Consider the following 275,020-nt stretch of genomic DNA (forward strand, 5'->3'; position numbering starts at 1 on the left):
GCCACATAACGAGTGAAGGGATCATAAACCAGGTGTTCCTCAGCGCTGAACTTCATCCCTCGCCACCTCCAGCAGCCATAAACACCAGCAGTGTTTGTTGTGGGCGGCAGAGGGCTGTTGGTTTGGTTTTTATGGTGACTTTATGCCAGCGGGTTTGTGGATTCGGGGCTGATGTTCAGGGGGGTTTTATAGGAGCAGTCTGTGCCAGGAGTTCCTGGTTTGGAGTGAGGGCTCTTGGGGGGTTCTGGGTCCTGCTTGGAGAAAGAAGCACAAACAGCAAAATGTGGTGTCCACCTGCATTGCCATCCCCTGCCAGGCTTCCCTGCCTTCCATGCTGGCCTGTCCATACTGACACAAACACCTGTATTTTCTTCTTCATGCATCTCCTTTTTTGCTATGAGGCACCACCAGAACTGACCCAGGACTGAAAACCACTGAGAAGGCAGAGAGTTCTGAAAATATTACTGAACCCAGAAGAAAAATCTCCAAACTTGGTGTAATTTCTTCAGTTAAAATGACTGAATTTCAGTGACTGGTCACCGGTGCTGGTACCACCCTGTGCCTCTGCCAGTGTCACCTGTTTGTTTAGTGGGTGTTTAATAACCCTAAAGCATTTCTGCTGGTGTTGATTTGCTTCTGTGGTTCAACATCAAAGGAACAGCAGTTGGATGGTGCTTGGAACAACCTGTGAGAGTGGAAGGTGTCCCTGCCATTAGCAGGGGGTGGAAATGGATGGGTTTTAAGGTCCCTTCCCACCCAAACCATCCCGGGATTCTGCGACTCCGTGGAACAGGGATGAGGGCACCTGCAGAGGAGCAGGCGTGTGACCTTTGAGGAAAACCCCCTCTCCTGATGCCCTCCAGGCTTTTCCCATTGTGCTGCCCTCCAAACCCACAGCCCAGAGTGCTGGTTTGATCCCACAGCTGGAGAAAACATTCCGAGTGTGGAAGGAGCGGTGCCAGTGCACACGGCTGCAAAATCTGCTCCAGCACGGCTGTTTACTCCTGCAGATCCCAGCACAGCTCCCAGCAAAGTGCTGCTGGAGGGAAGTTTGCTTGCCAGGCTGTCCTGCTCCTCTCCCTCCTGGAGTGCAGGCAGCAGGAGTTTGTGTGGAGCCAGGGAAAACCAAGGGAATGCGTTCCAAGCCCGCGCTCGCAGCTCCCAGCCAAGGCAGGAGAGGGGAGGCTGTGCTGGACACGAGTTCAAATAACCAGAATCGTTATTATTGTAGTCCAAGGATGGAAAAACAAACATTTTTATTATGGGCTGGAACTAAAACTCCAGGATGGCTGCTAATCCCCCTGATAAGTGGGGTGTTGGCGTGGAGGGGGGGGTGCATCCAGGTTTTTGTTATTCAAGCTCCCCAAGACACGTTCAGACTGGGGTATGTTGTAACTGCAATATTCCTCTTATCTTTTTTTTCTCCCCTCTCCATCAAAGGGTTTTCTTTTCAATTTCTTTAATATTTTTCTTTCCTCCTGCCCCTTTATTTTTATTAACTCACCTAAGGCAGTTGAATCAGCAAATTAAAAAACTGAAATTGCAATTCCAAATTTTCTAGTGGGAGAATGAGCATGCTTTTGGCACTGCCTTTTGCCATTGTTTTGTTAAGACAGACTCTCCTCAATTCCCCTCTTTTCCATTTTTTTCCATTTCAGAGCCTGCCCTTCCTTTATAAGGCCAGATTTCTTCCCATTTGTCCTCTCTTTCCTCCCTCCTGACTCATTTCCACTTCCCATTTCTTTTCTCTTTCCCTTTCCTTTTGCCAAGTGTTCTTTGATGTTATATTCTGCTATTTTTAATTCCTCTTTCCCAGGCCTGGATCCACCCCCAACCCAGTGCCCTCTTCCTCTCCAGACTGAAAGGACAGTCAAAAATTTCCTCAAAATCCAACTTTTGCCCATCCACTCGCTGCCTCCGTGTGTGGAACCCGCTGTCCTCGCACCGTCCTTGTGGCTCTCCAGGAATTTCAAAATAGAGTTAAAGCTGCCCTCAACTTTGTTCCATGTAATTCCTGACCCATTTAATCAGACCTTCCTCGCAGGACGTTTGGTCACCGTGCTCCTCACGCCAAATATTCCTCCCGTGCGGCTTTTCCATCTGGAACATCCCGCCTCTGCCTCCAGCCTCACCTCCCTTTCCAGTTCCAGCTGTAAAAAGCAGCTTTCCCTCCCTGTCATGCTGGGTGTAGGCAGCAAACATTGGGTCATTTCTTTTCCACGGTGTGGGAATAGCTGTGGCACTTGGAGCTTGAAAGGAGCCCTGGAGCCTGTGGGGTGTGGGCAGCTTTGAGATCTTTCACCCCGAGGCTCAGTGGGAACGAGCTGTGACCCCAGAAGTTCCTCCACCACGTTGCTGGAATGACATTGTTAGGATATAAGATGCATTTTAAATGGAAATTTAAGGAGAAAAAAATGATTTAAGGGAAAAGGATTTTTCTGCACTGCATTATTACCTACAAAGGAATTCTTGTCCTTATCAAAGCTGGGGGGGTCCAGGAGCTTTCAGAGCAAAGAATGCTCAGCATTCCCTCCCAAGGACCTCCTTTATTCTGGATATCAGGCACAGGACATCACCACGGGGGATCACAGCCACCACTAGTCACAACCTGTGAGGTTTAGCTGGCAGTGGATAAATACCGAGCCTGGGAAGTCAAAACAGTCCTTGAATCTCTGCTTTCAGCAGCAAAGTTCATTCGGTGCAGAGTGCTTCAGATTTCCAAATCCCATCTGGTGGGTCACTTTCAGGAGATCTCCCAAAAACTAAGCCCAAATATTTCACTTCAGAATGAAATCCCCAGGGCACTGCAGATTAGGTAGAGCCTGTGGAGTTCTAAGATTCCTGAGATGGAGTGCTGAAGATTCCAGGAATTCTCTCAAAGGTGAAATTATTAACCAACTTTTTGTTCCTAAAGCAGGTCTGCACTCACTGAATCCTGTGCTGGTCTGGTCTTCCACCTTTCCTGAGGGGTTCCCAGACTTGAATGGGAGCTGGAATGAAAGAATTCCATTTGGGGTCATCAGTGAAATTCAAAGTTTAATATCAGGGACAAAAGCATGCTGAGGCTCAGAACAAAGGAGCAGATTATTTTTTCCCCTAAATCTTTGTCTGAAGGTTTCAATCTAGTTTATAGGCAAATTTATAGTTTCTTATCACCCACAATAAAACACGGGATGTGCTGATCCAGACTATTCCACAGGGAAAAGAATCAGGCCAGGAGTCACAAATGTGCAGGAAAACTCATGGAAGGGGTAGAAAGAAGAGGAATTTCAGTGCAGAGATTTTTACCAATTGTCTTGTTAAGAGGAAAAGGTTTCTCCTGCCTTTTCCACCTGGAATTTGCTGTGGATTCACCTATAAAATTTTGCTTTTCAGATGCAACAGATTTTATGTTCTTTCACTGTTTGCTCCCAATTACAAGGGAATATATTCACAATTTTATGGGCCTATATGTGTAAAATTAATGGTAAAGTTACTCTGAGAGTTGTTTTGGCCTTTATTTAACAAGGTAACCTATTAATTGCTTAAAAATTCAGCAGCCACCACCTCTTCTGTCCTTTCTTACCAGGACCTGATTGTTTAAAAAGATGGATGGGAATTTATTTTAGTCCTGTCCAGCACAGGGTGTTCGTTCTGGCAAATCAACCCCTTCCAGCATTCTCAAGAGAGAAATTCTCTGACATTAAGGAACAATTTCTTCTATTCATCATAAAATTTTCTGTATTTATTATGGTCACATCTAAGATCAAGCTGGGGGTAAACACAAGCCCATTCATTTTAAAAGGTTAGTCTTTCTATGTCTATTATATAGATTATATACACACATTTATTATATTGCATATAAATGTCAAGTGTGACCTTTTTCTGCTGTGATCCACAGTTTAGTGGGGCTTGTATAAAAGCACAGCTGTCACATTTATTTTACATCCACATGGAGCTGAATTGCACACAGAATATCTCTGAAATCGCTGCTTTAAGCAAGTTTGAGGCACATTTTTTAAAACACATTAATGGAAATATATTGGTGTAAACTTCCTGGTGGAAATAAAGCGAAGAGTGTAAGATTTATTGGTACATTATTTGCCAGGGAAAAAATAAAAAAATGGATGTGCCAGAGGGGCTCTGCAGCCCAGGAGGGCTTTTTTCAACCCTTGCCCTTGATCCTCTTTGCATGGGCTTGGGATGCTCCGAGGCTGAACATGGGAACGGAGCTGCAGGATCATGGAATAACAGGAATATTCATCTTGGAAAAGACCCCCAAGACCACCGAGTCCAACCATTCCCCAGCACTGCCAAGGCCACCACTCGCCCGCCCGTGTCCCCAAGTGCCACAGCCACAGGGATCTTGAATCCCTGCAGGGATGGGGTCTCTGTGCAGGATGGGTGTCCCGCACAGCCTGTGCCAGCGCTGGACAACGCTTCCCAGGAGGAAATCTTCCTTAATATCCAGCTAAAGCTGCCCTGGCACGACCAGCGAGGAAACCTCCCCTTCCTCTTCTCTTTGCCCACTCAGTCGGGGCCGGCCCCTCACGTTCACGCTGTCACCACTGAAGCTTGTTGGGCTATCACACAGTTCTAGGGTCAGGGACACGCGCCGGGACCCCCCAAATTGTACAAAGTGGGAAACCTCCCGCTCATCCTTGTCGTGCCACGGCGGGGACAGAGACGGGAGACCCCCGAGGGGGGCGGGACACGGTTTGGTGACACACAGTGCCTGGCGGTGACATTGGCCGCGGGGGACAGACAGTGACCAGGGGACCTGCCCGGGGGTGACAGTGCAGAGCCCGAGCGGGACAGACAGTGCCCAGGGCACAGTGCCCGGGGCTGGCGGGCGGTGTCCGGCAGGGACACACAGGGCCCGGACAGGTCACCCGCCCCCAGGGGCCACCAGCCCGGCCCGCCGGGGCCGCCCCCCCGCGCAGCTTTCGGCGGGCGCGGTGTCCGGGAGCCGCGGATCCGCGCGGGCTGTGGTTGGCGCGCCCGCCCGCCCCCGGCCGGCGGGCGGCGGCGCAAGCGCGGTGCGCGCATTCCATGATGGCGGCGCGGGCGGGCGGCGGGCGCTGAAGCGGCGGAGCCCGCGGGGCACACGGTCAGTGCCGGGGGGAGCGCACGGGCACCGACGGGAGCCGCTCCCCAAGGCCCCCTTCCCCGGGCTCCGCTGCTCCCCGGGGCGGCGGAGAGCGGCGGTGCCCAGCCGGGGCGCGGTGGGCAGTGCCGGGAGCGGAGCCCCGCGGAGCGGAGGGCGGGAGGCGGCGCGGAGCCGGGCGGGGGCGGCTGGTGGGACAGGCGGGACCCCGGGGACGGGAAGGGTGCTCTGAGGCGGGGGACAGCCCGGGCTACGGGGCAGCTTCGGGGTGGACGTGGCGCAAGGGGCAGGTGGGGGCAGGATCCAGGGAGATCCGATGTCCCGGGACATGGGGTGGGATGGGGTGAGCGGGATAGGATGGTATGGGATGGGGTGCTTGGGACTGGATGGGATGGGCTGGGCTGGGATGCGGTGCCTGGGACAGGATGGGATGGGGTGCACGGGGTGGGCTGGAGTGCCCGGGGCGCACGGGGTGCGGGGCAGGCAGGGTTCACGGTGTCCGGGACGGACTGCCGGGATCTGTCCGGGTGCGCTGCCCTGTGCAGTGAGGGCATCCCCCCGGGAGACCCGGCGGGGTCGGGGACACGGGTTCTGGGGAGCCGCTCCTAAAGGGACTCCCGCTGCTGGGGGGGCCGGGCCGAGCGGGGGCTCCCGGCCGAGCCTGCCCGGATGGGGTTAATGCCAGTCGCGCTTCCCCCAGCCCGTTCCCGCTGCGCTCCCCAGCGCTCAGATTCTCCGTCTCCTTTCCCTTTCCTCTCCTTATCCTCCTGCTTCGTGGGGCCGGAGGGGCTGCGATGTGCAGTCGTCCCCCCCAGGTCCCCCCTGGCCGCCCCCCCGTGCTCCCTCCCCGGCAGCCGCTGCCTGCGAATGCCACGTAGCCTTGTAGTTGTTCCCCTTGGCTGCTCCGCAGCTCCGGTCCCAGACACCTCCCCCGCGTCCTCCTGGGCTCGGGGCAGGGGGAGGTCACTCCTGTCAGCCCCTGCCTGGCTGGTCACCATCTTTTGCCCTCCCCCTTCCCGCTGTGTCCCCCTCTCCGCCTTGGGGCAGCAGCAGTGGGGACCCCGCTGGGGTCACTCTCTGCCCGCTCCTATTTATGCGTCTCACAAAGGGCTGGGCACTTCAGCAGCGGGTGCTTCCCTTCGGGGACAGTCCCCAGGGATTCTTTGCCCCCAGACTCAGCGGCCCCTCTGCCACCTCAAATCTGAAGTGTTTTGAGTGATAATCTCTGAAAACAGGGCAATAATGCAATGATGGCAGGTGTATTTGTTCCCTTCAGCAGCTCGCCCAGCTGGTTTCTGAGTCTCATTTCTGTTCAAAACTTGGTTGGAATGATGGAAATTTTCTGTAATTGTGATTTCAGTTTCTGTCCGTTCTGCTGCTACTTTGTCTTCTCTCTGTCCTGTGCTAGTTAATTTTTTTCACATTGGCAGCCCTTCCATTGGCAGCTTTCCCTTCTGCCCGTTTGGGAATATTGACACACAGATAAGTTCCCCAACAGCCCGCTGCATGTATGGCTGTGGCCTGTGATTCCTGATGTTTTCCTAATGTATTTATCTTTACAACACTCCGTTCAATAGGGAAACACTGTCGCAGTCACAGATGGAAAGACTGAGGCACCGAAATATTTATGGCCCAAGGTCGCACAGGAAGTATGTGGTGAGGCAGGGAATTGAATCTAGATTTCCTGAGCCTCAGATTAGCATTTGAACCAGGGAAGCATCCTCTCTGTATTTTAAGCCAATAAATTGACCTTGGAGTTAAGATCCAGTGTAGAAGAAAGTACTTTGTGTTTGGTTCAGTATCTTTGTAAGTAAGCACAGCCTGAGTTGCTTCCCACACTCGCATTCCTTCCCTTGGTTTATGTAATTTGTGAAAGAGGATAAGGTGGTAAAATAGGAAAGATGTTGACTTTCTCAGGGCTCAGTGTGTGATCATCGGTGTTGAAAAGCAGCCAGCTATTACACTCTCCTCTCTCATCGGGCTTTTTACCTTCCTGTTTCCAAATCTTGGAAAGTTTTGGAGTGCTGTTGTTGTCTGGGAATCTTTTGTTTTCAGCTGGGATCAAATAAATCTCATTTTCTAGAGAGCTGAACTAATTCACTGGATCCCAGATCTCTGTTAGGGATCCTTCATGGGGCAGCCTGTGGATAAACAGGGCTGGGTCTGATGGCTCACACAGCTCCTGGAGCAAGCTCTTACAAGTTATTCACTCAGCTGTAGCTCAGGATTGTTGCAGCAAGTTTTTGGAAAACTTGGCTTCAGCTGGAATGAAGCAGCACTTTGACAATGCAGTGGAATTATTTCAGCTCCTTATGCACAAATGCCACCTTGCCCTGCTCTTCTCTTGGGACAGCTGATTTTTGGTGGTGATTTGGTCATTTATTTTTCTTCAGTGGTTTTGAGGAACTGGATGTTAGAATGGTTTAAAACAATAACTCCTGGTGGATTCACCTTGAGAGAGAATAAAGATAACTTTGTCTGCACAAATCCATTTCCTGCCACAAGCCTTGATCACAAGCTGCATCTCTCTTTGATGTTGCACTGACACCAAATCTGGATATAAATGTTCTGTATAACTCTTTTCATGACCTTTTGGTTGTCATTTTTGGAGGTTGGCATTGGCATCCTGTTAACTGTGGGGCTTGTCCCACCCCTGCCAACAATTGTCATCTTTTATGGTTATTTTTAGGAAAAGTTTGGTGAGTCCTCAAAAAACAAATATTTCATATGGGCTGTGCAGACAGGAAAAATTCCAGTATTCTGCTCTCGTTCTGCCTGGCCTTGGGTGAATTTCATGCAAATTAAAATTTATCTTTTAAGCTTGAAAGAGTAGCAATTTTATTTGGTGACTTGCTATTTCCACAAGTGGGAAACTTGTCAGATTTAGAAGGAAATACGTGACTGGGAAGACATTCTTATTATATTGTTCATCAAAGTCAGGAGCTGCTATGAAATATTGGAAGAATTCTTTCCCTAGTTCCATATTTTCTTAATTTCCTGTCATGATTTCATTGAATCGGAGATGAATTTTAAAATTATCTCTGAAAGCAGATGAAAAAACCTCAATATTAATAATCCTGCAACAGACAAGAGGCTTGAGGGGGAAAAAATGACATTTCTCACTTCTAATTTTGGTCTGTCTGAAAGCATCAGGTCTGAACTCTCAGTATTTAAAGCTGGTGTTGCTCAAGGCTCTGGCCTCAAGGCTGGGGGATGTGGAAGCAGGAACCTGTGCATTTTTTCACCTGTTTTTAGCACATTGTCATGAAGCTTCCCAAGGTCAAGATGGTTGGTTTTCAGCTGTTATCTTTGCTGCAAGCCAGACCTTCACTGAAAAGTTTTGGATTCCTGAGTGAGGAGCACACACTGAACTCTTTATTGCATTCTTGAAGAGCTTATTGTAAAAGCAGCGATAATTTATTCTTTCAGTGGTGCTAACACAATCCTTTCTGTGTATTGACCAGCACAGACAGACCACTGGCTCCCAGCCCTTGGGCCCTTTCAATCCTAATGTAAATCTCCCCTTGTTCCCAGGATCTTGATTGATGTGGAAAATGCCTCCTTTTGCCCAGGATTCACTCTGAGGCCTGATGCTTTATATTCAATATTTTTCCAGTGTCTCATTTCAAGTTGCTCAGGAGGAACGTTTGTTAGATTGTGACTTCAGAAACATCTTCGGGTGATGTCATCAGTGTGACTTGAAGACAGTATCACCTTTCTATGGATTGCTGTGTGGGAGCTCCTCCAGGCAGCCTGAGGAGCCACCAGGACTGAGGTTTTTTTTTTTTTTGGAGCATTCCAGTAAAACTGCAGAACACCCTGCACCTGCCTGGGCCTTATCTTTAGAGGTTCAGCAGGAATTTCTCCATGGAGAGGGTGGCCAGGCATTGGAAGGGGCTGCCCAGGGAGGTTTGGAGTGCCCATCCCTGGAGGTGTCCAAGGAAGGACTGGAGGGGGCACTCAGTGCTCTGGGCTGGTGACAAGGTGGGGTTGGGCACAGGTTGGAATTCATGATCTTGGAGACCTTTTCCAACTTTAATAGTTCTGTGAAGAACAATATTGGGGATTGACTGATCCCTGCAAAAACTTCCTGTGTTTGGAGGGCCAAAAGAAGGCTCAGTTTAGTGCTGGATGCAGCTTGAGAAAGGTGGTGATTTTTACATTATTAAATACAACATCTGAAGTTGGTTTAACGATTCCTGGAGCTGTTAATTTCCTTCTGCTGGTGCATCTTTAGTGAAGCAGTTTCTGGAATAAAGCTGTGCTGCCCTGTAACAGCAAACTGGGATTGTATTTCCAGCTTTATGTACAATTTATGTATTTTTATGTCCCTTATCAGACAGGAAATGTGTGCATGGCAATTTAAATTTGGGTATGTTTGGAACTTGATTTTTCTGTCTTTATTGCCATGCAGAGGAGTAGAACAGGTATATAGTAGGTAACTAAATGAATCCAGTTATATCCAAAGAACTCCCCAGTGGAGTTACCACTGCCTGTCCCCTCCTGGCTCCTGCTCTTTCCATGGATCTCTGGTGTTCCCTGCAGCTTGTTTTTCTTCAGATTTCATGTTTACCAAGGCACTAACATGAAAATGTGGGGGTTTTGCCTGCAGAAAGAAGCTTGAGGACAGCACACATTGCTCACTCTGCAGCAGGCACTGGAACACTCACCAGGAGGAATTCCAAGTCAGGAGAGTGACAACGGTAATTACACAAAATTTAGGATTCTCCTGGATTTTATGATTTTTATTTTCTCATTAATTCTCTAAGTAACACTTTAAGTTGAAATGAATGTATTTGACTGACCTCTAAACTTAGGACTTTTTATTTCTGGAAGAAAGTTAGGGACAACTTCTTATCAAATGGAAAAAATGAATTAGGGAAGGAAGAACTGATTGAGTTCTTGAGGTAAGAAGAGTTTCAGGTTCCACAGGAACATTATTGATTTTGTAGGGTGGCAGCCTTATCTCTATTTTCACATTTCTTACTCTTTCTTCTCCCTTCACCCACTTAGCTGGAAGTTTTCTCTTGGAGAGAATTGCATAATTGGCTTTGGATAAAGAAAGTAAATTCTGTTTTTAGCCAAATGCATTTCCTGTGTAGAGAACAGCTGGAGTGGGTGACAGCATTCTGGTAGTGCCTTGCTCAGATCCTTTGGTTTTAGTTGGAGATCATGGAACTGAGTTCCTTCTCATGGAACTGGTCAGGTCAGGGAACTGATCTGGAAAAGCACAAATGAATCTGTCAAAACCTTGGGGAGGAATGGTGGAAAGCAAAACATGATCAGCAGATGGATTTCGTACAAGAGATAAAGAAAGAAGTGAGAATCATGCTGCATTCCCTGGATCTGTACAGGTGTTTTGGGAGGAAAAGCATTTCACCAGGTTAATTCCAGGTTTATAAATTCAGATGAAGTTTTTTTATCTGCTCTTCCATGCCCTTTATTAAATAACTTCAGCATTAATATCTCTTCCATGGGAGTCAGTTGCTTTCAGTTCTGCTGAGTGAGGTATTAAAGTGCCCACTGATGTCACTTGGGTTCGTCATCTCCAGTCAGGAGTGAAGGCAGTTTAATGTTTGCATGGGAGGAGTTTTATGTTCCTGAAGGACTTGCAAGATGTTCATGTTGGTTTTAAGCAGATCCTGCTTGAAAAAAGCTTTAATCTGATCACCCAGGTGTGTATTTTTGTCCATTTCAGTGTGAGGGGTGAGAGTTATTTACAGGAACCATTCAGATTTGGAAGATATTATGTAAACAGCCTTTTGGTGTATTGTAAATTGTCATTTTGCTTTTTAATGCCTGTATTTCTTAAAATATAAACTTGATAAAAACTTACATAAACTATCATCCTTAGGTTCTTCAAAACTTATAATTTCTACTTAGGCAGTTAGATAAAAATGTGATTCAATCCCCAAACTTCCAGCAGGCTCATTGTTTTGCAAATAAATCCTCAAAGCTCAGGTACAGAAAGGAATGATTTCAGTGTGTTGCCAGCCATCAGCTGAGCTGTGGCAGTGATTCTGTGCTGGTCCTGGCCAGACTGAGGGAAGTATTCCTCGTGGGGATGATCTGACACTTGCATTTCTCCCTTGCATTTTCCATGAACTAAAAAAATGCACATGGTCTGATGCCATGAGACCGCTCAGCTGTGGTAATTGCAGTCATTTATTGGTGTGTTTTAGCCCTGGGTTTAAGCATAACCTGTTCTAACCAGCCTAATTTGACCCAGTGCTCAGCTAAAGTGTTACAGCCCCAACCTCTGGTGTTGTGCAAGGAAAAATCTTCAGCTGCTGTATCAAAATAATTCCTCCTTGATCAGAGTTTGCTTAATCTGCTCCAATTTGAAGAAATCCTTTGCTTTTGCTGGGGTTTTCTGCTTGGTTTTGAAGTCCTGGTTTAAGAGGGTTGTTAAATGAGAGAGGCCTGTTTGTGCTGCATCTAGCACTGGTGATTTGCAGATCAGAGCTGGTGGAAAATCAGCCTTTGCTTCCTTAGAGCCTGCAGAAACCTGGGAGCAAACTCCTGTTTGTTCCACCTGTGAAATCCTGGTTCTCCTCCTGTTTGTTGGATTAGACAGCAGCTGATTGCTCTGAGCTGTCTCATGGTAGGGAACTTCTGGAAATGTCCTGGTTGCTGTTGGTTTTCATAATCTGCGTGACTGCCCTCCCTGAGTCGAGTTTAAAGTAAATAAATCAGTGAAGATGCGGAATGCAAGCATTTGGGAAAGAGCTTTTGGATCACCTCTGTCTCATACTAGCTGTGTGTGTCTGCCATCCCATAATGCTCCCAAATTCATGGAGGTATCACCCAGCTGTGGCACTAAATGGGCTCAGTTTTGGTGCTTTCCTGGCTCAATCCCAGGAGGTTTCATCCAGGTGTGGACACACATGGCACAGGACAAAGCAGAGCAGCCAAGCTCAGGGTGCACTTAAATCCCCCACTTTTCCTGGTCCTCACTGAAAGATTCTAAAAAAAGCTTTTAAAATCCTTTAATATTTATTCCTTGCCATGAGCTGGGTGTTCCTGGCTGGAGGGAGGGATGGGATGAACAAGGTGCTGTGGAATGATGTGTTCCTGTTGGAGGGAACGTGTCTGCACACACAGCAGCCATTCCTTTGGGTTGCTTCCAGGCTTTCAAACAGAACATTTCCCCTGAAATCTGGTAAACGGGCAGAACTTTTTTATTTTCAAGGAAAAAAATTACCATAAAATGCCTTCAATTTTACCTTCCACTTCAAGACAAATGTGTCCCATGGAGAATAGCTGTGCTCAGTTGTGCAGATCCTTCTCCTGGATTTCAGAGCCTTGGGAGAGGGTGCAGCTCCCTGTAGGAACTTGCAGTTCCCAGCTGGCAAACCTTGGCACACTTGGAAATTCTTTGTTTCATCTGCCCAGCTCTGTGGTACTTCCAGGTGGGAATTCCAGCTGCCTTTTTGTTGACCATTTCAGGTCCAAGAGAGAATTCCAGGCAGACACAAGGGCTTGTGCTCTGTCTTGTGCCTCTGAGGAGAAGTTTTTTGGATTTCTTTTCCATGGACTGTGGTGTCTGTTACTTCCATAGCTTCCAAGTGATTTAGAGAACCATTTGGATATAGAATTTCCACAGTATATGGTTAATGTGTAAATAAACTGGTTTGCTTCAAGGCCTAGAAAAACCATAATAATGTTTTAAATTCACAGTTCTACACTTGGAAAATCGTATTTAAAACAAGCCCATAGTTAAATTGCATTTAATAAAGGCTTTTTCATCTAAGCTTGAAAATTTTTGCTTTGTGTAGCATTAGCATGTTAAAATGAGCACCTTGGCTTATTCCAGAAAGTGTCACCTTCCTAACAGGTGGGAAAAAAAAAGATAGTTTTATGTTTAATTTTTTTTTTCTCTCTTTTTTGTTTTTTTTTTCTTTTTTTTTTTTTTGTTGTTTTTGGTAACAACATTTTTGCAGCGTGAAAATTCCTAATCCCTTTATTTTTTAAGCTGAAATAAGAATGAAGCACCTTAATAGCTCAGTCCTTTGAGGTGCTCTGTTCTCTGAACGTTTGTAGAAGTGGGATTGGGATTAGGACAGGAATAGGACCTTTTAGGGACTCCTGGATTTTGATTTATGGGACTGGTCACTTAGGAAGCCGAACACAAGTGCTCAGGATTCAACTCTGCTTTTCTGGCAATAACAGAAAAGCCATAAAAGAACTAAACCAACGAAGGAAAATATTTATCTAAAAGTCATGTCATGTTTGCATTATAGAAACTGTTATTGCCAGTTTTATGGGCCTCCTAAATGAATAATTCTGAGGGCAGGCATGGCCTTAACGTGAGCATAATATTAAATAAGAGCTCATCAAATTAATGCACTCCGGGCACTGACAGAGCTTTTCTGCCCAGAGCTCCCAGCTCTTCCCAGTGGAGTTTCTTCTGGGAAGAGCAGCAGGGAGTTGTGCAGCCCCTGGAAAAACGTGAGTGTAAGGCTGGAGGGTGGGCACTGGAATCCTGAGGGATGGAGTTTCAGGCTGGAAAACAATCCTGGAGTGCTGGGGGAGGCTGCAGGGGACAATTGTTTGATGGCTTTCCTGGCACGCTCCCCCAGGAACCCGATCCAGAGGGGTGAGCTGGGGTGAAAGTCGATCGCATCCCTGGGGTCACAGCTCCCGTGGCCTTGCTGGGTTGGATCTGCTGGTTCTGGGTGGTTTTAGGGGTTTTGGTGTCTGCAAAATGAGGGCTTCCATCCCAATCTTGGTCCTCCTCCAGGGAGGATTTTAGGAGCGTTGAAGTCTCGCGGTGGCCTGAGAGATGAGTGTTAATAGTAAATTAAAAATCCTCCTGTAATTTGGTCAGTGCTGAACGCAAACGCTTGGAGCAGAGTGTGAGAGCCTCGTCCTCTGTGTGAGGAGATGGGCTGGAATTTTGGTGAGGTCAAATATGGGGTCTGTGACCCCTTATTAAAATAATTTCCTATTATATTAAAAATCTCTCTCCAGAAAGATTTCACATGGACTTTAAATGGGAGGAACACTGCAGACAGGCATGGATCAGTTTAATTCCATTGTCCAAAGAAGAAACATAACAGATTTCATAAACAGTGAAAAACAAGTTTATAACCCCAGAAAGAAGCTGTCCCAAAGGCTGGATTCCCATTACAGAAAGTGCTGGCTTTAAGATGAAAATGTTCCTATTCCAAGAAGCTTTCCTGGGGTCACACACCTCACTGGGTCAAAGCCACCCCTGGATCAGGCTCTGAATAGTCAAAATATTTGAGCCCATTTCTTGGGTAAGTCATGAGGGACATTTTCAGGTGAGCTCCCAGTATTCAGGATATTTGAGCCCATTTCTTGGGTAAATGATGAGGGACATTTTCAGACAGGCTCTCTCAATATTCAGAATATTTGAGCCCATTTCTTGGGTAAATGATGAGGAACATTTTCAGGCTCAAGGCTGTGTTGCCCTCCTGGCTGGAAGCCAAACTTCCCACAAGATGCTGTGGCCTAATTCCCTTGGGGGCCATAAGAAATTATTTCCAGGATTTTAATCAAAACATGGATTTAGTGGGGAACAGATGACTTATGGAGCAGGGGTGGTCCCTGCAGAGCTCAGGTTGTAACTGAGCTTCTGTTAAATCTCTCCTTGCCTTAATCTTGCTCAAAGTAAACCCAGTCCAGCAGGTCTCGCGTGTGGTCCTGGGGCACAAACTATTTTAGGAGTGGGATGGTACCTTCAACACCTTGTTAATGCTGTTTATTGGAAAAATTTGGGTGGGAGCGGGCAGCTTGGGTCTTATTTCCTCAGTTTTTTCTGCTTTAGAATTGTGTGGGGCCTATCTGGGTTTTTTAGGAGTCATAATTAAGGTTGGATCTTTTTGACAGGGTTATTCCTTAGCCTGAGGTTGGGGATGGCTTTGGGATGGTTCTGTGCTTGTTCTTTTTAACAGCCTTTGGAGATGAATGATGGAAAATGGAACTGACAGAGTGGAGTGTAGAATACTCAGAGCATCAGTTTGCAGGAGATCTGAATTCTAAGGCATGGCAGTAACAAATAATATTGTTTATCAGAGAGCATGGGATTTCCCCCTGCTCAGAGAAAATATATTTGCTGTACTTCTATATATTATATAATATTTATAATACTAATTAGTAATTCTGTCAGTATAAAAAGGTGTAAGTAAAGCTTTAACTGTTTATACAATACTGCTTTTAGTAAAGAGCAATATTAGAGTAGTTTACTTCCTGCAATAAAGGAAAATTTAGGATCGGGCTGGCAGGTTGCATAAAGCACTGAACCTGGAAATCAGGAAGTCCCTGCTGAATTTCAGGCTCTCCTTCCTGGAGACATTGTTCTTTCTAACTCAGGCATGCTGTACTTAAAAAAAAAAAAAATGAAGTCTCCATTTAAGTAATAAGCTCCTTGGAATAGGAACTTTCTCATCTTAAATCCAGCACTTACTGTAATGAAAATCCAGCCTTTGGAACAGCTTCTGTCTGGGGTTATAAACTTTATTTTTCACTGCTTATGAAATCTGTTTGGTTTCTTCTCTGGACAGTGGAATAAAGCTGATCCGTGCCTGTATTCCTCCCATTTAAAGTCCATGTGAAATCTTTCTGGAGAGAGATTTTTAATATAATACTTTAATTTGAGATTTTAAATATAATATTATTTAATATAATTTAATATAATATTATTTAATATACTACAATATATTTAATTATTAAATAATTAATGTTTAATACATTTTAATATAATATTTACTATATAATCATATATTAATGTAATTTAATTTTTAATATAGTACTTTAATTTGAGATAACAGGAACTTTGAAACTCGCGAAATCTGTAATGCTGCAACACATTTGCACAATAGATAACATGACTAAAAGATACAATCCAATAAAAATGGGTTTTTTCCAGTTTATTAATTTTTTCTTATTTCTTTTACATTACCATTAAGAAATACACAACGTTTTTGTTCTGGCATGTCTGCAGTAAATACTGACAAATTCATTGTCAGTGCCTAAAGAGAAACACGTCTGTAAATTGTAGATTGTAAATAAGTGGTGACTGATCCAAAAACCCTTGAAAAAACAGGAGTGATGTGTTTATCCAAGAAGATTCTTCTGGCCAGAGCATTTCTTCCAGATACTGCTGTGACAATTTTGAAGTTGTTTCTCCTGTGTTATTGAAGTGGAAGTGACAGAGCTGACGTGGTGCCTCATCCTGAGCTGCACGTTGGAAATGTCTAAAGGAGGCTCAGGAATGCTGGGAGTTCTTCCCAAGAGCTGACAAAGCATTTATGGAGTCATTATGGTTGGAAAAGACCTCTAAGATCCCCGGCTCCAACCATTTGTCTGTAACTGCCCCCGTGCCCTGGAATTACTCATTATTCCACTTGGGATCCAAACCATTGGAGGCAGTTGGGTTGGGGACAAGGGCATGGGTTGGACTTGATGATCTTTAAGGTCTCTTCCAACCCAGTCATTCTGTGAATCCTGTGAATTTTAGCATGTCCAGCTGTCTGGTGTGAATCCCTGATGTTTTCCAGACTTGGGACAGGATGATCCCGTATCAGCCAGCCCTCAGGAGCTCGCGGGGAGCTGCTGAGCAGTTTTCCATGGAATGTGAGCTGGAATCAATGAGCACCGAGCGCTCCTCGGGGGCTGGCCGGGCTCCAGCGGCTGTGCCGGCTGCAATCGGGCTGGAGCCTTGCAGAGCTCAGCTGGAATTTGGGCTATACCAAAGGGAGGCTGATGCTGGAGCCTTGCAGAGCTCAGCTGGAATTTGGGCTGGAATGGAGGGAGGCTGATGCTGGAGCCTTGCAGAGCTCAGCTGGAATTTGGGCTATACCAAAGGGAGGCTGATGCTGGAGCCTTGCAGAGCTCAGCTGGAATTTGGGCTATACCAAAGGGAGGCTGATGCTGGAGCCTTGCAGAGCTCAGCTGGAATTTGGGCTATACCAAAGGGAGGCTGATGCTGGAGCCTTGCAGAGCTCAGCTGGAATTTGGGCTATACCAAAGGGAGGCTGATGCTGGAGCCTTGCAGAGCTCAGCTGGAATTTGGGCTATACCAAAGGGAGGCTGATGCTGGAGCCTTGCAGAGCTCAGCTGGAATTTGGGCTATACCAAAGGGAGGCTGATGCTGGAGCCTTGCAGAGCTCAGCTGGAATTTGGGCTGGAGCAAGGGGAGGCTGATGCTGGAGCCTTGCAGAGCTCAGCTGGAATTTGGGCTGGAGTGGAGGGAGGCTGATGCTGGAGCCTTGCAGAGCTCAGCTGGAATTTGGGCTGGAATGGAGGGAGGCTGATGCTGGAGCCTTGCAGAGCTCAGCTGGAATTTGGGCTATACCAAAGGGAGGCTGATGCTGGAGCCTTGCAGAGCTCAGCTGGAATTTGGGCTGGAGTGGAGGGAGGCTGATGCTGGAGCCTTGCAGAGCTCAGCTGGAATTTGGGCTATACCAAAGGGAGGCTGATGCTGGAGCCTTGCAGAGCTCAGGTTTTTGCTGCAGCAGGAAGTGAGGTCAGGCCCAGCGCTGTGGATGGGAATTGTTTGGGAAGGGCAGTCCTGGTGATTTTCTGTTTTTCTTAGGAGCTTTTGTAGGAGTGTCCCTAGAAAATGCTGCCTTCTTTTGAGTATGAGAACAGGACCATCTTACATGAGATTGGTGAATTAGTCCAGAGCACATCTCAGGGTCTGTTTTTACTATATTGATTGGGTTTATTTAGTTTAAAATATGTTCTTTAGTGAAAAATGACTGTATTTGAGCTTTTTAGATGTTGAATAATCTTTGAAAACAAAAGCTCAAGCTATTTAACTTAGAAATGTGTTACCCACTATCACTTCTTCCAGCTTCAGGTTTGTTGCTCATATGATTAATGCAATATTTTTTTTTTATGGCTCTGTGGGCTGAATTCATCCCTCAGCTCAACCCAGGTTTGGGAATGACCTTTAGCTGATGTGTAATAGAAACCATTGCAAAAAAATGAATCAGGCCAGAAGTGCCCTTGCAAAATGTAGCCTTTCTAAAATTTAATCTGTTTAATTCCGTACTGAGTCAAAAATCTTCAGGACAGGTGACAAAGCTGTAGAGACACCTCTACAAGTTCTGCTGTTGATTCATATTTAATGAGTCACTAAACTTCAGTTATTCCTATAAATTACAAAATTTGCCTGGTCTTTAATGCTTCCAGATGGGATTTTTCTTGCTTATTTTTAGTCTAGAATGTAAGATTTAGTGTATTAGCTCATCTTTAATGTCAGTGCAGCCCGTGAATTCCCAGGACTGTACTTTTTTCCTTGTTTTCTTTTTTTTTTCCCTGACCACTTGAATAGTTCCTGGGGATGATAAATCCCTCAGTGCCAAGAACAGACCACAGCAAAAGCAGTTGGAGCTGCTCTTCCTGAGATTTGCTGGAATGAAGTGGCTTTAGGGACCAAGCAGCTTTTTGATGCAGTTCTCCCTGTGGGTGGCTCCATGAACAACCCCCCCAGCTGCATTTGCCTCTCCAACCTGACTTGGTTTGGGGGAAATCCAATGGTTTAGAGGAAGCCTGGAACCACTGACAGACTTTTAGGGATGATGTGAAACCTGGCAACTCGGGAGTGTTGGTGGAGGAGAGGATGGACCTGCCCTGGCCCCCTGAACCCCCGATTGCAGGGCTCGTTCCCAGCTTGGGCAGGAGGAACAGGGGAATTGTGCCCAGTGTGGGCAGGAGGAACAGGGGAATTGTGTCCTGCTCAGGTGAGGCCCCACCTGCAGAGCTGCCTCCAGCCCCGGGCTCCCAGCACAGGAAGGAGCTGGAGCTGCTGCAGAGTCCAGAGGAGACCATGGAGCTGCTCCCAGGGCTGGAGCCCCTCTGGAGCCAGGCTGGGAGAGCTGGGGGTGCTCACCTGGAGAGGAGAAGGCTCCAGGGTGACCCCAGAGCCCCTTCCAGGGCCTAAAGGGGCTCCAGGAGAGCTGGAGAGGGACTTGGGACAAGGCATGGAGGGACAGGACACAGGGAATGGCTTCCACTGCCAGAGGGCAGGGCTGGATGGGATCTTGGGAAGGGATTCCTGGCTGTGAAGGTGGTGAGGCCCTGGCACAGGGTGCCCAGAGAAGCTGTGGCTGCCCCTGGATCCCTGAAAGTGTCAAAGGCCAGGCTGGACAGGGCTTGGAGCAACCCAGGACAGTGGAAGGTGTCCCTGCCCGTGGCAGGGGTGGCACTGGATGGGCTTTAAGGTCCCTTTTAACCCAAACCATGCTGGATTCCCTGATGCCTGAGTGTGGGAGTGAGGATGGAGACAGGTTTGGGATCCTGCAGTCTCCTCTCTGCCCCTGTGCTGGTTGTCCTCCACCTTTCCCTCGGGAGCAGCCTTGCCCTGCAGGGAGAGCAGGACTGCATTCCCTGCTCCAGGCCAGCCGTGGGAGGGTGTTGGGAAATGGCTTTTCAAGATAGAGCTCTGTCTTTGTTTTGTTTTGCAGGAAATTGTGCTGAGTATGTAATAACTTTTCAGGAATTCTCTTTTTATTTACCCAAATACCACCTACTTCCTCGAGTGAAATGGAGACTTTGGGGAGGTGAATCCATGGATTTATTTCCCTGGAAAAGTTTTACCTGTTGAAGTGGGGAGGGGTTGAATCCCACATTCATTGACAGTGTTCCCTTGGAGGGCAGGGTGGTTTTGCTGCTCTTATCAGTGTCTTCAGGGAATGAAGCAGTGCTCAAAACCCAAAATAACTCGTTTTTTTCCAATTTGTCAGGATGTCCCTCTTTGTCCTCAGTGTTCTGCTACTTGCAGCCACCCCAGCCCAGCTGCACAGGGAAATATCAACGTTCTGAGCCGGGTGAAACTGCCCCAAAACCTCTTTAGATGGTTTTGTTCCTGTCAATACTTCTGTTTTCCCTGACCATATGGCCATTGCTACTAAAACACTAAATTGGCTGTTTTTTTGAGTTTATCATTAACAGTTTAAAACCAATTGTTTCCTGATACTCCAAATATTAAATTCTTCCTCAGAGAAATGAGGTTACAGCACTAAGCAAGCAGAAAGTGTGTGGAGGTGTCCATGTAAATTAAATCCTCCCTGTGTCATTAGGCAGGAGATGAAGGGTTCTAAAAACCACAGGGATGTTGGGGCTCTGCTCTATAATTTGTCCTAAAGAGAGAATTAAATTCAGCCAAGGCGGGGGAAGAGCAGAGAAACTCTGAACCTTTATTTAAAGTTGCAGAGGATGAGCACAGAAACTCTGAACCTTTATTTAAAGTTGCAGGTGCCTTTGGGTCCTGTTTCAGAACACATTTTTTCTGCAGCTGCTTATCTGGGGTAGTTGAATTTCAATGCAGAAGGACTTGCCCTTTGGTAAAGGGTTTTCCCCTATTTTAAGTACTAATTTCTGTTGTCTTTGAGATTCAAGAAATTCATATGCATATATAAAATAAAGAATTTTCATTTTGCCTGGGTACAGTGAATTCCTGTAATGGCTCTTAAGGCTTAGATCCAGCCTCAAAAAATGGGAGAGGTGTAGAGGAAGAAACCTTTGCCTGAATTTTACTGTTCCAGGCAGGGGTTTTTAAGTGGAATAGTTAAAATTTGCATCTTGGCAGAGGCAATTCCAAACCTGACAAAAAGGAGATTATTTTATTCAGGAAATAAATACCATGCTAAGGCAGTTCAGTGTATTTATTAAGTGTATTTAGACCAAACCTGATGCAAATTTGATCTTGGAGGTCCTGTCCAGCCCTTGCACCTTGCAGTGATGTTTGGCTTCTTAAAGCTGTTACTGGAGCAGCCCTGGAAAAGAATTTCCTTGTGAAAGGAGCTGGGTTTTGGGAGGTGTTGAGGAGTTTGTTGTGCTGCATTTTGTGGCTGTGTGATTGCATCTCTGATTTTGAGATGCTTTTGCAAAGGAGGAATTGGGGTTTTATCAGTGGATTCCACCAGCTCCTTTGCCTTGTCTTGACAACACAGGAAAAACCTTTGTAATCTCAGCTTTCTTACAGATCTTTCTGTACAAAATCAGTTAAAACCAGAAGAAATTATGTTAATTATATTTCTCCTACTGTTGCTAATCTGCTGAAAATGCAGTCCCACAGGTACAGAATTAACCAGTTTTTGTCTTTTTTCTTCCCCAAAAATTACCCTTTCCTTGCTGCTTGTGGAGAACTGAAGAAAGATTTGGCACTTTGAAGCAGCCTGACTCGGTTCATGCACGGATTTAGGAGGGTGTTTCGTGGTTTGTTTTTTATTTTTAAGGAATTGGACCCTCCTAACCACATTTTGCCTTCTGGTTTATGGGAGGTAATGGGAAAGGAGCAGGAAGTGTCAGCATTTCCTGTATCCTGTTATCTTGTGCTTTTTATGGATGCTGCATTAACTATACACTGAAAATTCCCTACCACTGGGAGCCGGTAGCTCGATTTGCTCTAATTACTATAATTAATTTGTATCATGTGTATTTTGACTTGCTCTAATTACAGATTATTCCCTGGAAGCTCACAACTTTGCACCATTTTTCCATTCACATTTCCCCATGGTTCTCAGTCAAAAATTTTGGGACAAAGCAGGATTTTGTGTTGTCTTAAGCTTTGTTTTCACCCTGGCAGATTTTGTATTGGAGAAATTGCATGGTTTGGGTTTTTTTGGTCATCACTGAAATGTAAATTGGTATGTGCATTATTGGGGTCTGGAGTGGAAGCAGTTTAGGAATTTGAAGTGCAAATTTAGGAATAAATTGCTGTATAAATGTAAATTTCTCTACTGTGTAATTGCTGCACTGAGGTACCAATTCCCGCACTCGTGACTGAACATTCCTGATAATTAAAGGGGGGAATTTTGGAAAAAGGACGTTTATTGCTTACATGAAAGGAGTTAAGAGTGAAAAACAGGAAAATATTGGACTATTCGTGTGCACTTGGCATGTTCTGAGTTGGCAGAGCCGAGTTTGTCAAACAAACAGGGAATGATTTAAGGAAGGGAGAGCTGGATCTGACCTCATCCCTGTTTTTTCTTGGAGCAGGTGGTTGAGGTGAGCAGGTGTCCATGAGTGATCCCAAGAAATGATGGCTGAGCAGCCGCCCCCCCTGGAAGCCACACCTCTGCTGAATGAAGTGCCACTTCTACCTCACATGGTCAACGGGGACAGCATCCAGCAGGCAAGTGAGCCCTGAACTGGGAGCACTGGGAGCAACTGGGATGGTGGCTCCACAAAAAACAGGCAGCTCTGCCACTGGTCTGAGAGCTGGGGAAGGATGAGGTTGTGAGCACTGACGTCAGGAGTTGAACAGAAGTGCAAATGGAGAGAGGAAAAAATCATTCAGCTCCCAATGGACAGGTGTGAAAAAATGGCTTCAAAATGGAGCTGCAAACTCCAAAAATCAAAGGAAAAACTGGGGGGTTAATAAAGGTTTTGAAGCTCTTGTGAATTAATGAATAAAGATTAGCAAGGGATTGCAGAGGAAATATATTACAGGAAAATGAAAGGAAAGACCTTGGCTTCCTGGTTTTAAGTGTCTTCATTAATAATTACAGTGCAGTGGTGAAACCTGAGTCTGTTTAGTTGAAACTTTAGAGCTTTATTGGACACAACCCTTCAGAAGTCCCTGGTAGGATTAAAAATACAGGTAAAAAGTGGCAGCAGAACAATTTTGAAGCTCAAGTCTGTGTAAATTGTCAGTAAATGTGAATTTAGTGTTTGGCAGAAAGAGTGCTTTGTACTACAAATACTGGGAGCTTTTCCCATCCTTTGAGGTCTGGTAGGCCATAAATGCTGAAAGTTTACATGAGATCTCCTTTAATTTGTCATTGTTGCAGATTAGAAGGAGAAATCTGTGTTGATTCAGTTGTATACCTGGAAAAATGGGCTTTTTTAAAATAAAAAGTCCTTTTTCCTTTCTGCCTCAGACCCTGGAGGTGGAAGTACAATGAGTATGTCTGGAAATGAGCAAAGTCTCCAAAGTATTTCTGAAGTTCTGGCAGTAGAAGGTGAAATTTCAGCCCTGCCCAGCTGGGAGGTGGCTCAGGTGGTTCAGGTTTCACGAGGAAAGGAGATCATGTAGATTTAGTTGGCCCCTGTCCCCAGAGCTGTGTGTGTGGGACATGGAGGTGACAGTCACTGACATTTGTAGGACCTAGAGGAAACTTTGCAATCAGGTGAGATTAAAAAAAAGAAGAAAAAAAAAAAAAGGAAAATAATAGAGTTGTATTGTGGAGATGCATTTGAAGAGCAAATTTGAAATTTAAATAGAATCTTTTAAAGTGAGTCTTGACTTAGAATCTTTATCAATGCAGAGGATTTTTAATTATTTCTCTGCCAGTGCTGTGGAGGACAGTGCTAATACTTAATTATTTTCGAGAGATTTGTTTCCAGAAACCAAACCTGTGTGTTTGGCCAGTGAATCCATTAGCTCCATTTCACTTAAAGCAAAAGTTGGAAGCTTTCTGGAAGGGTTTCAGGATCCAAAGAATGTGTGACTAGGGCTACAAGCAGAGCTGTGGCTGAGCAGCTTTGGCTGTGCTGGTGCCACCAGCCCTGCAGAGGTGCTCAGGACACCTGGAGGGGCTGGCAGCTCCTGGGCTCAGCACTCCCCGTGTCTCACCTGGCTCAGATCCAGCCCTCAGCCCAGCTCCAGCTTCCTGGAAATGTTCCTTGTTGGAAGGTGCCTGGGACTGCATTTGCTTCATTAATTGCAGTGAGTCACCGCTCTGAGACATGGCCTGTGCATTCCTGGGATTCCAGGCTCCCACTGCTGAGCCCTGGGATTGCAGCACTGTTGGGATCCTGCCCTCCTTCTCCTGAGCTGCTGCTGAGAGCTGCAGCTCCTGGAAGCCTGTGCTGAGGATGTGCCACCCTCAGAAGCTCTGAATCTCTCAAACAATCCCTTTCTTGCTGAGTTTTGCCCTCAAAGATGAGCCTTTTCCTGAGGTCAATCCCCTGCCTGTGGAATCCTGGATCCACAGCAAAGCTTTTTCCTGTTTCTTGTGCTCTGGCAAATCCCCAGCCCCTTATTGTCAGTTTTCTTTAAACAATTAACACCACTTCTCTCCCTTTACCCCGAGGAATTTATTAGCATTGAGGTCATGCATTTACTTGCATTCTGAAGTGACAAATCTGCATAAATTTCATTATTAATGCAAATTATGCCACGTTTAAAGGTATTCTCTGCCATCTCTCCTCCTGGAACCATAATAAATATTACTGAGTGCCTAAATGGCCTTTGCAGGGATTTTGGTGGCTTACTGATACCCAGAAACAAATCATCCACCCAAAGTAAAATTCTCCTGTACAAGGAGCATCAATTCTCCCCTACAAAGGAGGTTATGAAAAATAAAATCAAAGATTAATACACCAGTATGCAGAAGGTGCAAAACCAGTGTTAAATAGCATTTATCGTTTATCCTTGGAGTCGGTAGGGATGAGAGCAGTGAAACTGGTGCCTGGGGAGTTCAGGGAGCTCCAGCACAGGAAAAACGAATTCATTAATGTCACATGTAGCTCATTTTACCAGGAATTAAATGACCAGGTGATTTCTTCAGGTCTCACCTACCTGCTCCAAATGTCACTCCATGAATAGTGCAAAAACACTTTATAAAAATTGAAGAAAATTATACTGATTTTCACAGCTGCTTTAACAAATACATTTTATTTCTATTTTTACATCAGTGCCAGCTGTCACCAGGGTGGAATTTTAATTATGTACCTGCAATTCTTACCTGGCCAAACCCCCTTTTATTAAAGGATTAGCTGTGGAATATCACAGATGTTACAATAAAGTGCAGCTGCCAAAATTCCCCTGAGGCTGGGGCAGGATGAGGGGATGGTTTGGGATGCCAGCACTGCCTGAGGAGTGATCCTGGCCCAGCTCCACGTGGATTTGTGTGCAGGAGGACGTGGGACCACAGGGACCTGCAGGGTGTCACTGGGGCTTGGATTCCTTCCACAGGGAAAACACACCTGGGCTCACAGGAGCTGCAGGGCAGAGGTGGTGGGAAAAGCCTGGAATGCAATGTGAATCTCAGGTCATTATTGCCTCAGTAAAAGCAGAAAAATCAGTGTGAAATGTGAAATTAAAAGCATGTTTCATGTATATCAAGTGAGGCACTTCTGGGAGTAACCAGAGGAAAAATGCAAGGATTTTATGTCAAAATAGGAAGAAATATTTTCATTTTACCCATCATTCTACCCATTTTCCTGTTTTACTCCAAGGTTGCCAAAGCTCTGTTGTTGTTTGTCTCTAAAGAGAGGGGGTTTTCCCCCAGAGAATTTCTAAAATTTAAAAAGCCCCCATCCCCTCTTCTGTGTTTTGTTTCCTGCAGGTGATTCTTGTCCAGGTAAACCCAGGTGAAACATTTACAATTACAACTGAAGATGGACACATTCAGTGCATTCAAGGTAAAGGGAGGCTCAAGTCCTGAATCCAAATATTTTGGTTCTAGGGTTATTCCACTGGTTTTTTTCTGTGATGTCAGATGTGTTTTCTGCACTGGAATAAATCGGATTTTTCAGTTTGTGTCCAAGCACAAATGAGGCAGCACTGGGAATCTGCCAGGATTCCCTGAACCCTGCAGATTCTCATTCCCAATAGATGGGTTTGCAGAGATCCTTGACTAAGTGTCTTCCCAGGATCTTAACACGTGATTTCTATGGCATTTAATGCACAATAAATTAAAGAACTTTAACAGGCACTGGGATCTCCCTGTGCTGTGAGGTGGGGGAGTCATTGCTCCACTCTGTGCCTGTAAATTCCTTTTTACCTTCTGGGTGAGTGACAGCAAACCCGAGTCAGGGCAAAATATCTCCTGTAAGTCAAGTTGAATTTAGCAGTATTTCCATTTTTGGAGTATTTGTCACCATTTTACATGACATTATATAAAATGTGTCCATTCTGCTTTTATCAAACCCCCTACAGGAATACTTCCCTTGAGCTTAATATAAAAAGTAATGTATTTAAAATAAATTTTTAAATTCCTACATCAGCTTTACCCCAATAGCTGCATTTACCTTCAGTACTACAGACTTTTAGCTATCACAAATTAAGAGCTAAAATTATTTATACAGATTTTTCTGCCATTAAAAAGACAATGTTGGCCAAAGCGTGGTGGCTGGGATAAAGCCAATAATCAGAGAATGGGATGTAATCCCTGATGTTTCAGGCTCCAGGGTGAGCTCCCACCTTTGGAAAAAGGTGTCTCCAGATAGGAAAAGCCTTGATTGTTAAAAAGTGGCCCCTTGTCCCTGCCAGGTCCAGCACATGTCCCTATGATGTCACCAAACGGTTCCATGCCGCCGATCTTTGTGCCTCCCGGTTACGTATCTCAGGTACATTTATTTCTCCTTCTCCTGCTGTGTGGTTTGGGGGGAAACTTTAATAATATTTTTATTATTTTTGGTAATTTTAGCTGTGAAAAAAGCTATTTTTTCCATTGAACTTAGCAACTGTTTCACTTTATTGTGGGTTCTGTCCCTTCTGTTACTGAGTAATGTCTGATCCAGTTTCCAGGAATTTTTTAATCCTGCTCCCAGCAGTTAAAGACACTTTTAGTAACAAGGACAGCTCTGAATTGACTGTCTGAGCTCCATGAACAGGATCCACATGTTTATTTTTCATCAGTCCTGTTTGCAGGGTGAAGCTGGGTCATGTGAACAGTCCCAACTGGCTGCAGGTTTCTATTTAATACAAAAATTTATCCAAATTTTCAGTGCCCCTTTCTTTGCCAGTCCTGATCTCCTGAAATTCCAGCAAAGCAGCAGTGCTGGAGCAGAGTGTGGTGGTGATGCAAACACTGATTCCAGTGATGTGTTAGGGAAATGAGCAGGGCTCTCCCAGCTTTGCTTTTCCACTCCCATGGATTTTCCACTCCTGGGTGTTGTTCAGGTCAGACCTGCATGTTGTTACCAGAGATACTCCCAGTTTGATTTATTTCTGAATTAATGTGTTTTAAAAGGAAATAATTAAAACCAAATGTGGAAACAGAACTCGTGTTGTAGTAATGTTGGAAATCAGGAGTGTTCTGAGTAGGTTTGAAACCTGTAACTGTGAGTTCCTGGCTTCTCCAGGCAGTTTCTTTTGCACACAGCTGCATTTTGGGCTTCTGCTGTTCTTCAGCTCTGCAGACCTTGAGCAAAGATTCCCCCAGACAATTTCTGATCCTCACTGCAAACAGTGGGCAAAGCCCTGGCAGCACTGAACTGCTCAGCCTAAAAACCACATTTATTTGTTCTGTGTTTGCTGTCACCTGAAACCAGCAGGGTTGGGTTGTTTTCCCTTGGTTGACAAGGGATTGACAAGTTGGAAAGCAGCTTTAAATCAGAGCTTGAGTTACTTGGACTGCTCTTGTCAGATGAGGTGATAACTTTGTGTTCCCAGTGTCTGGAGGAGCCCAGGGCTGGTTCTCTTGGATTCTGCCAAAGTGGAGTGAAATAATTCAGGAGAGAGCAGGCTGTGGACTCCCAGCTCTGGAAGCGTTCCACGACAGGCTGGATGGGGCTTGGAGCAGCCTGTTCTGTGGAAGGGTCCCTGCCCGTGCCAGGGGTGGGATGAGATGAACTTTGAGGTCTTTCCCTACCTAAACCATCCCGGGATTGCTCAGCACTTTGATGGTTCAGACTGACTGCCTCAAACTCCACTTTATCCTAGCAGCACCTGCCTGGTTTCCACTGGAATCCAGTGTGCTGTGCAAACCCTGCCTGTCATGTTCTGGAGATGAACCAGAGCAGGGAAATGCCCTGTTAAATGTACAAGTCTGATGGGATTGTCTGTGGCCTCACAGCTGCTTTCTCCGTTTCCCGGCAGGTGGTGGAAGAAAATGGAGTTCGGAGAGTGGTGGTGGTGCCCCACTCGGGGGAATTCCATCCTTCCATGCATCCCCCTCCTCCTCCCCCTCCCCCCCACGTGCCCCATTACATGCACCACCCCCACGCCCTGCTCCCACCCCCTCCCCACCCCGTGTTCCCCGCGGTGCCCGGCACAGGAGAGCTCCCACCTCAGTTCCTGCACCAGCACCCGCCACCACACGTGTTCCAGGAGCAAGGTGAGAGCCCAGAGGTCCCCAGTCCCTGGGGACAGCTCCCCACGCACTGCCAGGGGTTGTGTCACTAACTCAGAACACCCTGGGGGTCAGGGACTCGCCGTGTGCAAAGTGTGCTGGTGTATCCTCTGATTCTTCTGTTTGAATCCTCTGCTTTCAAGGAATTATGCAAATTTGTACCTGAGAAATGTTGTGGTTTCCAATCTTGTATTTTCCATGCATCCCTGCTTTTGCCACTGTAAATCCCACAGCAGTGACTCCTAAAACTCCTTTCTCTAAAACTCTGCCCACTGAGTTTTGTCACAGCCTTGGGATGAAGTTTATTGAAAATGAACTTAATTTGATACATGAATGTATTTTTTTTAGTCCAAATATAACTGAAAAGGGAACAAAAATAACCCAAAAAAATGTTGTTATCCGTAGTGGAGGATGAAGTGCAGACCACTCTGAAAATTGAACGAAGCAATAAATCAGTGAGGGACTAGGCTTATGTTGAATTAAACCAAGCTCTAATCCTTATTTTATTATCAACACTTAGAACTTAAGACTTAGTAAGACCATTCATTGTCTCTCAGGCTTAAATGGGTAATTAGGTATTTTGACTCACTCTAGGCTAAAACAGCATTCAGGCTGTGTTGGAAAGATTCAGTTTGGATCCTAAATTTGCTAAATTTTTTGTAAATGTGTCTGTAGCAGGGAAGAAAGGCAGCTGTAAAGCAGAATCTGGAGCAGCTGGCAGTAGAAAGGCCCCAAAAATTCAGTTTAAAAAGACCCCAAACTCCAAAATCCCTGCACTTCCAGACTGGCAAAGCAAAGGGAAGTTCCAAGGGCTGGGTTTTAGTGATTTTTCCAGCTTGTAGATGCAGATGTCAAATGAATAATTCAGAATAATGAAGTCATTTCTCTGTTCTTTGCAGAACCTCGTTCCCATGGGAGGACAAACTTCATCCAGAGGGACGAGAGGAGTCTCAAAATGCAGGAACACCTCAAGAAGAGGCTAAAGGACAGACAAGCCAGTGGTCACACCAACAATAAACTGAACAGCCCTCCCTCCTCACCACATAAAGTCCTTAATTCTTCCAATGCCACAGTTCCCAATGGGAATGGAAAGGGCCAGCAAGGGGCAGTTGGAGCACTAAAGCAGAAGCAGATAGGAAAAACAAAGGGCAGTCCAGAGGCAGAGATGGGAGGTAGGTGGCATGGACAGGGCAGATCTCAGTTATTTTCTATAAACTGATTGCAAAACAGGTTCTGAAAAAGCTGAATTTATAAATTCATTTGGCTGTTCAGGATTAGAGGAAGCCTGAAATCCATTATGGTTAGATTTTTTTTTTTTCTCTAGGAATCATTGGAATATCAAGTTTTTTTCATTTGGTATTTATCAAATAAGGTCTTCAGGAAGATTTACTCTTAAACCTTTTTATTCCCTGCCATTTCTGAGCCAGGACTGATCAATATTCCCAGTGAGGGTGACCTGTAGGTACTTCCAGAACTTCTGGTGTCACTGTTTGTGGTACTTTTTGGTTACTCAGGAGCCACGTAAACCTTCAAGAAATACGAAGCTTTGAGCAGTTTTAGAAGCTGCTGTTCAGTTAGTTCTGATTTCAGTTTTTCAATCCCTTGTGGCTGCTGTAAACCTTGTGCAGTGTCTTTGCTTTGAGACAGTGTCAGGCTTCTTCCAAAGTGGGAATGTTTTGCCATAGAAATTCCAGTAAAACGCATCAGACAGAGATAAGATCTTATTGTCATTTTTTTTAACACCTCTCATTTTTGGAGGAATGTTTTTGTGTTGTCAAAGAAAACCTATTTCTGCTCCATTAGGAAAAGATCCCCTTTGTGCAGGATGTACTAAAAGGGTTTTTGTACCACTGTTGGTTTTGGATAGTTGGTGTTTCTGCCCCTCACACAGCCAAAACAAACAGGGGAAATGAACTTTGCACAATAAGAACCATTGTTCAAGTTCTAATGAGGCCAACTCCATCTCGTGGTGGCCTTTTGGTAACAGCCTGGGTTGCTCTCAGGCTTTGGGATAATCTGGTTTGTGTTTAAATTGCAGAATCTGACACAGAATCCAGGAAATGTGATACTCACTTGAGCATTGGCAAGCCAGTCGTAAGTATTAGCCTTAAAATCCCATTATTTTCTGGGCCTGTGCTTCCTAGAAAATAACTTGTGTTTTATCAATCCCTTTTTCTTTGTTCTTAATGGTTTAATTTTATTAGTAGAGAAGATAAATCCTGCTTAGTTGTCAGAGTTCATAGCTGGGAAATGGCAACCATGCTGGAAATTCACTATTTCTCAGTTTGCCAGCGTGTAATCCCAGAATATTCCACTGTTGCAGTTTTCCAGTGTATGTGAGGGCTTTACCTTGCAAACCAGGGGCCTGCTAAACTGTTGGAAGTTTGTCCACTCTTGGAACCATCCTTTGCTCAGCAGAGAGGATTTAGGAGTGTTGAGGATAAAATTTACACAAATAGATCCTCTTTTGATGTTATATTCAGAAACTGGAGCAAATATTTGAATATTTAGAGACTTACTGAGGAAGGTGGAGTCTGGTGAGGGTAATTAAAATGTCTGTGTTTGATATTGAGCAAGTTTAATGAGCTCTTCTCTGCATTATCCACACAGCAAACAGTGGTTTTGTTCCTTTGTACCAACTTTTGAGGGGTTTTTTGGTCCTTTAGTACTTTTTCCCTGCTGCTTCTGACATCTGTACTTTGAGCTACCACAGAGCTGTGTTGCCTTGGGCAGAGAGATTTTGCAGTGTGGGAATTAAGCAGCAAAAAAAAATCAGACGAGAAATTTTGTTTTACAAACAGAGCCTGTGCTGTCCTTAGGATCAGTGGTTGAAATTGTGTGAGGGAGCTGTCAGAAAATGACAGTAAGGTGTCTGTGCCTAAACCTGATCTGGGGTCCTGCCCAAGACTCCCCAGCTCAACATTTGCTCCAAGTGAGTGATGGAAACGTTGATGCAGGAATTTTCTCTTCCTGCCCCACTGTGGTGTTGGTTTGGTGTTGGAAGGGAAAGCCTTTAGAAATGAAAAGAGCAAATCATTGCAGTCCAAAGAATGCCTCTATATTCCCACTCCAAAGGGAAAGAATTCCTCCAGTGAGGAGCTTCCTAGGCCAATTAGCGACGCCATGTTTTTGACTAATTAACCTTTTCTTGCAGAAAGCAAACTTACTTGCATTATTTATGCTTTTAATAGGTTTCTGATATACAAGCAAGATCAGCCGTTCTGTCCTGGAATCTCCCAGTTAGTTCACAGAATGGAGAGAGCCATAGTCATAGTCCAGCAGCATTTACATTTGAAGTAGCAATATCCAACAGTGGTAAAAATGGAAAATTTAAATCTGTCTATGTGTAAGTTTAGTTTCTTCCTTTAAGCACAATGTTTAAACCATTAACCAATCAGCAATCTCTCTATCAGGAGCTGTTTGTTGACTTGCAGACCTTCCTACTTCACATGAAATAAATTTTAAGTAATGTCACTAAAGAGTTATACATGGACAGTGGGAAACTTAAATGTGCACTACGTGGTTTTGCTTTTCAATGAGCTTTGAGCCCTGAGGTTAAAGGAAGAGCTGTAACTCTGCTTTCTGTTTGTTTTTGCCTTTTCACAGTGGGGAAGAATTAACAATTACACTTCCTGATCTCAGACCAGCCACTGATTACCATGCCAGGTATGCTGCTGGGAAGGAAATAATCCTTTGGGGGATATGGGAATTGCAGGATTATTGTGGCTTCATGGAAAAGGGGTGATACAGTTAAGGAATACTCTGAAAAAACACCATGCTGTGGACACTGGGTTTGCTATCTAAATTCCTATTTATCTTCTAGCTTCATTAAAATACCACCTCACTTCCTTCCCTACCACCTTCACTGTCTCCTCAGATTTCTCAGTTACAAACTTTAATTACTCTCTGCTGGTATTTTTTTTAGACCAACACTCTGTAGATTGTTGTGGGCTGAAGTCAATGGTAAATGAAATAATTTAGCCTTGAAATTGGATCTGAAAGTCTGACTTGTCAGCTTGATTTCCAGAGATTCTTGTCTGACCTGCAGCAGTGCAAGCAGGGAAGTGGGAATGGGCTCCATGGGAAGTGGGATGGGATGATCAGGAGTAAATGATCCTTACTGGGGGTGTTGGGCTGGCCAGGGAGAGAGCAGCTGCTGAAACAAACCAGGGGAACACTGAGAAGTGTCACACTCAGTGATGGGGCTCTGGAGCAGATGAGATTAAAGATTCCCTGCAGCAAAGTCCTGCTCTGAAGCTGTGGAACAGTTCTGGGTGTGGGAAGTGCTGGGCACAGCTCCACCTGCACAGTGTTGTGTTGTCCACAGAAAGAGGCAGGACTGCTGAAAACACGAAACAATTCCTATGAAACTTGTGATTTTATTGTTGAATAACAATACAATGGTTATTTTATGATTTAGCCTGTTTAGTGCCCATACTCCTGCACAAGTGTTGGCTGTATTTGAATTTTAAGGTGTTTTTAGCCAAAGGCTCATTTCCAGTCAGATATCCTGTTGCCATTTTGGAACACCTGCCATAGTTTTCATCCCCTATCCCGCAGGTATTTCAGCATTAAAATATCTCCACTGTGACAGAGAGTAATGGCAGAGTAAATGAAGGGTGAGCAGTGGGGGTCTGGGGTCAGCAGGTGAACCTGAGTGACCCCCACCCTGCAGCCACTGTGTGGGATTAACTCCCTGAAGCTGCCAGCTCTTCCCTTACATTTCCAGTGCAACAGCTACATCATTAATTACCCTTTGTTCAGAGTTTCAGCAACCAGCAGCTCCATCAAAGAAACCATTTCAGAACTGGTGAGCTTCACCACAGAGAGCTGTGAGCCAGACAGTCCAGCTGCCCCAAAACTGATTAACAGAACCAAAAACAGCCTGAGCTTGCAGTGGAAGGTAAGAACCAAACCTGCGCTGAGTGAAGGGGAGCAGAGCACTCTGCTGGATTCCTGTGCACTGGACTGAAACTAGCTTTGTCAGGAATTCAGTGTGTGCTGGAGGTGTTGCCTTTTAAGTTGCTCAGTGAAGATTGATAATGAAATAATAATTACCTTCCTTTTTTTTTTCAATGTTTGCTGAGTTTCTTGCCTGCAGCTTTAGTGTGACAGAGTTGGTAGCAGGGCTCTTCTCTTCTGAACTGGCAGAGAGGAAAAAATGGATTTTTATTTATTTATATCTTTGCTTGAGGTCCTGGATGATACACAGATATGACTTAATGTTCTTTTAGTTATTCTGACTCATTCAGGCTAAATTTCTGTGGATGGTTTTATAGAATCTCATTTTTAATCTGACTTTTGAATATAACCACTATCTGTGAAGGCTTGTTGGTAGCTGTGTTTGCTTGGTTTTTGATGTTTTTCTTATGACCATGCTGAAAAATGGTTCCAGCTAAATGACTTTAGTGAAATTATTTGTAGAATCTGTGCTCAGAAAATGAAGAAGTTCCCATTTCCTGTGTCAGATGTTGCTTGTGTGAACCCTTATATTGCACAGGCAGGTGGTGAGCACACAGTTCAAGGCACCAGGAAAAGAGCTCTAAGAATATAATTTGCTTCATTTATAAAATCAAACCATTTATAAATTCATGTTCTAAACTATCAGAACTAAAAGAAGTAGCACAGCAGCCTTGTATTAAAAGGCAGTTGGAGTTGATAATATTTAATGTGTAAAAAATATTTATAAAATGCCTTTACAACCACTTGATTTTAACTCATTTTTTCATTGTTTCTTTATTTTCAGTCCTCAAATGACAATGGTTCCAAAATAACTAATTTTCTTTTAGAATGGGATGAGGTAAGAGCTTTTCTAGTACAAAAAAAAAATCATAATGACATCTGTAGAGCAATTACACTTAAAAATACCCTTTGCTTAGGTACAGCAGCTATTTTGGTGCAACTGTCCTGACAATTTTAAAGAGACAAATGATCAGTGGAAAGGTACAGTGTAAAACTGCCTCATTTGCCATCCAGAGCATCAGTAATTCCTGTGTTCTCTTTAAATGCAGGAGCATTTGGCATCTTTGGGTTGTGTCACAAATCTCCCTCAGCTCTTGAGCATCTTGCTGAGATGTAATGCACAGGGATAAAAAGTTGCAGAATGTGTTTTGTTTTCTGCTCAATGATTTATCACCATTTTGTCAAATCCCCAGTACCAAAAGTAATCAGATATCTCAGTCCTAATGTGGTTTATTATCAAGACTGCTCAGGGTGACCATCAGCAGACTTGGAATGACCATGATACATTAAATTTTGCATTCTTGAGGCTCACTAATTTCTTTTTTAATTACTGTTAAATGAGTGAAATGACATTTCTCGTGGAAGGTGTCCCTGCCCATGGAACGAGATGAGCTTTAGGGTCTCTCCCAACCCAAACCAGTCTGAGATTCTGGAATTTAGGAAGATGTAGAGTGAGGAGGGTGCCCCTGGCAGGGATCAGGGAGTGACTCTGGATATCCCTGTTTTCCAGGGGAAGAATGGCCCCTTCAAGGAATGTTACTACGGGCACCTGAAGCAGTACAAGCTCACCAGACTCACTCCCTCCACAAGATACTCCCTCAGACTGGCTGCTAAAAACGACATTGGAATGAGGTAACCAGGAGTCCAGGGATACCAAATGCTGGATTTCCCCCTGGATTCCATCAGCTGCTGCTCACCCTTGTTCAAAATCTCCTCCCCAGTGGGTTCAGTGAGACGGTGACGTTCGGCACGGCCGGGGTGGTGCCGCTGGCCCCGGCGCCGCCCACGCTGCTGGAAGCAGGAGTGACCTGGATGGCCCTGGGATGGAGCCCTCCTGCAGGAGGGGCCTTGGATGACTCCCTCACCTACAGCCTGGACATGGAGGAAGAAGGTTCTGTAAGTGCTGGGCATTGTGTGGAAATTTCCTTCATAGTGCTGAAATGAAAATGAACGTTTTTTATCTTCGATAAATGGTCAGCAAGCATTGCATGGAATTCATGGCAGGGAGAGAAAGCATTGCATGGGATTCATGGCAGGGGGAGAAAGCATTGCATGGGATTCATGGCAGCATTGCATGGAATTCATGGCAGCATTGCATGGAATTCATGGCAGGGAGAGAAAGCATTGCATGGGATTCATGGCAGCATTGCATGGAATTCATGGCAGGGAGAGAAAGCATTGCATGGGATTCATGGCAGCATTGCATGGAATTCATGGCAGGGAGAGAAAGCATTGCATGGAATTCATGGCAGCATTGCATGGAATTCATGTCAGGGAGAGAAAGCATTGTGTGGAATTCATGGCAGGGAGAGAAAGCATTGCATGGGATTCATGGCAGCATTGCATGGAATTCATGGCAGCATTGCATGGGATTCATGGCAGCATTGCATGGAATTCATGGCAGGGAGAGAAAGCATTGCGTGGAATTCATGGCAGGGAGAGAAAGCATTGCATGGGATTCATGGCAGCATTGCATGGAATTCATGGCAGCATTGCATGGAATTCATGGCAGGGAGAGAAAGCATTGCGTGGAATTCATGGCAGAGATAAAGTATTGTGTGCAATTCATGGCACAGAAATGAAGTTCAAGATTTAAAAAAGTGTGATTTACCTGCTCTGGCTTTTGCTTCACCTTAAAAGTCAGTGACTGTGTTCATCCTTCTTTTCCCTCCTTGCCAGGGCTATGGATTCCAGCCCCAGTACAATGGAGATGAGCTCTCATGCACTTTAAGAAACCTGAGGAGAAGTACATCCTATAAGTTCAGGGTTCGTACCATAGTTTGGTTCTAATTTCATGGGCTTTCCTGGGCTTTGGCATTTCCCAACAAGTTTTTCAGCTTTGTATGGAGACAGCAGGAATTCACTCATTGTCCCAACAATTACCTGTTGTTAGAGCAGGTTTCAGTGAAGTAATAATACAAACCAGATTTTTTCACCAGCTAATTTTGGTATTATTGATTGTCTTTATTTTTGTTGGGTTTTTAATAGATTTTTTTACTCATCAACATGTTTATCCTCTAGTATTATCAACATATATTACTGTCATTAAAGAAACCATTTATTCTCTATTCTCTTCCCTCCTCCAACAGCTCTTTGCCTACAACAGTGAAGGAAAAAGCAGTCCCAGTGAGGTGGTGGAACACAGCACCAAACCTGACAGACCTGGAGCTCCCAGCAAACCTGTTGTGAAGGGCAAGATCCATCCCCACAGTGTGAGAGTCACGTGGGGTAGGTGCCTTGGGGTGTTCCAGTGCTGCTGGGGTGTGAACAAGCCTCTCTCTGATTAAATGAGAGGGAACTCAGGCTGATTATTTATCTGCAGGTATTGTTATTGCAGGAGAAATACTCAACCTTACCCAGAAATGGTTTATTTTGGGGCTGTGGAACTACACTGGTGTTGTTCATTCACTTCTGAGAGGCACTGACTGCTGTCCTAATATCCTCTGGGTTTACTGGGATGTTTAAATAATTCCTATGTTCACTTAAAAAGTAAGAACTGATACCTGAAATTGGGAGTGCTTTCCCAATTACTCTTCCTAGCATAATCATGATTAATAATAGGAGGGAAATTGCTCTGAAAAATGTATTGTGAATAATTAAGTACACTGGTTTCTCCTGCTGGTTGACTTTTCTGTTTGAATGAATACGAGTATGTTCACTGGAAAAGCTGATAACAAAATGAAGCTTTGATATTAAATCTTCTGTAACTCAATGTGTTAATTTCTTTCAGAACCCCCCAAGGATAACGGAGGATCAGACATCTCCAAATACTTTTTGGAAATCTCCGAGGCATCAGTTGGTAAGGAATCACCTTTGGGTACTAATACAGTACTCAGTCTCCATCCCTGGAGGTATTTAATTCACATTTAGATGTGGGACATGGTTTAGACTTGGATTTTGGAGATGTTTTCCAACTGAAATGATGCTTTACTCCAGCAGTCCCTTCTGATTTCACATGTGTGTGTGTGTGTGTGTGTTGTACATGTTCTCTGTATAATTAATCTTTTCAGATTGATTCTCTGGCTTGACCGCCTTAGTAATTGTGTGAAAGAATTTCCAGGTGGGATTTTAGAGAGGTTTGGAAGGGTAAAGTGTTTTTCCTTCTCTCAGGAGGGAGGTGGGAGCCCGTTTACAGCGGAGCCCAGCGGGAACACGTCTGTGACCACCTCCGGCCTGGCACCTCCTACAGACTCCGGGTGTCCTGTGCCAGTAAAGGTGGGGAGAGCCAGGTGAGCAGCAGGAGGGGAAGGGTGCTTCTGGAAAGCATTTCTGTTCATGTTTTAGCAAAATGCTTTATGTCTGTGCTCTGCAATGACCTGTGTCCCTGGCAGGCCTCTGATGTCACGACTGTCACCACAGCGGCCGTTCCCCCCGGGCCCTGTCCTGCCCCAGCCCTGCTGGGCAAAGCCAAGCCTAAGGAAATCACTTTGCACTGGGGTAAGCACCAGAGCTGGAGTAAAACACTGCTCTGATTTCAGTCATCCAAATCAAAAATCTATAGAACTCTTCAGGGAAAAAAAAAGTAAAAATAAAAACATAGAGGTGCTGTCTATGGCCTTAGGGGTTTTTTGGGTTTGTGGTGGGGTTTTTTGTTTGTTTTGTGGGATTTTTTTTAAGAAGACCAAAGATTCTGTCCACCTCTGCTAGGGTGGTACAGTGAGACTTAAGCAGACATGAATATTTTCCAGTGAGAAAGCTTCCTGTCTGCCCATGACTGACACCTGCTTGGCAATTTAAAAATCGACTCTTGTTTTCTTGCTGTTATCTCAGTAAAGGAGAGAAGCAAAAATTAATGATGATACACTGTTTAGTGAAGAAAACAGGGAAAATACATGAAAAAACCCTGATGAAGGCCATCTTAAACTAAGTATCAGTACCTGGAGGGGGGTTGGAAAGCAAGCTTCATGAAGTGTTTCTGCTCAGACACATGACAAGAACCTGCCCTAACTCAGGGAATTTAGAAATCAATAGGAAGATGCAATCTGTTTTTGTTTGCCAGGCCCCCCAGCTGTGGATGGAGGCTCTGAGATCACAGAGTATCTCCTGGAGATGGCCAGCTCGGAGCAGGACGAGCGCAGGGTGCTCTACCAGGGCCCAGCAGCTGAGTTTGGAGTGACCAACCTGCTGCCAGGGAGAACCTACAGCTTCTGGCTCCGGGCAGGGAACAGAGTCGGGGTAACCACTGCACTCACCACAGCTCACTGATACCACACAGGGGCCAGCAGTGATGGTGCTAAGGGGTTTCTGCAGCCCGAGCGGTGTGAACCTCTTGATGTTTGTGCCTTTGGAATTGTTGGATGTGTTGCCCTGAGCTCAGGCTCTGCAGATGTGGTGGGTGCAGCACTGTGTGGAGAGGGGTGGGTGCCAGCCACGCCACGTTGGGAGAAGTGTGGGATAAACGTTGATGGCTTAAAAGTGTTTGTGAAACAGTGCCCAGCTGCTGTTGGAAGGCAGATCCTGGCTGGGGGAGGGAGGAGTTACAAAACCCTGGCAGTGGGAAGAGCTCAGATATCCTGTGGGAATGGGCCAGCTTCGAGTACCTGCAAGGAATCTGAAACTGAGCCCTGAACTCTGCTGTTTGCTCCCCTGTCAAGTTAGAAATAGTTTGCTTGCTTCACTTGCACATCAATTCTTGCCCTGGTGCTATTGCTGTGTTCATGCAGTGTTGTTTTCCTGCAGTTTGGCCCCCACTCTGAGAAGGCAGAGCTTTGCACTGCTCCAGGACCCCCTGAGCAGTGCTGCAAACCCCTGATAACCTGCAAAAGTGCAACTTGTGCTGTGGTTTCGTGGGAGGTAGGTGTTGGTGGCTTCCAGTACCGCCCAAATTAGTGGTTGGCTTTTAGAATTGTAGTGGCACATTTATGATACTCGGAAATTAGAGAAATAGTATGGGTACAGGTGGAATATTTTAAGCCCATTTCTTTTTTAGACGTCTGTGTTGGGTTTGTAAACTTTGAGAGTTATTAATTGCAGTCTTAACTGAACAAATTGGGTGGCATTTAATCCTCCTCAGGGTGTGGTAATTAATATATAGTGAATTAATTCTTTTAAGTGGTAAGAGATTGTGGGTCAATCAAAATTCTGGTGTGAACTGTGGTGGTGTTACAGCCACATGTCACCTTTTAACTTAAAATCCCTTGGAGCAGACCTCAGGTTTCAAACCCAGTGCTTCCAGAGGTTGGATTTGATGATCTTTGCATTTTCCAACCTTTTCTGTGACTCTCACTCAGTGTCTCAGTGTGACAGAGCTCCCTCCCCCCTGGATGCTCGGGGTGTGTAAGTGCAAGAGCTGAGCAGAATTTCTCCCTTACCCCACAGAGCCCGGCGTGCAACGGAGCAGAAATCACCGAGTACAGGCTGGACTGGGGCCAGGTGGAGGGGTCCATGCACATCATCTACACTGGCCCCTGCCAGAGCTATGAGGTCAAGGGGCTCACACCTGCAACCACCTATTACTGCAGAGTCCAGGTAGGAAGAGCCTTTTGGTGCCACTGTGCACTTGCAGTATGGGGACAAACTCCAGCTAGAGAGGAATAAAGTCATGTGCTGTCACCTGCTCATGCAATAGAGAAGGTAATTGGGAAAAACGTTTCCCTTGTCCCCCAGTCCCTCCTCATTCCCTGAATCTGGAAGAGTTTAGATCCAGTGTGCGGTGAAATACCAGCTTTACAGATGCTTTGCCCTGTTGACAAATGATTCAGGAGATTTTCCACTCTCTTCCACGTTGCTTTTAAGAACACACGGAAGGCTGTGAGAGCTGTGACTGCCTGCTTGGAAAGCAGGGATGTGGTAACTCCTGTGTGCTGTCTTTCAGGCTGTGAACGTGGCTGGGGTGGGGCTGTTTGGGGACACGGGCGTGGTGACCACGCCCCCGTCAGTGCCCGCAGCCGTGGCCGTGCTCCACTTACTTGAAGAGGATCAGGTGGAAATTTCCCCTCCTTTCTCCACGTGCCTTGCAATCCAGTGGGAAGAGCCCTGCTGCCACGGGGCAGAGATCACAGGGTACAACATCGAGTATGGGGAGAAGCAGCTGGTCACTGTGGGGAGAAACACAACCCATGTCCTTGAGAATCTGCTGCCTGACACCCTGTACAGGTAAGAATAATTCTGAAATCACATTTGTAGGATTTAAAAGTCCTTTGGGCGTAGCGCTTTAAATTTTTAGAGTAATTTTTCATGCAGCATACAGACAATTTGCCTAATTTATCCTGCAGCTCCAAAACAACTCCTAAAATTGTCATATCCAGAGTCCAACCATGATGTTGTCAGGAGTGAGATCGTGGTTGGTGTTAAGGTTCACATTCTGTCTCAAAACCAAGACTTTAAGGTTTCTGGGTTTAGAATTTTTCATTGGGATGCTCAGGTGTGTGGCCAGAAGAAGATGGATGGACAGGTAAGAGCAGAGCAGGGGTTCCTGTGACCTCAGTCTTGGTTAAAACTGAGTTCAGATTTAATTTTTAAGTGCATCTTAATTGCTTTTACACTCTGTACACCTTTTAACTCTTGCTTTGTTACCCAGCACTTTTTGTGACCACGTGGCTGCTCTCTCCCATTCCCAGGATCAGGGTACAGGCCATCAACAGCTTTGGAGTCGGCCCTTTCAGTCATTCCATGAAAGCCAAAACCAAACCACTACCTCCTGACCCTCCCCACCTGGAATGTGTTGTCTTCAGCTACCAGAGCCTTAAACTGAAATGGGGAGAAGGGCCCAGCAGAGCTTTAATTCCCAACCCTACTCAGTTCAACCTGCAGATGGAGGACAGGTTTGGCAGGTGAGACCATTAAAGATCTTGTGGTTTTACCACTTCAAGTTTTTAAGGTGTTTTATGTTATTCTCCCTTCTGTTTGCACCACTGAGTCATTTGAGCATCTCAGAGATTGCCCTTTTGCAGTTTTGCATCCCATCTTTCAACCAGAAATGCTGTCAACAACTTGACCTTCTGCTGCTTGTAAACAGTAAATACTATTTAAAGAATAAATACCTTACCACCGTCCTGTGCTGGCAGGGTTATTTTTGGACATACAAAAACAAAGTCGAGCCTGCATATAAGAAACAGGGGTTGGCCAGCTGTTCTTTAACAGGAAATTTCAATTTATTTTGGATATTCAAGGGTTGTTCTCTCGATTCAGAGGAGCTGGGCTCTGCAGCCTCAGTGGGAAGAAGGCTGGGACACCCAGAATGCAGCATCACTTCTTTGTCCTTAACTCAAATCTGAGTGTTTCAGGTCTGATACTGCCCTGCACACTGGTGATGGCTGTGTAACTCTGTGTGTGTTCCGTGTCCCCAGGTTTGTGACAGTCTATAATGGTCCCTGTCACACCTACAAGGTGCAGAGGCTCAGCGAATCCACCACGTACCATTTCCGCATCCAGGCGTACAACGACGCTGGGGAAGGAGCCTTCTCGGAGGTCTGTGCTTTCACCACCACCAAGTCTCCACCTGCACCTCTCAAAGGTGAGCTGGCACTGCCCTGGCAACTGCTGCAAGCCACTGGTGGGCAGGATGGGATCCTGCAAGCTGACCCTTAGCCAGTCTTTGCAGGGACAGAGAAACAAACTCGCTCTGAAGGGCTTTGTCTGGGTGTGAAAAGGGCTCTTCTGTTGTCATCACCTCCTGCACAGCAGCTCTTCCACCCCTGAACTGAGCATTCCTACCTTTGCTCAGCTGGAAAGGCATTTTGCAGGGTTATCCATTGAAGGTACAGCAGTGTGTAGGCAAATGGGCACATGAGTTAATTCCTCTGATCTTCAGTTTTTAACATGGACATTAAAGGTCATCATTAAAGTCACTGTGAAGGTCAGAGTGCTGAGTGCCTGCAGCAGAATTGATTGACTGGACCATGGTGAGAACATAATTTCAGCTCTGCACATGGACAGAAATGCTGGGTTCTGTAGTGACTTGAAAGTGCTGCTCCTCTTTACAACCATGGGCTCACCCTGGCAACTCAAAAAGACCAGCAAGTACAACCTACACATAGCAATGATCATTTTTTAAGCTCATGTCATCAAATAGAAGAAAAAGAAAGAAACAAACGAATCTTAATTGCTTTAAGTTATTGGAATGAGTTGCCTCTAAGCATGACAGCTGTACATTTGTAGAGACCATTGTTCTTTTTCTAATACACCAACAAATCACTCTTATTTTCTAGCACCCAAAGTGATCCAGCTGGAAGAAAACACTTTTGAAATCACATGGGAGCCTCTACAGCCGATGAAAGGCGATTCCATTGTTTACATCCTTCAGCTTGCTGCTGGCAGAGAGTTTGATCAGGTACCTTTTGTACAGCATCAGGAATGTGAGGGGTTTTTCCTGGGAAAAATTATTACAAAAAGAAGGTGTGCGCATTTCTTGTGGAAGTGTCCCTGCCCATGGCAGAGGGTGGAATGAGATGGGCTTTAAGGTCTCTTCCAACCCAAACCATGCTGTGATTCCATGATTTGAAGGTTGAAATTCTGTCTGGGGAGGTGGCAGGGAGACTTTTCATTTCAGAAAGTATGAAGTGGGTGAGCACTGGTTTATCCTGTTCTCCCAACAATTCCTTTGGCTCTTGATTCTTAATCCTGATGGTCTGTGGTACCACTGCCTCTGTTAATCAGAGTCCACTTTGCTGGAGGAGCTTTAAGGAAGAAAATGCAGGATGATTTTTTTTCTCCTTTCTGAGCCTCCCAGCCCAGGTGAGGCCTCAGTGTGGGGGTGTGGCAGGAAACTTCAATGAATCGTGAATTGTCCAGAGATTTAAGCTGTGATTTTACAAAGCTGAGGAGAGGAGGCCAACTCCAGGCTGTGCCCAGCACCACCCACACCCCTGGAGCAGGACAGGCAGTTCCAGGTGCTGGTGGTGAGTGAGGTGCTCCTGACTGAAGCAGCTCCTGTCTCCTGCCAGGTGTACAAGGGCCCCGAGCCGTGCTTCCGGCTGCCGGCCGCGCAGACGAACTGTGAGTACCGCGCGCGCGTCTGCGCCGGCCGCCAGTGCCACGACCTGCCGGGCTGCCCGGAGCTCTGCGGCCCCTACAGCCCCAGCACCGTGTTCTGCTGCCAGCGTCGGGAGCCGGGCCCCGCCGCGGCCCCGGCCGGCGCGGAGCTGGCGCAGAGCGGGAAGCGGCTGCGCGAGGAGCGCGCCATCGCCATCGCGCTGCTCTGCGGCTTCGCCGTGGTCGCCATCCTCTTCGCCGTGGTCATCCAGTACTTTGTCATCAAGTAGGGCAGAGCTGGCCCCGCTCAGCTGTCTGTACAGAGCTCTCTGGGGTATTTATGGGTAGTTCAATGAAATCCTCGCTGGGAACCCCTCGCTCCGTGCGTTCCCGCTCCTGCTGCTGGCTGCCGGCGAGGCTGGCTCGGCAGATCCTTTCCAAATGCTGGACACAGATTTCCTGTAGAAAGGGTGATCCTGGGGCCTCTGCAATCAGGGTGAGCTGTTAGAGAACAGCAGTCAGCTGCCTTACGGTGCATACTGCGGGGGGTGTGCACACTCCTCCTCTCTCCCCATCCCAGCCAGCTGGAGAGGGAAGGCATTGCTAGAACAGTCCTTTGCCAGCACCACCAGAGCAGCGGGAGGCGATGGCTGTTCCATGGAGTTTCGCTGTAGTTTGATATCCATGAAATCCAGCAGCACAAGTGCTTTGAGCTTAGAGCAGAACTGCAGAGCCTACTAGAGCATACCACATTTACTAGACTGTAGAAGGAAAGCAGAATATTGACTTAGTGATATTACTACTTTACAGTTATTTTAATACTTGGGATTCAGTAATAATCATTTCAAGTGTTGGAGTAGAGGGTGCCAGGGTTTTTTAGGGTTTTAATCCAAACCAATGCCAGCAGGATGTGGCGCTCAGCCGGGATGCCCAGGAAAGGCTCTGCCTGAAATGTTCCTGCTGTCCTGAGCAGCTTTGGCCCAATCCACATTTCACTCTCAGTGCCTGAGAGAAAAGTAATTCCCTGTGCAGCGTGCTCAGAACAGCACAGGAGTTGTCTTTAAGGAGAAAGAGTGCATTTATGATAAATGTTACACTATTTGGCTCAAACTGAGCAAATGTTTTTGTACTATTATTAACCTAAAAAATAAAAAGTTCAGCCTGCTTTGGGTGCCCTTCTAACTTAACCCCAACGAGCAAATTGTACGTGAGAGAACTCTTTTTAGATAACATTTATACAATGTTTTAAACTTGCTATCCCAGTGGTAGCAGCTTCACATTCCATGGTTTTCCTGTTGGGAATGTTCAGCCTGCTATGAACTTGTCTGAAACTCGTCCTGGTCGGCTGGGGGATATTTTTGTGGACACTGTGCACTACATTTGACTGTTGTGTTCCATCTGCTTGTGAATCCCTGAGGAGGAGCCTGGCAGCTCCTGGCTCCGTTAGATCAAAGCTTTTGAAAGCTGGAACTCACAAATTTCCAGTGTTTCAGGATGGGTCTTGCCAACAGCATTTGGAACATGCCACAGAATGGTAGATTTAGGGTATTTTGCAAAGTCTGTGGCTGCACTTCGGCCATCAGAGCGATGCACTTGTGGGTGGGAGGGTGGATGTGACAGAGCTACAGGCGATGTGTTTCCAGTAATTAATTAATCACTTTTAAGGGTCTTTCTCCTACAGCAGTTGAGGAATAACGTCGTGTTAGAGTTTGAGGCATTGTGTTGTATTTCAGATGTGGAAAACCTAAATTATGATCTAGTATCACTTAATCCTCTTCACAGTAGATTGATGGTGCAATCTGAAATTAATCTTTTCAAAACATACTCTTCATTTTTGTACTCTATTTATTTTGATTACAAGTCCTGGAAAGAAAAAAAATGTATGTTTGAATGTATTGTTCTACTTGTAGCAGAACTTTAAGTTAATCATTTATTATATCATAGAATCTCTCCCTCCAGTGTCAGAGTTTTATACAGATATTAGTCTCTAGTTTGCAGAAGAGTTTACAATCTGTCTTTATTTTCCTCATAGTCTCCCTTTAGCAGATAAACTGCCTGCAGCAAATCTCCATTGCCAAAGGGTTCTTTTTTAACTCCTTAGAACCAACTTGTAGAGGTTTATTTGGCAGTAGTAGTCCTGAAATTAGGATCGCAGAGTAAATACTAACGAGTCACCACTGCTAAAAAATGAAATCGAATCCTTTTGTGATTGCCACAAAATGCTCATATTTCCAGAAAATATCTGGGATTTATACTGCAATACAGATTTTCCATCAGCTGTTGTCCATTCCAGAAGGATATACCCTCGTGGCATTAATGTATTTTAGGTATCTTTGGTTTTCTTGTATTGTCATTTTTGAGGTATCTCAAATGTATGTTAAAGCTGCCATGCATTGTATTACTAAATTGTAACTATCAAATAGATAATATATTTAATACAGCCAATAAATAATACAAATGTATTCAAATTTGACTCTGATCTCCTGTGGTTTTGTGGGATTTAGTCTCACTTGTGTCATGTGATACTTAAGGGAAGGGAACATGTTCAGTGTCATTAAGAACTGAGTTAACCTGGGACCCTTGGGATATCACTTCCATTTCTCCTCGCACTGCAGGAAGGACCTGCAGTTCCCAGGTGAGGTAGAACAGTTCTTTGATACTGGAAATTGAATCATTTGGGGCTGATTGCAAATTTTCCATCATTTTGTGTTGACTCAGGGTTTTTCCCTCTTGAGCTCTTCCCCAGCATTTGCTGCTGAGTGCAGAATTTTTCCTGACGGTGCCTTAATGATCTGATAAGATGGGAAAGGCTTTATTTGACCGTCATTCCCAAAGAGACAGCTGGACACTCAGCCTGGGTAAACTTTCCACTTGAGGAAGGATCAGGGGTGACGAGCTGGAAAACGCTGGGGTGGAGGAGGCAGGGGGAGTGGGGGCCAGCGTGAGGTGATCCCAAGGGAAGGTTCTGGGAAGCTGGAAGCACAAGGCCAAAGGGAGCAGGGACACCTAGCAGCAGAATGTGTCCTCAAAGTCCTTAGAATTCCTCCAGAACCTGGGAATGGGGCTCTAGCAGAAATGAGAGAGGGTTCAGCTACAAAACAAACCTCCTCCCCTTCCTCGGAGCTTGGCTCTTTGCAGCTCTTGTGCTCCCAAGGACTGCTCAAAAGCCAGAGTTTTGTCGAGCCAAATAGTGTGGGGTTAGTGCTGGAAAGGTCAGAGCTGAGCACAGCCACTGCATTGTCCAGCAAATCCCAGAGCCGACGTTAGGGAGATTCCTGCTGCCCTTTCCAAGAGGCAGAAGCTCTGGCTGGGGTTGTTCTTGCAGATTTGGACACCTCCCAACAAGAAAAGCTGCCCTTGTGCCAGGGCTCTGCATGGCTGCACCCTGAGCACCTCAACAGATCCTGTCTGGGAAGAAAATCCCAGTGATACTTCATAGAATGATGGAATGGGTTGGGTTGGGAGGGACCTTAACGCTCATCTTGTTCCACTCCCTGCCGACAGGGACACCTTCCCCTATCCCAGGTTGCTCCAAACCCCATCCATCCTGGCCTTGAACACTTCCAGGGATTTAAAATTATGGGATTTAAATCCTGCACCCTGAGCAGAGGCACGTGTCCAGGCTGTGCCCCCGATTTCTCCAACAGATGATTCCCAGCTGGCCGGCAGCTGCCCGGGATGAACGACCCGTGGCAGACGGAGGAGTCGGCGCCGGGCCAGGACACACCGTGACCCCATTTCCTGTTTTCCAGCGCTGAAAACAACCCCGGTGGCTCAGCAGAGGGGAGGGTGGCTGCTCCTCCATTGGGCCAGCGTGTGGTGCCCATGGAATGTGTCTTTCTGCGTTTATCCTGGAGAAAAGGAGGCTCAGGAGGGACCCTGTGGCTCTGCACAACTCCCTGGCAGGAGGGGAGAGCCAGGGGAGGCTCTGCTCCCAGGGAACAAGGAAGGAGGAGAGGGAACAGCCTCAGGCTGTGCCGGGGGAGGGTCAGGTTGGACAGCAGCAGGAATTTCTTCAGGGAAAAGGTTGTTAAGCATCGGAACTGCCCAGGGAGGTTTGGAGTGCCCATCCCTGGAGGTGTCCAGGGAAGGACTGGAGGTGGCACTCAGTGCTCAGGGCTGATGACAAGGTGGGGATCAGGCACTGGTTGGATTCGATGGTCTTGGAGGGCTTCTCCAACCCCATGATTCCCAGCATGGCTGTGCCCCACAGCAGTGTCCATGGGGAGAAGCATCCATGGCCAGGAAGGCGTTTGTGGCCCTGGGGACAGATGGCTGCCCTGTGGGAATTGGTTCTTTCTGTCTTCTCCTGCTGCTTTCCTCACAGAAATCCTGCAAGGAGCTCCTGGTTGTGCTTCCCAGCGTGGCAAGTCACCTGTGGTGAGTCCTGCACTGGGTTAAGGATAAATCCCAAGCCCTACAGAAGTGCAAACCATCACTGTCTTTCCTGCCTCAGGAATAAATGCTGTGACAGCCCCCAGCTCCATGTGCTGAGCTCCAGCCTGACCCCAGCCCGAGGAAGAGATGCTCTCCCCCTCTTTCCTAAAACAAGGGAAAGAAAAAGAAAAGTGGATTAAGTTTGTTGTCTAAGGTCAGTGTCTGGAATTCCTCCTCCCTCCCTCCCTCCTCCCAGGAAGTTTTTGTGTAACAGGCTCTGACTCATGGAAGTCAAATGACTTGGCCTCAGTGCTGCCTCAGCACAGGGTTCTGGCACAGGAATCCCGTGCCTGCCCCTTGTGCTGGGTGAGGCTTTTCCAGCTCTGGGCGCTGCCGGAGCCGTGGGGCTGCTCCTGCTCCCCCGGCTGATCCCGAACCCAAGGCAGGGCTGGAGGTGTCTCCAGCCAGGCTGGCTGATCCGCGTGCTGAACTCCTGTCTGGGTGTGGATGGGGAGCGCCAGAGCTGCTGCTGGAATGTTCCACAGGGCGGATCAGAGAGCAGCTCTTGCTTTGTCCCTGTCTCTGAGGAGCTGGGATGACAGTCCCCAGCACATGCCCCAGCCCTGGCTGCAGTCCTGGGTTATAACCCTGGACCATCCTGGGCTATAACAACACATTGCAACTGCTTCTGCACATTGCTGACCGCCTGCGTGACAAAATCACAGCAAAACTTTATTTTCGGTTCTGTTTTGCCTCAGAAAGTGAGAAACTTTGACAAAACTCACATGGAATGTGCTCTAAATCCAGTCAGCTGCCATGAAAACCAGCTTTAAAAAGCTTTTACATTTGCTTCCAAAGTGAAACCTGTTACTTTCAGAACAGTGGGAACACAGTGTCATTTTTAGTAAATCCTGGGACTGCTGGCAATTTAAAAAGTGACTTCAGAGCTATTAATGAAAAAACAAAATATCACCTCAGAGCAGATGGAGGGCACTGGGCTGTCTGCAGTAGGGGGAGTGGGAAAACAGTCACTTGAATCCAGCAGATTTGGTCTGTGCATCAGTTTGCTCTCATGAATATTTATCGTAAAATGAATTTCTGCTCTGCCAGGCCGTATCTCCTTGGCAACCCCGCTAGGCCGCATCTCCATGGCAACCCCGCTAGGCCGCGTCTCCATGGCAACCCCGCTAGGCCGCGTCTCCATAGTAACGCGCCCTCCCGGCCGCCGTAGCCGCGCCCCTTGTGTCACATGACCGGAAACAATGGAGGCGGCCAAGATGGCGTCTCCCAAGAGCGCCCCTAAAGACGCGCAGGTACCGCGGGGCCCGGGCGGGACCGGGGGGTTCTGGGGTGCTCGGGGCGCTGAGCAGTGCCTGTGTCCCCTCCCCTCAGGTGATGGCGCAGATCCTCAAGGACATGGGCATCACCGAGTACGAGCCGCGCGTCATCAACCAGATGCTGGAGTTCGCCTACAGTAAGCGGGGCCGGGCGGGAAGCGCGCGGGGAAGCCCCGGGTGGAGCAGGGCAGTGTTGTCTGGAGCAGGGCAGTGTTGTCTGGAGCAGGGAGTGCTCTGTGAATCCGTGTTGCCGCGGGAGCTCCCCTGTCAGGCTCGGTGACCGCGGAGATCTTTTCCAGCTGAAATTCTGTCACTCTTTAATCGCAGAATCCCAAATCCCAGGGTGCTTTGGGCAGGGGCACCTTCCACTGTGCCAGGGTGCTCCGAGCCGCGTCCAGCCTGGCCTTGGGCACTGCCAGGGATGCAGGGGCAGCCACAGCTGCTCTGGGCACCCATGCCAGGGCTGACAGGCAGGAATTCCTTCCCGTTGTCCCGCCCGGCGCTGCCCTCGGGCGGTCTGAGCAACACCGGGGACCGCCGCGTTCAGAGCCCAGGACGGGGCTGGGCAGTTTTCCACTGACCCCGGAGCCCGTTTCCCCAGGATACGTGACCACCATCCTGGAGGACGCCAAGATCTACTCGAGCCACGCCAAGAAGTCGAGCGTGGACGCGGACGACGTGCGCCTGGCGATCCAGTGCCGCACGGACCAATCCTTCACGTCGCCCCCGCCGCGGGATGTGAGCGCAGCGCGGCTGTCAGCGGGACACGGGGCTGTCAGCGGGACACGGGGCTGTCAGCGGGACACGGGGTGTCAGCGGGACACGGGGCTGTCAGCGGGACACGGGGCTGGCACGGCACACAGGGGTGTCACCGGCATATGGGGCTGTCACTGGGACATGGGGATGTCACTGGGACATGGGGATGTCACTGGAACATGGGGCTGGCACAGGACACGGGGTTGAGGCTGGGACACGGGGCTGTCACCGGGACACAGAGTTGTCACCGGGACACGGGGCTGTCACCAAGACACAGGGCTTTCACGGCACATGGGGATGTCACTGGGACACGGGGCTGGCACGGCACACGGGGGTGTCAGTGGGACACGGGGATGAGGCTGGGACATGAGGCTGGGCACGGGACACGGGACACGGGGGTGTCACCGGGACATGGGGATGAGGCCAGGACACAGGGTGGGACACGGGACACGGGGGTGTCACTGGGACATGGGGATGAGGCCAGGACACAGGGATGTCACTGGGAAAAGGAGATGTCAGTGGGACACAAGGAAGGAGAGCCAGACATGGGGATGAGGGCAGAACACTGGCATGTGTCCAGGACATCGGGTTGAGGCCGGGACACGGGGATGTCGCTGGGACACGGGGATGTCGCTGGGACACGGGGATGTCACTGGGACACGGGGATGTCGCTGGGACACGGGGATGTCACCAGGACACAGGGATGTCACCAGACAGGGGGATGTGGCCGTGTCTCTGCAGTTCCTGCTGGACATTGCCCGCCAGAAGAACCAGACGCCGCTGCCGCTGATCAAGCCGTACTCGGGCCCGCGGCTGCCGCCCGACAGGTACTGCCTGACTGCCCCCAACTACCGCCTGAAATCCCTGCAGAAGAAGGTAAGGATTGCTCAGGGATGGGGATTCACCCCCGGGGGGTTGGGAGTGGTGTTAAACTGCAGTTTTCCTCAGCTCTGAAAGGTGTGGGTGAATATTGGCCTGTGCACGTCAGCTCGGAGGTCTCCAGGCTGGATTTGCAAATTGTTGTTGGTTGATTTTGAATGGAAATTTTTAAATGTGGGAAATTTTAAGGTATGGGAATATTGTAGTGTTAAAGAAATACTGCAGAATCCCAGAATCAGTGAGGCTGGAAAAGCCTTCCGGGATCATCAAATCCAACCTGTGCCTGATCCCCAGCAGAGCACTGAGGGCCATGTCCAGCCATTCCCTGGACACCTCCAGGGATGGGGACTCCAAACCTCCCTGGGCAGCCCCTTCCAAGGCCTGCCCACGCTTTCCCTGAAGAAATTCCTCCTCATGTCCAGGAGAGACTGTCAGGTTTAATGTCAGGTTGTCAGAGGCACAGGTCAGGCTTTGGTGTAAAGAGTATTTTTTACTTCCACCTTAGTTGTTTCTGCTTTTGAGGGAGAATATTTCCTTTGCTGGGAAGCCCCGAATGCCTCAGTGTGGGGGGATTTTGCTGTTTATTCCAGGCCACTCCCTGATTCCCTGGTTCTCTCCCCACAGGTCTCCTCCACAGCAGGCAGGATCACAGTCCCTCGCCTGAGCGTGGGTGCTGTGAGCAGCAGGCCCAGCACTCCCACTTTGGGTAGGGAACAGCTCCACAGGGGATTCCCACCTTTATTTTAGGAAGGAAAATAAAAAGGGAATAATTTAAAACACTTTTCAGCCCCTGAGGGAGTGTCAGGGACTGCCTAACCTTATATTGTTTGACAGCATCAGAAAGTTAATTTCATGAATTAATCTCTATTGTTATAATAACATTTAAACATAAATGCATTATAGATGTTCTGTATTTGTGATAAATTCTTTATTTAAGGGACTCCTCAAGATCTTTACTTAAATTTAGGGTTATTTTCCTCAATGTCAGTATGATGCTGAACTAAATAGCACTGGGAAAGATCCATTTTTAAAAGAATCCTAAAATTTAGAGCTGTGCCCTAAAAAATAGTGTGTGTTTGTAGTCTGGAATGCTGTAGGGCTGGGGTAAATGTGGGAAAATGAGCAAATGTGCTGCTCTGCCTGGGAATCTGACTCCTTAAATCAGGTATCCTTGTGTTCCTGTGCATTCCCACTGTGTTAATAACAGGTTCCACTGGGGAGGGAGTTTTAGGAGTGTTTATGGATTTATTCTGATTTCTTGTGGTGGGGTTGTGTGGAATGCAGGTACCCCCTCAGCCCAGACCGTGTCGGTGTCAGCCAAGGTGGGAGCGCCGGTGTCGCTGGCGGGGCAGCGCTTCACTGTCCAGATCCCATCCTCACAGCCCGCTGGGAAGTCAGGTACTCCTGGGGTCCTGGGGCTGGAAACAGGGATAACCACACAGCCACAGCCTGCTTGGGCTGGGAGGGAGACGCTCATCCAGTCCCACCCTCTGCCAAGGACAGAGACACCTTCCGTGCTGCTCCAGGCTGGCCTGGAACACTTCCAGGGATGGGGCAGCCACAGCTGCCCTGGCCAAGCCCATGGGGGAATTTCTCCCGCCCTCCCTCATTCCAGGAACTTCCAGAGTTAATTTCCATTCCCAGCACAGCAGTGACAGCCAGAACATCGCCGTCCTGGGCAGCTCCCTCCCACCCTGGCTCCTGTTTCCCCCTCCCCCTTGTGTCCTCACCGTCCCCACCATTTCCCCATCCTCCCTCTTGGGATGAGCCTGGAACAGCACAGGGATTGCTCCAAGCTTTCACTGAACCCTTTCCATGATTCCCACAGCCACTCCCACCACTCCCACGGTGCAGAACGTCCTGATCAACCCGTCCCTGATCGGCCCCAAGAACATCCTGATCACCACCAACATGGTCCCGCCCGGCGCCACCGACCCCAACCCGCTCAAGAGGAAGCACGAGGACGACGACGACTACGATGCCTTGTGAGGGCCCACAGCCCTTCCCCAGGGATTCAGGGAGCCCTTCTCCACGGATTCAGGGAACCTTTCCCGTGGGATTCATGGAACCTTTCCCATGGGATTCATGGAACCTTTCCTGTGGGATTCACAGAGCCCTTCCCATGGGATTCACACGGACTCCAGAGGGTGGGAATGGGCAGGAAGGCCCCCTTTGGGCCCCGGGAGTGTGGAAATAAAGTGCAGAGTATTTGTTACCTGGCTTTGGTGTCTTGTGCACACACCTGAGGGAGGGGGCAGGGTTTTTTTAATATATATTTTTATATGTTTTCTATCTATTTTCTATTTTTAAATGTATTTTTACATTTATATATCATTTATATGTACCCACATATATACACATACACCATTTACATGTATATGTTTCGTATATGTGTGTATATATGTTATATATTTATCATAGGCACACACACATGCAATTGCCTTGTACACTCAAAACTCTCACATTTTAATGTATATACATTTGTCTAGACACATACATAGATATTTATATATTAATGTATATATGTATGTGCACACATGCATAAAATATATCAAATATACTGTATAGAGAGAATACACAGTAGTTAATTATGCATATACAGAAACACTTCATATATAAATTGTATTTTATGTATTAGCTACACATTCTAAAATGTGTAATGACATAATCCTATGCTATATAATTATTTATTTTATATAATAATATATAAGTAGCTTTTGGACAATCTTCTATTAGGGCCTAAGCCCTCAGAACTTCCAAGCGTGTTTAAATCACTTGGAAATATTTTACAGCTCTCAGTGCCTTCATAGACTTGGAAAGCAGGGAGAGGAGTGAAGTCCTGGGAGAAGGGGAATTTTGGGAAGGAATTCTTCCCTGTGAGGGGGCAGGGCCCTGGCAGAGGTGTCTGTGCTTGCTGTCTGCCCCATTCCTGCAAGTGTCCAAAGGCAGCTTGGACAGGGCTTGGAGCAACCTGGGATGGTGGAAGTGGATGATCCTTAAGGCCTCTTCCAACCCAAACCATCCTGGGAGGCCCTAAGTTGGCAGAGCCCTCACCCAACAGGTAAATAAAGAGGATTCTGAGGTCAGGGAAACTGCTGCCCAAAGCCCACAGCCCTGTGCACAGCCCAGGGAAGGGCTGGGTCAGCACCATTGGCAGAAGAAAAATAAATTAAACAAAAATTACATTTATCACCTTCTCTTCCCGCTGAGACTCATAACTTAGGGCTGAGGGCAAGGAAAAGCAGCAGGAACTTGTTTGGGGTGTCTGGACAGAAAAACCTGAGCTGGTCCCAGTACCAGCAACTCCTGGACTGGTTTTAAGACCAAATTTAAGTGTAGAGAGCCCAGGGGAGGCTGGGGGGTGTTGTGCACAAAAATTCCAACTCCAAGCCAGGTTTCTTTAGTAACTCCTTTATTAAAATCACAAACCAGAGTTAAAATTCCTACATTATTCACATAGGTCAAGTTTCTAAGTTCCTTGAATAAAGACAGTCCAGTGGCCAAAGGGGCCAGAAAGCCTGAGCAGCTCAGAGCTGCTGGTTTAAGACTTCAGCCAGGGCCTTCTCACTCCATGGCTCTCCCAGGGCAGTGGAAAAGTTCCTTCAGGCTCCGTGGGAAGAGGCAGGAGCAGAGCTCCAGTGCAGAGGCAAAGTTCTCTCAGGATTACAGGTGAAACCGTACCCAGCGTTCACGGCTCAGCAGGAGGGAGGGAGCTGGGAACACCCACCTGGAAAATCACTCCAGGAATTCCAGAGGAAAGATTCTTACCCCCCACCTGGCCCCAACACACAAATATTTACAGAGACACGACAAGAAAGAACTAGTTTGACTCCCTTGCTGAGGGCAGGGGCTGCTGCTCCAGCAGGAGAATCCAACTCCCTCAAAAGTCACCAGGAATATGGCCTGAAGGGACAGGAAAGCTCCAGGTCAGTTAAACTACTCCTTGATGGGGGTGCAGCCTGAGAAGAAGCTGATGTTGCTGCTCAGCATCCTCTTCTTCTTCCTCCCAAAGGGGTTCTGGTTCTCCTGGGACTCCTCATCCCTCCCAAGCAGGGAGGCAGCAGTGCTGGGAATCTTCAGGAGCACCTCCTGCTCTGTGATGTCCTGCAGTACCTGTGGGAAAGCAAGGGACAATCTTTGGAGTTAGGCACTACTGGAGTGACCCACCAGAGGCAGCAGGACACCAAGTGCCAGGCCAACCTCACTAGTTTTTTACTCAAGTCAGGAAAAAGACAAATTTTTTGAAAAAATATCAAGATCCAGCAGGAAGAGACAGCAGTTGAAATAGTGGGTTCCCATGGGGTAAGGGAATTTGTTTAGCTGAGGTGAACTGAGATGTGCCAGGTCAGAGAGGTCACTTTGAACATGGACAGACGTGATTTCATCCTGCAAACTCCTCACTTCCCCTCCCTCCTTGCTGAAGGTGCTGCAGGAAAACGTGGCAAGCTTGTGGCATCATCTTAGTGTGGGAACTTAGGAATTCAGCACCCTCTCAACTTCCACACGAGCTGCCTGGAGCTGTGCAGAGTTCTCCAGCAGCAGCTTCTCTGGGGTGATTTCCCTCCAAGATCCCTCATTCAGCAGCTCCGCTCTCCCCTGGGAATACCTTGGTGGTTGGAGTGATACACACGGGCTGGAAGAAGCTCTCCTCTGCTTTCACCTCCGTGGGGTCTTCCAGCTTCAAGGACCCTTCCGAGTCCCTTTTGTGCTCCTCACATGTTGTGGCTTCCTGAGGGGCAGCAGAGGGTGAAGCTCTTGCAGAACATCCATCCAATCCCTTCCCTTCCCACCACAGCCCCCTGCTCTCCAGCTGGGAAGTTTTCCACAGTTCAGAATGCTGCAGCTCAGGCTAGGCCTCCATAAAATAGGCAATAATTAGTGCACTATGGGATGTCCCTGCTCCACATCTCTGAGATCCAAGAGTAAAATTCCCACTAGGAACATCAGTTTCTCATGGACCTTCCTGCTGCTACAATCCCCTCCCCAAACCATCCCTTCCATTGTTAAAAAGAAATCTGGGAATGAATCAAGGTTTTGTGTTGTCTGAAGCCAAAGACAAAACTTTAATTTACTGAAGCCAAAAGGAAAATTGAAATTATTTATCCTCAGATTCGCGGATGAGAAGTGGGAACATGAAAATCTTTGCTGTGAATCTCCAAAATTCTGTCCTGAAAGGCAGAGTCTGGTCCTGCAGTGGAAAATTGTCCTCAGTTACCAGAAAGGCACAAATTAGTGACATTCACAGAGTTTCAGCAAAGTGCACGTGCTCTGCCTGGACAAACTATTTCTTGTGTGGGAATTATCCCTTCATCCAGCTTTGCTCCTGCCCCAATGCAGGCCCTGCAGCCCCTGAGGCCCCCAGAGCCAGCAGCACTCACCAGGCCCCGCTCCCTGTTCCTGCACGTGGCCGCGGCGCAGCTGCAGCCGTCGGTGCATGCCAACTTCTGCTTCCTGCAGCCACACTGCCTGTTCCCACAGCGGCCCCTGCACGAGCACTGTGGAGGGAGGCAAGGGGGATCCAATGGCCAGGATGCTCCTGGAATGCTCCAGGGTCCTGCCAGCTGTGGCACCTCAAGGACAGGAACACCCCCAAGCTGTCCCTTGTCGCATTTCGCTGCCATTTCATTGCATTTTGCTACATCCCAGAATAATTTTCCTCCTAATATCCAGAATGAAATCCTTCCACCTACAGATCCATCTTCAGGATCTACAGAAGTACCTTCAGTTACTCAGTGCCTGACTTGAGGTTATGCCAAAGGATCCCAGTTTCTGTGCCACACTTCCACGAAAGGAGGGAGTCCCCACCCCAAAAGCCTCAGGAATTTTCTGAGCCACAGGCTGAAGCTCCAGACTGACACAGACAGATGGAAGCTGAGGCTCTGTCAGGAATGGAAGCTGCAGGTTCCCAAAGGAAACAGGGATCCACAGCAGGTCATCCTTTTTTTTTTTTTTTAAAGTTTGTTTTCCCTAAAAGCTGCTCCCTTAATGGATCTGGCTGCTGTGGGGGCTGTTCCTGAAGCAGAGGCCAGCTCAGACAGAGGCAGCAGGACAGAACATGGGAGAAAAAGTGACTTGGACTGGGAAAAACTGTCCAGGAAGGTCTTGCTGACTGCAGACAACCTTTGCTGTGTCTGTGGAAAGGTCTCAAATATCCCCAGGCACCCAAATAACCCATTCCTGCCACTTTGAGAACAGTGGAGACACCACACCTCACAGCTCCATACCCAACCCTTGCACACAGCCAGTGATTCCCTAACAGACACTGGATCAAGGGCAGCTGCATCTTACCCCCATGAGGTTTTTCCTTGTTCCTCTGCCTGCTTTCCCAGGAAGCCAGTCAGAATCCTCCAGCTCCCCAGGGTCAGAGAGCAGCTCCTCCACATCCACCTCGGGGCTGGGTGCCCGGGGCTTGGCTGTCGTCTGCCGGCGGCTCTTGGGCTGCAACACAGGAGCACGAGGGGTTAGGCCACCAAAAATCACTTCTATTTCATTAATAATATTAATAACAATTACATTTTAATAAGGTTTTATTGGGGTTTTCAGAGTCCCCCACAGCCAAGAAGGTTGTGGGGTGAGGGAGGGAAACAAGATCCAATTATCAGGATTGAAAATTCAATCAGTTTAAACTACTGATGACAAATCCTTGGAAGTCTGAGTTGTTGACACATCACATGACAAAAACAAGTGTCACACTCCTGCCCAAAGAGTTTTAAATCATTTCTTCTCCCAGCACCAAGATTTGGCTCTATGCAAAGCAGCAAAATTTGCTGTGGAACATGAAAGGCTGGGAATGCTACAGAAAAACAATTTGGATTGTGAAGGAGGATACAGAGTCAGAACTACAATGAGGAAACAGGTTTGCTATTTTTTTAAACCAAAAAAACTAATGTAAAGTATTTGAGTCTTCTGGAAAGGACTGAAGGGGCCACTTCAATGAGCAGAACAAGTGCCTGGTAAAAGCAGCTTAGGAGAACAAAAACCACATTATCAATAGCCAAGATTAACTCTGGCAAAGAATTCGGGTGCAACACAAACTGTGCAGCCTCTTACTTTGGGTGGAACATAATCAAAAGAAGAGTCTGGAGACTCTGGTGGCCTTTGCTGGATGTGCCGGAGCTTCTGGCCACTGGCAACTTGGAGTAGCAGCAGTTTCTGTCAAAAGGGACAAGAATTAGCTCTGCAAAATCCATCAAACCCAACTGCCACGAGGCTCTGGTGTCTGTACAAGGCTCTACCTGTTTCAGAGTGTCATTTTCACGGAGGAGTTCCTGGTTCTTCTCACAGATCTCCCTCATTTTTTCCAGCTCTTCCTCCTGTTTGCAGGACAAGAGGAAATTTGTTTCACTGGAGATAAATAAGAGAAAATCCCCCAGGGTTATTCCAGCCTGCACAGCAACCACCCCATGCAGGCTTCTGCAAAAGGAACACACAATCCTTCTCTCCTAATTCCAGGTATCCCAAAGGATCCCACCTTCCCCAGCCTCCCTCAGCCACTGCACCTGGAACCGCAGTCGCTCCTGCAGTTGTTTCTCCTGCTCATTCAGGGAATCTTCCAATCTCTTCTCTGCTGCTTCCTTCTGCTGGAATTGGCTGAGCAGGTACAGAACCTAAAAGCAAATTGGAGAAAACGGGTGAACTCCTGAAAGGAGCACTTGGCATCAAAGTCAGGCTCAGGGAAATTTCCCGTCACTTCCAGCACAATTCCACCCATGTCTATCTGAAAAGTGATCCTGTGCTCAGGTGTAGCTTCCTCATTTAAAGCAGGAGGAAAGTTGCTGAATAAACCAATTTGCACAGGATGAATACAGAGTTTTCTTTAGCTTTGAATGAACCATCTGCAAAAATCCAAAAAAATTTGAGCTGATATTCAGCACCAGCTTCATTTCAGCACATCCCCCTTTGCCTTTCTGTCTAAGCAGACCTGGAGATCAAACTCCAGCATTTCCATGAGCTGTGTGTGATTCACCTTTTCCTGGTGTTGCTGTTCCTGCACCAAAATCTGATTTTGGAACTCTGCCTCCATCTCTGCTATGTGGTTTCTCTCTTCCATCAGCATCTTCTGCACATCAGAGCAGTTGGCCTGGCTCTGCTGCAGGCCACTCTGCAGTTTGCTCTCCTGCACTTTGGAGGAGACCAGCTGGAAAACAAGAGCAAGGCATGGCTTGGGACAGGGATTCCCTCTGGGACAGGTGCTGCAGTGTGGAGGGGAAGCATCCCTGTAACTTCCAGCCACCCCAGGAACTGCACCAGCCCTCAGCACCAAGGAAACCAGGAGAGAGTCAGAGGCAGACACTTTGGAAGCGCAAGCCAGGGAGCTGAGGGTCTTGTTCAGTTCTGAATTCACCTCCCCTCCTGCAGCACTTGGAGTATTTTCCTTTTCACCCTTCTCCTTTGATTTCCAAGCACCAGGGAACAACAGGTCATTTTGTCCTTCAGTTGCTCTTTCCCTGATCCCACATGACCCCAGTTTCTCTTTTCCCCAACTCAACACCAATTCCACTGCTTCCCCTGACCTCAGCCAGCACTGCCCTTGTTTCCCTGCTTGTTCAGGAAGTATTTTTCTCCTCTTCCACTTCTGAAATTTGCTTTTTGCCTTTCCCATGCAAGCATTTAGCCAGTAGCTCCAGACCCTCATCTATTCCACTCCCCTCTTCCCTGCTTTTCAGATTTCACTCCCCAGTACAGATTACTTTAATCCAAACTTGAGAGGGGAATAAACCTCATTCATTACAAGAGGGCTCCACTCAAATTCCTTTGGTCACTTCCTGTTATTTGTGGCTAAGCAGACTTACAGCCTTTGTTTCCAGGGATAAAAGAGGAAAATCCAGGGTTTACCTCTCCCAGGAGATACTTCAGAGCACATTTGGCCTCCAGGATGGTGGCAATGCTGTCCCAGCGCTGCTTGGCCCTATCTCCATTGTCTGCATCCAGGAGTTTCTGCTGCAGATCTGCTATCTGGGCACTCCTGGGGAAGAATCCATGGATTGGGGTTACAACACAGGAGAAAACCAGGGCTGGTTTCTGGGCTAATGTCACTGTTCCCAGAATATTGAGTAAAAGAGCATAAATTGAAATTTATGTTGCTCAGTAGAGCACTTGGAGCCTGCATTGCTCCCCTGGGGAGTTTTGCCTCCATTCCACATTCTCAAATAAAAGTGGAGGTTTTTCCCCCAGAGGTGCTCACTAACAGCTCAAAACACCCAGTCTAAGTTCCTGAGTATTTTCTCCACATTTTGGAAAAATTCTAGCCAGGAAAACCCACTGAAAGGGGTTTGGGGGTTTCACCCTCTGAAAAGCCATTTTCAACTTGTTTGGTCGGTTTGCCAGTAGATACTTGGCCAATACCAAAAACCATCCTCCACATCTTCCACAATTTGTTATATAAATCCCTCTGATGGATGGGATGTTTGGACCAAATTCCTTCCTGAAGCATCCTTTGAACCCCAAGAATAGGAAATTCTTGGTTCTGTAAAAATTGATTTTTGCATCAAGTTTGGCAGTTTTGGCTTGAACAAAACAAAGACAAAACTTCAGATGTCACTTCCTATCACCCTGTGTATAAAGATGCAGATTCTTGGTGTAATTATACCTCAGTTCTGTTTTCAGTTACAGTTTCCCATGGGGGATGTTTTTCATCAGTGGAGACAGAGCTTGGCCAGCCATCCCATCAGACACCAGAGGTGATCCATGTAGCACTGGAAGGCTTTCTTTGCTGACACCCAGTGTAAATATGATTAAAGGCCATAGATGCAGAGGAAAAAGGTTTGTCCATCGGTATGAATCAGACTGTAAACATGATTGTGAACCCTGGAGCTTTGGAAAAAGCTTTCCAACATCTGTATTTTCACCCCAATTTGCTTTGGCAGTGGCTCTAAAACAATTAGATGGGTTAGGGTGCTGGTTAAGTAAGCAGACCAATGCTACTTGTGCTGAGTGAAAGGGCTTTCCCTCATCATCTGTGTGTTTTACCTCCTCTTGCACCTCCCAGAGAGCTGGGATGGGACTGAGGGAAAAGGCAGAGGCAAGGCTGTGTGGATGAGCGTTGTGGCAGTGCCTTACCTGAGCTCCATCTCTGTTTGCAGGCTCTCAATCTGCTTGGAGATGGAGAGATCCGTGTCCAGAGCCTGCAGGTCGGTCAGGCAGTACGTGCGCCTCTGGAAGCACAGCACAAGGATGCAGGGCAGGAACAGGGCAGGAAATCCCACATTTACAGATATTCCAGCTAGGAAAGCCTCCAGGCATCTCCCCACAGCTTCAGTTCCATTGTTCCTCCCCAAAAACCTTTGCTAAGAGGAGTTAGCCACTCACATCCCTCAGAATCCTTGTGGTTGGAAAAGCTCTCCCAGAGCGTCGAGTCCAACCATTCACCCAACACTGATGGGTCACCCACGTCCCCAAGTGCCACATCCAGACGTTTTTTGGACACTTCCAGGGATGGTGATTCCACCACTTCCCTGGGCAACCTGTTCCAAAGCTTGACTGCCCTTTCTGGGAAAAAAATTTCCCAAATTCCATTAAATAACAAGTTCCTTCAGCGCCTCTTGTCCCTGACACGCCAGAGGATAAAAATATTAACCCTTTCTCCCAGAAAGGTAGCCAAGGGTGGGATCCATCCCCACCTTCTGAGGGAACAGATCAAGTAGGAGACAGAATAATGAATCCAGTATTGCAGAGGAGTGGAGTGGGAAAAGGGGAATTTCCCTCTTACCCGGAGCTTTGGAGGGGGGTTTTCTCCAGCATCTTTCTTCTCTTTCAGCTGAAGGAGCTCTTTTGCAAGGATTTTCCTGTCCTCCAGCAGGTCTGCCAGGTGTCTTCGAGCTTCCTCAGTGCTGACAAGAACCTCAACTTCATTTGCAAGCCAGCTCTGGAAAAATAACCCCAAAACCCAGTGGCTGAGCTCAGCTCCAGGACTGAATCCTTCTCCATGAAGGCATTTCAGAGAAACTGAATAATCCCATTGCAATTCCCTGGTCCTCCTGCTGTGCTCCAGCCACCAAGGCCAGCAGCACTCACCCCAAATCCCAGTTTGCCCAGTGTTGGAATGCAAAAACACTGTTACCCACTTTGACTCGTGCAGCAATTCCTTCCATGCCCCGATTTTGGGTCTCCTTCCGTTTATCCGCCACCTCCTTCTGCCTCTGCAGGGCATCCTTGAGGCGTTTGTTGGCAGCTGCTGCCTGGAAAAGATTCCACAAGGAGCTGAACAGGCACTGCAAATCATCTGCTACAGCTGGAAACACCAGGGATTCCCAGCCCAGGGCAAACACTGGGACAGTGACAGCACAAGGTTAATAAATCTCAAGTTATCCTGGTTTAACTCAAGGAGTCCTGCCCTTGATTTATTTCCTTTGCTGCCATTCCTCCTTTAAAAGAAAAGCTCCTTCTAGGCCTGAAGGGAGAAGAAAACACCCAAAAGGAGGGATTGAAGATGCATTTCTTTTGCAAAGCCATCCTGAAAGGATTTTGAACTGCAACCTTGTAGATCCACTACCCAAACTCATTCCCCACACTTCCTACCTTGGGCACTTGCATGGATTTGCCAAAGGAACCTGGGGTCCAGAGTCATTTGGGACCCAGAGTCATTTGGGACCCAGAGTCATTTGGGACCCAGGGCCACCTGGCCTTTAAGGAGCAAATTTAACTGGGATCCCTCAAAGGCCCTAAGGCAGAAATGGGGATTTCTCTACAGAGAGAAAACTCTTTTTCCCAGCCTCTAAACTTCCTTTAAGAGGTTTCTGTGTATCCTGTTCCTTCCTCCAGCCCCACTTGGCAGACTTTAGGCATTGGCTGGGAGTTTCCAGGAGATGTTGGCTCCTCACCTCCTCTGTTTTGCGCCGGAGGACGTTGGCCTGTTTCTGGAAATCCCTCTCCAGCTTGAGGAACTCATATTGTCTTTTACGGTCCTGCAAGGAAAAACAGCAGGAAAAGTCACATTTTTCATTACAAAGGAAAGATTGCACCCCCAAAATTCCAGCCTGAGCATGCCAAAGCATTGAGGGGCAGGAATTGCTGTGACACCAAACTCCAGGTGTTTGCTGGCCATTGCACTCAGCCACCACAAGCAGCTGGATTTTATTAACCTGCAGATCCAACATTCCTTTGGGAGTTTAAAAACCTCCTGTGCTGAGGCCAAACTCTACAACTTTAAATCCTTCAAATATTGACTACTTTTGCTTTCTGCTTTAGAGCAGAGTCACAGCTGTGGCAAGAGCTTGAAGATCTCCAGACAAACAAGTCCAAGTGGTGAAAAGTGGCAGCCACATGAGCCAAGCTTCTCTTCAAAGCATTCCCAGCTCTTCTAAGATACTTCCCAGTTAAAGAAACCTTCAGGCAGCCCTTTGGAGGGAGGAATAGTGTGAGGGGCTTGTTTGCTCACCTTTTCCTTCAGCTGGATCACTTCCTTGTCCTTCTGCTGCTTCCACTGCCTGAATTTCTCAGTGTCTTCTTTCATCTGACGCATCAGCTGCACCCTTTGCTGCTTCATTTCCTGGAAAACACCAATGGCTGGAAGAATTATCCAGGATTTGCATCCTAAAGAGCTTCAACCTCCATTCCCCTCTGTGTCTGCCAGGTGGGAAATCTTACTGTGCTCCCACCTAGGACACTCTCAAAGTGCTAAAAAACAGGGTTTTTTTAAGCATAAAAGTAAGACCAACACAGGCACAATTTAGGGAAATCAAAGAGAAATCAAATTATTTGACTGAGGCAATAAATTATAAGTGGCAGAAGATACTTTGGGCTTATTTTCCTCCCAAATCTCATTAATCACCTGCCTACTGTGGTCATGTAGCCACAGGAATCTTGTCAAAACTGCTATTTTCAGTCTGACTAAACAGAAAGTGGATTCCTGCCTAGGATTCCTGCTTGGGAGCTGCTTTGCCCACACTGGCTCAAGTCAGAGGTGCCTGTTGGTTACCCTGATCTCCTGGTTCAGTTTGGACACCGTGTGCTCCGTGGATTCCTTCAGCTTCAGGAGCTTGGATTGCTCATTCAGCTTCTTCTTGAGCTCACTAATTTGTGCTTCCAGCTCCTGGAGCCTCTTCCGGCGTCGCTCGCTCAGCCTGGAGAGAAACAACAACAAATCCTCTCCAGCTTCAGAGACACCTCATGAAAATTGTCACCTCTGTCACCTCTGCTGCTGCTGAAAGCCCCCAGGAGGTTTCTTTGCAGATCCTGGCACATTAAAGGGACATTTTTACACCATAAAAGAGCTTTTACAGATCATGGAAGTGCAAGACATTGCATTTTCAGACACACTGACAACGCCCAGAGCTGCAGGCAGAGCCCTCTTACTTGGCCTGGTTGATGTCCTTCTTTGCCATTTGTAGAGCAAGGACCAATTCCTCCTTTTCCTTCTGCAAGTTGCTGACCTCCAATTCCAGATCCTTGATATTGGTCTAGAAAGGACAAGAAGAATAAATCTCCAAATAAAAACCTTGGAAAGACACCCTGAAGAAAAAACTTTAAGACTGAGAAACCTTGAAAAACCCCATTCCTTCACATCAGGCTGCTAAACCACCTTATCTAAGAGCTGTGTGAGGGCCACAAGGGCTGGCCCAGCACACTCTGGAGTTTTGGTGGGCACAGAGCCACTGGGGCCACGTCCTGACTGAATCATTTCAGAGATGGGAGATCCCAGCACAGCAGGGAAAACTGCCCAAGGGAGCAGGGACCCAGCTTAAGGAACAGACCCAAATCAGAACAGGCTCCTGAGGACAGATCTCCTCCCTTCCCTCCCCAGCAGGAACTGGGGAAAACAAACTGACCAAGGAGGATTTCAGCTTTACCTGGTACTGGGACTGAATGGGACCAAGCTGAGTATCATTTTGAGACATTTTTTTGGCCAGGGCCTCTTTCAGAGTCAGGGCTTTGTTGAGCTCCAGCAGCTCCCTGGAGAGCTGGGCCTGGCGCAGGGCGTGTTGGGTGCTGAAGTCGTTGGAGGCTCTCTTGGATTCCTGGCCCACTTCTGCTCCCTGCAGGAGACACAGCCATGAGGAGAGGCCAATCCAGAGCTCCCGAATTACACAATCTCTGTTTCTACAGAGTGCTTCAAATTCATTTTTATGTAAAAAAATCAGATATTCAGAAATGAGAACAGGTTCTTGACCGTGAACACATTGAGTTTGAAACAGCACAAGAGTGATGATTTATCAAGCATTTGGGTTAGAAAATTAGCAGGAGGGAGCAGATAAAAGTGATGAGGAGATAAAAGCATGCCCCAGTGAGTTGTGCACTGCTGAGCCCCACACTTACACCTGGAGAATCCTGTTCAGAGTTTGGCAGCTCTGCAGAAGCTTCTGTGGCGGCAATGTTTTCACTCTGGTGGACAGAAAACGAGAAAATTTGGGTGAAAAGGGAAATGTGAAATAAAATGAAGGAAATAACAGCCTGTTGGCACATTATGGCAAAGCACAATGTGATTCTCCTCTGGCCAGAACCTCTCTGGAAAGAGGACACCATCATCCTCCTCCTCGAGGAATGTGAGGAAACTCCTCCATGTCTCGTTGGAAAAGCCATTCCTTGAAATCTTCCCTGAACTCCAGCACTGGAGAGAACAGGAAGAGGAGGAGGAGAGAACAGAGGAATGTCCAGTGAGAGAGAACTGAAATTCCTCCATTAGACAAAAGCCTGGAAACTCCTATTTAACAATTTCAGATCCCTGCAATTTACATTGTCCATAAAAATCACCAAGTTTGGAACACTCCATGCAATTTAGGGACTGTAAATCCATGCCAAGCTCCTGCATCAGTTTTTCCATGTAGACTCCTCCTTCCCTTCCCCCTCAGGAGCAGCACCAGTGGCCTTTCTGCAGCATCAAAGCACAACAGGACAGTTTTGAAGTGGATCTCAAAAGTCATTTCACACTTTTAATTGCTGGGCTCCTTGAGGGAAGTTGTTGGAGTGGAATCCCAGATTTCCTGAGCAAGCTGACAACTCCCCCCTCCCTGGGATCAGCCTTACCTGCAGCTCAGCCAGCACCTGCTGCAGGTTCCGGATCACCTCCACATTCTCCTTTAACTGCTCATCTTCCACAGTCTCCACCAGCTTCTGCAGATCCAACTTGCACCTGGAAACATAGGAACAAGTCCGTGGTGAGTTTGTGCCAGGGAAGAACAACTCTCCCCATTCAGCCTGTGAATTAATTCCGGAGAATTAATGAACAAACCCCAGCTGACTGGATCCAGTTTATCCCACTGAAAACACTGAATTCCCAAGGACATTATCCCAGAAGAAGGGTGTGGGGACACTTACACAGCATGGTGCTGGAGCTGCTCTAGTTTTGCACTCATCTTCTCATTTTCTTGCTCTGTCTAGAGAAATCAGAATTCTATTGAATTGTAGAAGATAAGAAGCCAGAAATCAGCTGATTAATTTGCAGCCAAAGATTGGCAATGCGAAAATCAGTGCACTGAAAGATCTCTCATGGTCAGGGCCACCAGTTTGGATTTCACTGCATTTTTTCAGGGATAGACACTGCAGGCAATAGGAAAAAAGCAGGGTGGGGAAGGGAGAGCACAAGTGTGCAAGTGCTGTTTAACATAATAAAATAAAATATTTAAAGTATTAAAAAGCTGAAAGATTCAGGTCTCCTTTTCCCAAAAGGAAATTAAAGGCCAAGAGACTCTAGCAGGGCTTTGGTTCTGACTGATTTGGAATCAATGTGAAAGGAACATTTAAGAGAGATTCTCAAGATGTCATAAGTACAGGAGCTGCTGTTGATTCACTCCCAGCAATTTAGAGCTCTCCTGGGATAACTGAACTTACCAGGATGATCCTCTCCAGCATCTGTGCTGTTTGCCCAGCAGCCTCACTCAGCCCCTGGCTCAGCTTCTGGTTCTCCTCCTGCAGGGATTGGTTCTTCTCCATCAGGGACTGGAGGTTCTCTGAGGGGGCCAGACCACTGCAACAGCAAGGAGCAGTTGAGTGTGAGTTTGGGCTTTGGGACAGCACTGAAGCCACCCCCAAAATGATTATTATTCCCTAAATAAATTACAATAAATAGCCCAGAATGGTTTGGGAGGGAAGGATCTTAAAGCTCATCCAGCCCCACCCCTACCATGGGCAGGAACACCTTCCACAGACCAGGGTGTTCCAGGTTCTGTCCAAGCCTTGGACACTTCCAGAATGCAGGAAAAACCTCCAAACAGAGGTTGGGAACTCCATGTTCTTGGTTTTGAAACATCCCCAGAACACAACATCTGCGCAATCCAACTCTGTCCCAGACTTTGTGCTTTTAAGGATAATGGAGGTGGAACTGCCCCACATTTAGGGGTAGAGGAGTGAGAACAGGGATGATGGGTCTCAGAGACAGGAATTTATTCAGGAGGTGTTTCCTGGTTCCTCTTTTACTTCCTGCAACAGATTTTTGCAATCATGAGGTGTTTGTTACAAAACTAAATATCCCAGGGAAATCCAGGAAGGATGACAAAAAGAGGGGGGGAAAAAAGCAACCAATTTGTTCTCCCCTCACTCCACAGCACTGCCCAGAGCTAAGAGATCCAGAGACTTCTCTGGAGTGTGATAAATACACACCCAGAGGACATTAAATAACAAATCTTACTTGAGAGCCACGGGCAGGGTCCCTCCGTGGGCCTGGAGCAGCAGCACCTGGAGCTGCTGGACCTGCAAAGACAAAACATTATTGCTTGTACATGTAGCAGCTCCATGGATCCTTGGTCTTCCTGACTCCTCTGCTCCATAATTCCCCCTTTACCACTGCCTGTGGAAAGGAGTGGTGTTGTTACAGTGCTCCAAGTTACTTATTCCTCAAATAAAAGGTTCTTCACTTCCCTCTGGGATCACCCCAGGGAAAACCCTTCCCTTCCCACCGTGCTGGGCTCAGGCAGGAGATGTCAGGAAGGCACCAAACCACCTCTGTCTTTCTGATTGTGCCTGCAGCTTGCCAGGCAATGATTTCTTGGGTGGAAGGGAAATTTAAATTACACCAGCACCACTTTTCTCTGGCTGCAGGAAAACTCCAAGAAATGTCCACACATCCCCTTTTTCCCAGCCACCTCCAGAGACGGAGCAATGCACCTTAGGGATGTTTTGCATTTTCTGTGAGGTTGTGCCTTCCTTTGGGGTTGCTGAGGGGTTCCCCCAATGTTGGAATCCTGGGGGATTTTAATTTTAATTTTAAACTTTCTGTGCTTAAAGGCACAGACCCGCAAGAGAACACTGCACTTGACCTGAGGTTGTAGAACAGGCTTTTAAATTTGATTAGTAGCACTAAGATTACGGGTGTGTAGGTAATTAGAAGTCTGTAATATCAAAAGGTAGAAAACAGAGTTTAGGATTTTAGAATATAGAAATAAATATGAGGCAAGATAGAAGTTTTAGGGCAGAAGAAAGTTGTTCTTCTTTGCCTTCTTCCTCCTCCTTCTTCACGAGTTTAGGTGATGTTTTGTAATCAGACAGAAAAGTCTGCATTGCGGGCTTTGAGGGATCAGTTATTAAGTCAAAAGAGAAAATCTAAGTGTCCTTTCTTAATTAGTTTAGTTTTAAAAAACCTTGTAACAAGAGTTAGCCATTTTCTGCCTTCCTAATGAAAAAGCTGTTGAACTCACAGTAGTGAGACTGTACCATAGATAAGAAATAATAAACATAAAATACTGTCTTCAAGTACCTTCAATCCCATCCTCAAAAAAATCAATAGCCCAGTACCTGCTGCTTCAGCTGGTGCAGCTCAGCTGCCTGGGGGTCCACGTTGACAATGGGTTTGTTTTTGATCTTCCTGGCCCTGTCAGCATAACGCAGAGTGTTCAGGGTCTCCTCCAGGTTGGAATCTGCTGGGCTCACACAGGCGATCATCAGCGTGTGGCTGTTCCCACCCAGGGAGTCTGGGAAGGAGAAGAAACAATGTCAAAGCTGTCAGAGCAAGAGTGACAGTGAAATGTCATCCTTCAAGGGTTCCAACCCCATGAGTGCATCCCCAGATTGCGGATTAAACAGCTGGATTTTGGTGAAGCTCATTTCTTTCTCCTCTGCACCCTCAGTTCTGTATTAAAGTGGGGTTTTGCAAGCCAAAGTCAGGGTTTGAAAGCAAAGGTTTCACCCCAGAAGCCCCAGCTGCTGCCCTAATAAATAATTTCTTTATGCCATTTCTGGCCTGGTTCTTTCAGGTTTGCCCCTTCCTCGTCCCCACCCAATAACAAGACCTCTAAGAATATCCAGAGTTCTCTGCAATTTAAGAAATTTTTGGCTAAGAACAGATCACAAAGCTGCAGGGAACTTCATCCTTTGGTTTTATACAAATTGGCTCTTAAAGCAACTGATCAGAAAAGAAACCAGGGGCCCCACATCCAGCCCAATCCAGATTTTAATGAAATACTTTCAGACATGGAAAATACTGAAGAGAATTTGTACCATATTATGTAATTACCATGAAAATCTCAGTAATTTCATTACTAAACCTGTGCCCAAATTACAGGGTAACTAACTTAAATAAAATCCCAGCCCTTGAAAAATAAAGACCAAGATATTCAGACTAAGAAAACAAATCCCAGGGAAGGCACAGACAGCTGGAGCTTCATTCTGGCTGTGACATCACCCAGGCAGTTGCTATAATTAAGGTACAGTATTAGATCTCTACTCCCAGACTTCTCCTCATCCTTCTCCCCACCAAAAACATACCCTGATTTTGTCCTGTTTCCTCCTGTCACACAAAGTGCAAGAGAGCAGGACTTGTTTTGAGCTCATCTCACTGCATTTGCAACCTAAAATAAGAGTCCAGGAAAGGCCTGGCTTCAGTGAGGAATTAAACAAACAAATCCCTTTGCAGCAGCAGCTCTGAGCTGGGGGATTTCCTCCTGCTTTGTTATTTAAAAAGCATCTGTAAATTTAGGCTCTGTCATCATCTTCTCTCACCTTGAAGCAGCCTGGTCAGCTTAGAGTCTCTGTAGGGGACAAACCCTCCCTTTTTATTCTCATCTCCCAGAGCACTGATGACATTCCCCAGGCACAGGAGGCCTCTGTTGATGTTGATTCCTGCGGACAAAGCTCACAGTGAACACAGGCACCTCAACAGCTCCAAACTCCTCATTTCCTGTCCTTATTAAAAACTTAACAAGGTTAAAAAAAGCAGATTAAAGGGTTAAAGAGGTGCTTTGCTCTTTTATTAAGTCCCAAGTGAGAAGAAACCCGAACTCCACCAGTCCCAGCCCAGAGACCTTCTTTGAGTCTGTCTCCCTCAGCCTTGGTCTTCTTTTGTCTCTCAGAGCCAGCAAGATCCACCAGGTGTAGCTTGCAGTGAAAACTGCAATTCCTAAGGCAGAAAGAACCTGTGTTACTCTCCCAGGTAAACTTCCAGGTGGAAAAGGAGCAACCCAGGAGCTGGAAATTCAGAGAGCCAAAACCTGAACTGCCTCGAAAAGAACAGCTCAGGACCAGGATGAGGAAGTTTTGGGAAAGTAACTCTCATCAGCTGCACAATGACACTCACTTGTCATTTTTCTTCTTCTGATCGATGCAGATGGTGAAGATGGCATGGGATCTGGAGGACTGGGAATTCATGGCCGTGGATCCCACAGTCCTGGAGTTGTTCCCCTGCTCCAGGCAGGACACAGTCTCCTGGGCACAGGTGACATTTCTTTCTGTCAACCCCACAATCTGGAACAAGAAAGGAAACACTGTTTATCCTCTGCTTCCTCTTCATCCCACCTGGGATCAGAAAAATCTCCATCCCCCTCAGGCTGTGCCAGCCCATTCCCAAGAATCACCTCCAGCCAGGAGTCTGGAATAGAAACTCCCAGAAAAAACTGGTTCTGAATTTCACTTTAGGAACATGGAATCACATCACCTGTTCCTAAACACCCCCCAAGTTCCTCTGCCTGCTCCAGAGCCAGCTGGGCTCTGGGATGGAGCCAGAGCTCCTCAGGGCACCAGGGACAAATCCATGGATATCTCAGGCCAAGCTGGGAGCTGAGAGCTGTGCCAGTCACAGGAAGGGGCTGATGAGGAGGGGATTTGTGTGAATAAAGTACCGCAGAGGCAGCTCCCAGGGACATAAACCAGAGAGGGGATGAGCAGGAGAGGCTGGATGTGCTCTTTGGCAAGCTGTGCTTTCCCTGAGCATCCCACCCCCGGGATCTCTCTGTGCCGCTCCCAACACACAGATGAGCCCAATCCCACTGCTTTAGGGGTGACAGAAATTCCCACATGAACCCCTTCAGTCCCCAGCAGGGCAGACCTTGATGCCTTCCTTGGGATCCTCCCGGATGCTGATCTGGGAGCGCTCTCGGGAGGGGCACAGCAGGTCCAGGATGTCCTCGTTGTAGATCTGGAAGCAGCAGCTCAGAGTTACCAGCCAAAGAAAGGAGCAGTTATGCTGAAATTAGGGCTAATCTGGCATCACATTTCACCTTTAGGGAAAGACACCTTGGACCAGAAAGGACTGACAAAACTTCCTGGAGTCTTTAGGGGATGGTTTAATCAATATCTGTTACCTGAAGGAGGTGACCTCACAGCTCCCTTTATCCCTAACTTGATAAAAACCAAATTTTTACCTCCAAATAAGAAACTTTGAGGACGAAGTCCCAGTCCTGCCTTTGCTGTTTCTCCTCAAAGAGCAGCTTGATGACCCTGGGGATGACCCCCACGCTGGGCTCATACTCCTGGTTGGCAGTGTAGGTGCCTCCCATGGAATAGGTTTTCCCTGACCCTGTCTGTCCGTAGGCCAAGACAGTGGCATTGTATCCTGAGGGAACAAAGGTAGAGTCACGTGGAGACTGAAAGCTGCATTTTTGAAAACCACCCGTGCAGAAAATCATCAGTTTATACCAACTTTAAGCATAGATCACAGTCAGGAATATTGAGGGGGAAACGAAGGCAATGAAGGCTTTATAAAGCACAGACAAAATTATTATTTCAGCTCTCTGTTAAGACTGGATGTTTTATTAGAGCTAAACAGAAAACCAGCACAAATTCCCTGTGGTCCCAGCTCCACTGCAGCATGCTGGAACAGGATGTTTATCAATCCATTGTGTTATCCTTAAGGAGGGAGAAGGGACTTTTTATAATGGCTTGGAGTGACAGGACAAGGGGGAATGGCTTCCCAGTGCCAGAGAAATACAGGGAAGGAATTGTTCCCCATGAGGGTGGGGAGGCCTTGGCACGGGGTGCCCAGAGAAGCTGTGGCTGGCCCTGGCTCCCTGGAAGTGTCCAAGGCCAGGCTGGACCGGGCTTGGAGCAACGTGGGCTGGTGGAAGGTGTCCCTGCCCACGGCAGGGGTGAAACGAGATGAGCTGTAAGGGCTGTTCCGACCCAAACTCCTCTGGCATTCCATGAAAACTGCCTCACACGGGCAGCCTCGGGGAGCAGGCGGCCTCAGAGAACACACCCCGCTCGTTCTGCGGAGAGCAACGGGCTCCAAACGGGCAAAACCTGGGACAAACCTTTGAAGATGCCTCGGACCAGAGGCGACACCGCGGTGTTGAACACCTCCTCCTGCTCCACGGACGGGTCGAACACGTAGTCGTAGGTGAAGGCTTTGTCATTGCCCACCACGACCTGCGGACGAGAGGGACGGGGCAGCGCTGGTGACCGCGCCCGGGCTGCGGGACCCCCGGGGGCGCCCCGAGGCTCACCTGCGGCTCCCCGGGCACGAAGGACAGGCACATCCGGCAGCCCTCGCCGGTCTCCTTGGGCACCAGCGGCCGGCAGCGCAGCGCCACGCGCACCGGGATGCCCTTCTCGTCCTCCCGCACCATCACCAGCCTGCGGGACACCAGCGCCGTGAGGCGGGCCGGGACACGGCGGCGGGCACGGAGCGGGGCCCCGCGGCCCTGCCCGGGCTGGGGGTGGAGCGGCGGGGAAGCGGCCTCAGCGGGGCTCTGGGATGGAGAGGGGGGTGCAGCGGCCCTGCCGGGGCGCGGGGATGGGGCGGAAGCGGCGGGGCTGGAGCGGGGGCGGAGCGGGCCCGGCCCGGCCCTGCCCGGTGTCGCGGGGCGACCGCGGGACTGACCTGGAACCGCCGCCGCCCGTCCCGAAGGCAGCGCCGCAACGGCCGCCGTTCAAACCGGGCCGCGCGCCGCCGCGGCCAATCACCGAGAGGGACGTCAGGAGGGTCTGCGCCTCAGCCAATCGAGAAGCCGTGCGTCACCGAACGGCGGGGCGGCAGCCAATCGCAGAACGGTGCGTCACGCGGGGGCGGGGTCAAACGAGGGTGGGGGTGGTACGGCGCGAGGGGCGGGGCGAAGGGTGGGGCGGAACCAATCGCGTGCGGGTGCGTCAGGCAGGGGGCGGGGCGAGGGGCGGGCCTCGGCCAATCGCGGCCCGGGCGCGGTGGAGCGGCAGCATGGAAGGCCGGGTGCCCTACGACGACTTCCCGGTGGTTTTCCTGCCGCCCTACGAGAGCCCGCCCGCCTGGGTGCCGCCGCACGAGGTCAGCCCGGGACGGGGGGAGCGGGGGCACGGCCCGGGGGCGGCGGCGGCCGCGGGGCCCCGCCGGGCGGGGGAGCCCGGCCCGGCCCCGGCTGAGCCGCCGCGCGTCCCCCGCAGCGCGTGTATCACCCCGACTACAACAACGAGCTCACGCAGTTCCTGCCCCGCACCATCGTGCTCAAGAAGCCGCCCGGGGCGCAGGTGAGGCTGCCTGGCGCGGTGTCGCGTTCCCGGAGCGCTTCGTGGCAGGAAAGGCGCTGGGATCGCGATATTCCCGAGTGGCAGCGACCTGGCACAGGCATCGGCCGTGACAGGCGTGCGGCGGGCAGGGTGGCAGATGCCAGGGCGGTGGGCGAGGGGAGGGGTTGTTCCCGATGTGGTATCTGGGGATGTGGAGCTGCTGGAGGATGGGAGCGGGTCCCTTCAGGTGTTCCCGGTGGCAGGAATCAGGAGAGAGGGCCTGGCGCTGCTGCCTGGCTGAGCACCGCAGCACCCACGCCTTGGATCCGTCCGGGAGCAGAGCAGGGAGGAGGGTCCTGGGCCACTGCAAGGGTCCTGGACCCGGAGAAGAGTCCTGGGGAATGGAAGGAGAACTGGGCCAAGGGAAGGGTCCCGGTGTCTGCATTTCCCTGCTGGCTTTTCCCACAGCTGGGCTTCAACATCCGAGGAGGAAAAGCCTCGCAGTTGGGAATCTTCATCTCCAAGGTGTGTCCGTCCTTGTGCCGTTCCCGCCCGGATCCTGCCTGTGCCGGTGGGAGCAGCTGAGCCCGCGGGGTGGGCAGGGAGGCTCTGGCTGCCTCAGAACATCCTGCACCACTCCCTGGCCTCCTCCCAGCCCCTGGGATTGCTCCCCGGGGCGGCGTGAGAGGGGAGCTGTGGGAGATCCCCTGCTGCCATCCCTGCTCTCCCTTCCCAGGTGATTCCCGACTCGGATGCTCACAGGGCCGGGCTGCAGGAGGGGGACCAGGTGCTCTCAGTGAACGATGTGGATTTCCAGGACATTGAGCACAGCAAGGTGAGTGCTGGGATGGGAAATCCACCTCCTTGCAGCCTCTCAGGCCAGCACAGAAGCCGTGGAATGCTCTTTCCTCGTTTTCCAGGCCGTGGAGATCCTGAAGACGGCGCGGGAGATCACGATGCGCGTTCGGTACTTCCCCTACAGTAAGTGCCCAGTCCTGGGATGCTCCTTGGAAGCAAACTGCCATAAATCCCTGCCCATTCCACCCGAGTTTAGCATCCCAAGGTCACTGACTGTTGATTTGGGATCAGGCACCACATCAGGATAATGAGGCCTGTCTTCATCTGCCCATGTAGGAGAACTCAGAGAGCAGGAAGGTGGGATGGTTGGGAATGGAAAAGGTAATTTCAAGCTCATGAATTTCAGCTAGTTATCCTTGAATAACATAGCAACGAGGTCTGGCACAAGTGCCAGTGGTGGATATCCCTCCCTAAGGATGTTTGAATTATGAGTGAAGGGAAAGACTGGGTTAACTCCCAGTTTCTGCTTCTGCATCTATAAAGTTCCAAGATTTAAGGGATAAAAAAGGGAGAAGTCAAGCCAAACAAGGATTCTTTATAGAATGGAAAGTGGCCATTAAGAAGAAAAAAAAAAAAGAGTAGGGGAAGAGGGGGTTTCAAACAAATAATTTAAAACAAAGCATTTTGTTCTAAATGCCCTAAAATCACTTGAAATGACTGCTGGGGGTGCACTTTGAAAGCCAGAGGGTCTCAAACACTGCCTCCACTTGGGAGTGTTTGTTTTCCTGAACATTTTGGGTGATTGCCCCTGGCCATCCTCTCCTTGTCCCTCCCTCCCAGATTACCAGCGGCAGAAGGAACGGACGGTTCACTAACAGGGAGCTTCCTCCTGCCAAAACCTCTCCACTCCTTTTTCCCAACATCTGAGATGACTCCTCGCGTTTCAGCTTTCACTGGAGGCACCACTGGCCTGCACAGGAGCAGCTCCTACCCACGTGGGGAGATGCCAAGGGGCTCATTTGGCTGGAAGAAGGATGGGGATTGAGGCTGTGCTCCTGGGAATGGGTGTTGGGAAAAGCTGGTGTGAGGTGGGTCCTGGGGGCAGCTGCTCCAGCAGAATCCAGATTTTAGCAAGACTTTAATTAAGTGAGTTCTGGGCTGGTTCTGGATGCCTTGATCCTGGATCCCTGGTTGTTGAGCTTTCCTGAGCAGAGCACAGGCATTGTTCCACTCTCTTGTGCCATGGAATTCTTTCATTCTCCTCTGTCCCAGCTCTGCTCTGCATTGCTGGGTTTGCTGGCGACTCCAGGAGTAAAATCCAGCCCCAGTTTGTGCACAGCTCTAGCTGTTTGTGCCTCTTTGCTGATAAAACCTCCACAATGTAGGACTGGGATGTTTGGAAATGTTAATTACCAAGGAAATTATCAGCAAATCCAGGGGCAAATGCCTGGTGGGATAACGTAATGGCTTCAGGACAGCCCTGGCTCTCACCTTCTCTTCCTTGTGGTGTTTTCCACTTTTTCTGTAAAAGCAATCAATAAATCAAGTACAGCAGCCTGACTTCAGCTTCTTCCCACTCAGGAAGTCTGTGTGGAGGTTGGGATGTACCCACCATGAGCACCATTCCAAGGAAATGCTGGGACAAGGCTCAGCTCCAGTCACCCTTGCAGCCTGCAGGAGAAAATTTGGGATCTGCAGCTGTTTCAGGGGCTTTTCCCACTGACTCTGCTGGAAATCAGCCCCTGATTAACCTGGAGTGTGTTCCAGCACTGCCAGGAAGGAGCAAGGCAGGATTGTGGCTGTGGTGGCACCAGCTCAACTCCAGGAGCAGGGCAGGACACTGAGCCAGGCTGGGGACAAGGAAAAGATGCTGGAAAAGAGATTTTTATTCTGAATTAAAAATTAGCTTTTCCACAGGGGAATGAAGGTCCTGGGAGCCCCTGCAACACTGAGAAAGGGAAGGAGACCTCTTGTATCACCTGTCTGGTTTGCCAGGATCGCTCTGTTCCATAGGGAAGGAGGAGCTGCATACACAATTTCAAGGTTGAATTTGTCCCTCCTGCTTCAGAGCATTCCCTGGCAGGAGCTCCAGGAAGGTCGCCCCTGCCTCGGGCAGCTCCTCCCAGGGAATGACTCAGGTGTTTTCCTGCTGACCTGGCTGACAGGAAGGAGTGGATTCTTTCCCAAGGCACATTCATGTTTTGGGGATGTCAATTAGCAAAGCATTAAGACCACCAGAATCCATTTCATCCTCCAGAACTCGAGCAGTTACTGATTGCTGGTGGGAAAACAACACCTCCAGCAACACTGGATTTTTTTAGTGCCTGACAAAACGGAGCTGAGAGGCACAAATTTATAGAATCATGGAATGGTTTGGGTGGGAAGGATCATCCAGTGCCACCCCCTGTCATGGGCAGGGACACCTCCCACTAGCCCAGGTTGCTGCAAGCCCCATCCAACCTGGGTTGGACACTTGCAGGGAGGAAGGGAGCACTGCCAGGGGTTCAGGCTGCAGGGAAGCAGCACTGGCAGAGTCCTGCAGGTCCTTCTGGAGCAGCAGGATCAGTCCCAGGTGTGTTGCAGGGCAGGGCTCACCTGAGGGCTCCAGGAGCCGTGTGCTCCTGGCTCCATTCAGAGTCACATTTGGATCCACAGGATCTCTGTAGGATCATTCTTCCCAGGCTTTGGTAACCTCCCCCAGGGCTGAGATCATTCAAGCATGTCCAGCCCTAAGCCTCAGTGAGGCAATTCCACCCACAAGCCACTTGTCCTTCCAACACCTAGACATCACTTTCAGCTCATTGACTAGTCAATTTCTTGGATTAAGTCTCATTTTTTGCTGTTTGGGCTTGAAAGATCAAATATCAAAAAAGAGACTTCCTGAGAACATTGTCACATATTCCACATTTTACAACAATGTCAGTAAAGTCCTTTCTCCTCCTCCATCCTTCCTCCCTCTTTCTCCCCCTCTGTCCTTCCTTCTGCTTCATTCTTCCTCCCTCCTCTGTCCTTCCTTCTCTATTCCTCTACCTCTGTCCTTCTTCCTCCCATCCTTCTTTCCTCCTCTATCCCTTCATGCTGCCTGCTCCATCCTTCCTCCGTTCCTCCTCCTCCACTCCTCCTCCATCCCTGCTCAGGACAGGAATGTCACACCTCGGAGCAAACCCCTCTTACTGCCCAGCCGGGTGTGGCAGCAGGAGAGCGCAGTGTTGGTGAAATAACTTTATTTATTTAGTGATACACTGTGGCTGTGTCACACAGTCCTTACTCAGAGTTACAGTCACACTTACTCGCTACAGCTACAAGACAGCAGGGCCGGACACACGGCAGGAACACATCCAGAAAAACAGTGGGAAGGGAACTATTGGATTCCACTAATTACCCCCCGCCCCTAATTGGGGTCTCCCCCCTCCCGCCCCGGTCCGTGACTCGAACAACACGAAGGGACAGCAGAGCTGCCTGAGGAGGGACAGCAACACCTGTTCTACAGACACGGACACCGACACCAGCAATTCCCACAAGGGGCTATGTACAGGGAATGGGATCAGCTTCCCGAGGGGCAGGGACGGGGACTCACATCCCAGCTTCCTCCTGCGGCCAGCTCGCCCCAGGGGAAGGGACTCTGGGCACCTCAGGGAGCTGCTGCCAGCCCAGGGCTGCCACATCCCAGCCCAGGGCTGTCCCTTCCCCTCCTCAGGTGCACACACAGTGTCAGGGACCGAGGGACACCCTGCCAAGGGAGGGGAGGGAGTGCCACTGACCCCCCCACCGTGGTCACACTGTGGCCACTGTCCTACCACAGCACCCTCCGTGTCACACAGGCCACGTGGGGAAAGGACAGCGGAATTCTCCTTTCTGCCAACTGACAAACCAACTTTTTGTGGTTGGGAATCTCTGAAAAGCTCACTGAATTAATTCAAAACCAGGGCCTGGGGGAAAGGAGGCAGTTCCCAGCCTCCAAGGTTGGGGAGTGACACCAGAATTCCCTTCAGCAGCGTCCAGTCCTCCACCCACTGTGACAGGAATTCCCTGCCACTGCTCCCCTCAGCTTTGGCAAAGGTTAAAACTCCCCCAGGAGTGAAACTCCCCTGCTGGTCCCACCCCAGAGCTCTGCTCCAAGGCCAGAGGCAATGGGAATGATTCCATCAAGCAGCAACCTGGCAATGGGAGTGGAATGTTGCCCTTCCCTCTGCTGTGGCTCTCCTGCTCTGCATGAAGCAGCTCCCGTGACAAAGAACAGGAGAATAGAGATCAGGGAAGGAGCCTGAGGAGCATCCATGACTCCCAGGGCAGGCATTGCCCCTGCAGTGATGGATTCCAGGTCACGGTTTGCTTCCAGAATCCCTGAGGATCTCTCCCCACCCAGCCTCAGGCTGCAAAGCCTCTGTGTCCTCATCCTCCCCCACGTCTGCAGCCAACACTCACCAACATCCTCTGGATGGGAAGAGATTCCAGCCGAGGGGAGCAGGCTCTGGGATGTCCCTGCCACACAAATGGGAGCAACAAGGCCAAAGCTCTCAGAGTCTGGGGCTTTCCAGGGCCTGTGTGACTTGAGGGGAAAAACTGGGAACTGGTGAGCAAGAGTTAGCCAGGATCATCCCACGGAAAGGAGAAACCAGGGAGCTCATGGGGTGTGTGCCCTGCGGGAAGCAAAGCCTGGGAACCTGCAGAGTCCAAAAAGGCAAGTCCAAGTGACTGGTTTAAGTTTAAGGAGCAGCCTTTTTCCAGAGGAAGTGGGGATGCAGGACAGGGGGCTGGAGAAGGCAGGGGGAGGATGCAAGGCAGGAGGGAAGGCAGAAAGCCCACCCCCCAAAGCTTCATTTTTGTCTTCCCTAACTCGGCAGCTTTTCCATGGCATTCACAAGATACATCTGAGCAGGGAGGCTCCAGGTGGGAACAGGGGGAGAAAGGGAGGAAAGAGAGGGAGAGAGAGAGAAAGTGTGAAGGGCACCGTGGTGCCAAAGTGCAACAACATAAAAAAATAAACTCAAAAGACAGGACACTCATTCTGCACTCAGGGCTCAAACCATGCAGTGAGAGGGGCGGCCGGGGCTGCTCCCCACCAGTACACAGGGATTCACTCGCTTGGGAATGGTTTTCCAGCCCCAGAGGGGTGGCAATGAGCAGGATGTTCTCCGGGAGCCCGGCCGGGCGGGGGTGCTGCTGGCAGGGGCTGTTAGCAGGAGCACCCGCTCTCCGTGACTGGCTGCTCGGGGGGCTTCTCTAGTTTGATGTCAATCACTGCAGGGACTGTCAAGGAATCATCTAGGACAGGATTTGGAAGGGTTGTTTGGGGTCTCTCCATGGCCTGCCTGCACAGGGTAACTGCAAAGGCAGGCACGTGGTGAGACCTTTCAGAGGATGGACAAAAAGAGTAACAAACTCTGGTGTTTTCAAAGCTGTGGAAATTCCAGCCTCAGTTTGAGTGGAGAAGCAAAACTTGTGCTGGCCATTGGTTGTGTACATTTATACCTGACCCACAAAGAGGGTCACACAATCCCAGGGTGGCTTGGGTTGGAGGGGACCTTAAAGATCACTCAGTGCCATGGGCAGGGACACCTTCCACTAGTCCAGGGTGCTCCAAACCCCATCCAACCTGGCCTTGGACACTTCCAGGGATCCAGGGGCAGCCACAGCTTCTCTGGGCACCCTGTGCCAGGGCCTTCCCCCGCTCACAGGGAAGGATTCCTTCCCAATATCCCATCTAACCCTGCCCTCTGGCAGTGGGAAGCCATTCCCCCTTGTCCTGTCACTCCAAGCCCTCGCAAATATTCCCTTTCCATTTTTCTTTTTGGCTTCTTCAGGTCCTGAAGGCCCGAATTAGGTCACCCCAAAGCTTCTTTTCTCCAGCCTGAATAATCCCAGTTGTTCCAACCTTTCCTCATGGCAGAGCTGCTCCATCCTTCTGCTCACACTCCAACAGCTCTGTGCCCTGCTTCAGCCACATCCCTGCAAACCCCAGCAAGCCCCATCCCCACAATGTGCCAAAGAAAGCCAGTAAGCCCAATTTAACACCAGATAATTGCCCAATTCCATGGCAAAACAAGGATACTGTCTTCTTTGCTCTTCTCTGGTGTGCTGTCCATCCCAGGTAAGGCAGCAGCCACACGGCGGAAAAGCTGGAAAGCAGCAAGAGAGAAGCTCAAGACTTGTCAGAAACAAGTTCCTGTTAAAAACATTGTTTTACAGCATGACTCTGAGTCTGAGTTGTACTCCTTAAGTGGGTACTTTAGCAGGCAGAGCAGTGATCAAAAATGCCATGAGAATTTTATGTAGGAAATTTAACAGGTTTTAGAGAACTCATATTAAAGAACTTATTCAATGCCTACAAAAAAAAAAAAGTGTTATTCTACCTGTTCCTGCTTAAAGAGAACATGGAATTAATTAGTGGCATTCTTCCAGGGATTCATGGAACTCCCTCCTGCACTTACTAAACATCATTTACCATGTTCAGCCTCTGCTTGTGCACATAGGGTGCACATTTGGGGATTTCTGATCACTCAGCTGGCACTGAATATTCCTCTGTGGAACAACAGAGCTCTTAGAGCCCAGCCCTTCAGATCAGTCCTGCTGCCAAAGAGCCATTCCTCAGCAGAACTGCTGGGTCCAGGGAGCTGCACTTACACTGGGAAGGGCTATGATATCCCCAGAAAACCTGGAAAATGGGTTTGCATCATTCCTCAGTCAATGTTTGGAGCTCGCCCTGCTGCCCTCACACAGTGCAGACACTGCCAGGCTGCTGAACTCTGCTGCACCAAACCCCAGAGCAATCCCTGCTGCTGCTGATTCCCCTCCCAGCAGCTCCTCAGCCACCCCTCAAAGGGTGTTCCTTGCAAAACCAAGGTCCCAGTGAGGTGCTGGGGTTTGCAGCCTTCAGATCCCAGCTCTCCTCACGAACACCCGCTGGGCAGAGAAGGCAACACGAGTCAAAATCAACCACTGAAGTGGGTTCAATCCAAAACAGCCACGAAAACTGAGCCCAAAGCCTCCCAACCCCACTGTGAGGCTGTACCAAGCTGCTGGTGTGCAGCAAATTCCTGAGGATGTTTCCCAATTTCCTCCAGAGCTCACAGCTTCTCATTCCAAGCTCTGTCATATCCAGAACAATCCCTGAACCAGTGGAGAGGGGAATCACAAGCAAAGGGCATAAGCAGAAATCTGAGAAATTCTGCTTACAATGAAAATGTAATGGTTATTTTGCTGTTTGTTTGATCAAACACTGGCACTTGGACAGTCCCTATCCTTTGAGAGGTTCCAAACTCAGCTGGAGTCAGCTCTGGACAGCCTGCTCTGAGCAGGAGGGTTGGAATGGGTGATTTCCAGAGAACCCTTCCAACCTCAATTCCCCTAAAATATTTCAAGATTCTCTGGCTGGCAAACAGAAGGAAGAACTTCTACTCCAGTGCATCAGCAGAAACAATTCTCCCCACTGATGTCAGCAGTGATTTCAGCAAACAGTGCATTGACTGTGAACCAAACCAAACCAAATTCCAGCTGACTGGCTGCACAAAACAATGATTTTCCCCCTTTCCCATCCCTCAGCACATTCTGGAGTGAGTCCTCCTTTGTTTCAAGGTTTAGCTTTGACAGGGAATCACTGACTCAACAGGAAAGGAGCTTGCACTACACAAACCAAGAAACATCTCAGGGGCTGGCAGTAAACATGAGGAAATTGCTGCAGGATCACAAATCCACCCTGGAGCAGAGCCAGAGCAGCGAGGGGAGATTCCTGGCTGAGAACACAGCCTGCATGTACCTGTTTCACATTGTAGCCAGTCTTTGCACTGGTCTCAATGAACATCACATTCAGCTCTTTGGCTCTCTGTTCCCCTTCCTCTGTGGTGATTTGCCTGCACAAAGGTGGAAAAGAGACACAAGGAACACAAGGAAGAGTTAGAGATGGCTGGCAGTGAGTTGCTGCTCCCCCTCCAAGAGGTTGCAGCCCACCTCAGGACCCTGGAGGCTTCAGCACCCCCAGGTCTTTCAGCTGGGAGTGAAAACATCTCAGGAAAGCTCCCCAGGGAACACCTGGAGTTGTGGCAGGTGAGCAGGATGAAGCCCGTGCAGAACATCTGAGCGTCATCCACAGCATTCCAGGCAAGGAAAAATCCCCAAATCGAGACAGGGAGCTTCCCAAATCTGACAGAGGGAATGTTGTGAGGTGACACAAAGACTCCAGAAAGGCTCCAGCAGCAGGGACAGTGCAGCAGCTTGGGGACAAGCACCTGGAATTGCCCCTCTGTGTCTCATTAAGTCCTGCTTTAGCACTGCTTTCAACACACAGCACATTCAGCTCCTGGGCTTTTCCCTCAGCCTCCTCTACAGAAACCTGTCTCCAGTAATGAGAACAAATCACAGAGCAGAAAAACCAAACCAAAGCTTAAGAGTCCAAAAATAAGAGAAAGAAAACTGCAGGGAGAAAGAAAAAAACAACAAAAAACCCAGCCACCAACTGAAGCAACATTGAGTGGAATTAAAAACTTACCAGGCTGCACTGAACAGGAACAGGGCTATTTTTAGTGCTGCTTTTTGGCCTCAGAACTTGCCTCATCCCTGGTTTTTATCAGAGGATGAATGGCTTCCCTGTATTCTGCCTCAAAATAAAAATGTCACCTTTGTGACACCAAAGGTGGCTTTGTCCCGCCTTTACAGGCCCAGAATTTCAGCCTCACACAAGCCCAAGTTCCTTTGAAAAGAAAGGCAAGGCAGCTCCTGTTACCCGGATATTCCCTTCCCCAACATTCCAAATTCCAGCCCACACCAGGACTACTGTCACATTCAGCTCCCAAAATAAGAATGTCCAGTGCTGCATGAACTTCAGCTGTAGCTGCTTCAAACAATTTTCTGGTATTTTTAATTCTTGCAGCAGTGCCGGGCCAGCTGTTGTCCACCATCAGGAAATACTCCAAGGCTGAAATGATCCCACTGGCCTTTCTAGTTTCATGTGAAACTGGTTTTTGAGAGGAATTAGAAATGCCAGGTTGTTCTGTCAGGGAGCTGCAGTTATTCCCAGGTGCCAGAAGGGAATGGGAGAGGCTCAGTGGTCAAAATCCAGAGCTGGCTCAGAGAAAACATCTTGGATTTTGCTTTTGTGAACGATTTCAGGGTCATATAATGAGTTCATCACACATGGAATTCTTAAGCAAAATGAACTCTACATGTTTTTATTATATTCCTGAAGCTCTGAGCATCAAGTTTGAGGAATATTTCCAAAGTGCAAGGCATGGGACACCTCAAAAAGCTTCTCAGTGAAGTGGGAAAAGCCAAATGGAATTATCCCTGTTTTTCCTGCTGAGCATGAAAACTAAAAACCTGCAGGGCAAACAGCCAGGGATGTTGGGGATGCTGGGACACAAAACCACCAGAATCACAGGAGAAAATCCACATGACAACACATCCTGAAGGAATGTGTAACTGCAGGAGTGAGCAAAGCAGGGGTTAGAATTAAAAATGTGGGACACTGGAACAATGGAACACTCAGATCACTCTGCCCGTCATCCCAAGAAACAGAGTGAACTGATACTCAAATAAAAGCCAAGATTTTGCTGAGAAAACATTAATTTCATCTATAAATTGTTCTCCTTCGATCAGGAAAATCTTGTTAACAGCCAAAGGACAAGGATTTGATATTTTAAGGCTTTATTTTACTGTGAGATCCAGGTGTTTCCTAGCTCTGAGGTGATTTTCTGTGCATCAGATCAAAATCCCCCTGTGGTTTCAAGCCCTCACACATCCCCTGAGAGCCAAAGCCCACATCTGTGGGATGTGTGAGGATGTCTCAGTAGGAAGAGCTGGAACTGCCTGGTTCACTCCATCTTCTCTTTGCCAACTGCTTCTAGCACCACCCATTAAAATAAAAACTTTCCCTTATCTACACTCCTGATACCCTCCTAAGGAACAAAAATCTCTGAAAATATTCACCAAAATCATTGTTAAATCAACAATCCAGAGAAGGATTTGAAATAAGAACACAAAGTAACGCCTGTGCCCTTCTAAGAGCTCATTACATTGGTTATTTTGGGTCTTGTGCTGTAGAATTAAGAGTTTAAAAGCAAAATGGAACCTCCCAAAACATTAATCTGTGTCATTTTAGGAGTCTTAATTAAATTCTTGGGTCTCTCTTTGGGGGAAGTTTGGGTTTTGCTGATTTGGTTTCCTTTCACACATCCACAAGCTCAGTGTGTGTTATGTATGACATGAAATTTATACTCAGAGAAATTCCTACTTTTAGATCAGTCCTACAAAACTTTGTGCTGCTTCTTAATGAGGAGAAACCGTGCCATGAACTTTCAGCTGCATGTGCAGAGAGAGTGAGGGAAATTAGTGGAAAACAGTGAAAATCAGCTGATTTCTTTGCTTTCAGGGGCAGCTTTTAGCCTTTGCCTCAGTGTGAAAAGTAAAATCAGACAAAATACGCTACTGAGATAATGGTGCAGAGCCACTTGAGCAATTTTTAAGGTGGGTTTGTTTTAAATTATTTGTTGGAGAGCAAAAGGAATAACTTGTGCTGAAACCAGAAATGAGAATTTCCCGACAGGCAAACGATGTTGTGTTTAAAACTAAGCCTTGTTTTAAGCCCAGACTGGCCCCAGGCCCTGGTGGCTCTGGGCAGGGCAGCAGGGCCCAGTTTCCCTCGTTACCTCTTGTCTGCCAGGTCGGTTTTGTTCCCCACCAACATGATGATGACATCGCTGCCTCGCTCTGTCCTGACGTCATCGATCCACTTGGAGGTTTGCTGGAAAGAATTCAAGTCTGCAGGGAAGAACGAAATAGCAAAGCTGAGGATAAAACTCCTTTATGGCAGGGAAAATGCTTCACTTGTACTCAGGAGCTTCTCCCAGCTGTTGCCCTGATTATTAAGTGTTAAGTTTTCTTTTATAGTTCTTTTGAAAGTGTTAAAGTTCTTTTAAAAGTTCTCTATGCCTTCTGATGTTTACATATTACTACTGGAGGTCTCACGCACTGTTCATGTAAATAATGATTGTTTTACATTCTTCTTTGTGGGAGGAGAGAATTGATGGACTGTTGGTTTGACCAGTGTGGTTGGAGAGGTGGCAATTTCTTCCTTCAATCCACGGTCACTTTCGGAATTCTATATATTGCAAGATCAGAAATAAAATTGACTCTTTTCCTCTTTTGAACTTACCAAGCTTCTGTGTACTCATTTTGTGTCCAATAGTGACACCCAACCTCCCCACCCCACATCAATTATTTCCTGTCCAGAAAGACAAGGAAGGGGTGAAAACATTTCTGATTTTAAAGTTGTTTTTGCAGAACTTGTGGTTGTAACTTCTCAGTTCTGCTCGTGTGGGGTGTTTCTGCCAAGGACACAGCAGAGCACCCCTGCCCTGTGCTGCCACCTGACGCTGTTGAGCCAGGGAACTGGCGAAATTACTCGTATGATTTCAGAAGGCAAAAAGAGAGTTTATTCAAAACACATCTCTGTTTTATAGAGAGCATCGTGAACATTAATTCCACTGGTCTTAAAGTAAAAGCATTTCACCTGATTGGTACACTGGACTTAGGTCAGTGTGGTAGAACATATCTATAAACAATGTGAACGGAAAGCAAGATAACAGATTGTTTACATTCCTCTCAGGCTTTTTCCTAGGCTTAGCCTGGCAGAAATCTTTCTCTTTTTCTCTCTGACTGAACTGAGAATATCCAAGCCACCAGGCCCCACTCACTTGTGATGTCATAGACCACGACGGCAATGGTGGAGTCACGGATGTAGCTGGGGATGAGGCTGCGGAACCGCTCCTGCCCCGCCGTGTCCCAGAGCTGCAGCCGGACCTGCTGGGGCCAGCCCGGCCCACAGGGAGAGGAGAGAGAGCAGGAAAACCCTTTAGGGAAAAGGCCACTTCCACACCCAACTGCAGCAGCTGAAGCGACCTTGTCATCTGGCCCCAAATCCAACCCCAGCAGAGCTGTTTCCTGGATCTGTTTGTAAAGTGCTAAAATTCCCTCCTTTGCTTGCCCAGAGATCCTGCTACTCCCAAACATCTCTAGGATTTGGCTCCCACATCAGTGCTGGGGATAGCCAACAGTACAGCACTGATCTCCCAGGATTATGGATGGGATCTCCACAGGACTCACAGCCTGGAGTATCTCTGATCAAAGCTTTTGGGGAAATTCCCCCAGGACAGACAAAAGGCAGGAAAACAGCATCCACCCTCCAGCATGGAGCATCCATGTGATGGCAGTGGGGATTTTCATGGGATATTGAAGAAATGATAAACTGAAATTCCAGCAGAAATGAAAGCAAGTGTTACACACTGCAGGGTTCAGGTGGTGCAAAGGCCATTGGGTTCTACCTTCCAGAGCAGCACAGGATTCACAAAAATGCTGGGCCAGGAAGAGTCTGACCCCAAACACAAACTGTTATTATTATATATTATTATATAGGACAGCTCCAAGGTCTGGGACCTGTCTGGCTGAACCAGCACTGCTCAAAAACTCCCCAAACAAAAAGCTTTCCACACTGGGAGTGGCTCCTTTTCCTTTGCCCTACAGACCCTAAAAAAACAGGATTGCTCCTCATTCCCAACAGTTTTATGGAGGCACCCACTGGTTCCCAGTTTACAGCCCCAAATAATCCCAGCAGGGAGGCAGAGCACTGGTTAATGAACCAGCTCATCAAGGAAAAGCAGCTTCTTCAGGACCAATCACTGCTTGTTTAGAAGAGGAAGAGAAGCTGATAGAGCACAGGCCTGCAGTCAGAGTCAAAACAACATCTTATCTCCATCAGGGAATGTCGAGCTGATGCCCTGGGGCTTAAGGAAGATTAGGGTTTATAGTTAAAGCAATTAGCTCCTGCTTCATTTTGACGGCAGACTTGATTACAGGAGCAGAAGTCAGGGCCCTTCTCTATGCCAGGAAACTCAAGGTGACAAAGTGGGACCACCTGGGCAGTGTCACAGCAGAGCTGGAAGATCAGACAGCCCCTGGACTTCCCAAACTTCCACACCCTCCCTGGACAGTGCTGTTACACTGGATTATTCCCCATGAACATTCACCCAGGTGCTGACTGAACCATCCCAAGCCTTCAGACTCACAGGCAAAAGGCAATTGGAGGAAGCACCACAGAGCTGGTCCACATAATTTGTTAAATGTATTAAATTAGTTTAACTGTAATTTGTAACTGTAGTTTAATCTGTAATTTGTGCAGGGTAAAGTTATTTGAGGGAAGACCTCCAGTGAGCAGGTACCACACAGACACCCCTGAAGTGACCCAGGTTTGCTGCATTTCTACAAGTCCAGGTCTGTGTGCACCCATTTTAGAAGGGAAAATAAAAATAACCACTGTGGGATACCAGGAATGAGCCCAGCCCTCCTCAGGAACAACCTTCAGGAGGGGCCTGAGCTGAGAATGGACTCCCCTCATGGATCTCTCCACCTGCATTTTGGGATGTCCAGCACATCAACAATAGCTAAGCAATTTCATTGCGCCCCCAGAAGTACCTGAGCATGTCCCTTCTGCAACACAAGAAAACTTTAAGCCTCTCAGTCACTAAGAACAGTGAAAAAATGAAATTATCTGCAAAGATCAGCCTGTTACTGAAGAATTATGAGATCAGCTGCCACTTCTTCTGACGTGGCTGGGAACTGTTAAGAACAGCCTGGACTGGCAAAATGTTTCCAGCTGCCTGGATAAACAGCATTCTGTAGCTGCACAGTGGGAAAAATGATGCCAAGCTGTGAATCCTGCCCCCCTGCCTCAGCCAGGAGAGTCCCCAGCACAGGCCAACACCTGCACATCTCTGTGCTCCTCAAACAGGCCAGTCTGACATCATTTGCACCAAACCAGGAATTCCCCAGGACTTCTCTGGCAGAAATACCAGGAAATTATTTGCCCTGAATAGTGAGGATAAATCACAGCCTATTATTTGTTAAGCACTTCAGCCTAGCAGAGCAAAACAAACACCTAACTCTAAACTTGTCTGTAACAGAATAAAGCTGGGCCAGAGCTTTTCCACCTGTGCTGTAAATCCTGATACTGGAGATTAACAAAACGCCCACCAGATCAAGTGGTATCAATAACAAGAAGTTACAATGAAATAATTATCTTCATAACTTCCTATCTTGTATTAAAACATTCATGTCAAGAGTTACAGAGAATTTCCCTCTAAGCTTGTTTGCTCTTTAGAAATTGTGAAATATTTAGAAATCTTTCAAAAGCTCTCTCATGAGTCTCCAGGTCTCTTTTCCAAAAAAATGTGAATTATGAATCCTCCTAAGTCACTCCACAGCTTCTGTTTAAAAGCATCTTATTTTGTTTTACCTACTTTGACAACATTCCTTTGCTTTGGCACCTGAAGCTGTTACTTGCATAACCTCTCTCCTTACCCAGAAATGAAAAAGAAAAATAATTTTGAAGTTAAAAAAATAAAATAAAAACCAAAACAGAAAATCAGTAAAGCTTTCCAAAGGCTACCAACAACCAGCACAGACACAGGAATTCCCAATCCCTGCCAACAGCCACAAGTGGCTGATGGGCTATTTTAGCTCTTTTTGAGTACCACCACCACTTCCAGAGTAAAGATATGTGTTAAAAGCAAGGTCCCTGCAGAGCCTGGGCTCGATACCTACTTGTGATGTCAAAGACAATGAGAGCCACAGCAGAGTCACGGATGGAGCTGGGAATGAGGAACCTCTCCTGGCCGGCTGTGTCCCACAGCTGCAGCCTGATCTGGGAAATGGAAAAGTGTAGGGCAAGGGGAAGGGGAACAGCAGGAAAATGGAGAACAAAACCAAAACTCAAGTGAAATCAAAATAAATAAATAAAAATAAGTTGCAAAGCAAAACTAAGGCAACAAAAGGAAAATTCAAATGAACAGAAATGTGAAAAGAGGCAGTGATACTTCCCGAGGTCTGGGAACATCCCTCCCTCCACACACCTGGGAATGCCTCACACATTCCAACACCAGAAACTGGGAGAGCCCTAAACCCCTTCCCGTGGCACCAGCTAACAAGGGAAATGCACAGCCAGGCCTCGGGGATCCTGCCAGAACAGCCACACAAGCAGCTGGCCAGATGTGGGACTCCTGACCCTCAGGACCACCTCAGCCCAGCCCGGACGATCCCACTGGAAAACCAGAGGTGGTGGAAGCTCCAACAGCAACCACCCTCCAGGCTGGCTTCTCCTGCACTGCAATCCAACAAGGCTGGGAAGATATGGACACACAGAGAAGGAGGAACTGCTCGGTCTGTCAGGAATGAGGGGAACTGCTAAATGGATGTGGCTCCTGACAGCCAGGACTGAGGATGGGGCTTCTGGTGGCTCCAGCTCACTTAATGCCACACATCCCCATGCTGGGAATGTCACACAGCTGCCCTTCCTGGGAGATGGTTTTAAAGAACCAAATTCCACATGTATTTCATGGAATCTCAGAATGGTTTGGGGGGGATGGGATCTTAAAGCTCATCTCATTCCACCCCTGCCATGGCAGGGACACCTTTCACTATCCCAGCTTGCTCCAAGCCCTGTCCAACCCGGCCTTGGACCCTTCCAGGGATGAGGATCCCTTCTGCTGGCTTTTGCTGTAAGGCCATATCAAATCCACCAAAGCACACATCCCAGCTGGAGCTCAGTATTCCTCACTTCCAGCCCAGAAATCAAAGCCTACTGCAAAATCCAGCATTAACCACATCTGAGAAACTATTCCAGTGTCTGAATTTTCTCAACTTGTTTGCTTGTATTGTCCCTCCTCTTATCTACACTCCACACCTCTGTTATCTGAACAGGCTTTATAGGCTCTGTGGACCATTTACATAACCAGGAAAGCTCACAGCATTCCAGCACTGGGAGGAAAATGGGATTTTCTGGATAGCAGGGCGGCAGGTAAATGACATCCTGACTTACACAACCATGAGAAACCCACACCACCATAACAGCACACAGGCATCCACAGGTGTCAAGCAGCATTCCCAGGATCTTTGCCTTAAACAAAGGTTAAGGAAGGGCTTTTTTAAGAGGGAATCCTTGGTAAAAAAGCAGAGAAACTCTCAGAAAACTCAGCATATACACTGAAAAGAGACTTCTTTGGAAGCAGCAGGCCCTAAGATCCACACAGCAGTGTTCCCTGCTCCCCACAGCTCTGTCACATTCCTCACACAGCAGTAAAACAGGAAAAAGGCAAACACTGGCAAAACATGAGCAAACCCACAAATGCTGGGAGGAAATCCAGGAGATGGGAATGAGAGGTCTCTGTGCAAACAGGAATCTCATGCAGGCTAAATCCCAAATTGCTTTATTGCAGTAGGTCAGAGCTGTGTTGCCACAAGAACTTCCTAGTGAGGTCTAATCATGAAGGACTTCAAGACTTGGAACACCAACTCCTTGGCTTTTTATTGGCTTCAGAAGCTGCACTGCATGAGCCACGTGGGTCCTTTCCAGCTCAGAAAATTCTGTGGTACCTGAGGTCTGCTCAGCCCTTTTCATCCTGACAATACCAGAGGCAGAGCTGCAAATTCAGGGAGCAAACTGCACCTAAAGCAGGTCCACACAAGAGGCAGCACATTCCCTGGGATGTGGCCATTATCCAGCCCCAGATTTCCATGGAAGCCTTTGACTTCCTGATAGAGGTATCAGATCTTGTACCAGTGATGGGATTCAACCAAGGCTGGTTCTCTGGAGGCTGCTGGGGGATTCCAGCAGCTGCTGGAGGAAGGGCCAGGGGAAAGAGCCCTCCCAGCCCTGCCCCACTCACCGTGCGGTCCTCCAGGTACATTGTTTTGGACAGGAAATCAATTCCAATGGTTGCCTGGAAAGAGGAGAAGCATTATGAGCTGTGACTTGCCTTCCAGCACCCCCTTTCTGTACAAACTCTCAGAAATGTTCCCAAACTTGTTATGAAGCTGGTGAAGATTTGCCTTCAATTACCTTCAACTGAGGTGATAACAACAAAGTGATCTGGGGATCTGCACCAGCTGCATTTTACAGCATTCCTCAACACTTCTCAGCTCCACAAGAACCTCTGAGTCTGGATTTTAACCTCAGACATTCCTGTACCTCCACACAGATCGTATCTGAGGTGGCAGCTCCTTCTGGCCTGCCCCAATTCAGTCTGGTAAGAATTATCTTGTTAGAAATACCCAAAAGGTAGAACAAACGAGATCTATAAAATATGGACAGCTGAAAGCTAAAAAGCCATGTTTATCCAGGCCTTTCCACTTCAGAATGGGCTTCCCTTCCAGTGACATTCAGCAGCTTCATTTCCCAGGAAGGTCTGCATTCACTCCCATTCCCATTGCTACAGCAATGCCAGCACAAAGGCATTTAAAATAATGCACTAAGTCAGGTGCACTCCCAGGCACTTCAATCAAGGAGCTGTCCCAGCTCATCAAAACCCCAGCAAAGAGGAGAGAGCTCCTGATGTACCAGATTTGAGTGTTTTAGGCAGATTATCCCCACTCTCAACACTCACAGCTGAATGTGTACCACTGGATAATTGGAAAAGAGCAACACAGTCAGTTTTGGGAGGGAGAATTTATTTCTGGGAGGTCGATTTTCCAACCAGGCCATGGTTATAACAACTACAACAAGCAATAAATAAATCTATCAGAGCACCTTACAAGAGTCAGGAAAAGAAAGGAAGCACAGGAGAAGAAATAACACAGGAAGCACAAGAGGATCCAGTTCCAGTGAGTGACTTGTCCTCTACTTCAAATCACCCCAATCTAACCCAGTAACTCTTCTAGGCTGAATTAAAAGATAAAGCCCTAATCTCACCTGCTTTACAGAGATCTGCTATTCCTATGAAATACTTCTGAGTGCCTTTGATGCAATTAATTCTTCCCCAAACCTTCAGGCCCCTTACACATCATCTTCTTTTCATCTGCAGCCTCTTTATCCCCACCCCCCTCTTTGCCTGCCAAGACTTCCCTGGCTTTTCCTATCTTTAGTCCTTTAGTCAAAAAATAGTAATAAAAAAATTGAGAGACAGAATATACCAAGCTGACTTCTGGCAGATCCATCTACACACTCCAGACTCAACTATTCCGACCGAAATGGAAGCTCTAAAGATAACAGACTAAGAATGTCAGAAGATGTTGGGTTTTTATTCATCCTCCATTTCCTGAGGCTCCCATATCCAGCACCAGAAATCCTGACCATAAAACAATGTTCTCCCCAATTTCCTCAAGGCTTCTCACAGGATTTATCTCACATCCAAAGGGGATCTAAACCTTGCTCCCTTTCTGGACACTGCACTTGCTGACATCACACTGGATGCTTTGATTTACCATTTCACAGCACACTGTAACCTCTTAACTGATCTTGAACTGACATCTCATGGAGAAATGGGCTCCCAGGCATCAATTTGAACAGCAGGGCATAGAGTCATTAATATAAATATATTTTTTATAAAAGCAAATAAATACTATCACATACCTGGTAAGTATTGTCAAAACTGTCATACATAAACCTGGTGATCAGGGAGGTCTTCCCAACTACAAGAGAAGAGAAAAATTACTTTCAAGCAGCAGTGGAAAAAAAAAATCAGCACTGCTTTGGGAGTGGCACTAATCTGACAGCAGCTGCCAATCTCAGGCCATTCCAGCTACACCTTCCTGGGAAACAGCCAGCTGGAAATTTCAGTCCCAAAATGACAGAGGCAGATCAATCTCTGCAGGTCCAAACTTAATCATGGAGATAACCTGGCCCTCAGATCAGGTGTGTTGATAACAAAGAACCAGCAGTTTGCTTTGGGCAAGCAATAAATCTGCTTTGTTACCCTGTTCTGCTCCTTATGTAATCCCCAAGTCTGGGACATAAACATCAAAACAAAGCAGGTGATATCCCAGATGCTGTTCTGCTGCCTCTGGCTGCGTGGAAAAGCAATATTCCACACTCCCATCCTTCCTTCGTAACAAGATTTTAGATACACAGCAAACTCTGGTGCTTTGTTTCAAAACTTTAAATTTGCATCTCCAAATATCATCACGAGACGAAGTGCAGAACTGAAAAGAAGTGAAAAACAAAGATAAAGCTCCAATTCTGGCTCAGGAAGCTGGAGGAAGCTGAGAAAAATTCAAAGGACATGGATAGAAGACAAAAGAGGAATAAATTGCCTAAACAGGTTATGAAATTAGGAACACTGGAGAGGGTTAAAAACATATTAGCCAAATGTCTATCAGCAGCAATGTCAATCCTCCATTGGAAAGGCTGGGAAATTAGAAAACTTCTGGAAATCCCTCCAAGACCTCTAGTTCCAGGCTCGAGGAGAAGGTGAGGAGTAACAACCCCACGATGGTTTAGGTCGGAAGGGACCTTAAAGCTCATCCAGTTCCACCACTGTGGCGGGCAGGGCCACCTTCCATCGTCCAGGTGGCTCCAAGCCGTGTCCAACGGGCCTTGGACACTCCCAGCGAGAAAACACCAGGATTCCAAGGAAAACACACAACTCATCCACCTACTCCCAGGGAAGGGGCACAAAAGGGAGGCCACCTGAGGCACAACAAAACCCCCGCGGCTGCGAGGGAGGGAGGCCGCGGCCAGGGGGGCAGCGCAGCCGCCGGGAGCCCCCGCAGCTCCGGGGCCGCCTCCCCTCACGGGCTGCGGGCACACTGCGGGCCCGGGAGGGCGGAACGGAGCCCCGGCCGCCGGGAAAGGCCGGGAAGGGAGCCCCGGGCCCCGGCAGCCCCGCCCGCGGAGGCCTCAGGCCGGGCCGCCCCTCCCCGAACCGCGTCCGCCAGCCCGGGCACGGCGCGGCCTCGGCCCCGGGCGCTGCCCCCGCCCCGCCGGCCCCTCCCGGTTCCGCCCGGGCCCGGCCCGGCGCTCACCGCTCTGCTCGCCCAGGAACACGAGCTTGAACTTCCTGAGCGGGTTCCCGAAGTCGCCGCCGCTGCCGGGCGCGGACATGGCGGCGCGGGGGGGCCGAGCGGGAGCCGTGATGGGGACAAGGAGACAGCGCCGAGCGCCCCGGTACCACCGCCCCGCGCGTCACCTCCGCCGCGTCACCGCCGGCCCGCCCCGCGGGGAGGCGCGTCGCCGCGGCCGCGGCAGGAGGGACGCGGCCGCGGCACCGGCGAGGGCCGGGCTGCCGGGGAGGGCGGTTGCTATGGCGACGAGAGGGGGTTGCCATGGTGATGGGGAGGGCGGTTGCCGTGGCGACCGGGCGGCCTCCGGGGCGAGGATGCTGCGGCTTGTAGCGGGATGTGCCCGGGCTGTAGCGGGATTGGAGCCGGCTGTACCGGGACGGATCCGGCTGTAGCTTGGCTGGAGCCCTCTGTAGCGGGGGTGCTTGTAGCAGAATGGGTCTGGCTGTACCGGGATTGGACTGTAGGATACGTCCTGCGGCTGTAGCGGGATGCAGCCAGCCGTACCGTGGATGGGACTGGCTGCACCAGGTCCTGCGTCCCCTCTTCTTCCCCCACTGCACGAAGCCACCGTCTGCTTCCCCCCCCCAGCACAACACCGAGCCTGCACCGGGCCACCGAGTGGGTTTATTGGTATCAGTGTCACAGAGCTGTGCACAACATGACATGGGCAGATGACAGCCACACTGGTGACGCGCTCGGCCAGGGCCATTGCACCCACCCTGTCCCTGTGCTGGCACCCATGGGAACAGGGAGCACCGTGGGGCTTTCCAGCGTGGCGGTCCCAGGAGGAGCTGCAGCAGCTCTCACCACCACTACCAGGGCTTGGAGTGGGTGAGGAGGGGGCACCTATGGGGACTGTGGGGGGCTGAGGGGGCTGTGCCAGGTGTGGCACAGTGGGGACACTGCAGGCGGCTGTGTCCCAAATTGGGCCGTGGGCCGGCAGCTTAGCTCTCCTCTTTCTCAGCTTCCTCCTTCTCATCTTCATCATCCTTCTCTCCCTTGAGCTTCTGGCGGGCAAATTCCTCAATGACAATGTCCTCCTCACTGGAAGGGAGAGCAGAGAACAGTGAGCCCACAGGAGGTGGGGAAATCCCTGCTGAGCCCAAACCCTGCTCCAGATGGGGACAGCACAGTGGTCACCCCCACCCTGTCACCCCACTCAGAACACTCAGGTCACTGTGAGGCACAGCCTGGCCCCAGCACACAAACCCACACCCCACCACTGTGAGCCTGCATGACCCAAGGAGCTTGGCCTGCAGCTTCTGGTGGTTTTTCACACAATATTTTGCATTTCCAAGGGAAAACAAGGAAAAGAAATCAAAGAGCTGAGTTACCTCCTGGAGAAAGGTGAGCAGTGAATGACAGTAAGGGAGAGCACAAAGTGAAAAGTAGGGGAGAAAACAGAAAAGAAGAGTCAGCAAAAGAGATTCCAAAAGCTTGGGAATGTGAAATGATTTGGTAAAACCTACATGGAGCCATGGTGGATACAGACCGAGAGATTTCCTGTTTGGAAGTTTAAATGTTCGCAGTGAGCTGGGAAAGGGATGGTGTGAAAGGGAGAAGTGTGAAAGCCTGGAGTTGCAGCCTGGTTTTCCAGGCCCCAAATCCCAGTGCTCACATCCTGTTGCAGGGTGTAACCAGACACAAAACCTTTGGCAGAGCCATGGTGTCAGGAATGGATTTGGCACTGCAGCTTCCCAGAGGGAAGAAGTCCCAGCTGTGGCTTCAGCTGGAATAAGCTGATGTGGGAGGAGAAGAGGCCTCTGGTACTGGGGAATGTGCAGGGGCACAGGGATGTGGCTTCCAGCAGCCCAGGGAACTCTGTGTGGGGACCAAGACCATGGAGACATCTTGTGCAGTGATGGCACTTGTATCTGGAAGACACTGCCAGCTGCTTCTGAGGGACAGGGCAAGGCCTGGGCTTGCAGCTGCTGTGGCTGCAGCAAGGGGACTTGTCAAATAAGCCCTGGGAGTTTGCAGAACACATCCCAGTCCCAGGATTTGGTCTCTCCTGCTGCCTCTGAAAGTGGCTGCTGTGACACAGGCTCAGGGCTTTGAGACCTGGGTGGTTTAATCCAAGGATGTGACCTCAAGCTGGGATGTCACACCCATCTGTGATGGATCTGTGTGGTTTGTCTGTTAGAGGGAACATCTCTTTACCTTGGCTTAGCTGCATTCCAGTGATAAGCACACGGAGAAAGGGATGGGGAGAGAAAAGATGTGCAGGTTAATACAGAAAGGACATTTCAACTGACAGCTCTCCTCAATGCTTGGGTGTTTTCCTGGAAAGAGGGACAGTGGGAAGGGTGCTGTGGGGAGGACATCTCCCACCCTGCTCCAGGACACAGGATGGGGTGCGGCACAGCTGGACAGCTGTGCCCATCCCATGGGAAAACTGCTGCCACCCCACTCCATGACAGCTGGACAGCTGTGCCCATCCCACAGAGGGCAGAGCAGGGCCCTTGGCACTGGGAGAGGTGCACCAGAATTGTTTTCACCAACTCCCCCCTCTGAACCAGAAGCGCCTCTTTCCCACTGATTTTTGGCAGCATCCCACACACAACTCACAGTCATCAGGCTTCGGGTGCATGAGGATGACGGGCATCTCCACCCCGACATCACTGGAAGGAAAAGCAGCTCTGTCAAGGATCCTGCCCAGCACAGCCCCATGCTCAGCCCCACAGGCAGCTCCCCTTACCTGGCAGTGAGATCCCCCAGGATGCTGTGGCAGCAGGAAAAAAGGGACAGAAATGAGCCAAGGCAGAGGAGGGGAGGGGTTAGGCTGTGCTTTATACTGAGGTGGAAGATGGTTGATAATAGAGGTGGTGGGGTGGGGGTCAGAGAGCAGCTCAGTGACCCCAGGGGAGCAGGGCAGGGATGAGGAGGCCCATGGTGTGATTGCCCTCTCATTTCCCCGGGGTACAAAACCCCCCAGCACAGCCCAGGAGGGATTCAGGATGACCCCTGATTCCCCTGCCCACAGAGCCTCACCCTCCTCGGGACACCACCAGGTTGACCTTCACTTTGTAGGACACCAGGATGCCCAGCACCTCCTTGTCCATGCCAGGTCTCAGGCTAGGAAAAAAGCAGAGGGGGACAGTGAGAGGGCAGTGCTGCCTGCAGACCCCATCCACTCCCCCCATGGCAGTGCCAGGGTTTATCTGCATCCTGCAACATGTGGGGTGCACTGGGGTTTAGGAGGAGAGGAAAACAGGAGAAGAGAGGGGAGGGCACTTGGGTGAAGCCACAGAGAAGCTTCTGGAGACCCATTCCAAGACAAGGTCCAGCCCTGCAGAGGGATTCAGGACCTTTGAAGATCACTGGAACTGGGAAGCTACATCTCTCCCATGGGGTGGAGAGGTGGGTCTGTGACAATGTCACAAAATCCCTACATTTTCCAGCTGGATGGAGTGGGCTCAGGGGCCCTTGGTGGGAGCCCAGAGCAGGGGGAAGTGGAGGAAGGCGTGGTGGGGAGCAGGAGGAGCCCACACAGCCCTTACATGGTGGTGGAGGCCAGGTTGGTGTCCTCGTGCTTGAGTTTGCCATCGAGAGCGAGGCCTCTCTTCTGGCGGTTCGATGAGAGCATGGGGGTCACTGAGTACGTTTTGGAGAAGGTGGAATTGGCAGCCACAGTCTCACTGGAAGGGTGGGAGAAAAGAGCTCAGAGCCAGCCCCAGCCTGGGGGTGCTCAGCATCACTGCAGGCACCTGTGCAGGGCCAGCCCTGCCCTCCCCATGCAGCTGCTGGGCCATTTCCTCCTTTTGTTCCCTCCTCTCTTTCCCCTCTACAACCACTTCTTTTTTCTCCCCACCACCTTTCTACCTCCCTCCTGGTTCTCAGCAGGGTAGAGGCTGTATCTGGCCTCAAAAATGCAAAGTGAGGAGATGAAGAAGCCTGGGAGCAGCTGTGCACCCTCCCCAGGGACCTTCCCAGCCACCACCATCTCGTGCTGGTGGGACATGGTCTGCAGCCTTCCCTGTCCTCTGCACCTGCTCTTCTAACCCAGACATTTTTGCTGCTTGGTGTAAAACTGTCACATCCTCTCTCCCCATCTCTCTCCCATCCTCTTCCTCTTCCTTGTTTCTCCTCCTCCCTCCCAGAAATGCCACATCACCTCCAGCCCTTGTCCCTTACTTTATCTCCTCGCTGCACACAGTCTTCGTGTATTTATCCAGGGAATACAGGACCACGTCTGTGATCTGATCCACTGGGGACAGACAAGGGAGAGCCATGTTGGAGACGTGGCAGGGGCTCACAGTCCCCATCTCTGGCAGTGATGGGTGCTGGGACATGTCCCTTCTGCCCCTCTCTCACCTGAGATCTTAATTTTTTTCACGACCTTGTTGGTGGTGTTGTTGATGTTGACAGTCACATTGATGGGTTCTCCGTGGTAGTAGACCTGGAAGGGGAAGAGGCTCAGTGATGTGACCAGAAATCCTGGTCCCCGTCTCTGGTGGGGACAGTGTCCCTACTGACCTCCTTGTCCAGGGAAGCTTCGAGGTGCAGAGGCTTGTCTGACATCATGAACTGCCGCGTGGTCTCGGCTCGCGGGGCTGGCCCCGTCTGCGCCGGGGCGAACTGGACCTTGCGGATGATGAGGCGCACAGAGTTCCTGTGGGGACACAGGTGGCACCCCCAGTGTCCCCCACAGCATCAACAAGGCCATCAAGGGGTCACAAGGACTCCTTGGGGACTTTACAGTGAATCCAGCCGAAGGATGAACGTTTCACCTGGCCCTTAGGATGTGGCACAGGGACCGCTGCCCCAGTTTCGGGCAGAGTTTCCCATCCAAGCATGGCACAGGCTGACAGAAGGCCCTCAGCCTGACCCCTAAGCTGGTCACCCCAAAAAGATCCTGTGGTTTAGTTTTAGGGCCAAAAGGGGTAAAAGGGATCCCCTGAAAATACCTCTTGTGAATTTTCTCCTCCAGATTTTCAGCACAAAATCCTTTGACCTCGAAGTCCACGCCACAGGCCTGGGGGAACATATGTGGTCACTGAGCAGGAGGGGCTCCGAGGTGCTTGAGCTTTAGGTTCCTTGTCTTCCTTCCTCCACTGCATTCCCAGAGATCCTGGCTCTGACTCCAGCCATCTTCCCTTCCCACCCGTCACCCCATGGGCCATGAGAATCAATTCTCATTTTTAGCACCCCACAACTCAACCCAATTACCAGGGAGGATGGTCCAGGGGACACAGGCTGGGGACAGCAGCTCACCTTTCCCACATCATCTGGCCCGGGCTGCAGGGTGATGGAGCAGGGCAGGTTGGTGGCAATCTAGGCAGAGCAAGGAAAAAGAGAAAAAGGAATAAAGGGTGTGTTCAGAGCTGAGCCCTGGTGACACCGTGGAGCCGCATGGCTGGGAGGGGCTGAGCAGCCCCTACCTCGAAGGTGAAGGGGTAGGCGTTCTCCCCGAGCTTCTTCATCAGCTTCTCCTGCAGAGGAGTGAGGGTTTTGGGAGCCTGGTCCGGCACGGGCGGGTACAGCTGGGTGGTCAGCACATAGATGTCCTTCCTGAAGGTCAGGCCGATCACGTCGAGGTCATCGCGGCCGTAGCGGAAGGCGCAGGTCAGCGTCACGTACACTGAGCCGGGCAGGAGAGGGATGAGGGGAGGGGTGGGAGGGAGGGACAGCACAGCAGGTGAATAAAGAGGCAAGAGAAACTATTTCAAAAACTCTTCAGCAGAAATGAGACTTCCTCAGACGCTAAATACAAACAGGATCCCTCATGTCCTTTGCTGCCATGGCACCGATGGACAGCGAGCTGTAGGTGACACGGAGCAGCTTTAACCTGAGCACAACCCCAGGCTGCTGCCGAGCTTTGAGCTGGTTCCATCCCCTCCCCTCATGCAGTATTTCTGTATCAATACCTTTCCTGTCCTTTAGGTACTCCGGGTCGATCAGGCAGACACCATCTGCAAACAAGCAAAAGGAGAAGGACCGGTTAGCTCAGCTGCCTTGGAAGATCTTTACTAAAGCACAGCTTTTTAAACCCAAATCCACTTTGCAGCTGGAAGGTGACTGAGAGGAGCTGCTGCCAAGGGGGATGGTGATGCCTCCTCCAGCAGTGTGGTTGGGATGTTTTTCAAAGGGACTTTGTCCCCTTCCCCACTATTTTTCCTAAGGATATTTGCAGGAAAACATGGCATTTGCTCCTCCAGAGCTGCTCCTCCTGCTCTACCAGCAACACACAACACTAAGACTGGTCTCCCCAGCCTCTCCTGCCTGTACTTCCCCCTCAGTGCTGGGCACAGCCCCACTCACCGACAGATTCCACTGAATCCACGTTATCCACATAGTCTCTCTTCCCCAGGTAGAGGGAAAGCTGGAAGCAGCACGTGGGGAAAGGGAGGAAGGAAGCAAGCAAGTTAATGTTTGCCATGGAATTGGCTCAAATTTCAAAGCCCTGAGTTGTGTCATGGGTTTTGTCACCAGTCTGGACCAGAATCGCCTTGAAGGGGTCATATCAGGGTATTTTTTAATTTCTGTTTTGAAAAGCCAGTCCTGCAGTGGCATTGTGGCAGGTCCAGGAATCAATGAGATTTCAAAGGGAAGGTAGAACCAGCCTGGATCCTATGGGCAGATCCAGCCCATAGAGATCCCAGCACAGCCCAAACCTTGGGCTAGACACATGAGGGGACAGGGCACGTCAGGGGAGAGGGCACATCAGATGACAGGGCACAGAGACTCACCTTGCTATTGGGGCTGGTCTTCTTGAAAACCCTGTGGAGAAAACAGAGACAGATATTTGGGAATGCCTTGTACAAGTCTGGATGGGGCACAGGGAGATGATGGGCTGCCCTACAAATGTGGTGCATCACCAAGAGCCACACCAGGGTGTCCAGTCCCTGGAGAATTTCATGTCCTGCAAATTCAGGGCCAAACCCCCCCTGTGTGGCTACCCTAGATCTGCTCCTGAACTCAGGGTGACCATGGAGGAGTGGGTGGATTCTGTGTCTTAAGTGAGAAAGACCAACACAGAGCTCCATGGCAGCTCACATTCCCCTTCTGTTCCTGCCCTGCTCCATCCCAATTCCAGATAAATAAATCAATAAAGGTACTTACTTTGATCCATCTGCCATTTTAACTCAGTGCAGGAATGTCCACGTGGAAATCTGTGGGGAGAAACAGGGAAAGCACTGGATGAGGTGCTGGGGAAGAGGCAACCCCAGCCACGGCCACCAGCCAACATCCTGCACATCCCAACAAACTGCAGAGCCCTCAGGATACGGCGCTGCCACCTTTGCAGAGCTTGGGAGCTCCAGGTTTGGCTTTGGGGCAGCACATGGGAGCTGAGCCAGCTCCTTGTTCCCAGCCAAAAAGGTGGTGAAGTAGGAGAGTGTTGCTCCAGAAAAGAGGAAGCACAGGGGTGATCCCCAATGGATCCAATTCAAGACTGGGAAAGGCAAGAAAAATGAACAAAAGGCCTTATAGAGTCTCAGTTTTAATAGCTTTTTCCTGGAAATTGCCTGACATGGCTCAGTGGTAGGAATGGGCTTGTTTTGTCCTATCACTCACAGAAAGGTGGGGAAAACACAGAGAGAAAGGTCGAGAGAGAAAGGTCAACTGCCCATGGAAAGAGGGGTCTCAGGGCACAGGATCCCTCCATTCCCAACCCTTTATGCTGGGAGTGGGGCTGGAGCTGCCCAGCCCTGCCCAAGCTCTGCTGGCTCGAGCCTGTGTCCAGAAGGAGCCTGTAAAGATCCCACTGATCACCGGCTGATTCTCCGGGATATTAAATGGGATGAGCTCAGCCTCTTAGGGATAGACAGCTCTGACATGAGCACAGCTTAAGCCCAGGCAGGATTTTAAGCCCCAGGGGCACGTGGACAGAGTTGCCTCTGAACACAACGTCAGGGAAGCTGGTGAGATAGAAGAAATGGCCATGGGAGTGAGGGGATGATTCTCTACCCCGCAGGAAGACAAGAGATTAGTCCCAAGGTCAGGATCTTTGAGGTCCTTGGGAGCTGTGGGATGTGAAGTTCAGGAATTCTCGCAGGGTGAGAAGATGAAAAGGGAGTGGGAGCAGAGTTTGGCTCCCTCCAGACCCCAGGAACTGGGGGTGAGGCAATGAAAGGTGGAGGGGAGAAGAGCTGAACTCCTGCTCTGCATCTCCCAAGCCCCCAAGAAAGGACTCAGACCTTCCCTGGCTTGGCTCAGCTGTCCCATGCCACTACTTGACCTGTCCGCCATGTCCTTTGGCCACACTGGAATCCTTTCTGTCCACATTTTCCCCATTTTTCAGCTGCAAACCACCCTCCTTCCAGCCACAGCCCAGCACCAGTGTCCTTGCCCTCTTTTCCAAACCCTCAGAGCCATGAAGCCGTGGCAGGGCCCAGGCAGCAGAGCAGGCAGCACTCACCTGGCAGGTGGATGGACAGACAGACGTTGTCCTCTTCCTCTCCCAGCAGCTCCCAGTGCCACCCAGTCACTACGGGCTGCTCCCAGTCCTGCAGCTTCTTATATCCCCCCTGGCTGTCCCTCCCCTGGCATCTGATCTCTGGCCCACCCAGCCTTGGCCAGGGCTGTGGGGGGTGTGTCTGTGAGTGCTCGGGGAGAGGGACTTGCAGGAAGAATCCTATTAGTTGATTAATTGGGGAGACGCTTCATGAGTAAGAGTGGGCTATAAATACATCTCTTGCTGGAGCGCTGGGAAAGCAGCTTAGAGGGATTGGCAAAGAGGGCTTAGGAGCAAGGTGATGGTAATTGAGGTGGAAGCTCTGCTCCTGGTGGGAAGGAGTGTGGATTCCCACAGGGGCTCTCTGCAGCTGCTCCCATGGCAAGGGGAGATGGGATGGGTCTGGGCATGGGGTTGGATGGAGATGGCAGAGGAGGGACCAGCCTGGAGTTCTCCCTCCCCTTCCCAGCTGGATAACAGAAGGATGGAGGCACAAGCAGCTTCCTGCATGGCTGAGGTGCCCATGTGGTTGCTCACCTAGAGGTGACCTGCCATGGCTCAGGGCACAGAGGACACCCTCCCCATGGGGACACTGCTGTACAAGATGATGGGGTGAAGGCAGGATTCACCCTCCCTGAACCAAGAGGGAAGGACCAGCCACCCCTGGTGGGTGGGACACAGAGCTGCCACTGTCCCCAGCACAGCCTGCCCAGCCCAGCATCATTTCATAACTCCAGGATGGCCTCGCCTGACCCAATTAGCACATCATTAACTCCAGGTGTGCTGCAGCAAAGAGAAGACTGTGGAATGTCCAAAGTGGCTCTACCTTATGGCTGCCAGGCAAGCAGAATTCCCACTGCAGCCCTGTCCCAGCCACAGCCATGGCGTGGGATACCCTCCCATGGGAATGGCTCTAGGGATGAGGCACTAGGACAGCCCAGGGCAGCTACGAGCTGCTCCAGCAAGGCCCCACTCATCCTCCTCACCTCCAGCACCACTCAAGCCCTTCCTTTGGGGCTGCACTTGGTTCTGGCTCAAGCCCAAGCGCTGGGATCAGGATATCCCTGTGGGAGCTGTGCCTCCTCCTCCCTAGCCCTTGCATCAGCTCAACAACATTTATCACCTGGGTACCAACTCCTCCCAAACACAGCTCACCTGTTTCCCCCATGGCCCCTGGGAGCTGCCATGCCATGCCATGCCATGCCATGCCATGCCATGCCATGCCATGCCATGCCATGCCATGCCATGCCCTGCCCAGCAGCCCCACTGCCAGGGCTTTAGCTGCCAGCACACGTAGCCTGGGGCCGAGACTTGTGATCTCTTTAATTGCACACAGGAGAGCTGCTTAGGTTCCAGATTAACGGGTGCTATTTCTGCCACAGTCAAGAGGACACGTGAACTGTGACCTTCACACTGGCAGGTGAAAGAGGAGAAGGAGGAGGAGGAGGAAAAGGAGGAGGAGGAAGCAGCCACACTTGGACACCCTCAGCCTGGCCAGGGCCCCCAGCACTGTGCCTTGGGCACCTAATCCTGAGCTTTGTTTGTGGCTCTTGGTTACGCTCTTAATGAAAACCCTGTGACCGGGGCCACTCACTGGCTCTGCAGGGTCTGCACAGCGTGGTGAGGTGGAGAGCAGGGCTCACCTTGGGTCCCTTCAGCTCAGCCTAATCAGCTGGGTGGATTCAGCCTTGCCCAGGCTGGGGAGCAGATAATTCCCCTCCCCAAAAGAGTGGGGAGATGAACAGAGCCCACATCCCTTCCCACGCTCACCCTGGGCTCCAAATCAAGCACCAGGGAAGGAAGAAGAATTCAAAATAATAGGGAAATGAAAGAGGCTTCTTCCTTTTTCCTGTGTGATGAATGGCCAGAGGTTCCTCTCATCTCCTCATCCACCATCCCTCCAGGTACATGCACTGTGTGAAGCACTGCTCAAACAGCCACTTCCAGAGGGGCAGGACACCAGTGGGCGTGGGGCAGGTGGAGCATGGTTGCTTCATCCCTCTGTCCCAATGGACAATGCCCTGGAGCATCCTGCCTTCACAGGGAAGGGCCATGGGGCTTCCTGCACCCACAGGCTCTGGAGGGAGCCTTGGTGCAGCCAGAGCCCCCAGCAGTCTGGCCTGGTGAGCCCACATTGCCTTCCCAACCTCACCTGTGCCCAGGTGTTGGCAGAGCTTCCAGGTGCTGCTGGCTCGGTCCCAGCTCTACCTCTGGCACTGCACACCACAGCCACCTTACATAAACACTCACAGCAGGCACTGCTGATTTCCCAAAGCCCTTCAGAGCTCCGGGGCTTTCTCCCCTGATCCGGATTAAGCAGCATGGATGGCATTAATCAGGAGACAGGCACCTCCACGCCTGCCAGGAATTACTGCCGTGCTGTTAAGTAACAGGATGGAGCAGCACTGGTGGGACTGGGGCTCCAGCAGGAAGGGTGTCTCCAGCCCCACACAAACCTGCCACCTCTCTGTGTACCCACAGCAGGCATTGGGCAGAGTTACACTCACTGCTGTGTGACCAGAACACCAGCCCAAAATAAATTGGGTAGCCCAGCTTCTCACTGGCCTGGCCACAGGTTCCTCTCAAGGCTGGGAAGCCAGGAGGAAGCCTCTCAGGGGGTTTTGGCTCATCTGTGCTGGAGGGCTGGGGCAGGAGGTGGGGGCATCAGTCCCTTAGCACTGGCCCAGGGCTGCAGGGATGTGCAGTGGTGCCAAAGGTGGGGAACAGTCAGGAGCGTGGCTTGGCACAGCTCTCCATCCTCATCCTTATCCTCATCCTCCTCCAGCAGGAATCTGCTTCTCCATCTATCTCCTGAGCAGCTCTGGAGCTGCCAGACACTTGGACAGCAGACGGTGACTGCTGCTCATCTGTAATTAATTGCTGTTAATCACCCTTGCAGCTCGAGCCACCACACACATGTGGGCCTGCTCGCTCCTGGCCACGAGGAGTAAAACCTCTGGGGCTGCACCCAGGACCTGCGGTGCTGCCCAAACCTTATCCTGCTGGGAAAGTCTCCCTCCTTCCCGACCCCTTCCCGGGAACCCCTGTAGCCAAATTCCCTCGCCCCTGCAGGCAGGGCACACACAGGTGTGGTGACATGGGTGCCACCGTGGGTGCCTGGTGCCCGCAGCAGCTCCGTCTCTCTCTGCCAAGGGCAGAGCTCTGCCCCAGCGCCCCCAGGAGTGGGCAGCTCAAGCCCTACCCACCGCCCCAAACATATTTCAGGGGCTTTCTGCCATTCTGCACCACTGGCAGTGCCTTCTCCCAGCGTTCTGCCCATCCCTCATCCCCGAGGAGGATGTGCAGGGAGCAGGTGGAGGCAGAGCGCGCTGCGGGGCTGTCCCCGCTGTCCCCGCCGTGCCGAGCCCGCGTGGCCGCTGCCCTGCCCGGGTAGCGGGGCTGGAGGAGGGGCGAGGAGGCCGCTCTGGGGCTGGGGAGAGCGGGGCGCACAGAAGGAGGAAGAGCGCGGCCGCCGCGGTGCCGAGCGAGCAGCACCGAGCCGGGGGGCGGCCCGTGGGACGGGAACCGAGGGCATCGCGGTGGGCACTGCGTGACCCCGAGCTGCCGCCCCGATGGGCAGCGTGGCGGGCAGGGGGCCGGTGTGACCCACCGGGGGAAGCCCAGCAGCGTCACGGCTCCGCTCCCGCTCGGCTGAACCCCAAAAGCTCAGCTCGCTGCCCACAGCATCCCACAAGAGCCACGGGAGCCCCGCACGGCGTCTGTGAGGGACGGTGAGTATGTCGGGTGAGGTCGGACCCCTGGGTGCCACCAGCATGGCCTGTCCTCGCCGCACACCACAGCATGATGGTGGCCCAGGGCTGCTTTTCCTGTGACTCCCCCAACAGGAGAAATGCGCTCGCTGATCTGCCCCCGTGTTCCCTGCAGGCTGGAGCCTCGGTGATGAGGATCATCCGGACCCCCAGCCTCCCCCAGCTGCCGCCCTGATGCTCCTGCCACGCTGGCCGGCCGCAGGGTACCTTGTCCCCATGAGCATCACCTCGGTGGCTCCCTGTCACCTTCCGGGACCTGCAGCCAGCACCACGCTCGGGTACCGGGGGCCCGGTGTCCCCACGCCACTCCCTCCTACACCCGCCCCAGCAGCCCCCGTGACCGCCAGCAGCCCCTGCTGAGCTGGATGTGGCGCTGGGACGGGGACACGGCTCGGCAGGATGGCGGCAGCAGGGTGGTACCACCGCGACATCAGCCAGGTGGTGGCCGAGGAGCTGCTGGCCAAGGCTGGGCGGGACGGCTCCTTCCTGGTGCGGGACAGCGAGTCGGTGAAGGGGGCATATGCCCTGTGCCTCCTGTGAGTCCCTGCCCCTCCTTCTGCGTGTGGCTTCTGTGTCTTTGTGCCTTGCCTGCCTCCCTCTGTGCCGCTCCCTGCTCCAGGCACTGCCAAAACCTCACGGAAGAGCCTTCTGCAGGGATGTGGGTGGGGTGGGTGGGGTGGCAGCTCCCTGGCACCGGGGTTTGAGTGATCCCCGGGTCAGGGCAGTGGAGCTGTGTCCTTGGGAGCAGGATGAAGGTTGGGCCCACAGCCCTGCCCAGCACCATGGCTGCTGAATGGATAACCCCACATCCAGGGCACACTGAGCTGTTTTGGGCTGCCTGCTGGCCTGTGAGCATCTCCCATGCTGGGGATTTGGGGCTACGGCCCCCACGATGGGGCCTCTTGCCATCCCCACACCCGGAACCAGATGTGCAGCCCCTGAGAGCATTGCTGCCTTGCACCCTTCCTGCTGCCTTGCACCCTTCCTGCTCTGCACCCTTCCTGCCTGCTTGTCACATGTGTGTGTGGGCAGGTTTGGCAGGATGCACCCCCTTTCCTTCACTGGCCTGGCTCTTTGTGTGGGACAAATTCCAAATTTCGGCACTGGGGGTGCCGGGCACGAGCCAGAGTCCAGGCTGGTGGCACAGGCAGGGATGTGCACTGGCCCCACAGGCAGCACGGCAAAGGCTCTGCCTGGCCCAAGGCCACGGCGCTGTGGGTAGCCCAGTGAGTGCTGGGGGAGTCACGGCTGTTCCGGGCTCTTTGGAAGCAGGGAGACACTGCGCATCCTCCCGCAGATCCGGGCTGAGGGTGATGATTTATTTCTAGAGATGCTCACTCAGCTCCTCTCCCTGCAGAGGGGACGGGGTGTTTGTCTCAGGGCTGGGCCCCCAGCGCTGCCACAGGGCAGCAGAATGGGGCCCTCACCTGCTCTCTCCAGGTTCCAGAGGCACGTCTACACCTACCGCATCCTCCCCGATGACGAGGGGCTGCTCTCCGTGCAGGTGGGTGCAGGGGGGTGCAGTCCCCGGCCTGGGCGGTGCCTCGGAGCTGGGCGTGGGCAGGATGCAGCTGTGCAGGGCCCGGGCTGCTCGTCCCCCTCCCCGGCGAGGCGGCAGCAGCCTGCGGTTTGTTTTCTGCACGAGCTGCAGGATGCGGGCGCTTTGCAGCCACTCCAGCTCGGGAGGAGCTGCCTCCGCACAGCGTCCCCACACTGTCCCTTCCTCGCCACACAGAGCTAGCCCCATGGTGCCTGTCCCCACACGGGGTCTGTCCTGCCCTCGCTTCGATGTCCCCTCAGAGTTTCTCCTGGTACCCAGCTCTCTGCAGCTGCCCTTTCTGCCCCATAAAAAGAGCATCCTGGGTGTCCACAGGGAGAATCCCTGTCTGCTGAAGGAGGCTGATGTCTCCATGCTCCTCACCCCACGGGCCCGGTGTCCAGCTGGCCCTTCCAACTCACCGCGGGCACATTTTGAGGGGCAGACCCACAGCACACAGCAGGCTGGGGCTGCCCTGGCAGAGGAGGGGATGCGATGGTGCTTCCCCCGCTCTGCCTCCCCAGACCATCCAGGGCATTCAAGCCAAATGTTTCCGCACCCTTCCCGACCTGATCGGTGCCTACCAGCACCCCAACAACGGGCTGGTGACCCCCCTGCTGCACCCCGTGCACCGGCCGAGGCCGGACGAGGACTCGGGTGAGCCGGGGAGGGGCCGGGGGCTGTGCCAGGCTGGGAGCGGAGAGCGTCCCGCTGAGCTGGTGACTCTGCCCACAGACGGGGACGATGCCCGAGGCTGGGGGCACACGGTGCCGTGTCCCGGCGCTCCCCTCTCCAGCCGGACCCACATCCCGCAGCAGCTGCACCAGAGGCTGCAGGAGCAGCTCCACAGCAGGTAACGCACCCCTGCCCGCCCCGGGCGACGGGATGGTCATGCTCAGGGGGGGATCTTCATGTCCAGCCCTCTCCCAGCCCGGCCAGTGACTTCATGGGCTTCATGGCCGAGTACCTGACCCACCACGTGCACGACCTGGAGGCTCTGTGTCACGGGCACCCGCAGCTGCGGCACCTCAGCACCGCACTCGCCACTGCCTGCCGGGCACTGCACAGGTCAGTGGCCTGGGGACGGTGGGGTTGGAGCGGGGCCACCCATCTTGTCCCCGTCCCCTTTCGGTGGCTGGGTGTCGCGTCAAGGCACGGGAAACGCCCACACCGCCCCTCGCCCGTTCTCGCCTCCCCTGCAGTGAGATCGACTTCACGCTGGCAGGTCTGGAGACCCTGGCCAGGGTATTCGACCCCCCTGTGTCCCCTCGCAGCCCGGCCAGGGAGCAGGTGAGTGTCCCCACAGCCCCCAGAGACCTCCCAGAACCACAGCGAGGGATCCACCAGTCCAGTGCCACCGTGCTGCTCCAAAATTATCCATCTTCCCCTTCAGGGTTTCCTGAGCAGCGACCCAGACCTGGAGCTGCTCCTCAACAAGATCTCCGCTGTCAACAGCCTCCTCTCTTCGCTGGAGAAGAAGGTGCCTGACCCCAGTCATGGTGCAGGGGGAGGCACAGCTACCCCTCCCCTAAATTAATCCCTCTGCCGCCCCAAGCTCCGGTGGCAGCACAGCCCAGGACTCCCAGCTGGCCCAGTGCCCCCAGCACACTGCCCCTCTCTCTGGCAGGTGCTGAAGTCGCTGCAGGAGACGGTGACAAGGCACAACCTGGCACTGCCCAGTGTGGCTGTGGCCTCCCTGCCAGCTGCCAGGCCCCTGGCCGTGCAGAACTTCGAGGTGAGGCTGGGGACATGGTGGGACCGCAGTGTCACTGATGGGCAGGGCAGGTGTGGGGACAACTCCAGAGCCACATCCCCGTGTGCAGGTGAAGGTGGGCAAGTCCCAGCGTGCGGCCCTGACGGTGGACGTGGAGTCAGGGACAGTGACCATCAGCAAGCGGGGCAGCAGCTCCCCGGAGGAGGTGATCCCACAGGACAAAAGTAAGAGGCTGCTGCACTCCTGCTGGCAGCCAGTGGGATTCTTTGGGGCTGTAGGGTTCCCTGCCACAGGCCTGATGCCATGGGGATGGGCCACATGTCCTGTCACACCTCAGCCCCTGTCCCACACTGCCCTGTGGTGGCAGGTGGGGGCCACCACGGCCCCCTGACCCCCATCATTCAGTCCTGCAGCTGATCAAGTACCAGAGTGTGCAGAGCAAGGTGAAGCTGGTGTGTGCCCGCGAGAACCAGAAGAGCCTGAGCAGGGACTTCATCTTCGCCAACGCGCGGGTGAGTGGCACCACCGTGCCCACGGCATGTCCTGGGGGAATGTGGGGCCCTTGGGAATATGAGAAGCACCAAATCAATGGTCTTAGGACTGAGACCACCTCTGCAAGCTGGCTCCTACACCTGGGGGTGATGTCCACCTGGTCCTGGGGTGCTGTGCCCCCCAGCCCTCTAAGACACCCTCACCATCCTGCAGAAGAGAGAGGCTTTTTGCCAGCTGCTGCAGCTGATGAAGATCCAGCACTCCAACCTGGACGAGCCTGAGATCATCTCAGTGTATGTCGGGACATGGAACATGGGTAAGGGGCCAGGAGAAGGTGGCCTTGTCCTGGGAGGTTGTTGTGGCTCTTTGTGAGCCTGGCTGGGTTTTGGGAGGTGTCTCAGGAAACCCTCAGGTCCGAGCTGGTTGTCAGTTTGAGGAGGAGGCTGGAGGAGACACCAATCATCTGCCATGGGCTTTGTTTGACCTGTGGTGATCCACTCACTTGGAGGCTGTTAGGGAGACAGAGGAGCAGGGATATCACGAGGATTTTGGGCTGTAAATCCCAGCACCAGTCTGGGATGCACATGGCTGATCCACGGGGCTGGCACCCTGCTTCCCACCCCAGCAGCTACTGGAGACGAGCAGGGCTGTGCTGGAGAGGAGCTCGGGATCCTGGCACATCCCCTCTGTGTGACCCGTGTCCCTGCCCGCAGGCAGCACGCCCCCACCCCGCTCCCTGGCCTCCTGGCTGACCTCGAGGGGCTTGGGGCGCACGCAGGACGAGACCACAGCCTGCATCCCCCACGACATCTACGTCATCGGCACCCAGGAGAACTCCCTGGGCGACCGCGAGTGGGTCGAGTTCCTCTGCGCCTCCCTCAAGACCCTCATGGCCATCGACTACCGAGTGGTAACGGCGGGCACAGCCAACCCCCGGCAGGCCCAGGGGGCTGGGCACCAGCAGCCATCACCCCACAGCTCCTACCCCAACCCCCAGGTCCTCCCCCACCCCAAATCAGCCCAGGGAACCTCCTGTGCCCCACAGACTCCATGAGTGCTGTCCCCAGCAGTCAGGGTCACGCTGACCTACCTGTGTCCAGCCCCATCCTCCTGGCATGGGGCAGGATGGGGCCAGGCAGGCTGACCCTCTGCCCCACCACAGGTGGCCCTGCAGTGCCTGTGGAGCATCAAGATCGTGGTGCTGGTGAAGCCGGAGCACCAGCGGCGCATCAGCCACGTCCACACCTCCAGCGTGAAAACCGGGATCGCCAACACGCTGGGTAGGGAGGGGATAGGGCTGGGAGGTGATCCCGAGGGAGGAGACAGCCTGAGGGCCAGCACAGGACCTCTGGGCTCCCCCAGAGTGCAGTGGTGGCACATCCCTGCAGGGAACAAAGGAGCTGTGGGCGTCTCCTTCCTTTTCAACGGGACCTCCTTCGGCTTCATCAACTGCCACCTGGCCTCTGGCAGCGAGAAGACCCACAGGTGATGCAGGGATGGGGAGGGTGGGGCTGCCACGGGGTAGGTGGGTGTTTCAGGGGGCTGGAGGAGCCCTGAGGGGCTGTGGGGCTGCCCCTGTCCCCAGCTGGCAGGAACAGAATGAGAACGAGGTGTCTGTCCCCGGGGTGGCTCATGCGGTGCTGCTGTCCCCCTGCAGGCGTAACCAGAACTACAGTGACATCCTGCACTCCCTGGCCCTGGGGGACAAACGTCTGGGGGGCTTCGACCTCACCCTGCGCTTCACCCACCTCTTCTGGTTCGGGGACCTCAACTACCGCCTGGACATGGACGTGCAGGTGAGACCCTGCAGGTGCCAGGCTGGGGACAGAGTGGGGACAGGAACCTGGGGGATCACAGTCCCTTCCCTGGCACAGAACATCCTCAGCCACATCATCAAGAAGGAGTTTCAAGCCCTTCTGGCTGTTGACCAGCTCAGCCTGGAGCGGGAGAAGAACAAGGTGTTCCTGCAGTTCAGTGAGTGTGGGGACAAGGGTGCTGCTCCTCCTGCTGAGACAGCAGCACCAGGGTCCCCACAGCCCTCCCTGTGTCACACCCAGCTCTCAAGGTCCCCTCTGCTGGCCCAGCCCTGCACAAGGTTCTGAGAGCCTGGGAGACCTTGGCATGCACCGGGCCAGCCATGGGTGTGAGCCTCCCATGGGGACCATGATACCCCATGGGGACAGGCAGGGACCATGGCCCCCATGCCACCTGCATGTCCTGATTCCAGGTGAGGGTGACATCTCCTTCCCTCCCACGTACCGGTACGAGCGGGGCACCAGGGACACCTACGTGTGGCAGAAGTCCAAGCCCACGGGGGTGAGTTCCAGCGGCCTCCTTCCAAGCAGGACATCTCCGGGGACAGGGACAGCAGGGTGCTGAGGGGACTGCGTGGTGATGCTCAGTCCCTACAGCTCCATCAGCCTGTTCCCTACCAAAACAGGGTCTGGGCAGGAGGGAACTCACTTTTTGGGGTGCTGGGATGCTCTTCTGGGCAGGAGGACCCAGACCTGAGAGGCCACTGGACCAGCTGCTTTCCCCATTTCTAGATGCGGATCAATGTCCCCTCGTGGTGTGACCGCATCCTGTGGAAGTCACACCCAGAGACCCATGTGGTGTGTAACTCCTACGGTGAGTGAGATCCTGGGGACACAGCAGCCAGGGGTGGCCAGCACTGCCCAGGACCCCAGGGCTCTGGGACCCTCCCCAAGCTGCCCCTCCTGCCATCCAGGCTGCACTGATGACATCGTGACCAGTGACCACTCGCCTGTCTTTGCCACCTTTGAGGTGGGAGTGACATCGCAGTTTGTGCCCAAGGAGGGTAAGGGCTGGGGTCTGTCACCCCTCGGGCCGGGTTTGGGGTGAGCCCTGGCACACCCTGACCTGCCAGGACCTGCCTGCAGCTCCTGGCTCTGGCCCCGAGGCACTGGCCTTCATCGAGTGGGAGAGCATTGAGGTGATCCTGAAAACCACGAGCCGCAGCAAGTGCTACATTGAGTTCCACTCCTACTGCCTGGAGGGTGAGGGGGTGCCTGGAGTGCTGGGGGTGGCTGTGGGGATGACCTAGCCTGGCTGGAGCTGTGTGTCCCTCTGTCCCCCCCCAGAGGTGCAGCGGAGTGGGGAGAACACCTTCCAGAACTGTGACATCCCTGGGTTCCTCAAGCTGGGCTGGTCCTCCAAGCATCTACCTGTGGTGCGCAGCCCTGGAGCATCCTCATCCCCGTCCCTGCCTCTGGCTCTGTACCCTGAGCCCCAAGGGGAGCTGCAGCTGTCACCACCCCCCAGGACAGAGCCTCCCCATGCCCCCTACCCCGTGGCAGCCCCCCAAGCCCCCCTTCTCTGTGCACAGCTGAACCCCATCCTGCCCGACCTGGAGTACCTGGGGGACCAGCACCTGCTCCTCAGCTTCAAGGGCGTGGAGAGCTGCGAGTCCTACGGTAGGCGGGGATGGTGACACTAGGGCCACCCTGGTGGCAGGGGGGTGCCAATCACAGCCCCCCAGGTTACAGCCTGCTGGGTGTGAGGTTGGTAGCTGGAGCGTGGCAGGAGGGACCCTGGCACCCACCCTGCTCCGGGTGCTGCTGCTCACGGGGGGCTCCCGTGTCCCCCGAGCCCCGGGGGCTGACACTGTGTCTGCAGGCGAATGCTGCCTCGCCCTGAAGTCAGCGATCGGCACCACGGCCCAGCAGTTCGAGACCTTCCTGTTCCACCGCGGCGAGGAGACGGGCTCCGTGCGCGGCTGGATGCGGGTCCGCGTCCCCCGGGGCCGGTGCGGCACCCGCGAGAGGCTCTACGGTAACGACGGCCGCACGACACCCTCCCGGTGCCCTGGGCTCGGGGACATCCTGGGCCACGTTGCCCTCTGGCCCCCGGCCGTGAAGTGAGGCCAGACCTCGCTGCCTTTGCAGAGTGGATCAGCTTTGAGGAGGAGGAGGAGGATGCTGAGCCGGCGGCAGAGCCCCCGACGTGCCCCAAGCCACCCCCGCAGCGCCTCAGGTAGCCCAGGTGGGCTCGGCCGTGCCGGAGCCCCAGAGTGGGGGGATGCCGAGCCCTTTCCCTCTCTGTGCTTCGCAGGAGCCGCCCCCGCAGCCTCCCGGAGCCGGCCAGCGACTACACCAACCCCGCCTACTTCATCTTCGAGGGAGTGCCCAACGCGTGGCTCCCGGGCCCCGGAGAAGCCCCCAAGAAGGAGGCAGAGGGCCCGGCCGGGGGCCAGCAGTGCCGGAGCCCCGCTGGACCGCGGGTCCCGTTACCCTCAGAGGAGGAACCGTGGCGTGGCCGGCCCCGCTGTGGGCCACTGAGCCCGCCCCGTGGGCATCCACTCAGCCCCCCCAGAGCGGGCCACCACAAGAGACCCAAGTCGGCCGTCCTGACGAGGGACACGCTGGGACTGGGCGACTGCTCGCTGAATGTGGCCACTCACCTGAGCCAGCTGGATCAGGCGTCACCGCAGTGCAGGGGGGACAGACAGGAGCTCCCCCTGCGCCAGACCCACCACGTCCCGGAGCCGCCACCGCGGCCCTGCCGGGAGGTGCCGGGGCCGCTGGGGAAGCGGGGAGCGCTCGGTGCTTTGAACCTGGAGGCTCAGCCTCCTCCGCCCGCCGACCTGCAGCCTGCCAGGATGTAGCGACAGCTGGGCCCGGCCCTGAGCACCTTCGTGCCCTCGGCAGCTGCTTCTGCCTGCCCAGCCCTGCTCAGACGGTGCTCCCGGAGGATCTTCCCTCCAGCACAGCTCCCGAGGCCGCTGCGCTGCTTCCCTTTGCTCTCACTATCCAGAATAAAGTGTCGGGGACTGGGTGCGTGTTGGCACACCTGGTTCTGCGAAAGGGCAAGGAGAAAAGGTGAAAAAAGGAGAAAACACCAAGGCATTGCCTCCCACGTCTCCCCGTTTCATGGGAGCCCTGCGCACCCCAGTCCTCGATGCCCTTGCCCATCGCAAAGCTAACGGGTGTCACAGCCCTTGATGGCCCCGCTCTGCTTTGCCCGGCACAGGGAGAGGGGTACCCCCTCAGAAACAAGGGACACCCCGATCCGGCCGTGTCCTGGCTGTGCGACACGCGAGGTGGCCCCGGTTTTGGGAACACGATGCCCGGCCTGGCCTCAAGGTGGCAGTGGCCACCTTTGTCCTCAGGATCGCCCCGCAGGGCTGGGGGCCAGCGGAACAGCGCTGCGGGCACTGCGGGACCCCAGGAGCCAGCGGGGCAGGAGGGCTGTCCTGGGGGGGCGAGGGGCCACGGGCCCCAGGGATGGGGGCTGTGACCCTCGTGGCTGAGGGCCTGTGGTGTCCATGAGAGAGAGGCCGCAGTTGCCATGGGCAGGGGGACGCAGCCCAAGGGTGAGGGACTGTGGACCTTGCGGTTGAGTGACCACAGTCCCCATGGGTGGAGGGATGTGGTCGCCATGGCCGGGGGGACACGGTGCCCATGGATAAGGGGCTATGCCCTCGTGGTTGAGGGGCCGTGGTGCTCCTGAAAAAAGGGCTGTGACCGCATGGAAGAGGCCACCATGCCCCATGTCCAGGGGCTGCAGGTGGCCCAAAGCCCGCGAGGGCAACAGAGGGATGAGAGCACAGTGGGGCTGAGCCCTGCGGCAGCTCCTGCCTCCGCCTCTGCCCGCCTCCAGCCCTGCCTTCCCTGGGCACTTTGCTCCCGGCCGTGGGAAGCGGGAGCGGGCACACTCGGCACGGCAGGGCACGGCCAGGGCCGCCCGCAGCACCCCGGCATGGCCCCGTCCCGCGTGGGGAACAGGCTCTCCCCGTGGGGGCCCCACTCCTGAGAGCCGCCCAGGTCTGCAGGTGAGCCGGGGCAGTCCCTGTTTGGTGACAGCCGGGAGGGACAGCCTTGCCATGGTCACGCAGTCCCAGCTGGGCTCTGGGGGTGAGGGACAGAAGTGGGAGCTGCAGGGCTGGGTGGGTGCAGGGTGCGGGCCAGCCAGTTCTCACCAGCCCTCCACCACCCCCAAATCCCTCTGTACCTCCTCCTCTCTAACACGCCACCTCTTTCCTCTGTCACTGAGGGCCTTCATCCTTTCCAGTGTGTCCCCCTCCTCTCCTTCATCCTCCTCTCCATCCCCCAAATCTCTGACTTGTCATGGGTTGAAGCTGCCCTACTGCTGCCTTGGCTCAGCCCGACACCGAGGGCTCCTGCCCGTTCCCAGTGAGGTGGGGGACAGGGACAGCCCAGCAAGGGTGCAAGGGAACCCTCACCCCCACGCTGCCCAGGGTCACCTCGGGGCAGGGGATGGGGTGGACAGCAAGGGAAACGCCCGACCCTACTGGTGTCCCCGGGGAGGTGTCCCAGCAGAGCGTGCCTTGGCTGCTCTTCCAGGCGAAGGGAAGGATTGGAATTAGGTCACATCCCCTTGTGCTGGGGCTTTGGCTGCACCAACCACGTGGCGATTAGGGACAAGGGTCCTTCTGCAGGATGTTTTGCATAATTTCTCCTTGTTTTGCAATTTCCAAGGGCTTAGGCGAGGAGAAAAGCCCAGTTTTTCCCATGCTCCAGCAGGGAAAAGGCTCACTCATCCCTTGGCAGCTGCTCCAAAATCCACTCTCACCTCCCCTCTCCGAGCTCCTGCCTGCTGCTCCATGGTCCCCAGCACCACGATTCCCATCCTGTCCCACCAGCAGGAATTTGGCTCCAGGGCAGATTCTGCTCTGGTGTTGTCCCACTCCTTCATTTTACTGCAGCCTTTCCAACACCTCCATGAATCCCCAGGGCTGGGGGAACCCTCAGATCCCACCAGGACTGGTGCTGCCAGAGGTGCCAAAGGACAGTTCTGGCTGGGAACATCTGCAGGACCAGGAGCCAGGGAAAAGCTGCCAATCCTGTGGCCAAGGGCATCATGTGCCCTCAACGTGTGTCACATGGCTGGCCCCTGCCCCTTCCCACTGGCCCATGGCTATTGCTGCATTTTCCAGGACCCTTTGCTGTTTCCTGGGAAAAACTAGGGGCCACTCCAAAGACACCATCTCCGGGGGGTTTGCCTGCCACGGGCAAGGGGTTCTGCAGTGTTCCTTGTACATCCACAAAACGGGCAGGACAAGAGCATCACCTCTTCCAGCAGCACCTTCCATCTCCCTGCTCCAAGTCCTTTTCCTGCAGCACCTTCCATCTCCCAGCTCCACATCCTTCCCCTGCAGTGCCTTCCATTTCCTGCTCCAACAATCAGTCCCAACTCTTGGCTCACACCTCGATCTCTCCTCCAAAGCCCACAGCCAAGGATACTTTTGCTAGGAATGTCAGCAAGAAATAGGAATGGGGCTGGTGGTGATGCGTCCTCAGGCTAGACTGATGTGATTCATTAATTTCAATCAATGATTTTGGTTGTGACTAAGATGCGGAAGCAAGAAACCTGTTAAGATAAAACTTGCCAAATGTCATCTTCTTCTGCATTTCTATATTTCGGTGGTTATCCTCAAAGGAATGTGCTTGGGAATGGTTAAATCCCACTGCTGACTGTGCTCAGGCTGTATCAGCTGCCAGAAGCTGGGTACCTGTGCTCTCCTCTGAGCAGTCCAGCAGTCCACAGCTGCCCAGGATTTTTCCTCATGCATTTCACACACTTGATTATTAACTTTTATGTACTGTCTTCTCCATATCTTGGTTGGTGACCTGTGTCATGGACACTGAACCCGCAGCAGCTCTGCTCTGGTCACGCTCAAGGCTTTGTGTTCCCTTGCACTCAGAGATTGGAAGAGGAAACTCCTGGTCCCTCATGTCCTCAGCAGCTTGGGGACATGTGGCTGCCAGGCCAGGACCACCACTGACACCTCTCTTGGAAGCTCAAGTTTTCCTACCACCTGCTTTCCCTCCTGGTTCTGGGAAAACAAACCAAGTTCTCCACACTGTTAATGTTTGATCAGGACCTGCCTGTTTGTTGCTCTCTGAACTCATCCCTGCAATAAAGGCGGGAGCCGTGGCGGGCCAGGAGCCGCTGGGTGTTGGATGTGGGCCTGGAGCTCAGCCTGCAACTCAAACAGAGCCCCTGGAGCACAGCTGGAGGTGCCCTGCTGTCCCATCTGCCTGCTGAGTCATTTATGAGCATCTCTGTCAACCGCAGGTATCTCTCCAGGTAGGGCGTGGCAGGGATGATCCCACAGAGACACCCTGAAGATATTCCTGCTGGGAGAAGCCTGCTCATCCTCAGGGCAAAGGGGAACAGGAGGGGGATGATGAGGGAGCCAAGGGATGAAGGAGGCTGACAAGATGTGTCCTTCCATGTTGTAGCACCAGCTCCAGCTAACGTGCATCCCTGAGCCCTCCCCTGTCCTGGTGCCCATCACCTCCTGGATGAGCACTGGACAAAAGGAATTGGGGACGCTCCTTTAACCCCTCCATCAAATATGGTTTTGGCTACACTCCGATCTCCACCAGCAGCACAGCAGCTCCTGCTCTCAGGTTACTCATCCAAGCATCCATCCTCTGTTGGAGGAGTTGTTTCACCAGGGATGGTGGAGGGTGTGGAGGGGTCAAGTCCCACGGAGCCCTCACCAATCCTTTGCTGGACACCACGGTGGTGGCAGACCCTTCCTTTTCCCTCGAGAAGAGATTCTGAACTTTGACAGCTTGTCCTTATGCCGACTTCCCAGGAGTTCACAGATCCCAGCACAGCACAGGAGAGTCCTGCCTGTCTTGTGAGCTTGCTCTGCCTTGAGCTGGGACTTGGCTCCAGCAGCTCCTCTCCACAGGGCTTAGCTCAGCTCTTCCCTACGGACAACACCCGGCAGCCAGCGGCTCCTCGCTGTCCAGGGACACTCTCTCCCAAAGGCTCCTTTAACAGCCCCCCTAGGATTTCTCTGGGCCACAACATTCCCCCAGACAAGCCTTTCTTCTCCTCCCGCCTTTCTTCTCCCAAGGAGCCCTCCGGGAGCAGCGGCATTGTCAGGATGGTGCCAATTAGGCTGAGGCAGCTTCCAAGAGGCTGCGCTGGCTCCGGCCGGGGGCTGCTGGTGCTCATCAGGGTCTCATTGTTCGGCGGCCGTGGGGCTGTGCCCGGCGGGGCCGGCGCGGGGCTCTGTCCCCGGCCCGCTCCCGGCTCTGGGCGGCGCGGCCGTCCCTACGCCGACTTAAAGGGGTAATTAATGGGTGATTAATGGGTGTCAGTGCAGGGGCTGCGGAGGGGAGGCTTTGCCGAGCCCGTTCCCCCCGCCCCCGGCTCCCCACGCGCGAGTTGAGAAAAACCAGAGAACCATCAAAGTGGCCGGAGCTCCTGGAGGGGGAGAAAAATCTGGCAGCTTTGGCTCCCTTCCACGCTTTGTGCCTGACAATGGTCGGGATCAGTGACTAGTGTGCTTTTGTGAACTGCTCCCTAGGTCTGGCTGGCACAACATGGCCACTCCAGTGAGGATGTTCCCAGTTTCCCTGTGGACACTGACGCCGGCTTCCTGGCCAGGAGGGAATGCCACAGCAGCACCCGAGGCTAAGTGTGTCTTCAACGAGGAGTTCAAGTTCATCCTGCTGCCCCTCTCTTACAGCATCGTCTTCGTGGTGGGGCTGCCCCTCAACTCCTGGGCCCTGTGGATGTTCATCTGCAGGATGAGGCCCTGGAATGCCACCACCACCTACATGGTCAACCTGGCCCTCTCGGACACGCTCTACGTCCTGTCCCTGCCCACCCTGGTCTATTATTACGCCGACCGCAACAATTGGCCCTTCGGGACGGGGCTGTGCAAGATCGTGCGGTTCCTCTTCTATGCCAACCTCTACAGCAGCATCCTCTTCCTCACCTGCATCAGCGTGCACCGCTACATGGGCATCTGCCACCCCATCCGCTCCCTCAAGTGGGTGAAGACCAAGCATGCCCGCATCATCTGTGTGGCTGCCTGGCTCGTGGTCATCATCTGCCTCATCCCCAACCTCATCTTCGTCACCACCAGCTCCAAGGGCAACACCACCCTGTGCCACGACACCACCAAGCCCGAGGAGTTCGACCACTACGTGCACTACAGCTCCTCCATCATGGCCCTGCTCTTTGGGGTGCCCTTCCTGGTCATCGTCCTGTGTTACTGCCTGATGGCCAAGCGGCTCTGCAAGTCCAATTTCTCCAGCCCTGGCCTCCGCATGCCGTCCTACAAGAGGCGCTCCATCAAGATGATCATTGTGGTACTCGCCGTCTTCGCCATCTGCTTCGTGCCCTTCCACATCACCCGCACCCTCTACTACACCTCCCGCTACTTCCAGGCCGACTGCCGGACCCTCAACATCATCAACTTCAGCTACAAGGTCACACGGCCGCTGGCCAGCATCAACAGCTGCCTCGACCCCATCCTGTACTTCATGGCTGGGGACAAGTACCGGGGCCGGCTGCGCCGCGGGGCCGCCCAGCGCCTCCGGCCCATGCCCACGCTGGACCTGGCCCTGGTGTCACCCTTCACAGACAATGTCATGGATGGCAGCCACATCTCCAGTGTCACCCGAGGGACCGGGACCGCACGCAGCGGAGGCGGGTGCTGAGGGGGTTCCGTTGCCTCAGCCCTGGGCTCCAGGAGCTGCAGCTCCTCAGGGCACTCCCAAGTTCCCAGACCTGAGCTGTCCCTGCCCAGCCCTGCAGGGCTAAGGGCTGGAAGTCACAGGTTGGTCCCAGCCCAGCCCTGGGAGGCCATGGGATGAGGGTGCTGATGCTGGTCAGGGCAGGAGAGTCACCGGGCACTCATGAGAATGGGAAGGACACTGAGGAAGCTCTTTTGGGGCAGCAGGCTGGTGTTCCACCTCTGGCACTCCTGGGGACACATGGGGCTGACAAGTCACTAAAGAGAAGGGACACTGGTGCCTCCCTGGGCAGGCACAGCTCTTCCAGATGACTCAGGGGTGACATACAGGGACCAGACTGAACCCGGGGACAGAGCCCACGCTGGGCAGGTTCTCAAAGATGTCCCTATCACACTGCTGGCCTTGGCAGAGGGGGAGTGACATGGCCTGGGGCACTTGCTGCCCATGACCACCAATAAAGCCCCTTCCCCTCTCTACACTCAGGTCTGTTTCTCCCTGCAGCATAAGGAAGAGGGACAAGACAATCATCCTCACCCCAGAGAAAATCCACTGGGGCAGGTCTGGAGGGATGAGCCGGAGCTCCTGTGGTGACAGGAAGGTTCTTGGGAATTTCCCTTTATGGGTGTTTGCTCCTCAAATGTTTACCCAGCCCTTTTGTTTGACCAAGTACCTGCACAGAGCAGCGCGCTGAGATTGGTATCAGTGCTGTTGACTCTCCCACACCAACCTGGCAGGAATGGGACAGGAACAGGGCTGTCCCCACTCCAAGAGCCCCAGGAGTCCCTGCAAGTCCCTATGCCCATCAGTCCCTGCAAGTCCTTCAAGCACATGGCAAAGAAAGGGGTGCCCAGAGTGTCACTGGGGTGTCACACCCAGCCACCACACCAGTCACACACAGCCACACCCCACAAAGAGCTGCCCAGGGAAAGGAGATGGCCCCAGGGATGGCCCATCCCAGCCCCACATGCCTGTCCCACCCAGAGAGACCCTCACTCACCACTGAGCCAAGAGCAGAGAGAGCAGGGGATATCCCTCCTGAGCCCAGTTAAACCAGTAAGAGCTGCCCCTCACTTCCCATTATATCCAACGTGGCTCAGGCGCACCTGGAGTTGCTTGGCTGCACCTGAGTGGTGCAAGGGCCCTGCCAAACACTCCTCCAGCTGGAGGTGGGACTGCTAGGGAGGGAACACAGTGGGTGGCAAGGGCACCCAGGAGGGCAGTGCAGGGGTATTGCCATCGTGCTGCTAATCCCAACCTCTGGAACACACACGGACAGGCATTGGGAGGTTCGAAATCTGTATTGGTTATGGAGATGGCAGGAAAGGCTCATCTGGGGCCACATGGTCCTGGCTCAGGCCACATCCACCGGTCCCCAAGTCCAGGAGTGTCCCCCTTCCACCCCAGGGTGGGCTGTGCCCCAGGCACTGGTCATCAGGATGCCACCCCAAAAACCCCATGTCAATCCCTCCTCCCATGACACCCCTCCCTCAGCTTGTGATGACCTGGTTAGCCCAGGGGGACCGTGCCCATTGCTGGCCCCAGCCCACACCAGCCCCTTGCAGGGAACAGCTGTGTCACCCACAGCCCCTCCAAACCCTTGCAAGGGGGAGCCTTTCCCAATCCTCCCCTCGCTTCCCCCTCTCCTCCCACCTCCCCCTCAGGTTGGAGGGCCAGAAGGCCAGAGTGGGAACTGTCCCCCACATGTCCCCAGTGCCAGGCTGGCTGAAATTCCCCCTGCAAGAGCCCTCAGGAGCCAGGACAGGGGCGGTGCTGGTGGCGCTCAGAGGATGTGCAGTTCGTCTGACTCGGACAGCCCATACTTGGTCTTGTTCTCATTGAAGAGCTTGAGCAGGGCACAGATGTAGAGCTCGTGATACCTGTCCACCAGCTCCCGGCTCGGGTTCTCCACCTTGGGCACCGCCACCGGCTCCCCCACTGCCGGCAGGGGACGGGGTCAGGCTGGTGGCCATGCGCTCGGCTCGTTGGGGACACAACCCAGGAGGTGCCTGCCAGCACCACCCACTGCGGGGTGTCCCCTCACCCCCCAGCCCCAGTGCTCACCCACGGTGGTGATGGGTCTGGCGTAGGGCAGGATGCCACGGGACCGGCAGGAGGTGAGGCCGCGGCCATAGAAGAGGCAGGGAGCAAAGCCCATCATCTTCTGGAAGCGCCGCTGGATGCTCCTCATCCAGCTGCCCTCCTCAAAGACCACCTGGCGGAAGAGGTCGTTCTCCCCAAAGGAGAAGGAGGGGACGAGGAAGGCCCTGAAGAGGAGACACGGTGGGTGGTGACGGGGCGCTGGGGACCGCCGGGACCCGCGGGGGTGGCAGTGCCGGTGACCCAGCCGTGACCCACCCGTGCCGCAGGGCCATGCGGACGAAGCCCTTGCGGTTCTTGAGGATGAGCGTGGTGACGCCGGGCCGGCAGGAGAGCGACTCGGCCGCGCCGCCGATGACGATGGCCACCGCATTGCCAGTGCCTTTCTGGGACAGCAGGTACCCGATGGCGCGGCGGGTCACCGGGAACAGCCCTGCGGCGGGACAGGGCACCGGGGCTGTGGCACTGCGGTGCCCGGCCAGCCGACAGGGGGAACCAGGGCAAGGACAGCGCAAGGGCTCCCTCTGCTGCGGGCAGGGAGCGGCGAGGGCAGGGGGTACAGGCAGGGTGCAGACAAGGAGCGGGCAAGGCGGAGGAGCGGTCCGGACAGGGTGTAGGCAAGGCGTGGGCAGGGTGCGAGCGAGGTGAAGGTGCAGCTCAGGCAGGGTGCAGGCAGGGTGTGGGCAAGCTGCGAGGTGAAGCTGTCGCTCAGGCACAACGCAAGCAGAGCAGCATCCCTGCCCTGCCTCTTCCCGGGAGCAGCATTCCTCCCGTGTTTCCCCCAGAGGGATCGGGAGCTGGGCAGGGCAGGCACCGCTCACCCCCACTCATCAGGTACTCCCGAAACACGGGCAGGCGGAAGTTTCCGGCCAGCGTGGTGAGGAAGGAGCGGATGCCCGGGAACAGCTCCTCGAAGCCCGTGGAGCCCGTGATGAAGTTGCAGAAGGCGCCGACGCAGAGGATGCCGTGGGGGTGCGAGCCGATGATGTAGTTGTGGCTGGGGGACAGGTCGTGGGTCTTCACCAGCTGCGGGACAAAGGAAGTCACGGGAATATGACGGTGGCACCTCCTTTTGGGTGGTCCCACCCCGTCCCGGCGCCGTACCTTCACCGGGAAATAATCCCGAAAGTACTTCCACACGGTCCATCGCCGCAGGCACGACAGCCTCCTGCCACCTGCAAAGCCGGGAGGGGCCCCAGGAGGTGATGCCCAGCCCTGCCCAGCCCAGCGGGCAGCCGGATCCAAGGGAAACGCTCCCCGCGGACCCGCCGTATCCCTCTTCCCACCGTGGTGCTCATGATGGAGAAGTGGAGGGAAGGAGCAGGGGGGGAGGTGGTGCTCCCCAAATTCTGGGAGGCACCTGGAGAAAGGGGGACCCCACTCCCACCCTGCTGCAAAGCTGGAGGAAGCGGGGACACGGCCACCACACCTTTCTCCGGCGTGTCCCAGTCGAAGATGATCCAGGCCAGGTAGAGCACGGGGATAAGCCAGAGGCTGGTGAACAGCAGGTAGATGAGGAGCAGGAGGCTGACGGTTCCTGCGGGAGCCGGGCAGGGGGTGAGCGGCTGTGTGGCCCCCCGGGATCCCCCGCAGCCCCCTACTCACTCACCCAGCAGCAGGAAGCTGAGCACCCACTGCAGCACGGCCAGCAGCTGGAGCGCAGAGCCGATGTCGCGCTGCGAGGGCCAGGGCACGGCCAGCAGCGTCCTCAGGGCAGTCTGGATGCTGGCCCGGCTGCCTGCGGAGGGGGGGACACGGCCCCCGCCCAAAACAGCACGGATCGTACGCGGGCGGGGCCACCGGACTGCCGGGGGGCACCCAGGAGCGCCGGTGGGAGGTGGGATGGGAAGGAGGAGCAGCTGGGGGAGGAGGGATGGGATGTGGGGGGTGGAATGGAAGAGGTTCATCCCAGGAAGCTCTGGACCATGCCAAGAGGTGGCCCAGGGCAATCAGGGCTGTCCCCAGAGCAGGGAGCACCTGGGCACCCCCAACCCAAAAGCTCCTTGCACCAGCGGGGCTGAGAGCAGCGGCACATCCTGCTCCATGCCCAGTTCCCAAGGGCCAGGACCATTCCCGTGCCCTCCTTGGGGTGCTCAGGCTCACAGGGGATTTCTCAGCTGGCACAGCAGGGAGACACCACCCCCAGCAAGTGCCAAGGCCAGCAGCAAGGCCAAGCCAGGGTGGCTGGAGGTGGCTGTTGCAGTCTGTCCCCACAGGGACACTCTGCTGGCAGCGCAGCCACTCCACTCCCCCTGCCACCCCTTCCCTCCAGCCAATCTTGGTGAACCATTAACCTCCCCGGGCTGGGAGCCAGGATCCAAACTCCAAGCCTGGCCCCATCCCTGCCCCATCGCTGCTCCCTAAAACGGGTCTGAGCCGCCAGCCCTGCCAGCACAGTGCTCCTGGCCAAAGGTCCCCACACCAAGACCACCCCAGAGAGCCACCCCAGCATCACAAAAGCCTTGTTTTCTTGGGAACACAACCCCAAATCTGCATGTTGGCCAGAGAGACAATCAGGGGGACAGAGGAGCAGCCCTGTCCCTGTGGCTTCCCAAGCCAGGGACCCCTGGGTCAGAGGAGAACCATTAACCCCTGATTCAGGAAGCTGGCAGAGCTTTCGTTCTTCCCAGCTCAATCCAAACCAGGAATGGGACAAGTGAAATAAATTAAACACTGGAGCCATCTCTGGCCCATGGGGGAATTTTCCAGTGGGAAATTTTTGTTCTTTTCTCCTATGCAGCACGCTGGGCTCTGGGTGATCCCTTCCACCCACCACACATCCCCAAAATCTCAGCCACCTGCAGAACCCAGTCCCTTTTTTTTTCCAGGGAAGACACAAAGCTCTTCCCAGCAAACTTGCGCCCACCAAAGTTGCTTTTTAACATCTTTTTCCTAGCTCCTATCCCAAAAACCCCATGAATGTCCACACCACAGACACAGAGAACCCCGCAGGGCTCTGCTGTCAGCCCCATCCACAGCGACAGGAGCCCCTGCAAACCCAACATTTGGAATTTGCAGGAGAATCTTGTGTGTAACATTCCCAAACCTCATCCAAAATTTCATCCCTGTGGAGAAGCTGTGCATTTTCCTGGGGAGTTATCCTCAAATTGCTCCCAAACACCCCGTTTCTCCTCAGCACTCCCAAGCAAGCAGACAACAGTGACAACCACCAGTTCCTTGCATTGCTGGAGAAGCAGAAACCATCCCAACCCATTCTGGGAATCTCTTACCACTGAGATTCTGGGAGCAGGCTGCTATGATGGTTTTCATGGTGGCAGGAGCTCTGTGGTGCGGTGGGTGGAAAGGTGAGTTTGGCAATCAGATGGCGCCGGGCTGTGTGTCCAGAGGCTTTAACCAGGTGACCAGAGGGACTCCGGCCCTGCTGAGGGGAGGGGACCTGCTCCAGCTGGGATTAGGAGCATGGAGAGGAACTGGTGGTTCCTGGAAGGGTCACACAGAGGGTGAGGCACTCTGGCTGTGCTGGGAGGTTGCTGTTCCTTGGAAAGTCCCCGCTGCCAGTGCTGGCAGGGGTTGAATTCCTCTGGGAATCTTGTATCCCCCTGGGAATGGTACTGTCCATGCTGGGGGAATGTCACAAACACTGCCATGTGACAGCCCCAGAGCCACCCAAAAATATCCTGAAGCTCCACAGCCACCAGACCATTCCTGCTGCTCCCGGGATGGGCACTCTGCCTCCTGCCCAGGGAGCCTGGAGTGCTGTCAGGAGAGGTTTGAGGGGAAAAATGACAAGGGAAATAGGAGCAGCAGGGAGTCAGCACTGAGGGGGGGCTTCAGGCCAACAGCCCAAGGAACAGCGAGAATCCACAGGGAATAAATCCCTGAAGCTACTCCTCAGGATCCAGCTGTCCAGAGGTGCTCCTAGGAAGTGCTGGCTAACAGTGTAAGAGAGGGATAAACACACCCACAGGATCATGGTGACAAAGAAATGTTTCCTGGGAGATTTGGAACCCTCCTGTGAATTGTAGGGACTCAATACCTGAAGAAAGGACCACAGTCCCTTCAGGCTTCCTGGGTGTGGATCAGTTCCGAGGACAGGGATTGCTGCATGGAAAACATCTCAACTCCAGCTGTGCCCAGATCCTGCTAACAGGAAGGAAAAACACCAAACTTCTACAGAATCCCACTGTCCCAGGGTAAGGAAGCACCATGGAGGTGACACTGCTCCAGCTGACACAAAGTACCAGCCATGCTTTGCTTTTCCATCCCAGTAGGATGGAAAGTACTGCATTTCCACCAGATTTGGAACAAGTCCATCCACAGCTACCAGCCCACACTGGGCACTTCCAGAGCTTCCAGCTGTGATTCCTCACCTTCCTGGACACACGTGCTCTGTGCCAGCTCAGTCCTCTTCTCCCTCATTCAGGAATGGTGCCAGAGGGATTCAGTTTTCCCCTTTTCAGGGATTGTACTAGTGGGTTTCAAAGCACACTGACTACTTTGTCTTGGAATATGGCACCATTTGTCCCAGTTCTGTCCCTTGTGGGCTCTATGAGAGCATCTGGGGCTCACCCCCTGGAAAAGCTCGGGATGAAGAGCAAGAGAATTTCATGGCAAGAGCCAGACAGCACAAAGAGAGTTTATTTTGCTTAAAATAGAGAGGAAAAAATAATAAATATATCCACCCACAATACAAAGAGCAGTTTCCAAATCCATGGAGCTCCCCTTGGAGGCTGCCTCCACCTGGGAGGGCAGAGGGAGCCTGACCCTCATGGAGCTGCCCCTCAGAGCTCTGGGGCACCCCCCAACACGACCAGCGCCCCCAGTCTGACATGGAATGCACACCAAAGCAAGGGGTCACGTGTCCTCCTGCCATCCTGTGCCCTGTCCATCCAGGGAATTCCTGGATGCTCCACCTATGTACACTGTATTCCCTTCTCCCTCTCCAGGTTGTTCTCCCAGGATCTCCAGGCCCTGCTGGCAGCCACAGCATCAGCCCATGTTGTGCCTGTTGCCGTAGCCCCGGGGGTGTGTGTCCTTCCAGTCGTCCCAGTCCCGAGCTTTCCGAAGAGCTTCCTCATCATCCTCCTCCTCCGCTGTCTCCTGCTGCTGCTTCTGCATCTCCTCCTCACTTGCACCTGCTGGAGGGGAGGGACAGGGAGGAGACCCAGGTTCTCCAAAGCCCTGCTGGGAGCTGAGCTTGCCAGATAGGAGTGAGAACCTTGGAATGGGCTGGGCTGGAAGGGATCTTAGAGCCCATCCAGTGCCACCAGGAACTCCTTCCACTATCCCAGGTTGTTACAAGCCTTGTCCAACCTGGCCTTGGACAGGCCAAGCACAGTTTAACCCAGTTGTTTTCCTAATAAAGCTTGGATTCTTCCATAGTCAGAGGTTCCATACCCTGCACACATCCTTGTCCACCCATCCCCTCAAGAGACTTCCCAAACCCCGTTCCCATCTCTGTTCCATACCTGGAACCCTCTGTGGGGCGGACACAATTCCCTGCTTCCGGCGTTGCTCGTACCAGTCATCCACAGTCATGGTGGGCAGCCCGGGATAGCCAGCTCCAAACACCCTGCAGTGGGACAAAACCAGGCAGTGAAATCCCCTGGAACGAGCAGGAACAAGGCAAGAGGCACAGGGCTATTCCGTGATCCAAACTGTGCTAAAGATGTCACAAGGCAGGCTTGAGGGGTGACCCAATTATGGCATTCCCATGCCTGAGGGAAAGATGGAGAGGGCCTGGAGTGACAGGACACAGGGAATGGCTTCCCACTGCCAGAGAGCAGGGTTAGATGGGACATTGGGAAGGAATTCTCCCATTTGAGGGTTGGGAGGCCCTGGCACAGGATGCCCAGAGAAGCTGTGGCTACCCCTGGATCCCTGGAAGTGCCCAAGGCCAGGCTGGACAGGGCTTGGAGCAACATGGGATAGGGGAATGTGGCCCCAGGACACCACTGGGAACTGAAGCAGATACATGGACAGCTCAGCATAAATCATGTCCCAGGCATGACAGGAAATCCGGGTTCTCTCCCATTCTGTGCTTTAGTTGCCAAAATTGCTGCACAGATTTCAGGGTGCCAAACTCAAGTGCAAACATGAGGGTACCACCTGGATTCCTGCACTTGACAGAGTATTTTAGGCTTGACATGACAGCACTGCCCCGAAGTGTGGTTGCATCATCCCAATCCATACCTGGCCTGAGCAGCATCCCGGGTGAGGATGAAGGGTTTCACCGGAGCTCTGGCTGGCCGGGAAGGGCCACGGGGACCTGCTGGAGCCTGGGATGCAAACAACAGTCACCAGGGAATTGAGGGGATCAGAATTCCCCCCTCTGCTTCCCATCCTGAAGTTATTAAAGGTCTTGTAGAGGAGAACACCTCAGCTGTCAGAGCAACGCCCCAGGATGGAGAATCCAGGCCTGAATTTGGTTTAAATCAGGAATTCCAACTGTGCCTGTACAGGAATCACCTCCTGTGCCTCTGTGCCACCTGTTGGGGTCAAAGCAGAGCTGCCAGGGCTGAGCTCAGAGCAGAGCAGGAATTGTTTACTGTTGCAGTGGAACATTCTGAGCCCATCATTCCATGGCATCTCCAGGACACCTCAGAGGAGCTAAGTCCTACAGTGCCAAAAAATGACCCCCCAAACCAGCCCTGCCAGGAGGCTGTGCCAGCAGGAGCTGCTGTTCCCAGCAGACATCTCAGGTCACAGAAATCCTGGACACAACGTTCTGCACAGGGATTGCAGGTCTGTGGGGATGCTCTGTCATTCCAAATGGGCTGATAACACCTGGACACACTGGAGACCAGGAGTGGAGGCTTGACAGAAACCACAAGGGTCTTATTTTAACTTCCACACCCAACTGTTCTTCAGAATTAGGGATCTGCAGAAAAGCCTTTGCACAGCCTAGCTCAGCTCTGATTCCTGCAGCACTCCACAGGCTGGGATTGTGGGGAAAGTGTGGCAGCAGAGCCCAACCCAAAACTCAGAATTGAGAATGAAGGAAACCCCATCAGCTCATGCTGTGATCGAGCTCAAATCCAACTGGGAAATCACTGAATAAAACTCTGCCACTGAATTCCTCTGGGATTCATCCCCTCCCGCCCAGGATCCCAGGAGAGCTCCCTCACCTGCCTGGCTGCATCCCTGCTCTTCAGGATCACCAGCTCCTGGTCAATGCTCTCAATCTCCTCCAGGCTGGTGCCGATCCATTTCTGGATCTGGAGGATGTAAAATTCCCGGATCTGATCCTCATCCGCTGTCCCGCTCTCCACGGAGCTGCTCATGGAGGCCAGTTTGTTCTCCAGCTCCTTCTTCTGTTTGTATCTGGCTCAAACACAGCAAAATCACATCATAGAATCATTTTTCTCCAGCCCAGCCCTGGGGTCTTTACCACCCTTTTTAAGAGGATCAACCAATTTTCATGGAAGTTGCGCTGGTTCCTGTTGGAATTTCAGCCTCTCCTGTCTGTTAAAAGCAGCTGTAAAATGACATTTCATTCAGAGGGGGCTCAATAATTTTATTCTTCTCCTAAACATTGAGGAATCCTTGGAAATTGAAGCTTTCCTGGTAAAATTAGTCAAGACTGGGAACATCAGTCTCCTAGAGAAAGCAGGAATGAGAAAATCAATGGAATAGCTGGTTTGGGTTGATTCCATGTCACACAAAAAGAATAAAATGCTTTTCCAATTCCTGCCTCAGGTGGTTTTGTGTGTATAGGCATTTTTTAAAATGTAATTTTGGCTTTTTGGACTTTTTGACCCATTCAGGAATTAGTTATTAAAGGGAAGAACTCTCTATCTAATAAACTTCCAGGGTAAATTTTTTTTTTTTTTTGGGAATTAGCTATTAAAGGGGAAACTACTCATATAAAACCCTTCCAAACTAAATCCTGGGTCCTCCTCCCCTCAGTTACTGTCACCTGAAGAATGAACAATAAGAGCCAAGAAACCTTTGGGAGCTGAGAGGACAAGAAGCATAAAAGAGTAATTCTAAAAAAGAAACCCTTCCCATTTACAGTATAAATCATATTTTTCTATGCTCTTCTACAATTTAAGCAAGTCCAGCCCAGTTTGGACCTTCCAGTGCTGCCACAATGAGCAACTCAGTGGCCAAAATCCCAACCAAAGCACCAAAGGCACCGACCACCTTTTTTTCAAGCTCTAATGAACCCACTGGTAGGAAATGTCCAGTTTGGAAGTCTTTGTGCTGCCAGCAGTGATTAAAGAACTAATTGCAAGATTAATTACGGAAGATTAAAGAGCTAATCTCAAGTTTTTGAGCAGTTTTTCCTCAGAGACCAGAAACCGGAGTCACAAATGCTCCTCCCCAGCCCCACCCATTAAACAGCGAGCTGCATCTCTTAAAATGAGCATTTTAGGACCAAATTATTCCAACGCCCAGGGAAGCTCTTCCCTGTCCAACCCTGCACTGCCTCAGGCTCCCGCTCCTCCCAGAGTGATTCCCAAAGCCCTTCCCGCTGCACGGAGCCCACCTTTCAATTTTGGCAGTCCTGCTCATGGCCATGGCCACCAGGTTGGGCTGGGCGGGGTCCCGGGGGCCCGAGGGGCTCCCGCTTTCCTCCTCGCCGCCGGAGGTGCCGGGGGGCAGCTGGAAAGAGCCCAGCCCGTAGTTCCTGCAGAGCTTCAGGAAGCGCAGGAAGTGCTCCCGGGCATTCTCCAGGTGCTCCCTTCTCCTGCTCAGGTCCACCTGCTTCAGCGTCAGCGCTCCCAGCAGCGCCGGCAGCAGCATGAATTTCAGATCGGCCGAGGCGATCTCCTCCAGCTCCTCGTTCTCGCTGCGAGGGAGAGAGGAGGGGGTCCCGAAAGGAATGGAGATGGGAAAGGGGTTGGAGTCATCCTGGGAGGGGCGGCTGAGGGAGCTGGGGGGGGCTCAGCCTGGAGAAAAGGAGGCTCAGGGCGGATCTTGTGGCTCTGCACAGCTCCTGACAGGAGGGGACAGCCGGGGAGGCTCTGCTCCCAGGGAACAGGGACAGGAGGAGAGGAAAAGGCCTCAAGCTGTGCCAGGGGAGGCTCAGGTTGGAGATCAGCAGGAATTTCTCCATGGAAAGGGTGGCCAGGCCTTGGAAGGGGCTGCCCAGAGAGGAGGTGGAGTCCCCATCCCTGGGGGTGTCCAAGGAACGCCCAGACGTGCCACTCAGAGCTCTGGTGGGGATCGGTCACAGGTTGGACCCGATGGTCTTGGAGATCTTGTCCAACCCCAGTGACTCTGGGATTCTGCCCCGCTCCCGCCCCACCTCTGCCCTGCCCGGGGACCCTCCCTGTCCCCTCAGACGCGTCCCCTGAGCTCACCTGAACAGCTCCAGCTGCGTCACCATGGCCGCCGCCCGCTGCAGCGCGTCCAGCCCCTGCCGCACCTTGTCCTGCACGGCCGGGGCTCCCGAGGAGGGCTCGGTGCTGGCCTCCAGCTCGTCCCAGAGCCGCCGTCCCAACGCCAGCAGCTCCGCCAGCCGGGGGCCTCCCGCGCCCGCCTCCGCCATCATGGGCCGGGAACGGCGCCGCCGCCACTTCCGGCGCGGTGCGGCGCGACCGTACCCGCCCCGGCCGCCATCTTGGGCAGGTCACTGCCATAGGCACAACGCGGGGCGACATCTTGGGGAGGTCACGGCTGGGGCTCCAGCGGGCGCCATCTTGGGGAGGGTACGGACACGGCCGGGGCGGGCGCCGCCATGCTGGTGAGGGCAGGCTGAGGGGCAGCGGGCCCGGTGGGCGCCGTGATGGCCCCGCGGCCGTGGAGCTCCCGGAACCCCCGCGGCGGGCGGGCGCCGCGGGCAGGAGCGGCTCGGCGCGGCCAGGGGCGCTCAGAGGCCTCCAGTGCCCGCACACTTTTCCCTGCCAGGTCCTGCCCGGCCCACCGGCCAGCGCGGGTCCTGGCAGGGAGCGTTGGGATGGAGTCTGGGAAACTGGAAAAAAAAATTGTGGATAATTAGATAAATTGGCAGAAAACGTCCGTTTTCCCGCTGTATAGAAGGGGGACACAGTGGAGATCCTCGACAGTGCAGTACTGAATGTCAATTTATTTGTTTAAGCACAGCACCTTCCTATTCTCTATTTTTTCGACAGTACAAGTGGGACATGTGAATTTTATTTTATTTTATTTTCTTTCATTTATTTCACTCCTAAAATCTCTAAAATTCAAGCAGGTATCAGGCCGGTTAGGGTTAAATCTGTGCTCTTAGGAGCAGGTTATTTCCCTTAGCAACACAGGTGATTGACCTGGCTGTGAGCAAAGTATGGATGTAGCAACCACTACTACTGCTCCTTACTCCTGAGTAATTCTAACTCAGCCTCTGAGGATGACTCAGTTTACGATTTACTCTGGTTGTTTTCTTCATGCCTGTGTCAGATTGTGCAAAGAATCATTACTCACAGAGCCCAGGAGTGCAGTGGATCCTCCAAACCTGTCTGGCCCCATTTTGCTGATGGGAGGATCTCCTGGATATTCCCGTCGGGATGGCAGCCCTGGGGTGGTTCGTGGCCACGTCAGTGTCTGCTCTGCAGAGGTGAGAGGCCCCAGGCTCCCTTCCTGCTGGACTGGCTGCCCAGCCTGGGAGAAATAAGATCCTTCCCTGTGGGGAGACCCTGGAATGGATTTCCCAGAGAAGCTGTGGCTGCCCCTGGATCCCTGGAAGTGTCCAAGTCCAGGTTGGATGGGGCTTGGAGCAACCTGAGATAGGGAAGGTGTCCCTGCCCATGGCAGAGGGTGGAACAAGATGGGCTTTAAGGTCCCTTCTACCAAACCATCCAAGAATGCCATGATTCTAAGGGATGGAGAGCTGCTTCCCCTCCCCTCCAGACCCCCCACAGCCCCTGCCAGAACTGACCTTCCAGAACTGACCTACACCCAAAATTCCTCAGGCTGCAGCTGGTTCCCCCTCAGATCTTATGGCTCTTACTCACCCGTTTGTCCCTGTCCCTCAGCTGAAGATCCCCACACGGACAATCCCTGTTTTGGTTTGTCGTCCTTAGAGCACCACGCCACTGCTGAACACCCAAGGGAATAAAGGAGAACAGAGAGGGAAGGGTTTTTCCTTAAATACAGGCGTTTACTCATGTTTGTGTCTTGTGGTGTGATGGTGCACGGACCAACCATCCCAAAGGTCACAGCAACATCCCCCAGATATTCCCAGCAGTGCAGGCTGGACAGGGCTGGGAGCGCCCTGGGGTAGGGGAAGGGTCCCTGCTCATGCCAGGAGGTGGAACTGGATGAGCTTTAAGGTCCCTTCAACCCAAACCATTCCAGGATTCCCTGATTCTGTGAGATGTTGACCCGCAGCCGAGCCCACCCTGGGCTCTCTCCTCCTCTTGCCTCAGCTCTGTGAGCAGCACAAGGAAAAGCAAGTGCAGGTCCCCATGCACATTCCAGTGGGAGCAGCACTCCAAGGCTGCGCAGAAGAAATGGCCCAACATATCCTTGAACTTTTGGAGTCAGCCTTCCTCCAAAATACTTAATTACCAACGGTTTGTTGCTCATATTATCTCCTGGAACGAGTTATGCAGCATCCCTCAACGAATAAGGAAATAAAAGGAAAAATAAATAAATCAGCGTTTTAACAGCAAAATCAAAAGAACCCATGAAAATCACTCGCCTTCCCTCCGACTTTATTGTTTGCACAAGTTTGACCAGCAACAAATAACCACGTTCACACCAATGTCACTCCCTTAAAACCCCTGGGGACAAACAGGGATCATTTCCACCGCACCCATCCTCTGGCTCCCGGTTCCTGGGGGATGCTCCCAGCCCTGCAGATCTCACATCCCTGCTAATTCCAGGTGTGAGCCCGGATTCCAGCAGCTCCCACCGAGAGCGTTGTCAGAGCTGTCACACCCTGCCAGCCTGACCCTTTGCACTCTCCAGCTAATTCCGGCGCCTTCCCATTTCCCGCAGGATTCCGGCAGCACAGTGACCCCTCCAGTCTTTTCCCAGCTCTTCCCTGTCGGGCTTGGAGTCAAGGAGGGAGAGGAGGAGTGGATTCTGCATATTCAGCACTTGACCCTGCCTTTTCCCAGGCAGAAATTCCAACGGGACCTCTCTAGGAGGGACCCCGACAGCTCCCCTGGGCATTCCTTGCTATTGTGGCTCCTCTCCTCTCCCTCAGGCGATGTGTGTTTGTAGTTACCAAATGCATATCACACTTCCCACCCTCCTGGCTGGAGTTCTCACTCCACAAGATCCTTCCCGGTTTTTTTTCCCTCTCACCAGCCCGTTTTGCAATGCTGCAGCCCCTCCCGTTGTCACCTCCCTGTGATGTGGGATGCGCTGGGAGGTGGATGGAGGGAAGGCATTGAAGCAGTCCTGATTTAGTACCTGCAGCCCCCAGGACGCAGAAACTGCGGCTGTTGTGCAGCCTGGCAGCTGAAACTCCTTTTTCTGGGGAATGCCGGGCACAGACCCCTAATTGCATTCTAGAAGGAAAACTCGAGGTAGCTTTTGGCCTTGGGCAGCTGCGGTTTTCCCGGCGCTCTCGGAAGGGAGATGGCAGCAGGCAGAGCCAGTCAATGGCACATCAACAGCTGATAACAAGGGTTAACTCGCTCCTGGCACTCCCCGAGCTCGGGCTCAACTTCCAGCCCCTGTGTCCTCTCGAGTCACCTCCGATTCCTTCCCTGCTCACACAGAAACCTGGAGCACATTAAGGGGAGGGGATGTTTTACAAGAAAAGCTCATGCATTGATTCCGTGACCCAGCAGAGACCATTAAAAATGATGGAATGGATATGGAAATGAGTAATCGTCCAGCTGGGCTCGTGCTGAGCGCAGCCAACTGCAGTCAATGGGAACCAAAAATAAAGGAGAGCTGCTGGAGCCTCCAGGCAATGCTGGGACCTGCAGGAATCCACCCGAGGATTCCCATCCCATTTACCTGTCCTCCTGGTGCTGTGGAGTCCCTGCAGCACCTGTCTGGACTCATCCTTTCTGTCCAAAGGCTGCACCAGCAGGAATCTCATCCCATCCAAGCTCTTGGCCAGATTCCGTGCTGAAGGAAATGTGGGAGCCCCCATCCCTGGCTCCCAACCCCTTGCTGTTCACAAACACCCTTGGCTCATCCAGCCCACATTCCCAAGGATCAGAAAATAACCCTGGACTGCCACAGCTTCCAGCACCAGCCCTGAATCCCAGGCACACAGTTCCCAGGCAGACAGAGACCTGAGGAAGCAGGGGATAAAACAGGAGCAGAGGAAGGCAGGGATCTGTAAATTAAAGGCAAATCTGGGCCAGTGAGAAGCAGAATGAGTTGAAACTGAACTGGTCCTCAGATGTGTGAAAGGAAAAGTATGGACATGGGGCTTTATGGACACAAGGCTCTTCCTACAGCCACTTTCTCCAGGACCAGCTTGGAAGGACATGGAGGAAAGATTGTCCTAGAAAACAAAGCACAGAGAGTTTTAACATTTATTTAAAAATACACACCAGAATCCCGCTTACAGGAAGTACAGAAAATAAAGGTAATTTCTTGCTTCCCCAAGACCCTGGAGTTGTGTCCCCTCTCCAGGCCAGAATTCCAACACACCTGGTCCCGTAGGGTGGAAGGAATGGGCTGAAGACCTCAGTGGGCCAGAAGGAGGGGCAGGAAGGACAAGCCATGAGAATTTCATGTATTGAGTGTGCTTCCACCTCTGATATGGGGACAGAAGCTACAGTCATGCCATGGCTGGGTTGTTAACACACAGTCAGGGGTGGGCTTGCCAGGCTGCCCAGTTTTGGCAGCCTCCAGGAGCTCTCCTGTCCCTGATGTCTCTGCCATCAACAAGAGCAGCACCATCTCCATGCATCCACTGGGATGCTGCAAAGGGCCCTGGGGCAGTGTTTTCCCCTGCATGAGCCCACAGCAGGATCCTGTTCCCAAAGGAGCTGCCCATGGCCCCCTCACCCAAAGCAGCAGCATTCCATCCCTGCAGCCTTCTCCCAGTGGATAACTCTCCCCCCTTCCATCTATCACTCCTGGCTTTCAGGCTGCTGTCAGAATCCTCCTGCAAAGGGACAATGGCAGCCCAGGGTCCCTGTTCCCCCTGGAGAAAGGGGGCTGTGGAATGATCAATGGCTTTTCCCAGCTGGAGACAAAGGGCTGGCCACTGACCAGCTGCAGGAGGGCAGCTCTTTGTCCTGCACTGAAGTCTGGGTTGGAAGTGACTGAAGGCTTTCCAAAATCTCTCAGTCTGAGGCTTTCCATGAGAAACCAGGCTTCCTGCACAGCCTCCTCCCCGCTGGGGTCATCCTTTGGGATGGGCTCCTGGTGTCCAGCCGTGCCTGGTGGGTGCCAACGGGGGTTCTCTTCCTCATTTGCAGACGTGTCTCTCCAGGCTGCGCCGGCAGCGCCTGCACACCACGGAGCAGCACCAGCGGTACCGGCAGTGGCAGCGCTCCTGCACCTCCTCCGTGTAGGTGTTGTAGCCACGGCCACAGCACAGCAGGTCACAGCTGTCACTGCCCACCGAGCTCCTGTTGCACGGCCTGCGGAGAGATGTGGGACCTGGGGACCTGCCCTCCCTGGCCTCCCCCAGAGTTGGTGTGCTCAGAGCAGGAAGCAGCAGGATCATGGAATCATGGATTGGAACGGAGCTTAAAGATCACCCTGTGGCACCCCTGCCGTGGCCAGCGACACCTTCCACCAGCCCAGGTTGCTCCAAGCCCTGTCCAGCCTGGCCTTGGACACTTCCAGGGATCCTGGGGCAGCCACAGTTTATCTGAGCAGCCTCTGCCAGGGTCTCATCACCCTCACAGACAGGAATTCCTTCCCAATATCCCAACTAACCCTGTCAGTGGAAAGCCATTCCCCCTTGTCCTGTCCTTCCATCCCTTGTCCCAAGTCCCTCTCCAGCTCTCCTGGAGCCCCTTTAGGCCCTGGAAGGGGCTCTGGGGTCTCCCTGGAGCCTTCTCTTCTCCAGGTGAGCATCCCCAGCTCTCCCAGCCTGGCTCCAGAGCAGAGAGGCTCCAGCCCTCAGAGCATCTCCATGGGCACACATGGACTTGTTGAACAAGTCCCTGCCCGTCTTGTGTTGGGGTCCCCAGACCTGGACACAGCAGTGCAGGAGGGGTCTCACAAGACAGGGATTCAGGGATCTGCTGCAAGCTCACCCCAGCCCATCCCCTTCAGCTTCCCAGGACACTCAAACCCAGTGGAACAGGCACTCTGGAATCAGAGCCGAGTTCTTCCTACCTGTCCTGTGTCCCCAGAGAACCCAGCTGGGGGTTTGGGCTGCAGTAGTCAGGAGAGTTGATGAGATAAACCAGATCCATCTCTGTCACCGGCCTGGCATCCCCTTCCTTGGGGATCAGCTGTTTCCTGGGCCCCACGAGCCGATGGGTCACCTTGAGGGCTGCCAGGTACCTGGATTTGAGGTCAGAGGCAATTTCACCCAGGTCTGGCAGGCCTTTCCAGCAGGTTTTCACTGAGCAGGAGCCTGAAACCCCATGACATTTACACCTGGTATCCAGGGAGTCACTGAGCACCTGCAGGGAAACAGGTGAGTTTGCTCTCTCCTGGTGCTGCTCCAGGGATTGGCTCCCAAGGGTAGTCCCATGGGATCTTCAAGGCATGAAAGAGCTCAGAGCTGAATAAAATGGGGCAATCAGGGACCCAGGCCTGCTTCAATCCCTTCTGATAAGAACCTGATCCTTGGGGAACTTCCCAGGGGAGCTGGCATAGGGGCTGGAGGATTCCCAAGCCTCACCTGGGGAACAGGAGTGGATGGAAGCACAAAGACAGGATGGGCTGGGGAGCCCAGCTGGCTCTGTTTCCAGTGAGAAGGGTGGAAAGAAGCACTGGGAGTACTGGTGTGAAATATCAGCTAACTGGGAATACTGGTGTGAAGTGTCAGATGTCTGGGCATGGGCAGAACTGTGGGTGGGGGGGTGTCTGCTACCACACTTTTTAACCATTTTGTTGCCTCCTGATGTTCATAACATCCCAAAAAACCTGGCTGGCATCTGCTGCCTTACATTAGGGACCTCTGCCCCTGCTGTGAGGGGTGCTGGGCTCCATCTCTCCCAGGGGGCTCGACCCACTGTGCCACCCCTGGGCAGTCCTGGGGGAAGGCTCAGCCCCACTGTGCCAGTCCCAGGGGGTTCATACACCTCATCCCAGGGGGGAACAGCCCTGGTGGGTTTTGTGCCTCCCATCCCAACCTGCAGACCCAGGGGTCCCGCACCCACCGCCCGTCCCACGGCTCCGTTGTGCCGGTTCACGGCCCTGAGCCCGGGCGTGCCCCCGGTGCCGGCTCTGGCCGAGCCGTCGGTGAAGGCGGCTCCGAGCTGGAGGCCGTGGCTCAGGTTGTCGCCGCAGCCGCCCCAGCGGGAGCCGGGCGCGGGGGGCTCGGAGGGGCCGGGGCCGCAGGAGCACAGCGGGAGCTCTCCGGAGGCGCAGGAGCGGGCGATGCCCTGGGCCACGGCCGCCGCTGCCAGGGCGTGCACGAAGGCGGCTTCCCGTGTTCCTGCGGAGAAAAAGGGATATTTCCTTCCTCCCTGCCCAGCCGGACTCTCCTCTCGCACATCTCTCCATGCAAGGAGTTTCTTTATTTCGCCTTGCAGCAGGATAAAGCCAAGGCCTCTCAATTTTTGTGTTTTAACCCGTGGCCCCTGTACTACACTGCCTGGATCCCCATCTCTTCCCCAGCTTTTTTGGGAGCCTCTGGCAGCCGTTTGAAATGGACATTACTGTCTGTCACCTCCCCCAGACGGAACTTGCACAGGATTAACACCACGTAAAGCCAGGCTATTTACCCCAGACCAGAAACACAAGGCGGAACGCGCTGCCAGCCCTGGGATGCTCCCGGGGCAGAGCGGGAGCAGCGACTGGGCGGGAGGAGCATCCCTTACCTGTGAGCAGGTCGGGGCCGAAGCTGGGGGCGCGCTGGATGGAGGAGCAGTTCCACCTCATGTCTGCGAAGCTCTGCTGGCACAGCGCCTGCGTCCGGCGGGCAGCCCGGACGATGCTGGGCATCACCTCCAGGTGCCGGCGGCACAGCTGCAGCTGCTCCGGCACCAGCAGCCGGCAGTGCTGGCTCTCGTTCCAGGCCACCCCGCTGCCCGCCAGCCCGCTGTGGGGAGAGGTGGGGGGTCACTGGGGGAGCCACAGCGCCCCGAGGGACCGCCAAGAGGGGCTCTGGAAGGAGAGATCCCAACTCACAGCCACTGGATGGCTGCGGAGAGCCCCAGCTGGCACAGCAGCGCGGTGGCAGCGGCGGCGGGGCGGCCCATGGCCGGGAGTGGGGCTGGGCCGGGGACTGGGAGCTGGGATGGGGCTGGGACGGGGGCTGGAAGCAGGGCTGGGGCCGCTCGGCCCCACCACCCCTTTTATAGCGGCGGGTCCTGCCCCCCGGGGAGGGGAACAAAGGCGGTTTCGGTGCCATTCACAGGGTTAGGGACAAGGAGGGGCTGGAGGGAGCGCCAGCTGTCATCAGCAGTGACCGTCCCCAAACAGCACCTGGGAGGGGGCTGGGGGATGAGCCGCTGCAGGCTGTTCCCCCCAGCACTGCCAAGGCCACCGCTGACCATGTCCCCAAAGTGCCGCATCCACATGGATTTAAAATCACTGCAGGGGTTTGACTCCACCACTGCCCTGGGTGCCCTTTCCATGAGAAATTTTCCCTAATATCCAACTAAACCTTCCCTGGCACAGTTGGAAGCTGTGTCGTCCTGTCCAGTCCCTTGTCCCTTGGGAACAGAGCCCGACCCCCCTGGCTGCACCCTCCTTTAGGGTCAGCACAAGCTCATAACTTCTGTTTCTTTCTCTGCCATGGCAGGGCACCAGGGCTGGCTCGTGCCTGTCACAAAGTACATTTCTCAGGATCTCTCTCTCCTACAAGTACAAAACCAAAAGTGCTGCTTGAAGCCCGTGAGGAACCAGGTAGGCCGGGATTTTCCCATAGTGGGAGGTGACATTTGACAGAAGCCCAGCTGACCTCAGGATTTGGAAAGGGTGACAGGTTGAAACCCACTTTTTAGGCTTTCACTTTCTCCCTGGCGGTGCTACTTCCTCTCTTTCTGGAAGGTGCTTTTCCTTGACAGAACCAAACTGGGGGGTGGTTGTCATCCCCCCCCCTCCCGTGACCTCTCATCTTGACAGGACATGCCTGGATGGGTGATTATTGTCCCCTTGTGACCTTCCTTTGACTTGGGATCACGTGCACTGAAATCAGGACACACGGCTTGAGTCATTGTCCTTCCCAAACTATTCCCTTGGGATGCAAAGGCCACGGCCCATTGTGCTGGAGCAATGGCCCTTGAGGAGGGGTCCCAGGTCACGACCAAATCCCCCACGAAGTTACAAGGGGAATGGTTAAAGGGCAGAGAGAAAAGGAGGAACACAGGGATGACCCCTAAACACCAAACCCGATGTTTTGGATTCTGTCCCTTGTGGCTTCCAGCTCAACTCCTCCTCAGGGCAGGGGGGAATTCCCTTCACAGGTGATGGGAGCTGTGACCAGCACCAGGACAGGGGGGCTGAGTCCCACCCCATCCCTTCCTTTGGGATGGGAGTTCACCCTGGGAACTGGGCAACGGAAGCAGTGCCAGCACAGGGAACTGTGCACCGATGTCACAGGCTGCCACCTCCCACCAGAGGTATTTTTACCAATCCCTCTTCACAGGAAAGTTTTGCAATGACTGAGTAGTAGGAAAAACACAAACCCTTCCTTTTAAAGCAAAGCCAGCCCTCCTTTGAACGTCAATTCCTCTTTTTAGTTCAATCCTTGGAACAAGCAGAGGGTGAGCGCTAAAAATAACCCTTCCTTCCCCTTCCAACCTGGGCTGACGGGGGGCAGGAGGGGATTCCCAGCTCAGGAGAGGCTTCCCTTCCCCAGCTGGGGCTTCACTGCTGGGGGGAGACCAAAGGAGCCGGGAGAACATTGGGAAAGGTCCCATCCCTCTGCCTGGTGCTGGCCACCCTGGGGACACGGGGAGGGGACAGCTCCAGGAGGGGCTAAAGAGGCGGAGCTGGTGCTGGGTCAGAGCTCCTGGGATGAGGCTTTAGTGGAGGAACAGCAAAGAGCTGTCCTGGAGGGCCAAAGGTTGGTGTCCCTCACCGCTGGGACCCAGGGCCAAAGCAAACAGCCGTGAGTGGATTGTGACCCGTGTGAGCACGTGGGGTCCCCATGCACTGTCCCAGCTCCCAATGTCCCTGACTCCCAGGTTCAGCGGGGGCAAATCTGGGGACCTTCCAGGGGTTTCCCTGCCATCACAGTGTCCCCTCAGGCCTCAGGTGACCTCGGTTCCCCACCCCAGCCTCACCTACCGACCGCCCCCGTGAGGAGCCACATCCCTTTGCGTGGGGGCTGTGCCAGTGCGGTGACAGTGACGCAGGGGGTGGTGGCACGTGGTCATGAGGCACTGACGTTCCATGAGATTCCTGCTGCTGGTGGATGCTGGCAACATCCTGTCCCCTCTGGAGGCTGGGGACGGTGGGACGGTCACCCTGGGTGGCAGGAGCCCTTCCTGCCACGGAGCTCAGATTTCCTTCAGGGAAACCATCCCCTTCCCCTGTCCAGAGAGCACAAGAACAGGCTGGGGGTGGCAGGGACCTGATCCTGCAGAGCCACCTCCCAGTGTCACCTGTCCCTACAGCATCCCAAATCTGGGAGCAGGGACAGCGGGTCTGCATGAGGGCACGACACGGGGTGACACTTCCCTGTGACAGCGCTGCCTGTGCCCTCGGCAGTGTCCCCGTGCGGGCAGCCCAGGCACAGCTGGGAGGGAGGGTCCAGCTGCAGAACATGTGGCACATCTGTCCCCCCACTCCCCAGCCCGGGGAGGTGACACTGCAGAGGCAGGAGGAACCCAAGGGGACACGTTCCACATCTGCCACACCCCGAGGCACCTCGGGATGGAGGTCCCAGCCCGGCCAGAGCCCCTGGAGAGGAGGAAAAGTGTCATGAACGACACGCCCGGCCTCCCCCACCCCGGGCTGGGAAGAGCTGCCAGAGGAGCTGTGCCAGTCACGGAGCCGCTGTGGCAGGGAGGGATAATGGGAAGCAGCCCTACGGATGGGAGGGACACAGGGTGGTGTCCTGGAGGTGCCACCAGCCTCTTGTCCCATCCCAAAGCCACAGAGAAAGTGTCACATTCACCAGGAGCACATCCCAGGCAGCCAGAACATGGCACGAGGATGGGCCTGGATGAGATCAAAAGGATTCGGGAATGGGAGCTGCAGCAATATCAGGGAAAATAAAAGAAACGGTACCTCCAGCAGCCCTCTGGAAAGGGATGTACCTTCAGCTGGGTGAAAGGACTCCTCATCGTCCTTATCTTATCAGGACTGGGGAGATTTATGTTAATTTGGGCTCTGTCTGAACACAGAGGAGGAGAAATGCTCTCCTCCTCTCCTCGCTCTGCCCAGCTGGGATGGCTTGAGGAGGGAGATCTGCCAGGCACTTCCCAGGATATCCTTCAGCTCCTGCAGCAGAAGAAGATTTGGATCATGAAAAAATGACTAAAAAAAAAGAGGGAAAAGGGAAAAAAACAAGAAGAAAAAGGGGAAAAGCAAAACTGCTGTAATTGAAGCGAGTTGAGGGAAGGTAATTTCCGCCTGGGTTAGTGAAACAGCTCGGTGGAAATTTTTGATAAAAATCTATTCTTCTTTGAAAATGCAGATCCAGGGAAATGTGGAGGCTTTCCACTGGAAAGAATGAGTTTTGCTGGATTTCTCAATCAGTTCTCTAGAAAATTTGTCAATGGTCACAACATTTTAATCACTGCTGCTTTTTTTGTCAGACCAAAATTTACACTCCTGCCGCCTTCCAGCCTGACACGAAAATGCAACATTTTTGGCATCGCTGCTTTATTTGTTCAAAATTTAATATTCTACAGATCTTTTGCCCTCCTTCTGGATCAAGAAAACACTGGAAATGCCAAGACATGCCTGGGATAGGGAAACAATTTCCTCTAAGGCACGGGAAGCTCCGGATGAGGAGCAGTGCAGAACCCAGCGCAGACCCCGGGTTTCTCTTGGCCTCGTGCTGGTTCTGGGGACACAAACATGGTTTGGTGTCACCTCATTGTTCCCTGGGCCAGCACAGGCTCACCTCATGTCCTGCTCCTGGCCAAGCTGTTCCTGGGGTTGGAAGAAGGGGACATTGCCCTCAGATTCAATTCTTGGCAAATCCATGAGAGCACAACCTGGAATCCCGTTTTCCTTTGAGGCAGGAAAGGACACAGACATCAATAATGGTGATAACCCAACACCATTGCTCTGGTTCATTTTCTACACCTTCACAGCCCCTCCTCAGCCTGGGAAGTTCTCCCTCTTCCCCCCTTACCCTGGGCTTTACAGAATCCTTAGGGTTGGAAAAATCCTCTGAGATCAAGTCCAGTTATCTGGGAGCTTTTTCCGTGGGGTAAAACTAGCCCCAGGATTCTCCACGCCCCTATTTTTAGTGCATTTTTCAGCAGATACTTCAATCCCCAGAGAAACTTCAGCATCAGCAGCTGCTGTCCCCAAGTGCCACTGCCCTGAAGGGGTCAACCCCCGCCAGCTGCTGCTCTGCAGGGACACGACACTGGATAAACACGGCTGGGGACACTCAGGATGCCCGAGGCAGCGCCTGGCACCGAGTGCCGGCAGCACATGGTGTCCCTGAGCACCCGGTGGTACGTGGTGTCCCCGCCCGTCACCAGCTCCGAGCTAAGCCAGGAAGATGCTGGTGGGAGCGGCAGCACAAAGCCAGGACATCTCCTGGTGATACGAGCAGGAAGCACAGCCTGGGAAAGGGTTAAACGAGGAGCAGAGGCCACAAAAATGCATCAGAAACACCCAGTGAAGGCACCTGGGGCCCTGAAGTGTCCCTGCAATGTCAAGGAGCACTGGGGCAGGAGGCTGGCCCGGCATTGGCATGTGCTGAGCTCACCCTCCTGCTGTCCCAGTACTTGGTGAGCACTGGAAAAGCAAATCCTGCCCCAGGGACAGTCTGAACTCACCTGGAGACACTGGAGAAGCAGGTCCCTGCCCCAGGGAGCTCAGGTGCCACCCAAGGACAGGGGACAGTGCTGGGGAGAAGCCCCAGCAGCTCCTGGGACACTCCATGCCCAGAGCCCAGCTAGCCCTGGCTCCCAGGGACATCAGCTGGGGACAGCACGGGGGATGGAGCCAGGAAGCACCGGGATGGGAGCGGACAAAGGTGGCTGTGGCACAGGGACTTTTGTGACCTGAGTGGGACACGGGAACCGGAGCTCCAAGGGGAAGGGGTCTGTGGGAGCAGGAGATCCAGCAAAAAGCAGCCCTGAGAGGAGGCTGGGCTCCCTCCTGTCCCCAAGGTCCTGCAGGGTGGTGACACACAGTGACAGGCTCCCCTGCCACAGCCACTCGCTGTGACAGGGCACAGAGCTCTGCAGAGTGAAACTGAAGCAGGGGTGGAAATGTGGAGGCCACCAAAGTCACCAGGGGTCCTGGAGCTGTATGCCCAGCAAAGGACAGGAAGCTGAAGCTCTGACATATTTTACACCAAAAATGCCCTTTTTTCTTCCCAGTAAAACCATTATAAGCTTGAAAGAAAAAAAAAAATAGGGAAGAAAATTAAGCAATTGGGATTTTAAGTAACTTCCCACTCAACACCTCCTCCTGCTGCCTTGCTGAGCTGGGGTCTGAGCCCCTGGATCATCTCTGGCTTCGGGGGGTGCTCAGAGGGTGCTAAATCCATCCAGGAGTATGACTTGGGCAGCACTTACCTCATGCTGGGACCAGCTGTCTCTGCCACCGTCACCTTGGGGGTCCTGGCACTGAGAGTGGGACATCTTGTGCCAGCCAGGGACAGCACAGACCCCCACTTCTCCCATTCCCACTACGCCAGTGGGTGAGGACAGGGTGGAATTCCTCCCAGCATCCACAGCAAGGAAAGGCAGCAGAGAGGTGGACAGGGTCCCACAAAAACCCCCTCCCCATCCCAGCATTGAGAGCCACCACCAAGCACCATTCCCACTCCCTCCTGCTTCTTCCTGGATTAGGGAATGCCTCAGGAGCAGCAGCAGGGAGTTAGCAGAGCTATTAAACCTTCTTAAAGGGGCTGCTGGGCTAGCTGGGAAACAGCCAGGTGGCCGCAATGGAGACAATTCCCGGCCAGCTGAGTGTGATGTGGAGGAAGAGGGGTGCTCAATGCAGCTAGCCCAGGGCTTGGTTTCCTGTGCCGAGAGATGGGAATGTGTTATAGCACCCCAAATTCCGTGTTTAATTTCTGGCAGGGATCAGAGAGGATTGGGGAAGGGGAGAAGGATTGGGGATTCTGGAGAAGGGGAGGTGGCTCAGAGCCCAGCACCCACCACACTCCTGTCACTGGGTTCACAAATCATGCAGGTACCAGCGAGACTTACACCACAATAATATTATTAATATTAATATTAATATTATTAATAATAATTAGAGTTCTGACCGATGGCTGCAGGTCTGGGCTACACTTTGGTGATGCTGTCAGGTGGCCTCTCCTCGGCTGGCCCCTGTCCTTTGGGATGGGGCTGGGACACTCCCACCCTGTTGCTCTCAAGTCCCGCACATCCTGGAGCCTTCCACCCTTTCCTCAGGAGGCAGAAAGCCCAGGCACCAAGGAGGGAAAGGCCCATCAGGGCCACGAGCAGAGCTAGGGAGGCAGTGCCCTCGGGCTGGGGACAGATCCACCGCGGAGTGCCGGTGATCCTGGCTGAGATATTCCGGCCGTGCTCCTGGAAGACGCAGCGGGCCTGGCGCAGGTCCGGCACGGCCACGCCGGCCGCACGCAGCGTGTCCAGCCAGCCCAGCGAGCAGCAGCTCCAGGGGTTCCCAGCCACGGACATGGCCCTCAGGCTGTGGGACCAGCTCCTGACCGTTCCCAAGGCCTGCAGGTTGTTATTCCGAACATCCAGGCTCTCCAGTGGGGAGCAGGAAAGCCCCGTGGGCAGCAGGCTCAGGTGGTTGCCTGACAGGTCCAGCACTCGGAGTGTGCCCAGGCAGGGCAGCGCTGCCTCGTCCATCTGGTTGTCCCTCAGAGAGAGCTCCTGCAGGGACAGCTCCAACCCTGCCAGCGCTCCCGTGGGCATGGACAAGTCCCTGTTTCCTGACAGGTCCAGGGAGAGCAGCGGGGTCTGGTTGAAGGCACGGGGCTGCAGCCTGGAGATGTTGTTCTTGGACAGGCTCAGGTGCTTCAAGTGAGGCACATTGTAGAAAGGGGTGCAGGTGTCTCTGTGGGCTGATGTGTGAGAATCCCCTCCCAAATCCCTTCCCTGGTCACTGCCCTGGTTCTCACAAGGCTGGAGGCTGTTGGAGCCCAGATCCATGGATTCCAGGTGAGGCAGGGAATCGAAGAACCAGCGTGGCAGCACACGGAGGGCGTTGCTGTGGAGGTCCAGCGAGCGCACGGACAGCTCTGTGCCATTGGTGACAGACTCCCTGGCGATGTCCTGGAGACAGTTCCTTGCCAGGCTGAGGCTGTGCAGGGAGCCCAGACTGTGGAAGAAGGAAAATGGGAACAGCTCCAGGCGGTTATTGCTGAGATCCAGGTCAGCTACGTGTGTCAGAGCGGCCACGGGACGCACGGTCCTGTTGAACCTCTGCATCTCCTTGTAGGGCAGGACGAACTCCCTGGGATGGAGTGAAGCTGGGAGCAGGGAAGCAATGAGGTTGTTGGAGAGGTTTAAATGTGTGAGATCATGGGCTCTGGGGAGCTCTGGAAAATAGAGGAGTCTGTTATGGCTCAAGTCGAGCACTCGGAGCAGGTAGGGCTCCGCTCCCTCCTCCTCGGAGAAGAGCTCCAGGGCATTGTGGCTGAGGTTTAAAACTTGCAGCTGCGTGAGGCTGAAGCCAGAGATGCAGTGGAGGGAATTCAAAGCCAAGTTCAGCACCTCCAGCTCTTCCAGAGGCTCAAACGCTCCCTCCTGGATCTCCATGATGTAGTTGTTGCTGAGGTCGAGCTGGCGCAGCCGCGGTGAGTTCTGAAAGGTCCCTGCCAGCAGCTTGGTCATTGTGTTCCCAGAGAGATCCAGCACCCTCAGGCTGGTGAGGTTGCTGATGTACCAGCTGGCCATGTGGCTCTCCAGGTTATTCACAGACAGGTCCAGGACCTCTATATTCCTGAGCAGATGGAAAGCTTCCCCGTTAGCCAAGTAATTCCGGTCCAGGTGGTTCGATCCCAGGAGGAGCGAGCGCAGCCGAGGCAGCTCAGCCAGGGCGGTGGCTGACACGGATTCCAGCTGGTTGGAGCACACATCCAGGTACTCCAGCTGCCCAAATCCTGGCATGTTGCTGCCTGACAGGTTTTGGATGAAGTTGTTGGAGAGTTCAAGGTACTTAATTCCTTGGCCAAGCTCCTTGGGAAATTTCCGCAGGCCAACTCCTTTGCAAGACACCTTCGTGGGGCTCTGTGGAGAGACAGGAGAGCTGTGAGTGAGGGGGGGCTACAAACCACAGCTCCAGGCAAGCCAGCTGCTGTCCAGGATGGGTATGAGGAGTGGGAATGAGCACTGCCCCCCCTTCCCAAGCCCAGCTGGTCCAGAGCATCCCTGTTTAGGCAGAGGATGGGCACTGTGTAGGCTCCACCTTTCCTCTTGCTCCAGTTTCCTTTGGAGTTGGGAATCTGGATGGGGAGCAGCTGATTTCTTTCTGGGGAGACAGAAACCTGCTGTTCCCCATCCAGACTCCCAACTGCCTCACTGGAATCCCTGCACTCCATCCTCTGAGCACCTCAGGCATGGCAGGGACATGGGAGCAGCTGGATGCCAGGGACCACCTCACAGGAGACCAGCTCCAAGGCAGAAAAACAGAGGAAAAGCTGGGAAAGTTAAAGAGATGGAGGCTGGAGGGAAGGTGAGAGCCACAGGGAGGAGATCCAGGGCGATGCTGGCAGCCCCAGCCACGCTGCTGGAGCCATCCCAGCCCAGGTGCTCCTTGGAAAACAGCCTTACCTGCTGGCACAGCGGGGAGCTGGGCCTCGTCTCCGGGCTAGCCCGGGCCCTGAGGATGGACGGGAGCAGCCAGAGCAGGAACCATCCCCGAGCAGCCCAGAGCATGTTGGGCTGCGGGCGCTGCCAGCCCCGTCCCGCTCCTGCGGCGTCGCTGGCAGGCTGGGCAGGAGCCAGGCTCTGTATAAATAGGCTTCAGGATGGGATGGGGGAAGGAGATAAGGCATGTGGGTGTTCGTAGCTACGGAAGTGGGAAAAGAAAGACATCAGCTCGCAGAGGGGGAAAAACGGCACAAAGCCACAGGGAAGGGAAAGAGAAACGGCAGGATGGGGAGGAGGCAGCTCAGGTGACTGGCTGGACCCGCTGTGACATCAAAAGCCAGGAGGCAGAGGTGGCACGTAGGAAAGTTGAGAGGGTTTGGGGGAGTTTCCCTGTGCCAGGGACAGGATGTGCCAGCTCCCGGGACACCAGGGGCAACTGGCGAGGGCTCTGCAGCCATCCTGAGCCAGGGACAGCTCCTGGCTGTGGGATCTGTCACACCCAGGCAGTGCCATTCCGTCCCCATCCCAGCACAGCCCAGCCGAGGGGACTCTGCCTCTCTCAGGAAACAACAGCTTCCCAGGGCTCAGTGCCCCTTCCCAGCGGGATGTGCAGGGCTGGAATCCCTCTCCTCCTCCTCCTCCTCCTCCTCTCCCTCCCCAGGGCTCTGCGGCGTGCAAGCGCTGGGCTCCTCGCTGTCACACCCCGTGCCCCGCCTGGGCTGCCGGGTCACCTCCTCGCCCAGGGCAGGAGCCAGAAGGGAACTGTCCCTGCGGCAGCTCCAGGTGGGATCTGTGCACCGGGAGCAGTGCCCCACCCACAGGGACCTTTTTTTTGGGATGGGATCTCCGTGTCCTTGTGCCACCTAGTGCTGACACACTCCTTGGGGACACGCCCCTCGTGCTTCACGGGGCACTCTCCAAAATGCACAGTTTGGGGTTTTTTTGGCTCAATGTGGCTAATTCCATGTGAAGGAGCAACTCAGGCTACTGAAAGGTTGTCCGAGGATGAGAAGTTTCAGCCACAGAGCTCATGCTGTAATCCTGGAGGTGTCTGGCCGGAAAAAATAATATATAGACATAAAATAAATAAATAAATAAATAAATATATGTATATATGTATATGTGTATATATATATATATATACACACACACACAGTTACACATCTGAGTTACCCCTCACCCTCTGACAGTCGGTGTAATGGGGGACACGTTGTCACCTCAGGATGTGACTCAGCCTTGAGCTGGCCCGGTGTCCCCAGCAGCCAGGTCAGGCAGGACAGCGGTGACAGGCCAGGGACAGCGTTTTGGGCTGATGCCCCGCGGTGCCGGGGCTGCGGCGGGGCTGGAGGCAGCAGCGAGCGCACAGCACATCTGTGCAGATGTGAGCTCCTGCCAGGGAAGCACCGACCTCGGGATGACCCCCGGGCCCTCCCAAAAGCAGAACCAGCACATCCGGGCCTGCCACGCCTGGGAAGCCCAGCCTGTCCCCCTGCACCCCAACTGCTGGACATGGGTCTGCACGGTGACACAGCCCCTGTCAGCAGCTGAAAAGTCCCTGATTTGGATCAGGGACTTCTGCAGAGAATCCCTGGGCATTTGCATCCCACGGCTGTGAACTTCCTTCACGGGAGCACCGGGCGTGGATCAGACCCGGCCAACACCGAGAGGCTTTTCTTGGATTGCGATAAAGGCAGAGTGAACCACATGGCCTGAGCAGGGACAGATCTGCTCCGAAACCAGCTACCCTGTGCTCCTTGGCCTTCCTGCCCTCCATGCTGGTTCCAGGGCTCCAGCAGGATCTGTTGGAGACATTCCCTGTTCCCCCCGAGGCTTTTGTGGGAGAAGTCTCCACAGGATGTGAGGAACGAGCAGCAGGACTGAGGTGTGGAGGAAGCAGGGACAGAACCACCTGCCCAGGTCACATCTGTGCTGTGGGTGATGGGCTCCAGCCTGGGTGTTTGGGAGCAGAAGGATGCCTGGTTATCCAAGTCCATCTGATCTGCTCTTCCTTCCCTGCATTCCCAGGGCACTGGGAAGGTGACTCCTGAGCAGCTCTGATCCCAGCCAGGGGATGGTGCCTCTCCCACCCCTGAAGGATGGAGCTGTCCCCTCGCAGAGCTCAGCCAACACTGCTGTGGCCACAGAGACCTTCCAAGGGAGCTCCTGGTGTGGCTGGGGAGGGACATCCCACCGAGAGCAGGAAAGAGCTGTATTTGCCAAGGCCACCTGCAGCCAGCTCCAATTCCACATCTCCAACTCACACTTTGGTTAGTGTGAGCACCAGAAAAAGCCTGTTAACACATTCCATGAAGGAATTGCTCCCTTCTGCCCTCCTCCTGCATCCCAAGCACACACCAGGAAGAACTTCCATGCAGGAATGGCTCTCCTGCTCTCCTCCAACACCCCGAGCACACACCACAGGGGATAGCAACACTGGCCTTTTACAGAGCAAAGGGAATCTCCCTCTGCCTCCCCCTGCCCACAGCCATGGAGCACATCCCAGATCCTGCCAGCGGGGGACAAGGAATGCAAACTCCATCCCCGACTCTCCCAACCCCCTGTTATTTATGGCTGCCCCCAGCCTTGCTGCTCAGGCCAGTTCTAAAGCAATCCTGTTAACGATTTGCTTCATGTTCTCACTGTACACAGTTGTCCCGCTTCATTCTTGTCACAGGAACATGTCCCTCTTAATCCATTTGAAAGGAAAGAAAACCACAAAGCCCAGTGAAGAGCCCCCAAGGCTCTTGCCCGTCCCACATGTCGAGGCTGAAGGGAGGAGAAGCCACTAAAAAGCCAGAGCAGCCCATTTGTCACGCAGTTGTTTCCCGAAGTGCACGGCTCCTGTGAATAGCGAGGCCGCGGCCAATGCCGCTGCCCCGAGGAATTTTTGTCTCCCAATAACTGCAACACTTGGCAAGGGACATCACTCGCTAGGGCTGGAGCCAGGAATGCTCCAGGCAGGGCGGACCCTCAGTGGCCGCAGCACAGCGCTGGGACACGTCCCTCCCACACCCTGCAGGTGACCATGAGCCAGCATGGAGCCAGCACCAAGATCATGGAATCACAGCACTGGGCTGGGAGGGATCTTATGGAACAAACAGTTCCACGCCCTGTCATGGACAGGGACATCTTCCACCAGCCCAGCTTTCTCCAAACCCCATTCAATCTGGCCTTGGACACTTCCAGGGATCCAGGGGTAGCCACAGCTTCTCTGGGCACCCTGTGCCAGGGCCTCAGCACCATCACAGGGAAGGATTCCTTCCCGATATCCCATCTAATCCTGCCCTCTGGCAGTGGGGAGCCATTCCTCCTTGTCCTGTCACTCCAGGCCCTTGTCCAAAGTCCCTCTCCAGCTCTCCAGGAGCCTCTTTAGGCACTGAGGTCCCCAAAACCTCCCCTGCTCCAGACTGAAGATGTCACTTTGGGATTTGTCCCGTTTCTACACGGGCTGCAACTTCACTCCCCTCTTGAAAGCACAAACAAGCTCTGGAAAGAAACACAAGGAAACAAAACCCCAACCAAGCTGAGCAAGTGCGAGCCAAGGGCTGAGACAACAGAGCAATTTGTGCCTCTTATGGCTCAGAGCATCTTATGGCTTTAGGTCTCCCCAGCTGAGGGGAGGTAACGGGACAGAGTTGCTCAAGAAGCCAAAAGAAACAATAGTGTCCCAGCTCCTTTATTAGTCACCAGAAATCAAGTTATGACTAGACTCAGCAGGGCTCAGAGAAAAGAAAAAGTGGTGACTTCATGCTGGACTGGATTTTAAAATCCCATTTTTTTCCCTTTGCTAAAGTCTCCATCACCACTTATTTTAGGTAGAAGGGTGCCAAAAGGAAAGGGGTGGGGAGAGGAAGGCTAAAAACCACATCTAAAAGCAGGACAGTTGCTATTAAAACAGAAAAAAAAATCCTGTTTGAATATTTTATTCTTAAACATAACAAACTTCCTCCGAGTGTTGTCACAAGTACTTGTGGCTGCTCTACGTGGCTCGGTGAAGCCTGTAGAAATGTGTTCTGGTTTGCAAAATATTAATTAAGAAGAACAAAAAAACCCCCTCCCCCCCAAAAAAAAAAACCCACCAAACCAAAACAAAAAAACCAAAACCAAAATACCCCCAACCCAACTCAACTTGCTGTAACTGTAACAGCAGCAGTACTTGAAGGCAGCCCCCGCTGGGGCAAGGTTACCTCTGGGGTAAGGGCAGGAGCTGAAAGGAGCAGAGGCCTGGACCCGGGAATCGGCGTTTTCTTTGGGATTTGGTGGTTTCTGGAATGTGGAGGCAGTTTCCTATCTGCTAAGCCTGCTCTAGTTATTCCTCTTCCTCTCGCACTTCCTGCTTTTGCTTCCAAGCTCTAGGTCGAGGCACTTTTCCTCCTCCTGAGGACAAATGTAAACACCACTGACCCTGTCTCACCCACCTCCCCTCGCCCCCCAGCCCTTCCAGCTCCCCCTGGGAAGGCAGGAAGCCAGAACCCCCTTCCTGGCTGTCGTTAGCGTGCACATGCAGGAGCCTGGCTGGGATTTTGGGACAGGAGTCCGTGTGCTCCTGCTCCCGCCTGGGATGCTCTTGCCAGTGCCAACATCCGAGCAGAGCCCCCAGCTCTCCCACCAAGCCTCGTGTGAAGGTCACAGAGCAGAGTATCAGTGCAGTAATACTTGAAATACTGAGACAAGGCACACCCAACAGCCTTTCCTCCTCACAACGCTCTCCCCACCAGCTTTTTGGTTTGATCCGAGTCTCCCCGTGAGTCACAGAGGACAATTGTGCTTCCTGCATTCACATATAGGAATAAATAGCTCTGGATCAGTTTCCTTTATGGCCGGATTACAGAACCCCTGAAATACTGATACGCTTTATGAACAGCAGCACTGTGCAGTTCCGTGGGTGTCCTTGGCCACGCCAAGTTCCTCTCTAGGATGCGGGTGCATCTCCCAGGCGGATGGCCCCAAAGAAAGTCGTGTGCTTGCTCATGTTGATGGAGATGTCAGCGTGGACCATCTTCACGGCGATCTTCTGCCTGGCCTTGAGCAGGCACACCCCGGCCGTGTAGCAGGTGTTGAAGTTGGTCTTGCCGGTCTCGATGCTCCGAGTGCATTGCAGAAAGGGCTTCTCATCCACCACCACCTCGTAGCTGGCAAAATCGGTGAAGTTGATGTAGTAGACCTGATGTGAAGCAGGGAGAAGAAAGGTGTCAGGGAGGGGGTTGGGGTGTGGGAGCAAGTGCAGCGTCCTGGGGGTGTGTGCAGCCCCTCCTGGCCCCAACACCTGCACTCACAGGTGACTTGTGCGAGGCAGGGAGAGCCCCAAACCAACAAGGAACCTCTTTGGTTCCACTTCAGACTGACCCAAGCATGCAAAAAACCCTGAATCCATGTGCCTAAGGCTGAGCTACCACCCTGCTCATTCCAGGGAAGTGACACACCTGCACAGAGCCATGCAGGACCCTCTGCGTGCTACAACAGCTTCTCACCCCACACACAGACACACACATTCCACTGAAGGCCTCTTGCACTTACCTGCCCAGTCCTGCTTCCTGGTGCCAGAAGCCTCCTTTAGTGGTGACATCAGAACTGCCCTAAGGTGGCCTGGGAGCTGTCTCCTGGATAACTGGACTCGGTGCTTGCACAGGCATGAGCTATTATAGGGAAAAGTCTCTCCCAACCTCCACAGCTTGGAAGGAAATCACCTCACAGTGCTTCCACTGATTGAACTCCCTGACTTCCAAGGCCCTGTGACTCTGCTTGTCCCCACCTAACCCTCTCCCACACTTTGATTCCAAAGAGCTGCAGGAGGAAGACCTGTCCAAGGAGAAGTCAGTCTCAGGGAGCTGCTCCTTCCTGAGAAAGGAAATCCAGCCCTTTTGGATGCAGGAGCTGCCTGAACACTGAATCCCTTTTGATTCCTTGGCGGACCACAAATGATGAGGCTTCACTGGTCCAACACTGTGGCCAGCAATCAGCATCAAGCACTTGGGAAACAATTATACTTTGACCCGTGTGGAGTTATATTTTCTGTCCCCATCCAAACTGGACACGTGTCACCAATTCCATTAGCACCTGACATCCGTGGCCCACTTCATCCCAGAGCTGGTTCTGGGGAGGAGCTACACGGAGCAGAGGGAGGCAAACGGAGTCACCTGGGCTGGAATCTGGCTAAACCACCTGAGCTGGGAGTCCTGTGCTTCCAGAGCGACACAGCTCCAAAATAACCACAAATGACCAGTGTTGGGGTCTTTTAAAGCACTGAGCCCAGTGCCCTGCCTGCAGGGAGGTTTGGAAGGCCCGGGACATGGATTAGTGGGGGATAACCCCGGGATTGGTGGGTGCGGGGTGTGCTTTCAGTGACTCATCCCTGGCGGGCGGTGTCCTGGCGGTGACAGGGGTGTGACACTCCTCCCCACACCCCTCCTGAGCCGAAGCGGTTACAGCTCCACACAAGCTGCTGGCATTTGGCTGTTGTCTGGAGCCCTCTCGTGGTTCATGCAAGGCTTCCACCGGAACACAAGAATAGGAGGAGTTAGCCTAGGACCGTACTCACTTCTACCTGACTATAGATGAAGTATGTGCCGTCCACCAGTACCTCCAGCTCCCCACTGCGGGCATGCAGCTTAAACACCTTGGGGTTCAGAGTGATGCGAGACCAGTCATTGAGGACTCCACCTGAAAGATCTCAGTATGAGAAAACGGCGGTCACTCAGTACCCGTCAGGAGGAAAAGCGCAGGAGCAACACAAATACAGTCACAGCACCACAGGGAGCAGGGAATTCGAAGGGGGAACCCCAGGATTACACGCTAGGGAGTGGGAGCAGGGACTCTTCTCTAGCTCTGAGCACACACATTGGCTTGTGGGGTCGCATGTCCCTCCAACCCTCTGTGTTCTCCACCTCAAAACCCAGCGCAGGGCTCTGCTCATCCCACGGACCTGCCTCCTCCTGACCCTGCAGCTGAGCTTGTTTGATCCCTATTCCCTACTGTGTCCATGGCAATGGTCATCATGGAACCATCACGGAATGGTTTGAGTGGGAAGGGACCTTAAAACTCATCCCATTCCATCCCCTGCCACGGGCAGGGACACCTTCCACTATCCCAGGTTACTCCAAGCCCTGTCTAAGCTGGCCTTGGACACTTCCAGGGATCCAGGGGCAGCCACAGCTTCTCTGAGCACTCTGTGCCAGGGCCTCAGCACCTTCACAGGGAAGGATTTCTTCCCAATCTCCCATCTAAATCTACCTTCCTTCAGCTTAAAGCCATTCCTTCTTGTCCTGTCACTCCAGCCCCTTGTCCAAAATCCCTCTCCAGCTCTCTAGGAGTCCCTTTGAGCACTGCAAGGGGCTCCCTGGAGCTTTCTCTTCTCCAGGCAAATGGAGGCCAACTTTGGGTCACACAAGTGATTTTAATTCTGGTGTTCCATGACTTCACCATTCCTGACTTTGTAATTGGGATAATTTTAACAAAACCTTTGCCTTTACAACTCCTAAGGTTTTTAAAATCCAGAATAACAACAAAGTAGGAAATTGCATCATATCTCACAACACAGTAACCCCTAACAGAGGTCCCTCAACACGGGGATTTATGGATCCACCACCCAATCCTTTGGGATTACTGGGATAACCTAGGGACAGACTTTGCTATGAGCCCCAAACTGAGCCAACCTCTGTAGGTGCCTCAGTTTATCAAATCCCACTCTTTTCCTCCCAGTCTCCATCTGCCTCTCCTCTCCCTGCTGGATGGGCCTTTTACTTAAGAGTTGGACTTGATGATCCTTGTGGGTCCCTTCCAGCTAAGAATATTCTGTGCATCAGTTGGAGCTCGCCAGGCTGGCAGCTGGACAGCATTCCTGGCTCCCAGCTCTGGATTGTTCCTGAGCAGCAGGGAAGGACACTCACAGGGCATTCCCGCTCTTAGAGAGCAGCGTTCCCTCTGGAAACCCTCAGTAAACCCTCAGCATTCCCAGTAATGAAGGGATAATTGCTTTCTGAACATAAGCAAACAGCATCTTTTCCCTCACATTGTTCCTGGGAACGGGCGGTTTCCTTTTAATTTTGGGGAGCTGCAAGCACAAATCCCTGTCCATGAGAAATTCCAGCTGCCACTGCTCACAGGGAAAGCTGCCTTCCCACAGAAGCAGTGGCCAGCCCTCCCCACCCCACGTGAGGCAGGAACTTGTGGATGGGGATCCTGCAGCCCCTTCCTGCTGCCCCCACCCTCGGGAGTCCCTCCCAGTCTGGGACTGGGGTAAGGATGGATGGATGTGGTCCCTGGGGAGCTGCACGTGGGGACTCAGGGAGGGGACAAGCCAGCTCCTCTCCAGCACAGTCAGAGCAGGGAGGCAGGAGGTGATGAATGAGCCCCAGCTGTTGGCAAGGAGAGCAGGAACTTGAGGAGAATTTGGATGGAGATCTGGGAAGGAGAAGGAGAGCAAGGAGCTGCCTGTGGATGGGAAGTGGCTCGGCAGGATCTGGGATTAAAGGCTATTGGTGGGGACAGAGGTGCTCAGGGGATCTCAGGAAGGGATGGACACCTCTGTGTGCCCTCACCACTGGGTCTTCCCTGCCTTAAATTCCTGGGAAACTGGAGGAAAATTGGCAAATGGGGAAGAGACAGGACAAGGATCCACTGAGGGCTTAAAATAGAGTGGGGAGAAAAAAGGCCTGGTCATGGAGGGGCTGGGGAGGCACAAGATGTACCTGGAGGTCAGGGAGAAGGGAGATTCAGTGGGATGGAATTACTGGGGTGTGCAGAGCAGGGATCATCTGGGAAATAAACAGGAGCTCAGGGGAAATGGAGGTGGAGACTCCACACAAGACTCTTCTTGGGGGATCTGGGCAGGGGTATCGGAGGGCAGGGATGGGCAGGGATCATCTTGGAGCTGTGTCATGGGATGGACAGGGATCCAGGAACTCTATGGGTGCAGGAGGGGCTCTTCCCAGTACCCACAATTATCAAGAGATCCTTACCATTCTTCACTTGGATTGCTGAGCCTTGGCCTTGGAGATGGACCACAGCTGGCTGCAAGGGAGAGCACAGGGATCGAGGATTAATGGGAAGCACTGCGCCAGTCCACAAAAATGCCGCCCAAAGCTGAGTTTTTCCATGGAAAGATCAACCCACCTGGATATCTCTGGAGCTGGCCTTGTCTGTGGCACCTGCAAAAGGCAATTCCAAATCATTGAAGAGGAAAGTTGAGTGAAAAATCCCATAAATAAAACTTCTTTTATCCCAAAATAAACCTTAAACCCCTTATAAATAACCTTTTTTTACTCCAAAATAAACCTGAAGCCCCATATAAATCACTTTTCTTGCTCCATAATAACCATTAAAACCTCTGATTTAACAGGGGGAGGGATATGGGGTGCAGGTAATATTAAAATATATAAAACATAAATATTAAATATTTAAAAATATTAAACAGCACATAAGGAAGAAAAGGACTCATCCTATATTTCCCTAGTTTATTCCCAGCATTTCTGTCCAACCATCAAAATTCTTTGTTATTCAACAGGTTCCCACTAGAAGGAAAAATTGCACAATCCATTCCCTGATCCACAGTGGCAATAAAACCTCTTGGCTGCCAAGATGCCAAGTTTCCCTCTGCAGGTCATCCATTCCATCTCCCTTCCCTGGGAGCCAAATCCTAATTAAGGAGGAGATGCCCGTGGCAGCACAGCACAGAGCTGAGGGGCTCCTGCTGCTCCTGGCCATTCAGAGCCATGGAATCCCAGAATCCCAGAAATTCAGCATGGTTTGGGTCAGAAGGGACCTTAAAGCCCATTAAGTTCCACCCCTCCATGGGCAGGGACACCTTCCATAGGTTGCTCCAAGCCCTGTCTCACATGGCCCAGGACACCCCAGTCCTGCTCCAGGCCTTGTGCCATGGTGTCCGGATGCTCCGGTGACATCTCCGGCATTCCCGCCCGTCCAGCTCGGAGCAGAGAGCACGGATGGATCCTTACCTGAGGGGCCCTGCACTCCGGGTGGTCCCTGAGGGCCCGGCGGGCCAGGGGGGCCGGGCGGTCCCATGACAGTTGTGCCTGGAATCCCAGGGATGCCGGGAATGCCGGGGGGACCCTGTGGCCCGGGAGGCCCTGGTGGCCCTTGGGGACCGTTGGGCCCTGGAGGACCAGCCTTTTTACCTGGAAAACACAAGCACAGGCATCACCTGGGGCTGTGGGGTGGGATTGGAGCTGCGGGAAATGGGAGGATGGGGATGGATCACTCCTGGCTCAGGACAACCGGGGTGGGTGTCCTACGGCTCCACACCACGAGGACAACACTGCCAGTAGGGCAGGACCAGGTCACCACCCTGCAGGCTCCTTCCTGTTGGGAATTACACTTAAACGAGACACGGGGACTCTCTGGGGCCTCTCAAGGGATGGAGGCTCAGGGGGGCTCTTCCCACAGGCTCTCGGCATGGGGTCAGTCCTCAAGTCCCATGCCCTGGGGCTGGTCACATCCCTATGGACCTGGGATGATCTCTGGATGCAGTCAGGATGTTCCCACAGCACATTCCAACGTACCCAGCCACAGCTGGGCTGTTCTGGTCCACGTGAACCACTCTGCAGTTGCTCCGTTTGCTGGGTTTCGATGGAAAACAGGGATCATCTTTCCTACCTGTTGCACAGGATTAGGACTGGGAGATGATCCCCGTGGCTTGGTCTCCTCCAGAGGGCAGTTCAGAGCTGAGCTCCAGCTCTTCCCCAGCATTGCTGGAGGAGCCCCTGTGCTGCTTGTGCCTCAAAATAATTCAATATTTTGGGCTTTGGATGGAGGGAGGGCCTCGGGAAGGACTAACCCCATCCAGGGGATGGAAACACGGAGGAATTGTTACAATCACAGATCCCAGACTGGTTTGGGTTGGAAAGAACCTTAAAGCCCACCCCTGCCATGGGCAGGGACACCTTCCACTATCCCAGGTTGCTCCAAGCCCTGTCCAAGCTGGCCTTGGACACTTCCAGGGATCCAGGGGCAGCCACAGTTTCCCTGGACAACCTGTCCCAGTATTTTACCAGCCTCGTGGTAAAAACCTTCTTCCCCACCATGATCCTCAAACACCTCACACGTCCCAAGGAAGAGAAATGACATAACCACATCAGGAATGACTCCTACATAAAAAGAGTGGGATGAAACAAACTCTGCAGGGAAATCCTGGTCCCTGCTCTCCTGATTTTTGACATTCCTGACAAAAATTATGTTCTTTTGATGTAGTTTTTTAAAAGCCACTTTGGAACAGCTTTTCTGCCAAGGAACATCAACTGAGCAAAATCTCTTCAATTGCTGCCACAAGGTCCCCAGTAGGACAGAATTAAATTCGTATTTATATGACAGCAGCAGTTGGGATATGAAATTATAGTTGTAGGAATAGTTTCTGAGTACATTTATGTACTTGTTTCTCTACTAATATCCATCCTTGTAATGGACACAAGTGTAAGGAAAAATCCATCTATTTTAGCACAGGACTGGGAATCTCTGGATGGCCACTAGCTAGGAGCACAAGGACATCAGGGTGGGACAACTGTGGGCATAATTTAAATGTGCAGAAAATGAAGTTAAAATAAGCAGGGGTGAGTAAAGCCACACTGGTATCCTACAAAAAGTAGGAAAAGGCTTTAGGGGACAAATCTCCACAGCAATATTTCTCTCCAAATCAGCAGCCATGACTTCCAACCTGAGCTGGCTACAATCCAGCCTTCCTCTAATCCAGTAGTTCTCCTCAGGATGATGCCCTGCTTTGGAAATGATCACCTTGAACCACACGTATTTTCCCTAAACTACACCAAACTCCTCTCACTGACATCCCTCCAATCCAGGCCATCCCAGGGGAGGATTGCAGACAGGGAGTTGGGAATGCTGCTGCTGTCACTCTAGGCTTCCTTTCCCAAGAGGGATGCACATCACAGCTGGTTTAACTCATCTGCCTCCAAAATCTGCTCTGCTACTCAGGGAGCTGCTGCTTGAGCAGTGACACAATCGCTCATCCCAGCCACACATTTCTGTGCCTTTCCCTCCTTCAAGGCATTTCATCCACTTCTCTGCATTAACAAACCTCACAAGACAAAAGATATTCCATTTATTATCTGATAGCTCCCTTATCAGGTCTCCGAGGAGGGTCCCAGCACCCAAATCCCAGCCTGCCAAGTCTCCCATGTCCGTACCCATGGGCTCTGAAACTCAGAGCAGGCAGAAGCAGGGAGTTCTCCATAATCCTCACTCATCAAACAATGAACTGGAACTCTAAAAAGAATTACATGTGACAATACCATAAAATTAAGCTACTTTATACAGCTGTACACAATCCAGCTCCAGGAGATCCCCCTGCCCCTCTGGAATTGCTCCGGAGGCTACAGCCATCAGTTGTTATTTGTTGGGCTGATTGAACGCGGGTTGAGCTTTGTTAGGACAAACTTCTCCAACATAAAATTTTACGCTGCTTCTCAGAGTAAAAACAAATGAAGTTGCTAAGCATGGCCTGTTCCCACCTCTCAGCTGTGGCTCTGGAGTTTGCATCCAAAGATTAAAGCCATTTGATGTGCTACTGCAGTAGTACAGACATGGAAAACGCGACTGCTTGGATCCTTGGACTCGCTCAAACTCCTGGAAGTAAACGTGGGACCCTAAGTATATGACCCTAAGTGCTTCCAGCAGACATACAGAAACAAGGATGGCATCAGGAACCCCCAAACCAGGGTTGCCTGAATAACCCAAATCCCAACAATCCACTGCAAACTGCCTGAGGAGCATTACAAATTCCATAAAACCTTGAGGGCTGAGCAACACTCAGAAGGGGCTCATAAAATGATAATTTGGATGTTAACACAAGGAAAAGCAGGATGCAAAGTGTGTTCATGCTGAGTTTGGTGGGTCTGAAGGACAATCCAAGCTGCAGGTTGGCAGGATTGAGATGAAAGCCAAGGCTGGCAAACACCAACAGCTCCTGGTATTCGGTACTGACTCAACTCAAGTCTTCAATTGGAGAATCTTCAGAGTTACTTCTGTACAACATAATTAACTTCTTTCAGTATTTAAGGAGGTTTTAAGGGGTGCTTGTGGGTGTTATTCTAGCCTTTCCTGGAGAGGGAAACTGCCATTGGTTTCTCCTTTGTGTTGGCTGAAGAGAATTCACAAAGCACAAAAAGGAAAATTCAGTTAAAACTCAAACTTACCCTTTTTCTTGTTTTTCACTGAACTTGGACCTACAAAGGGGAAAAAAAGAAAGAAAATTAGTGAAATTCAGAGATCATTTCATCAGAGAAAATCCCCATTGCCATTTTATTTTCCAAGTGGACAATGGATGTATTTGTGGCCCATGCAGCAGCACAGGAATGGTCTCAGCTGAGACCAGTAACCCAAATTTCAGAGCATCACAGAGTGGTTGGGGTTTGAAGGGACCTTTAAAGATCATCTGGTCCAACCCCCTGCTGACCCCCTGTGAGCCAAGTTGTTTAAAAATAAGAATAAAACACTAAAAAACCACAAAAGCAAAGAATTATTCTGAACTGGCTGTTTGAAACAATGGGAACCCAAACCTCCCGAGTACGGAGAGAAAATATTTACAGTGAAGCTGAGAAATGACAGCACTTTGTGAGCAGAGGCTGAAGTGTGAAACATGTTCCACTGCTTCCCCAAGAATTCATCATGTATGGGAATTAACTGCAAAAATCCCCAAATACTCCCTTGCTATTCATCAGGGAAATCCCTCTAAAACCTGGGGTTTAGCACAGCAATGACTGAAATCACCTTTAACTGTGATAAAATCATAACCAATTGAAAGTAATGAGGTTGCTTTGAGTCTGCGGGGGTGGGGAAAGGTAAATTCCAAACAGAAGAGCCTTTTTCCCATGGACAGGTAGAAGAAAGACAGGAAAAGGACCAGAGAAATTACCCATCAACCTTACTGATGCCTTTCCAACAGGAATACTGATTTTCCTACATTGTGCTGTTGGGTCATGGGAGAATGATGGTATTAGCTATAAAAGGCATTATCTGTAAAAGACTATCTATAAATGGGAGATAATATAATTTATATGATTTATATAAATTAAGGGAGAAATTCCTCCCTGTGAGGGTCTGGCACAGGTTGCCCAGAGAAGCTGTGGCTGCCCCAAACCCTAAAGTGTCCAAGGCCAGGCTGGACAACCAGGGCTTGGAGCAACCTGGAATAGTGGAAGGTGTCCCTGCCCATGGGGATGAATGAGCTTTAAGGTCCTGCCATCTAAATGATAATTTCTGCTAATTCCCTATTGTTAATAATATTTTTATACTATTTTGTTATAATATTCACAGGTTGGACAACACATGGATTCCTAACGATGCCATCCCAGTATACCACTAGGAAGCCACATCAGACTACAAAACCTTTCAGACTGGACAACCAGGCTCCTGATTCTGCACTTCTGAGCCCTGCCAGTCCTCATTGTAGCCACCAGCCACTGAACAACATTAGAAGAGGAAAAAAAAAATCCCAGCCCATCCCAAGCAGCGAGACGCGAGCGGCTGTGCCTCGGCAGCCCTCGGAGTCACGAGAGTTTATTTCATGTTCCATAGATCCCACCATTAGCACCAGAACCAGAGTGAAAGTACAAATAGCTGTGGCCAGCCAGACACATTTGGGCTGGCTGGATCCAATTAGCTTCAAAGATGACTGGGAGGAATGAGAACCACATGGGATGTCAATGTTCGCAGTCTATATTACAACACACGCATCTGTTCCAGGCACGACAGAGAGAGATGTTATGGATCTGCAAGTGGAGCTTTCGACAGACACAAAAATATTCCTGACACGAGGGGAAAAGAAAACCAGGATTATTAAGCTTGGGAGCTTCTGAGTCTCTCTGGGGTTTGCATCTGTTCGCCTCCCGAGAGCAGGGGGGGACTGTTTAATTGGAGCATGGAGCTGAAGCTTCTGATACAGCAGAATTCCCTTGGTTCTGCTCAAAATGGGAAGTTCATGAGGTACTGCTCCATTTAGGCCAAAATGGTAATAAGTTACTGACTAAGCTGAGGGCCACCAAAATTTCAGATCAATATTCCTCTCAGGTGCTGAGGTGTTGAGGCATAAGGCTTGAAAACTTGGCTTGATGGACGTTGTCCCAACATTGATGTGCAGAGGAGAAAAATGGTAATTAAAAAATCCTTTCTGCCAGGGTTTTCAGAGGCCACAACCCAATATTTAAACATAAAACTTGTTAAAATATTTAAAAATACTTTTTAAAATATTTGAACTTGTTAAATGCCATGGTTGAATACACAGATAATATCATTATAATATATAATGATACCCCATCCCCTGGAAGTGTCCAAGGCTAGGTTGGATGGGGCTTGGAGCAACCTGGGATAGGGGAAGGTGTCCCTGCCCATGGGAGTGGAATGAGGTAAATGATAAGGTCCTTCCCACCCAAACCAGTCTGGGATTCCATGATATATCTGACCCACTGGTTACTTCTCAATTGATGGTTAAATACCTACAAGTTATGCAAACCATTTATTTACTGTAGCTTCATGCAGGCCTTGATTCCAAGGATGGCCTAAGAGAAAACTTTGTCTTTTTCCACTCCAAGACGTGGATCACAGGTGTATCCACTCTGTTCCTTCACTGTCCAGGAGTATAAAAAAACAAATTACAGGATATCTTCTGCTGCTCCAGAGTCTACAGACCTGCCACCTTCATGGAGAATGAAACTCATTTGACTTGGAAGAACTTCTGGCTGATCAACATCTCGCACACCTGATTTCAGGGACTTTGCCATGATGCAGTTGAGGATTTATTCCAATCCCAATGGGATCTGAGAGCAACCAAACCTCTCAGCTGTTCCCTGGCACCTCTTTTCCCTTCTTTACAATGTGCACCTTTATGAGTGCACCTTTCTGCTCCTCATTAATCCCTTCCCATATCCATCAGGAATGTCCCAGAGATCCAGGTGGTCCCAGCTGCCAGGATTGAAGGTGACATCTACCCAAGTACAGTTATTCTTCTTGACTCCTGTCCTTCTTCCCACTAATCCCACCTCTCCCTTTCCACATGCTGCCTGTTCTCCTTTGAGGTCAAACCAGGCCCAGACCTCGGGAAGTCCATCCCCTTCTGTTTTTCTGATCTTTCAACTGGAATTAAATATATGTTTAAACTCTGACCCCTCCTTGAAGGAGTTGTCAGCTCTGTTCACCCCCTTGTTTAGGGGGAGGAAAGTTGGCCAGAACTGTTAATAGAGAAAAGGATTGGAAGAGGAGGACAGGCTGGATGGCTTTGAAGGATAATAAGCATGGAATGAGATTCAGTCATACAAAATATACAGTCCTATAAAATATATATACATGGGAAATAATAAAGTGTTCTGGTGGATGCTGGAGGACACCTGCACGTGCTCAGCTGCTGCTGCTCAGCCAGCAAGGCAGAAACACAATCCTAAAATGGGAATAACTCTGGAAAACATGGGGAAATCCTGCTGCCACTTAGTGAAGGGTTGAGGAAATCCTGGGAACAGTGAAGTCAATCCAGATCACCTGATACAGAAAGATGAATTGAAACGATAGGAATTCCACAGAAAGGCTCCTGGAAAAGGCAAGAAGTGGGCAAGTGAGCTTGCCTTGGTGGCCACCAGCACTGGGAAAGGGGTGAGAGCACCACTGAGAAAAGAAGAACACCTGGAGGGCTTCAAGAACAGTGCTGGCACATCCAAACTGCTCCCCAAGACCATTGAGCTGGGAATGAGAAAGCTTCCAAGGAGAAGCACAGTTCTGGAGGGGATCTTCTGGCTCAGAGTGAGCCCTCCTGTGTCAAAGGTCATGGCTGGAAAGTCTCTCTAAAGTCTGCCAGTCCCTTTGGAATGTTACTTTTGGTAATATTTTTGCCTAACCACCAAAGCCATCGCTACTGAAGCTGCTGCTGGAAACATTGCAGCTACCTGATCTACTCCCACCACTGATATTTCCTTCCCTGGATCTCCTGTAGGAAAAGCCCTTGACTCTGCTGCAGTAACGCAGACCAGCTGAATTCCTCATCACAGGACAGAATTGCACCAGGGAGCAGGAATGCTGCACACTGGGCTCTGGAAACCCTGGCTGTGAGCGGCACTCCAGAGCTAGACCCCTCCAAAAGCTGATTTTCCACAACTGCTGGGAAAATAGAATGGGAAGGCATCAGAAAAGGAGGGAATGCCAGTCTTGCAGGAGGGGTAAACCTAGAGGGAAAGGCACAAGCAGGAAAGACGTCACTATATGATGATAAAAGACCTCAACCCAAACAGAGCCACCAAAAGTGGAAGGCTACAAACCATTCCAAGCCACTCCAAACAATTCCAAGCCCCTTCTAGCAGAAGCACTTTGGGTTCAGATGCAAACATCTCACTTGAAGCTGAGGGAAACACTTGCAAGAGATGAATTTTTGTTGTGCCAACCCCCAGCTGTGGCCCAGCCAGCAGCAGAAGACATCTCCCCATGCTTCAGGGAGCAGGTTCCAGCCCCAGCTCCTGCAGCCGTACCATCTGCTGGATCAATTCCAAGGCCTTCAGAAAAATCCCAGATGGTGATGCAACTCAAGGATATTACATGTGACATGTTTGCTCTCAGCAAGATTAATAGAGTTGACTTTGCACCCCCTCCAATCTCTCTTTCTGCACGCTACACACTGCTATGATTTACTATAAATACAGAAATATCCCAAACTTCTTTAGGACATCTGCTGATATAAATAGGATATTAAAAAACCCCTGCATTCCCTTATTAGCTGTTTGTGTGGATTAACAAGAAATAGTTTAAATTCCTGCCAAACAGTTCCAACTGGTTTTATGGACAGGAACAGATCTTTGTAATTATGCTGATTTTATATCAAACCTATGAAAGGTTGACCATTATAGGAATCAGCCAAACAAAGAATATACCTAAGGAGGTGCTGAACGTGCTGGAATTCCCGGCTGCCAAGAGCAGAAGAAAGCCATGGAATGCCAAAACCATGTTTTAGCAGCATCATTTGCTTCAGGACATGACACCAAGTGATGTCTTTAAGGTGTTTGTCCAGTTTGGGAAAGGTACATGGCAGCAGTCACCAGTTTTGGGTATCCATCCTCCATCCATCCTTTGGAGATGGAGATTGTGCCTGTTTTCATCATTCATTTAGAATTACTGATCCTTCTCCTATTTCCTAGCACTGAGTTACTATGGAACATCCTTAATCTTCTTCCCTAAGTGTGACACTGGTCTGGGGACACGTAAGACCAGGTAATTCACCTGAGGCACCTCTGTGTTTCCATCTCCCCTCCACCCCGGGAGATGAGAGGATGGAGGTACTGAGGAATTATCCTTATCCCAGGTTACAGATCAGAGACAAAATCATGGTGATTAATGAGATGTCAGCATCATTCAGACACACCACACCATGTCTCACTCTTCCATAAAATAAACACTAAATCATTAAGTCATAGAATCATGGAATGTTTTGGGCTGGAAGCACCTTAACGCTCATCCCAGAATGGGAAGGGGCAGAGGCAGGGACACCTCCCACTAGCCCAGGTTGTTCCAAGCCCTGTCCCACCAGGCCTTGGACACTTCCCAGGATGGGACAGCCACAGCTTCATTGAGAAATCCATTCCAGTCCCTCAGCAACCACATAGGGAAGAATTCCTCCCATATATCCAAAAATTGCCCCTCGTTCAGTTTGCACCCATTTCTCATTGTCCTGTCACTACCATTCCTGATGACGAGTTCCCCTCTGGCTTCCTTGTAGGTCCTTTCAAAAACAGGAAGTGGTGGAGTCCCCCACCCCTGGAGGTGTCCAAGGAAGGCCTGGATGTGGCCCTCCGTGTCCTGGGTTGGGGACAAGGTGGGGATCAGTCACAGCTTGGACTGGATGATCTTGGAGGGCTTTTCCAGCCTCAAGGACTCTGGGTTAAGTCCTACCCATCAAGCAACCCCTCTATCCCTATTTGACCAATACCAAAGGTGGAAAGAGCAGCTTGGGTGTTCCTCGAGATTCCAGGTGATGATGGACCTCCTGCCATCCGGGATGTCAATTTTCCCAATGAATAAGAAACCTCCAGAACCTGGCAGCTGCCTTTCCAGCAGTGACATTCACTTCATTCTCATGGGCAGAAGAAATGTAAAGCTTTTCAAATATTTTTAAGTGTGGGGTTATTAATGCCAGATTCCAGTGGATTGGGGAAAGCTCCCAACACATGCCTAATCTAGAACACGTGGTTTCGGGGGAGGTTTGGAACCAATATGTTTTCAATATTTTCAGGAAATTTGGTCTATCCAGATGAAAGCTTCTTGGACCCTACTGAACTATCAGTCAGTGATACAAACACTGAAACAAGAGGAATATTTTCCCTTTTCCCTGAAAAAGAAAGTGCTTCTTTACCAACTCCAGAGAAAGCAATGGGTCTGCTGAAGAGCAGATTTGGGATTATTACTGCAGAAAATGATAAATAATAAATCAAGGAAAACATCCCAGAAGTAAATCACATCCTGTGCTACTACAGAATTCTGGCACATCTTCCCAGGGTGGCTTTTTGATGAGGAAGGGGGATCCTCTGCTGAGAGTGGAGGAAAAGTGCTGCCCTCACTAACAGGAACCCAAGCCAGGGGTGTGAACAAAAACTAACTTCAACAAATCTGAATTCAGAGAATATGTTTGGTAAGAGAATGGGGAGGGAATTCATGACACAAAGTAGGGAAAGGATGAAACAGCACTGTGGGATGTGTGAGTTCATAGGGCAGAGCCCAGGGCATTCCAGCTTTTCTCAGTCACCACTTTTCTTTCTCTCCCTGTTTTTGTTTCAACCTTGCTTTAAAACCCCTTAAAATGCACGTGTGAACACACCCACCCTTAATGGCCTTTGCCTGGTTACACCTTAAATCAAGATGCTCCACAACAGCACCCCACAAGCCAGCGCTCCCTCCCCGTCCTTCACCCAATGGCATCTTGGTCCCATGCCATTTCCAGAGTCACCAGAGGGACATCCCACCCTGCTCCACCTGCACAACACAAGCCCTGAATTGCAGGATTCTTTGCTTTGTGTTGCCCTGTCCCATTGTGGAGTGGGAAACTGCTGAGTCCCCAGAAATGGCTTGGGAACAGTGACACTCGTGACCCCCCAGCCCTGTGCAGGACTGCCCCAGCCCAAAGCCGGTCTCCACCAGCTTGGGAGATCAAGGACAGTTTGCAGCTCATTTTGGATTCTGCTGAGGCACTCCCTTGGCTCCATCCAATTTTTGAGGCAATTCTTCATCTCTGATGGACTTTTCATGTGCCTCCAGGGGAAGTGTCCTGCACTGAGGTCACTCCTGGGGCTGCTTGGCCACAGGGTGTGAGAAGAGCTCATGCCTCAGCACCAAGGGCTGGGAATCATCTCTCATGTGGTGGCTTAGGGATGAGAGTGGCCTTTGCTGCCTCCCTGCTCCTCTCCTCACATTCCACCAAAGGACAAACCTCCATCCATGTGTCATCCAGATGAGCAGATGCTGCTCCAGGAGCTCCATGGATCAGTAGCCTGCTCCCTCCCCATTCCTCTGATCCCAAACACCAGCCCCCAGTTCAAGCTCATCGGGCTGAAAACAAATGGAGGGAAGTCACAGCTCATCCCTGGAATCCCTGGAGAGACACAAGATGCCAGAGAGCCACAATCTCTCTTCTCAAACAGCTTCAGACCACGTAAGATCTCATCAGGAACAGGGCTTTTTTTGCTGTTGAGAAAGTTTTTTTTCTCCTGCCAGTACTCAGATATTTTTGCTTGGCTTGACAAAACCCAGGACTCCTTGGGGAATCATTTGGTGAAGCTCCTAAGGACAGTTAAACTCAAATTTACAGATAATGCCAATAGTGGCAGTAAGGTTGTTTAACCTGATCTTTAATCATATTCAAGGGAAAAAAAATCTAATTACTGCAGATGATCAGAACCAAAGTGTGAACAGGAGACAGACCTAAGGGACAACCAGTCATCAACCTGATTTTTGCTCCAGGTAAAGGTGCTGGGAGGAGCAACCCCCCAGCTGGAAAGGACAAAAGGAGCAGGATTAATTAGCTGTGCTCATGCATTCCACAGGTTTTTCCACCTTCAGAAGGATGATGGGACTCAAAGGACACCAGGTACTGTCTGAAGGGAGCAGGTAGAGCCCCATCAGCACTCCTTCCTGAGTGCTTTTTGGCATGAGGAAAAATACAGGTGGAGGATTGTAGGAGAACCAGGATGGAATGCACCTGTCCTTTAGAGTCTGCCACCTCTGCTGTTGTCACAGTGCTGGTCCCATTTAGGAGGAGAGGCTGGATCCAGTCACCTCCTGGGGTTCTCACCACTCTACAACCTCAACTCTGCTCTCCAAGAGCCAGAGCTCTGCTGAAAATCCCTCCTAACTTCCTTGAGCAAGGCAGATGTGTCCCTGCTCACTGCAGCAGGAATTTCCAAGGCTTTACAGGGCACAGGGAACAACCAAGGTGATTTACCTCCTCCATCCCATCCAGATCCACTGTAGGATCAACGGCACGGCACCAGGACAGGCTGCTGGTACCAGAAAGCTCTAACAATCAGCTCCAGTCTCTGAGTAGGTGCAAGAACACCACAGCACAAATGTGGTCACGAGCAAAGACAAAATCCTGCTCCCAATTAACTCCAGAGCCACTGTTGCTGGCAAAATCCTCTTGCACTGCCTCCTCAGAAACACAAAAAGCCAATCAAACAGGAATCTCCGCCTTCCTCAGCTCTGCTCCCACATCACCAGTCCCAGCCAAGTTCCTGGGGTTCACACCAGAACCTGTGGCCATCATATTTCATTTTCCACCCTCTGGCTGGCTCTGGAAGGAGGATGTGATGTGCCTTTTGTTTCCCTTTAGGCATTTCAGTTGGATTCCAAGCACAGAGCTGACAAAGAACATTCCCAGTTCTAATTCGAGGATCCCAAGGCTTTTTTTGGCTGCTGGCTGGAGTCACCAGGCCGATTTTCTATCCACCACTGCACCCTCTTGCTTCCTTTATCAATCCCACATATTTAAATCCAACAATTTGAAGCGTAGCATTACAGCTGTGTTTTTATTTTGTTTGTTTTATTCGGTTGTTGCCTAACACAAAACACTCTGACATTTTCAGTCACATCCCACTAAGATAAACAACGAACATATGTCATGAATTCCAGCAGAAATGATTCCCAAGTGGGGCAGCAGCAAGGTTTGAAGTGGGAGTATGAGAGGCTCTCCCGAATTGTTTGCTGGATGTTTGAAATGAGCTCTTGCCATGGTTATCCATAAGGAATCGAGGGCAGGTGGGAGGAAACCTCTCTGACAGTCTCATCCCTGCAGAACTTGACGCGTTTTTCCTCTTCCCATCCATAATCCTGTCTAATTGGATGGAAAAGCTCCATGGCATTGAGCAGCTGCCTGAGAACTGGTGGATTAATTATGTGGGAAAACGTGGGGCCTGTATCCAAGGATCTGCCCATATGCAGCCACACGTATTCACAGCTGGATGAATCTACAAACAGGGGAAAAGGAGGGGAAAAAAGGGGAAGAAGGGGGAAAGAAGAAGGAAACCCAAGAGAGACCCTATTGCTCTTGTGAGGATTGGATGAATTTGATAAGGGAGAAAAAAAAGGGAAAAAAACAGGAAAAAGGAAACCCAGGAGAGATTCTACCACTCTTGGGAAGCTCAAGTGAGGTCCCAGAAGGAGCTGGGACACAGGGAATGCTGCCTGGCTCAGCCAACCCCTGCATTTATCCACTGAAAGCAATTAAGGCACTTCCCCAAATCCTGCTGGAATTAGTGGGATCAGATAGGACTCCAACAATGTCTCCATACATCACGGCCAACAAAGCCCTCATGAAAACATTCAGCCCCAGCCTCATTCACAGCTTTTTCCCCAAGGAATTCCTCACTGGAGCTCTGCAGATCCGGGCTGGTGCAGCTCTGTGACAGCTGAGAGGGTTCCAGTGAGTGCCCAGAGAGGGCACAGTGAGGACAATCACAACTGCCACAACCAGCGCAGCAGCTCCAGGTTTGGCTGTTCACAGAATCCCAGAATAGTTGAAAGGAACCTCTGGAGATCATCCAGTCCTAGGCAGGGTCACCCTTTGGAGCAGGTGACAGAGGAACATGTCCATGTGAGCTTGGGATGTCTCCAGAGAGGGAGACTCCACATCCTCCCTAGGAAGCTGTTCCAGGTCTCTGCCCCCTCCATGGAAAGAAGTTCTTCCTTATGTTGAGGTGGAACTCCTTGTGTTGTAGTTTATGGGCATTGCCCGTTGTCCTGGAGTCTGGCACTATCCTCTGACACTCTTTGGAGATACCTGTATGGATTATGAGATCCCCTCAGTCACCCATAACACCCCAGACAGAAAAACAAGCTTATTCATCCCAAAATCTGCAGGAGGAGGATCCTTGTGATGGCAAGGGCAGGACCTGACTGGGGGGCTCAGGTGGATCTGCTCCAGTTCCACAACAATTTCTCCACTTGGAGTGACCAGACGGGCCTGGAGCACGTGCTGAGCCTGCAGAACCTCCCTGGCTGAGGGTTTATCCACTGAAATCAAAGCTCAGCTGCAAATCCGCCAGCAGGGAGACAATGGAGCCTCTCATGCTGCGAGGAGGGAGCAGCAGCTTCCAGAGGAGTCCGGCATTTCCAGCGCTCGGTGCAGCTCAGCTGCACTCACAGCTCAGCTGCAGCCACATTCCTGCCCCTCTGGAACATCTGTTCTCCTCTCATTAGTGCTGGCCCTGTTTTGTAACACAAGGAACTCTGTGAGATTCCTGAAGCTCAGTGTGTGACCCGGGGCGTTCCGAACAGCCGCGGGTCTCAGGAGTGGAATTCAGACGGAATCACCAGTCACTTCCAATAACGTGGCTCGCTGCTCAAAGTGCAGCTGGAAAAGGAGCTGAGCTCTGGTCAAGTTTGAGCACAGCTCCTGGGAGCTCAGAATCCACCCACAAGTGCAGTCAGAGCAAGTGTCTGAAAGTGCCACCAAGGTGACAATGACCAGAGAATTCCTTCTCATCCTCAGCAACTCCAAATGTCTCAGTGGCCACCCCACAGCCTCATCCCAACCAGGGAAGGACAAACACCCCCAGAGCAGCTCCAGGGATGGATCAGATCAGCAGCACCTCATCACAGCTTTGTAAACTTCCAAATAATGTAGCAGAGTTGCTTCTGGAACAATCCAGATCCCAACTGGAAGGGCTGCTGAAGAAGCCAGGGGCAAAGGGAGGTTGTGGATGGGTCAGGACACACCAACCACTGTGATCCCTGTAAGTCAGGATAATTTCTCACCCTGGACACCACACAACTGGGCTTGGGCCTCTCTCAGCTTTTCCTATTTAACATCCAGCTGGGACAGCAACATAGCAGAGCTCTCAGTGAGGAATTCTGGACTTCAGCACAATCACAGAATCATAAACTGGTTTTGGTTGGAAGGGACCTTAAAGCTCTTCCCATTCCACCCCTGCCATGGGCAGGGACACCTTCCACTATCTCAGGTTGTTCCAAGCTCTGTCCACCCTGGCCTTGGACACTTCCAGGAGCATCCACAGCTTCTCTGCACAACCTGTGCCAGGGCTGGAACAGAGCTGGAACCAGCACCTAGACACCACTGTGGGATTTTAGGGACAAGACCTTAAACAGATCCCTGTTATCATAAGCCTGGGAATAACACTGAGATAGGGATATGTAAATAAGCTGCAGCCTTAATTTTATCACAGTAATAACAAATACTGACAGCAACATCTCAGGAAAGGGATGAGTTTATCCCCAAAGATTAAAACATCACATTATTCCCAATTTCTTCCATTTAGGGGGAAATCAGAGAAATTCTGGGGGAAATCAGTAAGAACAAGCACTTTGTGGTGAGCCTTTCCTTCTGGGAGTGTCTCCTGTGCTCCAGGATCCAGGAAATGTCCAATATTTACTGCGTGCTCATCACCATGGTTTCGGAGCACAATAAGGCTCTATCGCCCTGCATCCATCTGTGTTTCTGGGAATGCTGGGGCTTTGGGAATTGCACAGGGCCAACACAAAGGCACCCATTGTTCTGGAGGCAGAGGGACGAACCTGCCTTTTCCACAGGAGAGGAAGCCAGCAGGAAAAGTTGCTATTGTGAGCTGGATATTAAAAAAAAGGTGGAAAAAAAGTCCAATTGCATCGTCAGTGCTGCCGGGTCGGGAAAGGGGGATGGCTGGGACAGGCCAGCTGTGGGACTGGGGGCTGCCTAGAGGGAGCCAGGCACCCCCAGACAGACTGGCATCAGCTACCTGCTAAACCATCCCCAAAACATCCAAAATCCATCCTAAACACATCCTAAAAGTCAGGCTGGCATCAGCTACCTGCTAAATCATCCAAAAATCATCCTAAAACACAGGCTCTGGCATCAGCTACCTACTAAACCACCCAGAAATCTTCCTAAAAGCCAGGCTGGCATCAGCTACCTGCTACACTATCCAAACCCCATCCTATATCCATCCTAAAAGCCAGGCTCTCACACCAGCTACCTGCTAAACCATCCAGAAAACATCCAGATTTTACCCTAAATCCATCCTAGAAGCACCCTAAAACCACTCTCAAAGCCAGGTTCTGACACCAGCTACCTGCTAAATCATCCAAAACCCATTGTAAAAACACTGGAAGACCATTCTAAACCTATTCAAAACCCACTCTAAAACCATCTTAAAACCACTGTGAAATCACCCTAAAACCACCAAGCAAATCCTAAGAGGGTGAAACTGGACCCACGTAGCTGGAGCATCACTTCCAAAGCTCCAGGTAGGAGCAGGGATGGGGAAGAGCTTTAAATGCCCCAGAATTTCATTCTCCTTTCCACCCAAAGCCATTTGCAGTGCTGGAGTTCTCCTCCAGGACTTCCCTCAGCAGAAAGAACTGCCAAAGTAGTAGGAACCAAATTGTTGTCAGCTTAAGGCCAGCCATCTGCTCAGCCTCTTCCCAGCTGCCATGCTCCCAATCAAAGCCTGGAGAACAATCCCTGATGTTTCTCACCAAGCTCAGTATGAAAAAAAATCTAGGAAAGGAAAAAAAAAAAAAACAACAAGCCAACAACCCCAAACCCAAAATGTAAAAAAACCCAGAAACCAGGAAAGCAGCCCGGCAGGGATCTAACTGGGAACAGAGATGAAAGTAGGAGAAAAAGAAACTATTTTATTTGTTTAAAACAATGTTTTTTAAAGAGTCCTATTGACATCTGCTTTGTAAATGTTCTGTCATTATTTATAACCTCCAGAGCACGGAATTGTCTCTGGAGTTACAACCATGCTACTCCCAGATTTTGGCTTTGTTAGCAAAGAGCCAGCAGCATTTTTACTGGCATTCTGGGAATAGAGATCTAACATTTCATACCCAGTTTATTTAAAAGTGGACTAATTTAACATCCTTGATGGTTCCTTTTAGCACAACTGTTGCTAATTAGCAGCTCCAGAATGATTTGTTCATCTGGGAGCAGCAGCAGTTCCACGGCAGCATAAATACACCAGGGCAAAAGGGAAGGAGGGGGAAAGGAAAAATAGGGAAGAGGCATTGGAGAGGGGCAGGTTTTAGAGAATTAAAGGAAATGAAACAACAGGTGGAGATGGGAGCACTGAGGAGAAACGAGGCAGAAAAAACAGAGTGGAAAGGGATAATCCTGGGCCTTGAGAAGCTTTAAAAATTGGTGGCAGTTTTTAAAGCTGTGCAAAAGTTGGGTCTGGTGGCATGGACTGGAACGTGGCTTCAGGATGATGATTCCAGGGCTGGGACAGGCACCAGCCCCCAGTGATCCCATGGGATGCCCCAGGGCTGAAAGGATACAGGGACAAGGAGAGGGACCTTGGCCAGGACACGACCTCGGCTGCTTTAAGTGGCCCCAGGGCACCGTGGGTGCAGGGCCACAACCCAAAATTAAGTAAACCCAACCATTAAACATCTCAGGGGTCAGAAGGCTGAAACCAGAGTCCTCCAAGGAGGAGCCCCTGAAATTCCAGAGTCCTGTTGGAGAGTGACAGGATCCAACCAATGGCTTTGCACACAATTTTCCTTGGATGTTTTAACAAAGAGACATCAAAGAAGCTTTGCTGCTCCCATGTCCCATCCCTGTGGCTCCGTGCTCTGGGCACAGCCAGGACCATCACCCTCCCCTGGCTGCACAGAACCAGCTCTGCCCTGTCCCAAAATCACCTCTTGCACAGCAAAAGGCTTGAAAGCAAATCCTCCAAAAAGAAGAAGCTTTTGGGAAAGGAACCATGTTCTCCCTGATGTTTATAAATCATCAAAGCCAGTCTGTTGCTGGTACCAGGATGAGCAGGACTGGAAGAGCCGGGAAGGGTCGGAGCAGCCTTCCTCCAGCCCCAGCCTCCATGCTCAGATCACTTTGGTCTTTCCCTGCATGTGTAAAAGCACTTGAAAGTTCATAAAATTAATTCCAGACAAATATTAGCAAGGCATCAAGTGGAAAACACATCTCCTTCCTTCTGGGAATTTATAGTTCAGCCACTTTTATCTTTGGGAGGCTCTTTGGAGATCAAAGATTTGATCAACTTTCCCTTTGCGAAACTCATGAAGAAAACGGTGTTATCAGGACCATGACATTATTTTATTTATTAGTTAAATGATTCATTGTCCTGTTCTGACAGTGAGATGCCTTCACAAAGGTCTAAAACAAACAGCCTGAGTTCCCCAAGGCTGTGGCTCTGTTTGTTTCTCGATTTTATGGTTGTTACAAGGTCAAGCCCTGCCCTGACAGCTCCCACTTGTTAAATGCAGCTCTAAAACCACCACGGCCAACATGGGGCAACCACTTGCCAACCAACCAGAATGACAACCAGAATGACAACCTGTCACTCTGGCAGTTTTTCCCATCTCCACCACCTGTAGAGTCAAAATCCCTAATTTTCAAAGAGACACAGGTAAGAATCACAGGATCAGTGAGGCTGGAAAAAGCTTCCAAGACCGAGTCCAACGTGTGACTGATCCCAGCCCAGAGCACTGAGTGCCACATCTGGCTGTTCTTTGGACACCTACAGGAATGGGCACTCGAAACCTCCCTGGGCAGCTCCTTCCAATGCCTGATCACCCTTTCCAGGAAGAAATTCCTCCTGATGTCCAACCTGAACCTCGTCTAGCATGCTTGAGGCCATTCCCTCTCCTCCTGTCCCTGTTCCCTGGGAGCAGAGCCCGACACCCCCCAGCTGCTCCCTTCTGTCAGGAGTTGTGCAGAGCCAGAAGGTCCCCCCTGAGCCTCCTTTTCTCCAGGCTGAGCCCCCCCAGCTCCCTCAGCTGCTCCTGGTGCCCCAGACCCTTCCCTAGCTCCATTCCCCTCCCAGGACTGGATAAAGGTGGAAGTGCTCTGTATTTCTGGAGTGACTCAAATCTGAGCATCCAGGGAACATCAGGGAAATCAGGGAAAGGAATGCCAGTCATGAAAGGACAACACTGGGCACAAGGATGATGGAAAACCCTCGTTAGACACCAACCTTCAGCCTCCCTATCTCTCCTAAGCAGCTCTCTTCACATCTGGCAAGGCAGAGGCAGCCTGAGGGATGAAGTTGATCCCTCCCAACATCTGCCAGCAGCACTCCATCGACGTCGCTCGCCTCCAGTGGGAACTTGCTACTACACAAGCAACTGGTTAAGACACTGGGATAGATTTCAAGGAGACTGGGAAAAGGACTGGGATGCTGCCTGAGCCATCTGAGCACCAGAGCGACACCAGCTCCAAAACTGAGGGCCCACACTGGGCTGGAATCACTCAGGGAGTCTGTACCAAATGCATCAGACTTGTCAGCATTCCAGGCAAGAGGAATCCAGGGACTTTCACCAAGTTCTTTCTTGGAGCAGAGCCCCAGGGAAATGCTTCTCCACTGTGAAACTGCAAAGGTTTCAGGGGAGATGGGAAACTCATGGAGCTGGACTGGAAAACTAATGATGATAATGGAGTAAGGAGTTGGGCACAGAACCACAACTCCATCAGTTCTGTCCCTGCTTTCCCTGGCATCCAGTCCTTTCTCCACTCCTATAAAAGGGGATCTGCTCTTTCCTGCAGTAGGGAAGCACAGGAGCTCTTCCAGTAGTTCATGCTCCCGTCTTTGTGTCATGACAATCATGGAATGCCAGGACTGGAAATCAAATTCCTCACAAAGAAATCAGGAACCTTTCTGCTCTTTTAATCCAAGCTTTGTACAACTTTGCCTTCCCTTCACATGGGCTTTGACCCCACCTGAGACTCCACAGTAACTCAAAACCCCCTTAAAGCAGTCACCAGTTTGGGATGCAGATATTTCCAGCTGTTTGTTGGATTGAGAAAAGCTCCTTGATGATTTTAAGCGAAGTTGGGTGTGCAGGACAACAAATAAGGGCAAACAAGTACAAATTAAAGCCTTAAATGAGCACAGTTCCAGGAGTCAAGAATGGAATTCCTAACCAGCATTAATTCACCCTACAGCTGCAGAAATCAGAACTCCTGGAATTCCTCGTCTGGGAGGGGACCAAAATCAGGGAGAAACTGAGCAGGACTCACCGTCGGGCCCTTCGCTGCCTTTACTCCTTTTATTCCGACGGACACGTCTCCCTTCTTCTCCAATCTGCAGCTTCTCCTCGGGGTGAAAGAAGTTCAGCAAGGCCAGCTGTAAGGAGAGGGACAAGTTTAAGCATCTTTGCATGGCTGGCTCAGCCAAGCTGAGAGATTGGAGCCTAAATGCTAAATCCTTTCCAGCAAGGATGAGCGGGAGAGCCAAGGAGGATGCAAGATGGCTGCTCACGGATCTCAGCTCATCCCAAGTTCCCTTGGCAGCAAGTCTAGGACTTGGGAAAACTCCACCTGAGGGGTTTCAGCATAGAGAATCTTCCCCAAGAGATGGGGGACTGCAGGCCAGGGCTGCAGGGACACCTATGGCTGGAAATAATCAAACACCTCCAAGGCCAACATGATAATTCCTAATTTTTCTCTGCAAAACTTGCTCAATCCTGGTGCTCTTTCTCCAGCATTACTCAGTGCCAGTAAGTTTCTCCTCTCTCAACCTCTTCTCTGAAAGCCTCATTAGCTACTGAGATTCAAAGGTCTTCAGGGACCTTTAAATCTAACCCAGTATACCACATAAATTAACACTTTAAACCTACAGCAACATTTGTAACACGAGATTCGCCAGGAGGCAAAAGTTTTATGTAGCGACCGCCTATTCAGGAAAAAATTGCTGCTGCCTTAAAAAGTCTTTAACAGATCAACATCCCAAACCAGAAATTGGAATTTGGAGTTAGAAACCAGAATCCCAGCTACCCCCGGGTGTGGCAGCTCATCACCAGCGGCATTTTCCTGTTATTTCCACTTCATAAAAAAGGGAAGTCAAAGATCAATTAGGGACCAAACACCTTCTGTGTGTTACTGCATCCAACAGCCACGGCTGCTCCGACCAGGATGGGGTTTTCTTGCTCAAGAAACCCGATCTGCTTATTTCAGCTGTAAATACACAGCAAAACAAAACCACAGCCCAAGACAAGAACCAGGAGGCTTCAAAAAGCAGTCCCAAAGGTTATCGAACCCATCATTGTCCTGAGAACAAAACCTGGGGCATCAAAAGCATCTTTGAAAGAGCAGTGAAGAACAAACACCTCCCCTGAATTGCCGGGCTCGTTAAGCTCAAGCCCATAAAAGTCCCTATCAAGAGTAATAATCGCAAAAGGCCCTTGGCTTTTCACAAGCCCCAGGGCTCTCACCTCCCTTCTCCCTCGCATTCCCAAGGTATTTCCCAAGCACAGCTCCCCTCTCAACCTCAGCATCCCAGTCCTCCACTCACATTTTACATCTGCATTTTGCTTTACTTCACCGAGCTCGGATGCAGTCTCACAAACGGAAATATTTGGAAACCCTTTCGTTTCCAATGAAGAATCCCCAAAGCGTTTCTCAAATTCCCAAACTGTTGCTATTTCCTTCTGCCCCTCTGCAGGCAGGTCTGCAAAATTCCTGGGTGTTTGTCATTGCAATGATGTTGTGGCTGAAAGGACCGCAAAACGCTGTGGGATGACCTGGGACCAGCTTCCCAAAGTCTCACTACTGGGCTTTTAAACGTCCCTAAAAGGCAATGACGAGTAAAACTTATCTTCCTGAGGAAGGCCACTTACAGGGTTGGATGGACAACTGAAGATTTACAACAAGGAATAAAGGGTGAGAACAATTCCCAAAGCACCAGGTTCCCAAAGCTCCCACATCCCACTGCACTGCCACACATGTGGAACACTGGAGCAGGATGCTCCTGCAGGCACCACCAGCACCTTTCCTGACACACCATAGCACAGCCAGGGATGAGAAAAAGTGAATTTCTCTTTAAACCCCTTATTTAACTCATTTTGAGACACTGAAGAACTAATTGAAGGAACAAATTGCATTATAATTTGGGTTAAAGTGTCAGTGAAATCCTCAGCGTGGCTTTGGAATGCTGTTATTGCCTGGATCATTACTGGAGTTTTACAGAGCAGGGTAATAGAGGCTGTAATAGAAACAGAGGCTGTTCCTCCAGGCTGAACAACACCAACTCCCCTGCTCTGCTCCAGGTTTCAATCTGATGTCACTGACCACTTGTCACTGACCACTCAGAAAAACACTAAAATTTGGCTAAAAGTAATCTGTCCATTAAACTCTATTCCTAGTCAGAAAGAGAAATGACAGTGAGGGCGAATGACTGAATCACACATTTTACTTAGAAAACAAACCCACAAAAGCAGCTTGAGACACTCATTGTGAACACAGCAGCTGCTGCTTTGGGACAACTCCCATGAAGCCGTGTTTTCCAGGAGCAGTGTCACACCCAACCTGGGAATGGACACAAGTGGTGTGAGCAGAGAGAGGGGCCCATCCCCAGGGCATCCCTTCCACAGCGCTGGGAATTATGCAAATAACGGCACTGACCCTCCAGTGACTGGCACGGAGGGCTCAGGGGTCCTGCTCGGGATGGAGGGAATGCTCAGATCCCTGGGGAGGTCAGGGGCAGGGAAAGGGTGACCAAACCTCTTGCAGCCACCCGAAGGCCAAGTCCCTCTCTGGGGACTCAAGGGCTCCGTTGTTCCAGGGCTGCAGCTGCCCGAGGTCGGGGGACGCTTGGCCATGAAGGGCCCGTCTGTGTCTGTCTGGGAGTCGTGGCTGGCACCGCTCGGGTGCTTTTTCCATTCACCACCCCCGAGACAGCAGTGATATCTTGGGAAGAAATTCCTCCTTGTCAGGCACAGTGTGCCCAGAGAAGCTGTGGCTGCCCCTGGATCCCTGGAAGTGGCCAGGTAGGACGGGGATTGGAACAACCAAGGATAGTGGAAGGTGTCCCTGCCCATGTCAGGGGGTTGAACAAAATCATCTTTAAGGCTCCTTCCTTCCTCTGCATCAACCCTGGACTCATGGGGCACCCCAGCTGTGCCACCTTCTGGGGAATTCTAAAAGGAATTCTTACCTAGTCCATGATTACACTGAAACTCCTCATCCTCCAAGTCACAGAGAGCTGATTCTCTCAGCCCATGCACTTTTAGCGCCAGAGAATTTTTCAGGAGTCGAGCACACACAGCTTCTTTTTTGGGAGCAGGTATTTTCCCGGCACAGTCTAAACAATTCCCATTTCCCTCCTCCTCCTCCAAACTAAAGCCCTCAAATCACCCTTAATTTTAGAAACACCGTGGGTTTAATCAAGAGAATCACTATAGGATGCAAAAAGGTCAAAAAGCCAACACAGGAAAAAATCCCAGGGGAAGGCATTCCTCAAAATAACCTGGGAAACAATAGCACAGGCACCGCTCGCGGGAGGGAATCGGATCTGCCTAGGTTTCTCTGAGCAAAATAAAGCAAAACAAAGGCACACAGAGCAGGTTTTCCCTGCAGAACCTGCCTGGGAACATTGGACAAAGCTGCTGGAGGATGGATGTCAAGGGAGCACAGTGGGAACTGCCAAAATAATAGGGCCTCTAAAATTCATTTGTAGGATGGACATTCCACACTCCATGCAAGTAAAGGATAAAGAAAGGTATTATCATTTTTCATAAAATAAAATATTATTTGTCTTGTCACTCCAGGCCCTTGTCAAAAGTCTCTTGAAGAGCCACTGGACACCAAGGGAATGTATTTCCAATGGTCAAACAGCTTCAAAGGAAGAAAAGTGGAAAAATATAACCCACCCCATGCAATTATGCACAAAGGGTGGATTTTTCCTTAGGCTAAGTTGGTAGGAAGAACAAGAGTCTTCTTCCTGCAGAAGGGAAAAACACACAAACCTTCAGGTGTACAAGGCCTTTTGGGTGAAAAGTGAAAAAAACCCAAAGATTTTCTGCCTTTAACGGCTCCCAATTTGTCCTGACAAAAGCAAGTCCAGCTAAAGATCTCATCGAGAAACCACAGCTCAATGTCTTAAAGCACCTTAGAAAAATAGCATGAACTCACCCTCTGGCACGAGTGCTTAACAGGATTGTTAAAGTCAAATTCCCTCTTCCTTTGCAGTTTGGGAGATCAGCAGTGTGAGGAGCCTAAGAACCAGCCCAGGCTCCGCAGCAGCATTCTCTGCAAGCAATATTGTTGTTTTTCTGGTGCTCTCAAGTTCAGCCTGTGGTTCAGAGGAGCAGCTACTTGAATATCAGCCCCATTGTCCTCCAGAGCTTTGCCTCTGGTCACACGTGGTGCAAAAAGAAAAAGATCAAGTAGACAATTTATATTCCACCAGCTCGGAAAGAAGCTCGAGGAGTAGCTTTGCTTTATTGAAATGAAACCCCATCCCACATATTTTAAGAATTGTTTTTGTCATCATTTCTTGCTCCTCATAAAAATGCAAGGAGCAAACGAGGGAACAATTCCCATTTCAACGTGACAGAACTTTGACACTGTGTTCTGTCTGCAGGACAAGCCACAGCCCTGCCTGCAATACTTGTGGAATGGGATCAATGCCATGAGGGGGAGGACCAGAGATGGAGAGAGCAGAGATAGTACAGCCTCCACTACCCACCTTCCTCCCCAAACCTGGTACTCCCAGCTGGCTGTGGGAATCCTTGCTGGGGCTCTGGAGCAGGTTCCACACCATAACAAACCCCTTTCCTCAGATTTTTCTGTGTGAAGCTCCAGTTTGGTCCTCACCTTCAAGATGCCCAAAACTCCTCTGGTCCCTGTTCCTTCATCTCTGTCATCCTTCCCTCCCAACTCCAGCCACATTCCTGCTCTTTCCAGCTGTTCATCCTGAAGCCCAAGATCCCAGAGGCACAATCCTTCACTCTGGAGTTGATAAAAAATCCCAACTCTCCCTCATTCCAATCTGCACTCAAGGATCTTCACTGGTTTTCAGACACAACAGGGAACTTCAACAGCATTTTCCAACCAAAGCTGTTCTATAATCCCAAAACACCAGCGATGCTAGAGGAGCTTATCCAAGCAGGAAGTTTGGCTGGGAGGAGGGACTGAGCTCTGACCCAGGCAGGATCTGTAACAGCAGAGCCACCTCCCTCCCAGCGCTCGTGAGGAGCTTCACAAAAATGACAGCCAAGGAGTCAAGGGACTATTTGACCACTAGAACAGAGAAATGACCTTGGATGGACTATGGAATACCATGGACTGGGGGCACAGCACCTGCCAGCGGGCAGGAACGCCCATCTCAGCACATCTACACACTGAACATGCCACCCGTGCTTTTGGGAAGAGGATTTGAGATGGTGCCAACATGCTGAGCACTGGGTCAAAATCCTCTCCCAAGGACTGTGCAATCCCAGCTTGGAGAAGGCCAGGGAATGACACTCTGGGTCTTCCAAGCCCTCCAGTAACAGACACTGACCGGAGACCAGTGGAAGAGGAGGGAGCAGGTTTTCCCAGGACTTACTGGTATTTTACATTCATTACCCAGGAAAGCCACAGTGTTTTGCAGGACAGAACCCTAAATCCAACTACCAGTCCTCAACCCAAGCCAAAGCGATGGATACAGGGAATTAAATGCCATCAGAACAATTAAAACACCTTACAAACTTCCCTTCAGCTCCAAAACCTTCCCTCTCCCTTCCTCCTTTCCATGTGGAACTGGGCTTTAAGCAGACCTATGACAGCAGTGGTCACACCCTGCAACTCCAAGTCCGAACAGGAATTTCTTCCTTTCCTCTAATCCAAACCTTCCTCAGCTCAAACTCAGTTTAGTCCAGTAAGCAACGTCCCAAATACTTACATTTCCACCACTGACCCAACTGAACACACCACTTGATTTTTACTTTCAATCAGCTCAGGGAACCTGGAGCAAACACAGGTAAACCTGGCAGGTAAGGGGATGGCAGAGGAGCGGGCAGGTGGATTTGCTCCTCATGGGAGGAGTGAAGAGTAACTTTGGAAAAGGAAGGTTCCAGCATTCCTTCAGCACAGGGAGAATCATCTACGGAACCCTCAGAAACACTTTCTGTCCTAAACATCCACAGAAAATTGGTTTCAGCACCAAATGGAGCCAGGTCCACAGTTCGAATCCCTGGATTACATACACCCCACAACTTTCCCTGACTCAATCACCAAAATCACCAAATTTGACCCCAAACCAGCCCTGCCTCAAGCCTAGAAGACCATGATTTGTTAAACTAGGCTGTTTGTCCACACACTTGTCTAAGTCACCTTCCCCTGGAGCTGCCTTGTGCTGGAGGGGAGCTGGTGGCTCCCACAAGGACTTTGTTGGGGGGACAATGCCACGGAGGTGGACACGGCTCCAGCTGAACAATGGCTGAGGCTTCCCATTCCTTACACCTGCTGGCATTGAAGGGAAAGCTCAAACACAACCCAGATGTGAGCAGAACAAGGTCAAAACTGAGTTTAACACTGCACATGAAGACACCTGCAGTGAATTTTTTACTGGTAGCAGGAGTAAGAGATTCCTGCTGCAGGCTCTGGGTCCGGCACAGCAGAGCCACGGGAAGTTCCTTGCTGGGAACAGGCTGGTTAAACGCTGAGAGGGATCAATGTCAGCAAGGTAAGGAACTTAAATCAGTTCCTTTTGCCTCACAAGGAAATCAAATTTAGCTGTGAAGCAGCGCCAGGCAGGGATCTGCTGTCTATTAGCACGAATTCGCAGTTTTTCACATTTTAATTAGCTTTTGTAGCCCTTTTCAGGCCAATTTTCAGCCAGCTGGGCTACGCCCCCCTCCAGATGGAGGTCATGGGTTCTTCTCCTGCATTCCAGCAGCAATTCCTTCCTTATTTGAGCAGTTATATTCACAAAATATTCATGCATTTTATAAAACACAGCACATGCTTCATTTGGGGGAACCCAACCCTCAGCAATTCCATATCAGCCATAGTTCCTCTCCCTTTCTCCAGATGGTTCTCCTCCTCCTTTCTCCATTGCTCTTGCTCCTCATGACCTGAAGCTTCTCCAGCACATCAAGGACAACATGAGATCAACAGCACAATCCTCCTCAAGCCAGAATCCTTCTTAAAAATATTCCCCAAATCAGGAGCTGCTCCAGCAAAGAGCTTCAGGGCCCTGCTGCTTCCCTTGTAGCAGCTCTGTTCCGTGCAAAATGAAGAACTGGGCTCTCTCCAGCCTGAAATCATCCTTGGGGCTCCTCCTTAGGAGAAAAACTCCTTTTGCCAGGTTTGGAAACACTTTTAGGAATACCTGGAAGGTCCTGCTAGTCATGGCAGGAACAATGACCTCAACTGCTTCCACAACCAACATAACATGGACCATAACGTGCACAGGGACCTTTCCCAGAGGGTGCTTTGGATCACCTCCACTGAAGATGCTTCTTTGCCACCCAAATCCTTCAATTCCCACCAATTCCAGATGTTTCTCAAGAGACAGGAGCACTGAAATCCCAACATCTGGGAAGAGCAGCTGATTCAATGAACAGTCCCCTGTTTGAACACATCTCCAAAGCAGACAAACACTCCAGGTGGCCAAGCCACCTCTTCCTGCAGGAGGTGACCAACCAGATTCTGCTCTGGAGTTTTCCATTGGGAATGTAGCTGCAGGATCCAGATTTATGGCCTTTTTCAGTTCTCAGGTATTTGGCCTTTTATCTCCATTCTACATAACCCCATTGCCTAGAGTGGGACCAGCTGCAGCAAAGAATTGGTTTGGATTTGCTCATGGAGGTGGATCCATAGGGGAGAAAGTTACAGGAGAACATCTGTCAGACACTGGAACTGATGAACTTCATTCTGCCTTTGCTCTCAGAGAACCCCTCCTATTGTTTTTGGGCGGGGAAATCTTCAAAAATCTTCATAATTTTTAAATCTTTCTGCTGTTCAGATAATTGAGCTGCTTAAGAAAGTGTCCAAGGCAAGGTTGGATGGGGCTTGGAACATCCTGGTCTAGTGGAAGGTATTCCTGCCCATGGAAAAGCAGTGGAATGAGATGAGCTTTGAGGTCCCTTCCAGGCCAAACCATCCTGGGATTTCATAATTCTATGATAAAGTTTTAAAAACATTTTTCCTTGCTCCATAACAAACCCAAGACTTCCTGTTCGAGTACATTTTTTCCCTTTTCAGCACAAGGGCTTTAAAATCCTCTTTTTCCAATCTGAATGTTAAATTTGGCCTTCGGTGGGGATTAATTTTAATGACGTTTTATTGGAAGAAGAAGAACGGAATGGAAAGAAACAGGAGGAGGGAATCAAGTAGTCCAAATTGAATTGAATTAAAATGAAAACAAGTCTGCTGAAAATGTAACACCCACAAAATAATGCATCCATGAAACAGTGTGGATAAACAGCCCGCTGCAGCAACTGGGAAATAATCCAATTATTACCCAGCCATCCACATCAAGGGTGAAGGTTTTAATGGCAAGTCCCACACCTGCAGGGATGCATGGAGTTGTGGTGGGAGACAGTGACTGCCTGGTTAATTCTATACAATAATCTGCTCAAATAAATTACGCTCTGTTGCCTAATTAATCAGATCCCCTGCAATTAACATCAAGGAGCCAATGACCTCATGCAGACAGGATTAAGAGCTCTGCAAGGCTCCGTTCCGGGCACAGCCACGGGAACAAGTTCCCGCAAGGCAGGGCTGGGTGCAGTGCCAGAGATGCTCCTTCATGCAGGAATTGCAAAACTCCAGATCCTACAGGGACTCCTCGGAAGCCAACTGGACACAGCATGGGAATGGGGGGAAGAGGGAATGTCCCCTCCTCCCAGGGAGGACCAAGGGGCTTCTCAGCACATGGTGCTGGAGAAGCTGCCTCTAGATAATTACCCTGCTTCCCAATATTTGGATTATGGAAACATGGAATAGTTTGGGCTGGAAAGGACCTTCAATAGCATTTGGCCCACCCCTCTACCATGGGCAGGGACACCTTCCACTAGTCCAGGTTGCTCCAAGGCTTATCCAACCACGCCTTGAATATTTCTAGGGTTGGGGTATCCACCTCCGCTCCAGGCACCCTGTGCCAGTGGTGGTAAAAACCACTCTCCTTGTAAAAAAACTCAAGTTCTGCTGCTGTTTAGTCCCCTCCTGGCCTGGCTTTCCCTGCCTGTGTGAGCTCAGCAGCAGGAATTGTCTCCTCTGGAAGTGAGGAAGGACACCTGGAGCAGCTCCCACAGCCGTGGCACCCACCAACACCACCGGCATGAGGGGAAAAGAACACCCCAGCACTTCTGGGATGGATCCTTCCAGAAGCAAACCTGTGGCAGCCTGACCCCCCTGCCAGTTGTGCCATCCTCACCCTTGGAATGTGCTCTGGGATATGTGGGCAGCTGAGGGAGTCAGAGGAGGCACATGGGATCCCCGATGGCTCCGTGGAGTGCCTGGAGCAGTGCCATGGGATCGACCGTGAGCACCGGGCTGGCTCTGCCCCACCACGGCCTGTGCACTGGAACAGCACAGCCCTGAGCAACGAGGAACAAACTGAACCAGAAACACCACAGTGTGCTGTGGAAACTCTGGGAAAAGGAGCTGGGAGGAGCTCAGGAATGTGAGCTTTCCACAAGCCGCTATCTCACAGCCGGTCCCAGCACCGTGCACATCCCCGGCCGCCTCTAGGCCCAGCTTTGGGGCCACCAAACCCAGCTCCACTTGCTGCTGCAAGCACCAGATAGTTCCTAATCAGAACAACATTCCCCAACTCCGTCTCCACATGGCAACAGCTCCGTTTTCCATCCAAACAACCCATCCCCAAGCCCCCACGGCCTGGCCAGCGAGCGCGAGCAGCTGGCACAGCATGAGCAAGTGGCTCGTGAAGCTGCGCACAGGAATCCCATTATCTTCCCAGCAAACAAACCTCAACTATGGCATTCCCGGGTCTCTGGCTGTGGGTGGGAGCCACGGCAGCCCCAGTGCAGAGGCAGAGGTGTGAGTTTTTGCAAGCCAAGCCTTTCTGAGCTGGGCTTTGAAGTGCAGAGCCTTCAAACAGCGCCCGAGGCTGCACAGCAGCATCAGCGGCTCCCGCCATGCGCCGCAGCCCATCCAGATGTTTCCAGCCAGGCAGCCAGGCCAGCTGCTGCACAGCTGCCTCGTGTCGGGCTGGGGCAGCTCTTGGGAGGGAGCAGCGCTAGCTCAACATCCCCTGTGACATGTTCTGACTCTGTGAGGCTGAAAGAAAAAGGTTTTGTGCTGGCTGAGTTGTTTGCTGAGAGGAGTTTAAGTAAGGAAAGTAGTAAAGGATTTAGTATTTCAGCTCCTGGATGCTGCTCATGCCTCTGCAGCAGCTGGTTCTCCATCCTATGGTAAAAACGAGGCACTGGGAGGTTAAAAGAACCCAGAAGGTTGAAAAAACTGGAAGGCTGAAAAAAAAAGAGCCAGAAAAAGAATTTTGTGGACAGTTCTGTCCATACCCAGTGGCTAAAGTGAGGCTCAACTGGCTTGGACTATTTGGAACTGGCCAGCAGCTTTTGACCCTTGAAAAGAGACAATTCCAGCAGCAAAGCTGGGGAATTCAAGAGCATAGATAGCAGTTTGCTTTGGGTTGGAGGAATGTTAAAGCTCATCGCGTTCTACCCCTTGCCATGGGGACAGCAGACCAGGCTGCTTCAAGCCCCATCCAGCCTGGCCTTGGACACTCCCAGGGCTGGGGCAGCCGCAACTTCCCTGGGCAGCCTGTGCCAGGGCCTCACCACCCTCACAGCCAGGAATTCCTTCCCAATATCCCATCTATCCCTGCTCTCTGGCAGTGGGAAACCATTCCTTGTCCTGGCACTCCAGGTCCCACTCCAAAGTCGCTTTCCAGTGTCCCACAAAACTCCAACACACAACTTGGGGTGACACACGAGCAGGGGGGGTCTCATCCAGGCACTCCACACACTCACCAGTAACAGGAAATGCTGCTGTGGTGAAGGAAAATTAGGAAAACAACCCCTTCCTGCAGCCAGGGACTGTTTTCCTACTTCTCTGCGCAAGACAAGCAGTGACATCGCTTGGGGCTCAGCGTAAGGAAAAAAAAATACTGTTTATAGAGAGAATTTTGCAACCTCTCCAAATGTCATCCTGGGTCATATTTTGCCCATGAAGGGAACAAAAAACCTGAGGGAAACTCCAAAGGCTGTGGAGCCCCGGGGTGCTCCCTGCAGCTCCTGCCTGGACATGGAGAGGCATCACCACGTGCTGGAGAAGGACCCACAAACCTTCTGAAGGCTTGAAACTGAAGAAGGATGGAAAATGTTTAGCTTTTGCCAGGAAAAAGTATCAAATATATCCTCCTAGGATTTTTCAGACAGCTTGGTTTGGGTTTGTTTGTTGTATTATTTTGGAGGTTGTTTTTTTTTTTTTTTTCCCTAAAGTTGAAGTTGGTTTCCTAAATCATCCTGGACAGACAAACAACCAGGGACATCACACAATTCAATACCCAAACAAAGATGAGTCCACTGGTCAACTTTTGCTACAAATTGAGTGGACTAAACCCTTTATTTTTCAATAATGACCAGTCTTGCTGCCTGCAGAGCACCAGAAGGTCAGGGGCAGGATCTGGATAAAATCCCATTCCTGAGGAGCAACAACACCAGGGACCAGCTGGAACCACCACTGTGGGATTCCCCGGGGGTGATCAGGTTCATGATTTTTATTCTCCTGACCCCTGGGATCAGCCAAGCTGGGAAAGGCTCCCACAAAACAGTTCCAAACAAGAGAGATATTTTACCATAACCTTAAATAAACAAGAGCAGAGGAGAGAGAGGAGATGCTGCTGGGAACTACAAAGGGGAACTGTAAACACAACAGCAGATAAAGCAGATGGATGTTTGAAACAACCATTTGCACTGGAGAAAACACATGGGATCCGTCCCCAAGCCCGCAGGGAATGAATTTACTGCAGCCAGAAACCACGTGCTGCAGTCAAATTTCCATTTATAACCATTACCTGCTAAGCCCGGAAAACCCACAAATAAAATCCAGGGCAGCAGAAATTTGTAACGTTGCAAGAGGTAAAACCAAATGACTGAGGATCCCATGTGGAGAGAAAGGTACTGGGAATGCTGCTGCAGGGAGCTCGGGGTGCCCAAGAGCAGAAATGCATCTGGTGGTTTTAATTCCCAGAGAACTCGGACATCCAGCACCCAAAGGAGAGGGAAATGCTTGGTCTGGATCACATCAGCCTCAGTTCTGACTCTCCTTTTCTTTCTCCAGCAGAGAAAACAATTTGATTTTTATTATTAGCCTGGAGAGGTGCAGGGTGGAGGTGGGAAATGAGTGAGCAGTGCAGGAACCAGCCTCTGGTGAGAGATCTTCTGGAAGTAGCAAAGCACAGAAACTACCAATAAAACAGCCTTATAAAGTGGATTATTTGGGAATGACACCACCGCTTAATGATGGTATTTTGGTAGCAGCTCCCACTCCCCCAGCAGCACCTTCATCTACAGCGTGTGGCTGAATTTCTAAATTTAATTAATTAAACCATGGCCAGAGAGGCAGGAGGAGAATGTATTGCTTTGGACCACAGTCAAATAGCAGATGCACACACTGGACTAACTGAGACACACTTGGCATTACTGGAATATGCCAGACTCCCAAAAAAGCCCATTCCCCACTTCTCTTTGCTCTGCCTACACATGGCAGCTCCTCACACCGGGCTGGGATTAAAGGGGGAACATTTCACCAGTGTGGGGAAGGGATCCTGAGGTACACGTGTGATCCTAGAGAAATTCAGGGAATTAATGAGCAGCCTCCCCTCATTCCCAGATGCTCCCATATATCACTGGGCACGGACAGCACAGAGTCAGACAACTTTATGCAGCAAGGTCACCTTTCAAAAGGAGAAGCCACCCAAGGCCTCTTTTAACTTTCAGAGTCAAAGAAAAAAGAGAAAAGGAGAAAGAACATCTGAAAGGGATGAAACCCTCCAAAATTCACCTCACTGCTAAAAAACAACTCCCCACGGCCTGAGCGTGCAGAGCCGCCTGCACCCCCTGAACCTGCTTCCTTGTGGGATGCCAAAAGAACTGTCAGTCTTGCATTCCCAGAGGAGAGGAGGGATTCCTGAACCAGCTGTCTGTGTGCAGACAGCTCCAGCAGCAAGTCCCAACACCTTCCCCTCCGGCCCTGCTTTCTGGCCTCACCCACAGCCGTCAGGGGCTCTTTGTCAGGCCCCGAGTGTTGACAAATCCTGTTCTGCACAACTCCCCACAACGGGAAGCAACAAAAGCAACAAAAGGCTGGGCTGTGCTCCTGTGGATTAGCTGCTCTCATCCCTCTAGCCAGGAGCTGTGCCTGTTCCGTGTATTCATCAGGATAATTCCTTAGCCAGGCATTAGGCAGAAAACCCAGGGGAAGGCAGCAGCAGCCACAACAAGCAGCGGCTGCTCGTCGCCACCCCGCGCTCCACCAGAGGCACCAGGAGAACAAAAGTGGTCTTCACTTGAAGCACAGCCTCAAGCTGTGCCAGGGGAGGTGCTGGTTGGACAGCAGGAGGAATTTCTACATGGAAAGGGTGGTCAGGCATTGAAGGGGATGCCCAGGGAGGTTTGGAGTGTCCATCCCTGGAGGTGTCCAAGGAATGCCTGGATGTGGCACTCCAGGCTCGGTGACAGTGTGGTCCCAGGTTGGACTGGATGATCTCGGAGGGCTTTTCCAACCACAGTGATTCTGTGTGATGTTGTGAAATGAAAAAGCAGCACTTACTGCAAGCAGAACACTCCAGGCAGCAGTGGAAGCTGCTCCTCCACCTTCTTCCTTGTTTAGCACCTCTAGCACCTTTCCTGAACCCTCAGCTCTGCTGCAGCTACAGCTCCATCCATGTTCCAGCATCTCCTCTTGACATCAATGCCAGCCCATGTCTTTTAGCAGCATTTATTCACTGACAAGAAGATTTTGAGACACATCTCACGTGGCACTGGAGCCTTTCCACCAGCAGTCAGGGCAGCCAGCTCTTCCTGTCACAACCAGACCAAGAAAACTCTGACCCAGGGAAAAGGGAAATGTACTGGCACAGCCTGGTCACAAACACTCAAAGCCCAGAGCACAAGATCATGTCCCTAGGAGGACTGTGAAGAATCCCAGAATCCCAGACTGGTTTGGGTTGGCAGGGAAATTAAAGTTCATCCAGTTCCACCCCCTGCCATGGGCAGAGACACCTCCCACTAGCCCAGGCTGCTCCAAGCCTCATCCAACCTGACCTTGGACACTTCCAGGGATGAGGCAGCCACAGCCTCTGTGGCTCTGTGTCCATGGAGATGTCCATGGGCTAAGGCTGGACAGTGCCCCTACCCCAAAAATCCAATGTATGTACACAATATATAAATATAAATGTAAATATAAACAGCAGCCTCTTTACCAACATCTGTACAAAACCAGTACAAAACCAGTTCCTCCCCAGAGCAAGGCTCCACTTTCCCATCAGCAACACACACAACCCCCCAACACAAACACAAGCAGATCTGAGGCCATCACTCAAGCCTGGCTGATGAATAATGTTGGGAATAATCCATTTAATAGCAGCTCTGCTCCCCGTTTCCCTCCTGTCCCTGCCCAGACATGCTCCCAGGCTGAGCTGCTTCCTCGGGCTCTGATGTGGAGACAGAATCCCACACTCACAGGATGGTTTGGGGTGAAAGGGACCCATTTGTGGTCACCTTTGTCACAGGGCACATCACCTGACCAGGGACAGCAAGACAAAAAAATCAGTCTCTATTGCCTGAGCCAAAAAAATCTCACTCCAACCTCCCGCAAATTCCAACAATATCATTCCCAATGTGTCATTTCCAAAGAAAAAGAGAGGCTAGAGGAACTGACAGTAAATACACGAAGAATCTGTTCTAAAAAACACTGCTAGCAAAAACAAATTTCAAATTCATGTCCTATGCCTCTGACATGCAACAGCAGCTTATCATGTTACCAAAACCCTCTAATTTGAAGTGAAAAAACCCTAAACCACACAATTATCAAACTGCAGGCATTAAATTCCGTGTCTTCCCTAATTTCACAACTTTCCTTTTGTTAATCACTGATTAACACTGCAAACCCCAGCAGAGGGCCCTACCTGGCCCTTTACAAAGCAACTGAGAAAAGAGGAAAAAAGCTTTTTTCCTTCTTCAGAATCTCCAGTTTGGGCATAACAAATCCCTCCTAAACCAGCAAAGTGTTAGCAGGTGCTGTTACTGCAAGATGTTCCTTCTTCCCAGTTAACCCCAAAGTCAAGCAACTCATGCTAAATTAATTCATATTTTCTGTAGGGCCAATGCTCAGAACCTGCAAAGGGCTGGATTTCACCTGGCAAACCAATTCAAATAATCATACAGAAAATAAAAATAGACCTACACAAGACACAAACCTCATGGATCCTTGAACTTTTAGAGGTTTTGTTGCGAAAGAGTGAGAAGCAACCAGTGGAGCAATAGGAGCCAGAGGTAAAAATAAAAATGCTTAAAAAGAAAGAATAAACCAACATGGAGTACTCCCTGCTGCAACAACAGAAATTAATTAATTAATCTTAGTTTGTGCATGACCTGGGCAGGAAAAGGTGATTTCCAGCACTGCTCCTCGAGGTGTCGGTGCATGCCAGCTTTATTTATTTTAAAAAGTTGCTTTTAGTTCACTTATCTCAGTTTTTCTGAGTCTTCTACAGACGCAGGTCCTTTGTGATGGTTTTCGCCCTGATCCAGGAGGGATTTCAGGAGGAAATCAAGAAGGGAAAGCCACTATAAGTTTATCAAACTGCCCAGGAGCTGGCAAAGTCCTGAAGCTTTCAATTTGCTCCATTAGTACCCCAATTTTCATGTTACAAACCTTTGGGACAGACCTTTTTAAGCTTCAAAACCCAGCCTGCTGGGTAATATCCTCTACAGCAACATCTCACTGAAGAAATTTTGGACAAATCCCCAGGGATGCAGAACATGAACCTGAGGATGACATCCAAACGCCAACTCGGCACCTCAAAGATCCAGGGAGAGGCACAGATGTGCTGAACTCTCCCCGTTTGTTTTCTGATTATCAGAATTCCTGCTGGATCAGCTCCTGAGAACCCACGGGCCGTAAATCCCGGCAGCCCCGACCCCAGGAACACGTGCTCCCCCCCACTGATGTCTCCAGCAGCTCAATCCCAGCTCCTGCACCACGCCAAGCCTTGGTCCCAGACGCTACAAATTAGTTCTGACTATAGAAATCCCAGCCATGAGGCTAAACCCAGAATTCCAAACAATAGAAGGGAATCTAAACCTCACCCAGAGACCATTTGCTCACAATATATTTTTTTATAATGTTTGCTACATAAATCAGAGCAGAAGTGGCCTGGGTTTGGTGACTTCATTTGGGGGTTGACATGATGACGCCTCTTTGAGTGCCGTAAAAGACTTTTCTAGAGCCACCTTGAGTGCTCTGCAGCAGGAGGGGAGCCCCTGGAAAATATCTCCAGCCCCTCAGGAATGTCCAGGACACGACATAATTCCCAACTCCTTCACCCATGCATCAGCCTCAGGTTGATTTTCCAAACTATCATAGAATAATCCTGGAATGGGTTGGGTTGGAAGGGACCTTAAAGCTCGTCTCATTCCATGCCTTTCCCACCTTCCACTATCCAAGGTTGCTCCAAAACCTTGTCCAACCCATCCTTGGACAATTGCAGGTAACACTCCCATCAATCTGCCTCCATCCCAACCCCTCAGTGCCTCCAAAATAGTTGCCAGAGCATGGAAAAATGGAACAGATGGACAGCAAAGGCACCATCCTGCCTGCACATGTGCTGCCAGCAGCAGCTGATGCAGGATTTCAGGACACCTCTCTCACCCAAAACAGTTGAGTTTCCCTTCAGCAGCATTGTCCAAGTGAAATCCCAGCTTTCCCCTGAGCTGCTCCGGCAGATTGGGACGCCTTTTTTTCATTAAATCCCTCCTTCCAAGTTGAGAGCTTTTCCTAAATTTAATTTGAGTGAATCACTTTCTTGCCAAAGGAAAAAAAAAAACAAATCAAAGGTTTATTCTGATGCTATTGAATTCAATGCCTGTAAATTTAATTTCTATCTGTACTTTTGTTTAAACATTTTATGGTGTTAATTACAACAAACCATGCAAATTAGGCTGCCAGTGGAATAAAAGGCCTGTTCTAACAGATAATAAATAGCTCTCAACCATAAGCTCATTAAGATGCTGTTCAAGTGCATGCTCCGACTCCCAGATTGCAATCAAAATCTGCATCCTAAAACCAGAAGGATCTTTAGGGCTTGCACAGAATATTGCATTCCTTCCAAAGGAAGATCCTGGAGCAAGAGGATGGTCTGAAATCCAAACCCTCCACGTCTGGTTTGGGGCTCCAACAGAGCTATTTTTAACAGGTACCACGAATGCTACGCATTATTCCTGCTTATCCATGAGCATTTAAATGTCAACTTGGTGCAAATAAATTACTTCTTTGGTTGAATCATCGATATCCTCCAAGCCCTGCTGCCCTGACCCCCTTCCTTAAATCCACAGGGAAAACCAGCTGAAGTGTCAAGACACATTCCTTGCAGTCCCTGCAGGAGAAGCTCAGCACCTTTCTGGTTTCCACAAGGTTCCATTTTCACCTCTCCAAAGGAGGTTGGAGCCCAACACGGACCAAGGGAGGGATGGAGAGATCAGAAATGGTTCTGTCCTTACAAAACCTGGGAGAGATTCTATGGACACAGAGTGAAGTTCTCCCTGCCAGCTGCAGGTCAGCCTCAGGACATGCAGGATTTTGAGGACATCTGGTTGATCCTCCCCTCGTGATCCAAGAGCCTGGGAGAGAGGAAGGTTTCTTGCCTCTCTTGGGGGCCTGATACGCTGCTGCCACTGAGACAGAGAGGAGTTACCACTTCCAACTGGGAGCAGGTGATCTGCTGACAGGAATTCCAGCAGCCGAGGCTTCACGGGATCCTGGTCTATCCCAGGGAAAAAGGCTCAGCAGCTGTGGCACACAGACACCTGCACATCCCACAGGGGCAGCTCCCACCCAAGGGGCAGCTCTGAGCCCTCACCCTCCCTCCCTCCAGCTGGGGGATGGCTGCAGCCACAACCAGGGAGGGATGGGGAGATCTGGAAAGGAATGGAAGTATGGACAGCGAGGGCAAGGGAAAGCTTTTCCTCACAGGGAATGTGCACAGCGTGGTCTGTGCTCTGGACCTCACCATCCCTAACTGGGATCCATCACCAAACTGGCCAAGCACCAAGATCCTGCCAGTGCTCCTTCCCTCCTGCCTTTTGGAAGGACACCAGCCCCAATGCCAGATGCAATTGTCCCCCTGATCCTCACAGGACAAAGCCTTCAGCCTGAGGAATGTCCCTTTCCTCTGGCTCATCCAGAGAGGAGGATGTGGAATGTCTCCATACTGACAGCTCCCAGCATTCCCCATCCCTCATTCTGCTGGAGATTGGGTGTGCCTGGAGCCCAGCTCAGCAAGGACAAACAGCTTTGATGCTCAGTTTGCTCCTACAGGGAATTATCCCCCCTCACTAACTGGGAATTGAAGTAGTTAAAACCACCAACCATGAATCCCAACGAGTTTATCCTTAACATCACCCCTGGCTGTTCTATGGATTCGAGCCATGTCCTACCCAAGGAAAAAGATGGATTTACCACAGAGAGGAGACCACCACCCGCAGCCCCTTCAGGCACCACCTCCCTGCTTTCCTCAGCAGAGAAATCCTGGGCTGAGCACCTCCAGCCACAGATGTTCCAACCACACATCTGGCACATCAATGGTTTCCTCCATCCCTCTGCATGGACAGCGACTCCTTGATCTCCTGATTTAATATGGATTTCAAAATAAAGCACAGGCAGGTGTTTCCCTCCACAGTTGGGCTTTTGGCTCTGTTTGAAAGGCCAGGAGAGCTTTAGGCAGAGCTCTGGCTGGAGGTGGTGGCTCAGGGCCGTGCTCAGGAGATCCAACTGAAAAATTGGCTCAGCCAACTCTGCCACTTTGGCCACGGAGGCTCCTCAGCACCAACATCTCCCCATTTTATGAATGGGGTGAAACTCCCCAACCCAACCATCTCCTGTAGTTCTTCAGGGCTTTTCCTGTGTCCAGAGGAGGGAACAGAGCTGGGAAAGAGTCTGGAGCACCAAGAGCAGCTGAGGGAGCTCAGCCTGGAGAAAAGGAGGCTCAGGGGGGATCTTCTGGCTCAGCATAATTCCCTGACAGGAGGGGACAGCCCAGAGGAGTCAGGTCCTGCTCCCAGGGAACAGAAAGAGAGGGAACAGCATTAAGGTGTGCCAAGGCAGGTTTAGTTGGATATTAGGGGAAATTTCTTATGGAAAGGATTGTCTAGCCCTGGCACATGGGTGGAGTCTCCATCCCTGCAGGAGTTTAAAAGCCATGTGGATGTGGCACTTGGGGATGTGGGCTACTGATGGCCTTGGCAGTGCTGGGGAAGGGTTGGACTCAATGATTCCAGAGGGCTTCTCCAACCTGAATGATCCTGTGATTGTCTGAAACAGAGAATGAGGCCAAATCCAAGGGAAAAGGGGGTCTTTGAGGGTGAGGTGGGTGCACAGAGCCCTTTTAGGACCACTCAAAGATCTGGAGAAGGTTGGGTCAGATCAAGCCAAGGGTGCATGGAGGGGTGAGATGCCTCCAGCTCCCCTTCTGGAAACATAAGCCTCATTTATCCTTCCTGGAAAAGAATGGGCAGAACAAGAGAGGTCTGGTAGGTTGGAGCTATAAAAGAGAATGGCAAAACATAGCCAAGAAGGAATTTTCCATTCAGCATTAATTAGTTTCTATTAACACCCAATTCCACGGCTAACTTTTAGAAGAAAAGCTCTTTTGTTCCAATTCCAGGGGCTGCAAAGGGCAATGAAGGGCTGAAAATGCTCTTTCTAGAGAAAGAAGAAGTATCAGGGATCATATTCCTGATATTACTGGGGTTTGAAGATGTAGGGAAGTCACTTAAATGCAGAGCTGGGTCTCCTCCTGTCAAGTAATTTTGTCATCAATATAGGAAATTCCAGGGAAAAGCAGCAGTTGTATGAGCATCTTCAGTACTAAACTCCTTCCACACTTTAGGATAATTATTTGCAAAGAATCCTGGAATGGTTTGGGTTGGCAGGGACCTTAAAGCCCATCCAGTTTCACCCCTTGTCATGGCCAGGGACACCTTCCACCAGGACCAGTTTGCTCTAAGCCCTGTCCAACCTGGCCTTGGACACTTCCAGGGATATAAAAGGAACGTTCCATACTTGGAACAAGGAAGGAAATCCAGGAGGATCAGATTAATAAAGAAATAAACAGAAAGGTGACTCTGCCCATCTTCACTAAACACCAACACTACAAAAAGTGAAATGAAACAAATGCTGGGGCTTTCCTCCCCTCATTTCAAACCCTTTCCTGATGGATTTGTGAGTTTTTCAGGCATTTCCAGCTACATGCAGTGCAGGGGATGGGAATCTCCATTTTCAACTGAAGTGGCAGCAGCCAAGCCTGGGCAGGAAAAAAGAGGAGCAGGGAATGCTCAACCCATTTCCCAGGCAGCTCACACAGGACATTGCAGCAACACAGAGCTCAGAGCCCCTTGGGTGCCCTCCAAGAGCCTGAAGACAACCTGGGGTTGGAAAAGGCAAATCCTCAACCCCTGGGTGCCCCCCATCCTTGGGGCTGGGGATGCCCCACTGGGAAGGCAGCTCAGGAAGGACTGGGACACACCAAGGTTTCCACATCTGCTTTCCACAGCCCAGGTACATCCAGCAGCTCCCACTCCCTCCAAACCCCAGCATGGGGGGCACCCCAATCCCTGGGCACCCCTGGAAAGCCACCAGGCACCACATTCCCTGCTCTGCTCCCTCCAGTTTGGCAGGTCCCACACATCCATGCTCCACTACACAGCCCAAAATCTGCTTTGCTAGAGGTTTTAGGTTGGAGGTTTTTTTGGTTTTGGTTTTTTTTTTTTTTAATACTATGTTTAAAGTTGTATATTGTTCCAAAGTTTCCTTGTTTCATGTCATTGTTTGTTGCTGTGCTTGAAAGTTGGCACATATTTGTTCAATTAAAGATTTATTTGCACTATTTGTTGAATAAAGATTATTCTTGCTAAAAGCTAAATAAAGTTTCATAAAAACTCACACATCCCATAAACAAAATACAATGTCCTTTCCAAAAAAGCGTTGCACAAAACATTTCAAAATCACTCAATTCATTAGACAATAAATCCACACACAAAATAACCAGGCCTTGCCAGAATACATCATAAAATCTCATTACAACACTTTCAGGCCGGAGCTTCAAAGCAGGAACACAAAGGCTCCACCAACCCCTCAGCCTTGAAAAATCGCTGGCGGCGTAGCCGGAGTGAGTCCCTGGCACTTCCTGAAAGCTTTGGCACCTCCAGCAGCACCCATGGGTGCCAATTCCCTGCCCCCCGGCCACTCTGGGTGGCTCCCGGCCAGCGGGGCCATTGTGGTCTGAGTGGGGATCCCGGGCATCACATCCCAGCTCTCCCAAACCACGGGAGCACATGGAGAGCAAGGCGTCCCAAATCAGCACCACACGAGCCCCTCTCGGCACTACAGCAACAGGAGGAGTTTCCAAACCCATGGATCCATCCAGATCCCAGCACAATGACCAGGCTGGGGATGTGACAGCTGTGAGATGAGAATTAAGTTCTTGAAGTCTGAGCTGAGGTTTGGGGCAGAAAGTGATGTTACAACGCACTTAGGGAATCCCAGCTGTGGAAAAGCATCCCTGGACTCAGAAACGCTTCCAAATGAAAATGGCAGCCCCAATGGTTTGGTTGGACCTGGCCAAATGCCAACACTGACCATGGCAAAGGCACCAGCAGCACCAGGCTTTGTCACCCCGAGGGCATCTCAGCCTGGCACACAAGAGGACAGTGGCACTGCCACCTGCTCATCACCAAAATTAGCATCATGGAATATCTCGAGATGGAAGGGACCCCCATGGATGATCAGTCCTGCTCCTGGCGCTGCACAGACACCTCAACAATCCCACGCTGTGCATCCCTGGGAGCATTGTCCAAACCCTCCTGGATCTCTGGCAGCCTTGGGGCCATGACCATTCCCTGGGGAGTCTGGGCAGTGCCAAACACCCTCTGGGGGAAGAACCTTTTCCTAAAATTACCTGAAACTGCTTTAGGCTGAAACCTTCTCTGCCCCCAGAACAGAGCTGTGGCACCACACACGATCCCTGACCCTGAGCAATCCCAGTCTGTGAAAAGCTGTGAAAAACTGGCATTTTCATTTACAACTCCACAACCCTGACTCTTCCCTCAACCAGAATCTGGAAGTTGGGGAGGTTTTAGGGTTTGTTTCCCTGGGTTTAAGTGCCGAGGGCTCCCAGAGTGCGATGGCCATGCACCGGCTGCGCTCCCTCCGGCACAAATCCCAAACTTTATGGATGCACTTACCCACTCCCCTCTGAGCAACAGCTGTCCATGTGGATTTGGTTAGTTGGGAGCAGCTACTCCACAGCAGCACTGGAAGGAGCCCCCTGTGCCCAGGAGCCCTCAGCAAGTCCCAAAAGAAAGGGATGATGGAGCATGAAGGTGATGGCAGTGCCCCAGTCTGGCCTGGCCGGGTGTGACAGAGCACCCAGGCTCTGCTGAGCAAGAGAAACTCTGGAATAACACTAGGAAGAACCTGCTGAGAGAGGGATGAGGCTGTGGAATTGCTTTCCAAGAAAAATTGAAGTGGAGCTGGCTCTGCTGCCTGAACAGAGCAGGAGAAATTAAGGAAAGGAGCAGAAAAGGGGGTGGAATGAGGTGATCACTAAGGCCCCTTTTGACCCAAACCATTCTGTGGCTCCACAATAACAGAGACCACAGCACAGATGCCCCAGCTCCTGAAAACCAGGACACATTTTCCACCTGGGAAAGCTCCTTGACTTCATTAAAATCAGCTGCTAAAGCTCAGGACACAGGAGGAAGGACGGGGACAAAGGCACTCGAAGGACAAAGACCCTTGAAACGGGTCTTGGTGAGAAGATCCGAGGTACACAAAGGTTCACAGGGTTAAAAATCTTTTTCTTGCCTCTTCAAGCACATAATCACTTGCTTTAGTTGCTAGAGACGCCTCCCTCTCAGTTCTTGGGGAATATATTGTCTCAGCAGGCAGAGGGGGATGAACTCATCGTGGTTTCCCAATCCTGACCAGGGGTTCTGCGAGCTACTGGCAATACATATAATAAGTTATTATGCAAATAAAAACTGGACCCAGCCAAGGGAAATATGCTGGCTCTTCAAGTCCCATCTGCATCCCAGCAAGGATCTCAATGAACTTTAAAATCCTTATTGTCACCACAATGGGCAATATTATATTCTAGTTTGGATCTGTTCCTTCAGAGCATTAGCTCTCATTTGGAGATATTTTTAGATTTTCCTATCCCACTCCTCATTATGAAACACTGAGCTGCAGATTGATTTATTTCTTAAAAGCAAGTTGCTGTTTTCCCAATAACAGATTTAACAAATTTGTTCCACCTGTTCAGCTATGCTTCCAATGTCTTTTTTGTGGTTTCATTGAAGTTTTTTTTTAATCCAAACCTCAAAGCCTCTAAACTCAGCATTAAAAGACAAGCTCAGCATCATCACTACCACTCACAATTCAATGCTGCTCCAAATTACTGCAAGCTTTCATTTGTAAGTCGATACAGACACCAAGATTATGGAGCTTAATGGCTGTGGGCACAAACACACTCTTTCAAGGGCATTCTCCTACTGGAAATCCTGCCTTGCTGGAGCAGGGACTCACTGCCTCATCCCCTCCATCCTCCTCCCTCACCCCAGCTGACCCCAGCCCCCAATGGCAAACAGAGCTACTGAAACAGAAATTAAATCATCCCATATATTAAATAATCCTATATTCACCAGAGCCCTTCCAGCCCAGTGTTATCCATCATTTTATGGAAGAAGCTGTGGTTGCCCCATCTCTGGAAAGGTCCAAGGCCAGGCTGGAGTAACCTGGGATAGTGGAAGGTGTTCCTGCCCATGGGAAGGGGGTGGCCCCATCTTGACCCCACTACTTCTAAGAACAATTAATTTGCTTGAACAACCTCTTTTTGTGCAGCCTTAATTCACAACCGACCATGTGAGAAGTCGCAAAAGAATATTTTTTAGCTTTCCCAAACCATTCCTTGGCAAATATTTTAGGAGCCGCATTTCAGGGCAGCGATTTCCTGGTGAGTGATAGGAGTGCACAGGTGTGCACAAGAGCTGGCCAAAAATTCGGCTTTATTTATGTGCAAATGGTTCTGTTGTGGAGATTTCAGAGGGAAAGAAGAAAACAAGGATCTTGTATGAATAACTGAAGTTCTTCCAATCTGAGCATGTCAGCACTGAGCAATGATAGTAGAAGCCTGAGAAAAATCATGGAATCACTGAGGTTGGAAAAGCTCTCTGAGATCAGAGTCCAACCAGTCCCCCAGCACTGCCAAGGCCACCAGGGACCATGTCCCCACGTGCCACATCCAGCTACAGGGATGGGGACGCCACCACTCCTGTGCCAGGGCTGGACAACCCTTTCCATGCAAGGTGTCCCTTAAGGCCTCTTGGCCAACAAAGCTCAACCCTATTGATCTTCTGCAGATCAGCAACTGGCACCTCCTGACCAGCCTGACAGGTTCCTCTTCCCCATGGACACCAACCCTGGCAGATCTTGGCAGAAAAGTCCACCAGGGGCCCAAACTCAGCCCAGCCCAACGAGCAGCTCCTGATCTCCAAAACGAGTGGCACAATTCACTGGATGCAAAGATAAATTGAGTGACTCCTCATCCTCCTGCAGCTCCAGCTGCCACACACATCTCCACTGGCTCCCAGTCAACAGAACTCCCTAAATCACTCACTCTGTGGGGTGAAGCCCTGGCTACACCAAGCCCAGCTGAACCAACCAACCTAAAAGCCACCACAACAGAAGCTGCCGGGGACACAGGACCAACAGGGCATCACAGAGAACATGGCCAATCTCTTCCATCGCTAAACCGCCATAAATTTTCCCCACAGAAGTTCAAGATCTTCAAACCCAGAGAAGTGGCCTTAAAAAAACCCCAAACATCCAAGCAATCGCCCTGGGTTTTGTTCCATCTCAGGCGCCCGTCAGGCTGACACGTCCCCCGTCCCCCGACACGAGAGCCCCGGGGCCAAAAGGGACATGGGGACATCCAGCTCAGCCACGGCTCCTCCTGCTCTCAGACCTCTCCCTGGAGCACAATTCCCTCCACAACCAACCTCTTTATCAGCAGGAACCTTTCAGTCGGGTCCCTTTCGGGGTAAGACCAAAAGTAAAATCTGGGGAAGGCAGATTTCTGGAGCAGCAATAATTCCAGCTCTGTTCTGGGGATGTCAGGCATATTTCATGGGAAGATGTCAGCTCCTCACATTTAATGCTGACACTGTCATTTGCCCTTCAGCGAGAAGAAAGGCATGTAAGCAATACAAACCAAACTGAAATTTCCCCATTGCAAAGCATTCCTGCCAGGAATCACAATCCCAGTGTCATGTTTCTTATGCCCTTCCTTCCACAATAGCCCTCGAAGGCCACACTTCCAAAGTTTTATTGCTCAGAATTCCTCATGCCAGAGTTCACAGAGCATCCTGGACACCCTCTGGACCAGTTTTGGGCCAGTGCTTTCCTATATCAGAGTGAAATCAAAGGGAGCAGCTGGATCAGGACCAACTTTACAACTTTATTCCCAATTTTTCATGTCAAAGTCCCCCTGTTTCTCACAAATGCAGTTTTGCTTCACTCTCCAAACACACACAAGCAGGACAGAGGGATTGGTGGATGAACACGTGACACAACACCCTCACAGAATCATCTATTCCCATTTAATCCCCCTTTAGTAATAGTACAGACCAATCCAGCCCCAGCACAAGGGGAAGCCCAGCTGGGCTGAGATGACTTTTGGGGTCTCAGGAAGGGCTGTCCCTTCCAAAGCCAATTTTTACTGCCCAACCCAAATGTTTTCCTCTAGTTGTTTCTAACCCACCTCTTCACCAGCCTCTAAAAGCCTCACGGAAGTTTGAAGTTAAAACCCTTCCAATCCCAGTGTTTTTAAAACTCTGATTCAGGCACTATCTCACCACATTTGGCCTTGCTCCAATTAACCCCTAAATGCCAAGGAGTCAAACAAAAAGCAAAAATCATTTGTTATCTCCAAGCTGCATCTGCTGACAAACCCTGCAGTGGGGTTTTTGTTGCTATTGTTCTCCAGGTTTGGGCTTTTTGAGCACTTCATGATAAGAAAATTGTTCGGTAAATATGTCAGGAGCCCTTCCCTGTCAGCCGTCACCGCCTCGGGGCGTGATTGCTGTTCACAGACATCAAAATTTTTGCTATTTGCCAGATTTCAGAAAGCAAACTTGGATCCCCTGGGAGATACCTGGCGCTGCTCGTGTGCACCAACAGCAGGAATTTTTAACTCCTTCAGCACCTGATCCAGTTTGAAGCCACACGGGATCTTCACAGGGATCTGACTGAAAGGTAGCTGCCCCAAACACCCCATGAAACCTTTTAGCAGGATCATCATTTATAAATTGGGGTTTCTGCATCTTCAGAGATGGGGAAAAAAAAAAGAGTTTTGAGTCAGAAGAACCCAATAGAGAAGCACCTGGTCAGTGAGTAGGGGGTACACCAGCCCAGGGGGTCCGTCTTCTCCTGAACCCATCTGCACAAAACTGGCCTCAGAAAGCCTCTTTTAGGAGCAAGTTCTTTAATATTTCAGCCAAAATCCCCCTGGGTCCAACATTTAGGTACCAGAGGAGAAGAATTTGAGTTAATCTCAGCTTAATGTGACCCTCAGCCCTTCACCTCAGCAATGGGATTGCAGAGGGACCCCACAGCCCTCGTGGGAGGTGTTGCTGTCTGGAGTGGGGTGATGATGGAGGGAAGGGGCTGAAAGCATCACTGAGAACCCCAAATGCCATATCACCGCCCAAGAGCCCAGTTATTCCAGAAAGCAGGAGAAAAGCTGCCTGACAGCGTAGGGAGGAAAGAGTTGACAGCTCCTTGCTGCATCCAGCGTCATTTTCCTTGGCAAACCCAGGCTGTTGTTGGAAACGCGCGCCAGACGCCGGGATCGAAGTTGAGCCGGCAGGAGCAGTGCTTGGGATTTAACACTTGAAGACCTCAACTTCCCAGAGCTCCTCCTGCAGCTCCATCCCAGTCAGGACACGGACACGGCACATCTGGAATTGTCCAAGCCCTGCAGCCACACAGGGGAGTGTGAACGACCTGCCCAGCACCTGTGCTGGAAGTCAAATCCTGCTTTTATTCGGAATGTGCTGGCTCCCAGCATCCCAGGCAGTGGCACAGAGATTCTCCTGCCTCTCTGCTGCTGAGGCCAAAATAAGAACCAGCCCCTGGGGCACAGGGGAGGTGCACTGGACTGAGCCTGGAGTGCTGGATTCCATGCAGGGGATGCAGGGATTACACCAGGCAGCATTCCTGCAGGTGCTGAGCATGGAGGCTCTCCCATCTCCTAAGGAAAATCCACCCTGTCAGCAAAAGGTTGAGTTTTTCTCTTGGTTTTAGCATCTCATCAGACACAGGGCCAAGCTCAGCTGAGCCAGGATTAGTGCTGAGCTCCCAAGGCTCAGCTGAAGCCTTCAGTTCAAGGACTTTTCCTGCATGCATTCCCTTTCCAGGGAATGAAGAACAGAATGGTTTGGGTGGGAAGGGACTTAAAGCCCATCCCAATTCCACCCCCTGCCATGGGCAGGGACATCTTCCACTACCCCAGGCTGCTGCAAGCCCTGTCCAACCTGGCCTTGGGCACTTCCAGGGATGGAACTGCTAGAGAATCTGTGCCAGGGCCTCACCTCCCTCACAGGGAAGGATTCCTTCCCAATATCCAATCTAAATCAACCCTCTTAGTTTAAACCCATCGCCCCCCTTGTCCTTTCACCTTCAAGTCCTGCAGAGTCCAGGAATCTCTGCAGGAGCCGTGTTCTGAGCCAAAGCAACTCCTGTCAACAACAGGAGAAAACCCCAAGTTGGCAATAAAGATATTGCTCAAAAGAGGATTTAATATTCCTTTAAAATGGACAACTACCAGCTTTAAACTTTGCCTTTCTGCCCCCCCAGAAAAAAAAATCCCCTTTTGACCTTAGAAATCTGCCAGAATTTACTCCGAGGGCACTTGGAGGTAATTCCTGATGGGCTTCCCTCACCTTTGGAGGGGATTTCCCCCCTTCCCAGCAAGAGTTAACACCCCAGACAGACAGAACAAGCACCAACAAGCCCATCCACAGCCCCAAGGCAGCCAACTACTCATTGAGTTCATTATCACTCAAAAGATACAAACAGCTGCAGTAGAAAACCCAACTCTTCTCTTCATCCTGCTCTGGAAATGCACCTCATCAGCTGCAGATCCAGCGATTCCTTGTCTGATCCCATTTTTCTGTCATAGGTTATGTTTTATGGGAAAACATAAGAATTCAAGTTTTCCAGGCAGAGCCTTCCTGCAGCCCCAGGAACAGCAGCAACCGCAGTAAAAAATTAAAATAAACCCCTGATTTTTCAGTCTGAGCTGTTCCATCCTCTTGGGCTGGCAATAGTTCCAGCTGGCAGTTTTAAATGCCTTATCCTATTTTCCCATCCCATGGGAAAATTAGAATAAAGGGCTGGTTAAGGGAACCAGTAGCCCAGCAACTTGTTTGCAAAGTTGAAGGAAATAATTGCTCTGAAAAGGTTTCCTGGATTAATTTCACTGAGCCTGGCACGTGGGGAAGACTGGAAGGATCACAAAGGTCTGTTTAGGCTATTTAGTGCCTGCCCCACATCCTTGGCCCCACACTTCCCTGGGAAACCCGGGGAAAGCTGCTGCCACCTCATGGATCAGCAAATATAAGGAAGAATTCAAAGATTTAGTTATTATTAGAAAACATAAATATTATTATTATCAAATAAGAATGAGGTTCAAATATTTTAATTTAATTTTTTTTTTCTGGACAGGGCACTCCAATCTTCTCAACTCTCAGGGAAGGAATGCCAGAATTATCCAGTTTAAGTACAAATTGGAAAAGGGAGAAGAGACAACTGGGAAGATGCCCCAAGAAGCTGTGGCTGCCCCATCCCTGCAAGTGCCCAAGACCAGGCTGGAGCAATTTGGGACAGTGGAATGGAATGGGATGAGTTTTAAGGTCTCTTTCCACCCAAACCACGCTGGGATTCTGGGATCGAGCAGCACAATGGGGTCTGTCTGACACAGCATCTCCCCAACCCTCCCACCTGCAGATAATTCACAACCACAGGGCCCGTACCTGCTCCCAGGTGGATTTGACTTCCAGCCCAGCTCAGGGAACATCTTCCCTGTCTCCCCCCTCCCAGTGCTTTGTGCCTCGGGAGAGGCTGAAAGCCCAGAGGTGACAGGAATTGCAAAGAGGGATTAAAGGACAAAGGCAGCACTCAGGGACAGCACCCCGCTGGCCTGGCACGGGATTTAACCCTGCTGTCACACAGGGATGGGATTTAACCCCTGGGGCACCGGCACTGCCCAGGAGGAGGGCCAGGAGGGCTCTGAGCTCCCAAGGGCCGTGCAAGAGGCAGCTCTGGAAGGAGGCAACTCTTCCCCAGTCCTCTCCTCCTCCCTCCTGGGAGCGCTCAGCAGCTTCCAGCCATCGTGGCCGCTGTCCTGCCACACCACGCAGTGACCACAGCCCCACACAGCACAAAAAACCCCTGCCCTGCCCACCACAGCAAAGCCACGGCACACAACAGCCGCTGTCATGAAGCCACGGAGCCAGCGGCTCCCACCATGGCAACGCCACCAAACATGGACCCTCCCCATGGACATGGACCCTCACACCGTGGGACACAGACCCTCCCCATGGACATGGACCCTCACACCATGGGACACAGACCCTCCCCATGGACATGGACCCTCACACCGTGGGACACAGATCCTTGACATGGACCCTCACACCATGGGACACAGATCCTTGACATGGACCCTCACACCATGGGACACAGACCCTCCCCACACCACACAAACCCTCCTCAAGGACACGGACCCTCAGAGCAGGGACACAAACCCTCACCACACGATGCCACCTCGTGTCACACACTGCCCGCAGCTGCAAAGCTACACAACTCAACCCCGCGCCACGCAGTGAACCCTGATCCTGATGGGATCCTTCCAACTCAGCAGATTCTGGGATTCCACTGCAAGAGCCACCCCCAAGGAGTGCATCTCAGCTCCATCCCCAGAGCTGAGGTGCAGCCAGGCAGGAGGATGCTGGCAATTCCATTTGGAAGGTGTTACAGGGCTGGCACCCCATCAATAGGGTCCTGCATTATTAGGATCTTGCACTTATAACTGTGTTTCATTTGGGCTTAGGGAGAGAGCTCGTTTCCATCCACACCCATCTGGGAGTGATTATTCCTGCTGTAGTAGCATCCAGGCCCGACTGGCATCGGCACCATGAGCACACAAACCCAGAGTTTAACGAGAGAGCACTTACCACTGAAACCACCCCATAAAGGCACTTAGCCACGGTAAAACTGCAGCCAAATCTCCCACTAAACCACGGTAAAAGTGCAGCCAAATCTCCCACTAAACCACGGTAAAATCACATCAAACCTCCCTGTGATTCCATGCTTGTGCACAATGGATCCTGACAGATCACACCTCTTCAGGGACACACTTCCCACTTACTCACTGCACGGAGTTTACTCAGTGCCCCACATCCCCCAAACCCCTCACAGACCCATACCTTCTGCAGCCAGACACCTCTAAAAATAACATCCTCCCCAAGTGTTGAAAGATATGAAAATATAAAGCCATTAACATATAATAAGACTGGAATGAGAGCTCCGCATGCTCTGAAACACTCAGGGTTTGGCTTCCAGTCAAGAAAAATATATTGGATTAGTCTGAGAGCAAAATTAGGCTGGTGTGCAGTTTAATTAGCATTACAAGACACTACATGTGTATGGGAGAGCAAGGAAGATTTATGTTATTATGTGGTAAGAAAAATAATGTTAAAAGGTTAAAATAATATGGGGTTGATACAGCACTATTTACTCTGGGGTTAAAGGGAAGATAACTTTGGAATGCCACTGAATGTTGTTAAAAACCCAAATTCAAGGATTTGCCAAGGAACTCATTGAAAAATTGTGGAAAAACCCTGCAATTTGGTCACAGGTCAGTCAAACTCTTACTCTGGCAACAATATTCTCCATCAAGGAACTCAGTAAATGCTGATAAAAAGTTCAGATCCTCACACAAAGTCACAGTTCTTTTTTTTTCATCATGGAATGAGCAGAAAATAGCTGTGGAGGAGGCCAGGGGCAGGCAGAAGGAAAACCACCTTTGCAGCACCATAAATCTGGGAATAAGGACTTTGGGAAGGCTCTGACGGAGTTGAAGGTGTCCCTGCCTGCGGCAGAGAGATTGGACTCGATGGCCTTGAGAGGTCCCTTCCACCCCAAAGCCTTCTGTGATTCCACAATTCCCAAGGACCAGCCAGGCTGTTCCCAACAGAGCCAAAGGTTTCTCCTCACACAGGAATTCATCCCACAGCCCTCCAGCCCTCGGGAAGAGCTCACACTGTATTTAATTTCCCAAAGGATGCAACACATCCTGCAGCCACTGCCACGCTCCTGCCACCCTGCAGCATCTCAACAGGAGGAGTTTTGGATTCAGGCCAGATTTTGCATGGAATATTCATAGGCACAGCAGCAGGAATAGGAGAATTTGAGTTGTGAATGAAGGTAACCAGAGCCTGACATCTGCCATGGAGCTCTGCAGGCTCCCCTTATTGACCTCTGAGAGCTTCTTCCAGCTACAACCAGGACCACAAAGTGGAATTTTTGAGGGAAAACCCACTGTGAGGGCACATCCCTAATCACCATCTTCCCTCTGCACACACCCAGCCTTTCCCTAACCCAGGATCAGAGCCATGAAATCCCAACACACAGGCCCTGAGCAGGGCTTTAAAGGTCTGAGCCCACAGGACCCGTGCTGAGGTTGCTTCCAGAGGAGGCTGGAGAAGCATTTCCAACAGGAGCTCTGCTCAAAGCTTTCAGCACGTTGGGCAGGTTTCAGCTGGGATGCAGGAGCCAGACACAGGGGTGAAGATGCATGGATGAGCTACAGGTATGCTCAGGGTGGGAGAAGCCTCTGGAGCAGCTTCCACACCTTTAGAGCCTTTGTGCCAGCCACACCAAGAGCTGCCTCTTACTCTGGAGCCAGAATTAACAAACAAATGGGGAAAAACCTGCAATTTCACACTGGTGAGGGAAAAGAAAGGAAGAAATTCCTCTCTGTGAGGGTGAGGCCCTGGCACAGGGTGCTCAGAGAAGCTGTGGCTGCCCCTGGATCCCTGGAATTGTCCAAAGCCAGGCTGGACAAGGCTTGGAGCAGCCTGGGCTAGTGGAAGGTGTCCCTGCCTGTCACAGGGGGTGGAATGAGATGAGCATTAAGGTCCCTTCCAGCCCAAAGTACTCCATGAAAGCAACGCTAAGGATCAGGAATACCGATGTGGGCACTGCTCCAAAGCAGGAACATCCCTTGTTAAAAAGGTGAGAAGTGGAGACTGAGATCAGACACCTTGGCACCGGGAAGGTGAAATGCCAGTAAGAAAATTGCTGCTCAGCACATTTTTTTGGATGACTCAGCACCTCCCTTCCCTCCCCCCATCAGCTGCAAGCACCTCCACAGTTAATTTGACAAAACTGATGGCTTTTGATCCCATTCCCAGGCTTTGGCAGTTTTTATCCCCATCTTGGGACACTCTCAGGGCACACATGTCACCAGCATCGGCCTAAAAAGAAGTTTTGGCAGAAATGTGGCAGGACATTGATTTGGTTGGAGAAAAAGCATGGGAATGATGCTCTGCACGCTCAAATATTGCAAGGATGACTTTTTGACAGGAAAATATGATTTAATTTAGGCACAAAAACCTCTAAAGGGACACAGTGCCCTGATGTGGATCTCCACGAGCAGAGCCCGCCTGACAGAATCCCTCTCCCATCCCACAGCACACCCATCCAGAGGGAATATTTGGATTTTATACCACCAGCCAAGGCTCCACCACTCCCCAAACCCTCTCTCACACCTCCGAGCCACTGAAGAGTCAATGAATTAAAGCAGCTCTAACAAACTCCTCATCTCGCAGCCAACGCGGTGATGCAACACCCGGCGGGTTCTGGGACAAAGATGTGGAACTACAATGCCTCAACCTCTGCCATGAAAATCTGCCCTTCTAGCCCAAATGAGTTACATATTTGGATACCCTGTGAGATAGGGAAGCGGGGCGTTATCGAGCTGCCAAATCTCACTCCTGTCATGAGGTCATTTCTGGCACGCGGCCAGATAAGGTTTCGGCCAAAATCTCAGCGCTGACCATTGCTCCCCATCCTTCCCTCCACGCTCCTCTTCCTCCTGCCTCAGGTCAGGAAGGGAGGGGGGAAATAAAATAATTTAAAAATAAAGAAAAAAGGGTCAGGAGGGGGGGGGTGTAATTTGGGTTTAAATCAGTTTGTACAGTCACAACACACACAGCACTCAGCCTCTTCACTGAGGACACCTCAGCAGCTGAAGGACATTTGAGGGCTCACAGCTCTGTGGTCATTGATCCTCCCCAGATGAACTCTGACCACGGTCCTCAGGAGAGAAATGTCATTGATCACTACTCCGGAATTAATTATTTAGTAATTTCAGCCCAATTTATGCAAGCATCACATGTATGGGATCACACTGAGTTTATCAGCAGCACAGCTTAGAAGGGCTGCTGGGAACCCCACACGTACCCCAAAGCTGCACAATAACTTTCTAAATAAAGCTGTTTGCAAACCCCTCATTTCACTGCTTTAATCACTGAAGGGATGCACTCACAGCACCCCAGGATACACAAAGTGCTTGTTTTTATCTACAAGGCAGAAAAATCAGTGAGAAAGGGTGAGCAGCACCACTACAAATCCCATTAATCACACATTGTCACAGCAGCCAGAGCAGCTCGGGATGCTCAGCCTTCCTTCCCCATGTCCCTACTATCAGCAACCTTTCTCTCCAACCCAACTGCTTCAATGTGCCCCAAAGAATATTTCATCTCAAGCCTGACAGGCCAGATGTAGAATAAAGAAATAAATAATTAGCGTTACCTTATCTGGAGTCCGTCAGCTGCAGCGAGCGACGCTCGGAGCTCCGTCCGCATCCAGAGACAAATTATCTAACGCTGTAATTTATGAATGCCTCAAGTATTTGCCCTGGTATTTCATTATACGCTCGCTGGAAAGAAGAGCTCGAAAGACTAAACAGATCCAGCACGATAACACGAAAGGCACTCCAGCCGCGCGCTATTCCAAGGCAACCCAGGAATCCCAGCACGACATCAAACCGCTCCGGCTGGCTCTGTGTTGACACTGCTCGAGGGGCAGCGAGGGCAGAGCGCAGAGCGATGACCCGGGAGCTCGGCTTCCCTCCGGTTCAACGCTGGACTTGGATTTATTATGGGAAGCTGCGGGATCCAGGCAGCGAAGGAAGCGCAAGCCCGGCTTTCCCGGGGGCAGCCGAGGCCGGCGCGGCGGAACGGCTCCCGCTGCCAAGTGGGAGGAAGAGTTCCAAACTCGCCGCTTTATCAAAGCTATTTTTGTCCTTCCCCCCACACACTGATAACCAGCAGGGCGAGGACCGCCGGGGTGCCGAGGCAGGGCTTGGCATCTCCCCCGAAACCCCGCTGAGACTCCGCGGCAAAGCCACCCGGCACCTTGGGGGAGCGGGCCATCCGCTCGGGAGGCTCGGAGGGGAGGAAACTCATTCCTCCAGCTTATCCTGCTCGCAGCGAGGTTTCGTGCCTGGAAAAAATGAGCTAAGTTTGCAAGCGGAGGCCCCAGCTCCGCTCCGGCTCTCCCAGAGGCTCTCGGGACAGGCGACCCCCGCAAGGGCTGGGGACACCGGCGGGGAGAACCGGGAGGCTGCTGCCCACCTGTCCTGCACAGCCTGAGCAGCTGCTGCGGGGGGACACCGAGGCATCACCCAAAAGATGATGCACCTGGGCTGGGGGAGAAGCGGAATCACGAACACAGCGCAGGAGGAGCGAGGGGAGCGAGCGGAGGCCGTGCGGGACCGGGACCGAGCGCGCACGGCGGGTGCGGGGCCGAGCCGTGCGGAGCTCCCCGGCAGCAGCACCCCGCGCCCCGGGGGACCCCGCAAGGGCCGGGGCAAAGCCGCTGCCTCCGGCCAAGGCTGCGCTATCGGGACACACGGCGGGTCTGTCGCGACAAGGAGACGGCGAGCAGCAGGTGGAACACAGGCGGCCCCGCAGCCCGTCACCCCCAGCCCAGACGAGCTCCCCCCGCATTTCACCCCCGCACCGCGAGTTCGGGGCTTTTCCCCACTTTTTCTACCAAACTGCCCCGAGGGGCCGTTCCGAAGCGCCCCGGGGCGCGGCACCCGAGCGCGGGGATGGAGCCGGGGGATGGCCCCGAGCAACGCGGAGCCCCCGCGGTCCCCCCGCCCGCGGCCGGACCCACCTGCTGGCGCCGCTCCGCGCCCTCGGCCGCGCGCTGCGGGCGGCCCCCGGCCGGGGCTCCGGGCGCTGCCGCCGTCCCGTCCCGGCGCGGCGGGGCCGCGGGCTGCGGGCCGCGGTCGCGGCGGAGCTCGGAGCGCAGCTCCAGGTAACAGCCCAGCGTCAGGACGTGCAGCGCCAGCGACAGCGCGAAGAAGCCGAGGAAGAGCCGCCAGCTGCCGCCGCCGCCGCAGGCGCAGCCGCGGGGAGCCGGCGCCGCCGCCCTGCGCTCCGCGCCCATGGTGCGCTCGGGCGGAGCGGCGCGGAGCGGCCCCAGCGCTGCTGCTCCCGGGGCGCGCCGGGCACCGCGGGCTGCGCGGCCGGGCCGCCAGCGCCCCGCCAGGGGGCGGGGCCGAGCCCGGGGGGCGGGGCCGGGCCGCCAGCGGGGCGGGGCCCGAAGGGGAGGGGCGGGGCTAGGCTGGGGCAGCGCCGCCTCATCGTCCGGCGGAGGGGCGGGGCCTGGGCGGGGCAGGGGCGGGGCCTGGGCAGCAGCGGTGATCATGTGGGGTGGATTTATGCAAATTAGAGGGCGGGGTCAGATCGGGTTGGAACCGCGCCCCGCTGCGAGCCTGATCCCGATCCCGATCCTGATCCTGATCCCGATCCTTTATCCTTGTCCCTGTCCCTGTCCCGGTACGGACAGGCGCGGTGATGGCTGGGCCCGTGCCCAGCGCGGTTCAGGAGGGCCCAGTCCCGGTCCTGATCCAAGTCCCGGTCCCGGCCGACATTCCCATCCCGATGCCAATCCCGGTATGGATGGACCCGATCCCAGCCCCGGTGACCGCAGTCCCGGCAGTCGCTGTCTCCGCAGCCGGCGGAGGATTCCTGGGGGCAGGCACCAAACGCCACCGATCCCCGGGCAGGGGCAGCGTTGTCACCGCTCTGCCGGGGGACACGGCCGGGCACGGTGTGCCCAGGGGTGTGGGAGTGTTTTGTGGCTGCTTTCTCCAGCATTACAAAGGTTGATTGTCACTGCTGCAAACTAATGGAAGCTGGAAAACAGCCTGGGAAAGAGTGAACCAGGGAGAGGAGCGGATTTGGAGAGGGAAGCGTGGTATCAAATCACACCTGGTTTGGTTTGGAAGGAACTTAAAGCTCATCGAAAGGAGTTGGCAAAGCCTGTGCTGGTTCTATTTCCAATCAGGGGGGTTAATTGATAACGAGAGGGATAATGAGATGATTAAGGTGCTGTGTGATGCTCACAGGCTGCCAGGAAATTTGAAGTGAGAAATTAGAGATGTTCTGAACAAACTCGAGAGGTGGCCTGAAGAGAATAGGATGTGATTTGGAAAAGTAAAAGGAAAAGAGGAATTAAATACGAGGTGTTAATGGCCGCAGAGGAGGTGGCACTGCAGAGGAGGATTCCAGCTGGATCACACGATGCAGAGCGGGTCAGCAGTGCTGGGAGATGTCAGAGCCAGCCCCAGATCTCCAGGAAGGGCCAGCACCAAGGACTGTCACCAGCACACCCCTGCGATGGGTCCTGGTGAGCCCCCCTGGGTGGGCTCCGAGAGCTGGGTGGTCCCGTGCCAGGTCTGTGCTCCCAGACCTGGGGGCAGGGTGAGTTTCCCACGAGGCTGTCCCTTCCATGAGAAACCCTTCCAAGTCCTGGAACATATAGTCTGAGAATTTGTGGGGTCTTCATGCCACAGATCACAGCCATAAAGAATCCCACGGTGGCCTTTTCCTGCCTTTGGGGAGGAGGACGACCTTTTCCAGCCCTTCCTGGCCTTGTTTTCCTGCAGTAGGGATTTTATCCTATAAGTCCTGTGTCACAGACATGAAATTCCACGAGAGTCTCTGTTTTCATTCAAGGAAGAAATGTTTCCCTAATATTTGGGAAGAGCAAAACTGGAAGCATCGCGCGCTGCCAACTCCAACAACGGAGGAGCAAAAAGCAAATAAACACAAATGAACCCTCTGTTCAAACCCCTGCAATTATTTTAGGAACATTTATAATTATTTGAGTGCTTAGTGTTGTTACTGGTTTTCATAGAATCACAGAATATCCTGAGTTGGAAGGGACCCGCAAGGATCATCAAGGCCAACTCCTGGACCACCAGAATCCTGGTTTTCAAGATGAAAATCCCAACCCCAATCCTACGTGGACCTACCCATGCTTGCAGCAGCCTCATCCCATTTTCCAGAGTCATTTAGGTTACTTTGAAGGTGAATTTTAGAGGTCAGGTCAGCCTGGGGCTGGGTCAGGGGGAAGATGTGAGCGTCTCCATTCCTGCCTTGATCTCATCAGGGATTTAGGCCAAATCCTCAGACTGAGGGAGTTCTGCCTCCTAGAGCTGACCAGCATCCCATTAATTAAAAAGGAATCCCATGTGATGATGGAATTAAAACATAATTAATAAGTGGGATCCTCACACCGACCAGTTGAACCCCACAGCCCATGGTTCCAGTTTCTCCAGGATTTTCTTTTAATTCCTCTTGTTCTGAGCATTCCCTCCTCTTCCTCTGCCATCCCTGAAAAACTTAATTACATGGATGAAGAACCTCATCCATGTTTTTTGTTTAAAGTTTAAGTTGTTTAAGGTTTGTTTCTTTAAGGTTTAAGTTGTTTTTTGAATCTTGCCTGTGCTCCAAGAGTCCTAGTCCGGGAGAAGCAGGAGCCAGAGGGTGGGGAAGATGCAGAAGGGACAGGGATCCCTGATGCTCTGGATGGGAAAATAAAGAGCAGTTGAGAGGGTCCTGGGGAGGGTGGGCAGAGGCTGCAGAGGATGAGAACACACAGAGGACACGTCTGGAATGACTTTTTCTCTTGATTCCCAAACTTGCTGTGTTTTTTCCAGCATTGCCTTCCCATCCCAGCAGGATTTAACCACAGGTGGGAGGAAGCTGCTGTAGCTCAGGAGATCTCCCTTCCCTTTGGAATGGGTACAGCTCTGCACAGCACAGGTGGCAGGTCTGAGTGCCCCTCTCCACGTGAATTCCACAGATCAGGGAATCGAGTGATGTAAAGCAGCTTTGAGCCCATTTCCCATTTACATTTTGGCAGCAGCTGCAATTCCTGCAGCGGCTGCAGAGTCAGTTTAACATGTGTGACCTAAAAGCTTTGGAATTCCTGACTTTCTTTTGAGGAAAGCCATCCCTTGCTCTCTCAGTGATGTTCTCAACAACATGAGTACAATAAAGTCTCCTAAAACCTGAAATCCTGGCACTCCAACTGCACATGCACAGGCATTTACAAGCCCTTAGGAAGGAGAATCCTGATTTTATGGAGCCTCCATCCAGCACTGCAGTCTCAATTCCTTTCCTCAGTGAGATCTAAGATGTTCCATACAATCTCTTTTTCTTAAGACTGTTTTTTCAGTAACTGTGAGCTCTGTCTGTGCAGGAAAGGTAACTGTGTCCAACTGCTTCCATAAGGGCAGGGATTGAGCAATATGTTCATCTTAGTACATCTTGCTTTTCTAAGGAATCACATTCATGGCTTTTCTCCTAGCTCTGCCAGGGACTCTTCCAAGATTTTCTCCTCTCAGGACATCGCAGTGTCTCTGATCATTCATCTCTCCCTCTCATCTTCCTCCATGAATTCTCACTATGAACACTAAGTTGCTCAGAGAAGCTGTGGCTGCCCCATCCCTGGAGGTGCCCAAGGCCAGGATGGAGGGAGCTTGGAGCAGCTTGGGCTAGAGAAAGGTGTCCCTGCCCATGGCAGGCAGTGGCATGGGCTTTTTACAACAAGAAAAAAAACTGTGTTGACTCTTGCTGGGTTTATTTTCACATTTCCCACTGCACTGCTGACTTTTAAGGAGCAGCAGCACATTGACGCCTCATTTTCCTGCCTGGATCAGGCTTTGCTCTGTTTTGAAGGAAGATGAGGCCTGGCAGCCCCATGATTCCATCCTGGAGCATGCGGGAGGAGGTTTGGCCAAGGAGGCCGAGTTCAGCCTAAACACAACTTCTTGCAGAGGGGGTGAGGAAGATGCTGCTCTTGGTTCTGTTGTATGTTTATTTATATGTTATTTGGTGATAATGAGAACCAAATGTTCGGGATCTATTCAGTTCTTAAACTTTTATAGACTCATTGTCTTGATTTTCAACTGTGCAGCCGTCTCTGAGCCCCTGCCTCCCCCGGAATCGTGGCAGTGCCGTCGGTGACCAGGCTCAGCTGTGCTCTTACTCATCCTGGCTGGAACAATGCTATTCCACACCACGTTATTCAACCTCCCCGGTGCCTCCTGGCCCCCTCATCCCGACCCCTCGGCTCCCACATTCCAGGTCAGCGCCGGAGCCGGCCAAGGCATTGTCCTGGGGGTGCCACTTTCGGGCTGTGCTGGTGCCAGGGAAAGAGGATACGATCTGTGCCTCGAGGAGCAGACATGATACATGAAAGATGCTCTGCCAGAGAGCCCAGAGCCCGCTCTGCCCCTCGGATCGCTCACCAAAAGGCAGGGAAAAGGAGGAGAAGGGAAAGGAGGGAGCTGCACCCTAAAGCTGAGCCTGACCAGGGACCACGGGGAGGGGGTTGCTCTCCCTGCCCCTTGGCAAGGATTTCTCCAGCCTTCCTGGTGCCATGGTCTTGTTGGGCCCGAGGATGGACTCAATGATCTCTGAGGTCTTTTCCAACTTGGTGGATTCTGTGCTTTTCCAGGCCTGCTTGCCCAGGAGCGCAGCCCTGGATTTGGGGCTCCCTGGGGAAAAGGTTCCATCCCACAGAGCCACACCCTGCCCAGGTGGGAAACCCCTCAAGCAGAGCCCTCCCCACCTAAACCATGACTGCTCTCACAGCACAAGGGTTTGCAGCAGCTTTGCCACACCCTGAGAGCCCTTTCCAGTGCCTAAAGGGGCTCCAGGAGAGCTGGAAAGGGGTTTTGGGCAAGGGATGGAGTGACAGGACACAGAACAGCTTCCCACTGCCAGAAGTACCATGTTGTGGGCATAGGAAACTGGAACCTCAGTGCCACCACTGGTGTCCTCTCCAGGCAGGGGGAATTCTGACAGGGGAGCTCCTGGAAATCCCCTGCCCCAGGTTTGTGGCCCACGTGCCCATTTCAGCCTTTTTGGCTTTTGCTTCTCCCTCTTTAGAGAAGTGAATTCCTTGGATAATGATTTGAGCCTAAAGGTGCAATTTCTGAGTTAAGAGAGACAAATGTAAAGTGACTAAAACCCTTTGCAGATGGAGCAGGGCCACAGCTCCAGCCCCAGTATAGAATCCCAGGATGGTTTAGGTGAGAAGGGACCTTAAAACTCATCCTATCCCAGCCCCTTTCATGGGCAGGGACACCTTCCACTGGCCCAGGTTGCTCCAAGCCCCATCCAACCTGGCCTAGGACACTTCCAGGGATGGGGCAGCCACAGCTTCTCTGGGCACCCTGTGCCAGGGGAGAATTTCTTCCCAAAATTTTGTCTAACTCTGCCCTCTGTCAGGTTGAAGCCATTCCCCCTTTCCCTGCCACTCCAGGCCCTTTTCCAAAGCTCAGTTCTGGCCTAAACTCAAACTTTCAAGCATTTTGGGTAAGGCAGGGCGAGTCCAGCATTAAGAACTGAAGCCCTGGCTTTAAAAAGGGTAAATCCAAGGAATTAATATCAAAGCAAGAACAGTCATAAGGAGAACATATGGAAGTGTCTTTTTCTGCTCACAGTGATTGGAAACTGCATGCCCAGGCCCTGATCCAGCTACAGGACCCCACATCCGGGGCTTAGTTTCCAGGTGACCTGGGATTTCAGCGATTTCCAGCCTTGGGATTGTTAATGTGAGATGACAGCAATAACCAGGGAAGGAAAACCCCACGTGTTTGTTCTTCCCAGCATGCCAGCACTTGTGGATTTAAGCGAGGAGAAAGATCACAAGGCTCAGACAGAATATCCTCCAGAACACAGCCCTAAAGCAGCAATTTCCTCTGCGGAGCCCGTGTGAGATCAAGGCAGGATAAAGCACTCCATCTGAGCCTGGCTGAGGGGATTTGGGAAGGGGCAGGAGCCATTTGTTGGGGATGGAATAGTAAAGATTAAATTGGGTGTTACAGAGGGACCTTTCCAGAGGGAACAGCTCCAGCTCCCAGTGCCATTTGCCTTCACCTCTCCTCCATGAGAAGACTCCTAGCTTTGGGAATGCAGCATTCCTAAGCTAAACCTGCTGATAGGAACATGTGCATTTCATCTCAGAATGCATAAAAAAATGATTGAAAAATAGCAAACCCTGTAATTTTGGTGAGGAATAATTCCCAGGCGATTGAAGGCAACGCGCTCTCGGATGGAAGGGCCGATTCCTCTGGATCAATGGGATGGAAACATCTGCTTTATCTCACCGAGATCTGAAGAGGTAAGAGCTGACAGTTCTTTGTGGGAATCTTTGCTATCTCATTGTATATCTAAATTACATTAATTGATGTCCAACGTTGATGTTTTGGGTAGTTCTCGTGGATCTCACAACCTTCTGTTTCAAATTCACAGTCTTCCACCACTCAAACTATTATTACTTTTACCAGTCCCAAGGGTGTGCTGGAGTCTCTTTGGTACAAATTAGAAAGGCTTTTATGAAAAGCTCACAGTTTATGGAACAGAGGTTCCCGTTGGCTTCCTGACCCCGAGGTAGTGACAGCTCCCACCGGAGCCTCACCCACAGCAGGGGATTTAGCACCGTTCCCAACGCGGCTTGGGAGCTGACATGGAGTGAGGAACAGCAGTAATTTCCCCCAAGAGGGACAAAAAAGCCAAATGTTGACAAGTTTATGAGTACAAACATGTCAGGGGATCTCCTGGCAACGAAGCTTAGCTCCAAGCCTGTGCTGGGCTTACCTGGGGCTAGTTGTTCACCTGGGCTGGGCTCTGAGCCCAGAGAAAGGATTTGAGGGAGACAGAACCCATTCTGCAAGGAACAAGAGTGGGGTAGAAATGACCCAAAGATCCCAACCCAAAAAATTCTATTAAAAAAACCCCAAACTCAACGAGTTTTGGAGACAAGATCAAGCAACACAGCTGAGGGAGAGAAGAGGGTGGTAGGACAATGCTGAGACTAGAGGAAGAAGAGTCACAGAATCCCAGGATTTCCTGAGCTGGAAAGGACACAAAGGATCATCCAGTCCAAGCCCTGGCCCTGCACAGACACCCCAACAATCTCACCCTGTGCGTGGGAGGTTGTCCAAACTCAGCTCTGGCAACCTTGGGGCTGTGCCCATTCCTAGGGGAGCCCTTCCAGTGTCCAACACTCTCTGGGGGAAGAGCCTTTCCCTAAAATCCAGCCTGAACCTGCCCTGACACAGCTCCAGCCATTCTTTGGGTCCTGTCCCTGGTCACAGAGAGCAGAGATCAGAGCTGAATGCGAGCCCTTGGAAAGATGACACTGAGTATGAAGGGTAAGCAAGAAACCAGAGGGAGGTGGGGGCAGCAAACCCAATCCTCCCCAGCTCTTGCCCATCAACTCTCTACAGTTAAAGTTGAATTAATAAAGGCACAGATTTTTCAGTGGGGAAAACACAACAGTGAAACCTTGATGTTCCTCAGGTACCAAAACAGATCCAAGGCCATGATCCAAAGGAGAAACCAGGAAAAGCAGAACAAGGGAGAAAGAAATCACCCATCAAAACCCATCCGGCTCACAGCATCCATGGAAATCCATTCAAACCCACCTTCCACAGCCCCTCCAGGCTCTGCCAGGGCAAAGGGGGCTGGAATGAAAAATTAATTGTAAGCTGTTACTTAACATAGATTTTGAGACAAAAAGAAGAGAACAAAGGAGTCCTTCAGGCAAAAAATGTGGAAAATGACAATCATTAATAACATCAACTCCTTACTCCAGGATTTTCATCTGTTGGCTGAGGTGGCATCACATTGTCAAGTCACAAAAGCCATAAACACACCCAAAAAACCTGACTGATGCCAGAAAAATAAATGCAGAACTCACCAACATTAGGAGTTCCAGTTGGAATGTATCCAGAATGTCCAGACTTGGAAAGCCCTAAAATCATCCTGGAGCTTCCTGGTAGGTAGAAAACACCCTGAAATTGCATTCCTGAGAGGAGGAACCCTCTCTTCAGAGTTCTTAATCTACCATGTTCAAGTGTTGGTGTGAAAAACAAGGATCTCAAGCATATTTTTAGAACCCTGTTTCTGGATTTCCATGAATCCCAAGTCCTCTTCTGCTCAGGGAGGGTGGAGAAGCTGCAGGAAGTCTGAATTTGTTCAGAAATACACATTTTAAAATGGTCCTTTTCCTTTTTTGATAACCCACAAAGCAGGAGCTGTTGTGCCATCTATTAAACTATAAATGAAGACATATAAGAAGAATTCCTAATTCACATCCAGAAGGGCTGAAGTTCAAAACCCAGACCCCACCCAAGACTTCAGCATCTGGAGTGTCCCATCTCACACCTCAAAACATTCCCAGGCCTGGACTTTGATTTGGGTCTGCAGCCCTTTGTGTTGTTTTCTCGGGGGTGCAGCATTTTCCAGGCTCTTTCCAGCAGAATTCTTTCCATGCTGCCCATCACAATTTTTATGGAGTCACGAGGCAAATTTACAGCTGAGAAACTTCTCCCTGGCCCCAAGCTGCCTCCCAGCTTTGATGTACATAGCCCTATAGCCATGAAAATTCACATCCACTTAACTCAAATCCCTGCTAATCAAATCCTTGGGAATCAGCACGTTCCTGGGTGGATTTGCAGCTGCTGCAGCAGTTTGGGCACCACGTGGCCACCAAAACCCTTCCCTGGGAGCTCAGGAGTGGCATCACTGCTCCCCAAGCACCCAGGAGAATGAGAGATAGCAACAGGACTGCCAGGACACATCTTGCAAGCAGCATTCCCAAAGGAAAAGCTCCCAAACATCCTCCTGAAAAGGCTGATGCTGCAGCCCAGCACTGTCCACCAGCCCAGGACCCTTTTATGTTGTCCCTAAAGCCCAGCTGGGGCCCAGAGCTCTCAAACTGGGGCAGTTTGGGGCACATCCAGGAGGAATCACTCTGGAATTGGGAATCACCTGGGCTGCTGTAATTGCCTGAAGCAGGACAACCTGAGGCTCCCTGGGGACAGCCTCCAGTGGATGCTTTCCTGTCTCGGGGGACAAACATCTTCTATCCTCTCTGGGCAGCCTGTGCCAGGGCCTCACCACCTTCATAGCCAGGAATTCCTTCCCAATATCCCATCCAGCCCTGCCCTCTGGCAGTGGAAGCCATTCCCTGTGTCCTGTCCCCCCATCCCTTGTCCCCAGTCCCTCTCCACCTCTCCTGGAGCCCCTTTAGGCCCTGGAAGGGGCTCTGGGGTTGCCCGGAGCCTTCTCTTCTCCAGGTGAACACCCCCAGCTCTCCCAGCCTTGGACTTCAGCCCTTGGAGCAGCTCCATGGCCTCCTCCAGACTCGCTCCAGCAGCTCCAAGTCCTTCTGATTTTGGGGTTCCAGAGTTTGAGGCAGCTCTGCAGGTGTGGTCTCACCTGAGAGACAGAACCCCCCCCTTCCTTCTGCCCACAGTGGGGAAGTGCAGGCCCCTCATTATCACCCCAGCCCCTCTCACTGACCCACCAGCCCCCTAAACTCCCCCTCCTGCACCCCCAACTCTCTGCCTTGCTTCTCCAGCACAGCTGGTGCCTCCCCCATTTGCCTCCTGCACAAATCTGGTTTTATTAAACATTTATTTTCATCCCCATCCAATTTCTTCCCCTTTTCCTGGTTTTCTTTCCCAACAGAGGTTTTCCATCTCGGGAAGGGGATGGCCACAGTGTAACTCCAGAGCTTTATGCCGTGGCCTTTCCCAGCCTGGCACGCAGCGCTCAATTTGGAGCGCGGTGTCCTCGCTCTGTTCCATGCCGAGCTCTGTTGTCCAGAGGAATTAATTCCAGATTATGTGTGGGTGTGGACTTCAGCTGGGCAAAATTTGGATACCCTGGTTGAGTCATTATTGTCTGATGAATCTCTTGGTGACAGCCTTCGCCCCTATTGTTCTGAGGTGAGCCCCGTGGCAAGAAATGTGAAAGCAAGAAACAAAAGAATATAAAGAAAGGTTACGAAATCAAATTCAGTTAAGGCAGGGTTATTGTCCCTCCATCCCGCCTCTCTGGACTCCAGTTGGGATTGGATTTGGCAGGAAAACAACCCCCATGGGACAGTGGCTGGGGTTTAGAGCAGGTTCTGGGGGGAGCCCGTCCCCGTGGGACCCTGGTGGGCCCAGTGACACAGCAGAGACAGGGAGGAGGAGTTATCATCAATTCTTAACATTTTATTTCTTTACTGGGTTAAACAAGGAGCAGAGAAAACCTCGGCCCCAAAATACAACAGAACTGAAAGCATTACAGGTACAGAGACTATTGAACACAGAGAGTAGTAGGATAATATTTTAATACAACTGAATTATAGCATGGGATTGTGTTTTTGTTGGGTTTTTTTTGTTTGTTTTTTGTCAAACCAGTTTGGAAAATAAATGTAATAGGAACTAGTGCAAAAAAGTTCTAAACATGAAGCACAGTGTATAAAATGGCATAAGAAAACTGTCCCCTCGAGGACACAGTCACTTTCTTATGACAGAAGGGAGAAAGAGAAACAGAAGGGGGGTGGGAACAGAGGGAGGGTCCAGGAGGCGGAGGAGGAAAAGCTGGAAAGAAAGAGAAACCGGGCCGGGGGATTAGAAAGGATACTTTGACTTCAGCAATGTTGGTTTGTGTTTCACCACCACGCACTGTTACAGGACCTCGTTGGGGTCGGGCCGAGCTCTGTCAACCACCCACATGGCACAAGCACTTGAGAAGGGTTCGGGCACCAGCAGCCCGGGCACTGCAGGGTCGGGTCCCACAGGTCCCCCCGAGGTCCCCACAGGTGCCCCCAAGGCCCTGGGACACCCCGCCCAAGGCAGGGAGCCCCAGCTCGGACACGCTCCAGAGGGAGAAGGGCACGAGGGGCTGGGGTCTCCTCCTGCTCTCCCTTCCCACATCCCTCCTGAACATGGCGTTGGCTCCCTCAAGGATCAGCACATGGAATTTGCTCCCAATTTCCTTCCCCAGGAGCGTCTCCCTTTTGAAGGCATCCTGAGGCTGTGTCAGAACATGAGGCTCGGAGGAGCTGGATTCAGTTTGGGTTGGAACAGAAAACCAAACCAAACCTCCATCAGAGGGATGGCTGGGGATCCCCAGGAATTTCTCCCAGGCATCAGCATCTCTGATTCCCACGGGGAAGGTGTCCCTGCATTCCCAAGGTGTTATCCCAGCCTGCTCAGCTAGAATTTGCTCCAGCCTGTTCCCACCACAGAGCCACCCAGCCTCCTGCCCTGGAGAAACTGGCTGGATGCTATTTTAAGGAGAGCTGGTTGGAATTCCTTACAAATTGCTATTCTCTCCCAATCCACTGCTGCCCGTTCCAACTCTGTGAGCAGAAAAAGTGTGATTAATTATTTTTTGCCTCGTTTTCTTTTTGGAAAATGAAAGGTTTTGTGGGAAAGGACTGCTCTGGATGCATTTCTCAATTTGAAAAAAAAAAAAAAAATTGGTCATAATGATCAATCTGGCTTGTTTTGACAAGTTTCAAAATTTAAAAAAAATCACTGTCTGGCTCTTCTTGTCTTTTTGTTTTGCAACTTAGGCATGTCCAATTCCCAAATACATTTAAAAATGGTAAAACCAACCCCAAATTTCATAAGCCAAACCTAATTCTTGGGTTTTTTTGTTGAGTTTCAGTTTACAACAAGCAGAGTTGTCAACCTTCTGGGCTGAAAAAGGATCATCCTGAAGTGCTAAAAAGGCTGGAAACCACTCCTGGCCTGCCTGGAGATGTGGAGCAGGAAAGGGTGGAGGGACTGGGCTCAGGAACTCACCCATCTCCTGCCCAGGCTTTGAGAGGGGCTGAGAGCTTTGATAAAACCCCAACAGCTTTTAAAATTTATTATTCCTTATTTTTTTTATGATCCTCAATTAAAAATGGTCCATCCCCCACCACAAACTTCTCTCTGCTCCCTTCCTCCTTCCTCACAGAGACATTCAGGGCTGGGAGGTCACCTAAAGAGCCACCTGGACCAAGAATACACCCAAAAAGAGCTGCTAAAATCCTTCCATTCTTGGAATAAAATGGACTCATGGTGGGAGCTGTGCAGCTCCAGGGCTGCTGTGATGCAGGAGCTCCGAGCAGGCTCCTTCTGTGGGACAAGGGATGATATGGGGCTTGTGTGACAGTGGTACCTCCAGCTGGGATGCCCATGAGCTAACTTTTGGGCTGAAGCAGATCCTTAACATCCAACCTGAACATGACCCTTCCCAAATTTTCCAGCCTAGTTTAAGAGAGATTTAACCCCCAGGGACGGGAAGCTCCAGGGAAGCACAAAAAGCTGATTCACAGTATTCCCTGCCTGTCTTGGGTTACAATGTAAGATGCAACCAAAAGATAGGTGGGGCAGTGCTCTTTATCTCCTCCACGACTCAGCCCTGATAACTCCCTCCAGGGAAGCTCCAGCCACTCTACAGGGAGCCATCTCCACCAATGGGCCATCAGGGTCCCACAGAATGACTCACTGAATCTTATCATCCCATTGTGACATGCTCCACCCAGGAAGAGGAGCCAAACATTCCTTCCTGGATATAATCTGAAGCCTGGAACACCACAGGAGCACTGCCTGGACTCCCAGAGGAAAAGAGCTCCATAACCACCACTGGACCTCCAGGGAAGGACCAGATCTTTCTACAGGATCACTGCTTCGACAGAACCACATCCATCACTCCATTTAATCGGACTGCTACCACCACTCTGACCAACAGGCTGTCAAGTCTATTCTGACTCTACCAGTCTAAGCCAGTGTTTCTGTACTACTGCCTTTACTTTAATTTTCCTACTAAATTGTAGTTCTGACTTGGAATCTCCCGCTGGTTTGCTTTCAAGCTAGAACATTTCTGGTGCCCAAAGTGGGGCACTCCTGGAAGATGGTGGCGGTGAAGCGCAGCGCTCTGTCCTTGCTGGAGGTTTACACTGAGGACTTGGACCCAGAGCAGGATGGTGAGGCCGGCACGGCTGGGAGCGATGGGGAAGTGCCCATGGGGGAGAAAGGAGGCCTGGTGTCAGCTGGGTATGGAGAAGGTGACTTCACCCACCTGCATGGGGATGAGGAAGGGTACGAAGAGGAGGATGATGGAAACAGCAGGAAGCCAGAAGGTGACAATTCACAGACTGAAAAACCTGAGGTTAGTGACCTAAAGGAATTCCGAGAAGTGGAGGAAAGAGATCATCAGGAGCTGGTTGCTTCTTTTTCAGAGAGAGTGTGGAACATGTCTCCAGATGAGATCAAAATCCCTCCTGAGCCTCTTGGCAGATGTTCTAACCAATTGCAGGATAAAATTAAAAAGCTGTATGAGTGGAAAATGAAAGAAGGCATAGATACAAACTACATCATCCAGAACAAAAAGGACTTTTGCAACCCCAGCATCTATGAAAAGCCGATCCAGTTTTGCTCCATTGATGAAATTGGTACAAATTACCCAAAGGACATGTTTGATCCTCACAGCTGGTCAGAGGATTCATATTATGAGGCACTAGCTAAAGCCCAGAAGAACGAGATGGACAAATTGAAGAAGGCCAAGAAAGAATGTACAAAGATTGAATTTGTGACTGGCATTAAAAAAGGTACAACAAGAAGCGCTGCTTCCACAACCACCACAACATCCAGCACCACTGTGGGAGATGCCCAGAAGAAGAGGAGGAGGTGCAAGTGACATGTCTTGAGGAAGGGTCTCAAATAATGACTCATAAAATTACATCATCTCATTGTGAGCTCCCCTGCCCTTAGGGGAAGAACCAAACATTCCTTCCTGGATATAATCTGAAGCCTGGAACACCACAGGAGCACTGCCACTGGACTCCAGAGGAAAAGAGCTCCATAACGACCACTGGACCTCCAGGGAAGGACCAAATCTTTCTATGGGATCACCACTTCAGCAGAACCACATCCATCACTCCAAGAGCTACCATTTAACCGGACTGCTACCACCACTCTGACCAACAGGCTGTCAAGTCTATTCTGACTCTATCAGTCTAAGCCAGTGTTTCTGTACTACTGCCTTTAATTTTCCTACTAAATTGTAGTTCTGACTTGGAATCTCCCGCTGGTTTGCTTTCAAACTAGTACACTGCCCCATCACTTTCTGGCAAAATCCAGGAATGTTTCTGTCCTGACATTGTCTCCACCAAGCCCTACAGGCATTCCTTTCCCAGACAGCAGCAGGAATGGGATTAGGATGAATCACAAATTGAGGGTAATCTGGGCTATGGGACCTTACTCCCTTTGGCTCTGGAAATCATGGAATCCCAGAGTGGTTTGGGTTGGAAGGGTCCTTCAAGATCATGCAGTATCACTCCCTGTCATGGAGGGACACTCCACTATCCCAGTTTGCTCAAGCCCCATCCAACCTGGCCTTGCACACTCCCAGGGATGGGGCAGCCACAGTGTTTCCAGGCATCTTAACAATCCATCCCAAACCACCATGCTCGGTGCCACCAGAGACCAGAAGGCACCTGCAGAGCTCAGCACAGGGACACTCCATGGCCTGGCCTCTCAGGATCCTGACCAGGAGCAGCAGATACCTAGGATTTTCCCTTTATTCTCTTCCTCCAGGCAGCAGCCGATCATCTCTGGGCCCCGCCCGCAGCCCTGAGTGGCAGTGAATGAACTGCCCTGACATCTCCTCTTGAAGCAAAGCAAAATGTGTTGAAGAAAAACCAGTTCCAGATGTTTTCCCAGTGTTGCCAAGTTACTCAACATGTTCTGCTTTAGTTGTCAGATGCTTTCAAAGCGATTTCCCTAACTCCGAGCACGAATGGTGAGGGCTCTCCCTGGGAATCTTCTGCCTGGGGCTACCATGGATCTGTATTTTCATAAGAAAAAGACTCAGCTAATGATTAATGTTCCCCAGAGGAAGCGGGGCCTTTCTTTGGGATTTTTCTTCAGTTATTTTTAATTAATTTGTACAACTGGCAGCTACATGAAAGTGCAAAACCCGGGAATAACGCTGGACCTGACTCCTTTTGCTCCTTCTCTCTGCCCACACCTGGAGCTTGTGGAGACATCATCATCCCCCACTTCCCTGGGGATAAGAAACCCCCTCACCAGGGAGGAATCACTGCTTCCCACTGGGAATTTTCTCTGAGCAAAGAGAAGTTTGTCCCCTGAAGGAAAAGTTGAATTTTACATATTAATCCCAACATGGGGCATCTTCTTTAGGGAGAATAGATAAGATCATTGGATGAAAAGGACAAAGCTCCTTGGGTTTAAGTTCCTGGTAGGATAAATCATTTAGAGCTCATGTTTTCCAAGGTGGCTTTGGGAATGTGGAAAGCATTTGGGATTGCAAAGGGCCCCTACTCTGGTGGACACAGGGCTTGGGGTGAAGCCTCCCTGGAGACACAGGGTAAGGAAGCCCTTCACCTCCTTATCTAGGCACAGTCCTTCTTTATTCAAGCACACTTGCTCCTTTTCCAGGCACATTCCCTCCATTTTTTAATAAAACTAATGCCAGTGGTGTTAAGTGAGGCAATGTCACCGTCTGCTTCCTGGGCTGTTCTCTCAGAGAGCAAAGCCAGAGTACTCGGGCATGGAGGATTAGGAGGTTGCAATGTCAGACCAAAGGCAGGAATTTTATCTGATGGGCTCCTGATGATGGACTGCTCCATACACCACTTCCAGCTGCTCCTGCTCTGGGAACAGCCTTGTCTGGAGCTGTTTAAGGAGATTGGCAAAGTGTTGAATGCAGCATATGGTGCCCTAAAACCACAGAACTTATTGACAGCAGCCCAGACTTGCTAAAGATCTTGCCAAAGCTTCGCTCTGGGAAGACCCAGCACTTTCCTCCCACTTGTAACAGGTAAAGTCCATCCCACGCTCCCAGAGTGGATCTGCATCCCATGCGCTCTCTCTGGCATCTCGTCCTCTTGGGAACACCCCTTGGCAGCCCTGGCCTGGGAAACACATAGATCTCCTGTCCTGGAGTCCTCCTCACTTCTGGTGGATGAGGCTCAAACCTCCCCAGTAGCCACCCAAACCAGCCCAGTTCTGAATTGGCTCCACTTCCTGATTTACTGGGACGCAACACATGCTCCTGAACTCCCAAGGGAAGCCTCCAGCTGGTGTTAGGGAAGGTGAAACTGTTTCTCAGAGCTCCCAGGTCCCAGCAAATCCAGGCCGGCACCCCCTGAAGATGACTTGGGTTGTTGGATCTCACTCCTGCAGCTGTGTGCAAATCATGGAATGGTTTATGTTGAAGGGATCTTAAAGCCCATTCTGTTCCACCCTCTGCCACGGGCAGGGACCAGGGACCTCCTACGGGACCAGGTTGCTCCAAGCCCTGTACAACCTGGCCTTGGACACTTCCACAGCTTCTCTGGGAATCCCACATCACCCATCACCACCCCCAAGCCTGGCCTGATGTTCCATCACCAGTAGGACACAAGGGCTTCAGGGCAGAAAGAAGGATGCACATCCCTCAGGGTGGTGCCAGATCCGGATGTGGTGCAAGGACTAAGGCCGGGCCACCCTGCGCCCGCCAGCGCTGCTCAGTGTCACACATGACACAATGAACAGGGCCAGTGACTCAGGGCCACTTGCTGACGCACCACACTGGGCTATTCTTCTCTCTCCCGATGAGTTGCTCCAAGATTGGACACAGTCTATCTCTGAGAGGGGCGCCTGGAATTAGCTTAACTCTTGACAGTACAGGAGAAATCTAATTTCCTTTGGGATCCGGCTGTCTGGAGGCACGGATGGGGCTGTGCTCCCTCCCCTGGCCTGCCTGGGAGCTCTTGCTCCTTGACAGAGCAGCTCCACAACCTACTGTTCACAGAAAACCAAGGGACTGGATCCCAGTTTGCAGAACTGCTCCGTGTCCAACTGTTCTGATTGGTGTAAACTAGGCTGAAATTACACAGATGTCATGAGGAATAGTCAAATGAGAGACATCCTACTTTTTGGGTGGCAGTAGCAAGGAAATCTGCTTGGGAAACACTCTCAATCTTCCATGAGCACCACCCCAAAAACCATGGGACAATGGGATCACAGGCCTCATCTCTGCAGGACTTTGGGAACAGGCAACTGGTAGTGTGTAAACATCATCCCAAAGCTCTGAGATTCAAGTCAAAGCAGGAATCAAACATTCAGCTGCTTCTCAGAGCCTCTTTGGTCTGGAAATGGGCTGGAAATGTCAGGAAACGTGTGCTTCCCACGAGATGCCTGGTACTTCCTTCTTCCAGCCGGGCAGGAAGTAGCTTTGCTCATGGGGCTCTGCTCACAGGGCCCTGCTTGGTTTTGCTTCACCTCAACAGACCAGAAACCACAGAACTCCTACAGGTCATCAACTCTGGGACTTCTTGAACCCTTATAGGGATCTGGGATCAATTTGGGATGTAGGACATTCCTCCTGCTCCATCCCTGTCTCCTGCAGTGACCCATGCAGGGCTCTGCTGTAGGTTCCTGTCAAGAGCCAGCCTGGAAACAGAGGGACCATCCCAGTCCCTATGGGAGCAGGGACTGGGTTCACACCCAACTTGTGACCTTGTGCTAAAACACCCTCTCTTCCTTCTCTGCCTGCACCCAGGACAAATTACAGCCCCTGGTGCCTGGCCTGGAGGCACCACCTCGCAGTGTCCATGCTGGGAACAGTTCTGGTGGGTGGGTGGAGAATTGGGAGTTTTCTAGGAAATGTCCTGGGGATTGGATCCTAGGGATCTGATGTTTGTTTGGGGCTGAATCCCTGGATATGCTGAGCTCAGGTTAAAAAACTACCCCAAGTGAGCCAAATGAGGCTACACCAGCCAGCACCTTGCCCAGCCAAGTCCAGCTAGGCTCCCAGAAATTTCCGGATCTGGGGGCATCCACGGATTTAAACTATTCACAAAAATGCTCCTCCCTAGCTGGGCTTTATTAGTGCCTCTTTGTGTGGGAGACTCTCCCTCCAAGCCAGATTTCTCCAGCCCGTTTGCCCAGTCCTCCTGCCATCCAATCAATGATTTGTAGCTGGGAAGCATGGAAGGATGCCTTTGGGATTCCCTGCATCCAACTGTTGCCACATGGGATCCCTCTCCCTCACAGCCTGTGTGCTGCTGGAGTCACATCTCCCCAACTCCTCACTGAGATCAGTCCCACCAGCCAGGGAGGACAACAAAAAAGGTTACACCAAATCATCAGGACACTTTGCAAAGTCGGATGTGGGAATGCTGGGGACATCTCTCCTGCTCCATGCCTCCTCCCTCTCCTTGTCCTCGCACAGAGGAGCAGGAAAGGCCAGGCTGGAGGAGCAGGCTGGGATGCAGTGAGACCAACCCCGAGTGGTACCACAGTGCAGTGTCACAGCGTCCCACTCCTGTCCCCAAAAGCCATCAGCGAGGCAGCACGGCACTGAGGACACTGTGCCCCACCAGGATGGTTCTGACCCGAGCCCCAGTGGCTTTTCCCTGGGACAGGAGTGGGCCTGTGCCGGGAGGTGCTGCCCCTCCGCCTGCTCCCTCGGGATTCACACCCAGGAGAAAAGGAACGAGGGCTGGGCTGACCATCAAACCTCGGCACGGCGCGGGTGAGAGAGGCGCGGGCACTCAAGGCACTCGCGGCAGCGGCCGGGGGACACCCGGCAGTCCCATGAGGACACCCTTCGATTCCCAGGGACCCCTCCCCTCGGTCCCCCTGCCCCCGTGCCGTTCCTGCCCTCCCGGCGCCTGTGGGGCCGGGAATGCTGGCCCTGCCCGAACCCTTCTGGCGCCGGGTCCCGCAGCCCTGTGCGCGTTAGAGACTCTTTACCACGGGGATGCCCCGCGCGAGCAGCTCTTGGGGGATGTGCGGGGGTGCGTGTGTGCCACCCCCAATCCCGTGCCTCCCATTGGAGGAATAGCATGTGCCCCCCTTATGGGAAAAGATCTGGCGTTCTCCTTGGAGGTCAGCTCTGCCCTCTGTGTCACTCGTCCCGTGCCACACTCTCCTCCAGGGCGGGCGGGGCCTCCAGGCCGAGCCCCCCAGCGCCGCCGTGCACGCTCGAGAAGGACACCATGGTGTGGAGGAGCATCAGGACCAGCATGCACAGTCTGATCCTGCTGCTGCCGAGGCGAGACCCCGCAGAGACCGGCAGCAAGGACGGGGAGCGAGGCTGGTGGTACTGGTGGTGGTGGTGGTGGTAGAGGTGGTAGTGGTTCTGCCTCTGGTGATGGAGGTGGGGGTCGTGGCGGTGGAAATGGAGCGACTCTGACGCTGTGGATTTGGGGGATGTGTCCTCGTTGCTGTCTGGGGGATGCTCGCAGGAGTCCCATTGCACCTCGCAGCATTTGGCCTCCTCGTTGGGCAGCTGGTTCTCCAGCAGCCCTGCAGGAAGGAAGCAGGAGGAGGGGTCAGCGGGACACTGAGGATGAGGCTGCAGAGGAAGCGAGCCCTGGTGCCCACCTGCTGTGGGATGGGCACACCTGAGAACCAGGACATCCAGACACCCCCTGGGACTGGCCCCAGCACGTCTGTGAGCCTGCACACACCAGCAAGGCGAGCTCAGGGCTCCCTAAATCTTGCTCACAGCAGTTCAATATCCCCACCCTGCTTTAATCCATCACCTGCAGCTCCCTCCATGCTTTAGCTTTCAGTCAGAGGTAGGACTTTCACCTCCTGTGCTGAGATGTTGCTGTGCCTCCATTAACCCCTTACCCCCCACCCTTGGGATGGCCACGTTTTGGCATCAGGCAATGTTTTCACACTGCCCCTCCTCCCATCCACCCCGGCAAGCCTTCCAAACCCGGGGAGTGGTTTGGAAATTCCCCAGGGCTCACCACCACCCCCATGCCGTGCCCGGTGTGAGCCCGGCTCTCCTTACCCGTACAGATGAAGCCAGGCAAACCTCCATAGATCAGCTCATCATTGTCCGGTAACACGAAGGGGCACCTGGTCTGCACCTCCAGGCAGTATTGCTTGCATGGGATCCGCTGCCGGCACTGCTGCTGGGTCACGTTGAAGTACTCGGAGCACAGCCACGCCTTGTAGACAGCCTGGGGGAAATCATGGAGAGGGACACATCACCGGGACAGCTGGAGCATCATAGTGTGAAAAGGGACGGGAGAGCTCCCAGCTCTTGTGGGAAATGTGTATTGGGGTCATTTGTTGAACAGCGATGGATTCAAACAACCCAGTGAAGTGTAACAATGGTGGAACTCGTCTATCCAGCTAAATCCACCATAAAAATAAAGCTAAGTACGACATGGAATAGTGTCCCCTACAGACAGGCATTGTGGCAGATTCTGCCAACATCAGTAACCCAAGAACTCAGTCCTTCGCACAAAAATTCAAACGCTGCTTATCACCTGTCCCAGAGTGTCCTCCTTATCCCCAAAACATCCCCAACACCTCCTCTAAAATGCCTTGGCCCCCATCAGCTCAGAACATGGGACAGCAAAACACATCATGGGCTGGTCTTTACTGGAAATTTCCTGCTGGAAAAGCTGCTGGACAGAAGCAGCTAGGATGCAGCACACACAGCCACTGCACCTCAGGCTTGTCCCTCTCTGCCACCAAATAACACCTTCCTTACCTTCCCCACCAAGTCCTGGGAGAGATTCTCGATTCCTTGACATCTGGAACTTCTGCTGTACCATTTATTTTGGCTGAAAGGGGAAACTTGTTCGTTTTCTATGGATGTTCTGGCACTGGGATGTACCAGTGGTACAGGTCTCTCCATGTGCTCTGTTCACCTTCCTGATACTTCAAGCTGTGCTTGGCAACATTTCCAGAGGCAAGAGCACCCTGGGGGTTCAGCTGTGACTGCAAGGCTGTACCACGTTCCCTGCCTCTCCAGCCTGTCCAGTCCTCTTCCCTTCCAGCCAGGCATAGCCCAGATGGCCTCAGTTACAACCATATTCCCAAATTTCCCTTATCTCCCCAGCATCAGGCATGGGGGAAGTTGTTTGTCTCCACTGGCCGCAGCAGACAGGGAGGGAGAGCTCCTGGTGTGCATCATTCCTCAGGCTGCAAGAAACCCGTGGCACTTCCAGCTCATCCATGAACTCATGAGGATACGAGTCACAGCACCACGGTCATTCCACGACCACATCCAACTTCCTTTGAAACCAGCTAGAAAGGGCTCCCTGTGATTCAAAGGGAATGAGTTTCCCTCCTTGGCATGCTTAAAGAAATCCCCTGCTCCACTTTCCAGCTGCATTTTCATTTTCTTGAGGCTTTAAACCCATCACTTTGTTTCCCCATGGTTTTCATAGATCCTTATCATTGTTTCTTTGGCCCATGGTGGTGTATCAGGATTAAAGCTGGTTGGGAAATTCTTGGCAAGTTATTTTAGTTTGTTTTTTTTTTCCTGGAAAATGCCAAATCATAAAAGCCAGAATTTTCACAGAATTGTGTTAGCTTTGGTGAAATTTTCATCCCAAAAAGTTTACTGGGCACCAGGACACAATTTATGGAGTGAACATTTTGGAGCAGTCGCCAGTACTGTGGCCAGGGCTGGCCCCTGGGATGTGGGAATTCAGGTGCTTGTTCTCCTTGTCCTGTTGGATGTTAATTACTGGGACACAGTGGAACAGCTCCAGAGGAGGGAATGACTGCAGAGTGTGAGGACACAAGCAGGAGAGATTCGAGGTCTGGATCTGCATCCCTGAACATGTCATCCCTGGACGTGTCCAGGGCCAGGCTGGATGGGGTTTGGAGCACCCTGGGATAGTGGAAGGTGTCCCTGACTGTGGCAGGAGGTGGGATGGGATGGGTTTAAGTGCCTTCCAACCCCAACCATTCTATGACTGCATGATCTACCTGAGCTGATTCCCTAGAGCCGAGGAGGAAGAGGCCGTGCTCCAGAGGGGTCACAACCCCCACTGCAACACGTGCTCTCCCTGATGGCCTCTGCTCCCTTGGGGACAGTGTGTGGAGCAAGCAGACATGGAGACAGCAAAGAGGACACAGCAGGAGCCCTCAGTGGGTGGCACACGGCCCTCTGCAGGCACCATGAGTTTCTCTCTGTTTGGAAAAGCAGGACCTGTCACTGATGCTATGGAATCTCAACAGGATGTAAAGGAGGGTTAGAGAGCTCAGGGGACAGCGACACTTTACATTGATGGGACACAGCACCAGGGGGTGTACAATGGGCTCCAAAGCACCCACTGACTGCCCGGGATGTATTCAGACAAACCATATCCTTATTCCAATCTGAGAACTCAACAAGTCTCTGCCTGGACATGATGCTGTTGTTTCCACACACTCCAGACACACTCCAGTGTAATCTGGAGCAAAACAGAGAGAGGCCTTATTAATTACCTTAATTATTTGGGGTGCCTTTAGAGCAACAAGGAGAAGGCGTCCTGAGAACACCCTGACCCTCGGAGTGTCTGGCAGCGAGTGGCTGGATAAGCTTCTCCTTCCCCTGGTGACCATCCAGGATTTTGGACAGCTGTTGTGAATGACCTGCTTGAATTTGAACTGGCTGATGTCAGGTGGGTGAATTCCTCCCAAAGCCATGAAGTTTTCAGGATTAAAATCTGGATGGATTAATTAAACCACAACCAGCCTGCATTTTAAAGGGGAATTATGAACACACAAGGAGCTGGATGGACATCACTGGTGTGCCCAGCCCATCTGGGATGGACACCCTGGATCCATCCCTCCAGCTCAGCCGCTTTTCCAGCCCTCATCTGCCTTAGGATAAACATCTCCATCAGTGGGACTTCCTCGTGCTTCCCAAGGAGGTTGTTTTACAGCACTTATCTCACTGCCTACAAGTTTTCCTTCATACTTGACCTACATTTTTCCATCCAAAAGTTCACTCCCTTCAATCATTCCCTCCACCATTCCCTCTCCCTGCTCCGTGTTTACACATCTCTAATATTTGCAGATGTCTCACGCTCCCCCTTTAGTCACAACTCAGGCAAGCTCGGCTGATTTACTCACTCTCATTTCCTGCCAGTCTTCTTCCCAGCTCTGACTCTCCCACGCTGCTTCCCAGATCCCTGTCACATCCCAGCTCCCACCTGGGCTCACATGCAGCCCGGCATGGAGGGTACTCTGAGTGCTCCAGCAGAGATTGTGGGTGTCACCTGAGCTCTCCCAGCTCCAGATTTGGGTGGAAAACGCAGCCAGAATAGGAAATTTCCCAGAACTTGTAGGAAGCTGATTGGGTTCACCCTGCTCTCGTGTGGAAACAGCTGGCACAAGCAGGGTCTGCATAGATCCACACATATCCCCCCTAAAATTTTTGTGATGATTCCCATCAGGGAAGTCTGGCAGAGGGTTGGGGTCACAATTAATTAATATTTTCATTAATTTAATGAAAATAGGGAAGAAGACACTGCAAGGAGCTGGTGAAACTGGTGATACCACTGGGGAGGGCAGAGCTGGAGCACTCATCCAGAACCTGAACCAGGATACCCTGGCTGCCTGCCATTCTTCCTTCCCTTTCCAGAGCACCTGCCTTCCCTGAGGGAAGCACTGACCCCAGCCAGAGCTTGCCATTCCCTTGTGGCAGATCCTCCAGGTGCTGCAGCAGGAATTCCTGCGGCTCTGCAGGATGGAAACTGTGTGTACTCAAAAACAGAGACATGCAACACCTGCTGGTCCAGCAGGGCTCTTCCACTCCACTGGGATCAGGCTGAGACACAGGTGGATCTCCAGGAGATCCGAGTGTCGTCCCATCACTCACACACAGAGATCCATGTCACAGACAAGGAGCAAATTCCCTGGGATGCTCAAGGTTTTGGTATCTCCAAGCTTACCCCACACAATCTCCTTAGTTCTGCTGTTAAAAAGGACATGTGAGAATTTAAGACAGGAGAAATTTATTCCCTGCTTACATCAACTAGGAAAGCTCCCTGGTTTCCATCCTTGCCCTCTCTGGATTCTTCAGGAAGCGGGTTGGGTTGCAATCAGTGTTCCTGCCATTCTGGTTTGGCTTTTGGCAGATCTCCAGCCTGGCCAAGTGAATTAGTGACCTCAACTCCAAAATAGCTCCAGTTTGGTGCCCTCTTCCTGCATTTTTAGCTCTGGAGGACTGGCTGCATGACTCTGAGAAAGCACACGGAATTTGGCTGCCTAGGAAAGGAGCCAACTTCAGACACCCAATTTATATGGAAGAGGACAGGCTTTGGAATTTTGCAGGTGGGATGAAAAACCTCATCATAAAAGAAATTAAAAAAAACCCAAAATGAATTGGATTTCTAATAGTGAATTAGGCTGTCTGCTCACACTTCCAGTGGGATCTGGAAGCAGCAGTCAGAGGGATGGCGCTTTCACAGGGAATTCTGTGCCAAATGGGAGTTCTTCCCTGCCTGCACTATTCCCTGTCTCCTGTCAGTACCAGGACTGCATTCCCCATCAAACAGCTTTTCCAAAGTCTTTTTGTGTCCTTAGGATTTCTGCACAAATCTGGCCACTTGAATGCCAGTCCAGTTGCTGCCAGTATGTTGGAAACACTGGCACTGCCTGTGGAACCATCCCAGCTACATTTTGGGAGAACCAAGGAGCAGGAATGGAGCAGCATTCTCAGGACACACCACCACTGCAGAGGATGCAGTGCTTAGGATAGTTTGGATGCCCACTGGGAATGCCAGCTGTAATTAACACAACAAACTGTGTTTTTCCCATTTGAACAGGAATCAATGCTCTGGAAGTTTCCCCAAGGAAAATCCTGCTAATGGCACAAACATAACAAACCCTTCTCATTAATTACTAAGCAGGGGTTGGGGTAGCATCCCCAGCCCAAATTCCACTTCTCTGGAAGGGGGAGATGCACTCTGGAAGACAGAGAGGGAAACAGGGAGTTTTTTCCCTACAAAATTAACCTCAGAAGGAGACCTGGGAGCATGCTTGGACCAGAGGTGAGGATCACTCTGGAAGCTGGGCCCTGCAATCCTGACTCTCCTCTTTTCCCTCTTCTCACTGGGTGCACCCAGCTCCCAGCAGGGAGGGGAAGAAAAATCCCTGCCTGTCCCTGCCAGACCCCCAGCCTGGAACAGCCCCCTCTCCTCCCAGAGCAGTTCCTGGGACTCACTTTTCCATCCTGGTCTGAGAGGAGCATCTGGAGTGGCTGTGCCTCATTAATCTTGGACACAGGGAAATGAGCACTGCTAATGAGCCGCTTGGGCAGCTCTCCAAGCTCTGGCACATGAGGATGCAGCGCAGGAAGCAGGACAGGCTGGGGGGGAGAGAAGAGCCCCCTTGGATGGCAGAGGATTAAGGGAATGCTGAGGTCCAGGGCCAGCCAGGAGGAGTCACAAACACATCTGCAATGTCCAATTACCACTGTATTCAATTAACTCAGACAGGAACAATGTGGAGCTTTTTTAGGCTTTTTTAAAAATTCTCCTTGCTATGGGCTGTTCCAACATCATCTCTGGAACAGCTGATTTTTGGTTTCTTTGATACTTCTGGAGTTGTTATCCCTGCCTTGACACATTCACATGCTCTGGGTTAGGAGAGAGGGGACAAAAACACCAACCCAACCCTAAACCCCAACAACTGGACAGGATTATGGGATTTGTATTGTTTTTCCTTCGTTTTTAATATAAAGTTGCCTTTTGCCTGGCGATGACAGCACTGGAGCCGCAGCTCCTCCGTTTCCCAGCCAGGGGAGCCTCTGCCCATTGTACCCAGCTCCAGCGGGCACTGGGATGGGGCTGCCAGCAGGAATGCCTGGGACAGGGATGGGGATGGGGGAGTGGGGATGGATGCATGCAGGCTGCAGGGAACAGCACTGGTGGGAATCCCAACTGGAGTGGGTGTTCCTCAAGCACCACTGGAAACTCCACACTGAGCTGCAGAGCTGGCTGGTGCATGCCCATTCCAGGCTCTCCATTACCCTGCAGCCCACTCCTCTCCAGGGTTGGACTTCCCATAAGTTCTCCCCCAGCCATCCCATCCATGACACCAGTTTGCATCCTGCTTGTTGTGTGTCGTTCTGGGCACAGGGGGTCTGGGTCTGGCACTGACCAGGCTCATCCTCCAGGAAGGTCCTGGGCAGTGGAACATCCTCTGCACTCCCAAACTGTGCCTTCCCATCTACATCCCACAGGACCAGACCATATCCCTTGACCTGAGTGATGACGTCACTCCCAAATTACCTGGAAGCAACTTGTCAGAGCTACTCACTCACCACTCCATCACCTCATGAAGCAGCTGATAGTTTTAAAGTTTAAAACTTTTTGTTTTCATTTTAAAAATAAAGCATTTTAGCTTTAATTCCCAGTTCTTGGATTAAAGAGACTGTCTGAATGCTCCTTCTTTTAGAGAGAAAAGCCCCAGATTTCCCCCTCCAAGCCACTCAAACCCAGTCTGAGACACACAATGCCCCAGGTGCTCATAGGTCAAAACTAAGAGAAAATAGCTTTAAAGTGTGACCCCCCACACACTGGACACACTCAAGGCCCAGGTAACAACTGTCACATTATGTCACGATATCAGGCAGCTCAACACATGCCTTGGGAAGGACTGGAGTGGGAAAAAATGGGAGAACCAGCACCCCAACCTGTCTCTGCAAGCACACACGCACCCAGCACCCACAGGTGATAGGCCAGGGGGTGGCAGTGCCAGCTCCCAGCCCATGACAGCTCCCAGCTCTGGGTAGGAGGTGGCAGTGCCAGCTCCCAGCCCTGGGAATGCTCTCAGGGGACAGACACCACAGTCACAGCCTCCTGGCTTTGCTCATCTTCTCATGGCACCGAGGGCTGCTGTGTGCAGAGCCCAGGGAACAGGCTGGTCTCATCCCACCAGATGCCACACTGCCCTTGGAACAAGCCCAGGAGGAAGAGCTTGTGCTCGTGGTTGTACCAAAGCAGGAAACATTCCCTGGAAGAGCAGAGCTTGTGGACTCGCTTTGGACACCTCTGACAGCTCCTGTGCTGAGAGGACAGAGCACATGGCATCCCAACACGGCCATGTGCCTGTGCCTGTTGATTAATCACAGTAATTAATGGCACAGCTGGATGAACAGGAAGGCAGTGACCACTGCCAGATCCTCCTGCTTCCCACAGCCAGTGTCTGTCTCCATGCATCTCACAGGTTGCTCCATGCCCCTGCCCAGCAGTGTCTGTAGCCCTTTCCCTCCCACCACAGCTCCCACTTTTCTCAGTGCAGGCTGGGATCTGGCTGGAGGTTACTCCAGCCACCCAGCCCTGCCTGACCACTCCTACAGCCCCCAGCAGGAGGCTCATGATCCCAGATCACTGCAACAAAACATCCCAATTCCCATGGAATATTTCCATTTCGTTATCAAACTCCACCTCGGGGTAGATGCATCCTCTCTCCAAGGGGGTGAGCACAGGGTGACAGTGCTCTGCTCACACATGGGAGCTCTTATCCCAGCATTCCTGATGTCAGTCTCCTGTTCAGTCCCCCCTCCTCACATCCTGTGTGTGTTCCCTCTACTCACCCTGGGAATTCCCTGGCAGTGTCTGGCACACGGTGGCCCAGCCATGGTGGGCTGCCCGTGGGCACTGCTGCCAGACCCCAGGCACAGCCAGTCTCTGTCCCAGGATTCCAGCCCAGGAGCACGGTGAGGCCAGAGGGACCAGTATTCCCAGGCTGCAGTTAATCCAGGCTGCTGCTCTGTGCTCTCCTTTCAAAAAGGGTCTTGGCTGGGCTTTAGAGAAGAGAAGAGCAGCTTGTCAGGAAGGCGAGGCCAGCTGGAGTCTGGAGGTTTGTGTGGGAAGGGGGCGGACACCAGGAGACAGGGACAAACAGCTGGTGGCCAGGGAGAGAGCAGCTCTCCCTGGCATCTGGAGGGCTCTGTCCTTGTGACACCACATGGCCATGCCCCAGGGTGGAAGAGGGGAGGCCAGGCCTCCAGTTCCAGGGTGTCACAACACTCTGAGGAAAGTTCTTCCCAGTATCCCATCTAATCCCAACCCCTAGCAGTGGGAAGTGATTCCCTGTGTCCTGTCCCTCTATCCCTTGTCCCAAGTCCCTCTCCAGCTCTCCTGGAGCCCCTTTAGGCACTGGAAGGGGCTCTAAGGTCTCTCTGGAGTCTTCTCCTCTCCAGGTGAGCACCCCCAGCTCTCCCAGCCTGGCTCCAGAGGGGCTCCAGCCCTGCAGCAGCTCCATGGCCTCCTTGGGACTCACTCCAGCAGCTCCATCCCTCACTTGCCAGCCCACAGTGGGTCAGATACCAGCCCATCCTACCAGCCCAATGACTTAAGAAGTAATTAAAGACCTCAGCAAAACTGAAGCTGAACACGATGGAGTTGGGGACAGAGGGAAAGTGAGGTCCCTGCAATCCATTAGGATGGCTTGAGGAATTCACTCCCATTAGATCCTGCTGCAGCCAGGGGCTTAGCAGGATTCAAAAGTGGATTAAACATTTATACAGCTAATGAGAACATCCTGTTACATTAGATAGGATATAAAAAAATAAAGGCGAGACACTTCAGTGCCACGAGCCATAAATTACCCACCAGTGATGGGGGTGAGGGAGAAGTTTCTGCGCTCATCCCCCTTCCAAGGAAGTGGTAAGGTTGCAAAATTGTTCTCAGGATGGTGTGAGTGTCCAGCCCAGACAGGGCTTGTCACAGCAGGGCTATCTTGCATCCAGTGCTTATGGAACAGCCCAGTCCTGTACCCTGCCAAGAGCCCCCTGCACAGCATCCTGTGAGGTGCCACTTGGCTTGAGTGGGAATGGGATAGGATATAAGGCAGCAGGAGGAAACTGGTCCCTCCTGTCATCCTTGTGCACCCCACAGAGATGGGCAAGCAGAAGGATCTGGCCCATCCTCGCTCCCTCATGGAGCAAACAGTGGGGAGACAGGAGCATCCCAGCTCCTGGGCACCTTCCATGGTCACAGGGAAGTGCACAGTTTTCCATGCTCATGCTGGGTCTTGCAGCCACCTCAACTTGTGCCCACAGGTCCCTTAAATGCAAGCAAAGATGATTCTGAGATGCTTATCAGCAATCCTGGCAGCTCTTACTGCTGGAGACACACAACAGGCCATGGCTCATGTCAGACCCAAGAGCTGCAACCTCTGATTTTCTCTCCCTGGCTGAACAGCACTTGCAGAAATCTCCTGCTCCCTTCCAGGGGAGGAAAGCCCCAGGGTAACTCTCAGTCTCTGTGGTGAGCAACAGGCAGCGCTCCCGGCTGGCATCGCTCCTCAGACAGAGAATACCAAGGGATGCACAACTGCAGGGAAGCCCATTCCTGCTGCTCTCCTCTGGAGCGAGCCCAGGACAGGCTGGGGCTCTCCCTGTCCCTGTCCCTGATGCTCTGCAGAGTGGAAGTGCTTCCCCTGCATTTCCATGAGCAAGGGGTGTCTGGAGAGCGGTCCCAGGACCACACTCTGAGCCAGGCTGACATCCCAGAGCTCCTGGTGCTTCCTGACAGTCTCATTTGAACAGAAGAGCAAGGAAGGATCAGAGACAAGCAACACAGCATGGCAGGAAAACACTGCTCCCTCTACACACACCCTGTGGATTCTTCCTCTCCACATCCAGCTCCATGGAAAACGACACAGAAGACAATCAGCTCCAAGGAATATGACACTGAAGACCAAGAGGTCAGGGAGATGCCCAGGTCTGAAGGGAGTTGAACTTACTACATTAAAGACACAAACACGGCTCCTGCTCTGCCAGCACTGGTCACTCCTTCCCAAACTGCGTCTGTTCAAAAATTCCAAGAAAATTCCACTTGCCTCCTCTCCCTCTGTAACCACCAGCAGTGGGAAATGCTTGGACTCGTGCCTGCAGGCTCAGGGTGCTCCAGGCTTCCTGATCTGTGCAAACCCAGGAGCTGGCACACCCCTCACCACGAAAATCCGCATCCCAGCCCCTTCCAGGCCCCCTCTCCAGCTCTACCTTTGCTCTCCTGTCCATCTGCACCCTCCCCCAGCAGCAGTGCTGCAGAGCTGCCGTGCAGGGATAAAATTCCAGCCAAGATGCCAAACACGTGTATCTGTTACTCCCAAGAGGATGAGCAGGGCAGGTGGCATTTCCTTCTCCAGCCAGGACCAGGAACACCAGGATGCTGGCACAGGCAGGGCTCTGGAAAATCAAATCCTTGCCAGGTGAGGCCATTTCATGCTGCTTTTTTAACAGAGTGGCCACGTTGGCAGCATCTGGGGGTGCCAATGCTGCCAGCACTGCTCTTCCTGTGACACCCCAGGAGCATGGCTTGGAGAGAGGTCCCAAGGAAAAGCCAGGAGCTGGGAAGAGGAGTGAAGCTGAAGCAGGCAAGCCATTCCAGGCAGGCAGCTGCCGGCTCTGCCCACGGGAATAGGGCTGGAGCAGCATGGACAGATGGCTACTTCTTGCCCAGGCAGCCTCCGTGTCTCATTCACAGATTTGCTGTCCCTGAGTCATTGCCCTTCAAAGGACAGCAGAGCTGAGCTCCTGCGTGGAGCCAGGCATGAGTCGCATCCTAATGGCATCCAGGTGACAGCGGGAATAGCCCCCGGCAGCCAAGTACATCCTGCCTCTGCCACCTGCCTGCCTCCCACCCTGGAGGGCAGCTCTGGAGCCCACAGCAGAGGAAAAGCCTGTGGGGCACCCCTAGGGACTGGCCTGGGGGTGTGGGATGTTTTGACAAGCTCTCTCTGTGTGGGATCCTTGGCACTGCCCAGCACTGGGGTCAGGCCAGGCCATGTGTGATCCCCGCTGGGCAGAACAGCTCCTTTCCTGATGGAAAAGAATCCTGTCCTCAGGCAGGGACCAGGTGAAGCCCGTTGTGAGGGCAGGTCCAGCTGGGTTCAAGCAGACACCCTGTGCATCCTCTCCCACCTCTTGGTACTGGTGTAGGAGGTGCTGCCTCCTCTCCCTGGGATGCACATGGGGCTGGAAGTCAGTGTGGCACCAGCAGTTCCCTTTGTCCATGGGGAGCAGATATCACTGCCTGGTAGGAAAAGCAGCGTGGCAAGACAGCCCTGATCTGGACAACCACAAGCAGCCTGTGACAATGGATGTGCACTGCACGGGGGTTGGGGTCGTGCTGTTTTCCCAGATCTCACACTGCTGATATCGCACATGCTGCTGAGCTCCTGACTCCCAGAGCCTTCCTGTACCACACAGAGCAGCAGGATACTTTCCATCTCCAGCTGCTGGGGTGGCATCTCTGAGAAGCTCATCCGCTCTGCTGGTGAAGCTCCTGTGCCCACCATGCTCCCAGGAATGGGCACACACAGAGAAAAACGTGGGCTTGCATCTGGCACTGATGGCAGCAGGCACAGCTGGGAGCACATGGAGCAGGAACCGGTACCGCAGCCTGTGGCACTTGGAGCTACTGGTGACAGTTTGATGGAGAGAGATGTCACCCTCCCTCGCTGTCCCTGCACCATTTGCTGACCTGCCTGTTGCTCCACGGAGACCTGCTGCTGCCTTGGGAAACTTGTGGGGTGTCTCTGCAGCACCACTGACAGACAGAGGTGAGGACAGGCAGACAACAAGGATTGACAGACAACCACAGCAAAGAGGCAGCCAAAAACCACCCAATATCCCTCCCATTCACACCCTGACCCCACCAGAGGCCGCCTCATCCCACAGCACCTGTGTAGGTTCGGCCTCCAGCCTACCACACACTCACAGGCAGCTTGAGATGTCTCCAAGCAAAACTCAGGACTGTCCAAGAACCATCTGAGCATCCCCGCTCCCAGCTGGCTTGCAGCCCTTCCAAATCCCAGGTACCACTGGCATTCCTGACACCTCCACATCTTTTATTCCAGGGGGCAAACTCCTTCCGTCAGTTCAGCTTTTGTTTCTCCTGTTTTTCAAGCCTTGATCTCAATTTTCAAGCATCGAGGAGGTACCAGACACAAGGCACTGGAAATGGGCTGTGCCAGAGGCTGCAGCCACAGCACCTGCAGACCAAACCCACCACGGTCCTTTGGCCCAAATTCTTTATACAACTGAACCACATCTTTGTGCAAGGCTGCAAAAAATTCCCTTTGTTCCCATGGAATGGGTGGGGAACATGGAGCTGCACACTTGGCTAAGCTTGTCCATGTGCTCCTGCTCAAGCTGCCAAATGACTGCACTGATCTGCTGGAACTACTTTCGAATTCACTCTGGAACCTTTTTTCACCTCATGAAACACCTCACTGGCCAGGCTGGTTCTGGAGAAGCTCTGGAGCTGACACAGGTGGGTGGGAGCAACCTCTCTTCTCCTGCTGCTCCTGGTGCACCAAATGCTCCACAGGAGACCAGGTCCAGGGTGCAACTTTGCAGTCACCCATCCATAAATTCTCTGGAAGCCTCACTGCTAAAGTAACTTAGCAACCTTAAAAAACCTGAAGTAACTTAGTAACCTTAAAAAACCACAAGGTTTTGGTGAAACCACTTTTGCCGTGGTTCTCAAGGGACCTTCCCTCCGTGCAAGGAGCCATCCAGGCTCAGAGCAGGAGTGCACCAGGTTTGCAGCATTTTGGATAAGCCCAGCCCAAAAAAACTCAAGTTGAGCTACTTTAGTGAAGGTAAAACACTGTTTTGGTTCCCCCAAGAGGTGTCCCTGGCACTGGGATAACCCCAAGACATGGTGTTCCCAAAGCTCCTGGTGCCAGCAGGCTTAGGTTTCCAGAGGATATTCCACAGGGAGGGATGTGCTGTATGGATGCTGATTGCTGATGCTATTCCTGGTTAAACAAGAGCCAGAAAACAGGACCCCAGAGGGTGCTGAACCTGGGCACTGGGGATTTGCTCCCTGCTCTGTGTGGGATGTGCCAGGGCTGATGCCAGAGCAGGAACAGCCTCCATTTCTCAATGCATCACTGCGCACCTGCGGCACAGAAACACCAGCAAAGCCTCGGGAGTGAACTCCTGCCCTGCCAGGGGTACCGGGGAAACCAGAGGTGCAGAACCAGATCCCACAGCCACGGGCCCGTGCGCAGAGAAACCTGATAATCTAATCACATCTGAGATGCTACAGCTCCTGTCCAGCCCAGCCTGCCCAGCTCTGCTGCCAGCCCCCTCCTGCCTGTCAGCCCTTCTCTCGACACAGCTTTGTTTCTTGCAGCCTAATGACTCCTTAATTCTGCAGGCTTTGTCCCATAGATCTTGATTTGCCCCAGGACCGGTGGGAGGGGGCACTTTTGTGAGCTGTTGGGGCGGGAGCCAGCATGCAGAGCTTGGCCTTGGCATGAGCAAAGCTCTCATCTGGTGGTGTCTGAGCTGGAGGAACACTGCTCTTTTCCTGTTTGGAAAGATGGGAAAAGGCACAAATGAGCCGTAAACATCCCTCAGGACATTGCTTTGGAGGGACAGCGATTTCCTCCTGCACTAAGTTCTGCAAAGCCTGGGCTGACAGTTTGAGTGCTGCTGCTGCCCCACATTTCCTGATGGATATTCGAGTCCAACATCCATGTCCCCGGCCCATGACCTCCTCAAGACCCTTTGGAGTATGCTCCAAAGTGTCCCCACAACTGCTCAGTGCACCAAGTTCATTGTGTCTTGCAGTGACAAAGGGTACAAGTTACACAGCAACAGGCGAGATGGAGGCGGCTGGCAGCTGCTCCTGACTCAAATAATGACTTTTCCCTCTTATGTTCAGAAAAACACAGGCATTTTCCACCTTTTATCCACACCATCTCTATCAAGCACCAGGACCCAGCAGCTGGCAGGCAGATCCTCGCAGCACGAAGTGAAAAGTATTTGAGAAGATGTATGGACCTTGTGGACCCACTTCCCTGTCCTCCTCCTGTCCACAGGATGCCGGTGCCCCTGTCCATGAGCGTCCCTGTAGGAGCCAGACCTCCAAAATCCCACCAAATGGGAAATGCAAACAATAAACCCCAGAAGTGCATCTTCACGGTTTACTGTCTCTCAGCCACAGGGGTTTCTGGTTTCAGTTGGAAGAGTAACAAATGAAACATTTCCAGGGAGTGATTTGGAAGGTGATGGTGCTGCACGGGAATAACAACATATGCAGAAAGTGGGATCTGCCCAGGAATGATCCCCAAGCAGAAAATAAAAAGGGAGAATATGACAGCACTGAATAATCTCAGCAGCTGAATTACACACAGACCCCACTATTCCATGGGATTCCTATCTCCCAGGAGGACTTTGGTCCAGTCTTCCCCAATCTCTGGGCACAGACGGATGTTGCAGACAGGTAGAGAAATTATAAAAGAAAGGCCTCATAAAATCAGGCCTGCTCTGTTAAATCAATAGCTAGCCTGTCATTTCTTCTAAGTGCAGATAGTACTTTGCAAGTTCCCATGTGAAAACTATCTGGGTATGAACAGTTCTTTAATGTAACAACCTTTTTTGGGTGAAAAATAAGTGGACCTGCATAAATGTTACATCTGTTCCATGAGAAACCACAACAGAAAAATGTAAACAACTTGGATCTTAGCATGTACACACAAATCACCTTCTGACCAACAAATGAAGCAGTAAGAAAACTACCAGGTAATAGATGTTGCACATGAGGTCTGTTAAAACTGTATAAAGTAAGTTACGTGAATAAAAATTCGGCTTTTCCCGCATGAAGAAAATGGAGCTCAACTGATTTATTCCAATAGATAAATCTGGGGTTGGGATGCCTAGGATGCTGTTTCCCCTCCTGGCAGGACCTGCCTTTTCTCCCCAAACCTGAGGGCAGCTCTCAAGATGATTTAAAAGGGCATTATGTGTCTCCTGAAACCAATCCACAAAACTTACACGCTTCCAAATGTTTAGCTCAGGGTGAAACCTGCTGCCATAGGAAGGAACTGGCAGCTCCAGTTGGGATTTGGTGTTGCTGTTGTTTGAAATCAGGTAGAAAAAAGAGCCAAAATCACCAGAGTGGTTTGGCTGACATAGAGCTCCCTGTGAGCTGTCTACTGAGCCACACTTCTTAGGCACCAAATTCCAGAGGGATCCGTGGCTCAGCAGAGGGAGGCTGGGAGGCTGTGTGCAGGTGAGCTGGAGCTGCTGTGCTTCCTCATCTTCAATTTTCCAGCTGCTGTTACAGAATGGCAGGGATGTGAATGGGATGCAGCACTAACCCTCCACACTCAGCCCTGCTCCCACGGTCCCATGTCCCAGAATTATCATTTAAATCTTGTTTCTCCAGTTCCAGAGCTCCTGAAGCCAGAATCCTGCTGTGAGGGCTCTGCAGGAGCTCTCACACTGGCCAAGCTGCACATTCCACTGTTTTCCTCCACTCATCTGCTGTTTTCCTGTTATTTGCTCTCAGATGTTGTCACCATCAAGCAATAGCCCTGCCATCCCTCACAAACAGGTATTATCCAGCATCTGGATGGGAATCACAAATTCAAACTGCTTCAAAAATCCCACCAGCCACATTTTTCCAAGGCAATGAGTAACTGTAGTCCCTGCTCAAGACCAGAGGACTCAAAATCAGGCCAAGACTCGCTCGTCACCACACTGCTGGAGGGGTCTGGTATTAGCCTCAATTCACAGATGAGGAACAACCACTGAGAGGGAAAAGCTGAGTCTCATGGATGTGAAAGGCTGGAGTAAGACACATAAATATGGAGTGAATGGCCTTAAAAAAAGCAGCCTGATTTTTCAGGAGCAACCAAAAGGATGGGAGCTGTGAGGGCTCCGGTGGGAGCGTGTAGACTGGGCACTCCCATGCGAATTTCCCAGTGGGTGGCCCAGGGGAATGTGCATAGGTTGTCCCTGCTGCTCCTGCCTCCTGTTGCTTCCCAAGTGCTGCCTGTGGAATGCAAGGTTGGAGCTCACAGATGCTCTAAGGATGCACTGACATGACATGGAACCAGTTCAGAAGGATAAGTCCTGCCACTACCTCCAGCTCTGCATCTCCCCAGCACATTTCCTGCTCTCCCATGAAGGATGTTAAACCCAGGGATACTTAATGGAGACTCATCAAAGCACGGTTCTGTTTCTACATACTTTGAAGACCCAACATAATGATTATTTTCTCAACTCTTTCGCTTTTCTCTCTGGGTCTCCCAGCAGAGATGGAAGCTAAGCCTGAAGTTGGAATGTTTATGCTCCACCAGACATGGCACAGGGAGATCCTGATCTTGCTGGGCCCCTGGAAGCAGGAGCAGCACAATGGACAGCACCAAACTCCCTGTGGAAGTGGAGCAGCAGGACCAAACTACTCAGAGCAGGCTGAATATGACGTCCTTTGGAAACCACAGGGGGAATTTGGGAAGCAGACTGTAATTACCTGCCTGGCCCGGGCCCAGAACGCAAGCACAAGCTCCTGCTCAAACCCAGCTCCCCACAAAAGTGACCCTTGGAGTAGTGGCCAGGATCCAAGTGTCCCTCAAAACTCCTGTCCCAGAAGAGGAGCAGCCAACCCTGTGGTACTGCCAGAGAGAAAGCTCTGCCACCATCCCTGTGGGGACAATGCTGTCACACACCCCAAGACACAGCTCTGAGAAAGGGAAGCAGGTGTAATTATGGAGACCACTGCACTTCCCAGAGGTGATGCCTGGAGGGAGCGTGCACAGGTTAGTCAGGCAGCTTGGAGCAGGTGGAAGCTGGAGGCACCACGGGCTTGTAAGAACAGAGCATCCAGCAGAACCACACTGGGGGTCCAATGGAGATCCAACCACAACTCTTATCTGGAGAGAAGATGGCTCCATACTGAGCCTCGATCCCATTGATGCTGAGAGACACAACCAACCCATCAGCTTTCAGAACAGAGACTGTGCCCCGGGGCTGGGGACAGTCAGTGACACTGGAGGGAACTCCAAGGTGGGAGGCACATTCCAGCACCCCTGGGCCAGCTCCCAGGGCAAAAAGGGTGTAAGAGCTGGAAAACAGCTGCTGCGTACATGGAAGGGGCCCTGGTACCATGGTTCATCTCAGGTCACAGCTGGTCTAATAACAGCCAGGCAGAACCCTGGGCTGTCCCGGGAGCAGCAGCAGGTCTGAGGCAAAGGTGAGGGGCCTTACACATGCCCCAGCTCAGTCCGTGTGCACAGGGGTGCACATGGAAAGGGGTGTGTGTAAGGCTAGTAGGGATTGGGGTGTCAGGAGTAAGGTGGCATGTGGGATTGGGGTGTCAGGAGAGGAGTGATGGGGATGGGGTGTCAGGATTGGGGTGTCATGAGTTGGGTGCTCAGACTATGTTGGGAGCAGGGTGTTGGGAATGGAGTGTTGGGAGTGGGATGACAGGAGCTGCCTGTGTGTGCACAGGTGTGAAGGGATGTGCAAGTGCTCATTCAGGCCAAGTTCTGCTTTGCCTTCTCTGTCCCACCACCCTGTCCCAGCCTTCCCAAGGGCTCCAGACCTGTCTCACCACCACTGCCAGGAGAGGTCTGGGGAGCAGAGGGAGATCCCAGCCTGCAGGTAGGTGTCAGAGCAGGGGGACCACGGTACCCCCACACCACCAAGCCTGCTGTGGCCCAGCTCACCCGAGACGCCCCCTCATACCTTGCAGTCCGTCAGGCAGGATCTGACCGAGTACTCTTCCGATTGCAAGTACTTCTCCAGCAAGAGGTCGAACTCCTCGTATTTTTCCTGAGCGTGTTGGTCCAGCCGCTGGTACGCCTGGACGCAGCTGCTACAGGCCTCCCCGTCCAGCGCCCCGGCCGCCGCCACCACCAGGTCCACCATCAGGTTGTCCAGGCTGCAGTCCAGGCCGTCGGGGCCGGCCATCTCCCGCAGCAGGTCCCAGATCGTGTAAGTATCACAAAAGGAGAGGTTGAAGTTCCTGAAGTAAGCCTGCAGGAAGGTCCTTTTGGAGGAGGGCGAGGCGAAGAAGGGCGCGGCGGCGGCGGCGGCGGCGGCGGCGGCGGGGGGCGAGCGCAGGGGCGCGCCGGGGGCCCGCGGGCGCTGCGGGGCGAGCAGCCGGGCGCACGCCGAGTCCAGGTCCCCGCGGGCGGCGGGGCAGGGCCCGCCGGGGCCGCGGCTCAGGTTGCCCAGCAGGGCCTCGCAGCTGCCGCCGCCGCCGCCGCCGCCCGCCGGCTCGGCCGCCAGCAGCGCCCGCGGCCCGCGGCCCCGCGGCCGCTCCCGCGCCCGCAGCTTGGCCCCGGCGCAGAGCCACAGATGGTCGGAGAGGAGCACGGTGAAAAAGAGGAGCGAGGCGAGCGACAGGCGCCATTTCTGCGCCCGCTCGGGGTCGGCCACCGGCTTGTCGCTGCGGCGCGGCGCGCAGCACACGGCCCCGCCGGCGGCGCCCCCGCGGGGGGACATCCAGGCGCCGCGGATCATACCGGGGGCGCGCGGGCCGCGGGCGGGCAGCGCCGCGCTGCCGCCGCTGTCACCTGCCCCGCACCGCCGCCATGCCCGCGCCGCCCCCGCCGCGCCCCGCCGCCGCCGCCGCCGCCGCCCGCCCCGGCCCCGGCCCCGGCCCCGGGCATGCCCCGGCCGCCCTCACTCGGCTTTCCGCTTGCCCCGGCACGGTGCCGGGGCCGCGCCGCGCCCGCCGCCGCCGCCGCACGGCCCCATCGCCCTCAGTCTGTCGCCATCTTCGGCCGCGCCGCCAACACCTTGAGGAGCCGCGAGCGCTGCGCCTGCGCGCTGCCTCCGCTCCGCCGGCACCGGCACGGCCGCGGCCCGGCCCGGCCGGCGCTGCCGAGGTGCTGAAGGACAGCTCCGCTCCGCTCCGCTCGGCCCGGCCCGGCCCGCCCGGCCCGGGGCACCCCCGCGCCCGCACACCCGCCGCAGCCCCGGCGGCAGCTCCGCGCTCAGCCCCGTCCTCACCTCCACCCTCACCGTCACCTCATCCGCACCTCATCCGCACCCTCAACCTCAGCCTCTCCCTCATCCCTTCCCTCATCTTCGCCGCTACTTCACCCCCACGGTCATCCTCACCTCATCCTTGCCATCATCTTCACACTCATCCTCATCCTAACCCTCACCTCACCCTCACTTGAATCCTCATCCTCACCTCACCCTCACAGTCTGGTCCCATCCCCATCCCCATCCCCGTTGTCAACAGGTCCCCGTGGAGAGGGGCCCTGGGGGCTCCAGCAGCAGCCACACACACGGTGCTGTCCCCTAAGAGCAGAGCTCGGTGTTCCCTCACTGCCCACGCACCCTCAGCCCCACAAAGAGCCCCCGATGATTCCATTTCTGGGGGACTAAGAGAGAGCAGAAAGATATCACCAGGCAGCAAAAGCAGCTTCCAGGGACATCCCTTATTCATGTCCCTAAATCCCTGTTAGGGGGTTCTTGGCATGGCTAAACCCTGAGAGACCATCAGCTCCCTGGGAGTGGAAAATAAAGAGCAGCTGAGGGAGCTGAGGGGGCTCAGCCTGGAGAAAAGGAGGCTTAGGGGAGATCTTCTGGCTCTGCACAACTCCCTGACAGGAGGGGACAGCTGGGGAGGGGTCAGGCTCTGCTCCCAGGAAACAATGGACAGGACAATAGGAAATAGCCACAAGTTGCACAAGTGGAGGTTTAGGTGGGATATTAGGGAAAATTTCTTCGCTGAAAATATGGTCAGGCATTGAAACAGACACCAAGGGAAGCAGTGAAGTCACTGTCCCTGGAAGTGATCAAAATCATGGGGATGTGGCACTTGGGAATATGGATTAATGGTGGCCTTGGCGGTGCGGGGGGTGATGGTTGGACTCAGCGGTCTCTGAGAGCCTCTCCAACTTAAATGATTCCATAATTTTATGGACATGAAACCCCAGTGTACACGGAACAGAGGGCAGAGCCTGCTTGGAGGCTCCTTCTCCATCCACAAAGATATCCTCAGCCTCGGGCACTACCCCGGCTGTGGGAATTGGTTCAGGTGTTCCTATTCCTGGGATTTTCCTCAAGCTCTGTCCCAAAGTGAACCAGTTCCTTCGAGGCCATGGGGTGCTGGAGCTGGTCACCCGAGCTCCCTCAGGAGAGTGGGATCCTGCAGGCATAGGGAGACACCAGAGGCTTTATCCTTCTCCTGCTTATCATCCTAACCTGTGGGGAGAGCAAGCCCCATGGCAAAGGGGCTCTCATGGAGGGGCTGTCACCTCAGCTAGTGCCATTAGTCACAAAGGCCATGGTGTGTGAGCTGCTCACGCTCCAGCAGCTCAGCCCTGGCTGAGGCACTGAGGGAGGGAAATACCTGGTGCAGAGCCAGGAGAGGTTTTACAGCCGGAACGAACAAATGTTGAACATCACCGGGAGTGATGTAAGGATCTGCAACCCAGGCTGGAGGCTCAGCTCCTCTGAGCCGTGGCACAGACACCTGTGACTGCCTCAGGGGCTGCTTCCCTCTGGCTCTTCCACCCCATCCCTTCCTGCTCCTCCAGCATGTCCACAGCCCTGCTGGGAGGAGATGCTGGAATAGCTGAGAGCGCTGTTCCTGCAGGTCTGGGGTTCCTGGGGTGGGTTTCTTTCCCAGGACTGGCTGTGTCTGCTCTGTGCACGCAGGATCAGTCCAGCATTTGAGGAATCACTGGATGGTTTGGGTTGGAAGAGACTTTTAAACATCACCTTGCCCATGCTCCTGCCATGGACAGGGACACCTTCCACTAGCCCAGGTTGCTCCAAGCCCTGTCCAACCTGGCCTTGGACACTTCCAGGGATCCAGGGGCAGCCCCAATTTCTCTGAGCAACCTGTGCCACCTCAGGGCCTCCCCACCTCACCACCCACACAGGGAATAATTTCTTCCCAATATCCCATCTAAATTTCCTTTCTCTCTAGTCTAAAGCCATTCCCCCTTGTCCCATCACTCCATGTCTCAGGGGGAGTGGTGCAGGCAGGAGATCAGCACTGTCCTGTCCTGTCCAGGTCTAGGAAGAGCTGAGACAGTAAGAGAGCCCCTCCAAGCCTCATGCACCCCATTAGTTATGGGACACTGAGCCCAGCTGTCCTTTCTTTCTTATTTCCTGTCTGTCCCCACAAAGCCCCACTTGTTCCCACCCTTTTTCAGTTTTCTCCCCAGCCTGAGGACTCCGTTTTCTGCCTGCCCCACCACTTCTGGTCCTTTTGTGTACCTGGAGCTGAATGAAACCAGGAGGGAGGCCATGGAGAGGGTGTCCTGGGGAGCCACTGTGCAGGAACACTCTGCCCATCCCCGACCTCAGCTCCCCTGTTCTCCCACAGGGCCGTGACATCACTCCCATTCCCATCGGGAGAGGTTCATCCACCACAGAGCCTGTGCCCAGCACAGCACGACCTGCTGAGATGAGGCTGCACCAGCCCCGTTTGCTGACGGCTCTGTTTCCAGGGCACAGCGCTATTTCCACCCAGGAGTTTCCTCTGCCTGGGAAAACATTATCCGCTCCTCCCACTCCCTGCCAAACCAGCGGCTCACACATGACCCTTCAGGAGAGAACAGCTTTGCTCAGCCCTCCTCTGGCTTCTCTCCCTCTACTGCTGCTGCTGGTGTGCTAAGGGCAACGTAGTATGGATGTTTTACTGCCAGTATTCCAAGGGAAATGTGATTTACGGATGTTTTTCTTACTCCAAGCAGATATGCACAGGCTGGCACTCAAGTTCTGGTTCCTCAAGTGGGAAAGGCAGCTCTGCCAGCCTCTGCCTTGGTGCTTGGGAAGATTCCCTGGGGAATTTGGAGTTTCCGTGATTACCTGTGAGGCAGATCCTTGGTGGGGATAACTAGGAAGGAAGTCACCATCAGCACAAGGTGTTTTCTCACTGCCCACTGCTCCAGCCAAGGCTTGGCCTGGCCTTGGCAGAGGGCTTCAGTGATGTGTTTTTATGGAATTGTGATCACACCCTTTGTTTGCAATGGGGTGACAGTCCTGGCAAGCCCTGCTGCCCCCCAGCTCCCAGGCAGGAGTTGAGGGACATCCCCAGCTGAGCATGGCACTGGGGTTTTGGGGACTCTCCCGAGGGATGTCCCCAGGGTGGGATGTTTTGCTGCAGCCAGAATGCAGCTGAGATTGCTTTGTACAGAGGGAGAGGCCCTGAGAGCTCCCCAGAGAGTGGGTAAATCAAGGATAATCAGATCTAATAGCCAAAATGTGGGGAAGGAGTGGACATACTGGACATTCTTGGAATGGGGCTGGGAAAGGGGGGGAAGCGCTTGGTGCCCAGTGTCAGACATCAGTAGTGCCCTGCCAGTGCTGCCCATGGGACTCCCTTGTCCCCTCCTGGCACCAGGCTGCGAGGGGATGGCTGCCTCCAAGTGGGGTTTCAGGGACCCCTTCTCCAAGAGTACCACATGGTTTTGTCTCATCAGCACTGCTCGTCCTGCTCCCATTCACAAATCCCATTCCCGGCTGGCTCCGTGCCCTCCCGACCTCGGTGGCCTCGTGTGGCGCCGCTTGGCCGCGTTTGGAGGCATCCGCGGAATGATGACAGCAGCGTCCAGCCCTGCTGCTATACGGCCCTCCCGGGACAGCCCGGCCCGGCCCGCCAGGCTCCTCGGGAAAGGGCTCCGATTGCTTCAGCTCCCGAACAATGGGTGCTGGCCGGGGCTCTCAGCCAGCCTCCAGGGCATGGGCTGCTTTTCATAGAATCATGGGATCACTGAGGTTGGAAAAGACTTCCAAGGTCATCAAGTCCAACGTTTGACCGATCTCCATCTGGATAACAAGCCCAGAAGACTGAGTGCCACATCCAGTCCTTCCTTAGACACTTACAGTGATGAGGAATCCACCACCTCTCTGGGCAGCTCCTTCCAATGCCTGACTGCCCTTTCCATCGAGAAATTCCTGCTGCTGTCCAACCTGAACCTTCCCTGGCACAGCTTGAGACTGTTTCCTCTCATCCTGTCCCTATTCCCTGGAAGCAGAGCCCAACCCCTCCAGCTTCTCCCTCCTGTCAGGGAGTTGTGGAGAAGGTCCCCTCTGAGCCTCTTTTTCTCCAGGCTGAGCACTCCCAGACACTCCAGGTTCTCCAGACCCTTCCCTCTGTTTGGTGCCTGACCACCCTCTAGGGGAAGAACCTTTTCCTAATATCCAACCTAACCCTCCCTGACACAGCCAGCCATTCCCTGGTTACCAGAGAGAAGAGTTCACTCCTTGTCCCTCACACTCAGCTGCCATCAGGCCATGGATCTAAGGGGTCTGGAGAGTGGTGGCAGAGGTGGCACAGTGGCAGAGGTGGCACAGCAAGCTATGACAGCTGTGAGCCAGGGGCACAGCTCCCCTGGCCAGGCTGGCTGAAGCGCCATGCTGCTCCCAGCTGTGAGCGCTCGGAGCAAGGGAGGGGAGCAGCGAGAGGATTTTACAGCCCACAAGAGCAGATGTTGCTAATTGAGCCTTTGAGTTCCATGCCAAGCCATGGCATGGAGGCTCTGCCCGGCTTTCAGAACCACTGCCAGGTCCCTGGCTTTGAAGATGGTGGGGGTGGGAGAGAGGGTTGGTGAGGGGGGTCATGAGTGGATATTGGATTGGGCACAGAGCCCGAGGCCAGGCTGATAGACCCCAGTCTGCACCAGCAACTGCTGGGAAGCTCATCCCGCTGGAGCAAAGGAGCCCTGGAGTGATGATCCTCAAAGCTGCTCCTCAGCCAGGGCTGGGCCAGGACAGATTAATGACTCAGAGTGGAGGGGAAAGGAGCACCCACATGCACAGGTGGCTCCTCGGTTCCCTGTTAATTGGTGTTTGAAGATGAAGAAGCCCTTGTGAGCAATGCCAGGTCCTGGAGCTGCCTGAGTAGGAGAGAGGAGCCAACACCTGGCTCGATCAGAGCCTCCACGGAGACCTGGCACAGGGTGCCCAGAGAAAGTGTGGCTGCCCCGGGATCCCTGGAAGTGTCCAAGGCCAGGCTGGACGGCGCTGGGAACAAGCTGGTCTGGCGGCAGGTGTCGCTGCCCAGGGCAAGGGTGGGTAGGGCGGTGTTTCGGGTCCCTGTCCCCGATCGCTCCGGGCTGTGCCCTGCCGAGGGTCCCGGTCCCGCTCGGGGTCGCGCCCGGCGCTGCTCCCGCCGCCCGTGCCTGGCGCTCTGCTGCCCTCTGGCGGCCACCGCCGGCACCGCAGCGCCGGGACAGTGCGGGAACAGCGCGGGGACAGTGCGGGGACAGAGCCAGGACAGTGCGGGAACAGCGCGGGAACAGCGCGGGAACAGTGCGGGGACAGAGCCGGGACAGCGCGGGGACAGAGCCGGGACAGCGAGGAGACAGAGCCGGGACAGCGCGGGGACAGAGCCAGGACAGTGCAGGGACAGAGCAGGGACAGTGCGGGGACAGAGCCGGGGACAGTGCGGGAACAGCGCGGGGACAGTGCGGGGACAGAGCCGGGACAGCGCGGGGACAGAGCCAGAACAGCGCGGGAACAGCGCGGGAACAGTGCGGGGACAGAGCCGGGACTGTGCGGGGACAGAGCCGGGGACAGTGCGGGAACAGCGCGGGGACAGAGCCAGAACAGTGCGGGGACAGAGCCAGGACAGTGCGGGAACAGCGCGGGGACAGTGCGGGGACAGAGCCGGGACAGTGCGGGGACAGCGCGGGGACAGTGCGGGGACAGAGCCGGGACAGTGCGGGGACAGAGCCGGGGACAGTGCGGGGACAGAGCCGGGACTGTGCGGGGACAGAGCCGGGGACAGTGCGGGAACAGCGCGGGGACAGTGCGGGGACAGAGCGGGAACAGAGCCAGGACAGTACGGGGACAGAGCCGGGACAGTGCGGGGACAGCGCGGGGACAGAGCCGGGACAGTGCGGGGACAGTGCCGGGACAGTGCGGGAACAGCGCGACCTGACGTCCCCAAAGGACCTCAAAAGAGCCCCAAAGCACCCAGCCCATGGAGGGAACAGGGGCTACCATCCACCCCCGTGGCTTAAGGACAGGTGTCCTTCTGTGTAGCGCTGGCAGAAGTCACGGAGCCTCTGTCCCTGTGCTCACAGCCCCGGCGGGGACAGGGCAGGGGTCACCTCGATGGCCTGTGGGACTAAAGGCAGGGCCAGAGCTGGGCACACTGACAGTGAAGTGAGGAAGGAGCTGAGGCTGAGCTTGAATAGAGCCACAGACAGGGGTGTGGGGAGCCCAGGTGAGGCTGCTCAGGCTGCGACAGCCCCGAGTGCTCAGGGACCTGCACTCCATCCCTCTTCCCCTCCTTTCCCCGTGCCTGTGGTGGCTCCCCTGTGTCAAAATGGGATGGGAGTCCAAAGAGGTGTGGGAGGATTGAGGGCAAGTAGAGACCAGGAAAAGCTGGGGGCTGAAAAAGAGGCCAAAAAGAGGTGGGAGGACCATAAAAATGTAGTGGGAAATGGAGACAGAGGTTGATGAAGAGTGGAGGCCGCTGAAAAACAGGAGACTGAGAAGGAGCGGGAGCCTAAGGAATACCTGGACACCATTAAATGGAGACTTAATATAAAACTGTGGCCAAAAAGGGGTAGAAGGCCAAGGGGAATTGGGACGTTGTGAAAAAATGAGGGACAAAGGGATGGTGAATAAATAGCGGAGCCCCTAAAAATGCGGAGGTTGGAAGCGAGTGGGAGGTGGGGCTTGGTGGTGCTCCCTGCCTGCCCCGCCTGCTTTTCCCTGCCTTTCCCAGCCCTTCCCTGCCCTTCCCAGCCCCACGGCTCCGTGTCATGGAGCCGGGCGTGCACTAGAGGACAGCCGAGCTCCACGCGAGCGGCCCGGGAGGAGCCCCCGCAGCCCCTGCCCTGCCCGCCGGCACCTCCAGCCCCGGATGCCCGTCCATGGTCACCCCCTAGCTCCGAGCATCCACATCCCGGATCATCCCCACAGCTCGGAGCATAGCCCGGAGCATTCCCCAACACAGAGCATCCCCACAGCCTGGAGCATCCCTGCCGGTCCTGAGTCTCCTGGCAATCCCGAATATCCCTGCCAGCCTCAAGCACTCTTCCAGCCCCGAGCACACCTGCAGTCCAGAGAGCCTCTGGCAGCCATGGGAGTCCCTGGCAGCATCCCTGCAGTCCCCAACTCCTCTGGCAGCATCCCTGCATCCTTGGAAACATCCCTGCAGCCCCGGGCATCCCTGACAGCATTCCTGCAAGCTCCCTGGATCATCCCCCAGCCTGGAGCACAGCCCAACCTCACTCAGAACTTTCAGGCCTCCTGGACCTGGAGACTGAAAGGTTTTGGGCTGCCAAAGGTGAAACTGGGGGGTGTTTGCTACTTCTGCTTGTCCACGGGATTTATAGATTCTTGTACTTTATTTAAATCCAGAACAGGGAGCAGCTGCCTGCTCAGGAGCTGTCGTGGTTCACAGTAAATCTGGGAAATGTTCCGTTCCCTTTTTCCCCAGGTTCAGGTCAGATGGGGTGGGGCCCCTGCACACTGTGGGGCTGCAGCAGGCCCTGCTGCTGGCATTAAAATTCAGGAGGAATGAAGGGATACAGGACATCCCGGCTGTGGCAGTGTGACAGACACACAGCCCTCACTGAGGGTCCCCTCCAGCCCTCCTCCTGTCCCCGCAGAGGGGGCTCCCAGCTGGGAGCTGGCTCTGCCTCCCAGATCCCATCTAGAGCCAGAAAGTGTTTCCTGATGTGTAACCTCCACTTCACCCCGTGCTCCACGTGGATGGGGGCAGCTGTGGCCTCACAGCCTGTCCTGTCCCCACACACACACGCGGTGTCCCCGCGGTGTCCCCGCTCCTCTGCTGCTCCAGCTGGGCGGGGGATGGTCCCTTGCCTCACTCCCATCCTCTCAGGGGGTTCTCCTTCCAGGGGATCATCTCATCCACCCCATCCAGCACAGAGAGAGCAGAGGCTGCACTGGCAGGACTGGCACCACCTTGGGACGGCTCCTTGGGGTGGGCAATCCCTTTTCTCATGGCCTACTCTGGGCTGGCAGTGCCACCTCAGCTCCCTCACCCCTCATGCGGCATCAGAGCCAAGCTGTCACCCCCCTGGATGTTCAGGATTCCTGTGGGATCAATCCCATGGGCATTTGGCTGCCTGGACAGTGTGTCCTGAGCACAGGGACCAGAGGGGGCTAGGGTGTGCGGCCGCTGCTCGGGGCAGAGGAGCAGCTGTGTTTATTTTCCATCTGTTGCAGAGAACAACAGGGGGAATTTTTTTTTTTTTTTTTTTTTTGGTTATTCGTTTTATTTTTTCGAGGCTTTGTGTGTTCTTCACCAGCCAGAATCCGTCATGTAAACATCCTGCTGTGTCTTTAGGAAGGGGGAGGTATCCGGCCTCCCACTCTGCAGGGCTGTCCCTTTTGCCCACCCCCCCACCATCATAGGGGGCACAGGAGAGTGCCAACATCCCTCCAGCTCAGCATGGTTCCTGTGACCTGGCTGGGCACCCCAAGAATGCCCAGGAGTCCCCAGGAATGCAGGAGACATTGGGGCTGCAGACTGCTGCCAGTGCCAGCCCCCAATACAGCATCCAATAGACAAATACCTGCCAAAAATGGCTCATGCTGTCCCTTCAGAGAGAGACGAGGTGGTGCCTGCTGGGGGAGAAGGGCATGTCCTGGGGTCAGGGGGTTGGGATACCCCAGGAAAGCTCCCAGCCTGCATCCTGTGGGCAGTGGAATCTCAGCCAGAGAGTGCACATGAGGCAGAGAGGATGGGAGGCTGAAAGGAGGAGGAAGGAGAAACACCAGGATTTGGGACCACAATGAACCTGAGGGCTTGCTCCGAGCATCCCACAAGGCTTTCCTGTCCCCTGCTCCAGGCAGGAGCACAGGCATCTCCTGCTGGGGTGTGTGGCTGGATGAAGCAGCAGAGTGTCCCAGGCAGTGTCCAGAGTGCTGTGGCTGGAATCCCAACGAGCAGGGACTCCCTGACCCCTTCATCCCCCTCCACAGCCATGGCCCCACATCCTCTGCCTGCCCAGCTCCTGTCACCCCTGGTGTGACTCCTGGGGGACACGGGTGACACAGGGACATGGAGCAGGAGGCACCGTGCTGGTGGCAGAGGGCTCTGGAAGAATGTGGTCAATCAGTCCATTAAAACTCCCAGTCCCTGGTGCTGTGTGGGAGCAGGAGGGGAGGGACAGCCCTCGCACATGCTGCTGCTGCCAAGGCTTCATCAGCAGGTTTGTTCCGAGTCGTGGCCAGCCTGATTAATCCAGGCTGCCTCTGCTGGGCTGCTGATTCCTGAGCCTGCCAAAGAGCACATTTGGGACTATTATGCACAGAAAATTGTGCAGGTTCTGGCTGAATTACCGGTGTCCAGGGAAACGGAGCATTCCCTTGGTGGCACCGATGCTAATGGTGCTGCAGCAGGGCCGGTGCCTCTCTGTGGGTGTCAGACACACGCAGGGGACAAACCCCGAGGCTCCAGGGGACATCAGTCCTGCTCTGAACTGGAGAGGGAAGACCAACTGCTGGCTCAGAGCATCATCATCTCTGGTGGCGGGGAGAGGAAGCATCTGCCTTTGGAGGAATCGGCACCCTCAGGCTGAGGGGCAGCTCTGTGGCTGGGGGCTGGAGTGAGGGCTGTGGGGACATCCAGCCTTGGGTGGGGACATCCAGCCTCCAATAGGGCCATCCAGACTCCACTGGGACCAGAAACACAGGCTCAGCACCCAGGAGAGTTTGGCAACTGCAGCTTGGCTTTGTTTACCCCGCAACTCTGGCTGTGGCTGGAGTTTGTTAAGGGGTCAGAGGGTTTGGGTTGTTTTCCTGTACTTTACAATTTCCTATGTGGGACTTTATGAGACGAGAGGGCGCCTCCAGCCACAGAGACACTTTGGTTTGGGTTAGAAATGGAAGGAAGGGAAGGAATAAATACACCCAGGCATCACCTCCCCCTCCCTGCCGCCTCTCTCTCCCTCGCTATCTCTCCTCAGTCCCTCACCAGCTTCCTCTGGCTTGGGGGAACCTTGTTTAAAGCAAACACAATATATTTTTAATGAGGCCTGTTAATTAGCCCTGGCCCCAGCCCGCTGCACATGGCTTCCTTGGAGCTGGGCCGGGGCTCTCCGGAGCTGCCGGCGGCTCTTGCAGAGAATCACGGAATTGCTGAGGCTGGAAAAGCCCTCTGAGATCACTGAGTGCCACTGTCCCCCATGACTAGCCATGTCCCCAAGTCCCACATCCACACATCTTTTAAACCCCTCCAGGGATGGGGATTCCACTGGACAGCCCTTCCCATGAAGAAATGTTCCCTAATATCCAAGCTAAAGCTCTCCTGGGGCATCATCTCCTGTTTCCTCTTGTCCTGTCCCTTGTTCCTTGGGAGCAGAGCCAGACCTGCTTCTTCTGCCCCATGTGCAGGCTGAGGACAGGTCCCCATCATGCCAAGGTGACATTCCCCCTTGTCACAGCAGGTTCCTGCTGGCATCCTGCTCCAGGCAGGGGCAGCTGCTGCCCCAGGACCTGCCCCTGGCACTTGTTTTTGCACAAACACTGGGGCTGCTGCATTGATAAAGTGCCAGCAGTGCCTTTCCCTGCTCTCCCAGGCCCTGAGGGCAAACATTCCTGGCATATTTGTCATGTTCAGCTCAATACAGCATCCTTCAGAAAAGAAAAAAAATCAAATAAAACAAAATCCGGTTCTTCCACTGCTCCCTTCAGTGTTCTTTTACACTTTTTCGTTGTTCCAGCCCTGAAGAACCACCTGGATGGGGAGGCCTGGAGAGCTGCAGCCCTCACCCAGCTCAGGCAGGGCTGAGGGGAGCTCACCTGGTGGTGGGGACACTGGAGGAGCCCTCACTGTGTCCCTGACACCGACAGGGACCTGGGGAGAAGGGAGCTGGAGGTGCAGAGGTGCAGGTGTCCATGAGGCTTGTGGCTGGCAGGGACATGGGGAGGGTGGCACGAGGTGGCCTCAAATGAGACCTCAAAAACAGGGAAAGGGTTTCTCATTGCGTGTTTTTATTAAGTTAAACAGAGCTTAAGGATTCCCTGGCACCCTGGAGTCCAGGGTTTCAGTCCACTGTGGTGGCACCAGACCTGTCACCCCATGGCTGGCCCAGCAGCACCACCTCACCTCATCCCACTCCTCTCCCTCCTCACCAACCACTCTCCTTTTGTGCCCTTTGTTCTTCCACCAAAGCTCTCAGCCCACCCTCCTGCAGGTTTATAAACACTAGGTTTGAGGCGAGCAGGTGACTTCCACCCCTAAACTCCGTCGGGAATGGCCCTTCCTTGCCGTGCCACTCCCGGTGATGCCCATGCCAGGGCTTGCCGGGAGCTGCTCCCGTTCAAAGGCCACCTGGCTCCGGGGGCGAGCAGCTTCAGAGAGCTCTCCCAGCTTGGGAAAAAGCCTCCCAGGCTCTTCTTTCCCAGCTGTTTTTGCCTCCTGCGCCCCGTGGATGAGGCTGTGCTGCTGGCATGCTGCTCCCCTGCCACGATCCTGCCACCTCTGCCAGGAACACAGCCCCAGGGGTGGGGTGGGATGGGATGGGATGGGATAGGATGGGGTCCACAGCTACCCCCAGGATGTGGCTTTGGGGGAGTCCAAGGAGCTGGGAGAATGGGAAAGCAGCAGGAAGGGGTTTGGGCAAATCCCTGCTCCTGTGGGCAGCTGCCCATCCCGCCCTGCCGGGACCCAGCAATGCTCAGCACTCCCATCCCCACATCCACCCCCAGGAAAGTGATGTTTTTGGAGGAGAATGAAAGGAAAGCCAGAGAACACTTGCTGTGCTAATTCTGTCAGGGAGCCAAGGAATATGAAGCACCCCTTTGTTTTTTGGAGCAATTATCCTCCATGATTTGGCTTTTTGTATCTCCATGTGTGTGAAATGAGGAATTATATCCCCCTTATCCATGGGGGGATCACTGCCTCCTCTCCTCACTGCCCTGTGCTCCCACCTTCTCCTCTTCCCTATTCCTGGGCTGTGCCACACTTGGCCCCCAGTCCAGCTCCCCCTGCCCTGCTCAAAGAGTCCGAAAGATGCATTCCTAAAAACACAGAATCCCAGAATCACTGGGGTTGGAAAAGCCCTCCAAGACCGATCCCAGCCCAGAGCACTGAGTCCAGTTTTTTCTTAGGCACTCCCAGGGACGGGGACCCCAAACCTCCCTGGGCAGCTCCTTCCAAGGCCTGACCCTTTCCATGAAAAAAATGGTCCTGATAATGAATTCTGGTCATGGATGTTTGCTACAACAGAGCGCTGTGGCTGTTTCCCCAATCCATCACCTGCAGCACCCCAACATCTCCCTCATCCCAATTCCCCCCCAAACAGACCCATGGCTCCCACTCCTGGATCCAGCACTGAAGCAGCTGCTGTACCACTCCAGGGAGTCTCTGATGCTCAGGAACTCTGGGATCCTCCATGGCCACAGCCCCACCCTGAGCTGTGTGATGGGGAGGCAGGAGCTTTGTGCTCCCTGTGCTGGCCTAGATCCCACCACACAGATTTCCAAGCTCCGGGGATGGGATTGGGGCTGGCAAATGCTCTGCAGTGGCCCCAGAGCCTCCCCCTGCTCCGGCTGCCTCCACGCTTGGCTCTCCATCACAGCAGCTCCTTCCATATCCCATTCCTGAGCCAAAGGCTTCCTGAGACCCCCCTTATCTCTCCTCAGGGCTGCCAGGTTTTACAAGGGGCTTTACTTTAAAGCACAGAGCAAATCTGAGGAGTGTAAAAGCAGAGCCTGGAATGCTGCAGGGCCAGTGGATGCTGCAGGGCCAGCCCTGCCTGGGGACACAGCTCTGGGGTCTCCTCCGTGATGCTGCCAGCCTCAAACGTGACACTGGGAACAGCTGCCAGAGAAAACATTCCTGGGTTTGCTGGATGAAGGATTTGAGCAAAGTTCCTGCCTTTCCTCTCCTCTAAAAGGAGCTTACAGAAAAGATGGAGAGTGTTTTTTTACATGGACACTCAGTGACAAGAAAAGGGGAAATCGTTTTAAATTAAAAGATGGGAGATTTACGTTGGCTATTAGGGGAAATTCTGCCCTGTAAGGATGGTGAGGCCCTGGCACAGGGTGCCCAGAGAAGCTGTGGCTGGCCCTGGATCCCTGGAAGTGTCCAAGACCAGGTTGGAGGGGGCTTGGAGCAGCCTGGGCTGGTGGAAGGTGTCCCTGCTTATGGCAGGGTGTGTCACTGGATGAGCTTTAAGGTCTCTTCCAACTCAAACCATTCCATGATTCTATGATTTAGCAGCCCTCCCATCTGTCCTTTTCCCATGGAAGGGACCTTAGACCTCACATGCGCAGAGGATGTGGCAGGGAGAAAGCTGGAACACTCTGTGTGTCCCTGTAGGAGCACACGTATGTTCCCTGTAGGGAAACCACAGCAGGATAAACAAAGCTGAGCTCCTTGGGCTGTCCCACATACAGCTCTAGGGAGCAACTCAGACCCCCCTCTCTCATCCCTCCTGCAGCTGCAGCTGCCTCCGGTTTGCAGAGGGTCCAGGGGGCCAGGAAACCTGGAAACAGCCTGGGCTAAACAGGACGTGAACAGGAGCATCTGTCCAGCAGTGCTGGGGCATGGACACGGCGCTCCCGGGGGCCAGGGCAGTGGGCTGGGAGCCGGCCATGCTGGGGGTGGCGGGGAATTGCATCAGGAGCATCCTGATCCTGCAATTCCAAGTGCCCCCTGCACAGTGGGCCAGCAAGACAGCCTGGGAGAGCTGGGGGTGTTCATCTGGAGAAGAGAAGGCTCCAGGCAGAGCTTAGAGCACTTCCAGGGCCTCAAGGGGCTCCAGGAGAGCTGCAGAGGGGCTTGGGACAAGGGATGGAGGAGCAGGACACAGGGAATGGCTTCTCACTGCCAGAGGGCAGGGCTGGATGGAATACTGGGGAGGAATTCTTCCCTGGGAGGGTGGGGAGGCCCTGGCACAGGGTGCCCAGAGAAGCTGTGGCTGCCCCTGGATCCCTGGAAGTGTCCAAGGCCAGGTTTGATGGGGCTTGGAGCAGCCTGGGACAGTGGAAGGTCCCCCTGCCTATGGCAGGGGTGGCAGGACACCCTGGTCTGCACAGCCCTTTCCAACCCAAAGCAGTCTGGGATTCCATGGTTCCCTGGGCAGAGACTCCATGTTCACTCCCCATGGAGCTGGGGTGCTTTGCCTCCCTTTCCTCACAATAGGAAAGCAAGGTTTGGAAACAGCAGCTGCAAAAGTGAGGGTGAAAAACAAGAACCTGTGACTTAAATTTGGGAGTTTTTATCTGTGTGAAGGTTCTTTGTGCAGTCTTGGAGCCGGTGATCCTGATGGGAGCTGCTGTGATTGCAGGAGGATTCAATGGCAGTTCTACAGGAGGTTTAGTCCCAACAAAAGAGAGGAAGAACAAAACCACCTGGAGGAAGCAGTGGAACCCATTTCCTATTGGAATGGCTGGGAAGAGCAGGAATCTCTGCCCAAAGCAACGCTGGTCTCATGCAAAGTCTGGCCAAAAATTAGCCTGATTGTTTAATGAGCTTCCCACAGGATGAAGACCTGAGCAGAGGAATTCCAACCCATGGAAGAGGACACAGCAGCACTGGTGGGTGCGGGGGGTCCGGGTGCTCCCCAGCACCCCACATTCCCACCAAACAATGGATTTTCTCATCAGAAGCACCTGGCAGATACCCAGCTGCTCGAGCTCCAATAAAGGAGCTGTCAGCTCCATGGGATGGGGGTCTCCTGGCACAGGAAGGCGAGGGACAAGCCAGCCCCTCTGCTCCTGGCCGTTCCTCGGGAACATCTCTGCCTGGAGGCTTTAATGACAAAGCCAAATGTGTGTGAGGAGGTGTAAGCCAAGGAGCCCGTGCCAGGTCCTGCTACCTACTTAATACCTGGGGCCTGTGCCGTGCTGACGATTCCCACCTGGATAATGAATATTTTTAGCACTCTGCTAGAGTGCTTTTAGTGCCCGGAGAGGCCGTTCCTGGCCGGCTCCAAAGGCGGTGCTGGGGCTGCTGATGTTATTCCAAGGATGTCTTCCCCTATACAGATCCCAAAGGACTTGCAGAATATCCTGATCTCTTTCTCTTTTATGATGATTTTTTTCAACTTTCTCTGATGTAAGCGGAAATAAATCCTCTGCTTTGGAAACAGGGAAAACTGCCTGTCCCTTCTCTGCTCCAGCACTGGGCACGGAGCTGGGACAAAGGGCAGATCTGTCCCTCCTCACCCCCTCCGGAGCCTGGGGCCAAAGGAAAGGTGCTGGGAGCAGAAAGGGAGGTTGGCCCCTACCCTTTGGTGGGAGCGAGGGGCTCCATCTGGAAGCACTAAGGATGGGGGGAAAGCCGAGTTTCCAGTATTGTGTTTGGCTGGGATCTTGTTGTAGCGACTGCTGTTAATGCAAATCCCGGGGTGATTTGCTCCAGCTCACTTAGCGCGGGCGCGAGGCAAAAAGGCAGGATTTCTCCAGCTGGAGCCAGCAGCTGGGGCAGAAGAGGAGGAGGTGGAGGAGAAAGAGGAGGAGGAGGAGGAAGAGGGCACTGAGATGCCCAACGCAATGAGCTGCTCGGGGCACTTCAGGGAGGAGCCCACTGGGGTCTCTTCATGACCCCTGGACATCCCTCTGGGGTGTTTTCGGGGCTTTTGGGATTATATTCTCAAAAGTCTTGGCAGTTGCTGTGGCTGCTGCTTATACCCACGACACCAGGAGATGAATACCCTGATCCCTGGGAAAGAGACCTCAGTGCCTGAGCTCTGGGGGCTTTGGGTCCCACCCAGGGACACCCACTGCCTGAACTCCACTGCTCTGTTCATCCCTCTCAGAAGAGCTTTCTTTCTTGCACCTTTAAATAGGAATATGGGATGGTTGGTGATTCCTGAAGGGAAGCGTTTGGGCTTGGCATGGGCAGCTTCTCACAAGCATCAGCAGCCACTGGAGGCGGGGTCTGCTTTTCCAAACAGATTAATTCCTCAGCCCTGGAGCATCCCCGCTGCAGTCTCCTCGGGTTACTCCACTAATCCCAGCGGGAGAAGCATTGCTGATAACTGGGAGATACTTTGGGATCCTCCATCCCGTGCTGGAGAACACACGTGGCAGCCCTAGGGTCACTTCTCACCTTGGGCAGAGCTCTGGAGAGCTTCACCCAGGAATGAGAAAATTCCCTGTGACATGGGGAGTGAGCCCTGACACCTCTCTGTGGCCGGGGGCTGGAGCTCTGGATTGCTGGAGAGGGTGTTCCTGCCCTCCCAGGGATCCATGTCCTGGCCCTTCCCACACCCAGGGCACGGGCAGGGCAGCAGGTGACAATTTGAGCAAAAACTGATCCCATTCCAGGTTCCTGAAGTCACTGTGCCTTTGTAATGTGTTAATTCCTGGGCCCGCACAATAATTGATTCCAGATCCTGGAGCAGTTTTGTAGGAGGGCGATGGATCTTGGCAGCCCTTCCCACCTCCAGCACAGGGAACCTGCAGCTGCAGTGGGATCAGGGCACAGCCCCTACTGAGGGAGGGATGGTGGGAAGGGCATCAACTTCCCGGGATGCTGCAGGGCTCAGATCCAAGCTGGAATGGCCGTGGGTGGCCATTCCATGCATCCCACCTCCTGATCCAGCTCATCCTCCCTGGCTGCTGCACGTGTCCCCCACCGCAGGGACATCTGCTCCTGCTCTTCCCTCCCCCCTGCAATCCAGGCCGGAGGTGCAGCTTCAATCTTTCCAAGGGTTCAGGAAGGTCAAAGGCTTTTTCCGATGGTTCTCACCGGGCTGTGCCTTCCCCGGATTGCATCAAGGCAGGAGAGTCCTCGTTATCCCCCACATCCGACCCCACGGTGAGCTCATTCCTTGGCCGGGCTCTTCGCATCCCAGATGGATTTATTCACCCCTCTGCCAGTCCCACAGCACGTGGATCTCAGGGGGTTTTTCCTATGGATCTGCCCTCCAGGACACTTCTTGTTGGAACATCCACAGTGTGTGGGTGGGGGGTGAAGCCTCCTCGAACCCCTGCCCACGCTCCAGAGCAGGGGGGTTCCAACAGCTCCCAAATCCAGGCTCTTCCCGGACATCCAGGGCAGTACTTGGAACCCAGACGGAGCCGCTGCGGCTGGGGAAGGCTGTGCTGGGGCAGAGGCAGCTCTTGCTTATTTTTCCCTCTAATAAAAAACTAATAAAGGAGAAAATGAAAAAATAATTTTCTGGAATTTGGCTGTGTCTGCCTGATTTCCTCTGTCCGATCCACAGGGACGCGGATGTGCTGGCATGTGAGACGTGAGACACTGAGGCATGGATGCCGCAGGGCAGGGATCTCCTTCCCTCTTTCCCTTTTTCCTGTTATCTTTTTCCCTTTCACCTTTCTCTTTTCCCCTTTTCCTTTTCCTTTCCCTTTCCCTTTCCCTTTTCCTTTCCCCATTTGTCTTCCCCTACTCGTTTCCTTTTCGCTTTTCCCTTTTTCCCTTTTTTCTGCTCCTTCCTCTTGCTGTTCTCCTTCCTTTTCCCCTTCCACTTTTGCATTCCCCCCCCCCCCATTCCCTTCCCCTTCTCCTCCCCCTTTTCCTTTCCTCTTTTCCTATTCCTTTCCCCTTGTCCCCTCCCTCCTGCCACAGGATCCCACATCACACCACGCCTATTCCACAGGCTCTCATCCCTCCTGCATCCCATCTTTTCCCTGCTTCCCACTCAGTGCCTCCTGCCCTTTCCACCCTCTCCGCAGCCACCCTCACCCCTTGGCAGGGCCCAACCCCCTGATCCTCCCTTGTTGTTGTGTTGGGCTCACAGCATTCCCGGGTGTAAATCCCTGCTCAGGGCCCATCCCGCGTTATTTATGCTCCCGCCGGGACCCCACGCTCTTTTATCCTCCTCTTTAATCCGAACCAGAGAGGGGTTTGGCTTAACCCAGTCTGCAGCATTCCCACTCCAGCCCCTGCCAGCCCTGCTCCTTGGAAATTCAGATAAGGGGAAGATTTATTCCGGCGAGGGGGGGGTTAAGGGAGAGTCACTTTTGGGGGTTCTTTGAAGATAAATTTAACTTGTTCTTATCTGCTGCACTTAACCAAAAGTTAACACTGGGGGGGCTGTTGAGGGGGGTGGTTTTAATCTTTGGCCTCTTCCATTTTGGGTTCATTCCAGGGACATCCATCTCTCCGGCCAGGTAAAGAATTCCGGTCCCTGCCAGCACTGGGAGAACTGGAGATGCTGTGAATAACTGTGGGGTCCTGCCCCCCTTGCAGCACTAACTCATCACCTCTTTGGGATGGGGGTGGCAGGGGAGGGTCCCGGCCCTGTGGGGCTCTAATCCCCCCCCATATCCATAGACAGCCCTGCCCCCACGCCTGGGCTAATGAGCACAGGGCTAATTAGTGCCCCACGTGCTCAGGGCTGGCTGTTGGCGCCAGGGGTTATTAAGGCACTGCCAGCTGGGGTGACATAGAGGTTGTGGGGGGGGTCCCAATGCTGGGGGGGGGGTTCACAGACCCTCTCCAGGAGCTCTGCCCTTGCCTTGTCCCAATCCATGACGATCCCTTTGCCAGATGTGTCTCTGCCTGGATCTGGGGGCAGAAGTGCCCCAATCCCTTCAGGCAAGCACCATTTTTGGGGTGACCTGAGCAGATGCAGGTGACATCCCTGGGGTACCTGTGCTCATGTCTGGGAAGAGCACATAAATACTTTTTTATCGGGATTTTTTTGGTCGTTTTTTTTCCCCCCACAGTTTCTTGTGGTAGGAAATTTTAGGCAGAACATTAAAGGTTTTCCTTGTGTGAGCAAGGAGAGCATGAGGAAAAGAGAGTGTGGAGGAAATCTTTGCCTCCTGCCCACTCTCTATGCAAAGCCAGACATTGGGTTGCTGGTCCCTGTTCCCACATCCCTTTGCCGAAGCCTGCCTGGCACCCAGGGCCCCCCAAGCCCCAGAGTGCCGGGGCCCCATCCCGGGAACAGTGACGATGCCTGGAGCAGCCACGTGTCACTGCAAAGGCCACTTCCCGTGGCTCACTGGGATGGTTGTCCCTGACCTGTGACCTCCAGGTCATCAGGTATTAACAGCCCCCCCAGTCCTGGGGAGAATCGAGCCCCCAGCCCATCCAGGAATTCGCGGCCTTTGTGGAGTCAGAGCATCCCGGGATGGGCACTGCAGCTCTGGATCCCTCTGCTCCAGGCCCCTCCAGGCCAAGGGCTGGCTCCTATCACTGATTCCCATCACTAATTTATGTCCCAGGGCTTGGGCTGCCTTAATTCACCAGAGGAGGGAGGGCAGGTCCTGGCAGCAGCCGTATTTCTGCCAGAGGTTATCTGGGAATTCCGCCTGGCTCTGCTGGGGGTTATCTGGGAATCCTGCCTGGCTGTCGTGACCCTGTGAAAGACTGAGCTGTGCCCTCCCCTGCCAGGGTCCCACTCATCACCCCAGAGCACTCCAGGACTGTCACCTTCCCCCTCAGGGTCACTGGATGTTGACCTGGCACAGATTGTGGGACAGCTTTGGGGCAGGAGTATGTGGGAAAGTAGGGAGGGAAAGATTCTGGATGTGGATCCCGGTGGTTCTGCTTCCCAGCTGGGATTTCCTACAGCATCTCCTTTGGCACAGGGGCTATTTAAGATGCTCCAACCAGCAGAAAATAGTTAAAGCAGCCACAAGTGTCCAAAACCTAAATAGAAAGGACAAATGGCGGAGAGAAGAGCTGAGGAAGGGATGAAATCCATGACTTTTCTCAGACTGCACCAGCAGCTCCAGAGGGTGAATCGGTTCCTTTCCATGGAGCAATGATGTTTTCCATGTGCTTTGTGCTCTCTCATTGCACTGGAGAAGTGCACAGGAACCATTTCCTCTCCTTCCCACTGCCCTTGGAAGGTGGATGCCGGTGGAGCAGCAGCGATCCATCAGGCTGAGGACATTATTTGGGTTTCAATCAACTGGAAACGAGGGAGTACCTGCGGAACAGGAGCAGGAGGGGGCTGCATGTGGCTGCTGAAAGGTCGGGGGCCCTGGGGATCTCTTGCCATCTCCTGATAAATTGAGGCTGTGTGCTCCAATCCCACCCGGGCTCAGCCCCTCTCCACCAGGGAATGGGATGGGGCCACCTTCCTGGATCTCACTCGGGCATCCTCCAGGACTGGTTAAGGGAAAATAAAGGTGTCCCCCTGCTCTAGCTCCTTGTGCCCCCCTCATTAGGCACAGTGTGTCCTTAGGGAGTTAATTCCCAGCAGGCAGAAAAGCTCCATGTCCCCACATCTGATGTGCTCAGCAGTGACCTCATTTTCCAAATCCTTTGCTGGAGGAGCTGCCCTTCCTGAGCCCCTGGAGATGGGATGTGGTGCCAGCGAGCCTCATGGGGGGCTGTAGGTCCTGTCCCCGCAGTGCTGAAGGACAGGATCCCCCTGGAAGCCCTTTTCCACTCGCCAGCATCCTGCAGGCATGGCCTGAACGAGCTGGGAGCATCCCAGTGAGCAGGAGTGTCCCAGGCAGGACCTTGGGAGTGGCTTTTGGTGGTGGCAGTGCCAGGGCAAGGAGCAGGCAGGGAACAGGCAAGAAACAAGCAGGGATCAAGAAGGGAACAGGCAGGGAACAAGCAGGGAACAGGCAGGGAACAGGCAGGGATGCCATGAGCCACAACATTTTGGGAAAGCCAGAGTCCTTCCTTTGGGGGGGACGTGGGAAGCCCAAGCCCTGCCAGAAAGCAGTGGGCACAGCCCTGGAACTTTTCCAGCAGAGAAGGGAAAGGAGAAAGGGGAGGCCGAGGGCAGGAGCCTGCAGAATGGGAGCTGCAAAGGTTTTTTCAGCCCTGAGGAGCCGAACTTGCCTGGAGGCAGGAGAAAGGACAGGAAATAGAGTAGGCTGAGGCAAGGGCAGGGAACAAAGTCCTCCAGCACTTCAGAGGGGGAAGCTCTGCCAGGGAATCTGTGCCTCCACGAGAAAGCCACAGGCAAGAAAAGGGAAGTGAAGGTGGGAAGGATGCTGCGGAGGAGAGGGAGGATTTTCTGTGACACATTCCTTCCGAGCCAACCTCCCTGGGATGGCAATGCCGGGGGTGAGGGGCTGCCACTGCGAGGAGAATCCCAAAACCACCAGCCCCAAGGAACACCAGCCTCTCCAGGAGCACAGGAGGATGGAGCAGCTCTGCTGCCAGAGCAAAGAGATCAGGCTGGGAAGTGGCCAAGGAAAAACACAATTGTTAAAAATGCCGATTCATCAACTTTGTCAGGAGCAGATCAGCACTATTTGCCTTTTTCACTGCAAAAAAGAGAGAGAAAACCTCCCCAAATTGTTGAACACGTTTTTCTGTTTCGAAAATCCTGAAATTAAACTTAATGACAGGAAAACATATTAAAAATAAATGACCATCGTGACTGAAACAAAAGCTTGGGAAAATCCAGGGGGAGTGCATTTGGGTTGTCCTGAGCTCCTCTCTGTAGATACTTTCCCTTCCCCCACATCATCTTTTAGCTGCTTTTTTTGAAATGTCACATCCCCAATGCCCAGTGTTGCAGCTGGGGATGGATTTGGATGGAGAGGAACCCATCCAAGAGGATGATGAGGACAAGATGGGGTGGCAGGAATCCACAAAGGATCCTGGAATGTTGGGAGGAGTGGGTGGAGCTGTGAGCTGGGAATTCTACCCGCACCTCTTGACTCACTTCAAGCCAACTTTGAACCCATTTTGTATTCTGTTCCCAGGCTTCCCAGAGCGGGATTGAAAAGTCCTTGAGGTGCAACTAGGTGCTAAAGTTATAATGAATAAGGTTTTAATTAAGCTTGTGGTTCCCAAAAAAGACCTTGGTGAAAGATGGGAGCAAATCTCGCTGAGGGAATCTCAGCCCTACAAAGAGCGAGGCTGTGTGAGACCTGTAATGGCTCTACCAGAAGGGCTCTCCCTTGGACAGAAAGTGAGTAAAGATGCCTTAATTACTAATCCAGAGGAATTCAGAGCCATAGGCACAATGTCCCCTCCCCAGTGACGGGAGGATCAGCAGGGAATTCCTGGAATGATTAATCATGGGACAAACCCATTATAAACAGAGAGAGGTGAACCCAAAGAGTGGAGGCTCCTCTGGAAAAGGGATTTTAGGAAGGGGTTGGAGCAGCTCCCAACAGTGACTGCTCTGGGTGACCATGGTGGCTCCAAAGAAGGGGAGAGGTGGCATTTCCTGGCTGCTGTGGAGAAGTGCAGCACCTAACGGAAAATCCCTACTGGAACTTACCATCCTGGGTGGTGGAGCAGTGAGTTCGGGATCTGGGGAGCTAGTGGATGCTCCATTGGCTGTGCAGGGTGACCACAGGGCTGTGGGACATCCCGGACAGAGGGACATGAGTCCCTCATCCTTCTGTCCCATGCAAGGGAGCGCACATCCCTGCAGGACCTCAGGGAAGGGATGTGCTGGGGGGATGATGGCAGGGAGAGGGGCAGGAAACTCCAGGGGGAACCTGCTGGGAAATCCTAGAATCGTTTAAGTTGGAAAGGATGCCCAGGAACATCGAGTACAACCGTTAACCCAGCACTGCCAAATCAGCCTCTTCGGGGAGCTGAGGGTGCCTGGAGAGCTGGGGGGCAGAATGGGGACTGCTAATGCCATGGGCATGCAGCTGGGAAGTGGCAGGGCTGGAAGGAATGGCAGGAATGGCAGGAATGGCAGGAATGGCAGGAATGGCAGGATAGGTAGGGCTGGCAAGGCTGGCAGGGCTGGCAGGGCTGACAGGACAGTGGGCAGCATTCTGCCTCCCCCAGTCCACTTGCTCAGCAGCACCGGTGCAGCCCCAGGTCGTGTTTTCCCATCTCCACAGCACAGCCGGGGGCCCAGGGAAGCTCCCAAAGCCCCCGGCCCGTGTCTGGAAGCACTTGCTCAGCCGGAGCCCGGAGGGTGGGGAGGGACGGGCGATGAGTGGAGCCGTTTGTGTGCTGGGGACGCACGATTTAGTGCGGCCGCTCTTCCTGACAGGACCCGCCTGCGGGGGAGATCCCGGTGTCCCGGAGACCCCTACGGCTGCAAAGCCGATCAAAGATTCCTCACACCTCCGGGGGAGGTGGCGGGGTGGCCATGCCCTGGCCCCAGGCACCCGTGCAGGGCTCGCGTGGCTCTGGGGTTGTTTTTGGTGCAGAGCTGGGGGATGTTCCTAGACTGGATTTTGCTCCTGAGCTGGTGGAAGCAGCTGGTGAAGGTGTAGCCCCTCCTGTGCGGCTGCTCCTGGGGCTCCAGCGTCCTGGCAAAGCCCCGTGGGGTGTCCCAGGAGAGGAGACCTGAGGGAAGGAGGGGTGGGATGCCATGCATTTACTGAGGGGTGGGATGTCCCCACGTTGGGATGGCTTTGGGGGTGGGATGTCCCCACATCGAGGTGGCTTTGGGAGGTTGGGATTTCCACGCATTTTTCTGGATAAGGACAGTTGTGCCGAGCGCTGCCCTCGTGCACTGACCCGGGGAGGCTGCGAGTGAGGTTGGGAGGGGCACAAAGGTCTTGATCAAAGACGGGTCACTCCTGCGGACACCCCGAGCCCCCAGCGCTCCCTTCCCGCCGGCATCTGCCGGGTAATGGCTTTCAGGTGTCCCACAGGGAATCGGCGGAGGGAGGTTCAAAGGGAGAGGTTCAAAGGGAGAGCGGGGGCTGCTGAGCGAGCCCAAGGGTGCGGCAGGGCCGGGGGGCTGCGGGGGGACAGAGAAAAAGGGGATGTGACACGAGCCTGTCCTTTCTCCTGGTGGCAGCCAGAGGCTGATGTTGAAACCTCCTTTTTGCCATGGAAGATCTTGAATGAAGGAAAATTCAAACACAAACATTTTGGAGGTTTTTTTTTTTTCCCCAATTTCACTCCAAAAACAATGTCCTATTCCCTGCCCTCCCGATTTCGATGAAAGACTCTGAAAACACGATTTCCCCCATCTTTTTTATGTGTAGGGGAAGTGTTGGTTTTCTGACCAGTCTAACTCCCTGCTTTCCCTTCTCCCGTTTTTCCTGAGTCACGGTGCCATCACCTTATCACGGCTGAGCATGTTCCCCACGTCCCAGGGCTGTGACGTTGGCCCGAGGTGGCAAAACCCACAGCAAGAATGAGAAAAAGGAGGACATGAAAGTAGTTTTATCTCCCGGCGTGGATG

The 275,020-nt window shown here is 52.1% G+C and overlaps 14 protein-coding genes, 4 long non-coding RNA genes and 1 pseudogene across 32 annotated transcripts; 10 read left to right on the forward strand and 9 right to left on the reverse strand.

Moving 5' to 3' along the window:
* The first annotated feature begins 4,959 nt into the window (after window positions 1-4,959).
* Window positions 4,960-45,433, forward strand: LOC137482356 (fibronectin type-III domain-containing protein 3a-like). Of its 3 annotated transcripts, none has more exons than XM_068204611.1 (27): window positions 4,960-5,089; window positions 9,699-9,789; window positions 22,061-22,196; window positions 25,357-25,432; window positions 26,283-26,359; window positions 27,834-28,071; window positions 28,986-29,258; window positions 30,125-30,180; window positions 31,278-31,432; window positions 31,693-31,752; window positions 32,851-32,989; window positions 33,833-33,886; window positions 34,559-34,680; window positions 34,770-34,944; window positions 35,728-35,814; window positions 36,138-36,276; window positions 36,779-36,847; window positions 37,159-37,277; window positions 37,380-37,485; window positions 38,048-38,223; window positions 38,728-38,841; window positions 39,367-39,516; window positions 39,863-40,143; window positions 40,608-40,820; window positions 41,337-41,503; window positions 42,198-42,319; window positions 42,933-45,433. In XM_068204611.1, exons 3-27 carry the CDS (start codon window positions 22,101-22,103, stop codon window positions 43,248-43,250), a joined length of 3,582 nt encoding a protein of 1,193 aa, XP_068060712.1. In that variant the 5' UTR covers window positions 4,960-5,089; window positions 9,699-9,789; window positions 22,061-22,100; the 3' UTR covers window positions 43,251-45,433. The 3 variants fall into 3 exon arrangements, with proteins under 3 accessions (XP_068060712.1, XP_068060714.1, XP_068060713.1); XM_068204612.1 differs by lacking the exon at window positions 4,960-5,089 and adding an exon at window positions 5,339-5,376; XM_068204613.1 differs by lacking the exon at window positions 9,699-9,789 and having other exon boundaries at window positions 5,068-5,089.
* Window positions 45,434-48,533: 3,100 nt separating this feature from the next.
* On the forward strand, window positions 48,534-52,522 carry TAF9B (TATA-box binding protein associated factor 9b). Its single transcript, XM_068204614.1, has 8 exons — window positions 48,534-48,650; window positions 48,730-48,811; window positions 49,276-49,412; window positions 50,172-50,306; window positions 50,934-51,015; window positions 51,594-51,707; window positions 52,138-52,310; window positions 52,356-52,522. Exons 1-7 carry the CDS (start codon window positions 48,600-48,602, stop codon window positions 52,296-52,298), a joined length of 762 nt encoding a protein of 253 aa, XP_068060715.1. The 5' UTR covers window positions 48,534-48,599; the 3' UTR covers window positions 52,299-52,310; window positions 52,356-52,522.
* Window positions 52,523-53,704: 1,182 nt separating this feature from the next.
* Window positions 53,705-72,049, reverse strand: KIF4A (kinesin family member 4A). 3 transcript variants are annotated; one of them, XM_068204625.1, is made up of 30 exons: window positions 71,894-72,049; window positions 71,702-71,816; window positions 70,814-71,004; window positions 70,498-70,587; window positions 69,751-69,917; window positions 69,479-69,573; window positions 69,177-69,296; window positions 67,974-68,149; window positions 66,871-66,932; window positions 66,075-66,210; window positions 65,562-65,620; window positions 65,271-65,376; window positions 64,563-64,628; window positions 64,097-64,282; window positions 63,603-63,706; window positions 63,226-63,370; window positions 62,686-62,796; window positions 62,129-62,212; window positions 61,373-61,486; window positions 61,018-61,173; window positions 60,369-60,463; window positions 59,145-59,274; window positions 58,276-58,446; window positions 57,809-57,916; window positions 57,545-57,622; window positions 57,360-57,461; window positions 56,598-56,747; window positions 55,688-55,804; window positions 54,916-55,038; window positions 53,705-54,422 (listed from the first exon to the last, which is right to left on the reverse strand). In XM_068204625.1, the coding sequence occupies exons 1-30, from the start codon at window positions 72,014-72,016 to the stop codon at window positions 54,246-54,248; spliced, it is 3,657 nt and encodes a 1,218-aa protein (XP_068060726.1). In that variant the 5' UTR covers window positions 72,017-72,049; the 3' UTR covers window positions 53,705-54,245. The 3 variants fall into 3 exon arrangements, with proteins under 3 accessions (XP_068060726.1, XP_068060727.1, XP_068060729.1); XM_068204626.1 differs by lacking the exon at window positions 55,688-55,804; XM_068204628.1 differs by lacking the exons at window positions 53,705-54,422; window positions 54,916-55,038 and adding an exon at window positions 55,376-55,497.
* Window positions 72,050-72,573: 524 nt separating this feature from the next.
* PDZD11 (PDZ domain containing 11) lies at window positions 72,574-75,227 on the forward strand. 2 transcript variants are annotated; one of them, XM_068204660.1, is made up of 6 exons: window positions 72,574-72,690; window positions 72,807-72,890; window positions 73,338-73,394; window positions 73,606-73,704; window positions 73,790-73,850; window positions 74,508-75,227. In XM_068204660.1, the coding sequence occupies exons 1-6, from the start codon at window positions 72,604-72,606 to the stop codon at window positions 74,540-74,542; spliced, it is 423 nt and encodes a 140-aa protein (XP_068060761.1). In that variant the 5' UTR covers window positions 72,574-72,603; the 3' UTR covers window positions 74,543-75,227. The 2 variants fall into 2 exon arrangements, with proteins under 2 accessions (XP_068060761.1, XP_068060762.1); XM_068204661.1 differs by lacking the exon at window positions 73,338-73,394.
* Window positions 75,228-77,855: 2,628 nt separating this feature from the next.
* On the reverse strand, window positions 77,856-93,652 carry RAB41 (RAB41, member RAS oncogene family). Of its 3 annotated transcripts, XM_068204658.1 has the most exons (9): window positions 93,450-93,621; window positions 92,059-92,117; window positions 90,377-90,430; window positions 88,257-88,356; window positions 85,355-85,460; window positions 84,308-84,419; window positions 81,424-81,517; window positions 79,720-79,786; window positions 77,856-78,908 (listed from the first exon to the last, which is right to left on the reverse strand). In XM_068204658.1, the coding sequence occupies exons 2-9, from the start codon at window positions 92,082-92,084 to the stop codon at window positions 78,844-78,846; spliced, it is 624 nt and encodes a 207-aa protein (XP_068060759.1). In that variant the 5' UTR covers window positions 92,085-92,117; window positions 93,450-93,621; the 3' UTR covers window positions 77,856-78,843. The 3 variants fall into 3 exon arrangements, with proteins under 3 accessions (XP_068060759.1, XP_068060758.1, XP_068060760.1); XM_068204657.1 differs by lacking the exon at window positions 88,257-88,356 and having other exon boundaries at window positions 93,450-93,646; XM_068204659.1 differs by lacking the exons at window positions 77,856-78,908; window positions 79,720-79,786; window positions 88,257-88,356 and adding an exon at window positions 80,029-80,189 and having other exon boundaries at window positions 93,450-93,652.
* Window positions 86,602-89,011, forward strand: LOC137482387 (uncharacterized). Its single transcript, XR_011004032.1, has 2 exons — window positions 86,602-86,687; window positions 86,836-89,011. It is a non-coding gene; the product is annotated as an uncharacterized lncRNA (long non-coding RNA).
* Window positions 93,653-94,305: 653 nt separating the features above from the next.
* On the reverse strand, window positions 94,306-102,003 carry ARR3 (arrestin 3). Its single transcript, XM_068204662.1, has 18 exons — window positions 101,848-102,003; window positions 100,551-100,600; window positions 100,178-100,208; window positions 99,750-99,810; window positions 99,356-99,400; window positions 98,870-99,069; window positions 98,703-98,762; window positions 98,396-98,463; window positions 97,965-98,100; window positions 97,803-97,887; window positions 97,623-97,695; window positions 96,989-97,126; window positions 96,480-96,563; window positions 96,187-96,210; window positions 96,057-96,109; window positions 95,649-95,658; window positions 94,823-94,825; window positions 94,306-94,532 (listed from the first exon to the last, which is right to left on the reverse strand). The coding sequence occupies exons 2-18, from the start codon at window positions 100,565-100,567 to the stop codon at window positions 94,433-94,435; spliced, it is 1,188 nt and encodes a 395-aa protein (XP_068060763.1). The 5' UTR covers window positions 100,568-100,600; window positions 101,848-102,003; the 3' UTR covers window positions 94,306-94,432.
* A 3,442-nt stretch (window positions 102,004-105,445) lies between these two features.
* Window positions 105,446-114,190, forward strand: LOC137482358 (phosphatidylinositol 3,4,5-trisphosphate 5-phosphatase 2-like). Its single transcript, XM_068204615.1, has 26 exons — window positions 105,446-105,614; window positions 105,769-106,189; window positions 107,094-107,157; window positions 107,715-107,847; window positions 107,926-108,043; window positions 108,121-108,258; window positions 108,393-108,480; window positions 108,584-108,670; window positions 108,818-108,925; window positions 109,014-109,128; window positions 109,310-109,416; window positions 109,610-109,712; window positions 110,110-110,306; window positions 110,559-110,676; window positions 110,785-110,881; window positions 111,054-111,192; window positions 111,271-111,370; window positions 111,624-111,712; window positions 111,943-112,024; window positions 112,125-112,214; window positions 112,297-112,413; window positions 112,498-112,586; window positions 112,743-112,830; window positions 113,033-113,188; window positions 113,302-113,389; window positions 113,468-114,190. Exons 2-26 carry the CDS (start codon window positions 106,053-106,055, stop codon window positions 114,018-114,020), a joined length of 3,201 nt encoding a protein of 1,066 aa, XP_068060716.1. The 5' UTR covers window positions 105,446-105,614; window positions 105,769-106,052; the 3' UTR covers window positions 114,021-114,190.
* Window positions 114,191-115,075: 885 nt separating this feature from the next.
* On the forward strand, window positions 115,076-120,358 carry P2RY4 (pyrimidinergic receptor P2Y4). Its single transcript, XM_068204616.1, has 2 exons — window positions 115,076-115,187; window positions 118,707-120,358. The coding sequence occupies exon 2, from the start codon at window positions 118,723-118,725 to the stop codon at window positions 119,845-119,847; it is 1,125 nt and encodes a 374-aa protein (XP_068060717.1). The 5' UTR covers window positions 115,076-115,187; window positions 118,707-118,722; the 3' UTR covers window positions 119,848-120,358.
* Window positions 120,359-121,162: 804 nt separating this feature from the next.
* On the reverse strand, window positions 121,163-125,377 carry LOC137482360 (diacylglycerol O-acyltransferase 2-like). The gene is made up of 8 exons (XM_068204617.1): window positions 125,211-125,377; window positions 123,590-123,718; window positions 123,410-123,517; window positions 123,085-123,155; window positions 122,802-123,006; window positions 122,239-122,413; window positions 121,945-122,147; window positions 121,163-121,818 (listed from the first exon to the last, which is right to left on the reverse strand). Exons 1-8 carry the CDS (start codon window positions 125,248-125,250, stop codon window positions 121,664-121,666), a joined length of 1,086 nt encoding a protein of 361 aa, XP_068060718.1. The 5' UTR covers window positions 125,251-125,377; the 3' UTR covers window positions 121,163-121,663.
* A 140-nt stretch (window positions 125,378-125,517) lies between these two features.
* On the forward strand, window positions 125,518-127,326 carry LOC137482364 (uncharacterized). Its single transcript, XR_011004028.1, has 2 exons — window positions 125,518-126,134; window positions 126,888-127,326. It is a non-coding gene; the product is annotated as an uncharacterized lncRNA (long non-coding RNA).
* On the reverse strand, window positions 126,562-131,464 carry IGBP1 (immunoglobulin binding protein 1). 2 transcript variants are annotated; one of them, XM_068204619.1, is made up of 6 exons: window positions 131,250-131,464; window positions 130,433-130,735; window positions 129,069-129,264; window positions 128,134-128,219; window positions 127,410-127,513; window positions 126,562-127,076 (listed from the first exon to the last, which is right to left on the reverse strand). In XM_068204619.1, exons 1-6 carry the CDS (start codon window positions 131,438-131,440, stop codon window positions 126,931-126,933), a joined length of 1,026 nt encoding a protein of 341 aa, XP_068060720.1. In that variant the 5' UTR covers window positions 131,441-131,464; the 3' UTR covers window positions 126,562-126,930. The 2 variants fall into 2 exon arrangements, with proteins under 2 accessions (XP_068060720.1, XP_068060719.1); XM_068204618.1 differs by having other exon boundaries at window positions 126,562-127,079; window positions 131,250-131,461.
* A 3,870-nt stretch (window positions 131,465-135,334) lies between these two features.
* LOC137482365 (protein Wnt-11b-2-like) lies at window positions 135,335-139,496 on the reverse strand. Its single transcript, XM_068204621.1, has 5 exons — window positions 139,084-139,496; window positions 138,774-138,994; window positions 138,111-138,388; window positions 137,116-137,408; window positions 135,335-136,409 (listed from the first exon to the last, which is right to left on the reverse strand). Exons 1-5 carry the CDS (start codon window positions 139,152-139,154, stop codon window positions 136,235-136,237), a joined length of 1,038 nt encoding a protein of 345 aa, XP_068060722.1. The 5' UTR covers window positions 139,155-139,496; the 3' UTR covers window positions 135,335-136,234.
* Window positions 139,497-140,491: 995 nt separating this feature from the next.
* LOC137482366 (uncharacterized) lies at window positions 140,492-142,731 on the forward strand. The gene is made up of 2 exons (XR_011004029.1): window positions 140,492-140,663; window positions 142,544-142,731. It is a non-coding gene; the product is annotated as an uncharacterized lncRNA (long non-coding RNA).
* A 2,513-nt stretch (window positions 142,732-145,244) lies between these two features.
* LOC137482367 (transforming growth factor beta activator LRRC32-like) lies at window positions 145,245-148,467 on the reverse strand. Its single transcript, XM_068204622.1, has 2 exons — window positions 147,813-148,467; window positions 145,245-147,269 (listed from the first exon to the last, which is right to left on the reverse strand). The coding sequence occupies exons 1-2, from the start codon at window positions 147,915-147,917 to the stop codon at window positions 145,332-145,334; spliced, it is 2,043 nt and encodes a 680-aa protein (XP_068060723.1). The 5' UTR covers window positions 147,918-148,467; the 3' UTR covers window positions 145,245-145,331.
* A 3,291-nt stretch (window positions 148,468-151,758) lies between these two features.
* EDA (ectodysplasin A) lies at window positions 151,759-212,953 on the reverse strand. Of its 6 annotated transcripts, none has more exons than XM_068204649.1 (8): window positions 212,569-212,953; window positions 177,313-177,418; window positions 161,012-161,041; window positions 157,805-157,984; window positions 156,963-156,997; window positions 156,809-156,860; window positions 154,432-154,511; window positions 151,759-153,015 (listed from the first exon to the last, which is right to left on the reverse strand). In XM_068204649.1, the coding sequence occupies exons 1-8, from the start codon at window positions 212,842-212,844 to the stop codon at window positions 152,764-152,766; spliced, it is 1,011 nt and encodes a 336-aa protein (XP_068060750.1). In that variant the 5' UTR covers window positions 212,845-212,953; the 3' UTR covers window positions 151,759-152,763. The 6 variants fall into 6 exon arrangements, with proteins under 6 accessions (XP_068060750.1, XP_068060749.1, XP_068060748.1 ...); XM_068204648.1 differs by having other exon boundaries at window positions 154,432-154,520; window positions 212,569-212,952; XM_068204647.1 differs by having other exon boundaries at window positions 154,396-154,511; window positions 212,569-212,951.
* Window positions 207,009-211,347, forward strand: LOC137482388 (uncharacterized). Of its 2 annotated transcripts, XR_011004034.1 has the most exons (3): window positions 207,037-207,656; window positions 208,663-209,191; window positions 210,076-211,347. It is a non-coding gene; the product is annotated as an uncharacterized lncRNA (long non-coding RNA). The 2 variants fall into 2 exon arrangements; XR_011004033.1 differs by having other exon boundaries at window positions 207,009-207,656; window positions 208,663-211,347.
* Window positions 212,954-225,431: 12,478 nt separating the features above from the next.
* LOC137482382 (SAP30-binding protein pseudogene) lies at window positions 225,432-226,263 on the forward strand (annotated as a pseudogene).
* Window positions 225,718-250,880, reverse strand: NALF2 (NALCN channel auxiliary factor 2). The gene is made up of 3 exons (XM_068204635.1): window positions 249,795-250,880; window positions 232,350-232,521; window positions 225,718-231,853 (listed from the first exon to the last, which is right to left on the reverse strand). The coding sequence occupies exons 1-3, from the start codon at window positions 250,572-250,574 to the stop codon at window positions 231,453-231,455; spliced, it is 1,353 nt and encodes a 450-aa protein (XP_068060736.1). The 5' UTR covers window positions 250,575-250,880; the 3' UTR covers window positions 225,718-231,452.
* Window positions 250,881-275,020: the final 24,140 nt, after the last annotated feature.

Source organism: Anomalospiza imberbis, chromosome 14 (assembly GCF_031753505.1).
Source record: "Anomalospiza imberbis isolate Cuckoo-Finch-1a 21T00152 chromosome 14, ASM3175350v1, whole genome shotgun sequence".
In the NCBI taxonomy this organism is placed as follows: Eukaryota; Metazoa; Chordata; class Aves; order Passeriformes; family Viduidae; genus Anomalospiza; species Anomalospiza imberbis.

What these genes read in the sequence shown, in the direction of transcription:
- LOC137482365 (XM_068204621.1), bottom strand. Translation starts at nt 139,154, where the DNA reads ATGGGCCGCCCCGCCGCCGCTGCCACCGCGCTGCTGTGCCAGCTGGGG. An exon ending in ACGGAGCCGTGGGACGGGCG is followed by an intron (nt 137,409 to 138,110) that starts GTGGGTGCGGGA and finishes GTTTCCCTGCAG; the next exon opens with GTGCTCAGTGACTCCCTGGA. An exon ending in TCTCTGGGGACACAGGACAG is followed by an intron (nt 136,410 to 137,115) that starts GTAGGAAGAACT and finishes ATCTCTCCGCAG; the next exon opens with GCCGTGCAACAGGAGCTCGG.
- RAB41 (XM_068204657.1), bottom strand. Translation starts at nt 93,528, where the DNA reads ATGTCCGCGCCCGGCAGCGGCGGCGACTTCGGGAACCCGCTCAGGAAG. An exon ending in GTTCCTGGGCGAGCAGAGCG is followed by an intron (nt 92,118 to 93,449) that starts GTGAGCGCCGGG and finishes CTTCTCTTGTAG; the next exon opens with TTGGGAAGACCTCCCTGATC. An exon ending in TGTACCTGGAGGACCGCACG is followed by an intron (nt 85,461 to 90,376) that starts GTGAGTGGGGCA and finishes TGGCCCCAGCAG; the next exon opens with GTCCGGCTGCAGCTCTGGGA.
- LOC137482367 (XM_068204622.1), bottom strand. Translation starts at nt 147,917, where the DNA reads ATGCTCTGGGCTGCTCGGGGATGGTTCCTGCTCTGGCTGCTCCCGTCC. An exon ending in GCTCCCCGCTGTGCCAGCAG is followed by an intron (nt 147,270 to 147,812) that starts GTAAGGCTGTTT and finishes GTCTCTCCACAG; the next exon opens with AGCCCCACGAAGGTGTCTTG.
- P2RY4 (XM_068204616.1), top strand. Translation starts at nt 118,723, where the DNA reads ATGGCCACTCCAGTGAGGATGTTCCCAGTTTCCCTGTGGACACTGACG.
- LOC137482360 (XM_068204617.1), bottom strand. Translation starts at nt 125,250, where the DNA reads ATGAAAACCATCATAGCAGCCTGCTCCCAGAATCTCAGTG. An exon ending in GCTCAGCTTCCTGCTGCTGG is followed by an intron (nt 123,518 to 123,589) that starts GTGAGTGAGTAG and finishes CGGCTCCCGCAG; the next exon opens with GAACCGTCAGCCTCCTGCTC. An exon ending in CAGACCCATCACCACCGTGG is followed by an intron (nt 121,819 to 121,944) that starts GTGAGCACTGGG and finishes CCCTGCCGGCAG; the next exon opens with TGGGGGAGCCGGTGGCGGTG.
- LOC137482356 (XM_068204611.1), top strand. Translation starts at nt 22,101, where the DNA reads ATGATGGCTGAGCAGCCGCCCCCCCTGGAAGCCACACCTCTGCTGAAT. An exon ending in GGGCAGGGAACAGAGTCGGG is followed by an intron (nt 38,224 to 38,727) that starts GTAACCACTGCA and finishes GTTTTCCTGCAG; the next exon opens with TTTGGCCCCCACTCTGAGAA. An exon ending in TCCACCTGCACCTCTCAAAG is followed by an intron (nt 41,504 to 42,197) that starts GTGAGCTGGCAC and finishes CTTATTTTCTAG; the next exon opens with CACCCAAAGTGATCCAGCTG.
- KIF4A (XM_068204625.1), bottom strand. Translation starts at nt 72,016, where the DNA reads ATGGTGCGGGAGGACGAGAAGGGCATCCCGGTGCGCGTGGCGCTGCGC. An exon ending in TGCTGGAGAGGATCATCCTG is followed by an intron (nt 65,621 to 66,074) that starts GTAAGTTCAGTT and finishes TGATTTCTCTAG; the next exon opens with ACAGAGCAAGAAAATGAGAA. An exon ending in GTATCACTCCAACCACCAAG is followed by an intron (nt 54,423 to 54,915) that starts GTATTCCCAGGG and finishes GCTTTCCCACAG; the next exon opens with GTACTGCAGGACATCACAGA.
- TAF9B (XM_068204614.1), top strand. Translation starts at nt 48,600, where the DNA reads ATGGAGGCGGCCAAGATGGCGTCTCCCAAGAGCGCCCCTAAAGACGCG. An exon ending in GCGCCCCTAAAGACGCGCAG is followed by an intron (nt 48,651 to 48,729) that starts GTACCGCGGGGC and finishes CCCTCCCCTCAG; the next exon opens with GTGATGGCGCAGATCCTCAA. An exon ending in CGTCGCCCCCGCCGCGGGAT is followed by an intron (nt 49,413 to 50,171) that starts GTGAGCGCAGCG and finishes GTGTCTCTGCAG; the next exon opens with TTCCTGCTGGACATTGCCCG.
- ARR3 (XM_068204662.1), bottom strand. An exon ending in CCTACCCCTTCACCTTCGAG is followed by an intron (nt 98,763 to 98,869) that starts GTAGGGGCTGCT and finishes TGCTCTGCCTAG; the next exon opens with ATTGCCACCAACCTGCCCTG. An exon ending in CTGGTGGTGTCCCGAGGAGG is followed by an intron (nt 96,211 to 96,479) that starts GTGAGGCTCTGT and finishes CTGCTGCCACAG; the next exon opens with CATCCTGGGGGATCTCACTG.
- PDZD11 (XM_068204660.1), top strand. Translation starts at nt 72,604, where the DNA reads ATGGAAGGCCGGGTGCCCTACGACGACTTCCCGGTGGTTTTCCTGCCG. An exon ending in CCTGGGTGCCGCCGCACGAG is followed by an intron (nt 72,691 to 72,806) that starts GTCAGCCCGGGA and finishes CGTCCCCCGCAG; the next exon opens with CGCGTGTATCACCCCGACTA. An exon ending in CGTTCGGTACTTCCCCTACA is followed by an intron (nt 73,851 to 74,507) that starts GTAAGTGCCCAG and finishes CCTCCCTCCCAG; the next exon opens with ATTACCAGCGGCAGAAGGAA.
- NALF2 (XM_068204635.1), bottom strand. Translation starts at nt 250,574, where the DNA reads ATGATCCGCGGCGCCTGGATGTCCCCCCGCGGGGGCGCCGCCGGCGGG. An exon ending in CCTGCCTGACGGACTGCAAG is followed by an intron (nt 232,522 to 249,794) that starts GTATGAGGGGGC and finishes GATTTCCCCCAG; the next exon opens with GCTGTCTACAAGGCGTGGCT. An exon ending in GCCTGGCTTCATCTGTACGG is followed by an intron (nt 231,854 to 232,349) that starts GTAAGGAGAGCC and finishes TCCTTCCTGCAG; the next exon opens with GGCTGCTGGAGAACCAGCTG.
- LOC137482358 (XM_068204615.1), top strand. Translation starts at nt 106,053, where the DNA reads ATGGCGGCAGCAGGGTGGTACCACCGCGACATCAGCCAGGTGGTGGCC. An exon ending in CGGGATCGCCAACACGCTGG is followed by an intron (nt 110,677 to 110,784) that starts GTAGGGAGGGGA and finishes ACATCCCTGCAG; the next exon opens with GGAACAAAGGAGCTGTGGGC. An exon ending in CAAGGTGTTCCTGCAGTTCA is followed by an intron (nt 111,371 to 111,623) that starts GTGAGTGTGGGG and finishes TCCTGATTCCAG; the next exon opens with GTGAGGGTGACATCTCCTTC.
- EDA (XM_068204643.1), bottom strand. Translation starts at nt 212,844, where the DNA reads ATGGGCGCGGAGCGCAGGGCGGCGGCGCCGGCTCCCCGCGGCTGCGCC. An exon ending in CGGAGTGCAGGGCCCCTCAG is followed by an intron (nt 156,998 to 157,804) that starts GTAAGGATCCAT and finishes TGCCTTTTGCAG; the next exon opens with GTGCCACAGACAAGGCCAGC. An exon ending in AGCAATCCAAGTGAAGAATG is followed by an intron (nt 154,521 to 156,808) that starts GTAAGGATCTCT and finishes TCTCATACTGAG; the next exon opens with ATCTTTCAGGTGGAGTCCTC.
- IGBP1 (XM_068204618.1), bottom strand. Translation starts at nt 131,440, where the DNA reads ATGATGGCGGAGGCGGGCGCGGGAGGCCCCCGGCTGGCGGAGCTGCTG. An exon ending in ACGCAGCTGGAGCTGTTCAG is followed by an intron (nt 130,736 to 131,249) that starts GTGAGCTCAGGG and finishes TCTCCCTCGCAG; the next exon opens with CGAGAACGAGGAGCTGGAGG. An exon ending in GCAGGGATGCAGCCAGGCAG is followed by an intron (nt 128,220 to 129,068) that starts GTGAGGGAGCTC and finishes TTTGCATCCCAG; the next exon opens with GCTCCAGCAGGTCCCCGTGG.